At 48.5% G+C, this 288,358-nt stretch overlaps 2 protein-coding genes across 2 annotated transcripts; both read right to left on the bottom strand.

Annotated features, from left to right (window-relative positions):
- Positions 1–95,991: 95,991 nt before the first annotated feature.
- HSPB8 (heat shock protein family B (small) member 8) lies at positions 95,992–107,113 on the bottom strand. Its single transcript, XM_090291701.1, has 3 exons — positions 106,270–107,113; positions 100,561–100,624; positions 95,992–96,999 (listed from the first exon to the last, which is right to left on the bottom strand). The coding sequence occupies exons 1-3, from the start codon at positions 106,637–106,639 to the stop codon at positions 96,840–96,842; spliced, it is 594 nt and encodes a 197-aa protein (XP_090147827.1). The 5' UTR covers positions 106,640–107,113; the 3' UTR covers positions 95,992–96,839.
- A 17,489-nt stretch (positions 107,114–124,602) lies between these two features.
- Positions 124,603–256,468, bottom strand: SRRM4 (serine/arginine repetitive matrix 4). The gene is made up of 13 exons (XM_090292501.1): positions 256,265–256,468; positions 161,743–161,889; positions 158,713–158,799; positions 157,001–157,072; positions 154,012–154,038; positions 152,189–152,239; positions 149,108–149,206; positions 146,517–146,673; positions 133,650–133,954; positions 129,480–129,683; positions 127,634–127,744; positions 126,907–127,041; positions 124,603–125,335 (listed from the first exon to the last, which is right to left on the bottom strand). Exons 1-13 carry the CDS (start codon positions 256,393–256,395, stop codon positions 125,020–125,022), a joined length of 1,842 nt encoding a protein of 613 aa, XP_090148627.1. The 5' UTR covers positions 256,396–256,468; the 3' UTR covers positions 124,603–125,019.
- Between the last annotated feature and the right edge of the window lie 31,890 nt (positions 256,469–288,358).

Below are 288,358 nucleotides of genomic sequence, written 5' to 3'. Positions count from 1 at the left end.
TGTTAAAATAATTAAGAAGCTAAAAGACAGTCTAGGGAGAGGTAAGAAATATTAAAAGTGTCATAATACAAAGGGGAGGGGTGGAGAGAGACAGGGAGGAGGTGGAGGAAGAAGGGAGATTAAGAGGGAGGAGGGGGAAGGGGAGGAGGCGGAAAGAAGGAATGAGTTTTTTACTTTTTTCTGCATCAGAGCTGGCTGCTAGGGGGTGTCTGACCTCTGACCACCATCCCTGCCCCTTCATGAAGGCCCCTACCGTGGGTCAAATGCGGGTCCTTTAGGGGCCAGGAGTGTGGCTACCTTCCATCACAGGCGGACAAGGGACAATGAGGTTTGGCTTCAATTTGCAGTAGGACCATGTTCGAATATCAAAAAGGAAGAAAAGGGGCACTTTGTCTTGTGAGGAAGCATGAGATGGCTGATTTGACACAATTCCTGTGGACAGTGTGACATAGTTCCCCAGAGGCTCCTGTAACTTCTGATGTCCTCACAGGACTTCGGCACTAAGCAGGATCTAGTCGTGGGAGCGCAGTCTGGAACTGCATGTGGACACGTGAGAATGAAGCCGGGTCTCCCCGTTAACGTTGGCAGTTCTGGGTATCGTGCACAGGGAGAAAAGCGGGTGTTTGGGGCCAGACAGGCCTGCTTTTGAGTCTTGGCTACTCCATCACACAAATCACTGTTGGTCTCTGAGCCTCGGTTTTCTTATCTGCAAGATGGAGGCGATCACACCTTCCTCACAGGGCTGTCGTAAGGCTTCAAGGTCATGTTTGTGAATCACCCGGCGCACTGAACCCTCAGTAGATGGTAGGATAATGAGACAGACTAACAGCTGGGATAGCATAGACGGAGGAGTCAAGATTCCAGAGGCACCAAACTCCAGGCAGCTCTAAGAGAATGGGCCCCCAATTTTTACCACTTTAAGAATATATAGTTGTTTGTATGGAAAAAGAGAAAGTATAAACAAATAATACAATACGCGATGAGCAATGATATAAGAATAAACTGTGAACCTACTGTTGCCCACTCCTGTATGTATATGTGTATGTGTGTGTATGTGTGTGCATGCATGTGTGTGCATGTGTGTATACAGACATAAAGAGGGAGAGAGGGGTTTGTGAAGCTGTTTCTTTAACAATAGCTGTTGAGATGCTTGGAATCCTGACCGCACTGGGAGACAGAGGCTTCATCCCTCACTTCAAACCTATGAGAGAGAGGCCTCCTGAGGGGCTGCTCAAGAGCTTCAAATGTGGTCCCTGCAGGGGGGGCCTCGGCAGGGTGGGCTCAGACATCCTTCTGGAAAACCCGGAGGACAGAGGCAGGCTAGGCCGTGCTTCCGGGGCAGGGCGGAGAGGTGGGGGCTAGCCGGTGCTGGTCTTCAGGGGTGTGTCAAGGGTGTGTGGAACCTGGGGGCAAGCTCTGCCACCCAAGGCCTAGAGATCAGCCTGGGACTCCCTCACCAGGGGCCCGGGAGACCCCAGCATGGCCAGTTGGGAGGGGCGGACTACTGGTAAACCAGAATCTGGTAGACAACATGTACAGAACTGGAATAGACTGGAAGGCTGTCCTGGGGTGCTTCCGCAGAACCAACACTCGTGCCTACAGGAGAAATAAGAACTAGGGATGTAATGTCCAATGTGATGTCTATAGTTAACACTCCATATGATAGATATACAGGGACGTTGTGAAGAGAGTCAGTCCTAAGAGTTCTTAATGCAAGGAACATTTTTTTCTTTTTATTGTACCGATATGAGATGATGGATGATAAGTAAACATATTGCAATAATTATTTTATAATATACATAAGTCAAACCATTATGCGGTATGCCTTAAATGTATACGGTAATATATGTCAATTATATCTCAATAAAACTGGAAAATATTTAAAAATAAAAATAAAACCAATGTTTAAGGAGGGCTGGTGACCTCACACAGAAAAAAAATAAAAGAAGTGCCTACAGGAGAAGGAACAAGCTTGAGACATCTGCCAGCCCTGGGAGAAGAGAGCCATTGTATGACAGTCCCAGTAAAAACCTGCCTGTGCTCCTTACTGTCCCTCCAGGCAAACAGTCACAAAGCTGCGGGGAGCAGCGGCTCTCCGAGGGTAGAAGAAGGGGACGGGTCCCACACTGTCCCCCTCCACCTGCGTGGCCTGCGTGGAGCCGTCCTTAAGAGGCAGCAGAGGGAGCCCACTCTTCTCCTTGACAGAAGGTTGAAGTGCTGCTTAATATATTATAATATCTGGAATCAATGCTTTCAATTTCTGCATCACAGCTCCGTCTTGTGACTTACAGGGGCTGGGAGACTGGCTGCCACCCAAGGAAAGGGACTGGATACCGCTTTTCTTAGCAGGGGCCAGAGGACAGTGTCCCCCACTGAAAATATTTGAAGGGAGGTGCGAGAGGCAAAGATGAATTCATATTTTGATTGGATCCCAGGCTTCACTCAACGACAGGTTACTTTTGTGACTGAGAGCATCGCAGGAGACAGGGCAGAGGTGTCATGACGTTTTTGGCAGCGGGCTGGAGGGGATTGAGGGCCCCGGTGGGGAATGTGTCAGTTTCTGACTTCAGGGACTTCTGGGGTGAGTGAAGTGTCCTTGAAACGCCCCCCCCACCCCCGACTTTGACCTTGTGGAGTGAGGACAAGCCAGAAGTGAATCGACTATGGGATGTAGTCAGGATTTTTTTTCCCTCCTCCAAAGCCCCTCAAAGTGGGTGGTTGTTCTTCCTTATGCTGTTGTTTTGGGAGTGGGGGGTATGTTGTCCCTCCATCCACCCAGAGCAAGTCAGGCTTGCTTTGTTAAATAATACATAATGGTTAAAAATGGGGACCTGGCAGGTTGGCCCAACTTGGGTTCAAAGCCAGATGGTCCGCAGCTAGCTGTGGGACTCCGGTCAAGTTGTTCAACCTCTCTTAGCCTCAGTTTCCTCACCTGCAAAATGGGATTAATGGTGCCTATCTCTTAGCACCGTAGAGCGAATGGTTTTGGATAATTCACATACGGGCACACGGCACATACTAAGTACTCAGCCAATAATATCAGTTATTTTTATTATCATCATGTGCCATTTATATATTTATTATGTGCCATTTAGTTAACTTCAAAACATCCACATCTTTTTTTAAACTCATAGAGGACACAAAAGCATCCTTCATTTTGGTGTCCCCAGGACAAGTTTTGAGAGAAGGACAATCCATGAGGAGATAGATAATTTTATCAATATTATACCATCTTTCTTTCTTTCTTTCTTTCTTTTTTTTTTTTAGCAAAAAGAAAAAAAACCTATGTTGGCATTACACAGGACAGGACATGGGGGATGGACATAAAACACTGAAAGGTAGAATAACATCCATCATAAATCAACCTCAGTTATTATTCGGAGTCCTGTCATTCCAGATATGATCTTGAATTGTCACGAGACTCACTTGCAGGTGAGAAAACGCAGCGTGAGTGAAGCGAAGCAGAACAGCTGAGGTTCCAGAGCCGGCACACGGCAGCAGGACCCTGGCGTGACCCACGGCCCAGGCGCCAGGTCAGTCAGCCCCACTGTGAGGTCGTCTGGTCAGCCCAGAAAACTCAAGAATTGTCTTTTACAGAGACCGTTTCAATCCCAAGCCCTGGAGCTGCAGGAAAAGGGATTTTTATCGGTCGGGGGCAAAAAGGGAAAAGGCGAGGGGGCTGTTTGGGGTTACGGAATCATCCAGGCTGTGTAGCCTGGTTCCCGGGCGCCTTGCAGCATGCTTCCCTGCTCCTGCCATTTTTCCTTCCCTCGGAGGATGCCAGGGTCACATTCTCTCAGACTTTGCTATCTGTCCATAAGCGTCGCCTCCTGCGTTTGGAGAGACCTCTTTTAAAAGGTCTGGAAATATCAGAGAAGTGGTTTGATTAGGAGAGGAGATCAGCTAGTAAGCCTCAGCAACATGGGTGACAGGCGCGTGCTAATTGCCTTTTGGGCATTTTCTTCAAGGGCTCTTGGAAATGCAACATTTTCATCACGTTGCCCTTTTGGCTGCCTTTACTGAATGCATAAAAAATGATCAGCATGAGAGTTATCATCTCTGGAAATGTCAGCATTTAAATGTTGTAATCTTGATATTCGGGCGCCAATGGCTCCCCTCCCTAAGTGGAAATATGAAGAGATAATGTTTAATGAGCACTTACTATGTGCCAGGGGCTGTTCTTGGCATTCCCTCAATGGTTCTCCCAACAGCCCTTTGAAACTGGAGCTCCTTATTTCCATGTGGGAGATAAGGAAACTGAGGCACAGAAAGCAACTTGGCCAAGGTCACATACATATCGAGTTTTGGGGTGGTATTCATATTTAGGGAGCACCCATCATGTGCTGGGGATATATGTGTGATTAAAATATTTGTGGCTCTTGTCCAAATGGAATTTATAGTTCACTGAGGGATGTGTTGCTGCCTCACTCTGTTCGTAGAGATGTCCTTGGTCCTGAGAGTAAACTAGAGAACATTGAGCATCTACCTGGTGCCAGGTACTGTGCTAGGCTCTGGGGATAGAATTATGAATGAGGCATGATGGTCCTCCCCGTCAGGGAGCTGCAAGTCTAGTGGTGGGGTCAGACAAAGAGCTAGGTGATTATTGTGCAGGGTAATTTTTTGAAGAAGAAGAAGAAAATAAAAAGGATAGTGAGTCAGAGCCTGATTCAGACTAAATCTATTTAACTAGATATTTGTCCAAATTACTGAACCCAATTAAGCTGTTTACAATTATCAACATCTCAGCCAGAAACTCATTCCTCATTAGCTGGGCCTGTCTTCTTCCCCGTTTTATCTAGCAGGTCTTGGCAGCGTACTGACCCGGGATCAAAATATGCCGTTCTTAGAAATGTGACTTTGATTAGAAATGGCTTATAAATCTTCATGGAAATGAGCATAATTTAGAAAGATGAGTCTAAGCCTCGTACAGAGCTTCCCCCACCCCCGCCCCGTCCTTCACTGTGTTTCTCTTCCAGAAAAGCTCACTAGCATATTTTACCACGAGCTTAAGAAGATCCAAAATGTCCTTGTCTGTGGTCACGGGCACAGTCACATTCTTGTTTGCATTGCCTACAGCTAAATCTGTCAATTTCCTTTTTTTCTGCCAGAGACTTTCGGGTAGACTCTTTGAAATCACACCCACAGCCTTGTCTACTGCCCCTTCTTACTGCAGTCAGCCAGGCTGACCATAAGAGCAGAGAGGCTCTGACTAGTCAGTCTTGGATTCAAATCCCATCTCCATCCCATCTAATCTGGGTTTCTCCGGGCTGCTTAAAAAAACCTCTCCAACACTCAGTTTCCTCATCTCTGTAAATAGGGGTATTGATAGCACCTGCCCCACAAGACTGAGGATGTGATGTTAATAGTAAAAGTAAACACCTGAGGCACAATAGATACAGTGACAAGCAGTAGCCATTCTCTGGTGTCTAGAGTCACAGGGCAAGGAGGGAGCCTCACAGGTGCCAGGTTAGACTCCCTTGCTCTGCAGATGAACATGAAGAAACCAGAGAAGTTAAGTGACTTGTCCGAAGTCATAAAGCTGGGTAGCGGGAGAGCTGGGGTGAGGCTGATGAGGGCCATGCCTGCCCCACCGTTCAAACCTCTGGAAACATCTTGTCATGGAAAAGGAGAGATAGAGACAGGGGCAGAGACAGAGGCAGAGAGACAGAGATACAGTGAGAACATTCTAGGAGAGAGCAGGTGAAGGGCAAAGCATATTCAAAAACCTGTCTGGCTTCTCAGTGGACCAAGTAATGAGAGACAAGGCTCGAAAAGTTGGCAGGGTGATCATGCAGAGCCTTCTGAACCTCGTGAAAGACATTCATCTTCATTTTGAGGGCAATGGAGGGCCATTTAATTGTTTTAACCAGGGGAATGACACTATCGTACTTGCATTGAAAGAGAACGGATTGGAAGAAGGACAGCTTGAAGGTGAAGTGGGCAATTAGGGGGCAGGTGGAATAGTCCAGGCTAGAGACGATGATGCCCTCGACCAGGTGCCCAAGGTCACTACCTTGGGGAAGGAGGCAGTGTCCATAGAACAGCTAGCTTCTCTGAGGCAGCTGAGTGCACATAAGGAGTGATGGAGAAGGCAAGGTCAAGAGGAAGTTCAGGTTTCTGCCTGAACCTTTGGGTACACAACAGCATTATCTATTTATATGGGGGATGTTTCACCATCAGATAAGCATTCAGCTAGGGGGAGGTATTCAGGACCTCAGTGGTCCTCTACTGCTATGATTCTCCTCCAGGGAATACTTGGCAGTATCTGGACACATTTTTAGTTGTCACAGCTGGAGATGCGACTGGCATCTAGTGGGTAGAAGCCAGGGATGCTGTTCAACATCCCATAATGCACAGGACAGCCTCTCAGCCCCAAAGGTCAACAGCGCCAAGGCCGAGAAACGCTACTCTGCTGAAATGCAAAGCCTCGAAAGAAATAACCCATCAGAACTTTCTGGTTACTGAACACCGTCGTGGGAATTCATGGAGCAAAGTTCTCCCTAATTTGACAATCCCACGGGACAGAAAAACTTAGGCAACTTTGTGCACGAAGAGAAAGAGTATTAAAAGGTTGACTGGAGCTCTGTGGGGGACCATTTTGTCAGTCAGGGTACCAAGAAAAAATATCTGTTTCTTGTGGGAGAATGGCAACATGCACCTTTCCCTGATGTATTAAAAAATATGTTTCAGCTTTGGTTTAGTGTATTGTTGATATGCGACTATTCTACATCCGGCCAATGTTGAAGGTTCAGATTACATGGCTTCACTGTACATATCTCCCTATGGTAGAACTTATATAACATATATTTTCTAATCTATATATATACTCACATAAAAATAACAGAACTTATATAACCTCTATACATTATTCACCTTCCTTTGTGGTACTTCTTATCTGCCATCTCGATTTGAGGTTATTTATGAATTTTCTCCAATGGAATGGTGCATTCCTTGGAAGAAGACCCCAGGTCTGGTTCAACTTCGTGTCCCCAACATCTGTCATGCTAGAGATGTCCTTGGTCCTGAGAATAACCACTAGAGAACATTGAACTTTTACCTGGTGCCAGGCCCTGTGCTAGGCTCTGGGGATAGAATTATGAACGAGGCATGATTGTCCTCCCCCTCAGGGAGCTGCAAGGCTAGTGGTGGGGTCAGACAAAGAGCCAGGCGATTATGGTGCAGGGTAATTCTAGGCCTCAGAAGGTGACCCTGACCGTGTACCACGTGGCAATGGGCGTTATTTTCTGTCACATCCGCCACTGAGCCACAGCACTGAACCCATCTCAGAGACCGTCACAGCTGTATAATCGTCCCACTTTGTGAAATCCAGGAACCCTCAGGCACTTCCAGGCTTGCAGATCACGAGATGTGGCTAATTTTCAACTTATTAAATAGAACTACCGATTGCATAAATTCCGAGTTAGGCAGAAATACATTAGATCAAAATTGAGCTCCGTAAGAAGTTTGCTCAGCAGAGTTCGAAAAAAATAAACAGGAATTTGGAAGGGAAAATGCCACCATCTTGTGATAGAAGGGGCCCATTACCAGCGGTGATGGTTTTGAATTTAGCTGTCAGAAAGATCTCCGAGAAAAATATGTTGGTTTATTCAGTCCAAGAGGGGTTTAATCGACTTCCATCAGATTCTAGTGAAGTGATACTTGCCCCTGAACCCCACGTGGAGCCCGCAGCTTTTGAATCTACAATAACAGCTGACAGCTGAGTTTCCCGAGTCTGTGGAAATTCTGAAAGGGGTCAAGGACAGGTCTCTTCCCATAGCTGTGAAAAAGCTTGTCAAGTCACACCCCCAAGCGGTGGCAACAGACGGAGGTCATAGGAATGAAGATGGTGCCCATCCCATAGTCTCAGCTCTTCATGTTATTTCCTGTAAAGGTATGTTTTTCAGAGTTTCCGGAAGGGAGGGTTCCATGTGATTGTCTTTGTTCCCTTCAGCATCCCCAGCACCTAAAATCGGGTTTGGCATGTCCTTGGAGCTCGGTAAACCCAGGGTGGGGCGTAAGTAGGTTTACAGGTGTGAGTATGCGGAAGTGGATTCTTGTATTATTACTTATTAATGATTGTATTGTTTTCCACATGAATAAACTGTGAACCTCCTTTTGCTGCAGCCTGTATTGTTGGAAGGAATGAACGTTCCCATTAAGGGCGTCCGTATTCGTTCTCCGGCTCACACAGCCCTCTGATGGGTGCTGTGCTGTTTTTTAAATTGCTGCTACGGATAAGTGCTCCTGAGAGTCCTGAGCAGTTGCTGTGAAGGGCAGGGGTGTTTCTGTTTCAGAGGTTACTCTCTGTCGGTGTATCGCTTGGGACCCCCAGTGTCTGAATTTTGGGGAAATCATTTATGCCAGTCACTGCCGATGAGTCAGTCTGCTACTCAGCTTCAATACCATCACTCCTCCCCCTTGTCGCTGCTGGTCCACACTCATGTTGGATACACGCTTTCCCGGCCGTTCTTGTAGTTAGGAAAGGCAGGTGACGCAATTCTGGCCAATGAGACGCGGTAGAAAATATGCTGCAAAGGCTTCTCAAAAGCCTTCGTTTGCCTCATAAAAGGAACAAACACAGCTTTTGCTCTCCACTCTTTCTTCTTTCTGCTGGAATGAGTCTGTGATGCCTGGAGAGGGGGCAGCCCTCCTGTGACCGTGAGGGAGGAGGCCCTGCCAGTCCTGACGTGAGCGAGCTCCCGACCCAGCGCCGGCAGGCAGCCCCCTCCAGACTTCTTCTATGAGCAAAAGAAGTTCATTTCGTTCATGTCACTGCTTTTCAGTTCTTCCCTTGCAGCCAAAAAAGTGATCCTAAATGATACACGGGCTGTTCCTTTTTTTCTCACTTCCTTCTGGTTCTCCGTGGGATTCAAACCTGAGTAATGGGGCTGGACTGGGAGTTAAACCCAAAGGACTCAAATCATGCGCAGGGGCACCCGCTTTGCAACAACGAAGATTTTTAACTGGGTCAAGCAATTCTGCCATCAGGACAAACTCACGCCCGCAAGGTGCCTCATCCTGCATGCACATGGACTCTCACACCAGTTCTAAAAATTGTCCCTAGCCCTGCGCCTTCCCATCTGCCCTTAAACTGGGGCACGGTCTCTCTGATGGGCTGTACTCTTAGGTGACTTGACAGTTCCTATTCAGCTTCCTGCAGACTTCATATCTGGGTTTGACTATGTCTTCAAAGTGGACACGGTGGCACTGATGTCCGTCATAGAAGGGAGAGGAGCACAAGCAATAATAATCACCGCTGTCAATACTTACGGTGGGTTAACTGTGTACCAAGTATCCTGCTTGCTATTCCACACACATTATTTTATTTAATCCTTCCAGAACATTTAAGTACTAGATCCTATTACTGTTTAACCCATTTCGCAGAGCATCAAAGAGGGTCTTTGAACCCAACTGTGTCTGACTTCGAAGGCGCAACTCCTACTTAGTCACTGAGCTTACACCAGCTGGATTCTTTGATGCGTTCCTTCTTCCACCTCCTCCCCCATGCCCACTTGCCCACGTGGACCGGCTGCCTCTTTGCAGTCCAGACAAAGAGCTTGCTTCATTCTGTTCAGTGTAAAGAAAGTACCTGTTGCTCTCCCTGAGTCCGGAGGGAATGAACAGGAGCCTGTCCGCTCCCTGACGCGCCGTGGTGGGGCACCCTCCCCAGGCAACGGGCCTGCGCGTAGACAAAGCAGAGTTTGCCTAGGCAGGTGGTACCAGCCCACAGCGTCAGGGCTAAAGAAAAAACAAAACCACAGACTGACCTGTGCAGCTGTGTCCTGCGGTGGCAGTGGAGCCGGACAAACCCCTTGGGGAGAGAAAGGGACTCATTGCTGTTCTCCTGGCCTAAGTCATGAGTGACATAAACGTGAAGGTGCGTCTGCCTGGGATTCTTCAGAATTGAATTTCATGTTGTTGTTAGGTTTGGGGGGCGGGGGGTGGGTAATCAGTGATTCAGTGTAGGGGGGTGTGGTTTTGGTGATTAGAGGCCAAGAAATCACCCAGCACCAAGCCCACTCGGAACAAAGACCAATGACTCACACGCACACGTACCTCTTCAGGCCCCATTTCCTCCTATCTGGATGTGGGGGAAAACCATTGCATGTTTGCAGTGGAAACATATTGTGCCGGGAGTGAAAGTTTCTTTGGGGGGAAATCTTTCCGAAAACACATATGTTCTCCTTTTCTGACTCTAGGCGGCCTTCCCTGGGTGCGCTGGGGCTGGGCTCCTGAGACTCTCTGAGCGTGGCCATTTTCCCCACAGAGCTGGGGCCAGACGTGCTCAGGCCAAGGTCTCTGCCGTACCTAGAATTCTGCCTGATGGTCCCATCTCACCCAGCCTGCCAGCTCCCTCTGAGCAGAGAACCAGACCCTTGGGTCCTTTAAGCCTCAGTCTACCCAGGGGCAAAGGGGTGTGAATAGTACACCTTTCTCAGAGGGTCAATAAAAAACTTAAACAGAACATCATAATATATTTACGCTGGGCCAGCCTCTAAGAGCTTTCCCCATATTAACTCGTCGAATCCCCACAAGGACCCGGGAGAGGAGTATTTTTAGCTCTATTTCATCTATTCTAAGATGTACATTTTCTTTCCACCCTTGAACATCTCTGAAACTGGGACACATTTTTAAAAATTGAAGCAGATGATAGTTTCATCAGCATTTTTTTTTCTTAGTGGCACAAAGTAATTGTGATGCATCTTGAAACGGAAGATGTTAGGTTAGAGGAGAGAAAACATGGTATGCTCGCTTCACCCATGAGGAGACTGAGGCACCGAGAGGAGCTGATTTCTCCAAGGCCACACCGACTAGTTAAAAGGCCGAGCTGGTGTTTGAATCTGTATAGTTTGCTGAAGAATCTGCTCTTTTAATCACTAGGCTGGGATATGAGCAAAGCACTTGGTAGGACTCCTGGCTGCCTTAGGATCTGTCCCACATTAGTGACGCTCCTGTGCCACCTGCGTTTTTAAATGACAGACCCTCAGGCACCAAGAGACACCAGAGACGGAGCTTGTATGAAGGATTCTGCACCTTTTTATAGATTTTTCCAAATCTCATTCCTGCACTTCCGTTCTAGGATATGGATGGGATGTTGTTAAGGCCTCCCTCCCTCTCTCTCTATTCTTTTTACTTTTCACACCAAGAAAATGTAGGACCATGGGATCGACACATGCCCTGTGCCCTCTCTCCCCCATGGCGATCTCCTCAGACTTTTTTGCTTCCTTGGGAAACAAAGGGAGGGGGGACTGTGGGACAGGTTAGGGAGCCAGAGCCCCACAGAAGGGTTCATCGAGAGAAGACATTCAAGCCGAGCATGTGCATGTATTATTCATGTTCCTTCCATCGTGAAGGACGACTACCTAACGATGTTGTTCTAGGCAGGGTGCCCCTCTAACGTCCGTGAGGATATTGCAACTGCCATCTCTGGAGGAAGGAAGCAGCTAGCTTCAGAGGGCTTCCGGGCCTGTTCTGGGGTTGTCCCCAAGGGTCATCTATTGTGCTAATACGTAGTGGACTCACGGTAAGTGGCATTGCCATGCAGCCCAGTGTGGCCTCCGTGGCCTCCCCTGAGAAGCCAGATCTTTCCCCAGCACAATTCTCATTGGACAGTTACCTGGCTGCCTGATATTTGTTATTCTTTTTTTTCCATATATCCCCCCTGCCCCCTGCAAACAAACAAAAAACTATCTGAAGTCAGTAACTGTCCCTCACACCTTTTTGTACTCCCAACCCCCATGGCATGTGCTAACTATCACTGGCTTGATTAGCGTGGCGAGGCAGGGAGGGCTTGAATTCTGGAGCCAGACAGAACGGAGGTCAAATCCCTACCATGTTCCTTGCTGGCAGGGTGCCCTTGGGTAGAGGACCTGTCCGCCCTGAACCTCGGTGTTGCCATCTCTCTCACGAGGAGGTGACAGTTCATACCGTAAATGGTTCTGAAATATCACACGTAAAGACGTTTGCTCAGAACCCAGCACGTGGTGAATACTCAACACACGCCATCTATCATCATTGTTATTCCCACCACTGCAACTATTACTCATTTCATTTGCTCCAGAAGACGATCCTAATCTCTACACATTTCGGGGACTTGTCATTTTCTAGTTAGCCTGGTTTCGGTTAGTCCGTGCTTTACAGTAGCTCAAAAAGTTGAAATTTCTAAAGGCATGATCTTCCAGATGTGAACAAGGGCTCCCTGGAGGATCTTCATTATTTCCCTAGTATGTTGTGTGGGGCAGCAGGATTTCAATGACTCTAGTGTCTGAGGTCTTAGTTTATCCGACAGTTCCCTGGAAGGCTTCTTTCCTTCTCCTGACCTCCCTGGGTCCCACCTACCCTCGTCCCAAGGAAGAGATGTCATTCCACCTTCTGTATATCCCTTTACTTGTTCTCAAGATGGAAAACTCTATTGCATTTACTTGAATACATGGCTTCTTCCTTCCTCAAATCTCTCCCTCTCGCTCACACACACACACGAGACTGAGTTAGTTGTCCTTCTCTGCATTCCCACAACACCTAATGACACATCCCCAGCACATCATTAATCAACCGGCATTTAATTATTTGCTCATTACCTTTTTACTCCCCATCCCAAATGTACACACTATAGGTTATGAAATCTTTAAAGGCAGGTCTCGTTTGTTACAAGAACACATAGCAAGGGTTCCATAAACGTGTGCTAAATGAATGAAAACAATATAACTAACATCTCGGGCGTGCTTATTATGTGCCAGGAGCTGTTCTAGGAGCTTTGGGCAGATCACGTCATGCTCACAGCCATCCCATGGGGAGGCGCTAGGATAGCCCCATTTTACAGATGACAATATGGAGGCAGAGGAGTGCTACAACTTGCCCGAGGTCACAGGGCTGCCAAGAAGCAGGTGCAGGGTTCCACCCAGGTTCCTTGAGTCCACTGCCCATCCTCTCACACTCACCTCTGCTTCTGAAGCGGCCACCTTGCTCCTCACCCTTTCCCTCATTGCCCTCCCGCCACCGCCATGTGGGAAAAGTTCAGTCCCAGAGGGGTCGCCTCGGGATGAAACCCGCTTCTGTGTAGCATGTTGAAATGAAAGGAGACACATGAAGACCACATCTTGCAGCATGAGCACACCATGAGCGGAGCATGGAGGTGGGTTAATCCTTAGAGACTAGACACTCAGGGATGCTCTGGGCTCCATGTCCACATGGCTGAATTTTCAGTTCTCCTTTGGGCACTGACTTCTCCCCGGGTCCCCCTTCCTGAACCACTGTGGGCCAGTGTAACCTTTGACCCTCTTCCCCACTGTTCACCTACATTGGCCAATAAACGGTGATATCAGGGTTTGTGGATACAATGACAGACACACTTAACAAAGACAGAACTGGCCTGCCCAGTTACAATCATTTAAAAACAGAGACACTTGACTTCTGGCCAAGATGGAGGCCTAGACAGACACGCTGCATCTCCCTCCACAACTAAGAAGGAACACAGCTACCTCAAAACTAGAAACAACCAGAAGTTCCTGAAAGTAAAACCGCATGGAAGTCCAGCAAACAAAGATATAAAGAAGAAATACTCAGCCAGACAGGTAGCAGGGGTGGAGCCGGGGTGGAGAGGTCGCGGTGTGGTGGCAGCAGCAGCGGTGGCAGCAGTGGGCCAGCAGAAAGCACAATCACATGGTTTAAAAAGTCAGGAGGGACACCTGGGGAGCGTTCCCAGCTCCTCACCGGACCTCTCATACCACGGTCCCAGCACCGGGGAAAATCAAGCCTCATTGCCTCTGACTGTGTAAACCAGTGGGGGTTGGGGTGGAGTCAGAAACTGCTGGTCTCAGCAGAGTCTGCTTGTTTAAAGGGCCCCCACGGTCCTAGAACCTCTGCAGACCCACCCACTCTGGGAACGACGGCCAGGGCAGCAGCTAGAGGGGCGCCAGTCCAGTGTGGGAGTGGGAGAGGTGCCTGGAAAAGGGGCGAGTGCTGATGTTCTATAGTGTCCCTGCCAATTTACCCCACCATTTTGGAATTACTGGCTAACAGGATGGCCTAGCTCACCGTTCTGGCTGCTGTTTTCATTCTTTATGAGAAACCAACCATTGATAGCAACAGGGATGTGTCTCAACACTTTTATTGCACCACAACTCTTCTCTCTTCCCCTGTCCCTTGTTGGTCTGGAGGCTAATTGCTATTTCACCGGGTCTTGAAAACATGTTTGGGGAGACTTACCTGTGATGGAAGTTCTGAGGCATAAAAGGGCCAAAGGGCCACTGAGTTGGGGGAACTCTGTATCTTCTTGGTGGCTAGTGCCTTGGTCATCTTGGAAATCCTTCAGACTGAGCCTGTGTCCCCAAGGGAAGAGTTTTTCCAGAATCTTCTACTTCAGCAGCAACTGGTGTGAGAAGCTCCAGCAATTTCACCCTGACTCCCAACTGCCAGTTACAGACTCCAAAGAGGTTTCTGACCCGGGAGTAATGGAAGGCAAGTCATCCAAGTTTCCCAGCAACAGGGTAAGAAAGTCCAAACAGATGGATAAGGAAAGCCTGAAATTACTCACTTTTTAGGAAGTTACAAACTTTATGAGCTTTCCCTCTCCTTAAAAAGGAGTATCATTTCTCTTTTATAAACAAAAATAAAATATGAACTAAAAAAATAAAACTCTACTGACAAAGTCCAAGAGGGGCCCCTACAGGGGCCCCCAGAAACCCATTTTAAGGCGGCTCCAGCTTGCAGCTCAGGTTCCCACTACAAAGGAGAGAAAACGGCCGCAAACTGCTGGGCCACCTTGGTTGCCTGGCAACGAGACGCCACAGCTGTCTTTCTCATTGGCTGAGATTAGTGGGGGCGGGGCTGTGAACTCGCCCAGGCTGCGGGGATGATGGCTGGGAGCAGGTGGCTGGCCAGGGAGCCACACTCCAAATTCTGGTTTCTCCCCTGAGGCCTGAGGACCTCGACCCATTTTGTCTAACTACAAGTGACTGATTCCTTTCAAACTCAGCTATGCTCCGCCACTAACCCACTAGGGATCCCTTGTGTCTTGGGGTGGGCAGCTCAATGTGTGCCTTTAGCCCTGCAATTACCTTAATTATCTGAGGTGCCCATCTCTCTTCATTTTTCACCTGACAAACTTCTACCCATCCTTCAAAGCCTATACACACACACGCACGTGTGTGTATGACACTTACTGAGTGTTCAGACCCTGCTCTGTTTTACCTATATTAACTTCATTCCCACAAAACGTCTTTAAGGAAGGTATTTTATGACTAATTTACAGACTAGGAAACTGAGTCACGGAGAGGTTGAATGACATGCTTAAGGTCACACTCAAAGTGCCTGAGCTGGGAATCAAAGCCAGACCTGTTTGATTTCTAAAACCCAAGCTCTTAACTGCCCAGCTGCACGGCTCTGGATAAGATGCTTAATTTCGCTGAGCCTTGGCTTCCATAGGTTTAAAATCGGGAAAACAACTTCACTGCAGGGTGTCGAGGATTAACACAGATAATGTATGAAAAGGCTGAGTACACGAGGGGTCCTAATTAAGTGGCAGCCATCATCATCCCCTGACACTCCATCTCCAGGAAGAATTAGTCATTTTTACAGTACAGTGTTTATTTCACAGCAGATATTAATACTAATATTTATTGATCACTCACCCCGTGCCAGGTGCTCGACTAAGCATTTTACATACATTAATTTATTTAATCCTTCCAATATCCCTGTGGGGTAGATTGCCAGCTTGCAGAAGATTTATTACACGAGCCCTGATTTGCATGCTTTATCCTTGGTATTATTTTATGCTGGATCAATCTGACTCGTGTTTTATCTCTAAACCTTGAACTGCTGAAGGTTATGATGTCATCATGGCCACATGGTGAGCTCACCTTCTCTTTAGAAGGCCCCTGCTGCAAAATGACGCTCCGCAGAATACAAAGTGCCTACCCACACAGCTCCAGATGCTGACGCTTGCAAGTCATTATTTTCTTGCCTTTGTCTGAAGACTGAGTCTGACCTTCCCTTTTAAGGGAAGTTTTGCTCCTTCCTGCTTCCTTTGTGGGCAGCATTAGCAACCAGCAGGTGCTTTCGGAAGGATGCACACACGTTGAACTGCGTTCAGAAGATGGGGCTGGGGGAAAAAAGGACAAGAAAACATGGCAGAATGGGGCATGTTTAGCTTCGAGCAGACCAAAGAGCTGTATTCACATGGCTTTGAGGGGTAGGCTTGGGAAAGAAGGACCCAACTAGTTCTATATGAGCCCAAAGACTAGGAAGAGGGTTTTGGCTCAAGATGAAGAAATCCACAGCAGAGCACTGTTTTCAAAGGCGTGAGCTCTGGAGTCAGACTGACTTGGCCACTGAGCAGCCTCAGTGACCATCTCAGAGGCCTGTGATGAAAACCGAATGGATAACCCGTGAGAAGCACAATCGCTAGCAAGAGGGAAGCGCTCAACATATGTTAACTCATTTATTTTATACCCACCTGTCAGAGCCATGTGAGAATGGGAAGTAGAAAGGGCCGTGGAGTTGAAAACACCTGTGTTCAAACCCTGGCTCTGCCATCTACTGGTAATGAGTCCTTGGTCAAGTCACTTCACCTCTCTGAGCCTCAATGACATCATGTACATAAATAATGATGGTAATCCCCACCTTATACAGTTGGGAGGATTGAGTGAAATGATGACCGTATAGAGCACAGTACCCAGGAAAGTTTCAAGGCATGCATTTTCCCTTCTCTGTTCATGAAGGGATATGTTCCACAGCAGGAAAATGAACTCCCCAGCACTCAAGGCGTTCAACCGAAGAAGGTGACATTCTGACGTACTGGGAGTTAAGACTTCAACCTGTGAATGTTTGGGGGACACAAATCAACCCCTAACACTGAGCTATCTCAGGCTAATAGCACACACAGTGTTAGATAGATGTTGCTGTGTTTCCCTCAAAGATTTAAAATATTCCTCTCTTCACCTGTGAATTTCCTGTGGCATCATGGGGAACCTTGGTGCATAGTTTGGGAACCACAGGGCTATAAGGATGATTTCTGTCTTTGAGCTGAACTGCCTGGGCATGCAAGAAGTTAAAACCCACAGGAGTAGACATAAAGTCAAGACGAATGGGAGCATGCGCATAGATTTCTCCCCTCCTCCCCCTTGGCTAGGACGTTTCTGGGACATGTTTTATATTCCCCCAGAGGTCCCTTCCAGGATGGACTTTGAGGCAACGCTATTGCCTGCTCACCAATGACCTAGTATTGGCTTCTCCTTGTTGCTTCCCCGCTCCCCTCCTGGTACTGCCTGGATGGCCTCCCAAATATACCACAGAAATCCAAAATCTTGTTCGTGGGTCTGCTTCTGGGGAGCCCAACCTAGGTCAGTGCTGACTGGAATAACTAGGGAGGTCAGACCCGGGCCAGGCTGTGAAGTGTCCCCTTCCCTCATCTTGTTACATGAACGTGCCTCATTTTCGCCATCTTACCATTGCTCTCATGGAGATATCAAGAAAGATATTCTCCACATTTCTTAAACACTGAAAGGACGACCTGTTTTCAGATATGCAAACACTACCCACCCCCAACAGAGAAATATTTGACAACTAAGATGGGAAGTGATTGTTTAGTTCTTAATTCCTCATTGATTTATGCAAAATATAGGCTGAAAGACATGAAGTGACAGACATTCTCCCCTCCCAATATGCCAAAGGAAAGGCATCTGAACGCATTAGAAATGTGTACGTATCAAGTAGAAGAAAAATTTTGGAATGTGTCGGACACCAGCTGGGGTAGCTGAAGTGAAATCTCAAAATCTGCTCAACATGTGAGTTTCAGTCAATAATACATATTTTTGGCATTAAAAACCTATTGAGAAAGTCATTAGTTTTAAAAATATCTTTAAAATTCTTTTCTGTGTTGCATCTAGCACCCAGAGAATGCCTTCTGGGTATTTTTACTGAAATGTCAGCATTGAATTTACAAATTATGGAGCCCAGGGCAAGAGTAAAACTTGGGGCTCCCCTGACACCTGGTAGCTGCCATCTATTGATGAATTAATGCCCAGAGTAAAAAACACTGGGTAACGTGTATTCCTACCACCTCCACAGATGGTTCCTATACTTCATCAGCTCAAAGAGTTACTTCTGGCTTCTTTGCCTCTTGGAGGCTCTGTGGCTGCCTATCGCACACCTATCCCATCCTCCAAACCACACCCCAAGAAGGGAAAGTGACTTTGGATCTTTGTAAACAAAGAGAAGACAATGTCACGTTAACCTCCTGCTCCTCCTCTTCCTCTCTTTACTTTGGTACAGGAAGGAGTGGGGCTTTCAGGAATATCCTTAGTAATTAATGTTTCCCTCACTGGAAATCCAGGGTGTGGCCCAAGCGATTTTCATGGATAATGCTTTCCATTTTCACATGCTTTATCTCCCAGTGTGCTGGGCTGCAAAACAGATTAAAATTGTAGAGTTATTAATCCCATTTTTACAAAGGTGGTTATTGAAGCTCTTGGGATTTAGCACTTTGTTAACGGTGGAAGTTGCCCGAGAACCCGGAGGGTGGGGGTTGGGAGGGTGGGGTGTGTGTGTGTGTGTAAGTTGCCCGAGAACCCAGGGGTGGTGGTGGTGGTGGTGGTGTGTGTGTTCAGCTAAGCACAACCCCGCCAAGACAACTGGGATTTCCAAGCCTTTAACTTCTCTAGCCTTCGTGGGGAACTTTTGCTTCAACATCCACATAAGACCTCTCAAACCCCCGTCTCAGGCAGGGAAACACTTCCCTGCCATGGATTTCCAAGTAGCTGATAATTTCCCATTCAGTACCTGCTCTAGCCTGCTTCCCACCTGTGTGGGCAGAATCGTGTCCCCCAAGCCCTAAACCCTGGCACTTGTGAATGGGACTTTATTTGGGAGCAGAGCCTTTGCAGATATAATCAAGTTAGGATGAAGTCATACTGGGTTAGGGTGGACCCTAATCCCATGCCTGCTGTCCTTATAAGAAGGTTGAAATTTGGAAAGAAAGATGGAAGACACACGAAGGCAACGCCATGTGGCAACAGAGGTAGGGACTGGGGTGATGCATCTCCAGGCCAAGGAATGCCAGGGATTGCCAGCAGCAACCAGAAGCTAGGGGGGGCGGCAAGGAAGGATCCTCCTTGAGGGCCTCTCAGAGACAGCATGCCCTCGTCAAGGCTGTGAGTTTGAACTTCTAGCTCCAAACTGTAAGGAAATAAATTTCTGTTGTTTTAATCCCCCCAGTTGGTGGTGATTTGTTACAGCAGGAAACAAATACAACGCCCATCTTGCTCCAGCTTCATTTCCCTCTCTGCCCCAGCTGGGATAATAGAAAGGGATAGCAGCGCAGCTCTGCAGAATCAGTGGCTTCAAATTAAACATTAGGCATCAGTGAATTTTCAATTAAATAAAAATAAAGTTCCCAGGTGAATCTAATACACAGGTAGGAGCCCCTGCCACACATCCTGTTCGTAAGCTGCTTTGTCACATAGTAAGATATAAACATCCTCCCGTTTCTCTAGATGCATGTTTCTAAACGTGGTGTTTAAACGAGTGCTCGCTGAGATGGGGTCCCAATTTTACAGCTGTCCGGCAGTTTGTCCACCCAATTCCTTAGTTTTAAACAGGAGCCAGTCTGTTCTAATCTTGGATCTATACTCACGTAGTTTCATTCAGTGGGATGATGTTTTTTGTTGGTTGCAGAGACCTGAAATCAAGTTCAGCTGATTATCCCACCCTCATTGTGGGGACCTAGGGACTCATAGTGGACAGTGGCTGCTTTTGCCCGTCCAGGATCTGCACTTCCAACGGGGAACAAGTCCTACCTACCCTACTTGGATCATGAATTTTTGTGAGGGTCACAGGAGTGAGCTTATCACCATCCTGGCCAGCAAAGAACCCCATTTCCCTCTGGCCACAGTGACGGGACCTGAGCTAAGGATGTCAACCAAATTGGGCCAGTCAGAATTGTTTCAAGGAAAGAGGACTTTCTTTTGGGTCATGGGGCCAGATGGGTGTGAATCGGGACTCCGTTCCAGAGTACTTTTTTTGTGCCACAAGGAAAAAGCCTTTCTGTAAGAGAAGAAAACAAGGCCAACACAGAGAAACAGATCAAAGAGAGAGATGAAATTCTGATGACATTTGTTTGTGTGCCTGAATCCAGGTGGGCCTGAGGCTAGCGCCACCCAAAAAATTCCATTTATGTGAGTCCATGAGTGACAGTGTGTTTCTGTGACTGCTGTTTTCTCTTCCTCTCCCTCCTTTCCTTCCTACGAACACCCATCACGTTCCCCCTACAATTTCTTCATATAACTTATAATTTTAAACTCACAATTTAACGAACCATTTGGGAGGCAATTTTCCTGCTCTTGCCTCCTTCAGGCGTCGTTGTTTAGACAATCTGGATGGGGTGGCCCAATTTTTCAATTTCCTGACAATATCTTCCTGGGAGAGACTCTCTCTGGCTCCTCTCTTGGGTTTTGTCCTCTGCGGCTGCCTACCTCCTCTTCAAGGGCAGCCTCGGAAATACGCAACGGATGCTTGTCTGGCAGTCACCGGGCTTCTGCCACTTCGGTAGAAACTGTCTTTCTTTCTCTCAGCTTCAGTGACACCTTTTTTTTTTTTTCTCAATCAGATATGCTCTTTCAAACCAGATGTTGAGGTGTATGACATTTGGAATATATTAGAGCTGTATTCTAGCATATACCTTCATAAGGAAGTCGCTAAAAGAAGAAAAGGAGCTCCCGGATGGAGGCGGAAACGCCATTCAGAGAATTAGCATTCTGCCACGCCAGGCCCCCACCTCACCCCGCCCCTCACTCTGTTTTCTGATTCTCCAAGTTTCCTTTGCAAACTCCTTTCTCTCCCTGAAGAATCAGGAAATTAAAACAAGCCAAAACCGCGCAGTTAATATATTTCTTTTAGATATTTTCAGAGGGATTTTAGAGGTGCACTCACCTTTCCAAATAAGCTGAAAGAAAATTTTGACTGTAGAAGTAACACATCTATTTTTAAAAATTAAATAACACAAAAAGTATACGTATGGAAATTAAAAAAACACCATAATCTCTCTACCCAGGGATGATAATTTAACTTTTTGGTATACACAATTTCCTATTTTTTCCAAATAGAGCTATATCTTATCCCTTCTGTGATTTGACAAAGATTAGATCACATTAAATATACTAATTTTTAACTTACTGACACCCTTCTCTGTCAGCAAGTAGTGATTTATACTCTTAGCTTTCACACTTTTGATACCACAGTGAAAAATACATTTTAAACTATGACCCAGTATAGTGTGTGTACAGTACCTCTATTTATAATTGAAATAAAAGTTTCATGAACCACTGCTCACCTCTATTATGTATGATGTACTCTGTTATTTTCTGTTTCATTCTCTTTCATTTTTAAAAAATACTGGTTATGACTCAGTAAATTGATTTCCAGGCCCACTAATGGGTTGCGACTTGCATTTTGGAAAACATTCTCCTAGGCCACCATTTTAATGGCTTTATTGTATTTTGAATTCCAGAGTCTTCAAGTTGCAGGAATCATAGAGGAGCTCTTGTCCAGCCTCTTCATTTTATATGCAAAGGAGTTACAGTTGTATTTTCTCAATAGCTGGTAGAAGAACTCCCTGCAGGAGGGGAATTTTCTTTGGGGAGCTATCTTTATAACTGCTTGAGGGCGTTTGGGGTACAGCATTCCCTCACTTATCAGGGCTATTACGTTCTAGAACCCCCTCCTCCGCGATAGGTGAAAATCTGCGAAATAGGAACCTTACATTTATTTTAGTATTTATATATATTTTGAGGCTTTATAAACCCTTCCCACACACTTATAAACTGTTCTCAGTCCCTTATTAACCTTTCCCACTCCCTTATTAACCTTTTCCACACTTTTATAAACACTACTTATGTTTTTAAACATATTCTACTCTCTTAAACCTACGTAACTCTGACAACATACATAGAGTACTGCAAAATCCCGTGATATAGCGAAAAATCTGTGATAAATAATTAAATATGTTTTTAAAAATTCTGTGATAGAGTGAGGCCACGATAAGTGAACCGTGATATAGAGAGGGACTACTGTATTAGGATGATGCTTTAACCAACTGAGCTACCTGGCCAGGGCCTTTCAGGGTGCATTCTTTCTGCTCTTCTAATGAAAGCTGTAATAAAACCACTATAGCTAAGCTGCTGTGTGCCTTCTTGCTTTAATTCATCAAACACAGGGTTTTAAAGTCCAGAGAACAGGCACACCATAGTGCATATCTTTTCGTTTATTTACACCAATGTCCTACTCTTGGATATTTAGTTTATATACACTTTTTGGCTCCTATAGATAATATTGATATGAGCGTCTGGATGTCATATCTTCACATCTTATCTGCATATTTTCTTGGGATAAATTCATAAAAAAGGGGAATGAATGGGGCCAGAGGAAATTTGTATTTTTAAGGGTTTTGATACTCTCAGTGAAATTGTCCCTGGAAAGGGTTATGGGAGTTGATTTCACCCATCATCTTACTCCTTTCCTCACTTGCATCCATTGAACAAACACTGGCTTCGTTAGGAAGGGTCCCTAACCTACTCTTTCCTTCTCAGCACGGTAATGCTGCAATGCACCTGGGACCCAGCGAGGTGCGTGTTGGGGAGCTGCCCCCTTTCAGGCTGTGCGGCCTTGGGCGAAGCACTTCACCTTCCTGATCCTTTGTGTTCACCTCCCCACCAACCTCCAGGTTTATTGAGATGATCACAGTAGCAATGAGATTTGAAAGAGCTTTGAGGACTGAACAAATACATGGGCCTTACTGCCAACACAAAGGGAATTTCTCAGGCAGCATTCTCATTATTTTGATTTTTGCAAACACTTTTATGTTTGCTTTGAGACTCATTGTTAGGTTTTCTTAACCCTCCCCTGCTCTGGTTACCAAGACGCAGACTGAACATAATTTCTGAGGGAGAAAACGGGCCCAGAGGGACTCCGTGGCTTTCTCTGGACCACATCAGCCTCTGCATGGCTACCGAACTCATCATCAGCTTGCTCTCCGAGCTGTATTTCCTGTTGAGATTAGCAGCGTAAAAATGGCTGTTACCCCAAAAAGAGACACTTGTATTCATAGTGAATCTGATGGTGCTAGCAATTGAAAACGTAAAGGCAATTTACCATTTCATGCTTTGTAGCCAAATAAAACACGGTGATCATTTCTTTTGCTTTCTAGACTCCTCTCTGAGAGTTGGAGGGGAGGAGAGAAAGGGAGTAAGATGGCCGATTGCCGGAGCACTGAGATTGAGGCTCAGTTCTGAATTCACCGTGGCACACACAACAGCCCTAGGCCCTCGTCAGAGGCACTTACTGTGCCCCGGTTGAAGCGTGAGTCCCAAAGCCTGCAGCCTGCAGCCTAAATGGCTTCCTAGCTAATCAATCAACATAGAACTTACTGTCAGAACATGGAGGCAACTAGAATGCACACCTGGACTTCTGGTATCTGCTAATCAACCTGGCCCTGGACTTAGCCGTTCCCTAAGGATATGCTGATGGGCTGAATGATAATGGACCTAGCCCAACATGTGAACTAACCTGGTGTGTGTGGGATGAGCAATGAGATGTAAATGACCTACTGAATATGTTGATAGGCGGACTCACCCTCAGCGAAATGTGTGGCTGACAAGTATAAAAAAGGCGCCTGCACAAGTGCAGGTGGGACTCCTACGGGCCCACGAGGAGGACCGGGAGTCCCCATTCCCTGTTCCCCGTTCCCCTGCTCCCCATTCCCCTTGCTCCTACGGGCCCTTGAGTTGGTCTGGGAGTTGCCTCTCCCCTCCATCCCCTTCTCCTTTTTCCCTCAATAAACCTGTTGCCTGATCCCTCGCTGGTCTCTGGGTGACTTCTCAGAGCCAGGCTGCCCTGCCACTTCTCAGGTGCCTACAAAGTGTCAGATTCTGCACTCGGTGCTGGGCTGCTTTGAGCAAGTTAGCTCACCTCTCTGAACCTTTGTTTCCTCTTCTAGATAAAGAAAACAATAACTCCTACCCGTAAGAGAATGAAAGGAAAAGGCCTAGGGAAAGGCTTGTTCCTGTGGTGGAGGGTCAATGACAAATCTGAATGTGAGTAAGGCGCATAAAATGACACAGCAACATCTCTTTGTGCAAACACGTCATTGTGCGTGCTATGTGGGGGCTCCCATGGGGTGTGCCCCAAAACTTCAACAAAGGGAAGTGTGACCACCCTTCTCAAGTCTCACATCAAAGTATGTAAATAATGCAGGGTCAGTGACACATGTCACACAGGCCCATACATCCCTTCTCTCGCCCAAAGCAGACACTGCTAATTAAACACATTGATCTTTGCCGAACTCCTTCTCAGTAGAGCCTCCCAGCCACAAACAACCCGCAGAACCGGGTTGACTAGTGGGATGAACCCTGACCAACCCCAGATTTAATTGATCAGAGCACAATGATCTGAAATCATCCCCCTCGGAGAATTTTTCTCCGACAGTTGCTAAAACACAATGCCCCTTGGAAGACAGCGTTGGGGGAGTGCCATTTCCTCTGCACTGAAGACTGTGAAAGCGACCCTTTCAAGAGCGACTTGTAACCAGTGGGTTGCAAAAGTAGCTTCTCACAAAAGCTGGGCAATGCCAGAAACAACTCAAGCCAGAAGCCACCCAAGCGCAGGCTTATGGAAGACTGGGGTGTGGTCCCAGCTCAAAGTGGCCCTCTGTTCTGCGCTCCCACCTCTCCTGCAGAGCATGTGCCCAGCCCAAAGGAAGACTAGCCTTTCTCCTACGCATTTGGCCTTGGACAAGTTGCCTAACCTCTCTGTCCCTCCGTTTCTTCATAGAGTATCTACCTCCTAGTTGATGAGAATATTAAATGAGATAATGCATCGAAAGCCCTGGACCATGGTAGGGGCTCAGTGAGTTTTACTTATTATTAGCTATTATTATTAAGCACAACTAAGTGCCAGGCACCATTCTGCATCACCTTAATTGTCTTAAAAACAATATGAGACAGGTTTCGTGTTGCTAAATTTTTTTACACTAATTGTTGTTGATGGATTTGCACCAGCACATGGCGTGTGTTGATATAAAGCATTTAATGATGAGTTTGTTTAGTTCCTGTGCCCACGCTTTCTTTCCTGGCAGCCTTAGTCCAGTGCTACAGGAGCACATGTGGTAGGTGGGATGGCCTGGATTTTACGTGGCTTTAAACAAGCGGTACATCAGTTATGTGGTGGCGTTATAATCGGACCTAGGGGGTTTGGTTCCGTGGTGCTATGAGGCCTCCGCTGGTCCTTCACGAGCCCCCACTCTTCACACGCATGAGTAGAAAATAAAGACACAAACCAAATTACAACCAACAATGACATCGGAGACCTAGCGTTTGTGTTAGTATGCATCAGGTCACTCCTATATGTTTACCTTCTCTGCTTTACACAATTGTCACACGGCCCATGTGGTAGCTACTGTCCTCTAGGCACCCCCATTTCCCAGGAATCCCAGAGGCAATGTGGGGAAGAAAGGAGCAAAGGGTCTCTGGGAATGGCATTTCTGGTCTCGACCCCTTCCCCACTCACTAGCTATGGGAACTTGGGTCTTTTCTCAAAGATGTGAATAATGACCTCTACCCCACGAGACTGGCATTCAGTCATATGGCCACCAAACATGTACTGAACATCTAACACCAAGAATTGTGCTACGTGCTTGATATATACTGGGAAGTAAAATGGGTATCATCATCTCTGAGTTCAGGGAGCTTCCTGTCTAAGCTTAAGTGAGATTATTTATATAAAACTCTTAGCACCAAACCCAGCAAATAAAGCATGTTCGATAATAGCTAATGTCATTATGACTACTATTATTTTGGTCCAGTGAGGATTGGAACAAAAGCTGTTTTAACTCCAAAATCCTCTCCATGGAGGTAGGGTTTTGTTGGGGGCCACCATAAGAAGAGAAGGGGACTTGGGATTGTCCAGAGAAAACTTCAAGTGCTACATTTTTATTGTGTGGAATAGCAACCTGCATGATTCTTTTTACTTGTGAAGCATTTTAGGTCTTCTCATTCTCTTTCTCAAGATCCACCCCTGTCAGATCCCCCTGGCTGGTTTGGCTCAGTGGATTGAGCGTCGGCCTGCGAGCTAAGTGTCGCTGGTTCGATCTTCCAGTCAGGGCACATCAGAGAAGGAAAACTCTGACTCCAAAAAACCTCCGCTGCCTTGCGGCATACCTCTTCAGGGGAAAGGCTAAGGGAGTAAACCCCGACAGAAAATCCGGAGCCGGAGTCCCTAAGGCGGTTTGACGTTGTAGTCAACACCGGCAACTCCTGCGGCGCACCTGAAGCCAAGCTGTATTGACTCCGTCTTTCCCTTGGACCCTTCAGCTGCGAAGAGAGGGGGGGTCTGCTGCATGGGCAACAGCAGACCCTCCATATCACCCTGCCCAGGCTCTGTAGCTTCAGCGTCATCGCAAGATGTCGATTCAACACGGGAGGAGACAGATACCGTGTCACTCCTGAGTCGGACTGCACAGCCATTCTCGGCGGTGCAGATAGACTCTTAAGAAGCTACACCATCGTCTCTCGAGACGGACGGCTGCCGCCGCCGCCGACCCCTGTCAGATGTTCACATGTCTTTTAATTTCCGTAAACATACCCCTCTCAGTGGGAATAAATGCGCGTTCCCTTGAACGTGAACGCCGTGTGTTTGATTCCCTCAGAAAGGTGTGGAAACCACCCAGACATGGTGCTAATGGAATGTGACAGGACTCACAGCTTCTCTGGGCCTGGAAGGAAGAATGTTGACAAAGGGGAGCCTAATGAGCTTCTATCCACATTTCAATTATCCTAACAAGCTGCCAAAGGAGACCTTATTTGTGGGACTGTAATCTGGAAAGTTTTGACAAGCCTAGGAGGAATCTTAGTGGAAACAGAGAATGCTGAAGGAAGGAAAACAGTCTTCCTCCAGGAGAGATGTATACAGATGACAAGGCCAAGCTGGCAGTCAGCTTTGTCACCTAGAATTTGAGAGGGTCCTCTGCTCAAAAACACCTCCCTCATCAGCTATGCTCACAGGGTTGTATCAGCTATCACCTGCCACCACAATGCTGCATAACAAACAAGAACAAAAACCTCAGTGGCACACAATAACAATATTTTTTAATCCTCACCTGAGGACATGATTAGAGAAGGAAAGGGAGGGGAAGAGAGAAACATCGATTTGAAAGAGAAACATCGATCAATTGTCTCTCGTATGCATCCCGACTGGGAACTAAACCTGTAACCTAAGTATGTGCCCTGACCAGGAATCAAACCCACAAACTTTTGGCTTATGGAAAAACACACTCTGACCAACTGAGCCCACCAGCCAGGGCCAATAACAATTATGTTTAATCACAAGTCAGTGGGTTAGCTAGGCATATCCGAGCATCTGAGCTGAGTTCAATGGAGTTCATACCTGTCTCTATGCTCAGGTAGGTAGCTTTATAGACCTAGGTTGCATTTTGTTACCTGTCCAGGACAACTGGTCTGGCTCAGCTCTTTTCCACAAGGTCTCTCATCCTCCCCACAGCTTGTACACAGGGCGACGAGATGATGCCAAGAAGAAGGCCAAAATCATACGGGGTTTCTTAATACCAGGCTCAGAAAATGTATAATGTTACTTCTGCTGCAGTCTATGGGTCAGAGCAATGATAAGGTTAGCCAAAATCCAAGCTCTGGGAAATCAGCTCTATTCTTTGATGGGAGGGGCTACAAAGTCACATGGCAAAGAGTATGGAGACAGAAAGATTATTGATTGGGCGGGCCCATCAGTATATTCAGTCTCTCACAACAATGTAAAAATAACAACCACCATTACTGAATAGCAACTATATGCCTGTTTTATGTCTAGAAAAGGATGTCAAAATGGGATGCTTTGAGTCTTGGTTTCAGCTGAGACATTCAAATACCTGATATTGCAAATCAAGATGCTGGCCTTGCAGAGACTCCAGGTGAAAAACAATTTTGTGTCCTTTGGGCCAACGTCTACCCTCAGGGTATAAAAAGGCTGAAGTTGGAAACTGTGGAGAGGGTTTTTCTTTGGAGGAAGCAGTCCAGTGCGAAGTGAGCCTCAGTCCCTCTTGGGGAGACAGACAATGACTGCTGGCCATAATCCTGTGAGAGGAATTTCAAGGAGATACTTCTAGTTTGCTGTGTGTTCCCTGGGATCTGGGGGGCTGGTACCTGATGCAGACCTGACAAATGTATAGATGAGCAGGCTGTGGCTGGAGGCTGCCAAGACCAGAGCATGAGGACAAAAGGTAGCAGTGGGAGCAGATGACATGGCCATCTTGGGACACCAAAGACACATGAGTTTCCCATGAGCTGAGTAGATTTGCAGAAGCTGGGATGGAGGCATCTTAAAAACTATCCTGCCCAAAATGAATAGAAAAAGGGACTGACATCTACTACCCACCCCACCATGTCCCACCATGTCAAGGAACTGAAAAGTAAATCCCGGACATCACATGACCTCATCTTTATGAATTCAACATGAGTCTCCACAGACCCTATTTACCATTAAACAATTAGCAAGAATTCCTGAGTTTCACCTACTATTTGGTCAGTGTTCAAATTTCCCCAGTTGTTTCAGAAAAGTCCCTTTTCCAGTTGGTTTGTTAAAAAGGAACCTTTAACTTCAAATGAAACCCTGAGTTTGATTCATTACTTCCGGGTTGGCATTTTAATTACTGACATGGAACTACTCTGTGGGTAGAAATGACTGCGGGACATTTTATGATCCAGGAATGACCAGCAAGGGATGGAGGCTGCTCAGGATTTTACCCAGGGGCAGAGAGAGATTTAGCTCCACACGGCTCTGTTGATGGGCAGTGGGAAAATAAAGGAGGCCTCTTTCCTGCTGTTCCTCAGGGTGGTCTCTAATCCTCACCCTTGTCCTCCAAAGTGGGTGTTATAATCCTCATTTTTACCGGTGAGAAAATGTAGAGGCAGGAGAATTAACCTGTCTAAAGCCACAGAGCTATTACTTGACACAACCGATACTCCAACTCACGTCTGATTGACCTTCCCAAGGGACTCTGGGAGCAAAAGAAAAACTGACACTGTCATAGTGCCTAGGACATGACGATACTGTGAATGCCTCTTTATTTACCATCTGCCCTCTTTGTGAAAGCCCTTCTACCTGACATTGGCAAAAACGGAGCCATATCTGCTCTTCGCTTTTGTTTCCTAGTACTTGGCATAGAACAGAGTATACAGTAGGTGCCTAATACATGTAGCCTATGTAAAGTCTGGTCGGCCTGCTTAGCCCTCGGGTCACCATCACACAGAGCCCTATGCAAAGAAACCCCAGTTCTAACAGCCAGACAGCCCGTCCGAAGAGCAACTGTACCCCACGTCTCCAGCCACCCTCGCTCGGCTTTTTCTCAGCTCTTATCCCCTGACCATGGTGGTGGCAGCCCCGGGGACAGCTGAGGAGGTGAGCGAGACAGATTCAGGCCCATGCATTAAAATTCAGAGAACATTTGCTTTTATTTGCTTTCTGGAAACAAGTCTTGAGAAGAGTCTGGTGGAGGAGTTCCCACAATTATTGCTTTTAAAAAAAAATGTTTAATCCTCACCCAAGGATATATTCACTGATTTTTTTTTTAGAGTAGGAGAGAGGGAGGGAGAGAGGGAGGGCACCCAGCCAGGGTCAGAATTATTTCTTTTGATGGGGCAGCTATGACCAAGTGAACTGCGTTCTTTCGTTCCACGAAGACTTCTCCAAAGTCATATGAAACTCCATACTCCCCACCCCCGCATCCTCTTTGCCTGACAGACTCCAAACCCTTCAGGGGTCAGTTCTCCTTTGCTCAGGGAAGCCCTCTCTGTCTTCCCAGGTGAACTTCGATCCCTTTGTGTACCTCTGACCTGCTCTGTCTTTCCCTCAGAACTATATCCCCTGTAAGGCAAAGACGGCATCTGTCTTGCACCTGAAATCGAATAGGCACTCAATAAACACTCATTGATTGATTGATTCATTGATTTTATTTTTTTTAAAAAATAAAGCCATTTTAAAACTGAATTTTCTGAAGTCTCTTTAAAAATAGCACCAAGCCCAGAGGCAAAATAACATAGAGTGAAACTTGGGATTCACTTTTTTCTCCCCCTTACTGTTCCCACAGCCTGCTCCACAAAGTTCCTTTCCTCTATTTTGTAAGCTCCCTCCCTACAAGGCCAAACCCAACGGTGCCAGCTGTGTTTTGTTCTGTCTCTCTCTTCCTATGCAGCTCGTTCTCTTAAAATTAACTTGTAATTTCTCTTATAATCCCTTCTGTCTACTTTGAGTTTTCATTATCCAGATTCCAGAAAGCAAAGAACAGAGACATCCAATCATCCAACCTCCTTAGAATGCGGGGCAGGACTAGAAACTTCAGAAGGCTTGGATTTTTGGTCATTTTGTTCCCTGCTGTGTCCTCAGGCTTAGGACCGCTCTTGGCACGTAGCCTGGTGCTCAGTCAAGATTTATTGATTGAGTAATATATGTTCTTTTACATTTGTCACGTGTTTTTGTCATTGTTAAGTGAAATGGATGAATCCGTCACGAGAGGTTTTTTAAGAGAAAACAGAAGGAAAAGATGAACAAAAAATATTTCTTGATTTAGAGGTCTCAGATGGGAAGGTGGCTTGAAGAAGCCAACAGCCATCCCAAGGAGAGCACAGCTCCTGGTCATTCTCAGACGAGGAGGGCCGTCTGCCGCTGACTCAGCGGGAAACGGCCCTGGGGACCCGGGCAAGGTGCCGCTTTGCAGTGCGGCAGCAATTTGGCTGGCAATTTCCTTCTATGTTTCAGCATAATTGAATTAGCATCCATGGAGACCGTCGCTCAGACATCCGCAAGTGCAATACCACGAAGCAGGCGCCACAATTCATCTGGCATTATGAGACACTGAACTGCCATCCAATCCCGCGCCTCTCCTCGTCGCTGTGTGTATGCTCGTTAGAGGAAATTAGGTGGATGCGACAAGCCTGGGAACAATTAAAATCTTCCCACTTAGCCAATTCCCATCAGCGGCGCCTGAGTTGTCCCGATAAGCACTCTGGTTCGCTTAGCGAGTGTGCGTGACAGTCAGGAGGTGCTTTCAAACTCTGGGCGATGGATGACAATTCATTTTGCTGCAGCCAAGGATATGTTAGGGCACAAAGAAAGAAGACAGCCACGGCAGGAACCAACCAGAACATCACCCATAATGGACCACGAGTCCTGGGGCTCAGTCCAACGGGAAAGAGTATTTCTCAAGACAAGTCTAAGCAACGGGGCTAGATGGTGGGCCAAAGTCAAGGGTCAGGAAGAGAGCACCCAGCATGGAGTCCAGAGGGCGAGTTAAGACTAGAAGCTGGGACGATTGAGAAGAGGATGAAGTGGGGAGTAGAAATGGCACCGGGCAAATGATTCAGAATGAAGGTAGTGAACATCAAAGAGAGAGCTAGATGGAACATGCCATGAGGCTAGGGGTGGACACGTAAAGGAGGGCGTTCTGCTGGCTGGAGGGGATGGCTTACAGGTCCTGGGTGGCAGGCAAGTATGGGAGAAAGAGCAGATTTGGGGAGAAATATGGATCTGAGATTGAATCCCAGTCCTGCCATGTTCAATGTTCACCTACCTCACCCCTTGGACCTTGTGCTTCCTCAGTGGAGAAGAGAAGACACCCTTACCGCAAAATTGGGAAAGGAGCCGTCTGTGCAAAGGATGGAGGTTTCACATATGTAACAGGACTTTGTCTTGGTTTGGGTTCCACCAGAAAGGGGCCTCGAGGTAAAAATTTGAGTGTAAGTAGTTTATTTGGGAGATGGTGGGAAGGGAGGGGGAGAAAGAGGCAGAGAAGGGAAAGAAACCAATGGGGGAGGTTTGCCATCGCTCCAGAGACCACTGTGGGCACCAGAAATCATCCCCTGGGGGACCCTGGAAAACCATGTGGAACACATGCCTTGGAGTTACCCCAAATCAGGAGGGAAGGATCTAGACACTGATAGAGCAGACCAGCTCCCACCAGGCGTTGGCTGGGGGCTGCCCGTGGGGGCTGCTCATTCCCTGGCACTGCTGGTGTGCCTTGGAAATGCTCAGCCTGGTCTTCTGCATCTTCAGAGAAAGCCCCTAGGCACACAGGTGCCGACAGTGGCCGATAAAATTTGACCTTTCAGCTCTGACATGGAGAGTTCTGATGGGGCACTGACAACTGCTACGGCCGGGTGACGCACTGTCCCCATCTGAACTGGATCCCCCAAGCAAGCCAAGAACAAAGCATCTTTTCACATTCCAAAGAGAGATACAAGACCCCTGACAGAACTGGTCAAGGCCACAGTCAAAATCCATTTTGTGACCCCTAGCCTCTCACTTAGTTCATGGGTTCGGGAGGTTTCCAGCTGAAGTGGGGGAAGAGTGGGAAATTAGGAGGGGGATTTCTTTAGAGAGAGTTGATGGAGTGCTGTGATATTTTTTTCTCCCCAACTCCAGGGGCGGGGGGAGGAGTGTGCTCCCCTCACCTGAAGCCCAGTGGGAGGGGCTTTGAAGAAAACACTTGAGAGCAGGATTTGGGGTCCCTAAAGACTGGAGGACCCTGTGGACTGGAGTCAGGCTTGTGCCTGACAAATCCAAGGGACTCAAGGGGTGGAGTCTGGCAAGAAACTACACTCTCACCAAAGGCTGGTGAAGGAGAGGCAGAGAAAAGGTAGGGGTGGAGGGAGGGGATGGGGGAGAGAAGGGGGGGTTTGGGGAGAGGAGAGAGCAGCAAGCCGACCTACGGATAAATAAAAGATGCTTTGCCTAAGAAGGCCTCCAGGAGGGATGATGAGACCCCAGTCTGGGGTGGTGGACCACAGAGAATCAAGGTCAGGGAGGATATCCTTACCAGACCATTGAAGAACGGATCTCGAGTCGCCGAGAGCTACAGGTGAGTGATGTGCCCCCCGAGCCCCTGCAGACAGGCGTGCCCCCAAGAGGGCACAAGTGGTGGAAATCAGCCCCCGTCTGCCATCAGGTGCACACACGCACATTCCTGGGACGGGCTGGAAATGTAATTACATCTTGGTTTGTCGTCCTGGGGGCAACCAACTCCACCTTGGGCCTGCTTCTTTTTCTTAACAATCATCATTATTTTTCACGGACATCTTCTCATTTCCTCACAGTGAAGTTCAGACACTTGTGGTTCTCACAGAGAATTTAGTGCAAAAACGGCCAGATCATTTATCGACTGAAGACACTTCCCATTTTGGGCACAAATCCTTAGTTACGCAGTCTGTAGACATTGCCAGGGCTGGAAATTACTTTTTCATGATCAGATAAGATCTCCCTGTCCCTTCCGCAGTCTGCTCAGGCTCTCATTCTGCTCCCAGTTGGTCCTAGGGGAAAGTAATCTGTCATGACACCCGATTTAAAGCCAAAATGACATCTGGCATTCCGGTTCCCAAAGGCGCAGACCTGGCATTTTCACACACTTCCAAAATGCCGACGAGAAGAGACGCATCTTTTGTTTCAAGCCACTTTCTTCCACGTCGGTTTCCTATGGAGTAATTGATCTGAGCCTTGGCTGTTCCATCTGTGAAATGGAGCCAACGATGCCATCCTCTCACGGGGTGGCCCTGAGTGACCAGAGAGCTTGCATTGTTCCCAGCGTTGCTTCCATCAACCTCTACATGTCCGTGGAGGAAATCCGTGGGTCCAGTCCATGATCGCTGGGGGCCAACATTACATCCGGGCTGAACTGATCAAATTTGCTCTATTGAGCAAAACTGACCGATTGTGGCACTTTGGGTGAATTCTGATCGACCACCCCATCTGGCAGTATGACCGCCAGGTTCTGCTTTGCTTTGGCTGGTTAACCATTTCTGAGCTCAGAGCTACAGAAAGAACGTGACAAGGAGGCAGAGCGGAGGGGCCAGGCCACAGGGCTTGCGGGCGAGAAGGGTTCAAGATGAAGCTAAAAGGAAGCAGGACAGGACCGTGAAGCTGGAAGAGGCTGGCTGCTAGGGGGAGGTGTCCAGATATTCTCCCCTAAGCATCAGGCACCCAGTGACCACACGAGGCAAAAGTGTGCATTTCCTTCTCTTCCCCAAAGAAGGAAAAAAGGAGAGGGGAGAGACTTCTGGAGCCTCAGTGACCCTGTCTGTAGAATGGGAACCATATCAGAGTGATGGTGAGGACCCCACTCAGGACCCCATACTCAGGAAATGTGCACACTGTCCACACGCCTCCCCTCTTGGGGGTCTCCCACCCTATCCTCACTGCTCTTTAGGAAAAAGAAAGACCCAGAAGGCCCTGGAAGGAAAGGCTGTAACTCCCTGCTGCCCCTAGCCTGTGGGGCCCCAAGGCTGGGGCTGGGTCTCCTTCATTTCTTTTCCCCACAGGGCTGGTCCCAGGATGGCAGTCGATATTTCTTCTTAAAACTCACATACACACACGAGTGCAGAAAAGAAAGGACATATACCAGCATGAGCCCCATTATCTCTGGGTTGTGGCACTTCACCTTTTTTTTTTTTCTTTTTCTCATTTTTATTTTCTGACTTTTCTAGAACACACTTGTTATTTGTGGCATTATCTATGATCTTGAAAGACACACTCCCCACTCATATTACAGGTTACATCTGGGAAATGGGATGCAAGAACTAGCTAATTAGGGTAGGTTTGGTTTGGTTTTGTTATGTTATGTGTATCCTTCCTTTTTGCATCACTTCTGTAACTTTTTAAAAAGAAAACTATAAGCCACGCGCACATGATGGCAGACGTAACATCTGTGCTGGCGTGTGAAAGACTTGCCTTCGGATCCTGGCTCATCCACACAGTGACCCCTCTACAGCCCAGTTTCTTTGTCTTTAAAATGGGGGTAAAACGCTGTTTTGTAGGGTTTGTCGTAAGAATTAAAGACGACTGTGTAAAAAATACTCAGGATATAGGAAGTGATCGATAATTTAAAGCAGGTGTTAAGGGCTTACTTGGGGGTAGTTATCATATTTTGTCTGTGTGTTTATTCTGCACAAACAGGTGCTTCTCCAGGGGCTGATTTGCTGAAAAATAAACCTGTACCAAACCCCCAATCAAAATTCTACATCTCACCAGGGTAAAAACACATTAGAAAACTTAAGGTGCATTTGAAAGAAAATGTCTACTTCTATTCCCCAGTATCAAACCTCGCTCCTCGGGCTCCCTTAGCTTCGGGAGTCAGTGACAGATCTTGGACTTTTCCAAGATTGGCAGAAAAAGCTGGCATGTTTTGTTTTGTTTTGTCCACATTTATTTATTTATTTTTCTATTCCACCACAAAGTCTTCCTCTGGCTGGAAAATTCATCAGGACCCTCTCTCCCTCATCCCCAAAAGGTCACCAGAAAGTGATCTTTATTGCGGATACAACGGCAGAGCTGCGCTCATCTTTTCTATTGTCTTTGGGAATTTGCTTCCCTGTGCACCAAGATGCCCTGCGCATGCTCACGAAAGCCGTCTGCCTGACTTCTTAGCCATTTAGGTTTCTGTGACATTATTCCCAGTCTCTCATTTTCTGGAATTAATTTAAAGCAACATTTTCTCACCTCTGTCGGCAGGCTTCCATGAGTTACAGGCTTACAAATAGACTTGCAACAGATTTGCCACAAATTGCCTAAAATCAAAATGTTTGGTTTCATTTCCTATTTCATTTCTAAATGATTAAGGTGTAGCTGTCTGACACACCTGTTAGGAAGGGCTTTAAGACCATTCCCATTCCCAGGCTAAACCAAAGAACAAAACCAACCAAACGACAACCAAACAACACCATTGCCTTATCAATTAGTGTTTCCCATTAATGAAGGACTGATGGCTGCCAGGGGCTGGTGACATATCTGACATCCCAAATCTAATAAAGCACTTTCTCTTTTCACTACAAAGACAATAACGGGTGGGAATTCCACGTGACACAATATGGCCGTAACAACCGCTACTATTAATGGAGAGCCCTAAGAGCTAGGAGGTTTTCATACATAATACATCTTAGAGCGACTCCCCAGTTATCAGGGTAGTTGCGGCTACAGGTGTCAGACGACCAGCTCACACTTGCTCAAGCAAAACGGGGATCCGCTGGGCTCCTGGAACTAAGAGAACTGAGCTAGTGCTTAAAATCACAGGAAATGTTTCAGAAACCAACCTCCATGACGGGCTCCAGAAACTTCCTCTCTCTGTTTCTCGTTTTTACTCCTGTTTGTCTTTGCCTCTTGGTCACATGGCCTGCTACAAACAGGCGGATTCCATATGAAGAGGCACGTGACTACCATTCTCCCAATGGATAGAAAGTGCTCCTTTCTCCCAACGTGTGTATATCAGTCCCAGGGGAAAACTCTGATTGGACCGTTTGGGTCACATGTCCATCCCTTGGACCAATTGCTGTTGGTTGCCAGATGATTTGGCCAGAACTGGGTTATAGTTTCATCCTTTTGGTTAAGGGGTCTGTGTCTGTTCATAGGTGAAAGGCTTAAAAGCTTAATAGGCAGATAAAAACAAGGTCACTATGAAGGGTTGTACAGCAGGTGGCATGCTGCCCAAGGGTGCCCGCTGAGGGGCTAAATAGGGAATAGAATCCTACCTGTTTTGCTCAATAAGCCATGCACCCCGGACCCAGATGCATCAGCTAGAAGAAGAGATGCCTTTTTCTAGCTCATACCCAGGTGTCAAATGGGCCAGCAGCAGCCCTGAGCAAAAGCAACAGCAACATCAGGCCACTATAATATCTAGGAAGCAAATAATGATTCTCCCGTTTCCAAGAAAAGAAAAACAGAGGTCCATAGAGGCAAAGTGACTTGTCCGAGACTATGCAGCAGGAAATGGTAGAGTCAGGGATGGAACTCATGTCTGTCTGACTCCAAAGCCTATGCTTCTCCCATAATGACCCACTCAGCCACCTCCGGAAAGAGCAGGGCTCACCAGGCTCCTAAGAGCATGAGGAAGAAGTGGGAAAAGTGGGTTCTTTGTGACTCTTCTCTCTGAAAACCCGGCTAGCATAATGGGGACAGGCAATCTAACCAAGAAGGTCAAGCCCAACACAAGACACTTCACACAAATTGTTTGCAAGCAGCTTGAAAGTCACGGTGTTTCCCTTAAAAAGGTAATTTCTTGCTTGGGATAGTGAGAAATTAGATGCAATCTGTTTTGATTTCTTCCCAATTTAGGACACGCTGTAGCAACCAATCTGAAGACATGCCAGCATCCTTCTGTCTGAAAGATATGTTAGCTTGGTTTATGGCTCTGTTCATAAAGAACATCTAAATCACCCAACAGGAAAAGTGGCCCAGAATTTATACAGCGGGTGTGGAGACAGGCGGAGCTGCCTCTTCCTGGATATGAATAATAATAATAATAATTACCGTTCACTGGGCATTTGCGGTGTGTCACGCCTGGTGCTGAAGACATCCATTACCTCACAGTCCTAATAGGAAGTTTGGGCAGGGGACGGGTGGGGGGGATCCTGGCTAGTCAGCATCTGAACACTCTTCCTGTTAAAAAATCTTTCATCGGGAGATTCTTGGTGGGAGCTGAACCCATTCCCACCACGGAATCAGAAGAGACCAGACCCCAACAGCCTTCCAGAACATCCTACTTTGCTTAAATATCTATTTCTGTTGTTTGTATTCAAGCACCTGCTACATAAAAGTGTTGTTAACAACATGTTATAGATAAGACTCTGACACTTGGATAGAGCACAAGACTTACTCGAGGAATAAAAAAAGCTATAGGAGGGCAAAGCAGAGCTACATGAAGGTACCAGAGGCATAATGCAGCCAGCGTAAGCATCGCTTTGGGGTCAGGTTGAATCGGCTGTCAATGCCAGCATCATTAATCCCCTGTGGGACCTCTAGCAAGTTACCTAACCTCTCTGTGTGACTCCATTTCCTCACCCCCAAAATGCCCAATTAGTTATGACAATAACATGGGATTCTTGAGAGTGTTAAAAGAAATCATGTATGTATTGCCCTCAACACTGTGTTTAGAACATAGAAAGCACTTAACACATGTTAGTTGTTGCATGTTGTTACCATTACACTGCATTTGTGTTTGTTAGCCTCTATCGCTTCATGTTATAAGTGAGGGTTATCTGACCGTCTAGTAGGATTGTTTGCTTTATTTTTGTCATTCCTCCCACCTCCCGGAGATGTGGTTGAAGGAAAGAGGAGAGCGAGTAATAATTCTACCAGGAGTTATATTCCACCTCAAGACGAGGGTGACTTCTGAAACCAGACACTGGTTCTCCGGTGTGTCTCAGGAGGACCCTGGCATAGACCAGCAGAGAGTCAGCCTGAGCTCATCAATCACACTAATGATGATGGATTTCCACCCCTTTGCCACTGATCAGCAGCTGCTGGGGGTTTTATCACCATTTCCCAGGGCAGAGCAGACCACCCCCAACTCCTGCCCAGGAGGGATTTTTTTTTTCTGACTCCATGTCTCCCAGAACAGAACCAATTAAAGAACTCACTCACTTCTCCACCCTCCACCCCTTTAATTGCAAACAGTGCTGAGAGTTGAATAACAGAACAAAAGACAAACTTATTTACCCCAGGGTATAAACAAGATTATCAGAAACAAGCATTCAGAAGCCCTTCTCCTGGGGGAATTTTGATTTGCTGACCCCTGCCTTACAAAAATCCCATGTCTTTTCACATAATTATGGAACCCTGAAGAGTTTCGTCTGCCTGAGTCATTTGTGGGCCCACACTCAGCACCCCGGCTTCTTGCTCTCACTGGCCAATCATGAGCCTTTCCACTGGGGCTTTAGGCCAGGCTCTTTTGAGACAATGCAGGTAACCTGAATGAAATTCTATTTTCCTGGTGAAATTTTCCTACAACAAGCCACCTGGAATGACTGAGGTAAAATTATACTGGTTAGCATGCTTTTGGTTACACATCATTTAAACTCACAGCAAAATGGCATTAAGCCAAAAAAGAAACTCAACTGATTCCTGTAACTGCAAAGTCGACCACTAAGACTACCTTCAGGCGTGGCTCAACTCAGGGGCTATAAGCATGTCGCTGGGCTCAGCCTCTCTCTACATGTCTCACTGGTTCTTCTCTGTGTTGGCTTCTCTCTCATGGGACAGATGCTTCCAGTCTAACGGTTCCTAGAATTAAATCCCATTGCATCAGTTTGGGTTATGTGCCCACACTGGAACCAGTCACCGATTGACTGGACCTAGGTCTCATGCCCAATCCTGCACCTGGAGTATGAGACCAATCTTATTGTAACCATACGGACTAAGATTCTCAGAGGGGTAACTCTCCCCACTCCCCCCCAAAAACTGGGTGCTGAACCCAGGAGAAGGGAGATGGATGCTGGGCAGAGAAAAACAATGAATGCCCATCAGAGTATTCCTGTGGGGTAGGGGTTACAGAATACCCCAGTCTTCCTGGAACAGCTTGGCAGTGGTCCTTAGCATCTGTTGAGGGTTGAATTGTGTCTCCCTCCAAATTCACTGTTGACATCTTAACCCCCAGGACCTCAGAATGTGACCTTATTGGGAATCGAGTTAAAATGAGGCCATTAGGGTGGACCCTAATCCAATATGACAGGTATCTTTATAAGAAGGGGACTTTGAACACAGACACACATCCAGGGTGGACGCCACATGAGCACAAAGATGACCGTCTACAAGCCAAGGAGAGAGGAACGGGACAGAGTCTTCCCTCACGGTCCTCAGAAGAAGCCAACCTTGCTGACTTTAAGCCCCCAGAACTGCAAGACATTAAGTTTGGTGTTTAAGCCACTTAGTTGTGGTTGTGGGATTTTTTTTTTCTTTCTTTCTTTTTCTTTTTACATCAGCCTCTCATACAGCAGCCTCTGAGGATGACGTCAAGCCACGTGATTGGCTCGAGCTTCACGCCATGCCCTAGGAGCTCTACCCAGAACCTGGCACGTTCCTGCGGCTTATGCCACCATGGTCTCTCCTGGTTTCAGGTCCGCATTTCTAGAGGGCTTTTCTCTGCTCAGCCAGCGTTAATTCCAATATGAAACTCAGCCCTTTCCCATAACTGCCACTCAGAAAAAGAACCCACTCACCCAAGACATGAAGGAGACTAAATTGCAAATTCAAAGCTTTCACACTGAACAATAAGGATCTATGGTCATTCATTCATTCACTCAAAAAATATTTACTGGAAGCCTAATCTGTGCCAGACACTGAGGCTGGAGAAGAGGCAACGGAGAACCAGACGGACAAGACCCCTGTGCTTACGGAATTTGCACTTGAGTTGGGAAGACATATGATAAACAAATAAGCAAGAGAATTCTGGATTGTACCAAGTGTCATGAAGAGAAAACAGGGTTGGGTGGGCTCTTTGGGGACGAGATTTTTAGCAGGAGTTGGGGAGCTGGGAAATGCCTCTCGGAGAAGATAGAAGTGGGGCTGCCTGGAGGAGAAAAGAGAAAGGGTGAGCCTTCTCTTTTACAGCCACCTCATAGGACCATCTAAATGATCTTCCAGGTTTAACTAACCCGCAGAAGGAGGTGGGCCTTGGGGAAATTCCTTTTGAGAAGATTGGGTATAAGCGCAGTCCTGCAGGTGCATCTGGGCTGGAATGTGGGAATGTCTTGCTGACCCGTCTCTCACCTCTCTTAGCCCCAGTCTAGGAAAAAGGTCCAGAAACAACTGTAAAAGCTTCTGAGCACCTGCCCTTTAATCGGTCCCCACGATCTCCTTGACCTATATCTTGCCATTCCTCTCAACTCAGGATGTAAGCATTAACATGATCCCCACTTTGCAGATGTGGAAACGGAGGCTTTGCAGGGATTTCTTATAATAAGTAAATAGATGCTATTGATTCCGTTTCTTTCAATAATACAGGGGGGCATCGGGCAACATCATCTCTCTGTGCGATTGGGGCCGGATTTTCCCAGAAGGGAGGGGACATTCCCACAGACAGCCGTCCTGAGATGAGGTCAGACGGCGGGGGTGCAGAGAGGCGGGCCTCAGGCTGCGCAGGGGGTGGGAGCCCGCTGCCAGGCAGGCCGTGCCCCCGGCGCTGCAGGTGCCGACAGCGCGAAGGCAGCTCTGCAAATGCGGAGTCCCCGGGCACCGAGCGCGTTACCTCCCCTCGCAGCCAGAAGCCACCCTTTACATCTGCTCCCCTTCAACCACCTGGAACCTTCCGTCAAGTCAGCAGAAAAGTTGCAGCCTGTTCTCCGCGGCCACCGTGGGTGGTGGGGTCTGCCGTGCGCTTTGGGGAGGTGCACAGGGCGGAGCAGCAGCTGGAGCAGAAGGAAGGGAACCGATGCGCAGAGAGCAGCGCCTCGCGGGGGGCGGGAGGCGGTGGCCCAGAAGCCCCCGGCTGGCTGAACTGACAAGCGAGATGAATCTGGGAAATGTGTACACGTTCCCCAGTGGGGGAAACGTGGTTTTACAAAAAAAAAGGAAAAGAAAAAAAGGAGGAGGGGGGGAAGAAAGAGAGGGGGAAAGGGAGAGGGAAAGAAGCTTCTAGAAATTGTGTCAGATGGTAGCTTGATCACAATTAAGCCCTTAAAAGGAAAGCAGCACCACAGATTGGTAAAATCGGAGGCCTACTGGCGAATGAATGAGTGAATGAATGAATGAATGAATGAATCTGTGTGCCCAGGTGCTGGGATAAGCCTTTCCCAGGGCTCATTGAATTTATTCCTCACAACAGCACTGAGGCCAGTATGATGGGCTCATTCCATTTGGATGAGGGTATCAAGGCTCAGAGAGGTTAAATAAATGAATCAAGGTCACACAGCTAGGAACCAGTATAGTCAAGAATGGAACCTGATTCTGTCTGACTACAAATCAGAGGCTCTTAACGGCTACACTCAAGCTTCCTAAGAGGTGTTCTGCAGAACATACCCAAAAGGTCTCTGTTTAAGGTGGGGGTGAGGGGGTGGGGGGGGCAGGGACGATGGAAGGAGGGTGGAAAGTTTGAGCAAACACAATTGGAAAGCACAGCTTATGGTCACCTACTTGGACAGCCACCACGCGCAGCATCAGGTTGTGAGAGGCTGTTTATCTTTAGCGGCAGAACAAGCCAGCCCACGACCGTTAATTGCATGTGACAACTTGGCTGGGCCCTGGCACCCAGATACTTGGTCAAACAGTAGTCTACATGTTACTGTGAAGGTTTTTTTTTTTTTTTTTTTTTTTACACGAGATTAACACATCGGTAGCTGGGTCTCATCCAATCAGGCAAGGCCTTAAGAGAAAAAAGGCTGATACCCCCCAAGAAAGAGGAGAATTCTGCCTGCAGACTTGAGCTCCATCGCCTCTTCCTGGGTATCCAGTCTCCAGGCTCTCAGCCCACCATGCAGATTGTGAACGTGACAACCCACCACAGTCACATGATCCAATTCCTATATATCTTATCGGTTCTGTTCCTCTGGAGGACCCAGACTAATACACACACTAAATCTAGTGCCTTAAAGCCACCACCATTTTTTTTTTTTTTTACAACAGTTCCAATTTTTTCCCCTTTGCTCCCCTCTGCCCTGCACCGCCCCTCCCTGAGCAATCCCATCCCCCTTAGTTCATGTCCATGGGTCATGTATATAAGTTCTTTGGCTTCACCCTTTCCTATATTATTCTTTTTTAAAAAATAATTAATTGATTGATTTTTTTATAACAATAAAAAATAACAATCCTCCCTCTCAGACTTAAGACCCTTTATAATCTCATAAGGGACAATGGGCGAAGGTCTCGTGCTCCTCTAGTTGCTTCAAGCTGGGCATGGTCGTTGTCCTACCTACCCTTGGGTCCAGAAATCCCTAATAAGAGTGGGGGTGTGGAGGGGAGGGTGGCCTTTCCACATGGGGAAGGATCGTGCAGACTCCAGGTCCGTTGGCTGTCCCCGGACAACGGCGCGCTTGGTTTAACAGGCTGGCATCCTTGTTGTGTTCCAGCCACTTAGTTCAGCCACACTGTTGAGTCTCAGGAGGCAGCGCTGCAGACAGGATTAAGTGAGGCCTATATGTACAGACAATCACTCAGGTAATGAGATCATAGGCTTATGCCCTCTGGTTCTATTTTGCTCATTTGTTTGTGTTGTTCATTAGTCTCCTGTATTAGGTGATATTATATGGTATTTTTCTTTCATTGCCTGGCTTATTTCACTAAGCATAATTCTCTCTGGTTCCATCCATGTTGTCGCAAATGGCAGGAGTTCCTTCTGTCTCTCTGCTGCACAGTACTCCATTGTGTAAATGTACCACAGTTTTTGATCTACTCATCTACAGATGGGCACTTAGGCTGTTCCCAGCACTTGGCTATTGTAAACAGCGCTGCTTTGAACATATTGGTGCATAAGTTCTTTTGAATTGGTGTTTCAGGATTCTTTGGATATAATCCTAGCAATGGAATTGCTGGTTCAAAAGGCAGTTCCACTTTTAGTTTTTTGAGGAAATTCCATACTGTTTTCCACCGTGGCTGCACCAGTCTGCATTCCCACCAACAGTGCACTCGGGTTCCCATTTCTCCTCATCCTCGCCAGCACTTGTTGTTTGTTGATTTGTTGATGATGCCCACTCTGACTGGTGTAAAGTGGTATCTCATTGTGGTTTTAATTTGCATCTCTCTGATGGCTAGTGATGTTGAGCATTCTTTCATATGCCTATGGGCCCTCTGTATGTCCTCTTTGGAGAAGTGTCTGTTCAGGTCCTTTGCCCATTTTTTAATTGGGCTGTCTGTCTTTTTGGTGTTGAGACACGTAAGTTCTTTATGTATTTTGGAGATCAATCCCTTGTCTGAGGAATCATTGGCAAATATGTTTTCCCATACAGTTGGTTCCCTTTTCATCTTGTTGATGTTTTCCTTCACTGAGCAGAAACTCTTTAGTTTGATGTAGTCCCATTTGTTTATTCTTTCCTTGTTTATTCTTGCCTTAGGAGATATATCAGTGAAAATGTTGCTACGTGGGATATCTGAAATTTTCCTGCTTATGTTTTCCTCGAGGGCTTTTATGGTGTCACGGCTTACATTTAAGTTTTATCCACCTTGAGTTTATTCTCATATGTGGTGTAAGTTGGTGGTCTAGTTTCATTTTTTTGCACGTCCCTGTCCAGTTCTCCCAGCACCACTTGTTGAAGAGGCTCTTTTCACTCCATTTTATGTTTCTTCCTCCTTTATCAAATATTATTTGACCATAGAGTCCTGGGTTTATTTCTGGGCTCTCTATTCTGTTCCACTGATCTATATGTCTGTTCTCATGCCAGTACCAGACTATTTTGATTACCGTGGCCTTGTAGTATAGTTTGATATCAGGTATTGTGATTCCTCCTACTGTGTTCTTCTTCCTCAAGATTGCTGTGGCTATTCGGGGTCTTTTTTTTGGTTCCATATAAATTTTTGAAGTATTTGTTCTAGGTCTGTGAAATATGTTGTTGGTATTTTAATAGGGATTATAATAAATCTATAAATTGCTTTGGGTAGTATGGACATTTTAATGATGTTGATTGTTCCCATCCATGAACATGGTATATGCTTCCATTTGTTTATGTCTTCCTTAATTTCTTTCTTCAGTGTTATGTAGTTTTCTGAGTACAGGTCTTTTACATCCTTGGTTAAGTTTATTCCTAGGTACTTTATTTTTCTTGTTGCTATAGTAAATGGGATTCTTTTTTTTCCAGTTTCTATATCTGATATTTTTATTGTTGGTGTACAGAAATGCCTTCGATTTCTGTATATTTACTTTGTACCCTGCTGTTTTGTCAAATTTACTTATTAGGTTAAGTAGTTTTTTGGTGGAGCCTATAGGGTTTTCTATGTATACTATCATGTCATCTGCAAATAATGACAGTTTTACTTCCTCTTTTCCAATTTGGATGCCCTTTATTTCTCTTTCTTGTCTGATTGCCACCACCATTTTTATGGTGACTTTGAAGTCTACAGCTCAGGCTCAGTGCACAGCAGGGGCCACTTGCCCCTGTCCCATCATGGCTGGGATTTCAACTCACCAGCCACGAACAGCTGGGCCTAAACAGTTGGGGCTGCAGAGTGCAATTCCCAGGTAGCTTTTCACTCACCTGTCTGGCATTTTAGCGGGATAACTGGATGGCTGGGCTCAGCTGGGACTGAGAGTATACATGTGCCTCTAGAGGAGCGGCCTCATGGTGTTCAAACTTCTGACATGGTGGCCCAATGTTGAGCAAACAAAGTGGCAATGGCATGGCCTTTTAGGGTCCAACCTTAGAAGTCACACAGCGTCATTTCCACCATACTCTCAATCTCAGATTCCAGGGGAGGAGACAGAGGCCCCATCTCTAATGGGAGGAGCCCAAGAGACTTTACAGCGAGGTTATAAACCACCATAATGGCCTCTAAAATAAAGACACCTGTTTAATTTTGCTTAACCCGACTTTTCTCAAAGACTCCACTATTGTTAAGAGTTAAGAATAGCATCTCCACAAATTCTTAGGCTGAACTCTTAACCTCCAGTATCTTAGAATGTGACCATATTTGGAAATAAGGTCACAGCAGATGCAATTAGTTAAGATGAGGTCATACTAAAGAAGGCGGGCCCCTAATCCAATGATTGAGTCCTTTTTAGAAATAGGGGAAATTTGGACTGACAGACGCGTACACAGGGAGAATGCCATGGGAAGCCAGAGGCCGCTATCAGCGTTATGCATTTATAAGCCAAGGAACATCAAAGATTGCCGCAAGCCATCAGGTGCTAGGAGACAAGCGTGGAACAGATTCTCACAGCCCTCAGATGGAACTAACCTTGCCAACACCTTGATCTTGGACTTCTAGCCTCCAGAACTGTGAAAGAATAAATCGCTGTTGTTTAAGCCACCCAGTTCATGGTACTTTGTTACTGCAGCCCTAGGAAACTAATACAAGTATTAATTCCGCCCATTCATTCACTCGTTCAGCCAAATTCAAGGCCCTTCACAGCACGGCCCCTGAGATTGCCACTCCCTTCTCTTCCCCTCACTTTGTTTTCTAAAATTAAAATTTCTGTGAAGATGAAATAAAAAAATATACTCTAAATACCTGGTAAATAGGAAATGCTGTTTGTCCTCTGTCGGTCATTCCTGCATGTTCCACCGACCTTGTTCCATGGGTTTGCTTCCCTTGTTAGGTCCTGCAAGGAGGCCTCCCCTCCAGAAACCTGTGCTTCCAGCTTCCTAAAGAGGCTGGAGCCTGGGTCCTCCCTCCACATGCAGACTCCTCCTTCTGGCTTCCCGCGGAGCCCCAGGAAGCCCGAAGGACTGGGGAGGGGCTCACAATGGCAAGTGCTCTGGGAAGGCTGGGGGCGGGAGGTGGGCAGAACAAGCCTTTAGGACATTTCTGAGTTTGATGGAAACAGCAGGAAAGAGGACATGTTACCTGAGCCATGTGGAGGGAACACTGATGAGCCAGGGCAGGAGACTGTGCTCAGTCCAGGCTCTAAGGAGAAAATTAGGCAGGTCTCTGAACCTCTCTGGGCCTCAATGTCCCCACTTATGCAATTTCAGATATCCGCGGGGATCCTCTTTCCTTTAAAGTCCAGCCAAGACGGACACTGATATCTTTTGTACAAATTGTAGAAGATCTGGTGCCCTTCCCAAGAGTTCTGTGAACTCCCAGGGGAGCTTTCCTTTTGCTCTTAGTTCTGTTTAGGGCTCTCTGTTAATGGGGTCCTTCTCTCCTCTGGGGGATGTTAGGGCTAGAGACTCCATGTTGCCTGCACTGTAACCTGCCACCTGTGGCCAGTGGTCACTGTGTCCTTGGAAACTATGGCCTGCACTCATGTAGGACCTGAGCCCCTGCCTGTGCTGAAACAAAGACGGTCTCTGTCACCCGCCATGCACTGATCACAAGGTTCCCCATTCACAAAGGCAATTAAGGCAGAGCCAACCAGTATCCCGCTGAGGACTAATTACACCCCCATTGCGCCTTCCCCTCCATTAATCATTTCCCAGAAACAAGGACCATAAGTCTCCTGACAGCCACCCCTAATCAGGGGACACTGTTCTCTCCCAAACATCTATACCCTGGACTCTGCAGCTTACCAGCAGGGTGACCCACCCCCTGAGGGTCTGCTCCATGCCCTTAAAGATCCCTCCATCCCTCCCCTTGAGGCTGCAGTCTGCTCAGACTCAGACCGCCTGCTAGAACATCCTTCAGTAAAGGCTTTGAACTGGTCCACCTGACTCCTTTCTTCTTCCAGGCACAAAGCTAACAGGGGAGGCAGGAGAGGAATTCAGCTCCTTCCCCTGACCTCCACCAAGCTAACCACCCATGTGAGGTATTCATGGGAATAGACACACTATATTGTGTTTGCTGCCTACCACTGATTCTCCCTATGTGAACCCAACACATATGCCGGAAAACCCTCTCCTCCACCTCAAACAAAGTGAATGTGGATGCGACCCCATCTCTAGTTCCAAGGGTGAGCACGTGATCCCATCCTGGCCAGTTAGAGCATTCCATCCCTCTGGCCACAATGACCGTTCAGAGACAGTCATGTGACCCTAGTCGATCAAATGAGAATTCATCCTGAGTCTTTTTTTGAAAAAAAACTATTGGGAATCAATACACAAAAATGAACCAAAAAAGAAAAAAGAAAAAAGAAAAGAAAAGAGAGAAAGGAAGACACTAAGTGTCAATGATATTATAGTATTCCTTCACTTATTGTGGGTATTACATTCCAGACCCCCCGCGATAGGTGAAAATCCACGAAGCAGGAGCCTTACATTTACTTTAGTATTTACTGTACAGTACCGCAAAATCCCGCGATATAGCAAAAAATCCACGATAAATAATTAAATATAATATTTTTAAGAATCCCGCGGTACAGTGAGGCCGCGATAAGTGAACCGCAATAGAGAGAGGGACCGCTGTAGAGCGATGGGTGTAGCTGAACCACTCTGACCGAGGAATCAGCAGAAACTTGGAATGGGCAGTAAGCCACGTGGCAGAGGGAGGGGGACCGTGAGTTAACAAACACACAACTTCCAGAAGCGATCATATCTAATATTGAATTTCTGTGACTTGCATTGCTGTGCTGCACATTCATGTACCCCTCTCAAGGTTTACTATTAGGTCACTTTTAGGAGCACATGCCCTAATAGTAATAAAACTCAAATTGGATTAAGAAAAAACAAACTAGGAGTCTTTATTTGCTTATGAAATTAAATACACCAGGCACAACTGGGTCCCAGGGCCTTAAATACAGTAGAGAGAGAGAGAGAGAGAGAGAGAGAGAGAGAGAGAGAGAGAGAGAGAGAGAGAGAGAGAGAGAGATCCAGGATAGACCCTGACTAGGGATCAAACCCACAGCCTACATATGTGCCCTGACTGGGGATCAAACTCACAACCTTTTGGGTATGGGATGGTCCTCCAACTAACTGAGCCACCCAGCAGTCAGGGTGAGAAGTTTTTTTAATTCATTCTAAAAATATAGAGGTGATAATACTCAAGGACCAGACACCCTTCCTGAAGCCAGTGACGGAGGCTGGGCAGGCATGCATGTAGTTTGGAGCCCCAAGGAAAAGCACATCCTGTTTTCTTTGCCAAATTAAAGTCAATTCCACCTTAAAATTCCCCTCTGCAAGTGCTCGGAAAGATGGTATTTAATTGATCATAACAGGCTTAGGCTCTCAGGCAGGCTCTTTCCTCCTCTTGCTCATCACTGCTGATTACTCAAGATATTTCTATGCAAACAGAAAATGGCTCCTGCACATAAGTAGACCCCTCCACCCTCCTACGCCTCGCTTTTCCTCTCCTCCTGGAGCCATCCAGCCACCTTGGAGGCTAATCAGTTGAAGGTCTAGGCATCTGCTGAGCTGCAAGGATCCCCAAGGGGCTGAGCTGGGGTGGCAGACACTGGGGGATGGGAGGGGGTGGCTGAGAGAGGGGCAAAACTCTGCCCCTTCTGGTTCTCTGCAGTCCCCATCCCATTTCTCCTTGTGATACCTGTTGTGCCCATCAGGGGAGACTCTCTTTCCAAAGGCAGCAGCCCTGTGTTCCACCCCTGACTGTCTGCCCGTAGCTCCAGTGGAGAAAGGGTTAATCCTAATGTCAGTGAGTCTCTGTTTGTGGCTGACATCTAGTAGTGAGGTCCTTTCTGCCATAGCAGCTTTCTGGGCACACACAGTATTGGGATTCCTGGTTTTTGCTGTGGGCTGCCTGGCCCTCCTCTGCTCCGGTAGGCCCAGTGTCTCAGCAGGGGCAGGGGGGGTACCTCACATCTGCTCCATCCCCGCTGTTGAGCACAGCTCTGGGAATGAGAGGTTGCTCTGTTTGGGGACTTGCAGTCATTCTGCAAAGGTGTGAGGGTGCTGAGCAATAAGTCCACAGAGGTAAGTGGTATTGGGTTCTTGAAAGGCGTGGGCTTCATCTTCAAGACCCTGTGGAGTTTTCAGAGGAGGGAGTCAAGTAACCGGATTTGTGTTGTATGAAGGTCACTCTGGCTGCCAGGTGGAGAGGGGACAGACGGAGACAGGAAGACTAGGAGGCTGTTCCAGTAATCCAGAGACCATGGCCTGGACTGCGGTGGTGGCCCCGGTGCAGAAAGCTCCTCCAGGTTCTGACAGCCTTCTGTGCTTCCTCTAGGTGGGCACCGTTGGTACCTGCCTGTATCCCCCGGCCTGCCCCTTGGATTGCCTGTAGACTGATCACGTGGCCTCACATGACTTCCTGTACGTGCTGATGACTTCGTGCGTCTCTCAGCCTCAGCATGTCCTCTGGCCGTGGCAGTGTGCTTGGTACTCCTCATAGGAAGCATCTTAGGGGTGTCCCTCACCCCATGATGAACAGGATTAGGTGGACAAATACGCCAGCTACCTGGCCCCTCAGTTGGGACAATTTTGCAGTGTTTTTTGGCGTGTGTTCTACAGTGGCTGCTAGAAGTTCCCAGCAGGATCCAACCCCAGCGGCCAGGGTCATCAGCTCATTATGGTCTCCTGTATTGTCTTCCCTTTCCTGTCCCGTTTTCCCCATTCCCTCGCTATGCCTTCTGGGATTGTTTCCAAACACATTTCCTGCGCTCCAATCCTCCTCTCAGGGCCTATTTTTAGAGGAAAACAAAAGAAGACAATAGCATTTTATTATAATTTCTTATTATAATGAATGGATAAATATACATATTCATTCATGCTATACCGTGGTACCTATATTTTTAACATTAATGATTTTTTTAAAGGAGCAGATAGCTCTGTAGGACCGTAAGTCCTACTCAAACTTTCTTGGATGGAGTATTTTGTCTTTGACACTCTTGCCATGAGCAGACCCCCAAATGCCAGCTTGAGGCTTGGAACTGCCCCTGGTTTTAAATTTTCAAACTCAAGAAGCAAAGGATTCTGGGAAAATGAGCTATCCATTGCAGAAGGCCCCATCTGTCAGCCCTGATCAGTGGTGTTGGGGTTGGACCCATTGAAGGTGTCAGTATTTAGGCTTCCTTTGCCTGGGAGAGTGCACAGGAATTGTCTAAAGGGAACGAATTTAGGCCCTGGCCAGTGTGGCTCGGTTGGTTGGGCATTGTTCTACAAACCCAAAGGTCACTGGTTAGATTCCCGGTCAGGGCACATGCCTGGGTTGCGGGCTCTGTGCTCTGTCCCCATCAAGGTGCTCACAGGAGGCAGCAGGCAACCAATCGATGTTTTGCTCCCTCTCTTTCTCCCTCCCTTCCCCCCTCTCTAAAATAAAATTGAAACCAATTTTTTAAAAAGAGAATGAACCTTGTGGCTGGTAAGGAGTTGATATATCCTTTTTATTTCTTTCTTCTATGGAAAATATCCTAGTCTTATAAAAAAGAGTGACCTTCAATCACCTTGACTTTAGTGGCAAATAAATGCTCTATACTTCGAGTTTTTTGGGAAAATCTGGGGGGCTGGTGTAGGAACATATCAACCATCTAGAGTAACCCTGTGGTTCTCTACCAGGGGTGGCTTTGCATCTGAAAGACATTTGACAATGTCTGGGGATATTTTTGGCATTACAGCTAGAGGCAGGTGCTACTAGCATCTAGTGGGTGGAGAGACCAGGGATACTGCTCAACATCCCACAATGCACAGGGCAGCCCCAGAGCAAAGGATTCTCCAGCCCCAATGTCAATAGCTTTAGGGGACTCTCTTCATCCCAGTTTCTCTTTTCCCCTCCAGGTTTGGAGAGGGAAGAACTCCAATCAAGGGGCTTTTTCTGGGGATCCCAGCACTGGTGAAACCCGGTGTCTGTTTTCACTTCAGGGGGGAAGGTGGTGGTTGTGGGAACACACACAGAGCCATTGCCATAGTTAAGGGCCTTGTTTTAAGTTGGTCTCAACAGTAGAAAGTTTTAACAACAATCAATGCTTATTACAAAAGGGTATTTGATATCATTACCATAAATAAAAAGCCAGTCTCTTAGCTTTAGTTTTGTTGTTGTTTTGATTGTACTTTGTGACTTAATTACTTGACTGGGAGATGGAAATTACAGAATTCATTAATCTTCTTTATTAGCAGACTCGGTATTTTGCCACCTTGGTCCAATCTGGGAGCCTGCCATTTCTGAGTTTTCTTCTCTGCTACGCTTCTCTCCCATTCAGCAAAGATGCCCTGCCCTGCACTGTGAATGGGAGGAATTGAAATTCTAGTCATGTCTCTCCTCAGTTCGGTCTGATTTTCAGAAATTACAGTAAATCAGTGGCACTGAAAACTGGCCAATTTTTTTTTCCGGGGGTGTTGGCTTGGCTTGATGAGAAAGCAAAAACAAATGGAGTTTTATAAATGTAACTAATCAGGAAGTTAAAGAGAGGTTAACCCGAATGGATTAATCAAGTTCCACTGGGAAGTGGGAAGAAAAGGAGGGAGGGAGAGGAGCAGGTAGTGATGGGGCAGGCTTTTGTCCAGACAGATTTAATAAGCCCTGCACTGGAGCCAGCTTTTTGAGTGTCGGGGGCTTTTTTCTGTCTCTGTCCCTCCTTTCTTGTTAGAGAGCAGTGAGCCACACAATGCTCGCAGTCCGGTGTGCAGAGCTGAGAAGAGACCTCAGCTCTGGTTTCTAGTTCTGCCACTTACTAGTCATGTGACCTTAGAGACATTCCTTCACTCTTGGAGCTGATGGTAGGCTCCTCTGTAAAACGGGGTGAGTGTTTCAGTTTTCCAACATGATAAGGCTGGTCAAGGTCAACAGAAATAATATAGTAGAATGCCAGAGGTGGAGGTAGAGGTGGAGGTGGAGCGAGAGCTGGAGCTGGAGCTAGAGAGGGAAGATAGTCCAGCACCCACAAGGACCTCAAGGAGGCTCTCTTCTCCAAACAAGGGTTGCCAGCTGGCTGTCAGGGCAGATGCTGAGGCCCCAGCTTTCTCTCCTTGAGGCCTGGGTGTCCATTTTCACTCAGGCTGCTCAGATTGGACTCATACTGATGAGGTCTGGGGTGTAATTAGTGCCAGTGAATGCAAGGAATCTTAACAGAGTTATTAATTGTATACATTTCTGTTTATAGGAGAATAATACCGTTAGCCCCATTAAGCACCGTTATCAATGCATGATCTAATAATTTCAACCTAATGAAACTAATCTATTTCACAGGAATGGAAGGAAATATTCCACATCTGCTCCAAATTGGATTATTCTTGGCTTGGAAGTCCTTGAAGCAGTGATAATAGTTGTCCTGATTTTTATCACATCTAATTGGTACAGCACTTTACAGTTTACATATCGTTTTCACATTCCTTTTTATTTTGCTTAATTGTTCCAGAAATTCGGAGAGGGAGTAGGTCAGAGGAAACAGAGTACACTAATTGAGAATATTTTGGTTGCATGCAACAGAAAACCCAACCTACATTGCTTAAGGAAAAAAAGTGAATTAGTGGAGAGGGGTGGGAATAGTACGATTGCTGGTTCACATAACTGAATTGCCCTGGGACGTTCTGATTCAGGAGTGGTTTGATCCAGGGGTTCATGCTGTCATGAAGGACCTGGCTTTGTTTCTGGATGATTCTCTCTACTGCTTTGTTGGCTTCATCCTGAGATTGACTCGTAGTGGCCTCTTATTCTCATATCCCCACCTCACAGTGCCCCAAAAGGAGACAGATGAGCTCTTCTGGCAGGCCTCAGGGAGGGCGGAACCCTTGTCTGTCTCAGAGTTCTCCCTTCAGATCTCACTGCTGGGACCTGGGTCAGGTACCCATCCCTCAACCAATCACAATGGCTGATGGGTTTAAGCCAATCAAGGCCCATCCTACAGCTGAGGGTGGGATGACTTCCACTGAAAACAACAGAGGTGAAGACAGGGGCGGGGGGGGGGGGTGGAGGTACCCACAGGAAAACGTGAACGAGCGCTCTTGGTGGGAAAGGGGGAAGTGATCTGGAGAAACAACCTAAAGTGTCCATTGCACGGTGATTTGAAGAGGTTAAGAGGCACATGCAAAGTCACACAAACTCTGACTTGTGGGACCAAGATATAAATTTAGAGTTTTATCTCAAATCTTGTACTAAAAAAAAATACTGGGGAAAACCTGAAGGATTTCCCCGAAGTTGTTTACCAGCTCCGTTCTTAGAAAAACACTGGGAAACTCATGAGCATCATTCTGAGCAAGGAACTTTCTGTCCATGAACATTCAAAACATAGATCCCAAATTCCAGACACTACAGGAAGAGAGATTACACGTGACATTGTCCCGAGTACATAGGAATTCCCATCAATGTGATCACAGGAAGTAGCTGGACATAAGCAAGTTTCACAGTCCCACACCTTTCTAAGCCAATCAGCAATAACCTTCCCAAGGACACTGCTTTTCCTAGGATTCCCATTCACTTTAATAGGAATCACCTACTACTACAGTGCTGGGAACTGGCCGACACTAATACGTGTGCCCCCCCTACAAGGTAGGTAGCATTGGCATCCCAATTTCACAAAAGACAACACTGTGGCCCAAAAAGCTATGGGAGTGCTTCCAAAGTCACTCAGTAAGTGCTGAGAGCGGGATTTGAGTCCATGTCTGCACCGTGTGCTCTTCACCAGCTGCCCAACACAAGGACACGTCTTGGTCTCATTTGGCAGCAAGTGGAGGACGGCAGATCACACAGTTCTCTCCTGCCTGCATTTTATATCAGTGCTCCCTTCCCTAGCGCCCATCGCTCAGATCTGGGAAGGAAAGCCTCGATGAAAAGGCTTGTCCAGTATTACAGCTCTAACGGTACCTGCTCAGGACACAGAAAGTACTGACAGGAAACACCAGTGCTTCCATGGATTGAATGGTACAAACGACAGAGCTGTCCTCAATCGGGGTGGGGTGGGGTGAGGTGGGGAGGGAGCGGCGGGGGAACTGAGCTGAGATGATGGTCATATCCTACAGAGCTGGAAATGGGCGAGCCGGGGAGGCTTCCCAATTGGGACCCTCTTGGTCAGTCTCTGATAAATATTATTCGTGAAGAAGCTTGGAGGAGTTCCTGGGTGTTTTGTCAGATGGATCATTGAATTTCTTCTAGGAGGGAGCACTTGGAGTGGTGGTCTCTAGGTAAACTTAATGTAGGAAGCCAGACCCACTGGGCATTCGTGTGTGTGCACAGGCGCGCGGGTCCGCGCGTGCACCATGTGCGCTCGTGCGTGTACACTGAATCATATCACAGGAAGACTGCTCATGCCATGTACGATTTCTCACAAGATTCCCCCAAACCCGGACTTTCCCCCAGGGTATTTCCAGGGTAACAAAGTCAACTTGGGTTGATTTCACTACAGACATTCAGTAATAGGCATATTGGGTTCCCGTCCTTTCTTCCTCTCTTCCTGCCTCACTTTCTTTCCCTCCTTTCTTTCATCCTTTCACTGAGCACACTGTGGTTGAGCACCTGGTATGGGCTAGATCCTGTGCTGGGTGTTAGGGGGTCAGAGATGAGTAAAGAGAGTCTGGGGGTGGGGATGCATGGGCATTAGGAGCAGTGGTTTCCCCCTTCCCTCGGGGGTCAATGGGACGTGTTAGGAGGCATTTTTGGTTGTCACAACTGGGGAGTGCGCGCTACTGACATCCAGTGGGGGGAGGCCGGGGATGTTGCTCACCATCTACCACTGCACAGGATGGTCCCACAGCGAGGAATTATCTGACCTAACACGTCAATGGGACTGAGGTGGAAAAATCTGATTTACAACATGGTAGAAAGAATTGGAGTTCACTGTGTTTGTGGCGGCTCTGTCTGTCACTGGCAGACCACCTCAAGTACATCCCTGCACCTCTTTGAGTTTCAGTTTACCATCCATCAGAGGAAACAAAAGCAGTCCCCTCTTTGTAATGATTGAAGGGAGTTTGCGCATAAATCATGCCATTTAGTACCTGGTCCCGAGAAACAATAGCCGCTTGGCTTTTCTAAGCGCAGGCTTCTGTGGTCCAAGAGCTACCTGTGGGTCCTGATGAAGGTGAATTCCAAAGCCGTCACTTCTTCTACAGGGAAACCCAAAGGGATTCTCACGCTCTTTTCTCTTTGCCAAATGTGCTGAAATGTACTGATTTGTATATTTAATGGTCGAATACACCCATCCACTCCCCAGGTCATAAACTCCATGAAGGCAAGGGCCATATTTTCTGTTGTTCTTTGCTATAGTCCCACTACCCAGTCACGTGTTGGTTCAGATGGTATCTGTTTGATAATTGGAGCCAGACAGCCTGAGTTGAAGTCCTGGCTTCTCCACTCACCAGCTGTGACTTTTAGCAAGTTGGTTAATTTTCCTGTGCCTCGCTTTCCTCCTCTAGAAAGTGGGGAATTGTATCCGCCGTGAAGCATCATGGTGAGGTTTAAATAGGCTAGTCGGTGCTTATAAGGATGAACTGGTATTATCACCATCATTACTTTGCTGCTGGTTTTACTCAGTGCCGCTCTGTCACGATGCCAGCACGCCGGGGTGAACCTGCCCCCACCCCGTGTTTGGGGAGTGTTTGTTTCTGTGAATCATCTGGAGAAAGCTCCGAGAGTGCAGAGAAGCCTGCAGCTCATCTAAGCAGAAAAGTCGAAGCCAAAGTGATTTCTTGCCGGAGGTTGATGAGAGGGCCCCTTGAGTCACCAGACAGCTTTTCTCTCCCACCTGGAAGAAATGCGAGTTGATTTGCAGTTCGTCCCATCTGAAAAGGACCAGTGCATGCTGTCAAGGATGCTTTTCGGTCTTTGGTCCAGAGAGTAAGTGACTCACAACGATCTGCTTTTCCAGGGAGCGAGGCAGATGCGGTGGAGGCACAGAGTGGGGGGCCAGCGGGACTAGACCGTCCCCCTGACTGGTGGGATGAGAGGAGAACCAAGGGGCTGAGAGGAACTGAGAGACGAGGGGAGAAGACCCGGTTAGAACCGATCAGGGAGGAAGACAGACCTGGGAATAGGTGCAAGAGATGGGAGAGAATCAAAGAGGGACCAAGAGGGATTTGGGTCCTAGGAGACTGACAGCAGCAATGGCAACAATAATAATAGCTACCACTGATCAGTGCCTCCTATGTGCCAGGCAGGCACTGCACACACCGCAGCTCCTTTAATGCCGAAGGTGACCCTGGGAAGCAACACAGTCCACCTATGTCAGCCTTCATCAACCTGCTGCTGTTTTTTTTTTTTTTTAAGTCACACTTTCTGTATTCATTCATGCATTCATTTATTCAGAGATGTTCACTGAGCACCTAGCATATGGCAGGCATTGTGCTAGGCACCGGGGATACAGCAGCAAAGCAGAAACTGCACGATCTCACCCCCTGCTCATGAAGCTGACGTTGTCATGGGCTGAGGGTCGACTGACAATAACGAATAAACAAGTATATCTGATCAGTCAGATGGAAAGTGCTCTGAGAAAAACCAAGCATGGGATGGCGGGTAGGGTGAGGCTGCAGTTCCAAGCAGCGTGGTCAGGAGAAGCCTCCCTGAACAGGCGACATTTGAATAAGACCCGGAATAGGCAAAAAGGGGACCGTTTCCATGGTGCGGAGAAGAGGATAACAGGGAGAAAGGCCAGCCTGTGCCCGGGCGTCGAGGCAGGAGCCTGTCCAGTGTGCGTGGGGAGCAAACCAGAAGCCAGTGTCCAGGGGCAGAGGGATTGCGGGGAGCAGAGGCACCGGTGTTGGGTCATGCGGGCCTCGTGGGCATTGTAAGGACTCTGGCTTTTATTCTGAATGAACCAGCGATCTGCTGCAGGATCCTGAGCAGGAAAGGAATTCCGTCTGACTTGGGTGTTCACGATTTCTCTGGCTGTTGGGTTGCAAAGTGGCATGTGCGGGCAAAGGAAAAAGTAGGGGGACAAGTCAGGAGGCTTCTGCAAGGGCCCCGGGTGGCAGATGAAAGCAGCCCAGTGCAGGTGGTGACAGTGGGGCTGGTGAAAGGGGAGGGGCCTGAGTCCCAGCCTACCTGTGCCGGACAGAAAGCCCCGTGCAGTGCCAGCAGGTATCCCCCAGCTGCCACCTGTGCTCAGAAGACCGAAGGGCAGAGGCCCTCACCACAGGGCATCAGGCTGTCCTTGTCTCCTTTTCTGACACCCCCTGGAGTAGGGCACCTGGTCACCACTGTGCTCATTATGAGAACACCAGTGTCCACGACACCTGAAAATAAAGGGCCAGAGTAAGAGGCAACAAGCATTTATTTGAGATCCCAAAGAGCTACTACTCTGGAGGCACTGATCTGGGCAGAAACCCCAATAGTGTTCCCAAGAAAAGAAAAAAGTTGAGTTTTTATCGTTAGAAAACAAACAAACATCTTCAAGAGAAGAATCAGCCTTGCATTCTCAGCCTCTGGATGGGTCCAAGATGGTGACCTGGATATGGAACATTCTTTCCCAAATTCTTCAGGTGGTTATCTGTGGAACGTATGTACATCCGGGCATGGATGCACAACTGTGTGCTTGTGCTCAGAGAGCAGAGGCTTCGTGAATGTTTCCGTCAGCTTTTGGCCCTCATTCTCTGCCAGAGGGGCTCATTCCAGGCCTCAGGTGCAGTGGGGGACCAGTTGATGCTATTATCTTAGTTTTCCAGGTGAATCGATGGAGTCTCAAAAAGGCTTAGTGATTTGCCTGGGGCCATCCCCTTTGCATCCAAATCCCCTAGGGTTCTGTTTTCCCCTGCAACTCGAAGACCCAGCCCCACAGTGGCAATTTTTACTAAATCCAAAATGACATAAAAAGATTGGAAATGGTGCAGAATATTCAAAACTGGAACATTTGTATGTAAAGTCTTGGACATACTGGGGCTCTGTCTGAAGTAGCCATTTATTGAGTCATTCAACAAACATTTATTGAGCACCCAATATCTATCAGGCCAAGAAGTTCACTCTCTTCTGTGGAAACGGACAAGTAAAGAGATGAGTTCTATTTTGTTGTGGGTATTTGGAGCGAGTTCTGGGCCACTCCTTAAGAGGGAAAAACAGGGCCAGAAATGGGACTTAATCCCTGACTCACGGGTGTAAGTGGTAGAAGCAACAGCAGAAAGCAATGTTGTAGCGTCGGGCAAACTAGGGTTCAAATCCCACATTCACCAGTGACCAGCTGGGTGACCCATATTCCCTCAGGTTCCTCTGGCACTGGACACGTGGGGCCAGAGTTTGATGCAACATGAGTGGCCCATAACTGACCACTATTATTACTGGGTGGGTCAAGGAATTTGAATACAGAAAATTCTATCCTGAGCCCCCTTTACCTGAGGCATCAGTTTTTTTGGGGAGAATAGAAGCTCCTAAAGTTCTAAATATGGACTGGTCCTCTGTCCCCAACCAGTTGACAGAGCTCATCACCTGCTCCCTTAAACCTTGCCAAAGAAAGTTCCTCCAGGTGCAGAAATGAAAACCTTCCGTGATTGCTAGAGACTGCCCATTTTACTTTTCAGACATCACTGTGTACAGATGACAAAGGCTCATCCTGTAGCTACTTTTCAAAGTGATAAAAGGGATCGTGTTTTCCAAAATAAGGAATTGAGATCTAGGGTGACAGTGAGAAGAGGCGTGGGCAGATGGGCATGTTTGGATGTTAAGATAGAATATTTGAAATCCTGGGAAACTGGGAGAGGGGTGTTTGGTCACCAGCCTTCTGTCCACTCACTGACTGGAGTGGTCTGAAAACATGGGAACCCTGGACCATTATCTCAGCAGAATGTAAAGTCCCCGAGGCTGGGAACCAGGCCTTCGAAAACTTCTTCACTCCACGGGACTTGGAAAAGAAGCTTTATACAGAGGCAGGCAGATTCCTGTTGTTTTATTGAGCACTTACTGTATCCCAGGAACCGTGCTAAGTACTTGATCATTATCATCTCAGTAAACACTCAAAATAAAAAATGAATAACAAAGCCCAGGTGGTAAGTGCTATTATTATTTTAAATTATTATTACTGTTGTATTGAAGATAAAATTGAGGCAGTGATAGAGAGGGGTTTGAATCTAAGTATATGTGAATGTATTTTGTTATTTTGATGTTCTGCTGAACTTGAAATCAGTTAGGTTTGGGTCAGAGCTCCAGCCTTTTCTTACCAGCTATATGACCTTGAGCAAGTCATTTAAGCTTTCTGAGTCTGAGCCCCCTCATCTGTGGAATGGGGACGATGAAAGGTCTCATAGAGTTGTTGTGAGCCAGATAAAAGAACTATGGATGGTGTCTGGCATTGTACCTGTCAGTAGTGGCACTCCAAGACACTAGATCCTTCTCAATTCATAATAAAAATGTATTGAAAGAAGGATGATTTCCCCTCCTTCTCAGTATGCAGAGGGTTAACTTGGAACCTCAGGCCGTCAGCATTTCTCTGATCTTGGCACTAATTATGTACAGAAATCATTTCACCTCTGCCACATATAATGAAAACGACTGTAAAGAAAATGGAATTTATCATGCAATGTGCTATGAGTTTTTTTTTCAAGACTACCCCAATTTCTCCTACTTTTCATTTCCCCCTCTCCTTGCCAGATAATCAAACACAAAAGTTATATTAACCTCCCAACCACTTCAATTAGAATGCTCATCCAAAATTTGAAAACAATTAAAAAACCCATTATCTCAGATTTAACGTTCTCCGATTCCGTGTCTATTTCCTGCCACAGTGTTAACGCAGGTAACATTATCACAGTAGGTGCCTTCTAGAAGGTAATGCCTCATTCTCTGCCGGTCGGTCCCGCGGCTGCTCTCCGGCACAGGCCTTATTAAAACCGCACACGCCCCGGTGTACTTTCGTCATGTCCAAATGTGTCGAAATAATTGATTGTTTTAATGAGCTCTCCATCTGTTTCATTTTCTTCTCTCTCTACTCAGTAATGGGTTTCAGAGAGAGGAAAGAACAGATTCTACTCTTGGGAGGTCATGGGCTCAAAGAGGGGAGGGTCTCTGGCTGAGATCTGCTTGCTGCCCAGGGATTCTATGTTGCCTGAGAAATTAGAAATGGTTTTCCCAAAGAAGAGCATGCTGGGAAGTGTGTCAGGTGCTGTGGTGGCTGCAGGGAACACACGACCCCTCAAGTTAGCGCAAGAGAAGAAGGGCTCTTCAGTCACTTCTTGTGACTTCAGGTTGGGTCAACCAACATGTATTGAGTGCCTGTTGTATACCAAGACACCATGCATTTCCCAACAGTGAAGATATGGGTTCCAAGATGCAGTAGAATCAATCCCAAATCTCCTTCGATCACCCATTCTGGGAGGCTCAGTTGGTTGGAACACCATCCTGTACACCAAAAGTTTGCAGGTTCAATCCCTGGTGTAGGCACCTATGGGAGGTAACCAATCAATGTTTCGCTCTCAAATTGATGCTTCTCTCTCTCTCTCTCTCTCTCTCTCTCTCTCTCTCTCAAATCAATAAACACATTGTTGGGTGAGGATAAAAAACATCTGTGGATCCAACATGTTCATACATTACTGGTGGGTACATAAATCTTTGCACCCTTCCTGGAGTGTAATTTAACAATATCTATCAAAAGATTTAAGAGATGTGTGTGCTCGGTCACCCAGCAATCAGCCTTCTAATAATTTATTATAAAGGGATAATCATGAGGGGAAAGATTTAAGTACAGCTGTGTGCTTTGCAACATTATTTATAAAAGCTAAGTTGGGGGGAAGCCTTGAAAAGCCCAGTTGTCCAATGACAAGGAATTACATAAATTAATGATGGCATATCCTTAGAAAGGAATACCAGAAAATAATTTTAAAGCATATTGGAGAAGAATATGTATTGAATAGGGCAAAAGTCTATGATATGTTGTTGAATGAAAGAAACTAAATGGTATGATCATAGTTTTATGGGAAAAAATATGGGGTTATGAGGGCATGGGGAAAACTGGAAAAAATGTGATACTTAGAGACGCTGAGAATCGGAATTGTTTTTATAGCCCTCTCTGAGCGTTTTTTTCCCCCTGACTTTTTTACCCAATGATAATGCATTACTTCTTCTGTTCAGAAAAGAAAAAGTTATTTTCAGGGTTACCTGTGGAAACACTGGGGCATGAAAGCAGGCTCAGGAACTAGCTGGGTCCTCTCCCGGTATGGCCTCCCTTCTCTGTAGGTTCCCTCTGTGCTGCTTCTGTGCCGTCTGCTACTCACAGTTCTGCTTCCATAGAGCCTCTTCCCATCTGTGGCCCCACAGAGCCTCCCTGGCCAGAAGTCAACCTCATGACCTTGCTACTTCAATGCCAACGTCTGACTGTTTCCATCTCCGGGTACCCCTTAGTCTAATTTTTCAGGAGAGAGGCTATGAATGGCTCAGCTCATCTCTTTCACCAGGTTAAGGCATGTGTCACCAGCCAGTCCATAAGTGTCTGCCATTGGATCAGGTGCAGTCAGGGAGATTCTGTTCTAATCAGGTGTGGTCCAGTTGACAGTGGGCCAAGATCAAAGTGGCCTAGGCCCATGTCTTAACCACAGGTGGGGGTGAGACTTTTCCTTTTGTGAGGTTGTATGGTTGGGCAGTCACAGTGATAGACATTGTCTGTTCAACAGTCCAGTAAAATAATTTGAATAAGTCAGGGCCCAGATATCCACATGGGAACCAGATTCTATGACTTTGTTCTCTGTTTTGATTGAATAAGTTAGGTCATTGTTGATCCTTAATGATCTTTAGGCTGATATCCTAACTCACATAATTTTGCAGGGGGGTGGGGGAGGTGGAGGTGTTGGGCCTACGAAGCACAAATATCTAACTCTTCCAGGCTTTATTCAAGCTGTAGACACAGCCAGGGGACTGTGATGCTGTAACTGTCTCAGACCTGTGTCATGTGGAATGAGAGCAGGAAAGGAACAGATTTCTTAAAAAAAAAGTCAGGGCCATAGTCACAAGAAGGGTAATGGATGCCGTGATGACCATGGCAATGCACGTCCCAGATCTCTGCAGGAAGCATGATGGGTCGAGGGCCTCAGCCATGGTGCCCCGAAGTCCATCACTGTGTTTGTACAGGGGTCCCACTTCCCTTGGGCTGTTCCCAGCCAGTGGCTGAGTGATGAAGGCGCACTAAGGGATGCTCCTTCCCAGGAGACACAGGAGTCCTTTGACAGGCAGCTTTGGCTCGCGGACTCCCATGTGGCCTTGCGGAATGGCTTGGCATGGCAACCTAAGATGCTTTCATCTGCTCTCTTCCTTTCCATCTCTTTACACTTCACTAGGGATCAGACCTGCATCAAGGTGGCGGCTCCCCCAGCCACTCCCAGGGCCCTTTCCGTCTCTCACAGGTATTTCCCCTAATAAACCTCTTGTATGCGTGACCCCATTTTAGTATCTGCTTCTTGGAAGGCCCCAATCAACAGATGCGAGGGAGTCAACTAACAAATCTCCACCTTTGACCCAAAGTTCTAGGGTTTGCCAAGGAAGGTCTTGCCCTGTATCTTATTCGACGTGTGGCTTTGGTTAGAGAAACTGCTAGGGACACAAAAACTTTGAAGTTGATATAGCAATATTGACTTATTGGTTCATAACCCTGCCTTCTATTTGCTGAGCACTCAATGATTCACAAAGTTCCTTAAGGTACATAACTTTATCCAATCTTCCAAAAATACGCTGAGGCAGCTGGAGCTATTTGAGGTCAGTTGTAAGGAGAGGTTGAAATGAATTGTTTAAAGTCCCGTAGATTCATGTCACTGCTGTGCCTAAAATATTTTCAGTGGCTCCCCATTGCCATAAAGACTAAGCTATTCATGTCATGCAAAAGGGCCCTGTGTACTGGTATTAGACATACTGAGCTTTGTTCAGAGTTCCAATAAGACCACATACTGTTTGGCCTCCTGGCCTTTGCACATGCTGTTCCCTCTTCCTGAAACAGCCCTTCCATACCCTCTGCTAGTATCAGCTACTCATTCAACCACTCTCTTCCTATAAAAAGCTATTATTTAAGGCTGGGCCATGTGTTCCGTTGGACCCCCCAGCTTTCTGTACTTATCCATTTCATAGCACATTGTAAACTATAGTGTTACTTATACTGTAATTGTCTATCCTCCCAGCTCCAGTAAGGAGTTTGCAGATGAAGAGACAGAATTAGGAAAGTGGAGTGTATTCATCAGGGTTCTCCAGAGAAACAGAACCGATGGAATATATAAGTATCATAAGACATTGGCTGACACAATTATGGGAGCTGAGAAGTCCCGTGATTGGTAGTTGGCAAGCTAGTGACTCCGAGGAGCTGATGTGTAGTTCCTGTCTGCGTCCGAAGGCCTGAGGACCCAGAGAGCCAATGGTGTAAGTCCCAGTTCAAAAACCACTAGGCTCAAGATCTAAGAAGAGTGGATGTTTTGATTGATGTCCAAAGGCTGGAAGAGACCGAAATCCCAGCTCAGTCAGGCAGAAGTTCCCTCTTTACTCAGCCTTCAACTGATTGAATGAGGCCCACCCAGAGTCTGGAGAGCAGTCTGCTTAATGGTGTCAATGCATTGAGATGTTAATCTATCCAGAAACGCCCTCACAGACACCCCTGGAATAATGTTTGGGGAAATGTCTGGGCACCCTGTGCCCCAGGTACCTTGACACATGAAATTAACAATCACATGGGATAATCACCCAAGGTTGCATGACAGTGTCTGTGACGGAGCTGGAGTACAAATTCTGTCTCCAAGGCTCTTTTCATGCAGCCATGTGACTGTCCCTATGGACAAGACAGCCATGGGGTGGTAGCACCCTCACGGTCCAACTGGAGTTGCTGCAGTTCTTGAGGACATACTAGGTGCCAGGCTCTGTGCTTGGCAGTTTGCTTATCTCCCCAGGACTTGGCACTGCCGCCGTCTCCAGGGGCCTGGATATTTGTTGAGCGAACAAATCTCACTTGCCGGAGTGGATAATTTGCTTATTATGGGATTGAAGCACATCCTTGAAAAGGAGGGCTTGCTTTTCCAAGTCCTGATTTCTTACCATTGCCTCCACAAATGCCCTTCTGGAGTATGGCTGGCACTCCAAGGGGCTGCAGGTCTAGGAGCTCAGACTGTCAGCTCTGCCGGGAGCGTGTCTGGCAAAAAAGCATCATCCCCTTGCAGAGCAGATTTCCCCAGCTCTCCCCAGTGCTGTTGAACAGGCAGGTGGCAGACCTTGGGTGCACGAGCCCAGCTACACACCTTGCAGGCGAGCTGGCACCCGATCCAGCCTTTTCTTCCCCAGTTTCCCCAGATGCACAGGGATCTGCTGGGTCTGCAGTGCCACGTGGTAGCTTTATGGAGAGGATGTGTATTCTTTTCCTTTTCCTTTCTCTCTTTCAATCTCAGCAGCAGTTGCTCCTCTGTTCATGGCAGGTTCCAAGTGTCTCAGACAGGTGTCAATATTGACAGAAGTGGCCCCCCAGCCCAGCAGGGGATGCGGTTTCAGAAGAGGAGCTGAGCAAACTCATTAGGATGGCTTCGCAGCATCCTTTGGCAGCCCCAGTTACTTGGCTCTGAGCAACATGAATATGGATCAGTGAGAGGAAAGAGGCTCATCTGGATCTGGTTGTTTAAACAGACAGTAGAGAGTAGGATTTTAAGGTCACTAGTTTACAGCCGGAGAGACTTGGCTTCTAATCCCATCTCGGCCTTTGCTCCCCATGCAACCTTGGGAAAGGGCATTCACTACTCTGAACCTCAGTTTCCTTATTTATAAAATAGGCATCATGATAATAAATACTTCAAAGGGTGCTGTTATTATCATGTGACTTAATGCATTTAACACCAGGCCTGGGACACTGTAAGTGTTCAGTAAAGGCAGATGTCCCTGGTGTCTCATCTAAAAATGGTCACATCCAGAGGAACTGGCCTCTTTCCTAAGAGTGAGAAAGCCTTTTTCAAAATTCTCCCTGCAGATTTTTCTTATGGTTCATTGGCCAGATTTGGGTCACATGCTCACTCCTTAACCAGTCACTTGCTAGGTAAATGGAATTTTTATGACTGGCTTAGACCAGCAATTTGTTAGCCAGAATTAGGTCTCAAGACTACTCCTGATTGGCATCCAATCGAAGATCACCAAGCATGCAAACAAGCAGGGAAATATAAAATGTAATGAGCAGAAATATCAATCAATTGAAATCAGCCCAGCACAGACATGGAATTAGAATTAGCCAATAAGGGCATTAGAACAGTTATTCTCACTGAACTCCATAAGTAGAGAATGTTAGGTAGAGATACAGAAGACATAAAAAAGACCCAGATTGAACGTCTAGAGATGAAAACTGCCATGTGTGAGATGAAAAATAGATCTGGGATTAACATCAGATTAGATACTGCTGAAGAAAAAATTAGTGAACTTGATGATCTAGTAATAGGAACTGAGCAAGGCATAACACAAAGAGAAAAAAGAATTTTAAAAGAAGTACAGCACATTGTGAGCTATGGGACACCAAGCGGTCTAAGATACGTGTGATTGGATTCCCTGAGGGAGAGGCGAGGAAGGTGGGATTGAAAGATATTTGAGGATAGAATGGCTGAACATTTACCATGTTGGATAGAAAGCTTCGGCCTCAGGTAGATCCTGGTTTAAGCTTGGCCATGCCACTTACCATCTGTGTACCTGGGCACATTACTCACCGGCTCTGGGCTTGATTGATAAATCCAGGACTCACCAAATAACCCAGCTCATAGGGTTACTGTGAGGCTCACAGGAAATACTGTCATAAAGCAGTTGGCCCAGGGCCTGAAATGGATCTGCTATTATTATTAGAATCTTTTCCGGCCCTGGCCTTCTGTGGTTGGCAGAGATTTCAATGATGACCCTTTGGTTCACTTATAGGATGCTTATCATATCTCACATTCTGTGCTAATTGCTTTATTTCTATAAACTTATTTCATCCTTATAGCAGCTTCTGAGGAATGTATTTCACACTTCTCCCATCTTACAGGTGATAAAACTGAGGCATGTAGGATTAAGTAGCTTGCCCAAGGCCACCGCTGGTGAAGGCAATGCTGCAAGTTGAACTGCTGAACTCCGATACCTTCTGAAAGGCTCTGATTCTATTTTGTCTAGCCTCCTTGTTTTATAGATTATGAAACTGAGGCCCAGAGAGGCAAAGGGTCTAGCCAGAGGCAGCACAGCTAGTCAACAGTAGGACCAGGCCTGAAACCTGGTGCCCAGCCCAGAGCTGTTTTCATTGCCCTGTGGCATCTAATACGGCTAAGACGGCCAGGTTTTTCGTCAATGTGTTTGCCAATGTGTGCAATCAGTTTTTGAGCTCAGGCAGGCCCGAGTCCTAGGCAAAGCCCTCTCTTCCTTTTCTCCTCTATGTCCCAGTGCAGGTGAGCAGCTCACTTCAGTCTTGTACCCTCCTGCCAGCTCCCAGGTGTTCTGATGGAGTCATTCATGCAAACGTCTTACCGTCAGTACTATTTGCGTTCAAAAGAGCTGATGAGACAGGGCAATGCTTGACCCAAAGTGGCAGGATTTGAGGCATCTGTGCTGGAAATGTTTCCTGGTTTGGGTGGAGTCTCACTGGCGCCATAAATCACATTAATTATTTATTCTCGTTTGCTTTATTCATTCACTTACATGTTCAACTTGCTAGGCACTCCAAGGGCCAGGGACTTTGCTTGGTAAGGGTAATACGAAAGTAAAGATGGGCAAGGCATTGTCCCTGTTTTGGGGGGGGGGGTCAGAACAGGGAACAGATGACTATAATTGTGATGATAAGTGTGTTGCATGGTGTGGAATGCATGCCTCCCTACCTAGGCTTATCAGTGCAGGCTTCCTGGAGGAGGCAACATGAATAGGGTTTCAAAGAACTGATACAATATCACCTTTTCCCATTAGAAGCTGAGCTTCATGAGAGTAGAGACTGTCAGTGTTTCATTTACTGCTACATCCCTAGCAGTCAGAACCATGTCCAGCCTGGTAGGTGCTCAATAAATACTTGTTGAATGAATGCATAGAAAAATAAAGATCCAGGAAGGGATTCCAGGTGGAAGGAACAGCATGTGCAAATCCGTGGGGGGTAAAAAGGGCCCCAGGACATTTGAGAATGGCAGGAAGCGCACTGTGGTTTTAGCACAGGGTGCGCAGGGTGGGGACGGATGGGCCATGGGTGGTGACGGAACGTGAAGGTCCTTGAACCACAGGGTGAGTTAGGACTTCTCTGTGACTTGGCCCTGAAGGCAATGGGAAGTTATAGATGGGTTTTAAGTGGTGCAGTGGCATGATGAGTTCTGTGCTTTAGAAAGATCATCCTGTCTTTTGCATGGAGAAGAAAATGGGAGTGAGGGAGAGATGGGGACTGGAGGCTCACAGCAGCATCCGTTCAACTAGTCTGCCCCCAGGACCCCCAGCAAGAAACCCAGGCTTGACTGAGGAGGCCCAGGATGGGGAGGCACTGAGGCCTGATAGAGATCCGGTTCCAGCTTCACCTTCCCTGGCTTCTTGCTACAAGGCCTGTGGCCATGAGAAAGCCCATTGCCATCACACCAGGAGAAGCCTCCCCTTGTTAAAATTCTGGGCCATGGTGCCTTGTATTAAAGCTGATATTAAGCCATAAAATGTAATATGTTATGACACCATAAAGTGCAATGTAATTGCTATAAAACCATAAAATGTAATGTAACAGACACAATGTCCATTACTCCACTTCACAGTCTAAAACAGTTAACTTCCACTCTGCTTTTAGACAAACAAACAATTCCTATTCATTGCTGCCTCTGGAGCAAGGTATAGGGAAATCAACCCAGATGAGCAAGAACTGTAACACAGCACCAAGGGAGGGTGCAGTGTGGTGTGGAAGACAATTCCCAGGCTTTGTGGTTGGACAGGACCTGGGTTCCAACGCCGTTAAGCAATGTGTAGATCCGGATCCTGAAAAGCAGGCCCAGAGACCAGCCGCAACCAGACTAGATCTCTCCTGAAATCACATTTGCCTGGCTCCTCCCTCTGCCCTAACCTGCTTCTCTCTTTCTCCTTCTGTAATGAAGCAACTGGTGAGCACTTATGCGTCCACATCGGGCCATCATTGGCCCCAGAATCGGCCCCAGACTCTGCCCTGGGAGGGGATGCACCATCCCGGGCCTCTGCGCAGGGCACTCAGGTGTGAGCTGCTAGCAGCCAACCTATGCGGTGATTGAGCGGCGGGTACACTGGCAAAGGAAGCGTATGTGAGAAGGTGTGGTGCCTCTTGTAGCTGGGTCACTTTGGCTAAAAACTTCCCCTTTGGCCCTGGCCAGGTGCTCAGTTGGTTAGAGCATCGTCCCAATATACCAAGGTCGCTGGTTCGATTTCAGGTCAGAGCTCATGCAAGAATCAACCAATGAATGCATAAAGTGCAAGAACAAATCAATCTCTCTTCCTTCGTCCCTCACTCCCTCCCCCTTCCCCCGAGGACAAAGTAGAACCCATCAGAATGTGCTGGAACCTCTATCTGCCTTCTCCTGGGACCCACGTCAGTCTCTTGTTGCCTCCAGACCCCAATGATGCTGTCATCTGCAGCAGGACCTGGAGCTGCCTCCAGATCTGGGGTTGGAGACGGACAAAGAGGAGCTCTGGCAGCAGCTGGAGGAGCCAGGGGGAACCTGTCTGCTGCCCACAGGCCCCTGACGAGGTGAGGCACCAGATCCGGGACTGTGGGTGGGGGCGGTAACAGGGCCTGAACTTCCACGGACCCTCTGAGCGTAAACGTGGCTGGCCGCCGCTTCACACCTACCTTCCAAAGCTCGCCCAAATTTTTCTGGGCGCCAACTCAAACACAGAACGCTGCAGGGAAGGTAATTTTAGGAGATGGTTTCAACTGAACCAAGGTGACACAGTGCCAAGTCATCACAGACAGGGAAGACATTTCTGATACAATAGCGAAGCCTGACTGTGCCCACATCGGGGGTGGGGGGCCGAGTCGAGGCCTTGTTTCCGATGCGTTTTATAACTCATTTCCCAGTGTTATTAATGAACAGGACAGCCCATAAAAGCAGGGAGGCAATGAAGCCGCGTCATGTCCCCACTGTGAATGCGGGGGAGGCCCCCAAAGACTCTGTTAGTGGGAAGGACACAGAGCTGGCGATCAGGGATGTGTGGCTGCAGCTGGGGATTGAAAGCAGAGAGGAACAGTCAGGACAACCCAGGGTCCCGCTGCACAGCTCAGCTGTCTGCATGTCTGTGCGTGCCTGAGTGTGTGCAGGTGAGAAAGAGCCACGTGGGTGCATATCTAGAGCTGCCCATTGTATAAATATTTCTGTCTGAGCAAAGAGGAGAGAAAATCTAAAACCCCAGGAACAAACTCGAAGGTCTTCTCAGGCTGGAGGAAAATATATTTTCTCCTGCATTTTACCTCCCCTCCCTTCTGTTCATTGAGGGTGTTTTTAGGGACGGAAAAAACGACCAACACATTTACCATAGATGAAAGGAAAACTGTGATTTCGAAATTCCTACTGGGTCCTCAGGTTAAGATGGAGACCTGGGCTAGTTGCATCATCTTTTCTGAGGCTGTACCACCAAGAATTTTGAATAATGCCAAGGAAGGTCCTGGAGTTTGTCTGCAATGGAGATGAAAAAAACTATTCGATTGCTTAACGAAATAAAATTTTGCAGATGTCTTCTGGCCCCGGGAAGTTGGCAGCATGTGTATGTCAGGGATAGTGCAAATACATAAACAGGAACAGCAGGAGGCGGGGACCTCAGGGGAAAGACTGTCTGTGAGCAGTTTCCTGCAGGGTCTTAGTTAAGGAGCTTTAAGGATGGAGGTGGTTGAATGTTATAGTTTTGGGTTGTTTCCTATTCTACACTGTGCTCTAATTCACTCCTGATATCACTAAATCTCCCATAAAAGTCTGTGTATTAGTTCAGGTAAAGGTTAAGCTGCTGTAACAAAGAACCCCAAATGCAGTGGATTAACGAAGATGAGTGTATTTCTTATTCCTGCGGTGAATGAGTGGTTTGGAATACGCTGGGCTTTGCTCCACACCCTCCTCCGGGGGCCTAGGTTTCCTCCCTGGCATTGTCCTCCTCTACGTGGTTCAGCTGCCTCCAAGCACATCTTACACCTTTGTGTAAAGGGGAAGGAAGAAAGAGAACACTAAGTACAGTTTTCATCTAAGGAATTGTAGTAATGTTAATTGCTTTAGCTCACATTTCATTGGTTAAAACCTAGCCACATCTTGCCCCAGGCGTGGCTGGGAAATGTAGTCCCCAGCTGAGCAGCCATGTGTGCAGCTGTTACTATGGAAGAAATGGAGAATGGAATCTGTTAGAAAACTGACAGCATCTGTTTCAGTCTTAGACCTGTTGTTTCTCACTTGGGTCATTGGATAGTCTCCCAACTGTACCCTTGCTCCCTTTGGTCTATTCTGAAAGCAATAACCAGAAGTGCTGCAAAAAGCAGGCTGTTCTCTGCTCGGAATTCTCCAGCAGTCTCCCATATGCCCTGAGTAAAAGCCGAAGTCCTCGGAGTCACTTAGCCAGCCCTCCGCGACTCCCAGCTACCAGCCACTTCCAACTGCGTCCCATCACCCTGCTCCTTGCTCACTTTCACTAGCCACACTAGCCTGTGTCTTCTCCACACGTGTCAGGCATGCTCCAACCTCAGCTCCTTTGTGCGACCATCTGTATTTTGCTAATTATTGGTGAGAAAGGGGAGCAAAAGGGACTTAGACATTGAGTTTAATAAACTGGGGAGCATGAGCCTGTTCGCATTACCAGGAAGCTACAGCTTCACACCCCAGGGAATCACAGCATTGCTCCACCTAGAGATGAACACTTCTCCCTTCCCTTCTCCAGTTCTGGGTTGTTGAGGGGCACCAGGGGAGGTGCTGGACCATAGAGACCTGTCAGTCTAACTAGTGGGTGGGCCTATCAAAAGTCTGCAAAAACTTGGGACGTTGATTGGTTCTTTTGAAAAAGGCACCTGCTCCATCTCAAGCACAAACTAATATAATCCCAGAGGGATAAAGAAGCTTGTGTTCTCCGCCCCCCCCACCTCCCTCCCTCTCTCCCACCTGGTTTTTAAGTTAATAGACACATTTTGAGCAATTTTAGATTTACTGAAAAATTGAGTGAAAAGTATAGAGACCTCCCATACAACCCCATCCCAACAGTCTGCCCTATTATTTCTGTCTTGCATTAGTGTGGTACATTTGTTACAATTATTAATCACTGATGACTATAGTTGACATTTGGTGCTCCCTCTTTGTGTTGTACATTCTTTCCCTGTGCCCACGCAAACTGGGTCATAGCTGTTCCCCTTGTCATCACTTCAGCTGAGTTATGCAAACCGCTGGTCCTTTGCATGTTGATTTTAATTGCCACTTAAAATGTCTTCAAAAAGATTACGCTATGATATGATTTGGCATTGAAATGGAAAGTTTCTATGTGCACAGAAAGGCCCCCACACAGAGCGGTGGGGTGGAGCTTTGGTTAGTGAAGCAAATCTTTGTCTTTGGGGCAGCGGTTCTCAACCTGTGGGTCATGACCCCTTTGGGGGTCAAACGACCCTTTCACAGGGGTCGCCTAAGACCATCGGAAAACACATATGTAATTACATATTGTTTTTGTGATTAGTCTCTATGCTTTAATTATGTTCAATTTGTAACAATGAAAATACATCCTGCATATCAGATATTTACATTATGACTCATAACAGTAGCAAAATTACAGTTATGAAGTAGCAATGAAAATAATTTTATGATTAGGGGTCCCCACAACATGAGGAACTGTATTAAAGGGTCGCGGCATTAGGAAGGTTGAGAACCACTGCTTTAGGGAATGACCCTAGTACCGTATTTCCTTACAAAGTAACAACCAAACCTTTACTAGCCAGCAGCCCCACCCCCCACCTCCCCGAACAATGGGAAAAATAAACACAAGTAGATGAGGCTGTATTGCATTGTCACTGAGATAGGTACGAAAGGGTTCCCTGTCACACACCAAGTCAGGCACCTAGAGGAAGAGAAATTTACCAGGCCACTCAAAATAGATTAAGGAAATTCCTAACAAGGAGTGCTGTGTCCAGATAAGGTATTACACAGGACTATTTGGGCACTGGGCAGTCTCACCTGGAAGAGTTTTATGTTTTTATTTCTTAATTTTGCATAAAACAACTATGTATTATATCTTAAAATCGATGATGTTTTACATTTAATGAAAGAATTGAATTCAAGTTAGTTAAGTACAGGTGACGCAATTCCAATTTAATGATCAATTAACTCTCACCGTATAACACTGATGTGTTGTTATATTTAAAAACAAAAACAAAAACCCTCCATTTCTTCTGTCTTTCCGAAGAGCTAACCCAGCAAGGATTAAGAAAAGAGAGAAAAGAACTCTCCGTTTTGATCGTGAAATATATATGCATGTAATTTATGGATAGGCACCAATACCAGCAAAACGATAGCTATCCATTAATTCAGAAATACTGGTCCTAGGGATTTCTCCTGGGAAAGAAAGCATGACCGAGGGCAAATATTCAGTCACCAGGACACTTACCCCAGCTTTGCTTATAAAAATGAAAAATTAGAAAGAATTTACATGCGCGTCACTAGAAGGGTGCTGAAATTATAAGACGTCTATATAACAGAAGAGCAGGGGAGGCAGACATGAAAATAAAGCTGATGTTTATCGACATGGAAAGATACTCATGCTATATAATAATGAAAAGGAAGGTGCAATCCCACCTTGATACTGTGTTTTTTGTAAAATAATAACAGTAATAATCATACTGTCTATATCTATTCAGCATCTGAATGTTGAAAGGAAACAAATGAAATGTAATGGTAGTTATCGCCACTGGATAGGGGAGATGTGGGAGATTTTTGTTCTCTTCCAAGTTTCTGATTCTCCTTCAATAAAATATTTTTATGTAGTTAGAAAATAATAAGATTAAGGGGAAAGAAGGAATTGATGTAGACCCTGTGAGACCAGCGTAGGGGTCCTCGGTGGTATGTCTGTGGTCCCTACTCCTGCTCCTGTAATGACTTTCTCTGCTGAAAAAAAAAAAAGAACATTCTAATCATACTACTAATAAAAGTATTTCGGTGGCACATATTTTTAGCTCAATAAACTAAGCCCTGGCTGTAGTGGAAGTCTGCGGGGTGTCTGTTTGCATTTGTGTGGGAAGTCAGGGAAGGCTTTGCCTAGTGTGTAAATATTTGCTGCTTGGGTGAGTGTTTTTTCTTTTGTCTTTATTCTCCGTGCCTTGTAGGAGGGAGAAAGTGTCGTGTTCACTGCCAGCAGTTTTTTTCTCGAAGCAGGGAGGTGGTCATAACTGGAAATGAAGTGGCCGTTATGGACTGAGGGTGTGTACCCCCCAGATTCATACGTTGAAGCCCTAACCCCAAGTGTGGCTGCCCTTGGAGATGGGGCCTCTAAGGAATAATTAAAGTTAGATGAGGTCATAAGAGTGGAGCCCTGATCCTATAGGATTAGTGTCCTTATAATCTCACACTCTCTGTGTGCACATGTGGGACATACTGAGAAGGCAGTGGTCTGCAAGCCTGGAAAAGAGACCTCACCAGAAACCAAACCAGTGGCACCTTGATCTTGGACTTCCCAGCTTCCTGAGCTGTGAGAAATAAATTGCTGTTGTTTGCACCACCTAGTCTGTGATATTCCAGGTACCCCCATCCGTTCTGGTTGCCTCTCTCTCAGGCATTGCTCTTACCTGGCCCAAAGGCAGAGCTCATCATTCCGACATCACTGCCTAAGATATTTGGCCCATCTTCCCCATGCAGCCCCCACCCTTACCTGGACTCTGCTCAAGCCTCCCTCTTGGTGCCAGGTGTGTTTTGGCAAACCGAATCAAGCCCTCTTGTGGCCTTGCTTTGCTAACACTGGTCTCCTCATCTGTGGTATCAACCCCTTCTGCCCTAAGCCCACATTTGTCCCCCCTCCTCTAAGGACTATCATTAAGGTCTTGTGTCTGTCACTCAATGGACACTGGTCTCAGTCTCTTTCCTACTAGGAACTGTGTCTTATTCCCCATTAGATCCCCAGCACCTAGAAATGGAAGCATTCATTAAATACTTATTGTAGAATGAATGAATGAGTGGTTGAATAATAAGCAACATAATGATTGCCTGGCATACAGCAACCCCAGATTCTTAGGCCTTTTGAAATAATCTAATCCAGCAGTTCTCAGACTTCTTGATCTCTGGACCCTTTACACTCTTAGAAATTACTGAACACCCAAAGAGTGTGTTGGTGTGCTTATATTTCTTGTTACTTACCATACTGGAAATTAAAACTGGTAATTTAAAAAAATATTTATAAATCCATTTAAAAATAATAATAGGCCTATGAAATGTTAACACATATTTTTATGAAAATAACTATATTATCCAAAATATAAGTGAGAAGAGGGGCATTGCTTTACATTTTTGCAGAGCTCTTTAATGTTTGAGAGTCGAACATGTTGGATTCTAATGGCTGCTTCTGAGTCTGTTGTAATGTCATAGGTCATGTGGACTATGGAATATTCCTCTTTATGCACATGATAATATTATTATAAAAAATAGTTTTGGCCCTGGCCAGGGGGCTCAGTTAGTTGGAGCAACATCTCACACACCAAAAGATTGCATGTTTGATTCCTGGTCAGGGCACATACCTAGGTTGTGGGTTTGATCCCCAGTTAGGGAACATATGGGAGGCAACTGATCAATGTTTCTCTCACATTGATGTTTCTCTCACTCTCTTCCTCTCCCCCTCGCCCCCTTCCTCCCTCTCTAAAATCAATTAATATATCCTTGAGTGAGGACTTAAATTTTTAAAAAATAGTTTTGATTTTGGTGGATCCTTGGAAAGCATTAGGGTGCCCCCTGACACCCCTGGACCTTACTTGGAGAACCATGGGTCTGCTTTATCTGTACCATTTTATATTTTACAGATGAGGATACTACGGCTAGAGACATGAAGGGACTTGCCCAAAAGGAGGAGCAAATTTTTCAGATAAACAATGATAATGACAAAAGCTATTATGTATGAAGTTCAAATTCTGTGCCAGGCACTAATCTTATGGCATCTTCCACATGATTATCTAGAGTTGGACCTGTTTTCACCCTTGTTTACAGAAGAGGAAACTAAAGATCAGAGATGTTGTGTCAGTTGTCCAAGGTCACACAGCTGGCCAATGGCAGAATTGGGATTCAAACCCAGAGTTACATGTGCTTCAGTTTTGGCTCTTAGTCCATCATCCACATTCTATAACCAAATGCTTGTGAGTCAAAAAGAATGAAGAGGACAGACTCCTCTCTAACTACGGGATGACCCCAGAGCCCAGAGCCCAGAGAGAATGAACATGCTCCAGAGGGCCAAGGGCAAAGCTGGGGGGTTAGGACTCTGGCCAAAGATGAGGGTGAATCTCGGTGGATTTTCCTCAGGAAGGACTTCTGGGTGTCTTCCCCAGCAGTCTTGGGGGGACTTGGCTCAATCCACCAAAAATCAAATTTGTAACACTTGGTTCCCTGAAAAATCTAATCGCAGATGACCCATTGCTCCAGTTAGTTACGTTTGCCAGTTTTCTAAACCTTAATAAGAAAAAATCTTAGCAAATACATTTAATGAATATGAATATACTCCTCTTGAATATCATCAACGACTACATTTTTATACATATGCTTTTAATTTGCTGGATGATAATATTCAACCAATTTATACTTCTGGAATACACTTGTTCAAAAATTTATTCAAAATATTTTAATTATATTCAAGACTCTAAGATATTCAAGACTATATTCTTCATTAGAAGACAGTCATAAGAAAACTAACCAGCTCCCATGATATTTTGCTTTAGACAAATTGAGCTGAAAATTGTGCCGAAAAGATATTCACTGAATATGTTCAAGACCAATGTATTCAGAAGAAGACTATAGTCATATCTGTTGAAAATATTCAAGAAAGCTGGTCTTCAAGACATTTTTGGCAAATTTAACAAGTTGGCGTGTTGGTGGTCTGGCATCCAGCCAGGTATCGGTCTGAGGCCCTGTTGTACCAGACCGAGGACATGCCTCTCTCTTTTCTGTGGGAGACGCGGGGGCAACACGTCCCATCAGATGGCTCTGAGTTACGTTTGGACTCCCAGAGGATAATAAAACGTTGCTGTGTTCTTAAGCACCACCCTGACCCTGTGGTCACCTCCATGAGAGGATAAAAATAGAAGAGAAAGGGGAGAGGTGGGCTCCTATTGGCTGCAAAACGCTGCCAAGGACTCTGTCAGCGCCATTTCACTTTAACCAGCCCAAGGAACTGGGTATGAAAATGATCCCCTTTTACCGAGGAGGATGCTGAGGCTCAGACAGGTAAAGCAACTTGCCCAAAATCATTTAGTCAGTCAAGGGCAGAGTAGGAATTCAAACCCAGGCAGAGTGGGATTTGAACCCAGGCAGAGTAGGATTTGAACCCAGGTAGCTAGATTTCAGAGCCTACAGTCTTGATCATTGAACTGTATATTCTCCCACAAATATGGCCTTCTATGAGTTTTATTGATTCAGTGAACCCAGAAATGAACATTGAGGTGGGGACCTACTAATGGGGGCTGAGTGGATGGAATTTTAGAGCAAAGAAATCCGGGAGCTATCAGGGTATTTGATGGCATATCCATTTGGATATGAGAGGAACCAGGCAAAGCAGAAGAAGGAAATTGTGAATCAAAGGACTGGCCCCTTTTCCTTTCTTGATGTCACGTAGTGACATACCTAATGAAAATTCTGACTCTTAAGCTGTCTGTTTGTTTGACCTATAGTCATGTGATTGCTTGGAGCTCAGATCTGGCTGTGACTAGGTGCAAGGAACCGTGGAGAACAATGCTAACCACTGATGTAGCTGCTTCTCTGAACTTTGTAGTTTTCAGCTTCCAGAAGTATTCGCTTCATTCTTTTGAGGAAAAAGCCCCAACTTTTACATGACATGTACATTGCTAATAAAACATAAAATATGTAGACCTAAAATAATAAGATAAAAATCACCAGTAAATCTTTCTCTCCCTACTCCAAAAATATTATTACCAGTGGGTATTTATTCCTCCCCAGGGTTTTGTTTTCATGCAGTTTTAAAATGGGGTCATGTTGCATCTGCTATTTTGGATCCTGAGTCCTTTAATTTATTATAATCCTATTCATGAAGACAACTTCACATCACTTCCATTATTGCAGATGTCTGATTGTTAATGACTTATTCCCTGTCCCCAAAAAGGTGAGAGATGAGAAGTGCTTTGGGCCCACCTGGGGTGTTGGCTGCAGGGCCAGGGAGGACTGAGCAGGGCTGGGTGGGCGGGTCTCTGAGGAGGCCCCCCCCCCGAGGCCCCTCCCCAGCCAGTCCGGGCTCAGGAGACTTCCGATGGCAAATTGGTGTGGACACTTAAATAATATTCCACCAGCGCCCTCAGATAAGCCTTCCATGTGCCCACACAGTGCCTCCTGCTCCCTGCCCACTCCGTTTATCTGAGACGGACACAGGAGGGCTCTGTACACCCCTCCCAAGGATGATAGATTTTAGTAGCTTTGTTCCACCAAGACAATAACATTTTCAAATCTCATATGATTTCCCTTATATGTGGAATCTGAAGAACAATATAAAGGAATAAACAAAACAGAAGCAGACTCATAGATAAAGACTGACGGTGGCCGGAGGGGAGGGGGTTGGGGGCCGGGTGGACAAGGTGAAGGGATTGTGAAGGACAGATGGGTGGTTACAAAAGAGTCGTGGGGATGTAAAGCACAGCACAGAAAATACAATCGATAATATTGTAATAACTCTGTGTGGTGCCAGGTGGGTACTGGGAATATCAGGGGAACACTTTGCAAAGTATACGATCGCCTAACCACTATGCTGTACACATGAAACCAATACAAAATAATATTAAATGTCAACAGGAACTGAAAAATATTAAAAATAAAAGATGTAAAAAAAGTTCCGAAACACTTTTAAAACATTATTTCAATTTCCCCCTGCTTTCTCAGCATCATTCTTTTAAAATCAGACATTCTAGAAAACCTTAAACTGGACAAATTAAATCATTTCATATATATATATATATATATATATATATATATATATATATATATTTAAAAAGACAATAATGCTTGGGCAGGAGGACTTGGCAGGCTCCTCTGGATGGTGGGAACTTGGCTCCGAGGTCCCCGTGTGCTGGACCTCAGCACCCTTTCCTGCTCCCAGGGCTGGTTTTCCCGACTTGCCTCTTCTGCCTCCCGCTTAGTCTTCCCTCATTGTCCCCAGCTGCTTCTCTCTCTCCCTGCCCCCTTCCCTCTCCCCACCTCTCTTTTTTGGAGTCCTGCCCCAGAGAGGAGAGGCTTGGTGTGGGGGTGGTAATGCCGGAGATGGTGAGAAGTGGGTTAAGCCCTTGGGAGGTGACCTGGGACTGGATCACCTTTTGTAAAGGTTATTTAATACTTGAGAATAATGCTCAAGAATAGACACCCTCAAAGAGTCACATTCCTTCACAGCAGAGATTCCTCAACAATATTTTACTTTTAGCTAGATAGTGAGATAATATATAGTTAAAAAAGCAAAACCAAACAAAACAAAACCTCACCACAATGCCTGGCACACAGTAAGCACTTAGTGCATGCTAACTATTGCTTTGGTTACAGTTACCCTAAAAGACATAGAAAGCATTTGGACCCCACATCTGGGCAACCATGTGAAGTCTGAGAGGAACACCATTCCTGCCATGAGACCTTCCCCCACCTCCTGCCACCCTCACCGAGGAACCAGCCCCAGGCAGAGTGCATGCTGGGAACATTTTCATACCCCTCACTGCCTGGAGACAGCCAGGGTGTCAACAGGCAGATAAATGCGTTCATCTTCTCCCGCTGAAATTGGCACGTCCGGTGTGGAGCTCCAGTGATTTATTCACCAGTGATAGTTCTGCTCTGGGGCAGGAGTGCCCTGGTTTGCTGAGTGGTTCATTCATTTGTCTTTGTTGGCAATGCAGGCCCATGGGATCCCCACCCCAGCTCCCGCCAATGCCTCATTCCTTCTGTGTCCTGCCGCTCATACTAAGGGGCCAGGCATGAAGGGTGGATGGGAGACCTGCCTTCCCACATATGGAAGTGCCCTCTTGGATCTGCTTCCACCTGGGAGGCACCTGGAGGTGATCATGGAGTTGTGTGTGGTGGTGGTGAGGACATATGTGGCATTAGAGAAACACATTTCCATGGTCACAAATCTTTTCAAGATGCCGTGGGGGTCGGATTGCTCTGGGCCCAAGAGCTTTCCCTGCTACCTGTCAGGGTGGCCTCACGCAAATGGTCTGACCTCTCAGATCCCTGAATTCTGTTACGAGGGAACAGCAGCACCTGCTTCCTGCTACTTATAAGGATCGCGTATGTAAAGCACCTGATATGTAGTAAAGTGAGCCTGATACAGGTAGGAAGCTTTTAATAAAAGGCAGCGATTGTTCCTATTTTCATTCTCATTATTATTCCCCAGGCTCAGAGCCGGTCCCTGGAGAAAAGGGAGTTTTTTCTTAGGCTTATGAAATGCGAAAGCTGGAAGCAACTTATAGAAAAAACTGGATGTACTGAAGCACTGACTCCCCAACACGTTTACACTGTATGATCTTAAGGCAAGTTCCTTCACTCGTCTGAGCCTCAGTTTCCTCATCTGTAAAATGGGGATAAAACCGAGGAATGTCATGGAAGGTAGGCATCCTTGAGAGCACTCAGTGGGGATCATTTTTATCCCATCCCCTTTTACACAATACTTTCTGATTTACGAAGGGAAGTGATAGTCATTATCTAGTACAATTCCTACCATGACACCCTTCATGCCAGGGATGGAGCATAATCCCTGATTCAAGAAGAGGGGCTCAGAGGACTTCCGGCCAAGATGGAGGTATAGACAGACACGCTGCATCTCCCTCCACAACTAAGAAGGAATACAACTACCTCAAAACTAGAAACAATCAGAAGTTTCAGAAAATCAAACTGCATGGAAGTCCAGCAATCAAAGATATAAAGAAGAAATACTCATCCAGATAGGTCGGAGGGGCAGAGCTGAGACGGAGAGGACGCGGTGTGATGGCAGCAGCAGCAGCAGCAGGCTAGCAGAAAGTGCAGTCACACGTTTTAAAAAGTCAGGAGGGACACCTGGGGAGCATTCCCAGCTCCTCACCAGACCTCGAAGCTCATGGTCCCAGCACCAGGGAAAATCAAGCCTCATTGCTTCTGACTGTGCAGACCAGTGGGGGTTGGGGCGGAGGCAGAAACTGCCAGTCTCTCAGCAGAGCCACTTGTTTAAAGGGCCCCCACGGTCCTAGAATGTCCTCAGATCCACCCACTCTGGGAACAACAACCAGGGCAGCAGCTAGAGGGGAGCCAGTTCGGTGTGGAAGTGGGAGAGGTGCCTGGGCAGGCAGCGTTGTTCCCTCTCAGACCCCTCCCCCACATACAGCGCCACAACGTGGTGAAACAGGTCGCCCTGCACTGATGGATTCCTAAGGCTCTGCTCCTTACAAATTAGCAGGTGTGACAGCTCTATCTGGGATGCAGAGGCAAACAAACACAGGAGCCTGTCAGAATGAGGAGACAGAGAAGGATGGCCCAAAAGGGGAAACGGATCAAGGTTCCAGTGGGAGAACTAAGTGACGAGGAGATAGCCAACCTCACAGATGAGGAGATAGACAACCTAACAGATGCAGAATTCAGAACACTGGTGATAAAGATGCTCACAGGCTTTACAGATATGCTCAAGTATGGCAAACGCATAAGGGAAGAAGTGAAGGCTATGCTAAGTGAAATGAAGGAAAATCCACACAAAACCAAGGGTGAAGGGAAGGAAACTGGGGTTCAGGTCAATGACTTGGAACATAAGGAAGAAAAAAACAGTCAACCAGTGCAGAATAAGGAAACAAGAATTGAAAAAAATGAGGAAAATTTCCCAAATTTTGCAAAGGAGATGGACATATAGGTCCGGGAAGCATGAAGGGTCCTGGGTGAGCCAGACCCAGAGGGGACCACACCAGGACGCATCATGATTGAGATGCCAAAGGTGAAAGATAAAGACAGAGTCCTGGGGGCAGCAAGAGAGAGGCAGAGAGTTTCCTACGGGGGGCTGCCTATAGGACTATCAGCTGATTTCTCAGAGGACACTTTGCAGGCAGGAAGGGACTGGCAAGGAGTATTCAATGTGATGAAAGGCAACCTGCAACCAGGACTACTCTATCCAGCAAGGCTATCATTTGGAATGGAAGGGCAGCTGAAGTGCTTCCCAGACAAGGTAAAGCTAAAGGAGTTCATCATCACCAAGTCATTATTATATGAAATGTCAAAGGGACTTACTTAAGAAAAAGAAGATCAAAACTATGAACACTAAAATGACAACAAACTCACAGCTATCAACAACTGAATCTAGAAAATAAAAACGAAATCCAACTAAGCAAACCAGAATAGGAACAGAATCACAGGTATGGGGATCATTTGGAGGCTTATCAGCTGGGAGGGGGAGGGGGAGAAATGTGGAAATGGTGCAGGGACTAAGAAGCATAATCGGTTGGTACAAAATAGATAGGGGGATGTTAAGAATAATGTAGGAAAGGGTGAAACCAAAGAACTTACATGCATGACCCACGGACATGAACTAAGGGGGGTGGAATTGCTGGAGGGAAGGGGAGTACTGGGTGGAGGGGAGCAAAGGCGGAAAAAATTGAAACCTGCTGTAACAACATAATCGATAAAATATACTTAAAAAAAAAGAAAAAAGAAGAGGGTCTCAGAGTTCAGCAGCTTATCCCAATCCACGTTCTTTTATTTAACAAACATTTACTGAGCGCCTACTGCACACCGGTTATGTTTTAGGGGCTTCAGATATGTTGATGAACAAAACAGGCAAACTCCCCCTCCCCCTACAAATCCCTGTCTTCGTAGAGGTTGGGAGCAGATAATACATAAGGGGAACAATAAATAGATAAACTATACAGTATGTTAGACAGTAAGAAATGCTATGGAGAAATCACATCCAGACAAGGAGGATCAGGGACGATGGGCAAAGGAGAGGCAGTTTTAAAATATATATATATCTATATATATCTATATATAGATATATAGATATATATAGATATATAATCTATATACCTGTATATATATATTGATTGGAGAGAGAAAGTGGAAGGGAGAAAGAGAGAAACATCGATTTGCTCTTCCACTTATTGATGCATTCATTGGTTGATTCTTGTATGTGTCCTGACCAGGAATTGAACCCGCAACCTTGGCTCATTGGCATAATGTTCTAACCAGCTGAGCTACCTGACCAGGGCAGGTTGCAGTTTTTAAGAGGGTGTTCAAGATGAGAATGACAGTTGACCAAACACTTCAAGGAGATAAGGGGTCAGCCATGCAAATGTCTGGGGAGAAGAGCATTCCAGGCAGAAGGCACAGTGCGTGCAAAGGCCCTGAGCTGTTTGTGGAACAACGAGGAGTGAATTAGAGAGAACGGGAAGGGATGAGGTCACAGGGGCACAGAGGGAATGGAGTGTGTGTGGAGAGACAATTCTTTAGGACTTTGTAGCCATAATAAGGACTATAGGTTTTCCTCGGAATGAATCGAGGAGCCATTGAATAAAGTTCTGCCATCGTAAGTAATATTTTTCTCAGAATCGCTCTGACTTTTGCAGTCAAATTGACTGGTAAGGTATCCATCAGTAGATGAATGGATAGACAAAATGTGGTCTAGCTATACAAGGGGATATTATACAGCCATAAAAAAGAGTGGAATCCTGATATACTACAACATGGATGAATCTTATAGACATTATACCAAGTAAAAGAAGCCAAACACAAAAGGATTTTAGTTACATGAAGTATCTAGATTAGGTAAATTCACAGAGACGGAAAGTAGAACGAAGGTTACCTGGTGCTGGGGAGAGGGAGGAATGTGGGGGTAGTTGTTGCTTAGTGCCCAGAATTTCTTTGGGGTTAATGAAAAGGGTTTGGAAATAGTGGTGATGGTTGCCCAACATGGAATATAATTAATGCCACTAACCCTGGGGCACTTATTAAAATAGTTAAAATGGCAAATTTTGTCACATATTTAAAAAAAAAAAATTTTTTTTTAAATTTAAAGATTCACGAGGGTGGAAATAGCCTGTGCTGGAACAGGCTCAGGTCAATGTGCAGGCAGGGAAGGGGATGGGCGGGGCTCAGAGGAGGGATCCACTTGGCAGCTGAGGAATTCCTGATGAATTGTAGGCAGAGCTAGTAATTCACAGGGCCAGGCGTGGAACCCGGATCTCCCAAACCTTCCCCGGGACCTCAAGACCACACAGTGAATGTCTTGTGCTCCTGCAGGTCGCTGCCTGCCCGGCCTCCCAGTGCTTCTAGCTCCTGGTGGCCCTGCCAGGACTGGGTGCTGGGCTCCTGTGGCTCATCAGGAGCACCCGGTGCTCACTAGCTAGAGGGGAGGGTCTGGGCTGGAACCCATGGACGTCAGTGCTCCCCCTCACGCCACCCCGCATCCTGGGCTCGCACCATTAATCCTGCCCGCGCGGCCCAGCTCCAAGTTGGCAGCGCCCCTCTGTTTGTTGCCTCACTCCGGTTGTCTGGGAGATGAGCTCCAAGGTCACGAGCCCAGATTAGGAACTGGGTGGAGCAAAGCGGAACAGATGAGCTCATGGACAACACTGTTGCTATTTGCCTGGGGAACCTTAGTAACCAGCCAGCGAACGGCTGGCCTACATCGTGGTCCTCCTCGTTCAGACACCATGGACAGAGGGAGTCCGGGAGGATCTTGTATAGGCCAGGGGCTCAGATAGACCTGGGTTCAAGCGCCAGCTCTGCCTCGTCCTTCCTGTGTGACCTTGGACAGCTGGCTTCCCTTCACTGATTTCCATTTGCTTCAATTGGGATGATACCACCCACCTCTTGGACCTGTTGGGTTAGGTGATAAACAGATGAGGGGATGTCGAGTCTCAGTTGCTAGCCAAATAGACATGACAGGGGACATCAGAGAGTACGGATGGTGCCTGGTGGCACGCTGACGAGGAGAGAGAGAAATCTAGGAGAGCCTGGGTTTTCTTGGGGATGGGCGTGGGTGTAGAGGCTGTGTACTACTGTAGGGGTGGAGAACAGTTCTCAGGGAGAGGGAACAAATTCTGTTTTGCACATGTGGAATTTGAGAAGCCCATGGTTCGAAATGTCTAGGCTGTCTTTGGAGCTCAGGAGGGCTGATCCGGACTGGAGAGAGGAACTGGCTGTGTTAGCTAGGGATGGCTGTTGCAGCTGCAGGACGTGTGTGATGACCCTGGGGGGGCTTCAGGCAGGATCCCAAATGCCACTGCATCTATGGGATGGGCCCAGGAGACAGAGGAACAAAGGGAGAGCAGGGAGGACTTGCCTAGGGTCACAGGAGGAGCTACTGGATGAGCTGGATTGGAACTCAGGTGTCACTTTAGAGGTGGCCTTGGAGACGCTGCTGAACCCACCATCTCTCTGTGTCTCTCTGTCCCTCTCTCTGTTTTTGTTCTTTGTGAAAGGAATAGACTCAACCAAATGTAAGGGGAAAAGGTTGTGGGATAGCTCATATACTGAAAGGAAAGCTGAGCCTTGGTCCCCAGGAAGGACAGGAATGGAGCTGCTCTGGGGACCTGGGAGCAAGGAAAATGGACATCTCTTCAGGGCACTGTCACTGGGATGGATCAGCTCCAGCCACTTCTCATCCGCGAGTCTCTGTACGGAAGGTTCACATTGCTGTGCAGAGGCCCTGCCTTGGCGGGAGCCTGGGGCCCCTGCTGGGGAGGGAAGGACAAGGCCCTTGGAGGGAAATTCCCAGTGAGACTGCACATAATGACGAGGGTACCCCAAAGCGATATCGAGGGGGCTATGACCAGAGGAAAGGGACACGGACGTCACCAGGTGAAAGCCACAGGCGTGCACCCCGCAGGCCTGCACGGGGCTCTCTGGAGTTTCTGAAACGGGCTGGAAAGGCATTCCCTGGGGGCAGTAAGAACTGAGCATGAATGAACATGATTGGGCAACCTGATTAGTTCATTGCTACCCACTCAGACCTTAGCCATTCAGACTAATTAGGGATAAGGGCAGGGCAGAGGAAGGTAGGTCTACACCGCCAATGTGTTTTTGTACGTCAGAAACTAGTCTAAGTATTTTCCATATCTTAAGTTGTTTATTCCTCACCACAAATCTATGAGGCATTCATCCCTTCATCACCCCTGTGTTAGTGCCAAGGAGCCCAAGGCCCAGAGAGGTTAGGGAATTTGCTCAGGGTCACCCAGCTAGTAAATGATGGAGGAGAGTTCAAACCAGGGCAGTCCAGCTCCAGGGTGTGTGCCTAACTGTGACCCTGCACAGCTACACAAATGCCGTGTTTGGGAGGGGGACTGCAATTGGCATCAAGTACTATGTTACATCAAATGTCTCTTGTGAGAATCTGATCTGAGATTTAACAACGAGGTTGACTTTTCTCATCTTAAAGGCAAGTAGAGTCTCTCTGCAGAATATTTGAAAAACCCAAAAATGCACCGAGAAAAGCAAATATGGCACCTTAAAACAACTAAAATATAAATGCAAATTTATATTTCTTTTAAGTGTGTGTGTGGGGTCCTACATGTTAATTATTGGAGGCCAGCTTTCGCCAGGTGCTATTTCTGTGACATACATTGTCATTAGGTGCATGATAGTTAGTGCCAGCACAATTTTTCCTGTTGTATGGGTGACCCATGATGTGTCCAGCTAATCCTCTCTAATTGAGTCATCTTGTCATTTCCTGTGACCCATGAGTATAGATGCAGCAGACACTGCCAGTGGCCTGCTCAGGTCCTTTCTTTTTTGCTGTTTCTGCGCCTGCCTCCTTGGCTTCTGGGTGCTCTTATTTCCAGGGGTTTGCGCCTGGGGCTCTTGGAGCCACCTGGCTTGCAGGATCCAAGAACCTGGCGTTTCCATCCTCGGAGGGGAGTTGATATCCCCCAATTCTGTCTCAAGGGCAGACCTCAGCCCGCAGGGGCTGATGTGGGCATCCTCAAGCCCCCTCCCTTGCCACAGAATAAATTTCGATCCTCTCTAGGCTCCTTTCCGGCGATGATGTCCAGTAGCATAAAGCTAGAGGGTGTCATGCCACTTTCAAGGACAGATCACAAAGGACATGTTGGGCTTCTGCCTCATGCTCTCCCTTGGCTCACTTGCTTAGGGGAAAGCTGCCTGCCCTGTCATGAGGACACCCCAGCAGCCCTTTGGAGAGGCCCACATGGTGAGGAACTGGGGCCTCTGGCCAACAGCCATGAGAGAGGGAGTTTAGAAGCAGCCCCCCAGCCCCAGCCCCTGCAGTCAGACCTTCAGGTGACATCTGTATGTGACTTAAAGAGACCCCCAACCAGAGCGACTCAGCAAAGCCTCAGCCGAAGTCCTGAACCGTAGAAACTGCAATAATAGCTGTTCGCCGTTATAGCAAATGTATCAATAGCGTTATCTCCAATAATGCTGCATTTATTGTTAGCCACTCGATTTTAGGCTAATCCATTATGCAACAAGAGCTCCCAGCCTCATGTCCCTCACTGGCCTGAAGAAGAATGTTTCCGTTGGTCTCACCCAGCACGTCCCAACATTATTTGGCTGCAGAACCCACTCCACCCCCTTTCCTTCTGATGGAACTCACGCCGGGAACTGCTGGTGATCTAGTGTAAAATCTCGGACACACCCAGAGATGCTCAACATCTGTCACTTCTGCCGAGACCTTCTTTGTCCCCTGACAGCCGTGTCTGCGCTGGCTTAGACATGACGTCCGTGAGGGAGTATGTGTGTGCCTGGGCAGCTGTCGGCAGGAAACCCCGTCATCCTGTCGGCTGCGGGTTTTATTTGCTGTCACTGTCAGAACCTGAACAAGCCAGGCTGTCATACAGCTCTGATGGAACACAAACAGGCAGAGGAAAAATGAAATCGTCCCACGGTGCCAGGCCTCTCGGCAGCATTTCCAAGACAGCTGGTCCTTGCCTTTCCTCTGCCCTCTCTGCGGGGATGGGGATCATCACTGTTTAGTTCCCAGACTCTTTCCCTTATGTCCCCCACCACCGTCTGGGGGATATTCAGGGTGGCGATGAATTATTGTCATTTTACAGATGAAGAAACTGAGGCTCTGCGGGAGGATTAAGGTTTTTTTTATTTTTTTAAGGCATACATCTACTGAGCCCATGAGTCATTCGCTCTGCCAGAAACTCTCAAACTTCCCTCCCTCCACACCTGCTCTCTGGTTAGCAAACACTGTGGTCTGGAACCAGTCTGCTCCTGCCGCAGCGACTCTGTCACTTCCCGGAGGCGGGAACCTCAGCACATTTCTGGACCATGGCGGGCTGGCTACAGATTAAATGGAAAAATGGTTGTCAAGAGTGTAGACAGCGCCTTGAAGCTAATAAACATTTAATAATGTCATTATTATTAATACTCACCCTCCAGGTTTCCATTTCAACATCATTTCTTCCTAGAAGCCACCGGTAACTACTGCCGCTCCAGCCAGGCTGGGCCCAGGCTGCCTCTGGGTTTTTTCTATGCAGCCCCCTCCCCGCGCCCAATTCCCCTGGGGTTTCTCACCCTGGCTGCAGGTTAGAGCCCTCTGAACAGTGTTAAAGAAATATCCATTATTGCCCTGGTTGGGTGGCTCAGTTGGTTGGAGCATCATCCGTACCCAAAATGTTTTGGGTTCAATTCCCAGTCAGGGCACATACTTAGGTTGCAGGTTCGATCCCTGGTCAGGGCATGTATGGGAGGCAACTGATCAATGTTTCTCTCTCCCCCTCCCCCACCTTCCTGTCTCTCTAAAGGCAATAAACTTATCCTTTGGTGAGGATTAAATATATATATATATATATATATATATATATATATATATATATATATTTTACACATATATGTAAAATATATATATGTAAAATATACACACACACACACACACACTATTTGGAAGTACTTCTAGAGCCTGAGCTAGGCATTTCCCCACCCTTACCTTCCTCTTGAGCCAGTGAGGGGTGCTGGGGGCTGGGTGTCCGAGCCCCAGCCTGGAGGGCGCCTCACCATCTCCATTTGGGACTTGATGGGGAAAGGCAAGGCGTGAGCCCAGCCAAGCAGCCTTGCCCAGGGCGTTAGCAAGTCCTCCAGGGAGAAAATGCTGTAGTCTGCCTCCGGCCTGCGCTCTGACCCTCTCCCTTCCGCCACATTCTCTGCTCCGGTGACCCCTCCCCACGGTTTTGCAGGGGTAACCCACAATGTCAGCGGTGAAGGTAACAGCTGGTATTGTGAGTGCTTGCTGTGTTCCAGCGGCTGTGCTGACTGCTGAGGGGCTAAAGGCATTCTCCTCTCTCATAAAAAATGTATCATTCGGATCCCAAAGCCATACGTACAGGTTTCTCCTGATTGACAAGAACAGCATCATCCTTGGACAGGGGTCGGGATGGGTCACAAAGGTTACGAAGATGTGGGGTCAGGGTTACCTCTAGGCCTGTGGCAACGGAGACCGGAATTCCCTTGCTGCCCCGAATCCCCATTCTTCTTCTCCCACACAGAGACAGCAAGAATGGGGAGGCAGGTGCTGGGAGAACGTCAGCCCCAGGCACGGGGACCACTGGCTCAGAGGAAGCCCCTGGGCTCAGCCTTCCGGGTGGCATCAGGCTGAGGCCACCCACTGCTCCCCACTGCTGTCCCCTTAGTCTGTGCCGGCACCTGTGGCCTGAACATTTACACACCTGTGCTTAATCCTCAGCCCTGCTTCATCATCACCCCGGTCTGTGGACCAGGAAACGTGCTTGCAGAGGTCACGTGACAAGGTCGCACACAGCACGGAGCAGCAGAGCTGGGACCAGAACTCAGACCCCTGCCGGCCCCGGTGCGCCCTGACCTCACGGGCCCCACCTGGTGCTGCCCTGGCTCCTGCTGTTTTCTTTGCTTCCTCGCTTATTGTCCAAGACAGACGCCCGTTGCTGCTAGCTGCTGATTCTTAGAGGGACCTGGGGTGGTGGGGAGGGAGGAGTCTATGTTTTAAAATGCAGGGTTTATTTTTTAATTTTTCACTCATGGCAAGGACATACGGGCACGAGGTGATTGCCATTGAAAAGATAGCTTGTCCTGCTCACAGATCCCAAAAGGAGAGGGCTCGCCTGCCCATGGAGGCCACCTGGGGCAGCACAGTCGGTCAGAAGGCAGCGGGCATGGTGGGGAATGTGAACAGCGGCCTTTATTGTGGTTTGTGGGGGAAGGGACAGGCGAGGCCTGGGATGTGGACTCTGGGTCCCAGGGACTGACTCGGGCACACAGGTAGAGGCTCCGAGTGTAACGGGGTGATAAAGATTATGGGTGGGGTGTGGGGTCAGGAGTGGCTGGTTTTCATGGAAAAAGTGTGCTCTCAGGTGAGTCCTTTATTATCTCCAGGAACCGGCCAAGCTTGCGAGGGATGGCCCCTCCAGAGTCAGCAAGGCCCAAGATGTTAAAGCATCAGACTCAGAAGACATGTTAATACAGGCTAGGACGTTGGGGCGCATTAGAGGTTCAGGCAATGCGATTTATCCAGGGGTCCTGAAGTGTTTCAGTACTTAGCTACGTGGCACCATCGTACCCGGACATACCACTGAGTTGGTACCCAGAGCCAGCGCTCAGCAAACATACATTGAGTTGCTGAATTGCGGGGCTGGCCTTGGAGACTCCTTCCCACATCCCTGGAGAATGGCCAGGGCGGTGTTCCACGTGGCTGCCCGTCCCTTTCCCTCCAGGTAGCCCACTTCTGTGCACCCCCGGGAGGCCTTGGAGCTGGGGTTGAGTGGGCTGACCTTGCTGCAGACGGGCTGACTCAGCCAGCCCTCATCAAACAGAGCAGCGCTCCCAGCAGCCCCGGAGCCTCCCCCCACTTCTGACACCTCCTGGCCCAGGACATTGGGAGGGAGAAGACCCCCCGCCCACAGCCCCACACCCTGCCAGCTCCGGGTGCTGGCTCATTTAAGAGACAGTATTGATTTTCACATTATGATGCATGACTCGTGAGGCACCAAGAGGAGGGGGTGGAGGAGAAGCCAGCCACTGATTCCCGGAATTTATTTCGAGACACATTAATTTGTTTCTTCCCTTCAAGGTCAAATCAAGCCATCTCCATACATCACCGCTGGCAGCGGCTGGCTGGCTGGCTGGCGGTAGGCTGCAAATAAGGCTTTCCCGTGAGCTGGTCAGGGGAGCGGGGCAGGGAAGCAGGTCCCCATCTCAGCATCGCCATCCAAGTGAGAACCCTGGAACAATGTTCCTCTGTCACTTCCCTGGAGATCTCCTGGGAAGGGCCAGATCATCTATTTTGATGACAAAGCTTGTGTCTTTAAGCTGGAAGCTCTCCACACTGAAGTGAGCTGGGTTGCTGGGGTTTGAGATCATGCCTTTGGCTTAATTTCCCAGGGTGACTCACATGCGCCGTTCATTCAGCCACCCATTCATTCGATACAGATTTATTACATGACGCAGTCAACGTCACACTCAGCATGGAAGACATAGTGGTGGACAAGACAGAAGAAGAACGCTCTTTCTTTTGGAGTTTGCATTTTCGGGTGTATCTACAGATGTGACATGTGCTGAGGGCAGCTTAGATTTTAATACGCATGTGTGTTTGCAACCAACCGAGCACAATTCTGAGAAGTACCTTGGAGGCATCACAGAAGTGCGATGTTGTGTAGTCAGTCGGTGATCAGATCTGGGGAGGTGGAGCTTGAGGGGAAACCTGAGGAAATTGTGATAGAAGGAAGGGGCCAGGCAAAGAGCTGGGGGCAGAATATCGGTGACCAAAGGAACGGAAAGTGCAAAGGCCCTGGGGTGAGCATGAGCGCGGTGTGTGTGAGGGCCAGAAAGGAGGCCTGTGTGTAATGAACAAGAGCAGGAGCCATGGGAGATGGGAGGTGACAGGGGCCAGATCATGCCAGACTTCGGAGGCGGTGGAAAGGAGTTTGGATTTAATTTGTTCAAGGCATTCATCCATTCATCCAGTGAGTACAGAGTGCCTTCTGTGCACCAGGAACTGTGTTAAGAATGGGAGATACAGGGGAGACCAACAACATGTGGTCTCTGCCTTTGAGAGGTCTGTCGTCTCCCAGGGGAATGTTCCACTTATCTGGTGAAGCCTCGCTCCCCTGAGATATTTAAGTAGAACAGTCACACCCTCCATCCAGTGCCCTGGCTGCAAGATCGGTGACATCACAGGAGGGGCTTTCTCATGGTCCCTTCTCCCTTCAAGTTCCTGCCCATGGAGAAGTCTCCTCTCCATTCTTGTTGCTCAGGGTTGTCCCCAGACCACCCAGACAAAGCGTCCATGGGTGCATAAGACTTCCCTGAAGTCTGGGCTGGCAGGTGGCTTTTATATCACAATGCAAAGAACTGAAAGTTGAATACTGTGCAGCCTGTTTTAGGTCCTGGGTCCACCCACCTGGCATTCTTCCCTGCTCACGTCTCAGTACAGGGCAGCCCCCGCCACCCCCTGGCCCTAGAGACCCTGCATGGGCAAATCTGTGTGGTCCTCCGGGCCTGTGGCCTTGGCACTGCTGCTGGGGGGCTCTCCACTCAACCCACTGGGGCTTCCAGCAGCCAGTGGCCCGAAACTGGTGACACAACACCTTTGTCTTCCTCCTCCTCTCCCCAGGCCCTCGGAGCCAAAAGAAACTGTAACCCAACACCCATGCCTTGTACATGGCAGGTGCATAGTAGATATTCATTGAACAAACATCAAGGAGGTATCTCTGCCTCGGGCCAGCTGGGTAGTGTTGAAACCAGAGGTGAATAGAGTCTGGGGGCTTGTGCTGCCTGTCACCGCTCAGCCAAAAAGCAGAGACAAGGATTGGATCATAACTGTGTCTGTATTACTATCAGATGTTGGCGATCTGAGAGGGTGGCAGGTAAAAACCCTAATGTCCGCCTTCCTGTAAGCTTGTAAGGAGCAAGTTCTCAAGGGCAGCGGTTCTCAACCTGTGGGTCGCGACCCCTTTGGGGGTCGAATGACCTTTTCACAGGGGTCGCCGAAGACTATCGGAAAACACATGTATAATTACATATTGCTTTTGTGATTCATCACTATGCTTTAATTATGTTCAATTTGTAGCAATGAACATACATCCTGCATACCAGATATTTACATTATGACTCATAACAGTCGCAAAAGTACAGTTATGAAGTAGCAACAAAAATAATTTTATGGTTGGGGGTCTCCACAACATGAGGAGCTGTATTAAAGGGTCGCGGCTTTAGGAGGTTTGAGAACCACTGCTCTCGGGGAAGCGTCGGAAGGAGAGTGGAAAGGAGCACAGGGGAGCCTGCTGGTGTGCAGTCTTGGAATCTGAGTCCCTGTGGGGTTTTGGTCTTGATGAATATCTTCATTACTCGTTCTTGGGACAGGGCGTTCATCATCCTGATAAGGATCTCAAAGCCAGTCAAGCGGTGGTCTGGTGTGCGTCATCCCGGTGATTCTGGGACGCAATCGACCAGCCTCCGCATTCCTGGTGACCTGACGTGCAGGTGCAGGGCTGGGTTAAAGCCCCTTTGTTCATCCCTGGTCAGCTGCTACCTGCAACAAAATCTCAGCCAGAATGCAAGGTTAAACATACACATTTGATTAATTGGTTACATATCCCGTTAGTAATCCTCGAAGCCTACCATGGAGAGGAAACACCACCGGCCTAAAAAGGACTTCATCTCTATTTCCCCTATCAGTGTGTGGGTCCTTGACTTCATGCAATGTGAGTCCAGGTGACATTGAGAATAAGTTTCTTAGAGCTGGGGACAGTGAAACAAGGAGGGTCGAGGCGAGAAGAAACAACAGGAGAGCACCGAGGGGGGCTCCTTTGGCTCTAGAAACGTTATGGGAAGGAAGCGAGCCAAGGAGGGGTTGCTGCCCGCTCACTGGAGAGCCAGAGAAAAGGGGGTCTTGGAGACAGGTTCGGGGGTTAGCCTGGGACGAGCTGCCGCCGCCTGTTGCTCCCCCGGTTGCAAGTTTCGTGAGTCCCTTAGAGTTTAGGAGACAGGAAATTCACTCAAAAAGGAGATTCAAATGAGCGTGTCCCAAGGAGGGCGTGTGCTGGGTCCTCGTCTTGAGAGGTTATCTGCTTTCCAAAGGTGGAGATGTGAGGGGAGGTCCGGGGGGGCGGGGGGGAGGATTGCAATAGAATGTTCATCAGCAGGGCCTTCTGCCTGGTTTTGCTGCTTTTCTGGGCCTGGAGCTGAAATCCAGCTGAGGCCCAGATGTTATCTCTAGGGGAGGAAAGGTCAGGGAAGGGTCCAGCCGCCCTCACCACTGAGAAAGAGAACGGAGTGTTCAACGTTTAACAAGAGAGGGCTTGTCTGGTTGGAAGAACAGAGGGAAGTTAGGTGGGGCTGGAGGGGGGTGGGGTCAGGGCTGGGCGGGGCGGTAACCCGAGAACAGATCTATAATGCTTGGTAAGTCATGCGTAGAAGCTTGCGCTCAATCCTTTGACTAAAGGGGAGCCATGAAAGGATTTTAAGAGGGACATACCTTTCGCCTTGGCTCATGTGTTTTCTTCCGCCCGGGAGGAGCCTCCCCACCCTATTCCTGCTTGCTCCAGTCCCACAACCTGACAGGGGTAACCCCTCCTCTGTAAGCCATCCCTGAGCCCTCCCACCCCCCAACCTCCTGCAAAGCCCCAACTGGAAATACCACCTCTCTTCTCTTCCCACAAGTTGGGTGAACTTGGGTAAGACACGCTTACCTCTTGCTTTGTTGGGAGAAAGGCAGACAAGGCGATTGGTCGTTAATAGTGATGGCTCTGGAAACAGACTGCCGGGGCCTGTGGCTCACAGGCACGTGATGTGGGACAGTGCACTTAACCCGTCTCTGTTTCCTTATTCGTAAAATAGAAGAGTGGAACCTACCTCATAGACTCATAGGGTGACTGAGTCTATTATACACATAAAGCCCTTAGTATGGCGTCTGGCACATGGTAAGGATTTGGGGAGGGCCTGGCGTTCTTTTATCTGCTTGCTTCTGGTCTGTGAGTGTCTTGTGGGCGGGGGTTTTGGCTCACGGGTCACCAAATCCTTGGCTCCTAGCACAGGACCTAGTGGAGTAGGTGCTGGGGAAATAGTCACTGACTTCTGCTGTCTTTTGGGGGCTTGGAGGCCTTAGGCCTAAGGCCCGAGTTCTGGAATCCAGGTCTGGGTTTAGCAAAGTCCCCGCAGCAACTGCTGGTGTCAGGGCTGCCCCCCAATAAATCTGCTGCCCCCACAGTGACTGCTGACGTCAGTGACTGCCTGTGCCATTCAAAGACACCTTGGCCTGCTGGCAAGGCCTGTGTCCATCAAAGGTATCTAGCCTGCCGGCAAGAGTTTAGTAACTTTTCTGTTTTAGTAGCTTCTCTGTCCCCAGGGCCAACTCCTGCAAAGCCACCTACAGAGAGTCCCTTCAACTCCACCTCCCTTGTCCTTTTAAGAACCCCTGCCTTTCTTTTGTTCTCTGCTGACACCTTCCTGCCTTCCTGGTCTCAGCTCGCTTGTGCAGCTGGCCAAATAAATTGTTTAGACTCATGGCCTGTTCGCCTGCCATTTCGACCTAATGGGAGGTGCGCTTGAAAAGCAGCCCAGCGGCTCCTCATTAACTCTTCCCAAAGCAAACACCGAGGTCCGAATTCTGCTGTCGCCATGTGACTTACCCAAGCCACCCCTTCTCCCTCAGCCTCGGCTTCTTCACCGTAAAATTAATATCTACTTCCTAGGGTGTTGTGGGATTACATGGTATTGGCTTCAGGGATGGAGTGTGTGACCCAGGCCTGGCCAGTCAAAGCATTGATTTCATGGGTTATAGCTCAGAAATGGTCATGTGACCCAAGCCAGGCCACGAAGAATGTCTCTAGGGAATATGACCAAAGCTATGGGAAAAGACTGGGTTTTTTCCCCTGGGGACTGGAATGTGGAAGGATGTGGGGCTGTAGCACCTGCAGTCATCTTGTGACCACGTGAAGGACATGGGGACATGGAGGGTGAGGAGCAGGGGCGTCAGGGGGCAACAGGGACGCTGGGAATGAAGCCAACACCGCAGGACCAAGAGATGGAGAGAAATTGAGCTCTGTTGACATCATTAGGGGCCTGAAGGAAACGTTTATCCTGGACTTCTCAGCCATATGTACCAATAAACACCTCCTTTTGCTTCAGTCAGTTTGAGTTGGGTTTCCTGACCCCCGAATGTGGCCCTGTGCCCCTGGCCGCCTCCGTCTGTGACAGTCATTGCACTCCTGACTTCCCTCACAGCTGCTCTGCCCCCTCTCTCCTTCCTGCCAGAATCTTGTTTTGTTCAGGCAGCAGTGTTCCCAGCTTCAGAGGAAAAATCAATATTGGTCGAAGCCCGTCATGGCCACCCCTTTCCCTTTGGCCAGAGGTTGGCTTCAGGGCAGACATGCGACCCAGTTTGGGTCCATGAGATAAAATTAGTTTGCTGAGAGCTCCTAGGAGAGATCTTGCACAGATCACAGAGAATGCCAGATGCAAAGACCCTTTTACACCTGCCTTCTCTTCCTGTACATTGTCACATGGGAGGGCGGGGGGCGGGTGAGATGCCCGGAGCTGCAGCAGCCGTCTTGCGAACATGAGGATAGACTTGGTAGAATCATCAGAGATGGCAGAGGAAAAAGATGGAAATACTTGGGGATTTTGGTGGCATCACAGCTGAAAAAATAATTGCAAAATCACATATCTAGACTTCTTGTAAAGTTGGACAATAGATGTCTGTGTCATTTAAGTCACTGTTCATTGGGTGTTATTTGCAGCCACAAGCATTCTCAACTGATATGGAAAATCAGCATTTAATTCCTGAACTGAAGAAAGCACACAAGGCTAAGAACATCAGCTCTTTATTATTATTACTTACTGTTATTTTTCACTAAAGAACAGCACAATTCAAACAACAATGACACACATGTCCCACCCATATACACAGTATCACTATCCTGCCTGCCAGACTGTCTGGCCTTTGCTTGGTTCCTGGTGGAGCTGTCTGGAGCCAGCCCCCTCTGTAGAAATCCCTATGAGGACATCAGAGACAGAAGGAAGGGTGACTTTAGCCAGAGGACAAACTGAGGGGCTTCCAGAGTCCTCAGGGATGTCAGCTTGGGAACATGCTATTGATGCCTGGGTGGAGGGCAGAAGGCACTATTTGTTTTCATGTGACTCTTGGATAAATCCCATTTCAGGTTGTAAGACCTATCACTCTTAGCGGGCCAGGGCTGCAAAAACACAGTGAGGTGAGCTCATGGGCTCCATCAACCAAACAAGGGGCAGGCACGGACGTTGGGAGCCCAGAATAGGAATCTGGGTGATGCGAGGTCCCTAGAGAAGAGCAACCCTTGCATAGCTGCAAGGTAAGATACAATGTGAAATGTTATGTCCCCTTTTACATGCTTTACAACTGTTGCATGTACAACATTTTTACCAAGATAGAAAAGGGAAAGAAAGAAAACTCCCAGCATTTTGACCTAACGCAACTGAGCATGAGCTGCCAATTGCGTCCTCTGGTGCAAAAACCTAGTACTACACTACCTAGGGACTGGTCAAATTACCCTGACCCCCAACATTTTAGTCACACTAAATCTATGAGTTCAGCTTAAGCAATGTATAATGTACCCTGGAATCAGAGAAGCCCTGGGGGTTGGGAGGGGGTGACAAGGATGGACCAAAACTGAGGTCTCAAGTGCAGGTGACTTCCTGGCTGTCTTGGGGAAGCTCGTTGTTGAAGCTGCTTTCTCCAAACGGTGAGTAAGGGGGGACCTGGGGAGCTTCGATGATCAGCAGACCCTCTGGGGAAAGCGAGGCAAATACTGTTGCAGGATCCACCTCTGCAGGGAGCCTAGGAGAAGCACAAGATTTTATTTATTACTTCAATACAGCCTAAATGTTCTTTTATTCCTCCAAAAGAAAATATTTTTGATAAGCGCTGAGGCTTTGGGGGTATCCAACGCTGGGTTTGAATGCTGGCTCCGCCCCCTTCTCGCTTTGCACGTGACCTTGGGGAGATCACTCAACTGCCCTGAGCTTGTCTCCTCCTCTGCAAAACAGAGGTCATACTATTAAAACGGTGCAGTATTTGAAGCTTTAGAAACTGCTGCAAAGAACTTGGATGTGCTTTGCAAATGGTGAAATACTGCTCCAGCGGTAACTTACAAGGCAGCTGTGGCCCACGTGTTTGACCCTAGGCTGAGGTCTCCACTTGGCGCCCACAGCTGATCAGCTGCCGGCAGAAATGGCCACCACGGCCATCCCTTTACAGAGCATAAGTAAGGAGTGACTCCCAGCAGGTGACACGTTTCCACTTGCCATGTGCAGCACCGGTGGAATTAATGGTGAAACAGGCAACCTGGCAGTGAAAGGGGTTCAGGCTGGCTCCATAGCTGGACTTCAGATGCCAACATTCTCCAGGAGGTTTAGAATAAGCCGTGATGTGGGGCCCATCTTCAGTGTTTTGCAGTAAGTGATAATTGTCTTGTTCCCAAAACACATTTAAGGGCATTACCTAGTTAGAGCTTTACAACGGCCTGGAATGGTTAGTAGGTAGGAATTAATATGCCGGTTGCATCGCACATTTAATAGAGACTTGGGGAAATTAAATGGCAGGCTCAGTGAGGGAGCAAGCAAGCATCGAAGATGGGATTTCTGAACCCAAATCTGGCTCTAGTTCTGAAGTTATTATGATTCTTGGGGTTGTTTGGGGTGAACAAAGCTATCTGGGGTGGTTTCTTCAACAGACTGTTGGAATTATGAGAACAATCCTTTGGGGTGCCATCATTAACAAAAATAACGAAAACTAGGACCTCTGCGTGTTTTCCGTGTGCCAGGCACTTCACCTGAATCACCTCAGTTGCTTGTTTACAACAATCCCACTGGGCAAGTTCTATTTCTATCCCTCATTTATAGATAGGGCGACAGAGCTCAGAGAGGTGCTGTGCTTTGCCCAAGGTCACACAGCTGATAAGCAGCAGATGGGAATGGAATTAGAAGCCTGGTCTCTGAACGCAGAGTAGCTGACTAATGCTCTACGGCCTCAAGGACCGTTGGGGAAGGGAGGGCAAGGGTGGGGCGCGGGGGACGAAGCTAGAAAGTTCAATCGCCATAGAGCTTTTCCTGGCCCAGGCGGACTCTGGCTGTTATAAAAGCCAAGTTACAGGTCTTGATGAGAAAACTGAGAAGTGAGGAAAGCCCATTCATGGCCATGGGCAGGACCCTTCCTGGAGGGGCCGGGGAGTGTTTTGCTGTGAACAGCAACCTGTAGCCCCATGAGCCACATCTGCCCAGGAGAAGCCTACCAAGTTGGACGTTCACAAGGGGCCTGCTGGGAAGGAGGGAAGAGAAAGAGGGAACTTGGGCAGCTGCCAAATGGAGCTGCTGCTGAAGCAGAGACAAGGCCAGAAGTTTGGGCTGCCCCCTGGCTGCTGGGGATGGGCCAGCTCTGTTTAACGCTTTGCATGCCAAGCCAATGGACGCCTGGTACCATGTGCGTGGTCCAGAGCGTGGGCGTTGCAGGCAGGCAGACCAGAGTTCAGATTCTGACTCTTCTGATTGTGTGACCTTGAGCCAGTGCTCTCGACTCTCTGAACCTATTTCCTGCCGGGAAAAGGGGATCAGAAAAGTACCTGCCTCTTAGGGCGACGTGAGAATTACGTGCCTGGCATACAGGAAGTGCCCCATGAGTGTTAGCGTCTACACTGTCATTGCCGCCATGGGCCCTACAGGTGGGCACCTTGCCAGCTGTGAGTATTCTAGCACAATGGCGGTAGTGTTGAACCCGAGAATGTCAGCGCCCCCAAAATCTTCATGACTGGCCAGGAAAACGCTCTCATTTTACACACGGGGAAATGGAGTGAGGCTCAGAGGTGGGAACAGACTGGGTCAAGGTCTCTGACCAGGTTGACCTGGCGTGGAGGTTTGAACACGGTTAGTTCCCACGGGCTGACCCCTGAGTCTGCACGCCATGCTAAATGCCTCCCTCACGCACCTCCTCTCGTTCCGCGTCACGGCCTGACCGTGCGGAAACACAGGACCAGGGATCTGTTCGTGGAGCCAGGATTCCCAACACCCAGGGGTGAGATTAAAGTATTACCAACCGGCAGCTGGACATGAACCAACCAGAACGAACGGATTCATGGAGGACCGTCCGCGGGGCCCTTCAGCTGCTGGGATGTGAGGAGCTTTGGAGGGTCCCGGGTTGGGGTCAGGTTGGCTGCTTGGCTTGGGTGCTCAGGGCAAAGGCTAGTCCCATTTTGTAACCCCCAGCCTGGCTCGGCGGCGGGGCCCCCACTGAAGAGCAGGCCTGCCACAGCAGCTTCAGGCATTTCTATCTGGTCAAGTGACTCCCAGCAGGCGCTGAGTGACTGACTCGGCCATCTTTGTAAGATGATTAATCCGCTGCCTTCTTTCCAGCTCAGCCCCTTTCACGGCCTCGCCCTGCCTGCGACTCCCCTCCGGAGACCTTATCTGAGTCTCTTGAAAGAAACATCAGCTCCCTCCCTCTCCTTCTTCCCTTTCTTTCCCCTCTTAACAACGTTTGATCCTGGGGGTGGCAGGCAAGCCAGTGAACGCAAAGAGAACCAGTTTGAGGCTGGCTCGCCTTATCAGGAGCCCGCGGCTCCTAAGGACCTGGGGGCACCGGGCCGGTCAGGCCTGGACAGAAGAATCCCTGCGCAGAGCGCAGAGCGGAGAGAAGCCTCGGAATTCATCTAGAGCAGTCTCTCCAGATGCGGGCTGCCTGCCAGGGCTGCGGGTGGAGTTAAGATTCTGTAACAGCAACGATCATAGGAATAACAAGTTGACACATGTGAGGAGCTGCTGAGGGTCAGCCCTGCACCACGATGTCGTTTTATTTTCAGTTGGAGTCCCCACAAGGCTAGAGCCACTGGTCACCCCCCTTACTGATGAGGGGAGGGCATTCCTTGCTCCCAGAAGTGAGCACTGAACTCAGACTTCAGGGATCAGTTTGGGGCTGTTCTATATCCTGTGAGGACCTTGGGAGTGTCCTTTTACCTGGGGGAGACTTAGTGTCCCCATAAGCCACGGAGGGTAATGTCTCTTCTCCCCTCTGCAAACAAAGGCTAAACGCAGCCCTGACCGGACAAAGGCTTTGGGGAGGTGATGCCGATTAGGGAAAAGGCACGTCCCTGAGCGCCAGGGCCTTCCTGCCACTTCTCCTGTCTAGCTGTTGCTGGTGGGGCCTCAGTGGGCCTCTGGCTCATTGGCTCTGCACAGTGGTCTCTGCTTCTCTCTGCTGTGACTTTTTTCCCCCCTCTTTTCAAGGTGAAGGGCCAGGGTTTGGGGGTGTCTTACAGGAGGGACACCCAAGAGGGTACAAACCCCAGATCACAGGTCCCAGGCACCTCCCAGCCCTCCACTCCCACCCGGAAATACACAGGGTACTTACTGGATTTTCTTTGTGAAGTTCTTGGACACTATGCCACCCTCTTGCTGCTTCTCTTCGTGTTTGCCTGGAAAGGAGAGAAAGGCCACGTGTCAGGACCTGGGACTCCCGCTGTTGAGGACTCAGGCTGGTGTTGGAATCCTGGCCCTGACCCTGACCCATTGTGTGGCCTGGAGCTTGATTTAGAGGCTCCAGTGGTCTGAGCCGCAAGTCCCTCACCTGAACCCCCCTCCCAGGCTGCTGAGAGGATCAAACAAGGCAGTGGACAGGACAGGAGGCCTTGACCGCCGTTGGCAGACAATCACATGTTCGTCTGCGGAAATCACAGAAACTAGACCACATGTTTCTTTGTATCTTCTAAGTCTCGTCTCCGATACCACTCCCTCCCCTGACCAGGCTAACAACCCCGAACAGGTAGGGAAGCCCTAGGGCCAGTGTGCCACCCAGCAGGCCTCACAACTCACAGAGCCCCTCCTAGCTCCGAGGATGTTTCTTTTTCCCTTGGCTACCCACGTGGAAGCTGAGGCCCAGCGCTGGGTCCAAGGTCACTCAGCAGGAGCGTGGCAGCCCTGGGCTCTGCACCAGCTCTCTGTGGATCTAAGCTGAGGGCAGGGGTCTGCTGCCTCTCTGCCTCTCCCAGCTTCCAATTCGTTCTCTGAGTCATCTTACATGTACAGGTACTGACCGAAAGAATCACCTGGGAACAATGCTTCACTCTGCTAACAGAAACCACCCAGCCTCTCGTAAGGGGGCTCAACTCACCTTGGGAAATGAAGGGAGGCACCAGGGGTGTGAAACTAACTCCACCTGCCCCCCTGCCTACAGGGTGCGGGGCAGGGGTTTCATGTCTTTCTTTGGGAAGGAAAAAGATGAAATTACAAGGAGGCCTGGATCTCAGATGGCTTTCACCTGGCAGTTTATATAACAAATTCTGAGCCTCTTGACCCTTCCCCATTCTTTTCCTTTCTTTTCTTTTTTTTACTGGGGAGTCTCTAATTTCTCTTTAAACAAAGAATTAGTGCCCAGCGGAGCCATTTGCCTCCTCATTTGCGGGGCCACATTCTAGGCCCAGGGACCCTCATTTACACAGGGACCCCCTTCCGAGGGGCTTGCGAACCTACACTGTAGACGGCCTTATGGGATCTAGTGTTTTGCCTAGAAAAGCTGACAAGTTACAGGTGATTACACTATTAATTGCTTTTTAAATTAGTTATTACTACCCCTTTCGTAATTACTTTTTCCTGATTACGAGAAATGTTAGAAAATGTAGAATACAAAGAAAAAAATCAGTTAAAATCACTCATAATCCCCTCGCCATGAGAAAACCGCTGACATTTTTGTATATGTTCCAGACTTTTCTTTCTGTTACTTAGAAATGCATAACTGTGATATAGTATAGATGCATATCGTATGTTTTATCAGATGAGATAATAGTATACAATACATTTGGAACCTGATTTTATGTCTTGCTAACACATTATAATTATTTTTCTGTATTAGGGCAAATATTCTTTGGCGTGATTTTTAATGGCAGCCTGGCATTCACTGTGGGGTACATAAGGCCATGTAGCCAGTCCCCAGCTTCTGGGCACTGGGACAGTTTCTGACATTGGAAAGAATCTCACTGCACCAAACATTCTTGTAGCCATATCTTTACACCCAGCCTGATGACTTCTTTAGGATGAATTCCAGGTTCTAGAATTCCTGAGGCTTCATCCATACTGCTTGATCGCCCTTAGGAAAGGCTACCTCCATTGCTTCTTCCACCAGCTGGGCAGAAAGGGGTACATTTACAGGAAACCATTTTGAAACTGGAGCTTTGGGCTCACCGGAACGTGCCATTCTGTGAATGTGCTGACACTCTGAGTTTATTCTGACCTGCCAAGTCAGGGCCACCAACTGCCCAGAGCATGGGCTGGTGGCCAGGGGAGCACTGTCTGTCCCCTGGTACTCTCCCCAAAGCCTGCTTCCCCTGGGGACAGGCCAGTGCCTCTGACTCAGTCCTTCTGCACACTTGGTATCCTGGGAACAACAGAGGACGGGAGGGAGGACAAGAATAATAATAGCAAAGTCATAAGCACATTTTGGTGTCAGCCACTGTTCTAGGCAACTTACCTGTATCACAACAACCTTAGAAAGCAAGTACTTTTATTATTGCTAGTTTGTGGATAGCAAACAGAAGTTCAGAGAGGTTAAGTGATGTGCCCAATGTCACACAGCTTGGAAAAGCTGGAGCCAAGGTTGGAAGACAGGTGTGTGGGCTTTGGACTTGAGTCCCTGCTCTGACATATGCTGGCATATTTACTTTCCTTGGAGCCTCAGTTTCTTGTTCTCTAAAATGGGGGTGACAACATCATCCTAATTTTTGGGTTACCAGGAGGAGTGAATGAGAGTGAGTCACAGAATTTCTTTATCAGTTGTGTGAAGGTAGATGCTTGTGGTTTATTTTGATGTTTGGGGGCAGGGCTGCTCCTCAGAAGCTAACCCTCCCTGTCCACGCTCTGAAAAGAAGGTACGGGGGTTCAAGGAGAGGCTCTCTGAGCAGGGCCAGCTCCAAGGTTTCCATAAGGGTGTCCTGGAGAGGGAATTAGTCTGGATGAAAGCAGGTGTTAGAGGAGTTCCATCTTGAAGCTTAACGTGAACGTCATTTGAGTATCAGTGGGGGGCATTTAAGGATTGTGAGTGATTTTTAATCTCTTTGTTTTCCTGTTTACATTTTCTATGTGGAAATACTCAATTTTCGTGAACAGAAAAAAAGTATTATGATTAAAGGAAAAAAAGAGAGAGAGAACGCATCTGAAGGTTGGGGACACGGGAGGCCCTGGCAGCCAACGGGCGTTTTCTCCACCTGCCGCGGAGGACTGTGGGCATCAGTGCTTGGGGAGGCTGCCAGCCAGGCTCAAGAGAGGAGGTGCCGTTACCAGGGCAGGCAGAGGCCCCGGGACTAAGGAGAAGGGGCCGGCATAACGTCTCTGGGGCTTTCCAGTCCTTTCCTTGGCCAGGGCCTGGCCCAGGAACATTTCTTGGCTGGCAGCTGCGGGGTGGGGGTGGAGTGTGTGAGGCATGATGGAAATCTTCTAGTTCAGCATCATCCAAACACTTCCCTGCAACTGGACACTCATATGTGGTCAAATAAGACACGGCCGTCTCTCAGGTGTGGGAACGGAGGCTCCGCAACTCATGCAGAGCCTCCAGATTAGTAAGGTGCTGTGCTGGGGTCTCAGCTTGGAGCCTCCGAGTCCCACTTGTTAAGAAGCACCTAGAAAGGAGGATGGAGAGAAAACCCCCCAGGCTGGACAGAGGTCTCCTGGAAGGGCCACGGGGCATGAGGCACCCTCCAACCGGGGGTGGAAAACTCTGGAACCATAATTGAAACAAACACAGAGAGAGTGGTGATAGCTGTCACCCTGTTTACAGAGTGCCAGGCAGGTGCCACCATTTGCTCCATTCCACAGACACTCTGCATTTATTATATATCATGTGCACATATTTAATCTTCTGTACAGCCTTACAGGATAGATATTATTATGATCCCCACTTCGCAGATGAGGAAACTGAGGTTCAGAGCAGTGAAAAGACTTTCTTGTTTATATCCATCCAGAGCGTGAACAGCAGAGCCAGGGTTTGAACCCAGGTCTCAAAGACCATCTACCATTTATGGTTTATTGGGGCTGTACTATGTGGATTACCCCTGGCTGGTTTGGCTCAGTGGATTGAGCGTCAGCCTGCGAGCTAAGTGTCGCTGGTTCGATCTTCCAGTCAGGGCACATCAGAGAAGGAAAACTCTGACTCCAAAAAACCTCCGCTGCCTTGCGGCATACCTCTTCAGGGGAAAGGCTAAGGGAGTAAACCCCGACAGAAAATCCGGAGCCGGAGTCCCTAAGGCGGTTTGACGTTGTAGTCAACACCGGCAACTCCTGCAGCGCACCTGAAGCCAAGCTGTATTGACTCCGTCTTTCCCTTGGACCCTTCAGCTGTGAAGAGAGGGGGGGTCTGCTGCATGGGCAACAGCAGATCCTCCATATCACCCTGCCCAGGCTCTGTAGCTTCAGCTTCACTGGAGAGGACACTCCAGCGTCATCGCAAGATGTCGATTCAACACGAGAGGAGACAGATACCGTGTCACTCCTGAGTCGGACTGCACAGCCATTCTCGGCGGTGCAGATAGACTCTTAAGAAGCTACACCATCGTCTCTCGAGACGGACGGCTGCCGCCGCCGCCGACGCCGACGACTATGTGGATAGCATTTTAACCACGATATCAACTTCAATAACAATAGTGAGCCATTGTGTTTCAGGCACTATATATACACAGTGCACACCTCACCTCATTTAAATACAATAAACCTTATGTGGTGTATCCCTTTGAACCCCAATTTCCAGATTAGGCAACAAAGCAGAGAGAAGTTAAGACCATTGACATCCCGCTGGTCAGTCTGGCCTGGCTCCCCCGCCAGTGCCCAGAGCCCTGGCTGACTCCCCTCCATCAGCAGCTGCCCCATCCTGTTGCCTGGCCCACCACACCCACCAGAGCCTCTGATGTTTATAATTCCAACCTGCCAGGCTTTGAAACTCCCCCCGAACGCCTCCCTGCCAGGGCTTGTCCCTGCCCAGCCTGTGTCTGCAAAGGCTTTTTATTGATTTTCTAGCCGGCAGAGCCTGCTGGGGAACATGCTCTTTTTAATGGAGCTTTAATTGGGAGGGAAGTGGCAGAAAGCTTCTCCTAACAGGGGCTGAGACTCCAGCCTCCTCTCTCCTTTTGCCCAGAGCATTCCCTCTGCCCGGCTGGGACCTGGTGGTGACAGGGCCTTGTGCCTGGAGTCGTGGGCAGGCCCAGGCTCTCCCTGCTGCTGCTGACTCACAGTGTGACCTTGGCCAAATCCTGCTGGGGTCTCGGTCTCAGCTGCAAAATGGGCCTAGACCCCTCTGCTTTTCAGAGTGAGGATTACTGGGGAGAAGGAATATAAGGGTCTAAACCCAGCCCTTCGCACCTAGTAGGTGCTTAAATGACCAATTCGCTTCTGGCCTCTGATTCCCAGACAGCCTGGATCTGAACTTTGGTGGCCTTGTGAGAGTTACCTTAATGTCCCTGTGCCTCAGTTTCCTCATGTGTAAAAGAGGAGACCTACAGGACCCATGTCCTTTGGTTGTATTAACCCAGATGCTACAGAGAAAGCACGTAGTGTCATGTCCAGCTCAGTCAGGGTTACCAGTGAGTGACATTCAAGTGGCTGTGAAGCCTCAGTGTCCTTTGCTGGGACACGGGGAGCCTTTCCCTCAAATCCTATACTGGTTATTAACACTGCCAACACCCAGCATTAACCGTGCGCTTCTAGCCTATGTTGTGATCCTGGGGTGCAAGGAACCCCGCTCCTGCCTCGCCTTTTCATTCCTTCTATGTCTATTTCACTTCTTTCTATGAAATGCCCCATCAAAACCCAACGTGGTTTCCATTTTCCTGCCTGTTCTCTGAGGGATACAGCGCCCCAGGGCCCCGCAGCTGGGGCAGGCTCAGGTTTCTCCTGGAGGCCAGGAGAGGAGAGTTCTTCCCTAAAGATCACCTCTGTGGGCTGCATTCCCGAGCCCTGATGTCACCTGTGTCACGCTGTCACAGCGTCCCCTCTGAGGAAAAGTCCTTTTGGCCATTCCCAGGGCTGGGGCCCATGCCCCTCACCCTCTTCTCTCTCTCCCCCTCTCCTGACCCCCACTCACCGGACACTTCCACATATCTGTCCTTGGTCTTCACCATCAGCTCCTCTGGCTTGAAGCTGTGCACGTTGACACAAACTTTCCAGGGCTCCCCTGGAAAGGGCGGGGGGCTCCTGCCGTCGCCAGGTACCCCAAACCTGGACGTGGCGGTTGGCACCCTGGGCACTGTGCCTGACCTCAGGGAGCCTGGCCAGGCCGAGGAGAGTCGAGGCAGGGCCCAGTCGGGCCAAGAGGCAGTCAAGTCGTCGGGGAAGGGGTCCATGCCAAAGCCGTCATCCAGCAGACGGCGGGAGGAGAGAGGCGAGTCCCGGAAGGGGTCGCGGCGCAGGCGGCTTGGGTAGTGGCAGGAGAAGGGCATCTGACCGTCGGCCATGGCAGCTGCTGAGCTGGAGCACAGACGGAGGACCAGAAAGAAGGAGCCACCTGCCCAGGTTCACACAGCAAGGTGATGTGGGTGGGCTGGCCTTTCAAGCTTCAAAAATTGCTGAACCATTCACTGCTAAGGGCGGAGGCACGGGCCAGGCTGGGATCCCAGCCCCTGAAGACACTCCAGCCACCAAAGGCGACCCCTGGTTGGTCCTGCAGAATCCCAGAGAGAGCCTGCCACACCGCCTCACCAGAGATCCGCCGCCACTGTCGTCCCAGGCCGCCCAGGCTCGTAGCCAGGGCCACTGAGGTCTAGAATGGAGCCAGGAGCTTAATAAACCACGGGACGCAGGCCTAGAAACTTCTCCTGGCTTCTGGGCTGGGAGCCTTTTATTTATTGCCGCTAGGGGCTGGAGGCGGGTTTTGCAAGCGCCTCCTGTCACAGGAGTATTCCGAGGTGATGAACTAGCCCCTGAGAATCTGTGGCGGGACCAGCTGGGCTCCCGGGGCGCAGGGAGGGGCCTTGGCGTCCAGTTCAGCCAGCCTCTCGGGACAATCTCTCCGCCCCGGCCCGGCTCCGCCCCGCCCTCCCCTAGAGCCCGCCCTCCGAGCAGGACACTTAGACCTGGCTATTAATAACCCTCTGCCTGGCTGAAGGCTCAGGTCATCCTCTGCAAATACTTTCCCCAGAGCGCGCAGCATCCTGCCTCCCCCGTGGGGACCTGCACGAGGGGTGGAGAGATCCGCGAGCCCCGGGAGGGGGTGGGGATCTGAAGGCAGATGGCCCTGGATTGCAGTCCCCACTACACACTCTCCGAGTTTCCTTCCGCGTCTGCTGAGGGCGGTCACGTTTGTCCCCGGCATCTCTGAGATGTCGGTTCTCCCACCTGTTACGTGGGCCTAGCAGCAGCCTGCTCGCGGAGGTAACGCTCCCCACGCTCTCGGCAGCCTGGCGCCCCGGCGTTCTCAAGGCTGAGTTCTGGATTGCACTGCGCTCGCTCTATGCCAGGCCCGTTCTAAGTGCTTCGCAAATATTTATTCGCTTCATCCTCGCCGGCAATCCTGTGACTGAAGGCTACTAGTAGCATCATGGCCCTTAACAGATGAGGAAACTGCCACAGGTCGTATTAACTAAGGCAGCTTCTATCATGACGATGAGAGGTAGCAACGGGTGCGGTCCCCCGCACAGGGGGTCGGCAAGGCTCCTTGAGCCTGGGTTCCCGAGGTTGGTTGGTCTGTCCTCAACAGGAGGGCAATCCGAGGCATGCCCTTCTCCCTCTGTGGGCCTCTGGGTCCCGGCCCTGCCTCTCTCGTGGGGTGCGCTGGGCTGGGGTGGAGGTGCTAAGGAATCCAGTGAGTCATCCGCTGAGAAATCGTTTTGATGAGGAGCAGTGCCCACACGAGGCAGTTTGCTAAAAATAATAATACGGAGAACAGCAACAGCCACCATCCTTCACCGCTGCCTCCTGTGTACCTAACCCCGCGGTGAGCGCTAGTTCATTAAGCTCCCACAACCACGCGGGGGTGCTCCCACCACCCCCATTTTGCAGGCAAGGAAACAGGTGCAGAGTTTGGCCCCTGCACGCAGCTGTGGGGCGCAGGGCCTGGGAGGGAACACGGGGTGTTCTGAATCTATGATCCATGCTGAGCAAAGTGACCCAGACCCCCACCCGCCTCGCTTTCCAGCCAAGAGAGGGAGGCCGAGCCCCCCACCCCCCGCCACCATATCTGAGTGGCTAGGTCCCCACTTGACTCGCAGTGAGATCATCAGGCTAGAAGCTTCAGGCTGACGTCTCAGCTGGGCACAGAAGCCTGGCGCGCTCTCTAATTACTGCTGGGGTGAGGCTGGCTGAGTGGGAGCTGGGGTGGGGGGGGTGGGGGGCGTGGTGGTGTGGCCCAGAGAGGAGAGCTGGCTGCCTGGGACCCGCGCTGGGGCTGGGATGAGGTCTCTGTGTGGGGGCGGCTGGGTCCCAAATGGGTTTGCATCTGGATTTGAGTAAGCGGTGTGTTTATGTTGGGACTGTGTTTCTTTATTGGCCAGTCTTCAGGTGGGATTATTTGGGAAGACCACCCCCTCCTTCCTCTCTAGGCCTCCCTTCCATGACCCCATGGAGCCTGGGGAGGAAGTGGGGAATGCAACCTCAGTGGCCTCCTCCTCCTCCTCATCCCGAGGATGTTTGTGACATGGAGTCCCTGGGTGTGGGGGGGGGGGGGCAGGTGTGCAGCTAGAAAACAGACATATGTATCAGCATTTACCTGGCTCTTCCCATGTGCCAGGTTCTATTCTGAGCACTTTAAATTTATGTATATTAACTCATCTAATCCTCCCCACAACCCTACAAGGAAGGGACTATTATTATCCTTGTTTTACAGATGAGGAAACTGAGGCACAGTAAGATGACATGATTGGCCCATGTATACATTCTCTGTTAAGTGGCAGAGCTGGGATTTGAACCTGGGCAGTTTGGCTCTTGACCCCTCGGCTGTACCACCTCTTATAACCATGGTCACACATTTACTGAGCGCTGACTACCAGGCTCTGTGCTCAGCACGCTTACTTATGACCTCATTGAATTCTCATAGTTCAGAGAGGTACTGCCTCCTACCCAGGGCCACACAGCTGGACGAGGGTTGGCACCTGAGCCAGTGGGACTTGGGAGCCCATGGTAGCAACCAGAATGAGACTATATTGCCCAGGTCTTGCCCGCTGATCCTCCCACATGCTTGCTGTCCCGTGCCCCACTGGATGGCTTGCTGCACTTTGGGGACAGGCCAGCGTTCTGTTTGGGGAAGCTGAGCAGGGAGGTGCCTGCTCATCCTGTTGACCCAGCCACCTGGAGAGGAGCCAGCTATCACATGACAAAAATGGTCAATAAACCCCATGAGCTGTCACCGGATGGGAACACAGGGCCCAGCCCGGGACAGGCCAGGGAGGGGAGGGAGGCCTCCTGCTCATTCTCTTAGGGAAGGGAAGACTCTCAGGAGGGTGTGTGTGTGTGGGGGGGTGTTAGACCCCAGGCCCGGAATGAGGGTTCTTTGGGCTGCCATCCTGTGGGGGCTTTCACACGCGCAGTACCACAGTTAGTCCTCAAACAGACAGACAACCCGGGGTGAGGGTGACGTCACCCTGCATTCTGAAAACGGGACCAGGGAGGAGAGGCTGGAAGTCACACAGGTAGTGGCGGGCAGGACCAAGGTCTGTGGGCTGCCCAGCTCTGTGCGTCTGCTTCCCAGCGCAGTGAGGAACCTGTGTTTCCTGCCTCCTGTCTCCCACCCAGTCGCCTGTGTGCTCGGCCACAGTGGGGCAGAGGGGGGAAGGGCGGCGCTGAGGGCTTCTGCAGTCCTGAGAGGCAGGAGCATGGGGCTAACGTGTTCTATGCGGGAAAGCCCCAGCCTGTCCCCTCAGCTGCCCGGCAAGGACGGGCCCCGTTCCTTCACTCACTCGCTCACTCATCCATTCCGTACTTATTAAGTCTTACACGCAACGCACTAGCTGAGGGGCCAGAGGCGAAGCGAGAGTGAATGAGACAAAGGTCTGTGCTCTCGTGTCCATCAATAAACAAAGGATCATATCAATAAAAGCAGTTTAGGGACTGAAAAGTTTTGTGGAGAGAGTAAGAGCTCCTGGCTACCTCTCTGACCTGATTTCCCGCCGCCACCCACCCCTTGCTCGCCCCGCTGAGCCCTAGTGACCTCCTTCCTCTCCGTCCCTCAGGCTGAAGAACCACACGTGGACCTCCCCACACCCTCTGCTGTCACCGCTGCCTGTCACTCTTCCCCCAGCTTGCCACAGGGCTGGTCTCTCCCTTGTTTGTGACTCTACTTAAATTTCACCTACTCAGAGAAACCTTCCCAGCCACTGGCTCCAAAGTCACATTCTCTCCCATCAGCTGACTTTTATCTCACGGCCCCTGCCCCTGCCTGAGCGTTACAGGTGGCACTTCTATCGTTTTCTTTTATCTGCCTTCATTAGAGCGGAAGGGCCATGAGCGTCAAGGGCAGGGACTTGTGTCTGAAAGTTCCGGCCCGTGTCATTGACACCTAGAACAGCACCGGGCACATTCACCGGGTCGCAGTCAAATCCCGGGCACACGGTAGGTCGCGATGCGCTTCCTGACCCAATTGCGGTTTTGAGGAGCTGGGCAACTCGTTGTGGCCAATGAGTCGTGGGCGGGAGTGATGTGTGTGGTGGCTGGTTCAAAGCATTTACTGTAACGGCCCGTGGGAGACCCCGAGGGCAGGACCCGAGGGCAATTTCCCTCCTCGGCACCTCAGTCCCCAATGCCACTAAGGAGTGGAGCATCCCTGCTGGCCCACAGTGGACACGGACGGGAAATAAGCCTCTGTTCTTCTAAGGTTCTGAAGTCGCAGACTTATTTGGAGCTGTGGTGTAACTCAGGCTATTCTGATGAATTGTCTTCCTCACTCGGTCCCTTGTGCCTGTTGGTATCGCTTCCAAAGGACTTTCTCGGTGCTTCTGTCATTCTGAGTGGCAAGTCATTGTCTCCTTCTCCGCCAGTGACCTGGCTGGGTGAGGGGGCCCCTTCCTCGCAGTCTGGGATGTACACGTGCAACCATGAGACACTCGGGGGAGGGAGAACTGATTATCTCTGAGGTCAGAGCAGAGCCGGTTTGACTAGTTGGTGACCATGACACCAGGCAACTGCTTTGGAAACAGGTGGGTTTTTTTTTAGGTCTGGGAATGGCAGTTCTGGGGCGGGTTCAGCCTGAGAAGGTTCTCACGGTTCGTGCTGGGAGGAGGAGGAAGGTCGAAGTCGCCAGGGAGGGTGTATAGAGATGGACAAGGAGACATAAATAAACAAGACATTCCACTTGGGGGACTGTCTTAGTTTCACCCTGAACTTAAGGTTAGTTTCAGCTAAGAGTGACAGGGAGTCGAAATAACACCGGCTGAAGCAAGAGAGAAGCTTCTTTCTCCCTCACGTTCAAGTCCAGAGACACTCCGTCTGGTGCTGGCTTGGACCTCCTGCTCCACAAAGTCTGGAGACTGAGACCTTCCCATCTCACTGTTTTGTCCCTATGGGCTCCATTCCCAAAGCCACCTCATGGGACCAGAGAGCCACTTGAGTTCCAGCCATCATGTCCACATTCCATCCAGCAAGAAGCAGGAAGAAGAAAAGAAGGGAAAAGCACACACAAAAATCTACAGACATTTTTGCAAGCTGCCAGGCAAAATTTTTGCCTATATCTCCTTGGCCAGTGTTAGTTGCAGGGCCCCTCCTAGTTGTAAGGGAGGCTGGGAAATCCAGTCTCCACTCTGGGTGGCCATGAACTCAGTAAAAACAGAGGGGTTCCATTACTATTGATGAGAGGGCAATGGCTATTGGGAAGCAACTAGAAAATGCCACATCCTGAGAGAGTCAAACAGATTTTGCAGACAGTTTCATATTGGGTTCCTTTGGGAAACTTCTGGGAAATAGGTACTTTTCTGCACCAAAATGCTGATATTTTGAGCCTGGCTGCTATGCCTCAGTGGCTTGAGTGTGAGCCTGTAAGACAAGTGTCGCTGGTTCGATTCCCAGTCAGGGCACATGACTAGGTTGCACGAGTGAGAGGCAGCCACACAGTGATGTTTCTCTCCCTCTCTTTCTCCTTTCCCCTCTCTCTAAAAATAAATAAATAAACAAACAAATAAATAAATTTTTTTTTAAATGCTGATATTTTTATACATAAAAACTTAGTGTAGGATTTCAAATGATTCGCAGACTCTATGAAGCTCCAGCCTGGGAGGCCATGGATTCCCTTAGGTTAAGATTACTTCATCTGGAACTAGGGTTCAAGGTGAGGGAGAGAGAAGGGAAAAAAACTGTGTGTGGGTGGGTGGGTGGGGGTGAGCAGATATGAGTGTATTTGATGTGGCCGGTGTTGTTTATTTTGGTTTTAGATTCCAGAGCAGGTTGTGAAAGGGACCAGTGTTGCGCCTTAGAAATCAGTTGACAACTTCCATTGGCAATGGAAAAAAAAACAAAGGCAAAAGGAAAACCTGCTCTGAGTCATTTGCCCACAGGGTGGCCGTAGCTATGGAAGGGGTTAGAGCCAGGATGCAAGGGCGTGGACACGCCCGAATCATGCCCCACTAGTGGGTTGATGTTGGAACTGCTCTGGGAGAAAATACGAATGAAATGTCAGGGTGGGGATATATGTGGGGAGGTCGCCTGGTTCCTAGGAGACTAGATATTTCTGTGTGGAGGAGATACTTAAGGGGAACAGCAGCTGGGAGGGACTCTTGAGAATGTGCGGTTTGAGGTGACGAAAGCTGAGCATAGATAGAGGTCGTTGGACCTTCTGCCCTGGAATCCTCCCCAAAAGTTGTCGTGAGCTTACCTGGGCAACAGAAACCCCTCTAATGTTTTTTTTATTTTTTATTTTTTTTTTAGTATTAGTGATGATGATAATAGCCCAGTCAGGCACTGGGCTATGTGCTTTACCTGTATCAGCTCTGCTAATTTTCATGGCACCCTTATGAGATTTGTACTTATCCCCATTGGAAAGAAGAGGAGTCTGAAGCTCAGAGAAGTGAAGCCACTTATGCATGGACACCCAGCTAGGAAGCGGCAGAGTCAGGTTCAAACCCAGGTCTCTCTGATTCCCGAGTTCCCACGCTCAACCACTGCCGATTATTCTCTATAGACAATGGAATGTGACTCGGCTGTAAGACGGAACAGAATCTTACCATTTGCAACAGCATGGATGACCCTAGAGGGTGTTAATGCTCACTGAGATAACTCGGTCAGAGAAAGACAAATCCCCTGTGATTTCACTCACATGTGGAATCTAAAGAACAAAATCACTGAACAGACAAAACAAACCCAGACGCAGAACAGGCTGATGGCTGCTAGCGGGGAGGAGGGTTGGGGGCACTGGGTAAAACAGGTGAAGGGATGAAGAGGTACAGATTGGGTCCATGCCTGGTAGCTCAGTTAGTTACAGCGTTGTCCCAGTTGTGGGTTCAATCTCCAGTCAGGGCATATGGAAGAGTCAACCAGTGGCTCTGACTGGGTGGCTCAGTTGGTTGGAGTGTCTTCCCTACACAAATAGGTCTGTGGGTTCAATTCCCAGTCAGGGCATATACTTAGGTCGCAGGTTCAATCCCCGGTTGTGGCGTGTATGGAAGGCAACCAATCGATATTTCCCTCCCATTGATGTCTCTCTCTCTCTCCCTCTCTCTTTCTCTCTCTCTCTCTCTCTTTCTCTCTCTCTTTCCCATTCTTTTTCCCTTCCTCTCTCTCTCAAATCAATAAACATAGCCTCAGGTGAGAGTAAAAAATAAAAGAACCAATGATTGCATAAATAAGTGGAACAACAAATAGATGTTTCTCTCCTTTTCTCCCTTCCTCTCTCTCTGAAGCCAATCGATAAATTAAAAAATATCTTAAAAAAAAAAGCCGTACAGGTTGGTAGTTACAAAATAATACAAAATAGTCATGGGGATGTAAAGTACAGCCCAGGGAATAGAGTCAGTAATGTTGTAAGAACTATGTATGGTGTCAGGTGGGTGCTAGCGCTATTGTGGGGGATCACTTCGTAAGTTACAAAAATGTCTAACCACTGTGCGGTACACCTGAAACTAGCGTGGTATTGAGTGTCAACTGTAATTGAAAAAAAAAGTGAACTGAAAAAACCACGTTATTCTCTAACCTCAGGAGAGAAACCTCAGAGCTTCCCACGTGCTGGACGAGCAGCTGTGCTCTGGCCGTCTTCCCCGCTGCTTGCTCTCCCTCCCACGGAGGCTCCAACCCCTGCGGGGAAGCGCAGGAAGCAGCCTTAGTCTCCCAGTGCAGGGCCTGTCACAGCCCTTAGCCACACTCCCCGCACCCCTCAGAGAGGAAAATCGAGCCAGCTCAGAAGTGCATGGGACTTGGAAGGGAGCGGGGCTCTTGGCAGGCCGCGAGGCCAGGTGGGGCCGTACCTGCTGGGCATGCAGGGCTGGGACGGTCGGGCAGGCAGGCAGGCAGGGCCGTCCTCTTGGAGACGGGCCGTGAACAAGCAGCACACTAACTATAGGCGGTCATAGCACTATGGGAGGAACGCAAGGGGAAGTGGGAGACCAAAAGCCGGCTCGGGGCAGATGGAGGTCACTCCTCTGGGCCTGTACACACGCAGTCGCCCCTGCCTGGGCTCCCCTCTATCCCCCCCTTTCCTGGGCCCCCTTTCCTGGCCTGGGCAACTCTCCTCATTTCCCAAGCATCTGCCTAGGCATCAGTTTTTCTGCGATGCTGTCCTTGAACCTCCAGGGCTGTTTTAGGTGTCCCTTTGGACTCACCTTCATCCTCACATCTAGCTGTGTGATGGGGGGTGGGGGTGGGGCTCTCCGAGCCTCAGTTTCTGCGTCTGCAAAATCAGCATACAAACAGGACCTACTTCATAGGCTGTCGTACGGATGAAATAACGTAATTCATGATAATACAGGCGAGGAACTTGGGACCGGGTGCGGCACCCAGCAGGCCCTACGTTGTGTTGGGTGGTGGTGTTGCTGGTGTCATTGTCACCTTGACAGCAGATCATAGCACGTCGGAGGGCAGCAGACCTGGACGGCAGGTGACATTTTAGGTGCCATCGAATTTAGCAGTCCTCAATCTTAGCTTCCTCTTCGTGTCACCCAGGAAGCCTTTCAAAACACTGACCTCTGGCACCCACCCACTGCCATTCTTTTTATTTGAATGGGGTGGGACCCAGGTATGGGTGGCTGTGGAAAGTCCTCGGGTGGCTCTAACGGACAGCCACGGCTGAGGACCGCCGGCCTAAGTCAACCTTTTACCAGATGGCAGAACCGGGTCCCAGAAAAGGCTGACTTTGCTTTTGGTCACTTTTATTCTCCCCTGAGCCCCTGCCCCCGATTGTCCCTGAAGGGCTGCCTGTGCCCTGGGGCTGCAGAGGGTGAGGACGCTGGCTGACGGCTGCATCTGCTCAGTCCCTGGGTAGCTGCCCAGCTGGCTGAGAGACAAACATCTCCGGAAGCTGGTCTCCCCGCCAGCAGCCAGGACAGGAGGCTGTGAGGGGGTGGGGCACCTGTTCAGAACAGTCACTGGAGGGGCAAACGCACCGATTCCTGTAACTGGGAGCAGGGGCAGGAAACAGAAGGGTGACGTCCTCCCCTGCTGAGTCAGCGAGAGGTGGCTGGCATTGCAGGGACAGCCTCCTGGCAGCCACGTTTCTGGGAAAAGGTGTCGGGGGCCCTTTAGACGGGGGGCTGGCTCTGAGTTGATGGGGTTCATGTCTTCAGAGGTAGAGGGGTGTAGCAAAAATGTCCTGGGCTCAAGCATCCACCAACTACATGGGTTTCTGTGAGCCTCCATGTTCTGCTCTGTCAAATGGCACTAAATCAGGTTGCTAGGAAAATGGAGTAAGTTAATATGTGAAAAGGGCTTGGCACATGTCTATTGATCCACAAAAGGGTGTTATTATTATTACTGTGTTATTACTATTCTTCACCGATGAAGCCTCAGGAGATGGTTGTGGCCTTGCCCCTACTTGGGAAGGAAGAAGTCAGTGTGTGTGTGTCTTGGGGGTGTTAGTGGAGGATGGCACTGGATTTACCCCAGGGAGGCTGTCCCATCCCAGTCATTCCCAGGGGAGGTTTCCAGAGCAGCAGGATGCAGATGGGGGTGGGGGTGGGGTGCGACGCAATGCAACGTTGACAGTGGAGACCTGTTTTGTTTGTTCTTTCTCCCCTAGCTGATAACCCACTCAGGGGTAGACAGGCCTGTGCAGTACATGAGGGGTTAAAATCACCACCCCATAGCTCTGGGCGGGGGTGGGGTGGAGGGGGGGAGGGTGATCCTCCTGTCTGGCCCCTGAGATGATATACAATATATTATTATCTGTGTGTGTGTGTGTTTGACCCACATAAAAAATGAGTTACAAACATTTTAAAAGGCAGGAGATTTTTATGTAAAAATTCAGGTTTTCTTGAGTAAGTAGGGGGATCTCTCCCTGACAGTGGGAAATGAGCGCCCCAGTTCCCCACAGTCCTAACCCTGTCCACTTCCCTCACCTGCCCCCCACCCATGGGTGTTTTCAGCCCTGCTCTCCAGGGCAACAAGTTCTAAGCTGGGCACTGAGGACATCTCCGGAGGCCTCCGCAGGGCCTTGCAGGGCCCCCACTGCTCCAAGCTGGCCACTTCGGGGAAGCCGTCATGAGCCCCACTCCCATATGTCAGTCCTGGTTTAGGTGACAGTAATCACACTCATTAAGATTCATTGAGAGTGCTCCATGCACCAATGTTCTTAGAGCCACAGTTCCAATTAGTTCCCGCAGAGGCTCAGGGTATCCCTGTTTACAGACAACCAACAGGGTGTCATCCCTGCTCAGTGCCACACAACTTGGGACAGCAGTGTCTAGATTTAGATGTGGTCTTTGGACTCCCAAATCTGTGCCTGACACTGAACTTCCTCTTGACCATATGGTTCTACCAGAGAGAATGGTTCCCCATTGCCTAAGCCAAGGTGCTGTGGGCAGAGCAGGGAGCAATCTGGGGTCTGTGGCCCGTTGCCTGGGTCCTGTCATTGACTCCAGGCCTTGGGCAAGTGACTTGGCTTTTCGGGGCCCTGGTTCCCTTCTTTGTAGGAAGAAGATCTGAACCCCTATCACGTGGGGTTGTGGTGAAGACTAAGAAAATGCACGCAACACGCTCAGGAGAAGGCTTCCCAAGGCACTACATGGACACTGCTAATATCTATGAAACCAAAGTACCTGCAGTTTGTTTGGAAGGCTACGGAACAAGCAAGGTGACATGTGTGGCATGCAGCGGAGGTGCTGTCTCCCTGCCACCCTCCCTCCCTCTGCCTCACCCTGTTACAGACAGAGGACGCTGGGCTGTGAGAACACCATATCATGGGACCTTTTATTAGAACAGACACACATTTCATACAGGCTGAAAAACTGGAAACCCTGGGAAGTTTATGCTCAGCTGTGGACACCAAAAATCAAACGAGCCACTGGGTAGAGGGCAGGGTCCCGGGATACTGCAGGACACGGGAGCTCCTGCCCCCCAGGGTGGGTGTTCCAGGCAGGGGCTGGCTGCTCAGGCTGAGCTGGGCTGCTACTGGATCCCCTGGTCTGAGACTCCAAGCCCCCCACATGGAGAAATGGCCTTGGCTGATGGGGTACATTCTTCTAGGTCCTTAGCTGATGACTGCTTGAGAAAACAGCTGAGGACTAGGAGAGAAAAGATACAGCCCAAGCAGAAGTCCTCATAGCTCAGGCCCGGCAAGAAGGCGCTCTGGAGAGGGTGTGAGGCAATGGGTCCCACAGATCGGAGCCCAATGGAGCTTGCGCACGTCCCTCCCCCTTTCCCGGGCCTCAGTGTTCCCATCTGAGAAATGGCAATATGATCCATATCACTGGTTTGAACAAGTGCACAAATAAACAGTAGCACAGCAAAGCCATTCCGGTCTCGTCTTTGATGACTCTGGATGGCTGGGTTTGGAGAGAGGCCCAAGCTAAATGCTGAGGGCTTTCATCCAGGCCACGAGAGCTGTCAAAGTGGCAGCACCTGGAAGCCCCCTTTAGTGACTGCAGGACTCAGCTACTACGACCTCGCCCCGCACATGAAGTCCTTGCCATTTTCATTTCCTTCCTTGGAAGACACCCTTCAACCTACAGTCAGGAGAAGACACAAGGGACCCTCTGTCTGACAGGGCATCAGGGTTAGAACCCCCTCCCTCCACCCCACCAGGAACATTGAGGCCAAACCCCATTCTGCAGATGGCAAGACTGAGTCCTGAGACCCCCTCCATTTGATCCAGACAGACACACAGGCAAGAGACACACCAAGGAATGTTGTTCCATTCTCTTTGGCTCAGCACATTAAAAGATGAAGCATAACTTTTGTTAGCCAGAGAAGAGGGCTTACAGTCTTCTTTCTCTCACTATTTTTTCCTTCCCAAGGAGTTGTGACTTTTTAATAGAAGTTGGTTCGTGTGCAGGCATTTTATTCCTCAATTAATTTCCATCTAAATGAGGTTTTCCCGGCATTAACCAGTGTTTTAGTTCCATTTGAGCTTAATTTGTATGACTGAAGCCTCCGTTTCTGCCAATTCCAATTTGCTCGGTGATTCTAGTTCTCATTACCTGGGTGATCACACCCCCTCTGCAGGCAGCCGCCCCGGAGCCCGGAGCTGGGCGGATTTCCAATAGCAATGCGGGGCAAGGGGTAGCCCCTCTCCCGGTACCACTCAATAAATAGGAAATAAATTATTAAATAAGCAACGGTCTGACGGGGGATCCCCATCATGGTATTTACAACGCAAAACCACCACCACTAAAGAAAAATGCTCAGAAAAGAAAAACAAGAAGACAGTGACAGACCGAGGGGGAACGACAACTCTGTGGGTCTCACTGGCTCCTGGCGTGGGCGTGAGGAGGAAGAGGCTGGGACGAAAAGCACTGCTTCACCGCACCAGCAGGGCTCCTTAGCCGAACTCGGCCAGAGCAGCAGGGGTGTGTTTTGAGGAATTCAGTAGGTTTATAAAAAATTTTATGTGACAACATTTTATGTTTAGCTGGAGAGAGAGGCAAGATACATGCACATGAGAGTGTTTTGAGTATTCAGGGAAAAGAACACGGAAGAAGGAAAGACAGAAGTAGGACTTGGGGAAAAAAAGTGCTTTCAAACCTTTGGGCCTTGTTCAGCAAAGCCTTTTGGGAAAGATGGGTCTGAACAAACAAGCGAGGGGGGCTCTCTGAGACCCCTGTGTCATTTGCACATCTTAATTTTTACTCCTGAAAGATTCACTTTCCTTCAAAGACAGGGAAGAATTATAGGAATGTAGTTAAACCTGGGTGAACTAGAATGTTCCTGGGTGGAGGCTTTGAAAGCTTTTACTTAACTAGAGGGAATTCACATTGCTTTCAGGTTTTACCCTCACGATGAAGCACTTCCTAAAAATGTTCGAGGATGTTTTCCTTTTTTCTCTAAGTCTCAGCGAGCTCACGCTGCCTTTGAAGAATTGCTCAGGTCTCGGGGGAACATTGTTGGATAGTATCTCAGAAACTCCTCCCCTTCTCAAATGGGGAAGCGGTTTGCCCACGTTCATGCATTCAGTGAACACCCTTAGCAGGAAGGTCAAGGGCCGCATGTGCCTGACCTCAAGCCACCTCTCTCCCCTTTTCTGGACTGGTTTTTTAAACAAGTTCTCATCATGAGTGGGTTTCAGGTGGCTTGTCTCATTCCCTGGAAGCAGAAAGAAATGTAGGTGGGCAGAGACATAGCAATGCCAGGGAGGGGGGTTCTGGTAAAGTAAGTTTACCAGTGCCCCCCAAAAAGTTTTATTTTTGGAGGGGAAAAAAATAAAATGTAAAGGGAATTAAAGAAACACACCGAGTAAGTGGGAGGGACAAAGATATTTCCCCAGGAGGCATTTAAGCAGCCTTCTTGCAAACTTTTCCCGAGCCAGGGGGCTCCCTTGCTTGGGTTGCTTGGGCTAAAGCACGGAAAAGTCACATGACCAGAGAAACTACCAGTCCCATGAAACCTAAAGCTGCACCAGCCAAACTGGCTGTTCCAAGGCAAGGAATAGGACTTCCGGCCAAGACGGAGGCCTAGACAGACACGCTGCATCTCCCTCCACAACTAAGAAGAAACACAACTACCTCAAAACTAGAGACAACCAGAAGTTCCAGAAAATCGAGCTGCATGGAAGTCCAGCAAACAAAGATATAAAGAAGAAATACTCATCCAGACAGGTAGCAGGGGCAGAGCCAGGGCGGAGAGGACGTGGTGTGGTGGCAGCAGCAGCAACAGGCCAGTGGGAAGCACAGTCACATTTTAAAAAGTCAGGACACCTGGGGAGCCCTCCCAGCGTCAGACCAGACTGAGAAGCTCATGGTCCTTGCGCCAGGGAAAATCAAACCTCATTGCTTCTGACTGTGCAGACCAGTGGGGGTTGGGGCAGAGGCAGAAACTGCTGGTCCCTCAGCAGAGTCTGCTTGTTTAAAGGGCCCCCATGGTCCTAGAATGTCTGCAGACCCACCCACTCTGGGAACGACGGCCAGAGCAACAGTAGAGAGGCACCGATCCCATACAAAAACAGAAGAAGTGCCTGAAAAAGGGGCGAATGCTGAGCAAGTGGCGTTGTTCTAAGACCCTTCCCCCACATACAGTGCCACAACGTGGTGAAACGGATCACCCCTTATAACATAACAGGAGTGACAGCTCTACCTAAGACACAGAGGCAAACACAGGAGCCTGTCAAGATGGGGAGACAGAGAAGTATGGCCCAAAAAGGGGAACGGATCAAGGTTCCAGTGGGAGAACCAAGTGACAAGGAGATAGCCAGCCTAACAGACACAGAGTTCAAAACACTAGTGATAAAGATGCTCACAGGTTTGACAGATATGCTTGAGTATGGCAAATGCATGAGAGAAGTGAAGGCTATGCTAAGTGAAACAAAGGAAAATCCACACAAAACCAATGGTGAAGGGAAGGAAACCGGGGTTCAAATCAATGATTTGGAACATAAGGAAGAAAAAACAGTCAACTAGTACAGAATAAGGAAATAAGAATTGAAAAAAAAATGAGGAGAGGCTTAGGAACCTCTGGGACAACTTTAAACGTGCCAACATCCAAATCATAGGGGTGCCAGAAGGAGAAGAGAAAGAACAAGAAATCAAAAGCTTATGTGAAAAAATAATGAAGGAAAGCATCCCAAATTTGGTGAAGGAAATAGACATACAAGTCCAGGAAGCACAGAGAGTCTCAAACAAGCTAGACCCAAGGAGGACCACACCAAGACACATCATAATTAAAATGCCAAAGCTTCAAGATAAAGAGAGAATCTTAAAAGCAGCAAGGGAAAAGTAGAGTTACCTACAAAGGGGTGCCTATAAGACTCTCAGCTGATTTCTCAAAAGAAACTTTGCAGGCAAGAAGGGACTGGCAAATGTGATGTGATGAAAAGCAAGGACCTACAACCAAGATGACTCTATCCAACGAAGCTATCATTCAGAATGGAAGGGCAGATGAAGTGCTTCGCAGACAAGGTGAAGCTAAAGGAGTTCATCACCACCAAGCCATTATTATATGAAATGTTAAAGGGACTTAGAAAAAGAAGATCAAAACTATGAACATTAAAATGACAACAAACTCACAATGATCAACAACTGCATCTAAAAAATAAAAACAAAATCCAACTAAACAAACCAGAATAGGAAGAGAATCATTAAGTATGGGGTTCATCTGGAGGATTATCAGCTGGCAGGGGGAAGGGGGAGAAATGGGGAAATGGTGCAGGGATTAAGAATCATAACTGGTTGGTACAAAATAGACAAGGGGAAGTTAAGAATGATATAGAAATGGTGAAGCCAAATAACTTATATGTACAACCCATGGACATGAATTAAGGGGGGTGGTGGGAGGTGGGTACTGGGTGGAAGGGAGCAAAGGGAAAATTGGGACTACTGTAATAACATAATCAAATATACTTTAAAAGAAAAAGAAAAAAAAAAACAGTAACTTCGGAAAGAGTGGGGGCGTCTCCAGCCATCAGCCACTGCTGGTTGGTCAGAGAGACAAGATTGGTAAAGACTCTTTGGTCCAGATTTCCAGGATGGGTTTGAAATGACCTTCTTGTGGATTACCTGTCACTGCTCCTTTTTTTCCTTTACTTTTTTTCTTTTTAATTTCAGAAATATCTTTGTTCGCTCTCCTGATAGAACAGCAAGAGTTCACACACACACAAAGGCTTTCGCTTTGGGTTTGAGTGTCTCTCCCAGGATGACTAATAAGTCATCACAAGGCAGTGTGGACCCACGGCAGGAGGAACAGAGTGGCATTGCAGGAGACAGGGAGAACCGAGCACCAGGAGCCAGAGCCTGAGTAACTTACAGGAAGCTAGCCTGGTATGCTCAGAGAAGCCAGGGAGGGACCCTGCCCGGTACTACAGGCCCCGGAGTGAGGCTGAGATCAAGATCCACATCTTCCCTCCCACCGTGTCAGGTCAGTGCCTTAGCTCACAAGCTTCTTGGCCATTTTCACTTTTTTGATGCCTCAGTGAGGCAGCTGGTGGGCAGGGGGCTAGGGCACAGGCTGAACCTCACTGATGGTGGGCTGAGGCATGAACCCTGGGGCTTGAAGTGCTTCTGGGCCACTTCCAGGATGTCCTGGCGCTTAGAGCTCAGTGGGTCTCACCTTCGGGGCAGAGGCCAACATCCCCACCCACATCTGGCCTGTCAAATCCCATCGACAGAGACATGAGGGTGAAAGAGAAATGCCTAGAAATAATTTAGAAGACCCCCTCCTCCACACACACACACACACACACACACACACACACACCTGCTCCATATAAATAAATAGTTGAATACTGCTAATGGGGACAGAGAGAGATCGCATCACATAAATAAATAAATAAACATAAATACAGACAATAAATAAAAAGTTTGCTAGCAGTCCCAGGCTGAACGGTCCCCTAGAGGTGCCTGAATGGAGGTGTCTGAGTGTCCTGATGAGGTGGTTCCCTGGCTCCAGGAAGCCTTGGTCTCCATGAAGGGAGACTGGAGTCCAGCCGGGGCGCCTAGGTGGGAAGAGGATTATTTACATTGGCTGTACATGCCCTCCAGGGGCACCTGCCTCTGTCCCCAGGCACCTGCCACCCAATCTTCTAGGTGACAGCATTGGCATCCATCAGCTGTGGTGGGCAGAGGGCATCCTGGGAAGGCCAGGTCCCCCACTGCTGCCTGGACAACCTCGCTCCGCTCTCCTGCTGGAGGAAGGGGTTTGGGGTGGTTTCGGGGCAGTTTCAGGCCCCACAGGCTGATGTGAAGGCAAACCCTGGGGGGGGGGGTCACTGCTTCCAAATGAAAAGATTTTTTCCCCAAATGTTTTCCCTGCAACATGAGAGATAGAGAATGTTTGATCCCATCCCCGCTTCCGCAGAGCCCGGTATCCAGAGCTGGGAACTGTCCCCTCATGCTCTCCACGCCCTGTCCTGCTGCTGTGGCCACCACAAACCTGAAACTCACCCACGAGGCTCCCGAAAGCTGATGCGCTGCTGAGGGGATGCCCAGGAGTTTATTTTAAGGATCGTTTCTCTCACACCCCTGCTCTCAGTTACCCCTGTGGACGAAGCAGCTGCTGGTATTTGTGTGTGAGGGATCGACTTACCCGACTGCCAGCCTCAGGCAGGGGACAGCGGGCTGAGGGCAGGAATGAGGGTGGGGCTTCCCCAAGCTGACAAGGACTTCAGAAGCCAGGGGGAGCCCAAGGCGCAGAGCACGCAAGCCCCTCACACTCTCTGAATGTGGGTCTGTCTCCTCTAACCTGAGCTGCTGTGCCCCATCCTGGCAAAATTCCTGAGGCCAAGGGGGTGGCCGAGGCTGAGGGTGGGCGGGTGGGTGCTCAGCTGCACTGGGCAGGATCCAGGGCGTGGCAGTGTGGGCGGTGAAGAGGGGGCAGACAGGCGCCAACCAGAGGGTAAGGCCAGACGGGCTGGCGCTGGGGACTGGCAGCCGGCCATGGCACTGGGGAATGTTCAGCAGATGGTCCCGTGGAATTAAGCCGGTGCCAGCTAGTGGGGCTGAGACAGATTTGGAAAGTGGGGATGTAGACCATGCTTTCCCGACTGTCCACTGTGTCCTTTCTCAGTGAGGTTGCGGGGTCCCTGGGAGTAGCCAAGGGGCATCTCGTGTAAGCCACGTGGTAGCCTCTCCATTGCGAGAAACTGCTGGGCTGTTCCTCCTGACCACGCTGGGGCAGTGGAAGCAGTGGCCTGACCTCTGCCTCTGCGCCTCTATTCATTATCAGAGGACGCTACTGTCAACTGGAATGTCCAGTCCCCTACTCATATACGTCCCTCTTCTAGGATTCAAGAGCCTTCTAGTCTTTGCTCTGGCCTCTTCCGGGAAGTGACAGGCCTGACCCCATCTCCTGGAGCTGCATTGCCCTTGATCTGTTCTCATCTCTGCCCCCCATGCCCCGCACCCACCCGCCACCCCATGAGGGAGCCATAAACTGCAGCTGTAAGACTGAATGAGGGGGCAGGGGTGACGAATTAGCACTGGCCTTCCATCTGCATCCTGGGAGCAGTGTTAGCGAACCAGCTAGCTACATTTCCTTGGCCAGGCCCACAGGTTGGAGTCATGGACCCATCGCTTCTTCTAAAACCTTGAGGCGTTTTTGTGCCAGCAGAGGGTGGGTGGTTCTCTTCACGTGCCCAGGCCTGAGTTGCGCCCCGGGTGGTGCTGGTGGAGGCTCTGAGCGGCTTGTACCCTCTTCTCCTCCTCCCCAGGAGATCAGAAAGGACAGGGTCCAGGAGCCCTCAATGTCTGTCACCAAGGGGAAGGCAGGGTGGGCAGAGAGAGGGGGCGGCTGGCCCAGTGATAGGGCCCCGCCCATGCAGGCAGCTGGCTCAAAAGAGGGCCCTTGCTTAGCGCCTCGTGCTGGAGTAGCTGCCTGCTGAGCTGTAGCTCCGGCTCCGGCTCTGGCTTCGGCTCCGGCTCCGGCTCCGGGAGCCCAGGCTGGGGCTGCGGGAGCTGGAGCTGCTGCTCGTGCGGGTCCTGCTCCTGCTCTGGCTCCGGCTTGGGCTCCGGGTGCGGCTGCGGCTGCGGGAGTAGCTGCGGCTGCGGGAGTAGCTGCGGCTGACTGAACGACTGCTGCTGCTGCTGTACCAGGAGGAGGCGCTGCTGAGGCCGCTGGACGAAGAGGGGCTGGGACGGTAGTAGGGGATGGGGCGTTTCCGGGCGCTACGGAGACCAGAGGGAGCACATGGAGGGTCAGACTCCGCCCAGCCTTCGCCCCAGGAGCCTCTGCCTTGTCCCAAGGGAAAGTTAGCAGCGGCCTTCCATTCCCCAGTCCCTTCGGAAAAGATTCTCCCCTTGCAGCTCTGAGAACATCAAGTAGACAAAACTAGCGCTAACAAGTCTTGAAAAGTGATAATTTCACTTTTTAACACAGCGATCCTGCGGCACAGAGCCTCCAGCTGGCCACGGAATTTGTTATTTTTACTTTTACTAGAACCTTCTATTTATGGAGGAGGAGGCTGATTTTCCATTTACTGTAGGGTATCAAGTTTCCTTTTGAAATAAATGTATGCCCCTCTAAAAAAGGGCAAGTCTATTTAAAGAAAATTAAGTGACCAAAGTTTGGGAAACTCTGAATGAGTTCATCAAGAAACCAGAGAGTCTTTTGGAAATGCCACTTCCTTTATCTCAGCCTTCCTCCAAGTCAACCCCAAGGACACCCGTGGTCAAGGCAGTGGGTGTACAAGTCCCTTCCTATGCACCAGGGAGAAGGCGAGGCCATTACCCCATCTTATCGTTGGGGACACAGGTTCCTTCTCCTCCTCCAGGCCTTCTCCAGGGAGGAGGCACTGGGCAGCCAGGACCTCCCTTCCCCCTGCCCTGTGGGTCTCTGGACCAAGTGGGCGACCCTTTAAGGGTCAGTAGGAAAAGCCCAGCTGATTGTCAGGAGCCTGTTTTAGAGCAGCACCCCGCCATTCTCTCAGGTTTCCACTCAGGCCTCAGGCTTCTCTTCTAGGGCTTCTCTCTTCTAAAACCTCACCGGTTACAGAAAGCCACCTAGTCTGACCATTTAGTGCGTAAGGATGGTGCCCAGCAGGTTCTAGTGTTCTGCATTTAAATTTACAAAGCACATGCATAGCTTTGTCTCCTTTCATTTCAGCCTCAGGATACCCCTGAGAGTTATTTCCTCCAATATTTCATGGGTGTGAACTGCAGTTCTGGGAGGTGAAGAGACTTTCCCAGTTCACCTGCAAAGTAGCATGGCCAGGATTCCACGCCAAATCCAGTACTCTCCTTCTTACCTGCCTTCGAGTACCTTCGGAACTTAATCCTGCCGCCTTCCGCACACTTGGTTCAGGGTATAATTATGGATGCGTCCATCTAAGCCTAGATTCTGAGCGTGAGGGTCTGAGGGAGGAGGTCTGCCTGCACTGCCCAACCCCAGCCCCAGGCAAAGGCCCTGTCCCATTGCCAGGGACCCCATTCCCTGGCCCGACCTCCCTCTCTTCCCCAGCCCCGCCTCCTGACCACAGCTCCAAGTTCTGGCCCCACCCCTTTTGCAGCCCCCCACTTAGCCCCACCCCATCCAGCCTTAGGCCCCGCCCACTCCCCTGCACGTCCCGCAGTGTTGGCCAGAGGTTTTGAACGCAAACAATTTCAGTGGTTGGGAGTCTGCGGGGGAGGAAGTCCCTGAGCTCCCACAGTTCTGAAATCCAGCCCTAGGGAGGCTTGGAGAGAGCCCGAGGCCGGAACGGGGTGGTGGGTGGGAGTGAGGGTGAAGGTGGGTGTCTCACCTGGTTATCCTCCGCGCCTCCAGGTGGCTTGGGGAGTCTCTCCGGCGCTTCCGCATGGGCGAGTAGGACCTGCGTCTCTGACGCGCTCGCTCTCGCTGCTGTGAGTCCTTCTCACTGTACTTGGGGTCCCGCTCCCTGAAGGGATGTGGAGGGATCAATGGGGGCTGGGGCTGGTCTGGCTTACTGTGCCAGGGGGTGAAAGAGGGGCGCTCACTACCGGCCCCCAATGCCCTCCACCCCAGTGGGGCAAGCGACAGGATCTGCGTGGGGTGGGGGGGCGGAGCTGACAGGGCTATAGAGAGAGCGTGTGCGTGGGTATCGTGGGGTGGGGTGGGGCCGGGCGTGTGGAGGGTGTCTGCCTTTGAGGGTGGGCATTACAGGGGTGCAGGTGCTGCAGGAACGAGCATTTGAGGGTTACACAGGCCCTGGTGCCTAAGAACTGGGGGCTCAATACCGGGATGCGGGGTAGAGTAGTACGGGGTGTGTGAAAGGGCTGTAAATTCTGGGGTGTGGCCGAAGGAAGGTTTGAGGCGCGGGGTCCACTAGGACACAAGGATATATATGGGGCCTCAGTGGCCACTCCAGCTAAGATAAAGGAAACTACAGGAACGCTTAAATCATCATCCTATTCCTACGCCGGCGGGGCTTGGGGACTCCGCCGAGGTGCGCCTGGGAGGCGGGACTTACTCCGAGGGGTGGGGCCAGTGCCTGGGGGCGGGGCCGGTACCTGCTGGGGCTGTAGCGGGAGTAGCTGGGGCTGCGGCGGGATCGAGAGCTTCTGCTAGGCGGGCTCCTCTTGCCAGACTTGGAGGAATAGCTGGGAGAGCGCGAGTAGGACCTGGAGGAGAGGAGGCAGCCCCTGAGGAGCCTGCTGAGCTCCCAGGGTGGCCCTGGGTGTCAGCTGGTCTCCAGTCCTTTTCTTCCTGGAGGCCAGGTGGAGGAAGCAGGCCCTTACTGGAGCGTGCAGTGCCTTCCTCCCTTTCAGGGTGTTAATAATAATATGAACAACTTCCTCTTACTGAATCCGTAACCATCCTGGCCACTTATCAGCTGTGTGGCCGTGGGCAGGTGATTGCTGGTCTCTGAGTCTCATCTGTAAAATGAAGGCAATAATAGTACCTGCCATATAGAATTGTAAATTAAACGAGTAAATTAGGGTAAATCACTAAGCATATTGACTCACAGCCAGCACACAGGAAATATGGAGCCATGTGAGCCAGTTTTCATAGACTTAAACATCAGGAGTAAATGCTCTTTTGAGCAACTCATTCAATTATTATTATTATTTTTGGTTGTTAATCGTTTCATAATCAATGGAGCAATGTCCCTTTTTGCTTTTTCTGCCAGGGAGCTCCGAGTCGTATTTGCAGCCCACCCCCTCAGCAACTCTACAAAGTAGACATTCCTTTAGGACTTAACCTTTCTTGTGACTTAATTTTATTTCTCTCCTTAACTTTATTTTGTCTGATTTGTTCTTCTATTTATGTCAGTCATATTTAATATTTCTATCAGCTGCCTTTTCTCCTCTTTTTGAATGAACTGGCCTTGAAGGAACCAACTAAGTAAGCAACTATTTTATTATTATTATTATTATTATTATATGGTTGCAAAAGAGGAATACTAGGACTGCTGTTGGGAATTCCTGTTTGTAGAGGAAAGCTGGACTCCATGAAGTCACGGGTTGATTAGACTGCATGGAATCTTCCAGTTCCTAAGATCTTGTGTCTGTGCATTCTGCCGCCTTATTATTTGATATGAGAAATTAAGCAATTACCAATCACTATTATAATTGGCAGAATGCAAAAATATAGACAGTTCTTCCTTGAAATGTGACTTTGCAGCTCCTCCCACTAAGAGGAGCACACATTGCATCTCGATTGGTCTTTGTGACTTCCTCTGGCTAACAGAATGGCAGAAGGGATGTCACATCTCCAAGTCTAGGCCTCAGGAGGCCTTGCACACTGCTATCTTGCTGCCTCCCCCCGCCCCCCTCTCTCTCACTTGGGACCTTGCCATCACCACGTGAAGAAGCCTAGACAAGCCTGCTGGAAAATGAGATGACATCGAGCAAACCAGCTGGCCCCCAGCCAACCCACCAGCTGATGAAGACACATATGTGAGCCCAAGAGAGACTGAAGAACCACTTAGCGGAGCCCAGCCCAAACTGCTGATCCATAGAATCAGACATTAAATAAATACGTGTTTAAGGATGCTAAGTTTGGGGGTACTTCTTTTATGCAGCAGAGCTAATTGACACAATGAACTCATCCCTATGCCAATAGCAACAATAATAGCTAATATTCATTATATTCCAAGTATTGCTCTCAGTGTCTTCTAGTTCTTAGAACAATCTTTCAGGGTTAGTTTTGCTATTGTTTTCATTTTGTAGATGAGGAAGCTAGGCCCAGAGAGATGAACAGAGGCCCAAGGCCACCAGCTAGTACTGGGTAAACGGGCATTATGACTGGAGTCTGTCTGACTCCTCTTCCTCATGGGCCCAAGGACACCTTCGGTTACCTTATCAGCTCCCCAGGGAGGAAATGCTGCAGAGCGAAGGTCAAAACCACACTCACCTTTTCCCAGAGGAGGTGGATCGGCTCCGGGTGTACCTGGGGGAGGCCCTGGCATTTGGGGATCGAGAGGAGTGGCTGGAGGAGCGGCTGCTGGCATAGGAGGAGCTGCGGGAGCACCCTCTCATGGGGGAGCTCCGGGCTGGGGAGGGGGCCAAACTGGACTTCTTCACCTCGGCGCATTCCAGGCATGGCGACTGAAATCCTCTGCGGGAGGGAGGACATTCGTCAGTACCCGGCCTGCCCACTGGCTGGGGGCACCTCGAGCTGCCACTTACCACCCTACCTCTGCCCAGGCTGAGGTGCCTGTGAACCCTCTTCCCACCTTTCTGCCTCCGACCTCGGGAAGTGATCCCAGGCCGCAGGTGTTGGAGGAGTAGAGAGAGTGGGCCACGTCCCCGCGGGGGGTACTTCAGAGTATTTTGGGTCATCAGGCAGGGGAATGATGGTAAACATCACCTAGTCACATGCCGGGAGATTTACTCCCTTTTGAGTTTTTGCCAGTCCTTTGATCACAAGAACGGGAAAGGCCTCCCAGAGAGAGGACAGCAGGCCTGGGGCTCAGAGCCTTGGGCAGGCAACTGTAACCACCCAGAAGTAATTACACTGTTTAAGCATATACACTTTTACAGGTGCCTTCTATTTAGGACAAGTGATACTCATTTTCTATTTAAGATAGTACTCTAAGTTACCTTATATAAGAAGTGAGTTTATTAAAGTAAGAGTAGTACGTAGATAGGGTAAAATTCAAGAAGTTGACATGTAGTTGGATGACACTTGGGAAACCATGGTGGAGCCGTTTTGCACACGGGAGACTTGAGACCCAAAAGACAGAGGGCTTGTTCAAAAGCACCCAAAGGACAGTGTCCTGTCTTGTATTTTCACCCTGCCTTGAGCTGAGCTGGGCTCCTGCTGGCTTCTCAGTCAGGACATGTTCATTTGCACTGGGCCAAGGGTCAAGTGCAAATCATGTTAGCAGGTTTCAGGGTTCACTGTGACTTGGCCTCTGTTCACCCCTCCAGGCTCAGCTTCTGGAACATTTCTCTCAGCTCTGGTCCTAGGAGACTATTTGTTCTCCCTGAAATGTCCTTGTCCCCTCCCTTGTGTCCAGGCTTTAGCACATTCCACTGCCAGGAACCCTCTTTCCTCCCCTCGTCACCTGAAAACTCCTAGTGATGGTTCCGGCTTCAGTGTGACCTCACCTTTTCAGGGAAGCCTTCCTTGATGCCCCCTAAGTGTGGCGGGGGGACTTCCCATGTGTTACCCAGACCCCGCCCTATGCCCCCCACAGCCCAGGAAGACCTCACTAGGTCTCATAATTGTTCTTCCTCCCGCAGACACTGAGCTCCTTGGGGACAGGACTCATGTCCCTCTGGACATTGTATCCCAGCGCCTAGGACAAAGCCTGACATGGCATCACCCTTCCCAGGCCTCACCTCATTCAGTCCTCCCAACACCCTCAGGAAGCTGGTGCTATTATTATCCCATTTACAGAGAGGACTCAGAGGGCTAGTTATTTGCTCAAGGCCACCGGGACTCCCAGACCCGGACCTGTCCGGCTCAGAAGCCCATGTCCCTGGCACCTTGCCAGCCCCCGCCTTCCCTGACTGTGGTTCCCCTGATTCAGAGCTGATGCCTCTTCCCCTCAGCCCTCTGCTCACAGCTGACAGCTCACAGGACAAAAGTAGCCGTGGATTTAAAGATCATTTATATTTCGAGTGAAAGGCTGGGGCTAAATTATTCAGTCTGGCTGTCCACGTAGAGCAAAGTGAGCAGGTAACTGCTAGTGCAGCTCAGGCTTTCGCTCCAGTTCTGGGGACAGATCTGCATCTGAGTCTGGGTGTTGGCCCTCATTAACAGGGTTTCTCAGCTACTTCAAGCCTCTGTTTCCCCATCAGCTAAAAAGGGGTTGAAGCCCTGGCTGGTGTGGCTCAGTGGATTGAGTGCTGGCCTGTGACCCAAAGGATCACTGGTTCAATTCCCAGTCAGGGCACAGGTTCCAGGGGGTGTGCATGAGGCAACCACATGTTGATGTTTCTCTCCCTTTCTCCCTCTCTCTCTAAAAATAAATACATAAATTATAAAAAGGGGGGGGGTTATAATAGTACCTATCCCATAAAAGTCCATAAAGGTTTGGTGAGGATTTAAAAGGAAAATGGTTCATGAAGAGCCTTTGGCATAGCACCTAGCATGCAGCCAAGGGCTCCATAAGTACCAGCTGCCGTTATTATTACTGCTGCTGCTGTGGTTATTGCTATCCTCAGTTTTTCTTGCACACAAGCAGTGTGCAAGTGTATCAGTAGACACATGTCCTCGCGCTCCCATCTGGGAACATCACCGCCTGTTCTTGGAGACAGTGACATTGGCTCTGGCCCAGCCCTGGACCCCAGCCAAGCTTGAGTGTGAACTGAGGTCAGGGATGTCCTGAGCAGCCACACCAGAGGCCGGGTCTATGTGTGGATGCCAAGCTGTTTGGGACTGAAGTGTCTCTGTGCTGGGGACACAGGGCGCTCTGTCCTTGAAGACTGCTTCACTGCCAAGGCTGAGGGGTAAGTCATTGAATGAACGGTACAGAGTGAGTAACCAGCGAATTGTTGTAGCTGTTACTCTGACAGTATTCTCAGTGATTAGCATCTTGCTGTGGTTTCTTGAGTGAGAGAGCCAGGAGGTGATGAAATAGTAGAATCACAACTGTCTTATAAGTGGCTGCAGGGCATGGAAGCATTTTCTGCAGGAAAACTGCATCTAGCAAGTGTGTTAAATGGGCAAAAAGTTGAGAAGTCTCGATGTTTCATGATAGCTCCATCTCCCTCTGCCTGAAATGGTCCTATGGGCACCCGCACATACACAACTTCCCATGCACGCAGCCTCCGCCACGCCCAGCATCCCCCACCAGAGCAGTACCTTTGTTACCACTAATGAACCCACACTGACATCGTTATCACCCCAAGTCCAAAGTTCACATGAGGGTTCACTCTCAGTGTTGTCTTTCCTATGGGTGTTGACAAATGTATAATGAATGACACGTGGCCACCATCATTGTCCCATAGAGATTAGTTTCACTGCCCTGAAATCCTCCGAGCTCTGCCTGTTCATCTGTTCCTCCTTCCCTCCCTCCCTCCCCCACAGCCCCCGGCAACCACTGGTCTTTCACTGTCTCCGGAGTTCCGTCTCTTCCAGAATGTCACGCAGTCGGAATCAGACGGTGTGTAGCCTTTCCAGATGGGCTTTTTTTCACTTAGTAATATGGATTTTAAGGTCCTCCGTGTCTTTTCATGACTTAATAGCTCATTTCTTTTTAGCACAGAATAATATTTCATTGTCTAGATGGACCATAGATTATTTATCCATTCACCTACTAAAGGACATCTTGGTTGCTTCCAAGTTTTGGCAAGTGTCAATAGAGCTGCTACACAAACATCCATTGCAGGTTTTTGTATGGGCATACATTTTCATGGCATTTGGGTAAATACTGTGGTATATGTTTAAATGACAGTTCCTTTAAATGAATTTAATGTTAGACTTTCTCCTGAGATTACTGGTAAAGATGACATTTTTTTTTTTTTTTTTTTTTTTTGCGGTCCAGACTCCACCATCCTCCTCATGTGACTAGCCTGGATTTTCCTCCCCAGTTTAGTGTTCATGGGAAGACTCTGCTCATTAGCCCTTATGCTGACATGGGATAAATTCTAGCTAAGAACACAGCAGCCTCCCTTGGGCCAAAGTGATTGGTCCAGGGAGGGCAAATGAATGACCTAAGCTGGGCCAGGCAGAATCAACGAGCACCTGCCCTGATAATTTGCTGAAATGTGGGGGAAAGAGGCATTTTCCTGCCACCGGCTGGCTAACCTGACAGAATGTTAGCTGGGTGGCACATTTGCCAATGCTTTGCGAGGTTCTGCTTGAGAAATGAAGCCAACAGAGAGGGAAGCAGAGCTGAGAGATGTAATCGGAAAGACAGATTCCCAAGGATATATTTTTGAGCCTCTGGATCCAGCTGTACCTGAAGCTGACTATCCTTGAATTTTTCAAAAATATGCCAATGTGAGTTTTTGCCCTCTTGCAAATAAAAGACCCCTGGGTCAGAGCCCAGGGGGTGGTGCAGGGCAAGGGTGAGAGGCTGAGATGGTGGAGCTATGGTGCGACCCCCTTCTCTTGCCCAGGTGCACTGACCTTGACTCTCTGCCCCTGCTGGTGGGGGAGAGACTCTCCAAAGTGGTCCCCTTGTTCTGGGGTGAGGAGGTGGTGAAGGAGTTCCCTGAATCAGAGGTGTTGCCGCTGTGTAGGTCCCGGCTCTTGCTGAGTTCCCCACGGGGGCTCCCCTTCTCCTGCCCCCGAGACCTGGCTGAGCTGATTTGCGTGGAGGGTGGCGAGGAGGTGTCATTGCCTGAGTCATACTCCTGGGAGCGTCCTCGGGAGGTGGGGAGCGGGCTGGCTGTTTTGGTAAAGAGGTCAGCAGCAGAGCCCGACCCAGTGACCTGAAAGCAAAAACACCCGTCGGACGCTGCCGAGCGCGGGGCCTGCGGCTGCGTCTAAATACCTAGAATGTTTACCATCATGATGCACTGTAACGAAAGGAAAGAGAGAGAGGAGAGGAGAGGAGGGACGCCAAAAAACAAAAGCACAAATTCCTGAAAGAATGCCACAGAAAAGAGATTTTTTTTTTTACCCCCTGCTAGGATAACTGGAAGATTTAGGAATCATGCAGAGAAAAAGCATGCGATCCAGATTAAATGAAAGAAAAAGGAAATTATACAAAATTTAATCTCTAATAAATTAACTCAAACCAAAGAGGCAACTTAATAGAAGGGGGGGCGGGGTGTAAACACCCGTAACCTAAAACAATAATAAAAATAAAGGGGAAGGGGAAAAAGAAACGGAGCTATGAGCCTGAAAAAATATATCTTGAAACTTAAAAAAAAAAAAAAGAAAAAAAAGGTAAAGTCAAAATTTTAAGCTTCAACCAAATTCTCAATGAATTGGATTGTTTTGAAAAATAAGAGGTTGCCTGAATAGAACCCTAAACAAATATCACATGGGGAAAAGAAATGAAATAAAGATGAGTTTTTAAATATATATAATATATAAAGTCAAGGTCACAAAATGACATTTTAGTAGTTTTCAATTAAAAGGGAAAAGAAATGGGGGAAGGGGACAAAAAAAAAATGGAAGTCGAATAGTCTGACTGAAATCAAACAAAAAGCTTGCTACGGAGATTTGTGTGTGTCCTTTCCCCCTGGAGAAGGTAGCTAAGGCTCTTGAGTGGCTTCTAATAAATTCTCTCATGTCTTTGCGGATTTTATCCACTTACCAAGCAAGAACTCCTCCTTTAGTAGGTAGGTAAGGTGTAAGAGAAAGGGAAGAGCGGGCAACGTGAGTCCATCATTAGAGTCGCAAATGACAAGAAAAAACACACACCTTTCTGCACATCCTCACACTGGGCCCTGAACTTAGCATTTTGGTTTTTCGGTGTTGCGGACAGGGGAAGCATCGGTTCTGTGTGGCTTTCTCAGGGAGGGGACCTCCAGCCATCAACACTAACCTCCTGTCAGCCCCCTAATGCCCAAGCTGGATTGAGAAACCCTTGCTGAAAACACAAGTGAGGGCTAGAGGTGGCCTCTGTCTAGGTGTCAAGGTCAAGGCGAACCAGGGAGTGTAAGCTTGCAACAGAGGGCTTTGGGAGGGGCTTAGAGATTTGGCTTTGGGGTGACTGGGAATGAGGAGGGTTCTCTGAATCCTGCTTGGGGCTGACCCAGGGCAGATGAAGGAGTCCAGGAAGTGAGGGAGAGCCCGCCCTGGGAAGGCAGTGGCGTGCTCAGAAGCACAGCAGATGGCGTTCTTTAAGTGTCCAGATGAGTGTCTTGGCTGGGGTGACCCCAGGCTCGGTTTCCTGCCCCCACCAACAGTACCATGCGTACATAGCTGTGGCAGGAGGAACCCGTGCCTTGGGCCTCCTCCAACCACCACCATCCCCATGGGGCGAGAAAGCTGTGGGATCAAGAGGGCACTAGCTGGAAGCCCCCTCCCGGAGACTGTTCTCTGGGGACCTGAGATCCCAGAATTCTGTTTTGATGGCCCCTAAACCCCTCCGGGGTCTCCTCTGCAGGCTCATCCCTGGACCTGCTCTCCCCAGAAGAGACTGTGTTTCAAGTGTGCACTCCTAGGTCCATGGGGGGCTCTCCACACAGAACCGGATGTTCGGGCCGAGGTGTCCCTGTGCATGTTGGTGCTCGTTGGTGTGGAAGGTGGGACAGGAAGGGAGGGGCTGGCCCTGGGGCAGGTTCTCCCCACACTGCCACATCGTGGCCTGGCACTCTGAAGGGTCTGACGTTCCACACTTAAGTCTTACTTTTCAGATAATTTGGAAGGTATGCTTGCCAACACAGCACAACCAGTTTCATTTAAGTCTGCTGGCGTGGTTTATAAACATTTAGACAGATAGTATGTGGGCCTCCTTTAGATGCTTGCCTGGGCTGCCCAAATACTAGTGCAGGTCTCACCGTCGAGAGCCTGCCTCCTCCCCGCTTTAGTCTCACGCACCGTGGGCCTGAAGGAGGGGGACCTGTGGCTTTCTTAAGGAACATTTCTGCCTTCTCAGCAGTAGGTCATGACGGTGAGACACAGAAACACTGGAACTGGGAGAATAACGGTGACAACCCCAACAGCTCAGAGTGTCACCTCCTGGACTGAGGAGGCAGGACTCCCTTGTGGATTCTCCCAGGAGGCTTTGCGCACAGACACGGGGGTGGTCCAGCTTTACCTGCTGGGGGTCCTGGCTAACCTTGCTTTGGGAGAAGGGACCTCAAAATAAAGTTGCTCAGGTGGAATTTTCTAGAGTAAGACTTCTTTAAAAATAACATCATGGCCCTGTTCCTGCTTCAGCCCCTTCTTTTTGTCTCCCTACCTGCAATTTGGATGCCATAGCTTCCCACCTCTGGGAGTGGGAAAGGTAACGTGTATCTACCTGCCAGGACCCAGGCTCTCAGGCTGGGGTTTGGGCCAGGGACGAGCTCCGAGCACCTTTGCCTCAGGGATGGTGACTGTTTGGTGGCCAGGAGATCATGAGCGGGTCGGGCAGGCCATTCTTGGAGGGTCCCAGGTTCCAGTGCAGGGGCCCCTGGGAACAACGGTTTCCATGATCTCCTGGCTTGCTACCTGGCGGCATCCAGGCTTGGCCTTTGTCTCGCCAGGTACTTGTTCCTGCCTTGACTACTAATTTCAAATGATTGGCCCTGGAGCGTCTTGGGTCACCATGAGCAAAGATTTCACCAGCAGGAGGCCCTCAGGGCTGGTGGATATAGAAGGGGACTTTTCTTCTCCACCTTCTCAACCTCACACCCTGAGCTCACAGGAAACCTGTGTTCCTACCTGACCATAACTAACATCCACACGTAACATGTGTGTTTACAGCTGAGAATTCTGTGTGGCACCATGCTCTTCCATCATCACCAGAAAACAGAGATAAAGATACTACTGAAGTATTCTCACTGGGGTGACCCCGGTGCCTGAAAACACCAACCTCTCCTGCTTGCTTAAAAGTCCCGTTTCTTGGGATGAATCTAAATTCTTTGACACAGATGACAATGCCCTTTAGAACCCCACCCTATGTATTTCACAAAGGCTCATCTCTTCTGCACATGCCACCCTGGCCCTCCACAACCTTAAGCTGATCAATTAGAGAGTTATCTTGGCTCTGCCACCACATCTTGCTTTCTCAACCTCAGGCCATTTGCACATACCATTTCCTCTGCCTAGAACGGTCTTCACCTCTGTCTCACTTCCCATGACTAAATATACTCATTCTCCTCTAGAAAGCCTCCTCTGACCTCCAGGCATAGAATTCTATTTCATTCACTCATTCATTCAATCTTTCATTTATTTACTCATTCAAAAATGAGTGGCAGTCGTGTGCCAGAGCACTGTTACTCAGGAGTAAGTACTTGTTTTATTGCCTGTCTCTCCGACTGGGTGGGAGCTTGTTGAAGGCACAGGTAATATGTGACTGGTGCCGTGTTATACCCAAGTACCTGCCACACTTTGCACAGAGTAGATGCTCAGTAAATCTTGCTAAATAAGTAAATCTGTTCCACAGGCCCTAGAAGCCTAAGCTTGGGCACCTGGGCCCATGCTAACTAAACGTATTGGCTTGGTGATCAGGCCCCGGTGGGGTCCAACTGGGTGACTGCCAGCTTTGGAAAGCCGATGGATTTTTAGGGAGGGACTGGCCTCCATCATACTCAGAATAGTTCTAGGAAAGTAGGTGAAGCCTTGGTTGCAGGTTGGGGTCAGGAGACCAGCGGAGAGCTGGCTGTGTGAGCTAGGAGAACTTCTAGAATCAAGCGTTAAGCCCAGGCCTGGGGCAGAGAGAAGGGCATCCTCAGACCCAGGAGGGACTCGATCTCCAGATTCTCAGCAGCACAGGTCCCAGTGGAGGGGAGGAGCCCTCCGGGTGAGAGGAGCCGTGCCGGCTCTCACTTCCTCTTCTATCCTCTGCTATTCTGAAATCGGGTGAAAGATGACCTGCTCTGGCCCTCTGCACACAGCAGGGCTGCTGGCCCGGCCCGTACAGTGACCGGGTGGAAACGCATGCTCCTCCTGGGCCAGGAATTGTAAGGAAGCGCCCCTCTCTGGCTAGACAAATTAGAAAAAAATATGCCCTTCTCTGCGCTGAAGCGTCCCCAGGAAGTATTCACACCGGTCTTGTGAATGGAGGACAGTGGGGTTTTAACTCCAACGACAGGGCACAGCGGCGGGATGTGACATCCCGCCAGGCACTGAACACACAGTTATCTCACTCTGTTTGACCCGCTCGGATCAGAGCCCCCCCTTGCGGTGGGGGTCGGGAGGAAGCAGGTGCCCTGCAGACACTCATCCCCGCTTCTGGCAGCCAAAACCTCTTTGTCTTTGTCTTTACACGTCTTGATGGGCTCTGTCTATATTTCCGGGGGACGGGAATGTTTTAATAAACTCATTAGAGATGTCTGGATGGTTTAATGGCCTCTGAGCCTCAGACTCCACCTTCTGCAGAGCACCACACAAAGAGGAGGAAGAACACAATTGAAGGGAGCCAGAGACAGAATGTGTGTGTGTGGGTGAGGGGGGTGACTGCGTGATGACTCACAGGAGACCTTCAAGTCATGGACGTCATGACAGGCAGACAACAGAGGGTTCTGTCTCTTTCCTCTGTCCTCCCGCCTCTGAGCATCTCCTTCCTACCCAGACACCCGCTCTGGCACGTAAGACGCAAACAGTGGCCCACTCAACACCAACAAGATGGGGCAGCTCAGCCTGCTCCTCCAAGCCTCCTCGTTTAGATAACAGGCCTCTCAAAATCCAGCTCGAAGAGCTCTTCTGCCTCCATTGGGAACTCCTCTGCTAGGCATGCACCTGCTCTCTGCCCCTTTATTCCCAGCGTGGCTGCAAAACAGCGCTCCAGATACTCACTAGGAGTTCCCTAGGCCCACTGTTGCCCAGTAACAGCATCCTTGTGGTACCTGGGACCCCCACTGAAGACCAGGAACCGCCACACTAGGCCTCTCTTCTTTGGTCCACTCAGACCATCTCAGCCTTGACCTTCAGTTCCTGTCTACACAGAGGCCTGTTTTTGGGTCTTGGCCGGAAAATTCAGCCCCTGTAAGATCTGCTTAATCATCAAGTGAAATAGCGCTGGTCTTACTATGGATTCTCCCGGAAATGGAGACAAGAATTTGAGTGCTAGTAGTTTATCCCAGAGGGCATGTCTGTAGGGGGCGGGGAAATGAGAGGAGCATGAGAAGCACCCACAGAAGACAGGCTATCAAACCAGCTGCCCCAAACCAGCTGGACACACGGCCAGAGCAGCGCTGACCCCAGAGCTCATCTTGCCCGAGGAGGGCAAAGGGATGCAGGCCGGCAGCATCAGCTTCAACCCCGCGAATCGCCACTGGGCGGTTTCGCTTTGCTTTAGACACACTTTCTTGAGCCGGCTCGGTCTGTTCGACAATCAGCTGCCGACACCGTGGGGTGCGTGGCTTCACGTAACAACCCCGGATTGGTTTGTGTTGAGAAAGCAAGACCGTGCAACACTGGGTCCATGTCCCTGCTTGGTGGTAATCAACTGGAGAGGAGTGGCAGCTGCCCCTTTCGGACGGGGTGGACGCTCGCCTGGCCCCAAGCCCCACGAGGTCCCTGTCGCTTGTATCTTCCAGCTGTTTGGCCCCTGAGACAGCTACGTTTGTGACCCTCCGCTCTGCTGTTTCCCCGACCACTCCGACAGCAACAGAGACACAGCACACCTGTACGGCTCATCTCTCCCTTCCGAGCGACAAAGGATTGCTCTGCCTTCCCCGTCCCAACCCTTTCAGTCCCGCTTGGCCTTTGTCGAAGAAAGGAGCTAGGAGACCAGGGCCATTAGCCATACCCAGACCCCAGATGCTATTTATTATAAACTCTCCCTTTTGGGTCAGCATCGCTGATTTCAATTTTTTTTTTCTTTTTTCTTTTTTTTTTTAAGAGCAAACTGCATTCCACAAACTCCTGGCCACTGAGAAAAAGCAAACACCTATCTTTCCTTTACGCCTCTACCTCCCTCCGATTTTTTCTCCTGCGTTCATAAACTTGCCTCATCTCCTTGTTCCTTAATATACTCAGTGTTAACACTTGAGGTTTCTAATAAGTAATTAAATCCCCCCGCCATGAACTCTAGCTCCTGGCGTTTCCCTGGGAGTCTCTCTCAGCCCTCCAGGGAAGCCGGCACTGTTATTTATTGTTTTTGTCTCAAATCATTATTTAATCAAGAATGGGGGAAAAAGACAACCTCTCACTTACACTTTAAAATTTAATTTCAGTTGAATTCTGAGATCAAGAGGCAGCACAGCCTAATAGGTTACTAAAATACAATCAAGAAGAGAATTCCAATTAAACTGAACAAGTCCATTTACTGCGCCTCAAATGGCCCCATGGAGAGAGACTGCTATAAATTTTTTTTCCTTCCCCACCATATGGGGGACTGGAAATTCTCCTGTGAATATAGAGCTGCGTGGCAGAGCTTTTAGCTAGAGGGTTCTGGTTATTTCTTTTAAAAAAATCCTTTTGTTTCGCAAACACATTAAGTTTATTTTGCTTGCTGTTGTTCATCTTCCTTTGCAAACTAATTAGGAAGACAGCAGAAGAATGGATTCATTGACCTGTTGGGAGTGCATCTGGGAGGAGCAGAGGATGAAGTAAGACAGGGAGACCCACTGGGGATGATGGGAAGATGGCAAAGCCCTTCAGGGCTGGAGCCATCCATGGGGCTGCATTTGACCTTGGGCCCAGGGAGCTGGTCTGGCCTCGTCCTATGACTTTCCCTCCAGCACGAGGCTGACGGGGACAGGTGGCATCAGCTTCTCCATTTCTCCAAGCCCCTCCTGCCGGCCCCCAGCCCACCGGTTCTTGAAAATCTCTGCACGGATAAGGTTAGACAATTTTCACCAGCCCAAATCGAAACAAAAGAAATTTAAGTCCCGTGCAAAGGAACTTCAATTTATCCAGTTGAATGCATCTGACCTAGAGGGTCGCCCTTTTTCCCGGGGCCATGTCAGTCTTACCTCTTCTGCTGGTAGGACGTCACTTTTGTGACAGAAAATTGTAGGTCTTTTTTTTTCTCCTGTCCTGACTTGGCAAAAGTAAAAGTTGACAATGTCATGCCACTTTCCATTTAAAATAAAAAAAACAACCACTGGTCTCACGCTACCTTCGTCAGCATTCGGGTTCCTCTCTTCTCTAAACTGCAATGGCCGGTTTAGTCCTCCCCTTGAGGGGGAGCGTGAAGGTTTTTGCAGCATTTGCAAGAGGCTGGCTCCAGGGTCTGAAGGCCAGGGCTACCCATACGCTGCCCCTTAGCCTCAGTTTCCCTGTTTATAAAACAGGAAGCAATACCGCCACCTCGCCTTTGTCCTAGGGTTATTCGGAGGTTCACCAGAAATCTTCGGTATGATTAAACTTTTTGAAGAAGAGATACTCCAAAACACATCATGTCTGGGTTTATTTGGAATCAGTTTAATAAGGCCACCGTGATGATAAATAATAACCCTAGCTACTATTGTATACTGAGTGTTAGGTCCCAAGCATTGGGCTATTTTTCACAGAGAACTGAAGCTGCATGAGGACAGGAACCTTGTCTGTCTTGTCACCACCGTTCACCCACTGCCTGGCACACAGTAGTTGCTTAATGCACATATTTTACATGAATGGATTCCTGATCCCAGTCCATCTTCACAACTACCCTGTGAGGTAGGTATGCTTATTAGCCCAAGGTACAGATGGGGACCATGAGACCCACTGGAGAAAAATGACATGCAGGAGGTCATGTAATTACACACATGGTCTCTGAGGTCAGGCTCTCTGGGTTCGAATCTTAATTTCTCCACTTAATAGCTTCCTTTTAGTTACTTTTCGTAGGCTATGGTTTCCTCACTGCAACAAGGGGAAGCTCCTTTGAGGGGCCAACCTAATAAATAAATGAGATAGCACATGTACAGAATTCAGCCTAGCACCTGGCACACAGTAGGTGCTCAGTAAGCACTGGTTATCACTGTCCCCCAGGATCTCACAGGGACACAAGGTCAAGAACTCCAGAGGATTGAGATCTATGTCAATGACTCCATCACTACCCTCTGTTGCCTCGTCCTGTAGACAAATTTCATGAGACCCTCTTTTATGGACCCCAAGCTCTGCTTTTTCTCCTTTTTGTGTTTTGTTGTGGCACTTGGGCCGTTTTTGTTGGCAAGGAGTTTGTGGCAGCTGCTGGCCCAGGCTGGAGGCAGGAGGAGGAGAAACGGAGCTGCTCCTCTCCTTGGTCTAGCTTCAGCCTTGATCAGCCCCCCGACTCCCTCTCCAATAACATGCAACAGTGAAAGAGCCTGGCCAAATCTTGGGGCTACCAGCCCCTCAGTCACTCGTTCGGTCCTCCGGCTGTCAGACTAAGCTTCTGAGGCACAAGCCACGATTCATACCAGCTCCCCTTCCTCCCAGCTGGGCCACCTGCACAAGCCACTTCACCTCTCTGAGCCTCGGTTTTTTTCCATCTGAAAAATAGGGGTGATAATTGTATCTCCTTCAAAGATCTGTTTTGTAAATCAAATGAGGAAAAAAGAACTGTGTGATGTATGTGACACTGCCTGGCACATAGTGGTATTTCCCCCTCTATCATCGTCCATCTCAATTTGGTGAACTCCTACCCATCCTTCAAAGCCCAGCTCAAATGTTCCTTTATTTGTGAAGCCCTCGCGGACACCAAGACAACATTGTCTGGTCCCTCTCCTGTGGCCCTACTCCACATTGTATCATCTGCTTCCTTCACCCTCAGGGGTGATATTCGAGCTCTTCAACAGTTGGTTGAGTGTGGGTACTGCCCCTTCCTAAGGCAGCTGGCCTTGGTCCTGAAGGGCTGTCAGGTATCAGTCCTCAGTTGCTGGCTGGGAGAAGGTCCAGAGGGTACCAGGGGAGAAAAGAGGTGGCTTTGTTGATTAGGGGGGTGGGGTGATGAGAGGGTCTATTCATCAACTGCTGTGCAAATATTTGAATATTTTAACAATGGAGGAGGCGCTGGTACTCACCGGCTCACTCTCAGCGCTAATTAACAGCACTTTTCTCCCTGTGTTGCAGCCTTCTGTTGACTACCAGGCTGAGCTCTGCAGTGCAGGAGGGGCCCTTATTCATCTCTCCGTCTCCCTAACGCCTTGAACAGAGATGGCGGAGTGGAGACAAGGACCCTGAGTGAGGCTGTGAAGGGTCCCTAAATTGTCTCCTTGGGACTCTGCACATGGATCTGGGCTCAGACCCAGCAAGAGGGCTTCAGGTTATCTTTAGCTCACCAAGTCGGATTTCAATAAGACAAGACCCCAGATTTGCATATTCACATATGCAAATGTGCCCCTTGATGTGATACGCCACCCTTGGTTTTTTAAAAAGAGCTGTGCATACGAAGTGCCTGCACCGGAGTGTGGCAGGAACCGTGGCATAGAAGGCCCTTCACGCCCGGGTCCCTGCCGCCCCCAGGTCCCCGTCTCTCATCCTGGAATTGTGTCTCCATCTTGACTCCTGTCTTCATTTCCTGCTACCTCCCGCTCGCCTTTAGTTTCTTAGCTAGTTGGTGCCTTCTCTGTCCTAAACTAACCCCAGTCCTATTCCTGGTCCCACTGCTTGCCTTCAGCCCCATCTCAGCCTCTGCTCTCACTGCTGCCCGCTGTCTTACACAGTTTGTACCTGCCTGCCTCCCGCTCCAGACAACACAGGCTGCTCCTGCTTCACTGGGTCCCGAGAACAACGCCAGAGCGGACCCTTTGCAGATGACAGATATCAGTAGATAAGCGGTCAATCAGAACGAATGATTGAACGAGTGACCAGCGACAGTGACTTTGTTGTTCTCTTTAACAGAAAGCTCGGGAAAATCTTGGGGCCAGGACTCTTAGAAAACCTTTGTTCCCACCTGACACCTTTTGTCTCTGCCTTCGCAGGAGAGAAGATGAGAAAGGGCCTAGAGTGGCGGGCACTCAGAGGACCAGGACTGGAGGGGGAGGCATCTGATGTCCCCAGAAGCCAGGCAGTCACGAGTGGTGGGGCCAGCTCTCTGGGCTGCAGCCACCTCTAGGATGGAAGAGAACTGAAGGCAGGGGAAGCGGGGGCCTGGGCTCTGAGTCCCAGCTCAGCCACTGTGGTCTGGGCCGAGAACCGCACTAGCGGTACCATTACTCCCATTGCTGCTGCTGCTGTGGCCACGGGTATTTCTGTTTCCGCGGTTCGCACTGTCGCTGCTACGGTATCATTAGCATCAACCATGACAGCATTTACCACCCGCCTGTCGCAGCCTAAGACGCTTCCTTACATAGAGTCATGGTTTGCAGAGGTAGAGGAAACCGGGGCCCAGAACGTTTATGTAACTTGCTCAGGGCTCCTCGGTAGTGAGGACAGAGACGGAATCTGGAAAGTTGTCGCCACGACACCCGCTGACATTTGCTGAGCTCTGCCGCTACGTCAACCAGGATCAGTGGTTTACAGCATGACTTTGCCTTTGTCCTAACAAGGCTTTGAAGAAGAGGCTTACTCTCTTCATTTTTTTTTAAACAGAGGAAGAAAACTGTTGCTCAGAGAGGGTGAAGTGAGCGTCCCGAGCTCAGAACCAGGGTCTGGCTGCACAATCATAATCCCATTTTTTTTTTTTTTTTTAGCAACTGACTTGCCATGGCTCTCGGGACTCATTTATCTCCTGTGAGTCTCAATTCCTTCTCTCGGAATCGGGGAATTGAGTTGGAGGCGCTCTCAGGGTCTCTGCCTTCCAGGGACGGATGAGCTTTCCGCTCTCCCGATGAGGGCTGGGCCCACGCACACAGCAAGCCTTCAAGAACCAACAGCCAGTCTGGCACCTCACTTAGCTGGTGTGGGAGGCCATTTTTTTTTGTGACATCTTGACAGCCCTGCCCTGTTAGGAAACTGCCCCAGGCAGGTGAGAAAACACGCCAGTTGCTCCCAATGGCACTTTTTAATGAGGGTCATTGGGGGCCACTGAAGGCGTCGCCACTAATACCACGACCAGGGAGACGGGGTGGCTTTCACTGACTTAAGCATCCTTCCACCTCTCATTGCATGCATTTTAAATTTATTTCTACCTTTGCGACAACTTCTCTGGGGGGACAAGTGAGGTACCAGTGTCCACTCTCCAGGTGAGAGAGCTGGGGCTGGGGCGGATGAAAGGAATCGTCCAGCCAAGCCAAGTCTTGAGCCCAGTCTCCAAATCTCTGCCACATGGGGAAGACCCTTCAGAGGACACGGGGGTGGGGGGGGGGGGAGACTGCAGGTGGGTATCTTCTGCCTGCAAATACTCAGCACCCCAGGCCCCTCCTTTGTAGAGGGGCCTGGGGACAGTTGTGGGGTGTTCCCAGTGAGGCAGAGGATTTGGACAAAACCAAACTTGGTAACTCGGGGTGCCTCGACTGGGAATGAAGGCTTTCAGGATGCACAACAATCCTAATTATGGAGTCAACCAGCCCCAGCGAGGGCTCGGCACCCTCTGCCCCTCCTTGGTCTCCCGGCAAGCCCTTCCAGGCATCGCCTTTCTCCTGCCTCAGCCTTTCTACGGGGGAAGCTCTCTGAAACTTCCAGAGCTGGCCCGTTCCTAGCTGGCGGCCGCGGTTGTAGGCTGCATCGGTGCTGCATGTCCTCGCCCGTCTCTCTGTCCCTTCAGCATCTACAAAAGGCCACCATATACTTTATCTGATTGTATTGCTCCAACTGCCCCATCGGGAAGTGGGACTATTTCAAGTTTCCCGATGAGGGAGCTGAGTTGCTATGAGGTTAAGTGATGTTCCCAAAGCCACAGAGCTAGGAAGTGGCAATGCTGGGACCTGAGTTCAGACCCAACCCCCCACTGCCCTGCCCAGCAAACTCGGTGGTGTTGGTGGTCTGAAGTCCCGTTCCAGCCCCCGCCACAGCCCCAGGGCAGTGCCCCGGGAGCCTGCCTGCTCTGGCTTTGCTTTGTGGTCTTTGCACAGACCTCAGCCTTGGTTTTTCTGTCCCAGAGACCTTTGTGGACACATGAGAGGACACAGGTCCTGTACACGGAAGGTCGTGTTACACGCGCCCTGGCTGGCCCTCCATGCTGCCGGCTAGCTGGTATCCAAGAAGTAGATTTCATGGAAAAGCTGGGGTGCTTCTGGGACCTCTGAGACCCCCCTTTCATCCCTCCCCCCCAAAACCTCCTACAGTGCCTCAGACATGCATTCTTAAAGATGTCACTCTGGAGGCCAGTATGGACTTTTCAATGCCCCCTGATAAAAAGCCTGGGTATTTTCACTTGTCTAACCACAACCCCCACCCCCCACCCCAAATCCCCAAACCGAGTGCTGCCAAAGGCTGGTGAAGGACCATTTGGTTAATCAACAATGAGGTCTGAAACCAGCGGGATATTTGCCCGAAACTGAATTCAAATGTGTCGTACACTGCCCTGAACTTGTGCCTCACCCCCCTGCCCCCCTCCAGGTGTCACGGCCAACACTGGCCAAGGAAGCCGTGCGGAATACTTACTACACCCCTGGCCGACAGGAGGCTGAGCATCTGGAGGGGCTGGCTGGGCGGGGGGCTGGACCGGGCCTCAGGGCTGGCCTTGCCGAGGGTCTTGGAGCAGCGGCGGGAGTGCCTCTGGTGAGACTTCCGCCCTTCCTCGGGGGACCGGCCGCGGTGCCTGGGTCAGGGGAGAGACTCCTGAGGGTCGGTGGAAGGGGAGCTTGGCAGAAGGGTGGTGGAGGGACCCATAGGATCTGAGGACTGGAGAGTATTTGGGTGTGTTTATATGACCTATGTGTGCACCCATCCATCCACCCACCTGCCCATTCATTCATTCATTCATCATTCTCTCACTGGCTCATTCGTTCATTTGACAGATGTTTATTCCCACACCTGGTTCTGTTTTAGGGGCTGTGGACAGAGCCATGAAGACAGAAAAGGTTCCTACGCGGACCCAGTTCGGTGTCCTTTGCACATCTGTGTGGTTGTCTCTGTCTGTATGTGACTGTGTGTATGTCTGGGCATGTCCATCTGTGTTTTCATGTGTTTGTCTAGAAATACAAGTGTGGATCTCTGTATGTCTTTGTGTATGTGACTTCGCCATCTGTGAAACAGAGGCATCTTATTGACTGTCACCCAAAACTTTGGGGGAAAAAAAATAGCTGACAAAAATGACAAAGATGCCTTCTGCAATCTGGTCAGGCCCAGATCTGGCTGCCCCGTCTGCCGTGGAACGCAAAGGGATCTCTGGCTCTTTGGGAAGGGACGCACAGACCTTGAGTGTCCCCTCAGCTCTGGGCTGCACCGGTCACGAAGACACCGTGCTGATGTGCACAGCGCTCGTAAACCCTCTGGAAGTGCTTTCCCGGCCCTCTACGACCTGAAGACAGACGGGGCGGGCGTTCCTTCCCCGTTTTACAGGTGAGGAAGCTGAGGCTCAGCAACATGCAGGGACCTGCCTGAGGCCACACAGCTTGAGAGTGGCAGAACCTGGGCCAGGGCAGAGTTTTCCAGCCCTGCAGGAAACAAGGCCTCTGGTTCCTGCTCTGGGGTGTCCCCCTCTGCTCCGGGACCTGTATGTCATGTCTGCTGGGCGTGTGGTCCCAGGAGCAGCTCTCAGGTTACTTCCATGGCTGCTGGAGGGTCCCTCAGCTCCACAGGCACTGGGGAGGTCCAGCAGAGGTGACAACAAGCGGGGCTGAGGCTGGGGAAAGGCTGGGCACAGTGCCCGGAGCATCTGCAGGCAGGGCTTACCCGCCGAGAGCAGCTGCAGCCTGCGCTGGAGTGAAAGGCTTGGGCTGAGCCACGTAGACCCGGGACCCTGCGCCAGCTCAGCCAGTCCCTGTGACCTTGCCCAGACCCCTCTGCCCACAAGACGTGGCCTTCTCACCGCAACATGTCGCTAGTGCAGCTGGGCCCAGGGTGCCAGTGTCCACCTGGCGCACACCTGGAGCACACCCGGTGCACACCTGTGGCTGGACAAGCATGGCCATTGCTCCTGGCAGGGAGGGAGACTGCACACGGAGGGAAGCCGAGGGTGTCCCCGCACAAGAGTGTTGGAAGGAACCCATTGTGGGCGTGTGGTAGGGGACTCTGGGCGATGAGTTGCTCTGGATTGGATGCTGTCAGAAAATGGGGGCAATCCTGTGATTGGGCATCTTCACAAATGTGGTCTAGAAGCGGGAAGAGCAGCCTGAGGTCCAGGCTACCTTTGCTAAAGAAGCAGCAGTCACCGCTCGCGTCTGGGCTGAGAGATGCTGGGCCACGTGTGTTCTGGACAAAGTTCTCGCTTCGTCTGGACTCACACTCTGTGCCAGACACAGCGTAGGGTTCGGATAAACATTTCTCCTCCTCCTCCTTGCTCTAGACCTTCTGATCGAGTTGGGATGCGGTGTGACCAGGACCGTGACATGCATGCGGAGCCACGTGGGAGAAGCGTTAAGAAACCATGGAGCAGCCTCTGACACCCAGAGCCGGCCTGGTGCTGGAGAGTGGGCCTTGGTGCTCCCGCCGGGCAGCAACAATTCAAACACCAGCACCAGCCACGCCCCTCTCCTCCTTCTGCTCTTCTCACCCACGAGAGAACCCTCCTACCCCTTCTCAGGCCGGGACTGCCTACGTGTCAGCACAGAGAGGGTCCAGGTTAGGAGAAATGAGGTCCTTTGTGCTGTGTGGCCTTTCACAGGTTGCTTAGTGTCTCTGTGCTTAGAGCAACCCTTAGCAGGCATGCAAAGTCCATAGCCAGACACCCCCAGTTCCATCTTAGCAAGTTCCTGCACCTCTCTGTGCCTCAGTTTCCTCATCTTTAAAACGGGAACAGCAATAGTACCCATATCCTAAGGCTGTAGAAGGGGGCGTGCAGTTGACAGAGGAAGAGCGTGAGCACCTCAGCGCAGGTGTTAGCAAGTGGTCCCTGCGGGCCCCATAAGTGGAGGCAGCGGGTCCCTTCTGTCTGCAGCCCCTTCCTCCCAGGAAGGGATAACATTGCCGGAGTGGCGGCCACCCCTCTGCTGGGAAAGTGCACCCCCAGCAGCCACAGTGGGAGGCAACGCTGATGCCAGACGCTGAGGACAGTGGCTGGCAGGGCAGAGCTCTTCGGGGTGGGGGGTTACCTGTTCTCACAGCTTGAGGACCGAGACTCCGAGCTCTGGGACCGGGAGAGGCAGCGGTGACGGCGGTGGCGGTGAGACTTTCGGGGCCGGCTGCGCGACCTTGGGGGCGGGGTGAGAAGGAGAGAGTCAGAGGAGAGATTGATTGAGTGATTGATGGATTGACTGTGATCTTGTGACACATGTTGTCCTCTGTCACCCTCGCTCCCCACATGGGGAGGGCCTTGGGGTCCCTAACCAGCCACACTGAATGCGAGTGAGCAGAAAGGGGTCCTCTGGAGCAGAGGTCTGAAGGACTCAACCGAGGGCTGCAGGCCACACGGGGACTGGAACGTCACCTCCGCCTGTCACCTCTCCCTCACCTAAGGCAGGAGTCTCGCTTTCAGAGAGTGTCATGAGCCACCAGGTACCACAACGGGCGAGTCAAAATGTCAGCCGAAGGCCCCGGGCTGGAGAAAGGAGTGGCTCTGCCTCCAGAATATGAGCATGGGGCTGGGTCTTCTAATTTTTCAAGTGAATGTAGAAATACAGATATTTATGTAAAATATTCCTATTTTAAATGGAAGCTCATTTTTTTAAAAAAAATGACACTATTTGGGACAAACAAAACACATTAGCAGAGTAAATTAGGCCTTTGGGCTGCCAATTTGTAATGTCAGACCTGAAAAATTAAGTCTAGATTCTTAGCATGGAGTCAAAAGCCCACTTTCAGAATGAGTTATAGACGTCATCACAACAAAATTTACAATTACGACCACTGCCACTAAAACTGGTGTCTTTGCCAGCTCCTTCAGCTCCGTTTAAACAACCAGAATGACTCAGCATCAGCAGTGGCAGTGGCCACGAGGGCAGGGATGTCAGTGGTTTGGGCCAGGCCAGGCCGGGAGGACAGTGTGACTTAGAGATGGCTCTATCGGGAGGTAGCGCAGTTATCCAAACAAAGGGCTCAGGGATTCTTGTAATGTGATAATCAGACCTTTGCCCCCATGTCAAGTCCAAACTCTGACCTTGAACCCCAAGCACCTTCAGGAGTCACCCCCAGTCTAGCTCCCCGGCCTCCTTGCGTGATAACTCCTGACCTGGCAGGCACAAGCAACTCTGCAACGCTTCTATTCTGGCTCACGCATTTCCCGGTTCGTGATGTCCTCGTGACGACGACAAGGATGACAGGGAACCCGTCCCTAATGCACAGTGTGCGCCAGGTGTTTTCCCTGAACAGATTCACACACTCCCCACAACAGCCTGTGGAGTGGGCTCTGTTATTCCCATTTCACAGATGAAAAACCAAGGCACAGAAAACTTAATGCACTTGCCTAACCTGCAACCTAGAGGGAGGGGTTCCACCTTCACCCTCACCCCCAGCCAGAACAGCCCCTCCTGCGGAAAGCGTCCCCTCACCGCCGACCCTCTTCCCAGCTCCTTGCAGGGCTCCTTCTGCCACCGCTGCGCTGTGACCCGTCCCACGTCTGGCTCCAGTGCCCGCTGCACTGTGAGCTCCTCAAGGCCAGGAGAACGGCTGGTGACCCTCTGTCCTGGGCCCAGCACCGGGCCTGCCACACGCCGGGGCCCCACTGAGGGATGCTGCCTAAGGGGCCGCTAACTCACTCGGGGGCCGCTGGGTTAAAAGGAGCCCTGATACGGGACTTGGCGAGAGCGGCCGCCCTTTGTCCAAGGTGCGCCTTGTCTTTCTTGCTTGGGTCTTTGACTTTCACAGCCTTTCTTTCGTCCTGCTAGTGATTTGGGGAACTCATCCAACTCCTGGCACTGAGGAGGGTGGCCACCTCACTGCCCTCAGGCTGTCAGTCCTGGTCTCAGTGGTGACCCCTCCTAGTGCTTTTAGGTCTGGACACAGCCCCTGGCTCTGGGGTGTCTGCACTGCAGCCCCTCTGGGTGAGTGACCCTGCGGACTCACTCTGGGTGGGCTCAGCATGACAGCACATGTGCCACTAGGACAGGTGGTTGCCTCTTGACTCGAACGGAAGAGCAAGCTTGATAATCAGGAAGTGCTGCCCTGAGCTAACTCAAAGCTCTACTGCTTCCCTCTGGAGCTTCCCCCAGGCATCGTGATGGTGGCTGAAATGCCCTCCTCTGTGGTGACCTTGCGTGAAGCGACCCCATGGAGCAGCCCAGCTGGCGCCTCCCTCTGCAGCCTGCCCCTTCTTCCCTCCCAGCAGGGGACTGCCTTTCATCCCACTGCCTCTGATCCTCAGTTTAGAAGCTTCTTGGCAGGAGATAAAATATTAGTTGATTGGAAAACACATGCACTAACATTCGCAGGGTATAAAGTAGGTGGGTTGTAACCAAATTTACTTTTAATTTGGCTGGGAACTGAACTCCGCAGGCAGCACTGGCTGATTTGAATTTCTACAACCAGCTATAAACTGAGCCCGCTGCGGCCCCGGGGCAGGGCAGGCGCTGCTCTGAGAGCTCCAAGCCCAAAGCTCCAGCACAGGGCTCGGACTCATGGGCACACTCACGCACGTGCATGCGCGTGACCAGGCCCCCTCAGCCCCTCGTGCACACACAGCACACACATGTGCACAAGTAAACGCCACCCCACACCCTCTGAATGAGTAATGCACACAGACACGTGAGCAGGGCATGCTTGGAGTGCATACAACTCACTCTCAGCGGCAGACAGTGCGCGTGAGTGCAGCGTACGTGATGCATTCGCGCGCACACAAATATATACCACACTCACTAGGAACCCATATTGCATATATTTGCACGCACAGTTCACACAAATGTTTGCATGATGGAAAAATGTGTGGACATTGACCAACACATACACACTAGGTACAAATACACCATACATGCACAGGAACACAGAATTCACACACAAAGGGCGTGTCAGGCACACAGGTGCACACCCTTCACCCTCATGCATAAACACACACGCGCACTCACATCACATACACAGCCTTGCACAGGCACGCATGTCCAGACCCACAGAGCAAGTCCACACATGGGTTTCTTTCCCTTCTCCCCACTCACCCACCCACCCTCCCCTCCCGGCTCCTGTTCACTAGGCAACTTCAACACTTTCCCCAACTGGAGACAACATTCCCGGAGGCCTCTCCTTACTGTTTTTTGTGCCTCTTCTCTTCCCTTCTCTTGCTTTTTGGGCTGGAGGAGCTAAACGAGAAATGAATGGCCAATTAATTGAAAGATGCAAAATTCCAGTTAACGGCAAACATAAACAAGTAGTTTAAGCGCTTAACACCCGGTGGGCAGTGGACCCAGGCCGCCCGGGAACCGACACTGGGCATCGGCAGGGCCAGCGCCGTCAGTGCCGACTCTCTCACCAGTGGGTTCAGCCAGAGACACAGACCCACATACACAGACTGAGCATGTGGTGCAGGAGATGCCAGAGTCAGCTTTGGTAGCTTAAAAATAACAGTAGCAATAAAGGTAATAATGACATCTGCCATCTTTTGAGGCTTTACTATAGGGTGGGCATTCTGCTAAATACTATTTGTCAATCTCATTTTATTCTCCCCACAATTTAATAAGAACCCATTTTACAGATGTGGAAACTGAGCCTCAGACGAGCCAAAAAACCTGCCCAGGCTCGCCCAGGTGGGCGGGGTTGTGGCCCCAGACCATGGGTCCCTGGAGCCCATGCTCCTGACTGCTGTCCAATCAGATTCTAAGAGAAGAGAACGGAACACTCAGAGAGGTACTCTGAAGCTTGTGAAGCCTGGGAGATTCTGAAATGTGCTGCCTGTGAATATCCAAGTATCTGGGTTGTACAGCTTTTTGTTTCTCTAAGTCAGAGGGCTTGGGATATGGCGAGAGGGGACAATGACAACTCGAGGTCCCGGCATAATCAAACGGAGCCTCCGAGGGTGAACACGACTTGGTAGTTCAGGTCACACTGGCTTCAAGACATCATCACACGTGCATTACTGTCCTAGGTCCTGGGAACGGGAGAACTGGTTTCATCCGGCTGAAGTCGGACCTCGACGTTAGCTGTGGGGTCTGTCCCCACGTTAGAGACTCAGCCTGGGCAGTGGAAGAGCCCAGGACCTCACTGAAAGACCCTGGGTCACATCCCAGCCCCAGTGCATGGCTGCTGTGTGATATCAGACAAGTAACCCATCTTCTCAGAGCCTCAGTTTCCTCGTCTGGGAAACGGGGCCATTGTGCAGGTTGCTGGGCTGAGTGAATGGGTGACATTGGTAACCAAGGTCCACTTTTTATTGGCTGGATGAAAGGACTCTGCACGCTGCCAACTGCTCTCGCTGTGGCCACTGTTATTGAAGAGGCCACAGCGGCGGGCCCCGATCCTCTGAGATCTGGTTTTAAATTCCAGCTCTGCCTCCTTCTGACAACGTGTCTGTGGACATGCCTGCCCGTCACCTGCCTGAGTCTCAGTTTCTTCATCTGTAAAATGGGAACGGTAGACATGTGCACGGCACAGAGTGATGAGAACTAGTGGCGCATGAAATACACACACATGTGGAGAGGGCCTAGCGCAGGAGCCAAGGCAGGGCGAGCCCCTGTAGCTTTATTTGTGCTCACCCAGGGTTTCCAGTACAGCAGGACTTGGCCTCGGTCACTGGGCCAGGACCTGGGAGGGCTTTGGCGGGCTGGCTGGGGCTGATGTTTCTCCACAGGCCCCAACCCAAGGCTTCAATGTGTTAGAACAAAGACGGGCAAGGGTGGGAGACTTTCCCGAGACAGGCCTCTGTAGGGGCTGGTTCCAGAGCAACCATCTTGCCTGATGGAAGTTGAAAGCTGACTTGGAACTTTCAGGAAAACCAGGTCAAGACTTCATTTGGGAGGAAACTGACAAGGGGGAGGGCCCAGAACACAGGGGTAGGGGCTGAGATCTGAGCCTAGACACTGCCTGGCTAAGAAAGCAGAAAGCTGCAGCAAGCAGCCAGAGGTGACAGGGTTCTTACCTGTGCCTTCTCTTCTTGGAGAAAGACCTGATTAAAGGCGGGAAAAGGAGAGCGAGGGAGTGAGAGAGGGAAGGAGAGAGAGGAGGAAGAAGGAGAGGAACAGAGGGAGGGAGGGGAGGAGAAAGGAAAGGAAGAAAATACAGGTGAATTTGAGTTTTCCTGGAATGAATGGATCAGTGCATTTGGGATCACTTGACATGGGGGTCGGGCACCCAGCAAATCCTCCCCTTCTCTTAGATTTCAGAGAATATGAAGACATTGGTCTGCATTTGGAATTCCCAGGTTCAAACCTCCCAGTGCTCAGTCCTCACTCCGAACTGTCAGTAAGCACCTCTGGGAGGGGGCTGGGTGAGGTCAGTGAGGGTGATGTAGAGAGCCCTCTGCCTCCTCCCCTAGCCCATCTCACCTCTCCCTAGGTGTGGACTTGCCGTCGTCATCATCATTATCATCATCATCATCATCATCATCATCATCACTTTCATCAGCATGGGACAACCAGCTTCCATAATGTGGAACCCTTACCGCGAGGCGGGCTCCGTGCTAAGCATCTCTCACACACAATCTCATTCCATCTTTCCCCCAAGGGCTACCACCAACCATTTTACAAAGGCACTGAAGTTCAGAGAAGTTTGGTAAGTTGCCCAAGGTCACACAGCTTTCACTCATGTAAGCCCTACTCATTCTTTGGAGCTCCGCTCAGATGTCCTCCTCTCCTTGTACATTTTCCCATCCCCTCAGGCTGCTTGGGTGCCCGTCTCTAGCCCCACAAGCTCTGAGCTCAGCGGGACTCCGGGGTCTGTGGATTATAATGGCCCACTTCCCCAAGTAGAATGTGAGCAGCTTGAGGCCTCGGGCTGGGTTTTGGTCACCGTTCGGTTCCCAGGGGCCCAGAATCCTCATTCATAACACAGAATAGGCATTCAACATACAGATGTAAAAAATAAATTTTTTTTAACCCTGAAGCCTTTTCAACTGAGAAAAAATTCTCCATGCATCCTCTACCCCTAGCTCCTGTCTCCCCAAAAGTCAAACATCTCTCGCCAAACCCTGGGAGAGCTGGGAGGCGCTGGGTCAGCAGGAGGGCGGCGCTCAGTGGGTACAGGTTTGCGAAGGACCGGCACTGCCTATCCTCTCATGTACGGTCCTCCTTCCGCTGAACCTCCAGCCTCGGCAGACTGCAGCCCCCCGGAAAAGCCCGTTTCTCACCTTGCACAGCCTCTTTCTCATAAGGAGAAACCGTGGAGTGAGAAGCCCCTTGGCTTCCAAGACCCAGACTTGGAAAAGTCCCCCACGCTGGGACAAATTACTCAGCATAGGTGACAAGATGGGTCTACAGTCAAGGCAGGCCATTGCCTCTGCTAAGGACCCCATGCTGGCAAAGGTCTCTAACACCACATTAGCAACATTTCACTGACTGGTTTGACCAGGTCTTCTACGTCGACCCCTGAACAACACGGACTTGAACTTCACAGGTCCACTTGTACATGGGTTTTTTTCAGTAAATGCATACAAGTACTGTAAGTGTATTTTCTCTTTCTTATGATTTTTCTTAGTAACATTTTCTTTCTTCTAGCTTACTTTATTGTAAGAACACAGTATATAATACATATAACACAAAATATGTGTTAATTGATAAGGCTTCTAGTCATTGGTAGACTATTAGTGGCTCAGTTTTGGGGGAGTCAAAGTTATACAGGGAATTTTAACTCTGTGTGCGGTGGGGAGGGGGGTGTTGGTCCCCTAACCCCCACGTTGTTCAAGGGTCAGCTGTATTAAGCACACGCTCAGAGTCAGTGGGAGTGTCTGGGCAGTTGGTGGGTGTCATCAGTGAGACCAAGCTGAGCTGAGACCGTTCTGGCAACAGGGCTGAGATGTGACCACACCTCTCCATCAGGAGAAGCTATTTTGGGGTAACTTTGAACCAGGGGTGAGAGGCCAGAGGGAAACCCAAAGGAGCTCTTTCCCCTTCATTCTGTTGTGATTAGTCGCACAAGTAATCCACCATTGATGTAGGAAAATCGGGGGGACACAGACAAGCAAAAAGAAAATATGAACCTCTCTTCTCCCATCATCCACAGTCCACCAGGGCCAATACTTACACAAGGAGCATCAAACTCCCTGCCCCAGGGACAGCAGACTCTGTATGTGAACGTGTGTGAACGTGGGGCCTGCGGCCAGCCCAGCACGAGGCTCCGTCTACACGCACGGCAGCTGCTCAGCGGCGACTGCGGGTCGCCCGTGTGAAAACTGGCCCATGAGGACAGAGCTGCTGCTGTTACAGAGGAGCTGGTTTTCATATTGCAGAATCTCCCAATTATAAGACGTTGGCTTGGTCCGTGAGCCACAGATTTGTGGTCTCTGGTGTGCATCCATCCCGTCTTTCCCCCCATAACCCCACATGTGCACGTGTGTATACTGGGCACCTTTTGGAATGTGTGTGCAGTTCAGAACGCCCCTGGACTGTCCATAAGGGTGGACAATCCCAGAAGCCGTGTTTTGCATGATTCTATCCTGTAGGAAGCAGTCAGACCCAGCCGAGGGGCCTTTCCTTGGGAACTGGGAATAAGGGGCCAGACGGAGAGATGCAAGGCCTTCTCCTGGCTGGGCTTGCAACGTGGAGGGATGGAAGCAGGGTGCAGCCATGTCTCCCCCAAGGAGCGGGGAACTGCATGTCCTGCTTGGGTGCCCTCAGCGTTCCACTCCTCAGTTCTAGTCCCTCACCAAGGCCTGGCCAGTCCCTGAGACACTCCCTGTCTCCATATCATCCACCCTCCTCTGCCTGAGTGAGCTTCAGTGGGCCTCTGGTCCTTGCAACCAGGGTCCTGAGTTACACAGGACAGGAGGAATGAAGCAAGCCAAGACAATCTGTAGGTAAGTATTTTACGTAAGTGAAATGCTTCTAAATGACCTGGCGTCATCGACTCTCACCCCCACCCCACCCCACCGGGGCATCCTTGCTTGCTTGCGAAGGAGAAAGGACAATCAATACCTGCGTCGCTTATGTTTCTTGGAACTTTTCTTCTTCTTTTTCTTGACAGGTGATGGGCTATACGACGGGGACCTGTGGGGAGGGAGACTCTTCAGAGGGAGCTTCTTACAGGCCAGCATGGGTTTCAAAAAGACCCTTCCCAGCCCCCAGGCGAGTCTCAGCTCTCTCAGGGACAAGCACAGGATAATACTCAGATGGATATTAGCTTATCTTTGTTTGAAACATTAGACCGAAGCTCAGGTGGTACACGTTCCAATCTTGACTCTACTACCAATTCGTGAAGTCACCTTGGGTAGGTCACTGCTCTCTCTTGTTTCCCTGACAAAATACCCAACAGGGGCTCTCAGAAGCGTAAATAGATGAAGCAGCCTGGGTGTAAGGCAGCAGGGAGTGGTGGGGACTGTGGTCAGCCAGGGAGCACCTGACTGAAGGGATGCTTCTCAGATCAGCCAAGGGTCTCCAGGCTTCCAGAAAACCTCCTTTTCAATAGAATTCATCAGAAAAACATCTTTTTATATGACATCTCCTGGAATTTAAATGTTGGCAAACAATTAAAAAGAAAAAAATCCCCACTTTGCAGGTCAAACAAAACATGTCTGCAAGGGGAAAGGCAAGATTGAGTGCACCTTGACTCTTAGAGGGTCACAGAGCTTGTCCCCAAGCACGTGCCCAGGGGACATCTATTGAATGAAAGAATGGATTAGGGAAGCCTGAAGCCTGTGGCTTCCTTCTTTGACATATTCTCATGCCCGCCCCTAAGATCAGGAGGCATAAGCCACTTGCCCCAATTCCACTGCTCACCCTACAGTGGCTGGGACTCAGGGTCTTCATCCACATTTCTGTTTGGGTCCTCTTAGAACTAGCCTAAAGGGGTATCCGGGAAACAAGGTCTCCCAAAACCTGGAGGTGAGTGGGACCTGTCATTCAGACACTCCTCTCTGCTGCCCCCCGCAGGCTTCTTCAAGTACTGCCTTCCCAGTTTGGTATGTTTTTCAACTGGCCCTTCTAAGGTCTCTGTCCACCACTGTGGGTCTGGAACACTGGGTAACCCTTGTAGTCTAATGAGTGGCAGCTTAGAAGAAAATCTGGAACTCTTTTTAAATACAAAAAAAAAATTAAAATAAATTATGCATAGAAAAATATCATAGGGTACAAAAGAGTCAATAGCTGGCAAAAATATAAAACCCATTATCCTTGGCTTTAAACCTGCTAATGGGTGTGACGGAGCCAACTGAGGGGCCTGGAATCACGTCCCTGTAGGTTCTGTCATGCTCCCCTGTGTCTGTCTTTTCCCATCTCTAAAATGGGGACAGTAATGCTGTGGTCAAGGGTAAAAGAGTTCATGGGGAGCACAGTGCGTAGCACAGCCTCCACACAGAGACAGTTCTCAGTAAAACACCAATATTCAGGGTCACGACTATGCGTCCGATGAACTGGTCATTTGCCACTATGTGTCCGACACTGTGAGACAGCTCCTTCCACATCCGTTTTTCACCAAATTCACTCAAAAATCCCAAGAGGTAGGTATTGTCACCATTTTATAGAATCGAAAACAGAGAGGTGAAGTGAGTTGCCTAAGGTTGCACAGCTAGTTAAGAGGCAGAGAGGGGAACCGAACCCAGGGGGGTCATTGTTTGACTCCGAAACCCATTTCACCCCTGTTTTACCCCTTTCCCCATCTTCAAGGTGTCACCATTCCTTGGGGCTCTCACCTCCTTCTCTTCTTCCGGTTGGATTTCTTCTTTTTCTTCTTCCCCCTGGAGGAAGGTGGTGGCGTCAACTCTTTGTCACGGGAGGCGCTGTGGAAGCACAAAGTCTGGCATCAGGGGACTCGGGGCTCCCCACACCCCCAGTCAGGGCTGTTGCAGCCAGGGAAGAGGGTCCCTGTGCCTGGGAGGATGAAGGACCCACAGCAAGTACCTAATTACCACCTCACGGCTGATTCGGTCACACTTCGGACTAAGTGTCTCAAACAAGGAGTTAATGCCGACCTAATGAGACAGACGCTGTACGTTACCCAAACACCGATTGATTATTTAAAAACAGAATTATAGAGGTTAACTGCTCCTTAATAGATTTATTATTGAATTTGCAAGTGGTTGACCTTGAGAAATAAATCACTTTTTAAATAATGAATCGGCAGTTCAGCCCCTTCCCTCCACAATACATCTTGTCTGTAGTTCCTGCTGGAAATTTAATAGGAGGCAGATATGTTAAGGAGCCGCTGATTATTAAAAGTATATTTGCTGAGGTCTAATGTAATGAGATACATATCTTATACCGCTTCACAGAACCTCAGAAACCTCTGCTCTTCAGGAATAATTATTTCCCATTCAATTAAATTCAAATGCTCAGGCTGCAGCTAAATGAAGTCAAGTTATCCCCTTTTATAATTGGGGCAGGCTCCAGGGATTTTTTTTAAACACTACCCCATGGCAAAAGGAGATGGTTTGGGATGAAAAACTGCTTAGAAATGGAAACATGCCAACCCAGTTGGACCACAGTGGGAAAATGTAATATTAATAAGAATATTATTGTCATTATTAGCAATAACACAACTACCATTTATTCACTTATTATGTGACAAGTGTTTTATATACTTGGATACTCACAAAACACTTGGAGGGTGGTCTGATTTTATTGCCTCATTTTGCAGGTGAAGAAAATAAGTCTCAGAAAGTTGAACAGGCTTGCCTACGGCCACAGTCAGGAAGAGTCTGCGTGAGCCGGGAACTGAGTCAAGGCCTGTGTGATTCCTACACTGAGAGCTTTCCCACAAGACCAGCTGCCTTCTCAAACCTGGTTCTGTGCCCATGCTTTGGAAATGACCCAGAACTCTGTACAGAACATCATAAAATGCCATCGTATTTCATTTCATTCCAATAATCTGAATAATTTTGGTTAGTAGAAAAAAAAAAAGATGAAATGGTTACACTGTATACTAAGGTGTCTGTGTTGCCAGTATAAAAACCATATAGCTATTGATATGTCTTGAACATTTTTAAAAGAGTTGCTTTTGGCAGAGTGAACATAAATATCCTAGGGATTAAGCATGCAGCCACTTACCTACACTTACATGTTACAAAGCACAGAGGACCCTACGCATTTCCAGGAAGCGAACAGGCTGCCTGCGTGAATGTGGGAGACCACTTCCAAGTTTCTCCTTCAATGAGCACCTGACACAGAGTAAGAGCCTAATATCTGAATATTTGGTGAGTGACCAAGTGAGGGGTGAATGGATGAAATAATTTAGCCACTTGTTAAATCATCCTGTTTTATATAAACATTTCCCAGTGTAACAACTGCCTGAAATTTGAGAGAAAGAAAACAAAAACAAAAACACCCAATCCATTTAAAGTTAAGGAAGGGAAACTTAAGGAAAAAAAAAAAACCTTAAGTGTGTCATATAAAACAGAGAAAGATCTCATTGTTTCAGTCAATTACTCTACCTTAGTTAGCCAAAAACTCCAGGTTTGAAGGAGAGGATCTGGACCAGATGCGGGGTCCTTAGGCTAATCTAGGCCCTGCTACCAACAGACCTCAGTTTTCCCATCTGTAAAATAGCTTTGACACCCACTGATTTAACAGGAGGCAAAGGCTGTATCTGGTGAGTGCTGCTGATGAGGCTACTAGATTCATTTTCTGTCTATCACTGGGGTGGGGGTGGGGCAGATTCCGGCCCAGGGTGGCGAGAGAGTGGTGCATTTGTTCGAGTAGGAGTAAAGCTTTTAGCCGACACAGTTGTACGGATTTACTTCTCCAGAGGCCAAAGATGGGCCAGACTTGATATGTGTATGGTACAAAATTTTAAACAGATGGCAGGAGACGGGTTGGCATTTTCATTAACATCAAAGTACAATGTGGTAGGCTTAAGTCTAGGATATAAAATCAAAGAGACTAAAGTTCAAAACTTCGCTCTGTGTAAGTAGAGCATAGGGAATATAGTCAATAATATTTTAATAGCTATGTATGGTGCCAGTTGGGGTACTGGAACTATCAGGGGAACACTTTGTAAAGTGTATGACTTTCTAACCTCTGTACTGTACACCTGAAACTAATAGCAAATAAAATTGAAAGGGGAAAAAAAAAAAGACTATAACTGGTAATTGGTGCCTAAAGTAAAACAAAAAAGCATAACACTTCACCCTGCCACTTCCTGGCTGCCACATTCTGGGAAGTCACTTCCTCTCCAAGCCTCAGGAAAACACTGTGTCCTTCCAGGGCAGCTGCACAGTGCCTACCACGAAGTAGGTGCTCATGAAATACTGGTTGAACAACTGAATCAAGGAATGACTGCCAAGATCTGGGACTCAGGCGACAGGCCCAGGCTGTGCCATGATTTGGGGGTCAGTGGATCACAGGGTCACTAACATGGAGAGACACTAACTATCCTTTAAGGTGGGGACAACCAACTACGGCTCGTGGGCCAGACTGAGCCCACCTCTTTTTTTGTATAAATGAAGTGTGTCTGACACACAGCTATGCCCGTCTGATTACGTGTTGTCTGTGGCTGTTCTGTGCTACCATGCAGGGTTGAGTAGTCCTGGCAGAGACTAAAAACCTAACACATTTTCTCTCTGGGCATCTAAGGGAAAAAGTTTGCTGATCCCTGATTTAAGGATCTAAAAGAAGAGATTGTAAAAAGAGAGAGGTGGGGTGGCCAGAGAGACAAACTTCCTTGCTACCTCCCGGATTTGAACTTTCTGCTGGGCTGAAGAGCGGAAGTGGGGACAGCATCTCACCTGCATGCTCTGGCGGGACTGGGGTCCCGGCAGGCCTTGTCTCTCTCCCAGCTGTTGGGGCCCAAGGCCTCAGCAGCCAGACGCTGGCTCAGCTTTTCCGAGGGTCCATCCTGAGCTGGAACCATGGGGCTGCTCTGGGGTTCTGTCCTACAGGGGCAGAAATAAGGAAGTAAAAGTGTTAGGGTATGACAGAGACTGTCAATGGTCATCAAACCTTCATAGGTGTCCCTACATCTCCCAGTTCCCCTTGCAGTTTAGGTTGGGGCCATGAGATTATCTTTGGCCAATGGGCTTAGAGTGGCGGTGACATATGTCATTTCTGGTTTGACACAGTACGATTTGCATACCTTCTCCAGCTCTTACTCTGTCACAGAGGAAGACTTTGGAGGCTACACATTCTGAAGGGTGATGCTAAGATTTGGAAAGCAAAGATCTGCGAGGGAGCAAAGATGCCTGAGCCACACCGAACTTTGCATGATAGAAATAAACCTTAGTTAGGTTAAGCCACAGAGACTGAGTTTATTTGTTACTGCAGCATAGCCTACTCTATCCTGACTAAGTCACAGGGAGAAGCTGCAAATTGGCATTTCACGTCCTCCCTCACGACATGATTAGAGGCCAAAGCATGATGTGATAATTCCACTTACTCTTTGCTGTTTTGATTCCATTTTTCCACCTTATATATGTATGGAACAGAGATACCTGAATTCAAATACCGTTTTCACCCATTAGGAGCTTTAGGAACTGAGACCAGCCACTCAACCGCTCTGAGTCACGGTTTTCTCAATTATAAAATAGGGGATAATATCAGCCCTTATATTGTTGACTTGTTGTGCAGATAAAATAAGATAAGCAAGGGACTTCCAGCCAAGATGAAGGCCTAGACAGACATGCTGTGTCTCCCTCCACAACTAAAAAGGAATACAACTATCTCAAAACTAGAGACAACCAGAAGTTCCAGAAAATCGAGCTGCATGGAAGTCTAGCAAACAAAGATATAAAGAAGAAATACTCATCCAGACAGGTAGGAGGGGCGGAGCCAGGGTGGAGAGGACGTGGTGTGGTAGCAGCAGCAACAGGCCAGTGGGAAGCACAGTCACATGTTTTAAAAAGTCAGGAGGGACACCTGGGGAGCACTCCCAGCACCAGACTAGACCACACAGCTCACAGTCCCAGCGCCAGGGAAAATCAAGCCTCATTGCTTCTGACTGTGCAGACCAGTGGGGGTTGGGGCGGAGGAAGAAACTGCTGATCTCTCAGCAGAGTCTGCTTGTTTAAAGGGACCCCAGAGTCCTAGAACATCTGCAGACCCACCCACCCTGGGAACGACGGCCAGAGCAACAGCTAGAGAGGCACCAGTCCCATATGAGAAGCGGGAGAAGTGCCCAGGAAAGGGGCAAGTGCTGAGCAAGCAGCACTGTTCCCTCTCAGGTCCCCTTCCCCACACACAGCTCCATAATGTGGTGAAACGGGTCGCCCTGTACTGACGAATACCTAAGGCTCCGCTCCCTATAACGTAATAGGAGTGAGAGCTCTACCTAAGACACAGAGGCAAACAAACACAGGAGCCTGTCAAGATGAGGGAGACAGAGAAGTATGGCCCAAAAAGGGGAACGGATCAAGGTTCCAGTGGGAAAACTGAGTGACGAGGAGATAGCCAACCTAAAAGATGCAGTATTCAAAACACTGGTGATAAAGATGCTCACAGGTTTGACAGATATACTTAAGTAGGGCAAACGCATAAGGGAAGAAGTGAAGGTTATGCTAAGTGAAACGAAGGAAAATCCACACAAAAGCAATGGTGAAGGGAAGGAAATGGGTTCAAATCAGTGATTTGGAACATAAGGAAGAAAAAAACAGTCAACCAGTACAGAATGAGGAAATGAGAACTGAAAAAAATGAGGAGAGGCTTAGGAACTTCTGGGACAACTTTAAACATACCAACATCCAAAATCATAAGGGTGCCAGAAGGAGAAGAGAAAAAGCAAGAAATCGAAAGCTTATGTGAAAAAATAATGAAGGAAAGTGTCCCAAATTTGGTGAAAGAAATAGACATATAAGTCTAGGAAGCAGAGAGTCCCAAACAAGCTAGATCCAAAAAGGACCACACCGAGACACATCATACTTAAAATGCCAAAGTTTCCAGATAAAGAGAGAATCTTAAAAGCAGCAAAAGAAAAGCAGAGAGTTACCTACAAAGGGGTGCCTATAAAACTCTCAGCTGATTTCTCAAAAGGAACTTAGCAGGCAAGAAGGGACTGGCAAGAAGTATTCAAGGTGATGAAAAGCAAGGACCTACAACCAAGCAAAGCTATCATTTGGAATGGAGGGGCAGATGAAGTGCTTCCCAGACAAGGTGAAGCTAAAGGAGTTCATCATCACCAAGCCATTATTATATGAAATGTCAAAGGGACTTACTTAAGAAAAAGAAGATCAAAATTATGAACATTAAAATGACAACAAACTCACAACTATCAACAACTGAATCTAAAAAATAAAACAAAATCCAACTAAGCAAACCAAATTAGGAACAGAATCATAGGTATGGGGATCATTTGGAGGGTTATCAGCTGGGAGGGGGGAGGGGGAGAAATAGGGGAAATGGTGCAGGGATCAAGAAGCATAATTGGTTGGTACAAATAGACAGGGGAAAGTTAAAAATAATATAGGAAAGGGTGAAGCCAAAGAACTTATATCACGACCCATGGACACGAACTAAGGGGGGGTGGGATTGCTGAGAGAAGAGGGGTACAGGGCAGAGGGGAGCAAAGGGAAAAAAACTGGGACTACTGTAACAACATAATCAATAAAATATACTAAAAAAAATAAGATAAGCAAACAGGAAGGCCTCTAAGATGAGCTCCAATGACACAGGGGAATTACCTGAGTTTCCCCCCATCCCCTCTCCTTCTTTGAGTCCCAAAGAGGGAAAAGAAGTTGCCTAGTTACTCAGTCTTTGAAGAAACTGTCGCTCAGATCTGCTGGCTCCTAACCAGGAGGCGTCAGCAGTCGGAAAGTCACAGGTGGATCTCGGCGCCCCTCCCCGTTCACCTGCCTGCGGATTCCAGGCCCAACATCGATCAGAAATGTCAGCATTTCTCGCGCGCCAGGCTCCTGCAGCCAGCGCATCAAGATTGGTTTTATGACTCGGGATGGATGCATCTGGTAAGCCTCCTGCTCCTCCGGGCCGCCAGGAGAGGAGGCTAAGCCCAGTCAATATTGGAGGAAGGACAGCAAGACACATCCGTCTCTGTCAGCTGCTTACGGTGCCTCCTTGGAAGCACAGCCGGGGCCACTGCGAGCCCAGGAGCAATGAACATTCTTGTCAGGGCTTCCCGGCCTGCCTCACCGCCAACTCCAAGCTTCCAGAACACCCCTCCACCCTGCTCAGCTTCGGCTTTCCCCCCACCTCCACGCCCTCCTCCTTCTACGAGGGTCCCATTTCCATGCCTTTGCCCAGGCCCGTCTATCCACACGGAATGCTGTTCTGGCTCTTCTCAGACAGCTCAAAGTTCGCCATTTCTGCTCAGCCCCCAGCGAGGTGTGCCCTCCCACCCTTGTCCTGGCCTGCGCGCGTGAGTGAACTCCGATGCCCGAGTGTCTGCCGCGTCCCCAGGCCAGCTCTAAGTGTGGGGATGCCATGAACCAGACAGAGATATCTCGTGTGACCACGGAGGTTACATCTCAGAATGGGGAGCAGGTAATAAACATACAAGCACGAAATCATAAGGCTTATTGGGTCATAATGAAGTATGCAGAGAATACATCAGAATAATGGGACTGGGAAATAGGATGCAGTGATGGTATAGATTGATCAGGGAAGACCTTTCTGAGGAAGTAATGGGACTGGAGACTTAAAGGATCAGGGACTAACCTTGAAGTTTGTGATTGGTTTTAAAATGTGTTCACAGATTCTTTAACGCTCCTGCCATCAAAAGACAGAGCCAGATTTCCTTCCCCTGATTATTGGATGGGCTTAGTGACTCACTTTTAATGAATTCAGTACATTATGGAGAATAGAATAAATTAGGAGAAGTGATAATGTGGAACTTCTAAGACTAGGTCACAGAGGCAGCTTCTGCCCCACTCTCTTGAATTGACCGCCCCAAGGGAAGCTGGCCATAAGGAGAGGCCCAGCTTGCGGCAGAGCCGAGGCCTCCTGCCGACAACCAGCGCCAACCAGCGGTGTGAGTGGGCCCCTCGGAAGCGGAGCCAGACCCAGTCAGGCCTTCGGGTGAGACTGCCGCCCTGGCCAGCTTCTGACCACAGTCCCAGGAGAGCTGGTGAGCCAGTTACCCGGACAAATTCCTGACTCACAGAAACCGAGGCATAATTAACTGCTTATTGCTGTTTTAAGCCCCAAAGATTGGGGTAATTTGTTGCATGCCTCGCGTGCCAGGCTCCTGCAGCCGGCGCATCAAGAGCAGTTTTATGACTCGGGATGGATGCATCTGGTAAGCCTGCTGCTCCTCCGGGCCGCCAGGAGAGCAGGCCACGGCCGCTCAGTGAAGCACATTCATCTAATTCTAGGCAGAAGGAACAGCAAGTTCAAAGGCCCTTGGCATACACAAGGCACAGCCAGCAAGGGGAAGTGTGACAAGAGGGAGGGTCAGAAACTAGGTTTTGGTTGGCCATGGAGAGACCGCTGGGTCCCCTGTGACTGGGATGGGAAGCCTCTTAAACAGAACAGCGGTGTGGTCTGGCTGGCATTGCAGGAGGATCATTCCGATGGCTGAAGACACAGGACAAAAAGGTGGAAAGGACAGAGATGAGGGGACCTCGCAGCAGGCCAAGCTCAGATCCCTGCGGCAGCAATGGAGGCAATGAGGCGCGGTCAGATGCTGACATGTTTTGAAGGTGGAACTAGTATCCTTTGCTGCCAGTTAAACATGGGGTGCAAGAGCATAAGGGGAGGGGAGGACTGGCCACGGCAGACTCCAAGGTGCTGAGCCTGAGCAGCCGGTCAGATGGAGTCACCACCGATGAGGTGTGGGGACGGGGACGCAGGGAGCAGACTCCCGGGGAGATCTCACCGCTTCCCTAGGACATGATTGTCATTAGCCGCCCTCACTGCGGCTCTTAGTCACGTGTGTTGTTACTGTGCCACGGTCTTCTCTCACACTAAACTATGAGCTCCCTGAGAGTAGGGCCGGGTCTTCCTGCCCCTGAGCCTGCTGCTTGGTCAACACTCAGCAACATTTGCTCAATGAATAAATAAAAGAGCACGTGCATTGGCTGAAGGGAGCATTTGTGTCAAAAAAGCCAGAAAGGGCTTTGGAGATGCTTTGAGCTAATCCCTTTATGTCACAGGGGTGCAAATAAAGCAGTCCATGCCTCGGTCTACCAGAACGGCTCCATCGAAGCCTCTCCGAGCCCACCCCTCTGTCCCTTACAGGGGAGACCAGCGAGCTCATCAGCGTAGGCAGACGGCCTGGCAGAGCCCTGAAGCTGCTCACGCACGAGAATGGCGTCTCGGACTCTCTGAGGCTTTATGGGGATCCAGAGGCGACCCCGCGCTAGGCAAACGCGGAGAGCTGATGTGAGGCGCTTGGCAGTGAATTGACGTGGTGAGTAGCCCTGGCCTTGGGCGGAAGCGCCTGGTGGCGGGCGCTAACAGAGGGAGGAGAGACGTGGGTTATCTGCAGGTGGGGAGATGGGGAGCCCTGCTGCCAGGCACTGGGGGCACCAGGCTCAGGTGGAAGCAACGGCTCATCCGTCACTGCCTTCAGCAGGGTCCAGCATCAGGGACGCGGCAATGCGGCAACACTTTGATGCGGACAGGTATAAGGATGCGGCAGGAACTTGCCAGGGGACCTGCCCTGATGTGGTACCTTGTCCTTTTTGCCAATAGCACTGGCTGCCCCTTCCCGGTGTTGCGCCCCCCACCTGAGATTATAAAACAAGCAGGACCATAATGAATTCTACCAGGCAGGGAGAGGTGGGGGAAGGAAGAAAGGACTCCGCCACGGTATAACATTTGCGATCTTCTTTCAGGATGTCCCAGCGCTTTGCTCCTCAGCTTTCTTTAAACTGAAAGAAACCCAGGGAGCATATAGTCTGGGCTTTCCCAGACCTGGCCCCCAAGGAGCTTTAAAAAAATACAGATTCCTAGTTCCCATTTTAGCTGTAAAACTCAGAGCCTCAAAGGGGAGAATCACGGAATTTGCACCTTAGAGAAACACCCTGGTAATTGTGCCTCCTATTGGATCATGAAAAATCCAAATTGATTACCAGGACCAAAAGGCTCTGCATGATCTGGCCTCTGCCCCGCTACAAAGGCCATTTCCTACCCCTCCCCCTGTCCTGTACTCTGCTCTAGCCATGTGGCTACCTGGCTGTTCCTCACATGGACCCAGGCCTTTACTCAGCGCCTTTGCTCTTTCTGCCCTCTCCAGATGGCATGCGGGTCCTCCAGCCCTCTGCGTGGCCAGCTCCTTCCTTCCCTCCCCATGCCACCTTCTCAGGGAGGCCCTCCTTGGCCCCTTTATGAAATCGCGCTCCTCCTTCCACCTGCGCCATTGCGACAGCACACTGTGTCTTCCTTCAGAGCACTTGCGACTGTTTGAAATGACTACTTCATACGTTTACTTTCTAAGCGTTGGTCTTCTGGACTAGGGGGTAAGCTTCAGAAGAGTAGGAAGTAGTTTCTTTTCCCACCACTCAATCCCCAGAGATGTAGTGCCTGACAGAGTGTGCCTTTTTGCTCAGTAACCATTTGTTGAATGAATGAGTGAATGAATTCTGATGACCGATCTCATGAGAACCACAGGTCAGAGTCAGCCCCTCCTTACATATAAGGAAGCAAAGGGTGAGGGGGAAGGACCTTTCTGGGGTCACACAGCCCTTGAGCGGACTCAGCCCCATCTGCCCCCCTTTGCAGTCCCACCCGCCTTTCTTCCCTGCCTCCAGCTCTGCATCCTTGCAGGGTTTTAAGAAAAATTCTGTGCTCCATCTTTGCTGAGGAGGACTGGCAGATGCCCCGTTTTTCACCACACAGCCCTTCAAAGTTGCATTGGAAAAAAGATACTTAAAAGAGAGCAAGACCATCAGGGGATGGCAAAAACCGAGGAGTCAAGGGCCCGCATCCAGCACTTCACAGGGGGGGCAGGGAGCCGCGAGTGCTGAACTCCACAAGGCCTCCCCGCTCAGTTCCTGTTAATCAGCCACTTGGAGCTTAGTTGCTGCTCTCCATTGTCATGGCAACCAGCAGATTTACAGCCTCTGATAAGAGCCAGAGCTGAACTTTCTGCAAAACTCTCTGAGATGCCTGACTCCCCAGCCGCTTCCCCGCTTCTCCCTCCCAACAAAGTGCTTATTCAGCCCAGGGCTGGGTGCAGGTCCTGGTGCCCTAAGCACTGAACTGAGTTTCATGACGCTTGGGGAGTCAGAATTGAACAATATAGTGGGGGAGCGGGAAGGGCCCCCAACCCCAGCCCACCTCTGACAGGGTGGGGGGCCTGAGGCCCCAAGAGGCAAGGGGACTTGCCCAAGGCCACATGATGGGTGACTCGTGGTAGAACTGCAGCTGGATGGTGCTCTTCTGACCCACAGTCAAGTGTTCTCTTCATGTCGCTTGATCATAGCAGCAGCTGGCATGTATCAAGCACCTGCTCTGTGACAGACACCGGGGTATGCATTTCTCGGGCATCATCTCACTGAACCAAGTTTAAGTCAAAGGACGAAAGAACCATGTGGAGAAAAATAATCTCAGCTTTTCTTACCCAGTTCAGCCAAGGGGGTCAGGCCCCCAACCTGCATGGGACTTGAACTCTCATCACAAAACACATCCACCTGTTGCCCTCCCATCAACCCCCAATCCACCCCATCATTTCTCCCTCCACAGGCTGGCCTATTTTCCTAGTGAGGGATCAAACTGCTGGGAGGTAGATGGCATTCAATTCTCAGGACTGCTTGAAATGCAGGCTGCCCCAACTTGGGAAATGGCTGAATTCCAAAATGCTATGGTTTTCCACTTGAGCAGGTTGCAAACGATGACACTCAGCAAGTGCCCAGGTCCTGGCGTCTCCGTGACCTGAGTTTGAGCCCTGATTTCTGCCAGGCTGCGTCAGCATGGGCAAGGATGACATCTTCGCTCCAGCCCAGGACCTTTGAATCGGTTGGAATTGTGCCAGGGTTTAGATTTCTCCAAGGAGGGCAAGTTGCTGACTATATTTCCTTGGCAATGGGAAAAACAATGCTGGGCGAGTCCCTTCTGGGCATCATTACAGCCACTGCTGGAGGAGGAACCAAGCTAACCGGGTCTGCTGGGGGCAGGTCAGGAGCCTGAGGCCTGATTGGAAACCTTTAGCCCAGGGTAGGAGAAGCCTTGGTTCAAGCGCTCAGAGAGTAAAGGCTGGATCGCAAAAGTGGTGCCAGGGACCATTCTTCATTCAGTCACTGATTCAACAAATATTTATCGAGTACCTACTATGTGTGGGCAGTGTTCTAGGCACTGGAGGCACAACAGGGAACAAGGCAGGAGAAACTCTCTGCCCGGTGGAGCTTGCATTCTGGGATGGGCAGAGGGAAGAGGCATGCAGAAAATCCACAGAATACAGAATTCAGTGGTAAACATATAAATTATTGGGGAGTGATGAGTGTGACAGGGAGAGAAATGAGGCAGGATAAGGGGGACTGGAACTTTAAATGGGGTGGACAGAGATGGCCTCAGTGAGAAGGCAACATCTGAGCAAGACGTGAAGGCGACGAGGGAGTGAGCTTCATGAGTGCCTGGGAGATGAATTAACAGGCATTGGGCACGGCCGATGCAAAAGCCCTGGGGTAGGAACCTACTAGATGCACTGAGGCTAGAACTGAGGGAGCAAAGGGGAGGACAGAAGGGGGTGATGTCAGAGAGGTAATGAGGGACCAGATCACGGACCATCTGGTAGGCTAGCGCAAGAACTTGACTTTTTCTCAGAATGAGATGAAAAGCCATTGCAGGGATCTGAGCAGAGAAGAGATGTACCCGACTTAGGTCTTAAAGGGCCTTTCTGGCAGCTTGCGGAGTGCAGCTGGCTTCAGCGCAGGAAGCCCAGGGAGGCGAGGATGGTAACAGCTCCCCGGATGGGGCTGGGATCGGTGTCACCGCTGCTGCAGCGGTGAGAAGTGGTCAGATGCCGGACACATCGTGGAGTGGAATCAGCAGAGCGTGCTCCGGGCTTGGATAGAGAGAGTGAAAGAGAGGGGTCAAGGGTGACGCCACGGTTTCTGTTCTGAGCAGCTGGGAGGATGAAGCTGCCAATTAGTGAGCCTGGGTCAGCTGCCGGTGGAAAAGGGTGTATCTGGAAGGTTCTCTGGAGCCCAGCTTTGGACATGTTAGTTTGAGATGCCAATTAGACATCCGTGTGGAGTTGGCAGGTAGGCAGAGAAGACATTAGCACTGGGAAATGCATTTGAGAGGCAGATGTTAGTGTTTAGACTGTATTTAAACCCAGGAGAGTGGCTCTTCTGGGAAGTAGCATGGAAAACCTGGCTACAGTAAGGTAGGAAACTGAAAGGCAGGTAAATCCTAAAGGCACTGTACCAGTGAGATCTGGGGATAATAAGATGACTCAACAGGAGTGCAGAAGTGTCCCAGACATGGGGACCAGCTCTTAAAATATACTCATCGACTGTCGGACTTCTCCCATTCATTCACTTCGGTGAAATGCTACACTGTTGTTTGTACATTCATTTTTCCATTCACTCGTCAGCTATTCATTCACTCATTCATTCACTCACTCATTCATTCATTCATTCACTCATCTGCCAGGTGACCTTGGGCAAGTTTCTTCCCCTCTCTGGTGAAATCACAAGTCGTATGCACCGCACAGGGCTGCCGTGAGGATGAACTGCCATGCTGCGGGTCTGGCGCTTAGACAGTTTCTGGCACAGGGCAGCAATCGAAACACCCGCCCTTTCCAGGAACAGGTCACGCTGTTCTCCAGCTTTGCCTGCAGAGCTTGCCTCGGGGGACTCACAGGCTGCTGATTCCGATCCCCTTCCCACAAACAGCCAAGGCAAGGGGTTCTGGGAAGGGGAAGGACAGGGAGGTTGGAGTGCCCTTGAGTGTCCAGGAGCTCTGGGGCCTTGGCTGCCTGTCGCCAAGCTGAATGGCTACTTCAGAATCTAGCCATGGTCCTTTCCTATGCCATGCTGTGTTCTGGCTTCTTTCTCACACCCAATAGCGGGGGTGAATTTGTCTCCCAGTGTCCTCCCGGAATCACCCACTGGACCCTACTGTCAGCTAGGTGGAGGGGAGGGCTTCTGAGAACAGGGCACAGTTGGGATTTCATGCACATGCACGCGCACACACACACCTCCTTCTCTAGGCTGAGGTCTGGAAGAAAATTCCTAACAAGCAGAGAGCAAGCTGCCGCTCAAATCTGCAGAGCGGACTGAACAGACAAGCCACAAATCTCGATGGCAGGCAGGAGCTCCTGAGGTCTGGGCTCATTAGTTTTAAAATAACACAGCAGGGAAATGAGAGAAAGGGCTTCCACGGGGGAGCAGTCAGACACTTCACCTCACACGTGTTGAACCAGCTGAGGGGGCCCGTCCCTCCTCCCGGGTTACAGAAATGGGCTTGCCCGCTGGGGCAGTGGCAGCAGTGCCCGATCAGAGAGTCAGAACTTGTCAGAGCTGGGCCAGCCCTTGGGGGACATGGAACCCAAGCCTAGAGGAGCCGAAGTCCAGGGAGGTCAAGGGTTCCACTTAAGGGCGCTCTGCGGTTAGGGGCTGAGCAGGGACCACCACTTGGTCTCCTGCAGCCATGGTGGTTGCTGGTGGTCAGATCCCAGGGTGGTATGAGTGTTGGCTGCAAACGCCACACAGGTGCCGCCTTCCAGAAGGTTACGTCCACGTCTGGGTGTGGGAGACAAAGGCAGCCCACAGCCAAAGAGTAAGGGACAGGCTTACAAAAGACCCACCCCCTTCCCTCAAGGTAGGACTAACTCTACCGTGCAATGCACATGCCACGCTCCCCTGCTCACACCCCTTGTCCCGAGAGCACACCCTCAGTAAGTCACGTGCACCCAGATCCATCTCAGGCGTTACTGCTTAGGAATTCCTTCCAAGACATAGATCCAGACCAAGTTTTTCCTCAATCAAACCACTAAATGCAAAATGATAGTTAAGTACTGAGTCAGAAGACATGGGTTTGAATCTCTGCTTTGATGTCAGCAGGCCTTGGTTCTCCTGTGAAAGGCGAACGCAGATGTTAATATTACCTGCCTCATGAGGTAACTGTAAAACGCTTAGCACGTTTCCTGTTCGCACAGTAAGTGCTCAGTATACACTATTTGATGATGATGATAATGATGATGATGGAGGCAGCAGAATGAATGGAGAGGTTGGTCCATTGCAACTCCACCAATCAGCAGAAAGCTCTGAGAAAACTCCGCCCCTGCAGCTCCAGCACCAATCACCAGTGAGTTCTCCAATCACACCCTTTCCATTCACCCTCCCTTAGGCTTGTCCCAGAACCACCCCCCCCACATCCCCCAATTTGCCATCATCATTCTTCTCTGACAAAGGATTCCCTGTGGGAGAGAGGGATCTCTGGAGAGAGAAGACGTCTGGCTTTACCCGGAAGTGGCCGTTTCTCAGCACCATCCCAGGCATCCTGCTGTCCTACCTGTAGGACATGGCTCCTCCATAGCAATTCTATTTAAGGAGTTGATAGGAAAGGTCTGTACTTCCACTGGGATTTCTACCTGCCTTATAAAAGTCAAACCCATTACTGCAGGATTGTGCGATTATGCAAGAGCTTTATCCTATTAGGTATTCAGCTTCATGATTCTCTCCCACCAACACTGATGGGCTGTGAGGACTTGGGGGTGGGTGGGTTGTGGCAAGAACAGACTAGGGGGCTCAGGACAGCCCCTTCCTACCACGTGGGCAGAGGCCTCTTTAAGATCCATGGTTTTCCATGTTGACAATGGGTAACTAACTGAACAGCCAGGAACCACCAGGAGCTTTGGAATCAGGCAGACTGGAGTTCAAAAGCTGGTTCTGCCATTTTCAAGCTGTGATCTTGGACAAGCCACTTCATCTCTCTTCTGCAAAATGGGGTTAATAATGATAGTGTCCAGCTCAGAGACATGACGCTCGTAAAGCGCTTAACACTGTTCCTGGTGCAGAGGAAGCGTTTAATCAATGTTGGCTGTCATCGTAATTGTAATTATTCACTGTAACTAGGCTTGAGGACAGAAGTTCCTGACTCTGCTCCCTTTGCTTAAGCTGATCCCTCTGTTCTCAGGGCCCTCCCTTCCCTCCTCAGCCAGGAGAAGCTTCCCTCCTCCTTCAAGGCTCAGGGCAACTACCCCCCCCCCCCACTTTTCAGATCCCCTACTGCCCCTCTCCCCATAGGAATAAATTCTTGACTCCATCATGTTCCCACAGCTCTTTGTAAATCCCTCCAGAATATTGCAGCATGACCTTGAGCAAGATCCCTCATCTCTCTAAGCCTTAGTTTTCTCATTTTAAAAATGGGTATAATACCTCATGCATTGAGGTGGTTGTGGGAAATATATACCTATTAAGCTAAGCACAGTGTCTCTTATCGTAATTATAATTGCAATTACTATTGAACGAAGCTTGGTGGTTCCCCTGTGACAAAGAACTTCTGCTTGGTGAGGAGCCTTATAGATTATCCTTTCCCAGTCATCTTTGAGGAGGGCATGGCTTCCAATCTGCCTGGAATAAGTTGGGACCCCGAAGACATGGGATTGGCCCCAAAAACCTCTGCAGAGTCTGCCCAGTTCCAAGATTTTTGTGAGTCAGATTCTCCTCTGGGTCTAACTCATCCCCATCTTTTTAACTTTTTCTGGACATATCAGGGGTGGCACAGTAGGGCCCACAACCTAAAACACAGTTCATTAGTCCCCAATTAAAGGGTGAGAGTTGGGTGAGAGTTGGCACCTCCAAACCCAGCTTCTGAGCTCCTAGGCTGAAGCAGGGACACAGCACCTCCCCCCGCTCGCTGTGTTAAAGGGACCTCACATTCACTGAGCACTGGCCATGGGCCGAGCACCCCGTCAGACCCTTAAAACCCATGATTTCATTCAAGCCCCATAATAAGCCCTTGAAGTAGGTATTGCAAGGGTGGCTTTTAGATGAGGAAAAAAGAGGCTCAGAGAGGTGTGGTGACTTGCTTAAGGACACACAGTGAACAAGGGAGGGAGCCCAAGGAACTGTGGCCGGGCACCCCGGGCCCGCAGGCTGAGTGAGGCTGCACAGCCCGGACTGTGTCCGCCCGGCCTGCGGTATAACTATGTCACCCGCTGCTGCTGACCACGTCTCTGCCTTCTCCACGCTGCCTGCTCTCTGCCTTCTCCCTATTCCCCTGCCTGCTCCCGGCTCCCCGGCTGCCGACTGCGCAGTCTATTGACCGAGACAATCAATCAGCCAGCTTGTTCCGACAGCTAAAAAACACCCCGTCGACCAATTTTCCCTCCAGCGCCTTTCCGCAGACCATGAAACCTCACTAATTTGGAATTTGCAATGATTTCTGACACAGAACCTGCATTTCTCATTCCTGGGAAAGGAAAGTCTGAATGAAATGTCATCACGTGGACCCCTGGGGGCTTCTGAGCAAGGTCCTGGCAGCCAGAGCGCCCTGTTTCTACTGGTTTCCTCTCTGTTCCTTATCCTGCTTCCTTCCGCCTGCATCCACGTTTATGTTGGCTGATGACTGACAGCACCATTATCAATGCTAATACCACGACTAAGAATAACAGTGGCTATTCACGGAGCACCAGCTCCGTGCTGAGCACAGTTCTAAATGCTTTGCATTGGCTTGTTCTAATTATCTTCACCACAGTTAGCTAAGGCTGGTGCAGTGATCAATCCTCTTTACCAATGAAGAAACTGAGGCAAGAAGAGGTCCTGCTAATAGTGGTGGAGATGGGATTTGGACCCACTGGGTCTGCCTCCAGAATCCTGCCCTGCACCTAGAGCCTCTTGGGCTGGGCACCATGGGGGCCACTTGTGGATCCTCTGAACCCCAACAGTGCCTCCTGCTTTGGGCCTGTGAGAGCACCAGGCCATGGGATGAGAAACCTTCTATAGTGTGTAATTGGCGTGGAGAGCCAGGAGTTGGAAATCGTGGAAAGGCTGCCTTGTGAATTCTGTCGCCGGAGACACTACTGAGTGGCACAGAATCTTCAAAAGAAACTGGTGGCAAGGAATTTGAGAAGGTACTTTCCTAGGTTCAAAATCCTGCGTGAGAGTGTTGGTTGCCCTTAGGGACCAACCATCTAACCAGAGCTCTGGTTTCTTCCTACAGACATTTTGCTGTATGCTGGTGGCAGAGATGGGAAACACATAATTGGAAAGCTACGTGGTGCTGTTCCACTCACCTCTTTCCTGTGCAAAGGTCCTGTGGCATCCTATTGCATAAGCCCATCATGGGCTTGCCTTTGTCGATTTGTGGTAGAGCACCATTCTTTATATGGAGGGAAGCATTAGCCACTGGGGTTGCTTTGGAATACGACTTGAGTGGAAAAGAAAAGCCATAGCATTAAAGAAAACCTCATTGATAAGGCTTGATTCTGCCATACACCCATTTGGCTGGTGGGGTATAGATGCAGCCTTCATTCCCTATATAAATTTCCCTGGTGGTGGGACCTGAGGCCTGGCAGGACTGAAGCGAAGGTCTTTAGTCCAATGTTCTGACTATTATGAAACTGTCTCCCTTGGAACTGCATGTTAGGGTCACACTTCCACTTACATTCACCTAAGACTATCCACATGAATATATAGCATTTGTCCAGAAGTGTGTGTATAAGATGGGTAGGACCTGGACCCAGATGTTCTCAATATCAAGATGTGTCATGTGGCAGGGCCACTTGTGTCTCGGGTGATCACATAATTCATTGATCAAACTGGGACACTTTTGGGACAAAGAGCATGGATGACAAGCACCTGAGGTGTGTGGTCAGCCTGGCTATCTCTCGTTTCTGACCTTGAGACCCGGGTGCCCACCTGTCTTCTCTCGCTCTCCCCATGGAGATACCACAGGCAGCTGCAACTTCACCTGCCCAGCCCTCAGCACACCGCTGGCCCCAGCCCCTGTCCCCCAGCTCCACCGCCCACCTCCCGATCCACGCGGCAGTGGGCCTACGCCCTGGACCAGCTCCTTCTCCAATTCCAGCCTCTAGCACATTAGCAAACTTGACCATTCGCACTTCAAGGCATCTCAGCATCACTGCTGTCTCTCCATCTCCACTGTCCCCTCTCCAGTCCAAGCCATCATCCTCACCTAGACAGTTGCCACAGCCTCTAGGGCCTGTATTGCTCTGGCCCTGCATAGCCTGCTCTCCATACAGCAGGGCAGGGTTAGTTTCCAAGATGCAAAATTGATCATGTCACACCCTTCTGTGGTCCTGAGAAGCAAGTCCGGACTTCTCAGCTGGCTCTCACGGCCCTCCAGGTCCATGGCACCGGCTGACCCGTCCAGGTGTGTCATCCTCTAGGACATCAAGCCACCTGAAGTTCTCCAAGGGCCCTGAACAGCCCTGTGCCTGGCAGATGCAGCCCTGCGTGAACTCAAGGGTCCAGCCTGGAGCCAGACTGCCGGGTTCCAACCCTGGGCCTGCCACTCTGTGACCTTGGGCAACTGCCTCTACCCCTCTGGGCCTCAGATCTTCATCCAGGAGATGTGGATAACCATAGTGCCTACCTCAGAGAGTTATTTCAGGGATTAATAATCAATATGCCATATGTCGAGCTCTTGGAACAATGCCTGTCACGTAGTAAGTGCTCTCTTTACTAATTAAGAAATGACGTGTCTCACTTTACTTCCTACTTTCTTTCTCTCCCTCCCCAGGCATTTCTTGAGCTTCTGCTCTGCTAAATATTCTTCGAGTGTAAAGATGGTGCAGCTAAGTGCCCCCAGTCATGCCCTTCTTCCAATGAAGCACCCAGAGGGCAGCGGACCTGCTCCAGGTCACATGGCCAGTGAGTAGCAGAGAGGCAAGCAGAGCCTGGTGCACCCACATCCTGTGCCTCAGGCCGCTCTGATGGGGGCTCTCCTAGAAGCCGGTCCCTGCCCCTGCTGCTGGAGGCCCCGGGTGGTGGTGGGGCTGGCGCAAGGACGGCAAGGGCAGGCTGGGCTGCTGTGCTCATCGCTGGCAGCCAGGAAGGCCTCCATCCCACCGCAGCCCCGGGCGGAATCACCAGCCAGGCTGTTGGGCTCTGCATTTCAAATGCATCCTTAGGCCCTGGAACGGTCTCAGGAAGAAAGGAGGATTTGCCTTTTGTTGCAGTTCTGAAAGGAAGAGGGGGAAGTCACAAACACATTCTCTCTCTCGCCACAGAGGCCAATTGGAGATCAATCAAATGTTTCCAGCCAAAGCCTGTTTGGGTTCACGTTTTCCTAAATTGTATCAGTTGAAGGGAAGAGAGGAAAGATGGAGAAAGGGGTGATAGGCTGGGGGAGGGGTGAAATTATCCACAGTGGGTACAGGGAGGGGGCTCCGATGTCTGTCCTCACACTTAATAAAGAGAGGAGTGGAAACAGACTGGACAGGTTATGGGGCTTCTCCTGATGGAGGGTCTTGGCTCATGTTCCGAGGAGCTGAAGAGCTCTTCAGAGAGTGCCCCCCCCCCCCACGCCCCGGGGGTTCAGTCCATTCTCAATAAATCCTCTGGAATAATGAGACTGATCCAGAAACCAACAAGCTACCCCCAGCTCGTGGGAGCAAGGTCTCCCTGCAGAAGGACTTGGTGGCTGTCAGGCACAGTGTGACCGGCAGGTCCGTCATGATCAATGGTGAGCCCTGCCATGGATTTGTTACTAATGATTATTAAAGATGAATGTTTGGGAACTGGTTCCAATGAAAAGAAATATATAAATACATGAATCTTCATCATCTCAGTTAATGGCAGCTCGAAGTGGTAACCTTGGAGTTGCCCTTGACTTCGCTCTCATGCTTTTGGTCTGACCTACCAGCAGATCTAGGTGCTACCTTCATAACATATCTAGAATCCAATCGCTTCTCTCCTCCCATGCGGCTACCACTCTGGTTCAAACCCCCATCATCTCTCATCTGCATTACTGCAAGTGCTTAATTGATCCTTCTGCTTCCACTTTTGCCCTCCTGCAATCCATTTCCCCATAAGGCAGCAGGAGGGATCCTGTTAAAACCCAAGCCAAATCATGGCACTCTTCTCTTCAAAGCCTTCCTGTGGCTTCCCTGATGCCAAAGTAATTACCAGGCCCACACAACCTGACCTGTTTCCACTCTTTTCTCCTGCTCTCTCCACACCTTTGCCATAGGCCTTTCTGCTGTTTCTCTGACATGCCCATTAAAATCCTACCTCAGGACCTTTGCACACACTGTTTCCACTGCCCGAAACAATCTTCCTCCCAATATCCACATGACTTCCTCTCATTTTCTTCAAGTCTTTGTTCAAATGTCACATTCTCAGTGACATCTCTTCCCTGACAACCCTCTGTAAACCCTATTTAAAGTCATGACCCCTTCCTGTTGTATGTTATCTCTTCTGCTTTATTTCTCTGTATAGTATTTATTGCCTTATAATATAATAGAACCATTTATTGTTTATTGTGTGAGCCCCCTCCCCCCCAAATCTAAGTTTCATGAGGTCAGGGATTTTTTTTGTGGGGGGTGGGGGAGGGGTCTCTTTTGTTCAAGGCTATTTCCCAAGACTCCTGAATAGTGTCTGGTACACAGTAAAGACCCAATTGATACTTGTTAAATAAGTGAATGGATTCCAGATTCCTCCTGCTGTAGAGTCCTTTGCCCTAAGTTGCGTTCTGTTATGCTTCCCTGAGTAGGAAAGAGACATGTGGAATCAGCTTGCATGCTGAGAATGTTAACATTACATGACCTTGGGTCGATGCATGGGGTGGGGGGTGCTGTGCATGCTCACACTATCTGTTATATGTCTGGACTGTTTGGGGAAGAAAAGGTTGAGAACAGGACTAATGTGCAGGCTTCAGGTATTGATTGCATGACTCGTAATTGCTGTGTGGCTTTGCAGAAGTTGCCTGCCCTCTCTGAGACACAGCTGAGCAACAACAGGGTCAGCCCTGCGCTGAAAGCACTGGGGCTCAGGTCTCGATCCTGCCACCACTGGCTGAATGGCCTTGACAAAAGAATTTAATTTCGAAACCTCCATCACCCCATGTCCTACATGGGGGAGAGAAGCCCCTGGGTGGGAAGGACAGAACACATGAATGTGAGCTTTGGAACTGAAACGGAGACTTGAATCTTGGCTCAGCCACTCACGGGCTGTGAACTTCCAATTCTTTACCTTAAATGGGAATAACCTAATCCCACAGAAATGTTGTGAGGATTAAATGAGTTATTGGGTAGATAATGATTTGGTAAAAATAATACATGTCATAAGTTTAGGTCTTATATACACCATCAGTGTTCTAAGTTTTTATATATTTTATTTATACAACTCATTTAATCATCATCAGAGTGCTATAAGGACCACAATGTAATTCCTCTTGGTTTAAAGGTGAGGAAACTGAGGCACAGAGTAGTTAAATAATTCATCCAAGGTCACAGAGCAGAGCCAAATTTCAAAGGTCTAAAACCAGCCCTTCCTCCCTCCTCTCTCCCTAGCCCAGTATAGAACCACCTGGTTCCTTCTAATCTGACACCTCTCCCACCAGTGAAAAAAGGTTGGGGCTTAGGACCAACCAACACCCCCATCTTCAAGCACCAGAGTTCTCCTGAGCATTCGCATGGAGAGAGGTGCTAGGTAGCTGATTTTGGGTTGATTAAATCAAGGAGAAAAATCAATTAAATTTAAATAAAGAAAAAAGATTGGAAATCAGGCACAATGCCTTCTTAATTATAGCAACTGATCACTGGCTGAAAAAAAATACCTCCAGCACATTTCATTTCATATGCAGCCTTCTGTATTTGCAATGAGAGGCTCTAATGAAATGTCCATTACCCCACTTGACTAGTAATTGACTAGGCGATCCCGACAGCATCATAGGTGAAAATGATCCGGCGTAATAGCCGGAGCTTTTTAAGGATGTGACAGCACAGGATGCTCTGGGGTTTATTAAGAGGTAGCTGATCCCAGGGCCCCCTTTCCTTGCAGCACAACACATAATTCTCCCGACAAAGAATGGGACCCCTGGGCAGGGCTGAGGACGCAATGCCGCAGGCGGAGGTGCCTGGTTTGGAGTTGTTGCAAACACACGGGCCCAGGGAAGATTGCCCGCTGTCAGCAAGCAAAGGCCTCGAAGAAATTACTCAGACAAGTACCCCCGCCATTCAGATCCTGGAGTACAGTCTTTGAATTGGTCTCCCTGCCTCCCATCTCTCCCCTTCCCATCTTTCTCCTCCATGGCGGCTAGGGGCATCTTCATAAAGCACACCTCACGGAGTCTCTTCCTTGATTAAGTCCCTTCATTGGATTCTTGTTGAGATCAGAGCAGTCCAGACTTCTGACCAGGGCTCGGGAGGCCGGACATGATCTGGTCCCAGCCCATCGTTTCTCTACTCCTTGCACAGCCTCGGTCCCAAGCATACCAACCCAATGGAGTTGCCCCAGACCTTTCCTGCACTGTTGGCTTCAAGCCTTTGCATATGCAGTTCCCTCTGCCCGGAACACCCTTCCCTCCCTTCCCCACCTGACTCACACCTCTCGACATCCTGTTCTCCTGAACCACTTCCTCACTGGGCTGGGTTTGAAGCCACTCACTCTTCCATACTTTCTCCTGTCATGGCGAGCACTCCCTGAAATAATAATGGTGTGTGAGCTCACCGAGGGCAGGGTCTTAGTTCTGCTGATTTGTTCTGTCCCTAAAGCCTAGCATAGTGTCCAGCCCTGTTTAAAGGCTTTGTTGACGGAGTGAAGGCGTCAGAATCCCCACCTCTCATCTGGGATGCGTCTGTGATAAGGCCTAGTGTTCGCTTGCTCTTCTGGCCCTTTTAGGATGTGGGCAGCAGTGAGTGGCCAGAGCTCTTGGGGACATCACTGACTCAGCTATTCAGTCAGTCACTTGGTCAGCTATCCCCTCTTTACTGTGCACCTGTGATTGCTCAGCCTTGAGCTGGGTCCCTGAGCTTCCGGTAGCCAATGAAGGTGAGCTCTCTCCCTGCAGCATCCCACAGCTCAGTGCACAGCAGGTGTGCAGATGGCTGCTTACAGTACCAGGGCTGAAGGGAGGGCTAGAGCCTCTCCATGGCCCCTACAGAGGAGTAGACCGAGGCCCAGAGAAGCGCTATGGCTTTCCTAGAGTCACAACTGGGAGGCCTGGCAGGTGTATGAATAGCATACATCCCCCCTGCTTCCCCTCAAGATCCCTGTGTAACGTCTAGGTGGCGGAGAATCTTCAGGGCCACCAAACAAGCCAGATCTAGTGAGCTGTTCCTCAGATGGGTCAGTCGGAGTGCATCTGGGAGCAGGTGAGGTTTACAGTAACATTAGGATTAGAGTCGGTCAGAGGCACAAGGACTCTAAGAAGTGAGGGTCTAGAGACCAAGAACCCAAACACTGGGTTTCTGCTACAGGCCTACCTTATGCTGTTGGAGAGAGGAAGTTCTTTTTAAGTCACTTGTGTGTAATTTGTGGAAGGCAAGAGTTGACTTCATTCATTCATCCATCTACTCATTCATTCATTGAGCAAGTCATTATGGGATACCTACCACTTGCCAGGCAGTGTGCTAAGAGCTTTGCAGACATTTTTTCATTCAATATACAGAATTAAATCTGATTTTAGGGTTATTACTAGAATTATTCCCACTTTGCCAATGTGGGGCCTGGAGTCAAAAGTCAGAACTTTCCCAGGTAGTTATAATGAACAATAATGAAAATAATTAACATCTGTGGATCATTTAGTACATGCCTGGCCCTGTTGCTAAGCTAATATATTGAATTTAATCCTCACAACAAAATTTCAGGGAGGGTGTCATCAATATCCCATTTTACGGATGAGATAATTGATATTTTTTAAAAGAGGGTGAAGTAACTAGCCCAGAGTCCATCATGGAGCCAGAATCTTATCCTAGGTCTGCTTGATTTCCAAGGCCAATACTTCTCAACATGATCCATGGGGCACCTTTATCAGCTTGACTAGGGACATCTGTGTAAAAGGCAGAACCCTGGGCCCTCAAAGACCTCCAGAATCTGAGGACGAGGCCCAGGACCTGGCATTTTATACAAAGTTCCCAGGTGATTCGGCTCTCAATAAAGTCTGAGAATTTTGTTGCCACTCTGTAGGTAAGGACCCAGCCGCTTTCAACAGCCGAGAAAACATTCCATTCGACTTTCTCACTCATTTGATTTGGAAAACCATAATGAAAGGAGGAAAATCAGTGAATTTCTCCCCGGGTCCCAGGAGGGCTGCAAGAGATGTAAAATGAAGACAGCAGAGGCATTTTGATGCCAATACTCTGGCAGATGTGTTTATGCAAGTCGGTTTGATTACAGGTGCTAAAAATACCGACTTTAAATTGAGTGGCCCAGAATATTTCCCAGTGCTTTACGAAAAAGCAGTTTTTCAAAAACTTTAATTCATTCCTGACCCCCACCTCCTTCAATCAGTTATGACTATTGATGCTGGAGTCCCAGAGTTTGTTATGGAGAATTATAATAGCAAATCATGGAGACATTTTCTCTGATTACACAGATTCTCAGTGCATTTGGTTCCCAGCTCCCTGTCAGCTGTTTCTCTGAATCAGCAAAGTGCCAGCTGTACCGGTCTGCTTCCTTGGGGTGACTGAATACCAGACCTCAACAACTTCCCAAAATAGATCTTCCATTGGGGGGCCCAGCCCCCCACTCCCTTCCCCCCAACCTGTCTTCTCTTTTTGTACTTGACATTTTTGAATCATATCATGCTAAAGCCTGAGAGTTCAAGAACTTAATTCACTGACAAGGAAACTGAGGCACAGACAGAACTCTCCTGGGGTGTCTGAGCATGGGAGTGACGGGGCTGAGCCGGAGCCCCAGCATGTGCTCGGGAGTCCAGGGGTCTTCAGTGACAGCACCTGCTGCTCCTGCACTCCTGGTCTCAACCATTTACCAGCTTGTGACCTGACTTCAACTCACTGAGCCTCACTTTTCTCGTTGTAAAGCAGGAATAATAATATGCCCCTTAAAGGGCTATTGTGAGCATTAAATGCTCCATGCAAAATACTAAGCATAGTGGCTGGTACATAGTAAACCCTCAATAAATGGCAGCTCATTCATCATCATCATCATCATCATCATCTAGTCTACAACACATGTCAATCAATGAGTAGTTTTTAATATCAAAAGATCGTGATCATTTTTTATCCTACTCACTATTTTTTTTTTATTGAAAAGAAATAATGCCTGGCAAGAAACATAAATATCTGTTGGATATTTTATGAATGACTAAGATCCAAAATTACTAACTTCATTCAAGATTCAGATGAATATTTATTTCAATTGGAGATTAGGGACGACGACCACTGGGTCACTCTTCATACAACCCATCGACCCCTATAGGCTGGGCACGGGTCTCCAGAAAAGGGGCCTGGGCACCCTCATTGCTGCTCCTTTAAGAGGAACTCAGGGGCCCCCTCCACCTGGAGTGTCCCTCGAGCCCACCTTCTCTGAGCTGCGCCCACACTGCTTGGCCTTGAGAGGACTTCCTACTCCGTCCCACATGGCAGGCCATTACTCTCACTCAAGCACTGCAGCTCCCCTCGCAGCTGGTGGGGGGGTGAATGAGTTGGCTTCTTTGTGGGATTATTTAGAGATTTTAAATAACCTGCTAGGCCTCGAGACCAATGACTTCAGATAAAAATGCCACTAAGACCGCCACAGACCAAGTAAGTAGGGTCTCTAGGGCAGGGGCTTGGCCACTGATATTTTTAAAATTAAAAAAAAAAAAAAGGAAACTTACGGCCAAGAGACGGAGGCCTAGACAGAAACGCTGAGTCTCCCTCCACAACTAAGAAGAAATAAAACTACCTCAGAACTAGAGACAACCAGAAGTTCCAGAAAATCAAGCTGCACGGAAGTCCAGCAAACAAAGATATAAAGAAGAAATACTCACCCAGACAGGTAGGAGGGGGCGGAGCCAGGGTAGAGAGGATGCGGTGTGGTGGCGGCAGCAGCGGCGGCAGCGGCAGGCCAGCAGAAGTCATAGTCACACATTTTAAAAAAGTCAGGAGGGACACCTGGGGAGCACTCCCAGCACCAGATCAGACCACACAGCTCACAGTCCCAGCGCCGGGGAAAATCAAGCCTCATTGCTTCTGACTGTGCAAACCAGTGGGGGTTGGGACAGAGGGAGAAATTGCCAGTCTCTCAGCAGAGTCCGCTTGTTTAAAGGGTCCCCATGGTTCTAGAATGTCTGCAGACCCACCCACTCTGGGAACAAGAGCCAGGACAACAGCTAGAGAGGCGCCAGTCCCATATGGAAGTGGGAGAAGTGCCTGAAAGAGAGGCGAGTGCTGAGCAAGCGGCATTGTTCCCTCTCAGACCCCTCCCCCACATACAGCACCACAACGTGGTGAAACGAGTCACCTTGTACTGATGAATACCTAAGGCTCCACCCCTTACAACGTAACAGGTACAACAGCTCTACCTAAGACACAGAGGCAAACAAAGGAGCCTGTCAAAAAGTATGGCCCAAAAGAGGAAATGGATCAAGGTTCCAGTGGGAGAGCTAAGCGATGAGGACATAGCTAACCTAACAGATGAGGAGATAGCCAACCTGAAAGATGCAGTATTCAAAACACTGGTGATAAAGATGCTCACAGGCTTCACAGATATCCTTAAGTATGGCAAACACAGAAGGGAAGAAGTGAAGGCTATGCTAAATGAAATGAAGGAAAATTCACACAAAACCAACGGTGAAGGAAAGGAAACGGGTTCAAATCAATGATTTGGAACATAAGGAAGAGATAAACAGTCAACCAGTACAGAATGAGGAAACGAGAATTGAAAAAAATGAAGAGAGGCTTAGGAACCTCTGGGACAACTTTAAACATACCAACATCCAAATCATAGGGGTGCGAGAAGGAGAAGAGGAAGAGCAAGAGATTGAAAGTTTATGTGAAAAATAATGAAGGAAAACTCCTTCAATTTGGTGAAGGAAGTAGACATACAAGTCCAGGAAGCACAGAGAGACCCAAGGAGGACCACACCAAGACACATCATAATTAAAATGCCAAAGGTTCAAGGTAAAGAGAGAATCTTAAGAGCAGCAAGAGAAAAGCAGAGAGTTACCTACAAAGGGGTGCCTATAAGACTATCAGCTGATTTCTCAAAAGAAACTTTGCAGGCAAGAAGGGACTGGCAAGAAGTATTCAAGGCGATGAAAAGCAAGGACTTACAACCAAGATTACTCTATCTGGCAAAGCTATCATTTAGAATGGAAGGGCAGATGAAGTGCTTCCCAGACAAGTTAAAGCTAAAAGAGTTCATCACCACCAAGCCATTATTATATGAAATGTCAAAGGGACTTACTTAAGAAAAAAGAAGATCAAAGTTATGAACATTAAAATGACAACAAACTCACAACTATCAACAACTGAATCTAAAAAATAAAAGCAAAATCCGACTAAGCAAACCAGAAGAGGAACAGAATCATAGGTATGGGGATCATCTGGAGGGTTATCAGCCGGGAGGGGGCAGGGGGAGAAATGGGGAAATGGTGCAGGGATGAAGAAGCGTAATTGGTTGGTACAAAAGAGACAGGGGGAAGTTAAGAATAATATAGGAAAGGGTGAAGCCAAAGAACTTATATGCACGACCCATGGACATGAACTAAGAGGGGGTGGGATTGCTGGCGGGAAGGGGGGTAATGGGCAGAGGGGAGCAAAGGGAAAAAAATTGGGACTACTGTAACATAATCAATAAAATATGCTTAAAAAAAAAAAGTGCCTCATCCAAGGATATATTTATCGATTCTAGAGAGAGAGGAAGGGAGAGAAAGAGAGTGAGAGAAATATTGACTAGTTGCCTCCCGTATGCGCCCTAACCAGGGATCGAATCTGCAATCTTTTGTGTACAAGGACGGTGCTCCAGCCTATACAGCTATCCGGCCATGGTAGCACTGATATTTTTAAAAAGCACCTCCTTTCTCCCAGAGACTGCTTTAAACCATTTAAATAATTTATATGTTTGATTTTCTAGCCCCCTGACTGGGAGTCCATTGAGAGCAGGTCTTACTCTCATCTTTGCATCCACAGCTTCGACACAGGGATTAATAGACACTTAATAAATATTTACTGAATTGAGTGGCAATGATCTTTTGTACTAAACACCAGACCTTTGTTGGCACATGGAGATGGTGCTTGTGAGCTATGTAATCTCTGAGTCCCGGTTTCTCCGTCTCTACACAGAGGGTGAGAACAACATGTATTTCTTATTGCTATTCACGGTGAGCACGGAATGAGGTAATGAGCAGCGGGGGCCTAGATGGAGCCAGGGGTGTCAGAAATGCCCACAAAATGAGATACTTTTTTCTCTTCCCTTTACTAAGTCCCATGGCCAGCAGTCAGAGGAAAGGAAGGCAAGAAGCACGCGTAAACTTCGCAGGAAACATCCTTAACACCTGAAATTGCCACGCCTCGTCCTCAAACCGTTCCCACCAGCAGCAGCGTTAACAATCATGAGCCCCAACTCTGGGCAGCCTCCTGTTAAAAGCACTTGATATTATTTCCACTAAGCCAAGGACAACCCTACAAGGTAGGCATTAGGATGCCAGTTTTCAGATGACAAAGGGGAGGCTCCAGGAGATGACGTGACTTCTCCAAGTCACATGGCAGTTAAGCAGCAATGCCAGACTCAAAGCTCGTGCTTGGTGTTTTTAAAGAAGTATAACTGACATTAAATTATATTATTTCAGGTGTAGAACATAATGATTCAATATTGGTCTATATTCCAAAGTGATCACCACAATGAAGTCCAGTTCCAACCCCATGTTTTTCTCCAGTGCCTTCACATTCATCCCTACACTTCCCTATTTTTCAGGGATGGGCAATTTCTTTTACAAAACAGCTCCCGGGCTCAATTCTCCCCTTGGACTGTCACATTCTTTCAGCTGAGATGACACAATGCCTCCTGTCTCACCTGTTCACTCGGATCACCAGACAACAGACAAGCTGGCTATTGGCTATCGGTCCCAGCTAATTTCTTTACTCTCTTTCTGAGGCAGTGAACAGTTGTGGGCACTTTTGCATCCACCTGAGCTAGATTCAAATCCGAACCCAGATGAGCTCGGTGACTCTCAGGCCAATGTCTAAAAGTTGCTGGGTCTCAGTTATTCCTTCTTTACAATGGGGCCAGGCACAGTGGCCACCTCACAGGGTGACTGCGAGGACCAGGTGTGATCATGCCTACAATGCACCTTGACCCTAAGAGCGACCCAAAACAAGCTAGGAAGTGGTAGTAACGCAGTTGTTCCTCTTTGGAAAAGCTGCCCCAGCTGCCCAGAGGCCAGCCACCTGTCCGTAACCAGGACGGGCTGGCTGGCCGGCTGGGACCCTGTGATGTCCAACGTCTCCATTCAATTACCTCCATCTGTGGGTGAAACAGCCCCGGCGTAATGGACTGATTAATCTCCTTATCACACGGAGCACGCAGTGTAATTACATCAGAGAATTCAGATCCCCAAGCGCTACATCAATCAACTCGGAGAGAACAGTTTCGCCCTCCACTCCCAAACAGCCTGGGGAAAAAAACATGCTTCCCCTCTCTGCCTCCCTTGCTTATCTTGCCCTTAAACGTGAGATCGGGACTAAGACTGCCAGTGCGAAGGGCTGCCTGTGGAGCAGGCAGGGAACGAAGAGGAGAGGAGGGGCCTATTTTTAGGTCAGCTGCCTCTTAGGCTCGGTGACAGCTGTCATGCCTCGCCTACCTTGTAAGTCCCATTATCACTTGAGTTTGGCATGAATACATAAGGGGGAAAGAAGCCCATTTTTCTAAAAGGATGGCTGGATGGAGCAGCGCTAACAGCTCATAGCTGTATTGTACTGAGTTCTTACTTCCGTGCCTGCCAAGGCATTATCTCCTTTTGTCTTGCACCAACTTGATGAAGAAGGTGCTATTATTGGGACCCATTATGCAGATGAGGAAACTGAGGTTTGGGGAAGTTGAAGATTTCCCAGCTGGCGACGGGCAGAGCCAGGGATCAAAGGCTGCTGAGTCTAACTCTGAAAGCTGAGCTCTGTCCTGCGCTGCTCCCCAACCAGAATGCCACATCTACAGGACTTCCCTCACCCACAGCAAACCTCAGCCACCCTCACCCCTGTTTCTCACCTAACACTTGGCCATCCACTCATCAAATAATTTCTGAGCATCTACTCATGTGCCAGACAGTGGCTGGGAGCCAGGAAGGCAAAGATCTATACCCTTGGAGCCCACCCTCAAGGAGGCCTAAGTTTAATGGGAGGACACCTGCCAAGACCTTCACGGAAAAGTAATAATGGTGGAACAGCATGGATGAATCTCACAGACGTGAAAGATGGAGAAGACATCGAGACGGACTCTGTTTTATGAAGTCCTAGAACAGGCCAATCTAACCGATCATGGCAGTCACCAGAATGGACACTGCCCCTGGGAGTTGGGGACGGACTAAGGAGAGATCTGAGGGAATTTTCTTAATGGGGGGTAAATTACAGGAGTGTGTGCATTTGTGAAAACTCATTGAATTGCAAGCTTAGATTTGTGCATTTCATTGCTTGTAATAAAGTCTCCCTAAACATATCACCAACAAATATAGCAAAATAAAAATAGCAATGGTGGCAGTGTAGTCTATTGTTAGTCAGTTGTGCTTAGTATGTGCTGAGTCTTTATGAGCATTAATAAATTTAATTCTAGTAACAGCATTATTGAGGCTCAGAGAGGGTAAGTGACTTGCCAAAGATCACACAGCTACATAAGTGCCAGAGCCAGGATTCCAACCCAGATCTGTTCGTGACATAAAAATCTGTGCTCCCAACCACTAATGAAGCTACCCTGCCTCCTTTTGTCATAGTTCTTACACTGAGATTCATATTCATTTCCTTATTTATGTATTCACTCAATTCATAGATTCTTTTTTTTAAATTCTCACCCAAGGACATATTTTCACTGCTTTTAGAGAGATGAAGGGAGAGAGAAACATCAATGAGGGAGAGACGCATCAATAGGTTCCCTCCTGTGCACGCCTGGACTGGGGACTGCATGCACCTGGGTCAAGAATTGAACCTGCAACCTAGTCATGTGACCCAACTGGGAATCGAACCCACAACCTTCTGGTTTCTGGTTACTGGCTGACACTCCAACCAACTGAGCCACACCAGCCATGCCTCATGCAACAGAATTTTGAGGTGACATGCACCAGGGCTAGGTTCAGAACCACATGATCACAACACACCCCAGGCCTTGAGCTAATTAAGCTACTCGATCTGTGTGAGGGAAGACCTGGATTGGTCATATCAGTGTGATATGGACTGTCACAGAGGTCCTGAGTCCTGAGGAGGACATACCTGAGCCCCACGGAGAGGCAATATCCAAGCATCCTGTTTTATTGGCTCGTAGCTCATTCTAGCAGACTCCTGTCTCACTCTGAGCCTCTGAGAGGCAGACGGAGTGGAGAGCGGGTGGGCCTGGCATCTCTGAAATCAGGTTAGAGAACATGAGTCCCAAGACCCCTCCACTTAGTCTCTTGTCACCTGGTTCTCATTCCAGGCGTAGGGGAGACACTGCACAGGCCCCAGGGGGATTGTCGAAGGGTGGGTTTTGACCAGAAAAAGGGATGTGGTCCAAGTAGGAATTAAAACAACAATTTCTCAGTCCATTCTAGCTCTTACAAAACCAGGAAACGAGGCTTTCCTTGCCAGTTTGGTGACTGCCAACTTGTGTGTGATCTAGGACACATCACATCATCTTGGTGTCTAGAGCGACAGCAGAGTGGATGTTTGGGACACATTTGACGATCCAACATGGAGTCCCTGTCAGCCATGACAGTCGTGTCAAGTGCTAGGTCAAGACTGAGGTAATGGGGTGGAATGGGAGTGCCCCAAACCACAAGTCTGGACACCTGGATAAGGACTCCTGCTAGACACTGGTATGAGTGGGTTCCCCCCTGAGGGGGGCTATAAGAGCTGAGCTCCAAACACCCAGTGCTTGAACTTGGCTATACTATAGGTCACATGTGGAGCCCTGCCAGACTTCCGCCCCACGAGACACATGCCACCACTGCCGCTGCCTGGCTTTAGACCGACGACCACCTCTCCACCTGCAGACATCGCCGGTGACGGGAACTTTGCTTTCTGATTCCAGATGCCTTCCAAGGAATGAACTGACCTCCCTAAGCCTGGCCCAGAAAACAAAGGATTATCCTCGTCTCTTCCAGCCAGGAAGCAGGATGGCAGACTTACATCTCATTGGCTAGCAGAACCCCTGAAATTGTCTGCATAGGTCAGCACCCAAGATCTCGTTTGCCTTGTACATGAGATGCAACCAGCCACCCACTTTCTCCTTCCTCACGTGGACTCTGTCCCCAGGCTCCAAGGTGCAGGCTCAGCTCTGATCAAGTCTGGGGAGTGGCATGCCGCTGCCGCTGTGGGCTCCGGCCCCTGGGATTATAGTTCAACATCGAAATCCGTGACCCCCAAATGCGTGGCCACAACCGCTGCTGATTGGGCTACTTCAGAATCGCAGAAGGCACTTCCTGTGGATACAGAGTCCTGGGCCAGCCTTTGGGGACTCTGATCCAATAGGTCCTGGTGGAGGAGGGTGGATTCCAGTATCTGTATTAACAGGAGGCTCTCCAGGAGGGCGATTCTCATGCCCAGCCAGGGGTGGGAACGGTAGATAACAGGCTAAACCACTCACTTTGTTCCACCTGCTCTGCCTTCATTTCTTTAAATGTTGACTTCCCTATTTGGGGCTCTCCTGTTTCTATTTTTGCCTCACCTTGAACTTCTCCCAAGGATATCTTCCTAAGCCTGATGGCTTTCGCTTGTTTTCTTCCTCAGCCAATTGAATGATATCCTTTGGGCTTAGCTCAGGCACCCCATTCCCAGTTCCACGGTGCTACACAGGCAAGATAAAAGACACCTCACAACAGGATCTTCAGGGAGGGGCACTGCCCTCCCCCCAGACTCTAGACCTTGTTTCTTCTCCCTGCCAGCCCCTTAGTCTCCATTGCTAAGAAGTGTCGCCTTCCTTTTAGGATCAACTCACAGGAGCAAGTACTGTTTCATCTCTAGGCCCTGGAAATCCATCAGCTGTGGCCAGAACCCCCACAGCAGGTACTTGGAAGGAGCCAGTCCTGAGTCACAGGGATAGATGCTGCGGGGCATGCCCAGTGTGGGTGACCGTGCCCAGGGGTCCCCAGAAGATCGGAGATAAATATCTAAAACTCCCAAAGCCATGGAAGCAGCAGCTCTTCCAGGTGATTTTGCACACACACAAAAGGAAAAGAAAGTGGAGTCCAGATGAGGTCCCCCGCCCCCAGTGTGGCTACCCAGGCTTTCTCTGTGCTTGTCCTGGTGCTGGTTTAGAAAGGGTAGACAGAGACACAGGTGGAAGAGAGGATTGGGCTGTGGGGTAAGCAGTCTGCACAGAGTCTGCTTTTTCTCCCTTTTTGTCCCCCAGCACTTAGGCCTGGTCACAATGGTATGACTGCAGTCACGATGATGATGACATGAACAGGCATTCAGGGCTGTTCCACATGCTCTAATTGTATTTGGTCCCTGTCATAGCTATGACATAGGTCCTGTGTTATGGATGTGGGATTCCAGATGAGAAACCCGAGGTCTGCCGAAGGTCAGAAATTTGTGGAAGCTCATGCACCCAGGAGGTGGAGGAGCCAGGCACCTCCTGGTCTGAATCTGCTGTCTGACACTTAAAGGCCAGGTGATGCTGCTGTGTCCTCGGCTGTGTCTCCACTTGGACATCCCCAGTAGACCTGTAGTTTGTGAGCATCTGCTAGACAGGTGTGTGCTGTCAGCCACTCGAAAAACTTGCAATACAGTTAGGGAGGTCAGATTTAATAAACACAGATCATGAGCTCTAACACGCCAGGCACTGGGCTGAGAGCTGTAAGAGTACTATATCATTTAATGCCCCCGACTACTCTATTACCCCCATTTTACATGTAAGAAAACTGAGGTTCAGCAAAATGGTCACATGCTCCAGGTCATATAGTGTGGGTGGAGGCCTGTTGGCTTCTAGAGCCCTAAGCTCTGACCCAATGGATGTACAAAAAGGTCACAAACATTAGGGCAGTTATAGTGAGACATATCATGATAGAAAGCACAGGGCACCCAGAGCTTAGTTGTACAAATGTTTATTGAGCACCTACTATGTGCCAGGCACAGTACTAGGCACTGGGGATAGGATGCTGAGAAAAACAGATATAGTTTCTGCCCTCATGGAGATAACAGTTCAGTGGAAGAGGCAAAAGGTATCTAATTAGACAGAACTTGGAGGAAAGTGAAGAATATTAGGTGGGCACACAATGGGGAATAGCTGGGTCACAAGCAATGTCATGTGAAGGGGTGGGGATGATTTCATATGCATGTGTCCCTAACATGCAAGAAAGCAACTTTTATCGACTAGAGCAGTGGTTCTCAAACTGGAGTGTGCAACAGAAACACCTGGGGGGCCTGTCCTAGCACAGCTTGCTGCCCCCCCCCCCAGAGTGTCCAATTTGGTAAGTCTGGGTTGCGGCCCAAGAATTTCCATTTCTAAAAAGCTCCCAGGTGATGCTGTTTTTATGCTGAGGTGGGCACCATGTTTTGAGAACCTGGAGTATAGCGTAAAAGGCACCCAATTTGCAGCTACAGTCTTGAGAGTTGAATCTCCTATCTGCCCCTATTTAACCTGGGTAGAACTGCACTACCTCTCCAACATTCAGTTTTGTTCATCTGTAAAATGAGACCAGTAATATCAACAATGTGAGTTAGCTGTGTATTTGTAGTAAATCAGATAAAAGGCTTATTGTAGTACTTGGCACAGGAGAGGCTCAATAAATAATAGTCACTGTTATTGTTATGACCCAGAGAAAAAGCTTAAACCAGCACTTAGCCAATAACACATTAGGACTGAGACTAAAAAATGGCATCTTTGATGAGCACCCAAAGCCTGGGGCCACTAAAGTGACAGGTAGCTAATATTGGTGAATAATGACGAAAATTTGGTAGCACACATTGAGGGTTACTCTTTGTCAAGCAAGACTTCAAAGGCAGACAAGGATCGGGGGCTATTTCTTCATGGCTGTAAAATCAGATGGTCTATTTATCCATCCATTAGGTGAGAAATCAATTCAGTCTCCATTTTTCCATCCACCCATTATCCATTTAGCCGACCACCTATCCGCAGATGTTTCTAAACCCCTCCTTCGGGTGAAAACCTGTCCTAGGTATGATCAGTTAACTGGGTGTAGCATCTGTGCCCTTCTGGAAACCCAACTGACTCATATTTCCGTGTTTCAGCCAGGAGAGCTGACTCAGCCGGGGCTGTCTACGCCCTGGTGGAGGTGGCCAGGAAGCAACAAGGAACAGCGTGTCCTCGACCAACAAGACATCCAGGGGAGAGCGGTGGCTAAGAACTGAGGCTCTGCAGAGAGACAGAGCTGGAGTAGCTTCCTGATAGCCGGTCCAACCATGCCCATGTGAGTGGTCCTGGATGAGTAACCTACTTTGTGAACCTCAGCTTCTTCTTTAGAAAAATGGCACTGTCAATAGTACCCATTTCACGGAGGCAGCTGTGAGATAATGTATAATATAGATGAAGAGGATGGCATGATTCCTGGTACGTATTAATTAAATGCTAAACCAGTCTCTATTATTGTTAGCAGTGGAGCAGCGTTCATGAGGGTCAATGGGGCGATTTGCTCAGATCAATGTCTTCATTATCAGTTGAAGCCAAATTTTAGGGTTTTCCCTGAGAATATAAACCCCCCAAAATGAAAGAAAGGCTTTTTCCCTCCCTTCTCCATAAATCTCTGCCAGATAAATCAGTGTCTGGCTTGAGAAGCAAAGAAGAGAAGCAATTATCAATGTAATTCTGATACTTATAGAAGTACTTTCTGCATTTCCAAAGCATGTTTTTATCTTTCCTCTCATTTTATCCTGATAAAACCCTAAGCTTTAAATAAGCAAAGTTTTCTTAGTCTCATTTTCCAAGACAGGAAGAGGTCCAGGGAAGTCACATGGCACACTGATGCAGGGGTGTGGCTAGTTTTCTTAAATGCCCTTTTCACTGTAGATTATGATAACCTCAGTTCAATTCCTTGGTTTTCCCCATTTTAATAAATAGGAAACCAAAGAACCTTGGCTGACTCTTCTGGTATTTTATACTCTAACGCCATCACTGAGAAGAAAAAAAAGTATATGCCCACATTTTTGGTTGTTATGAATTGTTAATGACAATCTCTTTAGGGTGTCAATCCTACTCCTTTGTTCAAAACATTCTGTTTGGCATTGGCAACGGTACTGAAATAAATAGTTTATTTGCCAATAACATAGCTTGTTAAATTTTAATCAAATAGAGTATTGTAAGCATGTAGTTATTTGGGATATACCCCTTGGGAGTAAGAGAGATCACTTTAGAAATGAATTAATAACGAAGCCTTTGGAAGCCAAAATGAAATGGCCAATGGAGCCTTGATGTGGATTATCCTGATTTGAGCTGTAAATCAATAGAGTTGGTCTCTCGCTGCTCCCATTAAAATTTCGTTGTTAATTATTTTCAGAAGATAATAAGAACAACCAGATGTAGGGGTATTGTTTTACTTCTTGTTTTCTTTTGAAAAGCAAGAGCTGATGATGATGTTTTAAGCCCAGTGCCATCACGTGCTAAATCCTGGGGGTGTGGCACTGGTGAGCAGAAATCCTTCCAGGCACATAGTGGGATGGCACTGCCCCTTGTCTTTGACTTCAGCTAGGATATCATGACCTGCCTTGACTCTTGAAGTGTGAAAAAAGTGATGCGTAAAAACCTTTAAAGGCAAGTGTGCAGTTCCCCATTTTCCCTTTCTCCCTGCCTTGGCAACGGCAGGCGCGCCAGATGGCGGAGGTTCGTTCAGTCTGGACTCCTGGGAGAGGACAACATGGAGCAGAGATTCCCATCAACCCACGATAAGCCTGTAGGATGAGCATGAAAAGAAGCCTTTGTTGTTTGACGCCCCTGACCTTTGGGCGCTGGCTGCTGCTGTGGCACTTGGTTGCTCCTGAGCCCATCCTTACGGACAGATACGGGATCAGGCATCACATGTGCATTACCATGGAGTCACATGTGCATCTAAGACCTTGATATCCAACCCAGGGCTTCTAGTTCTTGGGAGAAAGGGACTAATGGCGTGTTCATCTTTAAACAGCCATTGCCTAGCAGAGTGGCAACTATTTAGTGAATACCAGTACTATTTTCTGAATGAATGATTTAGAAATACGACAGTATAATTTCTGGAGTTAAGTGGCCAAGATGAGGATGATGAGGATAATGATGATGTCATGATGGCAACTACCTTATTGACGATACTACCATCATTTGAAGGTTGGTATGTGCTTAGAACTATGCTAAATAAGTTGACAAGGAATATCTTACTCAGTCCTTACATAGACCCCATGAGGTGAATATTAAAGGTGTCTTCATTTTGCATATGAGAAGTTTTAGCCAAAGCCAGGTGAGTGAATTGACCAGAGCCATTAACAGTGGTAGAACCAGGATTCAAATTCAGTTACATCTATTCCATAGATTCGCAATGCAGGTGGGAGATTATTTTCCTCGAGTGGAATTTGACAATGTCTGGATTGTCACAGCTGGGGAAGTATAACAGTGGGAAGAGGCCAAGGATGCTGCAAACACTGTACAATGCAGAGGGCAGTTTCTCAAACAAAGAATGACCCAGCCCCAGATGCTTGTAATGCCAAGAAGCCTTGATATAGTCCTATGATGCTCTTAACCAATAAGTTACACTGTCTCTGCACACATCTGCTTTTCAGAAATCAGGGAGACCAAAGCATCAAGATTTCCACCCCATTCTCCTGGAAGATCTACTGGAAATAAACAAGTTGGTTTCTGAATTGATCACGTTCTAAAATATAGGTTTACATATAACTTTTCAGGAACACACAGTTCCCATAAAGCAAGGGACACCTGAAAGGTGACGTCCTAGTAGGTTCTACAGGTAGAGGTGGCTGGTGTTGCAGCCAGGTCAGTGTGGTTCACGGTCAGGTTCTCAACAGCCTGGCTGTGGAGACAGCGGCCGCTGTCCTTGGTGCTGAACCACCGCCAGCCTCTGGGGACCTGAACCAGCCGCGCCCCTGGGTTTGAGCGGAAGTTCTGCCCACACGCCCAAGTGCAGGCGCAGGGCTACCCCTTTTTTCTAGTCAGGCCTCCACATCTCAAGGGCGCTCTGACCCCGCCTTTGGAACAAGTTAATTAATATATGGGAAACACTGCTATTTTTGAGTCCATCTTGAGGAATTTTCATTCTGGGGCTTGACAAGGTGGCCATTTTTCCCCTTCCATTATTCATTCCTTCAACCTTCAAAGACTTTTCTGCCACTGAGTACACAGCCCTGACACACTTGCTGATGCATGTACACACACACACACACACACACACTCCACATTAAGAGGTGCAGGGAAGAAACAGGCATGCTCAGATAAGACCGAGAAGCAGGGTGTCCTGAGGAGGAGGTGGAGAAGTGACATGATGGAATGTAGAGCTCCATTCTTAAAGACAATTAGCCAGTGGCCAGCACTTGGTTCACAAGTGAGAGTTATGTTCCGTCCTCCCATCCCTTCCTTCACCTGTCTCAGCTCCCTCCCACCCCACACTCCTGCCAGGCTGGTGTTTCCCTATGTGGGCCAGGCCCTTTCTCATCTTCACATAGACTGGGGATACCTTACACTACTCCTATCCTCTTTTCTGGCCAAATCCTGCTTATACCTCAAGTCTTGTCCTAACCATTACTTTCTCTGGAAGCTTCTCCTGGCTCCCCGTGTCCTTGAAAAGTATAGCAGCCCCTCTCTATATTGTGGTTCACTTATCGCAGCCTCACTGGATTGCAGGATTTTTAAAAATATTATATGTATTTAATTATTTGTTGTGGATTTTTCGCTATATCACAGAATTTTGCAGTACTGTATATGTATGTTGTTAAAGTGATGTAGGTTTAAGAGTGTATTATATGTTTAAGAACATAAGTAGTATTTATAAAAGTGTGGGAAAGGTTAATAAGGGACTGGGAACGGTTTATAAGTGTGTGGGAAGGGTTTATAAAGCCTTAAAATATATATAAATACTAAAATAAATGTAAGGTTCCTACTTTGCAGATTTCCACCTATTGCAGGAGGGTCTAGAACAGTGGTTCTCAGCCTTCCCAATGCCGCGACCCTTTAATACAGTTCCTCATGTTGTGGTGACCCCCAACCATAACTAGAGCATAGTGATTAGCCACAAAAACAATATAATTATATATGTGTTTTCTGATGGTCTTAGGCGACCCTGTGAAAGGATCGTCTGACCCCCAAAGGGGTCGCGACCCACAGGTTGAGATCCGCTAGTCTAGAAGGTAATACCTGTGATAAGTGAGGGAATACTGTATCCCTCCTGTGTTGCCCCATCATTCAGGGAGAGAGAAACAGGTAAGTTCTTATCTGGTTTATCTCGTTGGCCCAGTGTTGTGGCCCCAAAGTCTAGCTCAGTGCGCGTCACAGTGAACGAATGAACAAACATTACTCCGAGTCTCTTCCACAGAGTTGGCAAGGGAATGAATGTGACGTAGAAGCCCTGGGGGGTGTATAGGTAAGGGGATGCTTAGTCAGTACTATCAATGTTTCTTAAGTCAAGAAGAAAATAAAAGTGATTTCAGGGCTGAGGACCACCCCAGAGGCTCTGAAATGCTGCCCTGCCATTCACAGGCCTTGTGCCTGCTGGACACAGAGGAGGAGGACTGGGCACAGGTGTCTCTGGATACATAGCTTCAGTTTAGGGAGCGGTAGTGGCAGGATTTGAAGGCAACTTTCCCCATGTCTGGCTCTGCTCTGGGGAAAAGGGGATCACAGACCTCTCAGCTGGGGAGCCCGCTGAGTATCAGAGACACTGCAGGCGGGTGGGTGGTACTGAATCTGGCTGCCATGGGCAGGAACAATCTTAGAGAGAAGGGAAGGGTGTTTTGGGGACAAAATCTCCAGAAGAAAAAGGCAGGTGGGGGAAGGGAGAGGCAGAGGAATGGGGCTGGAGGGTGTGCTCCAGGGAAGAGAGGGACTGGCTGGCTGGGTCCGATTCCAGGGAGTGTGAGAAGAGGTGGGGAAGGGGGAGGGATTCCTGACAGCGGCCCACACTTCTGAGTAATGCACAGGTGTTATTTCTGTAAATCTTCTATATTATGATGGACCATCTTATGTAGAATAGCTATGGGAGGGGCGAGATGACCAATGGGTTACAAACTTGGGTTTTTGACTCAAGATGCCTAGATCCTGATTCCAGCTTTTCTGCCTATGGGCTCAGCAACATGAGAAAGGTAATCATGTTAAGCCTCCACCTGCCCCTCTGTAAAATGGGGATGACTCCAGTACCAGTCTCAGGGTGTACCTATCTTATGGTTATGAGGTTAAAAGTGAGAGAGTCCACATAAGATGCTCAGTACAGTGTCTTGGATACAACATGGGCTCAATAAAGACTTACTAGTATAATTAGTGTCTTGTGTTATTTTTTACATATATATTTCTAGTGCCTGCACCCCCTAAATGTCTGACACATGGCAGATCTCAAGTAAATATAGCAGAAATAAAGGAATAGGTGAAGGAAAACGTTAAGAAAACCTTTGTTATCTGCTCAGTGCTCACTATCAGAGAGTCACATGCCTTTGTGCCTGCTGTTCCCTCTGCTTGGAACACTCTTCCCCGTGTGCTTTCCTGGTGACTGCTCATCTGTAAGCCAAGACTCAGCTCTGAGAGACTGTTTCCCAGAAGGAGTCCTTCCTGGTATCACCCGAGGAAAAATCGTGGTCATGTCTCTGTTCTATAAGCAGCTGTGAGAGGTAGAAAGAACCTTGGATGGAGAGTCTGGGGATTTGGGTTTTTGCTTATGTTCTGTTCCTTACCTTGACAGTGACCTCAGAAAAGCCCTTGACACTTTGCCTCTCTATCTGTCATCCATTGAACAGATGTGATGATGCTTACTTATCATGTAACATGATTGTCAACATGTCTCTCCTTCAAAAATCTCCCCTGAACTCTTAGGGATCAGGCACTCTCCTGGGCTCTGGGTAAACCTCGAGTGAACAAGATAGGCAAAGTCTCTACTACAACGGACCTCACAATTTAGCATAGGAGACAGACATTAAAGAAATAAGTGTTCTAAAAAATATAGGTAATTATAACTTGTGATAAGTGCAAAAAAGAAAAGGAAGTATGGGAGAAACTAGGAGAGACTTGTGTGAAATCTGAACGGCAAGGAGAAAATAATCTCTCAGAAGAGGCTGGGTAAAGAGCATCCCAGGCAGCAAGAACAGCATGAGCAGAGGTCCTAAGGCAGGAGACAGAAAGCTTACTTACTGGGTTTCAAGGACTGAAAAGGGGTGAGAAGGACATGAGCAAAATGGGAAAGGGGGAGAGAGGAGTAAGATAAGTTCAGAAAGGTGAGCAGAAACCAGGTCAGGCAAAACTTGGCAGGCCACGGCCAAGATTATAAGTGAGAGGAGGGATGTCAGTTCTCTTAATAAAAAGTAAAGCTGTGAGGAAATGTCACATAAGACCACAGGCTACGGACCTGTCGCTAGCCTTTTGGTTTCTCCACTGGCAAGGTGAGATAACGCCGTCTGCCCTGCCGCCCTCACCCAGAAATAATGAGGAGTCTTCCATCTTCTTGCGTGAAATCAAGTGACATCCCTCCCGGACAGCCTCGCATGCCTAAGCCTTCCTGGGGCTGTCCCAGGCACGGTGGCCCTGGTGGTGCCAGCTCTTAGACAAGGCTGAGCTATTATCAAAGGGGAGGAAGCATCCTGCAGACTGTTTTGGAGCCGTGATGTATGTGGCTATTCTGGGCCCGATGGGAGGGAGGCAGGGAGGGGAGATGGCCGGAAGAGCGGAGTTATTTCAGGACATTGCAGTAGCCAATTTGTAGCCTGAGTATACCGAGCAAATCTGGGTAGACCACAGGGGCCAGAGACCCTGAACTGCTGGAAGCCAAAGGACATCCTACGTGGCCCCAGAAGAGGTGTGCTTGTCTCATAAGGCAGCATGGATGGCCTGCATCCTGGCGGCAGACAGGCTGGATTGCTGCCTGCTGTGTGACCTCGGGGAGCTACCCACTAGGCGCTAGGCATATTGCCAAGTACCATGTATGCATTAGCTCATGTGTCCTCCCAACAGCCTTATGACATAGCCTCTGGGTTCCCACTTTACAGATGAGGAAACTGAGGCTCAGAGGTTAAGTGACTTGCCGTGGTCCTGCTTTTAGAGGCAGAATCAGTATTTGCACTCAGCTCACCAAATCTCAAAGTATCTGTCCTGTGTTCTCCCTGCCTCTGATGACTGACAACAAAGCAGGGTTGTCAGGACAACTAAATGAGATGGAGGGTACAAAATACTCAGTACTGTCCTGGCTGGGTGGCTTGGTGGTTGGAGCATGTCCCATACACCAAAAGGCCGTGGGTTCGATTCTCAGTCAGGGCACTTACCAAGGTTGCAGGTTTGATCCCCGGTCGGGGCACGCACTGGAGGCAACTGGTCAGTGTTTCTCTCTCTCAAATCAATAAACATATCCTCAGGTGAGGATTAAAACAAACAAACAGAAAATATATAGAATAGCACAGCTTTTGTCATGTAGTATCTTGGCGTGCAGACATCTTAGTAAGATTTCGCTTGATTCCACAAGCGCTCTTTGAAACTGCTTACTTGAAAGTACATAGGAATTGTGTGCCACTTTATTCTTGAGGGGAGAAAAAGGAGGTGTTAAAAGTCCAGCAGGGACTGGTTAAATTGGGTTTTTGAGGGAGGTATTAGCCATTTGGAAAAAAAAAACTTGGACTAAAGAGTATTTTTTATAGAAACCATGCAGAATAAAAGGCTGCAATGTTAATTACATTTATAAATAACAGTATTGCCTGTGCTCTGCTCTTTAAAATAGTCCTGCAAAGTGCAATGGCAAGGAGTTACTGTCCCATGTAACAACTGAAGACACCGAGACACATTAAGAGTTATAGGGTTGTCCAAGGTAACAGAGTAAACCAGAGGACAGAAGTGATGAGACCCCAGTTTGTCCTTCTGGGTGCAGGCCCCTAGCCCCTGAATCTTCTCCATGAAGATTGAAAGTAAATTTCACAGGGCACAACTCTCCCTGCTGAGCATCTGTTCTCTGCTGTTATGAGATGAGCAGCAAATTCTTCTTTGACGGGTCCATTCCCTTCTCTACGCTCGGCCCATCTGTTTCAGGCAATGGTGTCTTCACCCCAGCTCCCAGGATGAGCACATGATCCGTCCTGGCCAATCCAAGCATCACATGCCTCTGGCCACGACAATTGGTTCCTAAATAGGCATTGATCCAGTGAGACTCAATTCTGGGACTTTTATGGAAACTATTTGAAAGGGATCTCCTTTGCTAGAGTTTGCTAAAAAGGATAAGATGAACGCTTGAACCTCCTGGCAACATTCTTGTCACCCTAAGAGGAGAGATTACCTAAGAAATGAACAGGGGTCCATCACTATTTCAGCTCCTGGATCCAGCTAGACCTGAAGCTATTCAACTTTTCAGTTATGAGAACCAATACATTCTCCTTATTATTGGAGCTCCCTTGGTGTGGTTTATGTTCCTTGTAACCAGAGAACTCCCAGCTAACATAATGAGTCTCATTACCAACAACAACAAAGACCTTGACTGTCGTTCTATAAAATGCAGGGGCGTTTGGTACCAACAAGAGTCGCCGAGAGCATGCGTGTAAGCTGCCCCTGCTGTTTTCTAGCTGTGTGACTTTCGTAAGGTGTGTTACCTCCCTGTGCCTTGCCATCAAGCAGGATAATACCCTCTACCTTCTGAATCTCTGGGAGTGATAAATAAGACAATGCATGGTTATTTAGAACAGTACCTGGTTCGAGGCACTGACCTCCTGGGCTGTTGAAAATCCGCATATAACCACAGTTGGTTCTGCCCGCAGGTGACTTCCCAACCGCCAGCTGACCCTTAAATAACGCGGGTGTGAACTACATGGGTCAATTGAAAAAATATCCGGGTATACGTGGACCTGCCCTGTTCAACCCCATGCTGTTCAGGGGTCAACTGTACTTAGTAAATGCTGATGAGAAAGAAATTGTTTTACTGCGAACCTGGGACCCTTAGAGGCACCATGTGTAAAAATGGATGTGAGTCACAGAATATTTCCTAGGAAACATATAAGATAGGTAATTTACTGTCCCCACTTCATTGATGACGACATTGAGACTCAGAGAGTCGAAGAGCCTTGCTGAAGACAACATGCTGGGGCATGGTGGGGTGTGGCGTGGCATGGCGGGGTGTGGCGTGGCATGGCAGGGGTGTGGCGTGGCATGGCAGGGGCGGGGTGTGGCGTGGCATGGCGGGGGCGTGGCATGGCATGGCGGGGTGTGGCATGGCATGGCAGGGGTGTGGCGTGGCATGGCAGGGGCGGGGTGTGGCGTGGCATGGCGGGGGCGTGGCATGGCATGGCGGGGTGTGGCGTGGCATGGCGGGGGCGTGGCATGGCATGGCAGGGACGTGGCGTGGCATGGCGGGGGTGTGGTGTGGCGTGGCAGGGCCGAGCCGTGGCGGGGGCATGGCTTGGCATGGCGGGGCTGCCACTGACACAGGCTTGCTTTCTCCAAAGCCATGCCACCCTCAAAACCTGCTTCCTAAGCCTCAGCTGCTCATGTAATACCCATTGTGATTTCTTTCCATGTATGCATGTGTTTCCTGTAAGAGCCTTTGCTTAATATTATTCTTGAAACTGACTTGCTTTATGACTTAATATATTTAGTTAAAAACAGAAACATCACATCACAACTGCAAACAGAAAGTCAGTGTCCTGTTCAGAAAGAGAAGATGGCCCTAAAAATAGAGCTGATGAGAACACAGGAACATTATGAAATCCCAGCTACGCTCTGCCACCTGCCCCAGGCCCTGAGCCTGACACCTGCTCCCTCTTTTGTTAAGAAAGAAAGATTAGCACCTGTCGAGAGGTGTTAAAAACAGAGCGGTCTGAACTGAGACAGCTCTGACAATCGGTGGGACAGACAGTGAATGAAAAGGGCAACCGCTGTCACACCAGGTTCTGTCGTGCTGTGTCCATGAGCCCACTGAAAGTATCCAAATAATAATGTGGATCTAAAACTGGAAAGCACAGTCCCCTGAACTCCAATTTATTTAGGCTCCAAAGACCCTCCTTCCTGGATTCTACCATGTCCCCTCTCTCTCAACATTCTAGATTTGATTGGAATTAAGCTAAGCTAAAAAAAAAAAAGTCTTCAGTTCACAAGGGCCTTTCCCCAGGTGAGTCTTGCACACCAACATAAACATCTACTCAACTGCCACCCAACAGACACATATGGTCCCCGCCAGCTGAAACTCACTGCCCAGCCCCTCTCTTTTGGATGAGCCAGCACCCACCCATTGCCACATGAGAGCCATCTAGGTCTGCACCATGAGAACAGCCACGGTTGCCACGGTGATATATTCTAAATAAGGCAGGTGATGTAATCCTCCTTGGGACTATGGTATCAAACAGGTGATTGGGGCACAGTACATCTGATTCAGGTTCTTGGGGAGAAAGACTTCACAAGGACTCAAATAGACTCTCTAGAATTATGAAGAGAAAAATGATGAATAAATGAAAGAAATGTCTGCCACGCTCTCTGAAATGTACACTCTAGCTGTGTGGCCTTCGGTAAGTCATTTAACCCAGATTCAGACACACCAAATGACTCTCCCCAAATGCCAGGGCTTGCCTATGGTCACGTAGATATTAAGGACCGACAGAGTCAAGGAGCAGAAGGATTATTTGATATTTCATTCCATGTCTGACTATGCTGTAAAGCAACATTTACCAAAATGTGTTCCCTTAAACATTGGTTCTGCCATGCACTAACAGCTGCTTGCTCCTCTGTCATGCCATGGGGGTGGAACCATGTACTCAAATGGGATTGAGAAGCACTAGGCTACACACAGAAAAGCTGGTTTTGCTGCTGCTGCAGGACTTATCAGAGCCTTTACTGTGTTAACTGCAATGTGAAGGCTCAAGAAAGGAATGTGTTATGCAGGCTTCCTCAAAAACATGTGGCCACAGAACCTTGTTCATGGTTAGATGGGCTGATTCTCCATGGGTACTCAGTCAGAATGCCTTCAATCAGGGGAAACTCACTCCTTCCACGTTCAGGAAACTGATGGTTACAAAAAGCTTTCTTAACTGAGAAAAAAAAAAAAAGCCTTTGCATAACTTGCACCCTTGAGTTCCATTTCTGCTCCCATCAGAGACACAGACTACCTCTGAGACTTGCCTTTCCCTCCCACGGAGTGGCAATGATGCCAGCCCCTAACTACCTCCCAGAATTGGGGGAACTAGGAATCCATGGGATGACTCAGCTTTGCAAACTGTCAAGTGTTGCAGATATGGGAGCTGTCATCCGCGAAGGAGCATCACAACCTCATGTAAAGACAAATTGCTTCAGGTAGCGGCCTTCCTGGAGACAGAGAATTCAGGACAGCATTTCTCAACCTCAGTACTATTGTTTGGGGGGGCCGATCTGTGCACTAGAGGATGTTGGGCAGCATCCAGGGCCTCTGTCCACTAGATCCCAGTAGTAACCACGCAGCTGTGACAAACAAAAACATTTCTTAACGTCCCCAAGTGTCCCTTGGGGGTAAAATCGCTACTGGTTGAGAAGCACTGTTTTAGATCAGCAAGACTTCTGTGATGACAGAGATGTTTGGCATCTTATATCTGAGCTTTCCCATATGAAAGCATGGACCCACGTGAGTATCAAACACCTGAAATGCGGCTAGGATGACTGAGGACACGGGCTTTTCATTTTAATAATAAATGACTAATACATGTCATCACACACATTAATTTCACTTAATTTTTAATTCAAATTAGCCGGAGGTGGTGAGTGGCTGCCATATTGGATGGTGCAGTTTGAGATCCATCCATGTAGTCCACAAACATTTGTTGAGTACCTACTATGTGCCCGCCACAATGCCACATACTGCATATGCAGTGAGGACCTAATTCCTGTTCTCAGTAGACTAGCAGACACCAGCAAGTAAGCCAGTACACAAGACAACACATGCTTCGGCTCGCATGCCAAAAGATACCTCCCCTACAGGCTTGTCACTCTGCCTAAGGGCCCACTACCGCACTCCACTGAATTACAAGGTTTCCAAAAAACACGTGTTATCTCAAGAGGAACATTTATTAACACCCACGGATGTGCCAGAATGAGTTTGTTTATGGGATTAGCTGCGCTGCACAAACCCCCAAGAGCTTGTTCACAGCAGAGCCCTCTTTTGCCATCACTGCCACCACCAAAACCTGGCACAGTGCCTGGCACATGTGGGTGATCGGCGAACATTTCTCGAAAGGAGATCCGGAACAGATTCAGAACAGACTGTCAGAAGTGGAGACAGTTCTGCACACCGTGTCAAGATCAATTGAACGACCTGTCTGGACTTGCTCGGTGCAGTATCCCAGACCCTGGCACAGAGTATGTGCTAAATAAATAGTGTTGACTAGAGAGTAAGGGGCGGGGGATGGGAGAAGCTCAAAGCCGGTGGCGGTCTCTGGTCAGATATGAAGAGTACACGACTGGCCCAGACCAGAGAGATCCTAAATGGACCATAAGGATAATAATTATTATTTGTTGCTACTTTTATTATTACTACTTATTATGGGATGAATTGTGTCTCCCCCAGATTCATGCATTGAAGTCCTAACCCCCAGGACCTCAGAATGTTTTTGGAGATAAAGCCTCTGAGGACATAATTAAGGTGAAATGAGGTCCTGTAGGTGAGCCCTAACCCAACGTGACGCGCTGCAGGAAATTTGTGAGAATAACTGCCATAGCTCACACGTCACGCTTTTCCTCGCTATTCTCTCCAGTTCCCTCGCCCCCGTCGCACGGGCTGGCTGAATTCATCTTGATGATCTGATTTTAGGAAGAAGAAGAAGAAGAAGAAAGGTAAAGGACGGCAAAGACACCGGGAACTATGCCCTTCCTACATGGTCACGGACCCAGCTCTGACCTGGGGCTGGGCTGGGGGACCCAGATCCCGGTCCTGCTCTGCCACACTCTCTAGGTGTGAGGTCTGGGGCAAGCTCCATTCATTGCTACTCTGATCTCCAGTTTCCCCAACTGTAAAACGGGGTTTCTCGTTCTTGCTTCACAGCATTGTGCTAAGGATAACACGCAGTAACACTTGAGGAAGGGGAACGCTGAGAACTGTAAAGCGCTATGCCCACATTACGCAGTTTTGGTTCTCAAGCTATGGAGTTCAACCATTCGTCTGTTATAAACAACTATTAGCATTTATTTTTGTGTATTGTGGCAGATTGTATTATTGTTTTCTGTCCCTGCTTCCTTGTGTCCACATCCATTGTCATGTGACTTTATAGTTCCTCCCAACTAGGGGTAGATTTCTCCACCCCATTGATGTTGGGATTGGACATACAATTTGCTTTGGCGGAAGTGAGAGTGAACCAGTTCCAAGCTTAGGCTTTAAGAGGCATTGAGTGCTTCTGCTTGTCTCTCTTGTACTTCTACCATCCCACAAGGGCTTGTCCTGAGCAGTCACCTGGTCCAAAGAAGCAAATGATGTGACGCGGATCTGAACCCAAGCCTCCACCTAAAGAAGCTAACTCCTCGCCAACCTGCAGATGTGTGAATGAGAATAAATGATTGTGTTAAGACATTGAGTTCTGGGATGATTTGTTACACAGCACTATAGTTTCAATAGCTGACTGATAAACATAGTCGGTAAATGTCACTTTATGGACATTATCTCATGAAATATATGATAGAGTCCACTATTATCTCCACTTTAAAGATAAGTAAACAGAAAAGACAGCTTCAGAAGTTTGCCTACGGTCATATAGTCAAGCCATAAACACCAAACTTTGTGAGTCTTGCTTCCTATACCTATGAAACAGACACCAAATTATATCCAGATAACTCAGGCTAAACAGATGCCATATCATCAGGGTTCTGGATATTTCAAGACAGATTGGATGACAAAGAATTCAAGCACCACGGTGAAATTAAATACAAACAAAAAACAATAACAGACCCCCAAAAGACCTGCGTTTTGATCTGTTTGGCCACAACCTGACTGTGTGTCCTTGGTCAAGTTCTCTCCCTTCTCTGGGCCTTAGTTAAGGATGAACTGTGAATCATACATGAAACTCATTTATAAGATGTCCATTAAGGTCTAGGATGTTTTCAAGCCTCTCATTTCATTCATACAATAACCCTTCCAGGACCCACTGACAATCTGAGACTCAGAGAAGTTAACGAACTCGATAAAGGCCACACAGCAGGAATTCGAGCCAAGACCTCCATACTTATCCCAGGGTCTTCTCAGACTCCGAGTTTCCCTGGCTGAGCTTCAGGGTAGACAGACACCAAGAGGTTTCCTTTTGCTGGCTGAGGGGTAACACCTGTGCTTTCTCCCTTCTCCCCCAACCCCAGGGGCCGTGGCAAAGGCACTTTGATAAGGGTAACTAGGATCTCTGCTTCCCTTTCACTCCGTCCAGGCTGAGAAGAGCTAAATGGGTCCTGGAAGCCAGGCCTGGGATAATTAATGGTGCCCAAAGCAGGCCTCTTTCCCCCCATTGGTCGGTCACCGGGGTTGTTAATTATTTTCTGTATAAAAATAATTAGTCCCAATCAAGACAGGTGCTCTCCAGAATTGCAGCTCATTAGCTGTACGTGCATTTTTCAGTTCCATAGAAAGTCATGTGGCACTGATGAAAATTACAGGTCCCTAGAATCAGCATTAGAGATAAATCCAGCCTGTGTTCCCAGCCCGTGACTGTCGGCCACATTGACTTAGGTTCTGTAATTACAGATGGAGACAGAGGAAGTGTCCGTGTGTGTGCCTGGGTGTGTAAATCCACATGTGGGTGGGGTAGGAGGCAATGACAAAGGCTGGAAGTTCTAAAGTCTGGGTCACAATACTACACTCTGTCCTCTCTCCCTCCCAAAATGAGGCATTTGCATCAGAGATGTGGCGAAAGGTCAATACAGAAAGAACAAGCCGGAGGTGCAGGCAATGCAGGGGTGGGGATCTTTGGGAAGTGCGGTGATGTGGGACGATTCCTTCAGGATTCTGGAGTCTTGGAAAGTTCTAAGCCGGCAGGACTGGGTTCACGTCCCAGCTCTGCACCAGCTGCGTGACTGTGGGTGTGTCCACCTCTCAGTCCTCGGCCCTACATCCATACAGCTGAGTGCAGCCACACTAATGAGAGCTCAACGTGTGTGTGACACCTACTAGGGACTAGACCTTGCTCTAAGCACTTCCTCCGTGTTAGCTCATTTGATCCTCATGAACAAGCCAATGAGGTAGAGATGTGTTTCATCCCCATTTCACAGATAAAGAAACTGAGGCACAGCAAGGTAAGTAACTTGCCCAAGGTCATTCCCTGGCAGAGGTGGGATCCAAACCCAGACACACCGGTTTACAGGATCACATTCATGACCACGAGGCCAGACTGCCCTTCTCATATCCTGGCTAAGGAGAACCTCTTCCCAACTCTGCTGGGTCCCTCAGGTGCCCTCCTTCACTGACAACAAAAAATCCTAATACATCAAGCAGTTCGTGTGTGCCAGGCTTTTCCTAGATCCTTCCCATAGATTTTTATCTTCCTGGGTCTTCACAGCAACTCTGATTTGCAGGGACTACCCTGAACTACAATTTTGTGGGAAGTGAGGCTCAGAGTGGGGAGAGGTCTTGGCCGAGGCTGCAGAGCTGAGACAGTTTTGGGCCACAGACTGAACTCACAACCATGGCATTCCAGCAGTCTGCCGTGGGGCTCCAACCTCGATCTTTTAAAGATTCATTCATTCATTCATTCATCCATTCATTCATTCATCCATTCATTCATTCGTCCATTCATTCTTAGAGGGGAAGGGAGGGACAGAAGCATCCACCGGTTGCCTCTCCTATGTCCCACCTTTTATGCACCCTGATTGGGACCAAACCAGCAAACTAGGCATGTGCCCTGACCAGGAAATGAATCTGTGACCTTTTGGTTTATGGAATGATGCTCCAACCCACTAAGCCGCACTGGCCAGGGCCCCAGCCTTGATCTTGGAGGCAGGACAAGCAGCTTTGGAAGCTTTGGAAGCTTTGCCTCTGACTCTCTTCTCCTCCCTGGGCCCCTGTTTCCTGATCCACAAAAGACTCTGGGTATCCCCAGCTCTGAGATGCTACCGGTCTGCGCTTCCCCAACCCTGCTCTCTGGTCACCCAAGGTCCCCCCACAAGAAGCCACTCCTCTACGCACTGACCCCTGTCATCCCGATGGGGATAGTGCCAACGACAGACAAGGGCTTCCTTCTCAGGGGACTGGAAACAGCCTGGAGGGTGGCAAGTCCCTGATGCCCCCTAGGGTCAGGAGCCCAGACAGAGTCCTGCCAGCAGGAGATGCCCATGACGTAGCTCTGTGTGTAGGGGGGCGGGTGGCACTCATTGCTCCCCTACACCCTGTTCTTCTCTCTCCCTGTCCTGGGTCTCCCGTCTGCCCCTTCTTTGTGTTTTCCTCTTCCTACCTCTGAGCATCTACACTCCAGCGCCTGCCAATGTCCTTGGTCTCCCGCGTTCCCCAGCGAGCCCTTTGCTGTGTTTACTTTGCTCCTCCTACTCCGGCTCTGTCCTCTGTCTTGCCCTCCCACGCCCCCCACAACCGCTCCGCCACGCTCTCCATCTCCCGCTTTCTGGTCCTTTCTCTTTCCTCAGCTTTCATCTCTCTCCTCGCCCTTCTTTCTGCCCCCCCTTCCTCCCTTCCTCCCCCTCCCTCCCCTCCTCGGTCACCCACCAGCACCCGCCCCCCCCCCCCCCCGGGCCGTGCGTTGATGTGTGGAAAGGCCGCCCGTGTCCTTGGTGGGCGCGGGATTGCACACATCAGAGGTCTCAATCAAATCAAACTGCAACCGAATCACACTAATAAACCGATTAAATGCCACTCAAAAAGCCATTTCCATAGCATCCCTCACATTTACTGCAAATCCTGTTCTCTGTCACACTGCCTTCTCTTGCCCCATCTCCGTCTGTCTTCTTTTCTCTCATTCACCCCCTTCTCTCCCCTCTCCACCCTCAGACCCTCTTCCACGCACACAGGCTTCCTACAGCAGCCGAAGGAAACGGAGATTTCGGTCTGGGGACCGCCCTCTCCCAAGTACCTTACTTGTCTGACAGCACAACTTAGAAATGTCACAGAGCTGTCTTTGGAACATTTATGCTTTGTTCTTTTATTCTTGAATTGAAATGCCATTGATATTACAGAAATCATGTAAATATTTACACGACTAAGATTACTGAAGTCCATTCACATCAACCATCTCGCTGGATCTTCGCAACGTCTCTGTAAGATTTGCCAGGGCATATCATTCTCAGCTGACCATTGAGGAAACTGAGGCAGAGACCAGTTAAGGGGGCTCACCAGAGTCATGTGGATTTAGATTTGTGACTACCACCCACATCAACTCACTAGACCCAGACAGGACTGAATTGGAATCCCAGCTCTGCACTTACTGGCTGAGTGTCAGGCAAACGGCTTCACCCCTCTGTGCCTGTTTCCGCATCTGAATAATGGAGGTAACACGAATACCTCTCAGAGCAAGAGGATTATCATGAAGATCAAAAAAAGCTAATATAAGAAGCTTAATACGCTGCCTGGATCACAATGAGCAATCAAAGGAAGGGAGCTGCTATGTTACTATTGTTGTTCTTATTGCTGTTGGTGTCGAGACCGGTGCCTTTTCCCTCCTTTCTTCACACAGATGCTTTGCCCCTAAGGGGAGGTGACTGCCACTCACTCCTGGTTTCTTCACCCCCATATTCACCCTTCTCCGTGTGAAAGCTGTCAGTCTAGTTGGTCAGAGTAGGGCTATAACTAGGTCATGTTTTCCTGACGTGTGTGTGGTGGGGGGAGGTCACTGCATTCAAAGGCAATGACTGTGCTCCCCATGCCGTCAAATTCCCCGTGTCTGAGTGGGTGAGGAACGCTCTCTGGCTCTCCAGCCACATCGACACTCCACTCGTGGGTGTCAAGTTCCAGCATTTAATTCAGGTATCCAAGGCAAATGTCCTCATTCAGCCTCCGACCCAGGCCACGTTTGCCATTGCAGCTTCCCCAAGTTCACGTCAGGACTTCATTTTCCAGTTGGTTATTCATCTGCCACACTGTTTCTACATCACACTGGTAGGCTGTCCAGCCATCCCAGTTTGGCCAAGGTTGAGGGTGGCTCCTGAAATGTGGACCTTCCCGTCCTAAACCTGGGCAAGAGTCCTGAGCAAACCCACACCAGTTGATCACCCTGCACTTTGCAGCGATGCGTGTGTGATGTGCTAAACTCCTTAAACAAGTAACAATACCAGTCATACTAATGGTAAAACATGATACTATGGGGCATTTGCAACATGAAAGAGAAACCCGGAAGAAAATTGAAGTCACCCATGATTCCATCACGTAAGGACTACCTGCCCCAGCCAGGCCACCAGGAGACACTCACGTGTGCTCTGGGGCACACCCTGTACATAGACTATAACATAAATAGTTCCTTCTTGGCACTGTGCCCTGTGTCAACCCTGGTCACAATGTTATTGCTCTTCAGTGCCCTTTTTTTTCTGTGGTCTGAGGGGGCCAAAGGAAGCTCTGTGGAAGAACATGGGGTGCCGATACTGCTGATGGGCCCTGAGAATTGATTTGATTCCGCTGTTAGTGTTCCCAAAAGTTAAGGCTGAGGTGCTACCCCAGGGTTTGAGCCCAGTCCCATCTGACTTCCTGTTCGGGGCTCTTGTATTTAGAGTGTGTTGGGATGAAAGACTGGGGTGGATGAGATCTGCCCTCACGCAGTGGTGCAAGTTCTGGAGAGAGAACTGGATATCAAAAGGTCTAGTCAGCTCCTCTTTGCACCCTCGTGGAATACAGCAAGCAAGGGAGAATTCTAAGTTTTCCAGAGAGAGCTGGTGACAAACCGGGTCTCATCGGGCAGCGAGAATACCCATTAGCAAATTCCTGGGGACACCAAACCCCGGTAGCAATCCATGAAGATGTGAAAAAGAAGAAGGTAAAAGAAGAGATGTAGAGCGTGAATCCAGGGCACCTCAATATTTTCTAATAAGGAGATAACAGAGCATGCAGAAATAACGAAGAAAACTTGGCTGACTTGAAGAATGACTTCTGTTTGCAAATTGAATCATGAGAAAAGACAAACACCTAGAAATCTTGGTAATGTCAAGGATAAAGCAACAAGCCTACAAGTGAGACAGGGAGAAAGGCCAGTTACTGGTTCAGACACCTGCTTTGAGCACAGCAAAGAGAGGGATACTGCCGACCTTGCTCACACCTATCCAAGTGCATGGTCCAGAGTAGTTGCTCAATAAATGTTTGTAGAATGAGGAAGGAAATGAATAGGATAGTGTTATTAACTCCTGGGCATGTTAGTCACTCCTACAGTATTTCAGCCACAATCATACCTCACTGACCTGCTGGGCCAGCAGGGAACTGAACTACCCTCATTTTACAGTGGAGGAAAGTGAGACTCAGCCAGGTGATACCCTTACCCATGTTTCTGTATCCAGCAATTGATGGATGGAGATGGAATAAGAACCCAGGTATCTCAACTGCCAGCTCCAGACTCAGGCCCTGAGTGCTGAGAAGCAGCACAGACATATTCTCATGTCTTCCTTCTTCTTTTAAGCGAATGTGTTACAGGGGTTTCTCCTTTCCATGTGTCCAGGCAACCACATATGCTACAAGCCAGCTGTTTCTGTGGTGATTACAGTCAGGGAGGCCTCATAGACACCCACAGGGTATACATAGAAATAAGTCAGCCGTGTTGACCCATAAAGAAATTCCACGTGATAACGTGGCCCCCTTGGCAATGAAATCTTGGTTCCCGCAGATCTATTTTCCTTGGTGGGCCTGGGATGATTTTTCACCCAGACTTTAATGTGATGGGAAGGCACACAGACATCTATAAAAAATTTAACAGAAATCCAATCCTCGTTCTGAAGGGTTAGTGGTGCCCTGTCTCTCTCCTTGTCTCCCAATTTTCCCTCCAGCCCCACATACAAGGCCCCGCTATCCGTTTTGCATGCTAGGCAGGAAAATCTATTTTGTGATAACGGTCCTTAACTCCTAGAGTATTTTTCTCCTCACATGGGATGGCATTCTGCAGTCTGGGTGATGTTCATTCTGAGCTCTCTCTGTCTCTGCATCCCTCTCCTTCTCTCTATCTCTCTTCCTCTTCCTTCCCCTCCCTCCCCTTCTCTTGCCACTTTTCTCCCAGCCCCGTTTGAGTAAGAGAAGCCAAACCAATGACCTACCCAAGAACTGGGGGGAAGACGCGAGGTTGCTGCTCCTTTTCACCAGCAGGGGGCGCGGATATCTGTCTTGCTTTTGATAACTCGTTGCTCCCATCACAACCCATTTCTTAAGACCTTTTAGGAATGAGACCAAAAAAGAAATCCTTTGGGTGCCCTCTTCCCCCAGTGGAGTGGGTGGAAGAAGTGAAGGGGACTAGCAAGGAGCTCACCCAGAGCTGCACACTCGGCATCTTCATGTTCCTTGGAGATTAATTCCCCCGGGGGACCTGGGCCCATCCCGGGAACCTGCACGCCGTTGGCTATGGCCCGGGTGGCATCACACGGCATGAGCGGACACACGGACCATTGTGCCGGCTCGTTCCCCTTTCTGTTCTGTGTTTTCGTTCTTCTCCCCTCTCTCCTTGCCTTTCTGCCTTTAACGGCGCCTTTCCCCCTTTCCTTCACCCTTAACCTTGCACAGCTATTCCCTCGCACACGACTCAGAACCAAGCCGGCAATCAGGAACTCCTCACGGGTGTTACCCACCTCCCTCCCCTTGTGGTCTTCAGATTATCCCTGGATTGATCCACAGACTATGAACAGAAAGCTTTGTTGCCCCTTTATTCAACCACAGGGCGCTCTGTGTTAGAAGCTGAAGATGGGCAACTCTCAGAAGCCAGAGGAACACTGACAGATGCCAGCAGGTATGGGATTGGCAGCGCAGGTGAGGAAGAGAGTCCACGCGCAGCAGCAAAGCCCCCATGTGTCCGAGCAACGGGCCTGGAGGCAAATGGAAGAGACCCCGGCTGGAACTTCCAAACGCCTGCCTCAAAGCCAGGGTGGGCCACGAAGTCCTCAGGGGACAATTCTGGAAGCCAGCAGTATCTTTGGGAATTGAGGTGGAGCCAATGGCCACAACCAAGTGGAACCAGCCCACTGTGGCGCTGAGTCATACTTGAAAAAACCCGAGCCCTGCAGGGCCCCGGCTGACCGCAGGCCGGGCCACTTCTGGCTTCTCCACAGACAAAAGGACAACCGTGCCCCCCAGCACATCTCCTTGCCAAGGATATCTTTGCCTCTGGCTACCTCTCTTATCTCGCTAAGCAGCTGAGTCTATGAAAAGGAAAATTACAATAAATTTCATGTTTCCTTTTTCCCTTCCTCTGGCCTGAAATATCCAATCAAAGATTTGCTCCATCCCTCTTAGAAGCCACACAGGCTTCCAAGTTATAATAACCACGGGCCTCAGCGTAAGCAGAAGCCAGCAGGGAACCAAGTTCGGCCCCATGAAAAAAACTCCAAGTTGAGATCTGGGGGATAAAGAAGCCTCAGCGCTAGTGTGGGTTGCCATGGACAAAAGATGAGAAATTGTCCTGCTAAAATGAAAGAAGGCATTGCATCTATGCAGCTAGAAGAGATCATCAGAGGGGTATCTGTGAAACTGGAACATACCATGGAAGTAAAAAAATGTTGGCTGAGTTAAAAATAATATTGCAGTAGGAGCATTAAACAGTCAATTGCATATGATAGAGGATCAAACAGAAAATGGAAAGATAAGCTTGAGAAAATCTCCCCTAATTCAGAAACAGGTAAATGAAAAAGGAAAAATAAAAGACATGGAGAATAGACCCACAACATCCAATATTGTAGAAGGAGAAGAAGCAAGAGGACCGAGAAATGACAAAGAAAACATCGCTGGGCTGAATCATTACTTCTCTCTGCCACCCAAACAGACTCGGCAAGTTCCAGGGGGGAAAAATGAGAAGAGACAAACATCCAGGTATCTAATGAAATTTTTTTCAGTTGCAATAATAAAGAAGCAATTCTACCAGCAAAGCAGGAAGAAAGGTTAACGCTCCAAAAACCTAAACACTAGGTAGCCTCAAACTTTTCTACAACATGAAATATAATAAACAATGAAGTTTTGAGAGAGAAAAATCATGATGCAAGAATTACATGCTCAATGGAGCTAATACTCCAACTGAAGAGAAAAAGTTCATAAATTAAAATGCAAGGGTTAAATTTTATAATTTCTACACTCTGAAAAATTAAAAAATAGACCAAGAAAGCAATCAAAATAATTACTTGTATAGTTCATATAGTAGGAGAGAGAAAATGAAGTAAATATTAAAATGACATAAAAGAAGATGTTATACTGGTTATGACCGTAATTATAAACACCAATATTCCCAGCTGTGGGTCAAAAGTTAAAATTCAAATTTTCTAAATGCTTTTTACAAGTGACACACCTTGAAATTGACAACATAGTTGGAAATAAAGGGATGGCCGAAGAGATGTCAGACAAACCAAAGGAAACCCGGGGTGAAAACATCAATAAACATGGAATTCAAGGCAAAAACAAACCAATGTTTGAAGAAAGGGTTTTGCATGGGCGGGAGATTCAAGCCATCATGAAGATGAAATAGTGTGGATACTTATGTACTGAATGGCGCAGTTTCAAAGGTATAAAGCAAAATTGTTTTTAAAAAAGTAAAAAATACAAGAAGAAATGGTCAAATAATAATTCTATTAGAATACTGTAACACTCCCAATAAACCAAGTACTAGGTAAAATTTAGTAAGTTTGAGTAATACATACGCATGATATGTTTAGCCTTCTGTGGAATAAATATGATTGCTAAACATAGGTGGATCATTTATAAAAAAATAAGTCACCAAACTTAGAAATTTCAACTGTGACCCTGGCTGGGTAGTTCAGTTGGTTAGAGTGTTGTTACAATACACCAAGGTTGCAGGTTTGATCCCCAGTCAGGGAACATGCAAGGAGCAACCAATGAATGCATCAATAAGTGGAACAACAAGTCTATGTTTCTGTCTCCCCCTTCCTTGCTCGCTCTGAAATCAATCAATAAATAAAATAAATTATAAAAAAAAGAAAAGAAATTCTCAACTGTGGTGGTGGTTGGGATGCCCTGCCCAGGCTCACCTTCAAGATTGAAGAGTGGGTTCTCCCAGCCCGTGGGAGTCAGGCCTGCAGACAGCACTGAGCTGTCAGCCCATCAGGGTCAGGACTGCCTGCCCTTCAGGCCCAAAGCTCTGCCCCTTCCTGCATCCAGCGACTGGCGTGGAAGATAAAAGCCAGAACTCAAGCCTCCCACTGCACCCAACTGCTCCCAGGTTCAGAGCCCTCTGTGTGGTCATCTGAAGCTTCCACTGGGACTTTTGCAGACTGGCCTTTCCCTCTGTCCAGTCCTCCTTCTTTCCAGCCCCTTCCACAAGTGTCACTTGACCCCCAGGTCCCTTGCTCATAAATCCCCTGCATGACAATCTCCATCTCAGATCTCACAAAACAGACCATCCTGTTACAAAACTAGATTGCTTCATAAATATTTAAACAAGAAAGCCAGAAGGATATATATGAACATATGTATTTATTTCACATAGTTAATGAAACCAAGAATAAAATCTTTAACTGTAGCTAACTTTGAAAATATTGGTATTGAGAATATTACATATTAAATTTATTAATAGGTGCTGCTAATTCTGTACTCAGAAGCAAATTCATAGTCTTAAAAATGCTTTTATTATATGAGAAAGACTGAAAAGTTAATAAGCTATGAAAAATCAATCTAATGAGGTGGAAGAAGAACCATGAAATACATCTAAGGAGGTAAGAAAAATAATTTTTAGAGATGCCCTCTGAAGTGTTGGGGATAAAATGATATGATTTCTAGAATTTTCTTTAAAATATCTCAGCAAATAAAACAAAGAAAAAAGGAAAGATAAAGCAAATGTGGCCAAATATTGGTAATTACTATATACAGGTGGTGGGTATATAGGGATAGTTATACTATTCCCAATTTTGAGTGCATTTGAACATTTTCATAATAAAAAAATTAACAAAAGAGGAGAAAGAAGTATTAAAAATGAATGAAGTTACTAATGAATTAGAAAAAAATTAAACACTAACATAATTGATGTGAAAGTACACAAATTCATTCTTGAAAAAACCAACAATGAAATAGATGATGTATCATTTCTAATCAATGATAAAGACTAAATGAATACATATAATTAGAAGTATGATTACAGGTCAAAAGTAAGATTTAGATATTATTGAACTTTTACTACAATTTTACCTAGGTTTTAAACTTACAACGAAATGGTCAATTTGCAGAGGGCATGTAAGTTACCATATTAGCACAAGAGGCAGAAAAATTGACTAAACCACTGATGGCAGGAAATCTGAAAACAATTGTTATACAGTCTGTTAAGAAGAGCCTCGAACGCAGGCAATTCCAGAAAAAGATCTTTCAAGCTTCCAAAAACCACCAGTGCCATATCTTATAAATTATACCAAAACACAGAAAAAGAAAAAAGTTTCCCAAAGTATTTAATCAGATTAGCATAACTCTACTACCAAAATAATAATAAGCAATCGCACGTTAAATATAAATGCCAAAATTCTAAATAAAATACGAACCATGGAAACTGAAAGTTTATTAAGAGACAAACGTGCCACAACCAATGAGATTCATCCCAATAGAGCATCGGGATTATTTAAATCCATGACCCTACTTAAGGCTGACGGCCATTACAGATGTATTTGAGATGTTCCTGAACTAGGAATAAATGTGATCAAGAATATCTATTTCCAACCAGTAAAAGAACATCAGGCTTCATGGTGAAACATGAGGGACGTTGTTGCCAAAGACCCCCACAAATTCTTTTATTTTATGACTCCCATTAGAAGTTCTAATCACTGCAAGAAAGCAGGAAACTGGAATAAGTGGGTATTTCCAGCCTCCATGCTTCCATCCATACCAAGGATAGAGCTACTACACCCCTTCTTGGGGCTCCCAGTCAGGAATCTACACTAGTGAGGTGCTATTGCACCATCACCCAGGTGAGACGGGTGAGGGAAAGATGAACTACTGAATCAAAGAGTTAAAGATAAATAATAAAACTGTAACTATAAAAATACACATTAGACGATGATCTCTCTGATTTGGGGGCGAGAGACATTTTAGGAATAAGAGAAAAGGAAGAAATTGTAAGGCAAATTATTGTTGGCTTGGACCAGGTAAAATATTAAGTAATTTTGCAAACTGGGTAACCAAGATTTTAAAACAAATGAAAAAATCTGAAAAACAGTCTCTGAAATGTTCATGAGAAATGGTTAATAAAATTCTTATTATATTAAAATAGTGAGCAGTCTTTTGTTTAAAAAGTGGGCAAAAATATGAATTGTAAATTTACAAAGAAGAAATACAATGACTCATTAATAAATGGAAAAATTTAGTGCTTGAAAAAATAAAATAAAGACAGAATACCATCTTTTCCCTATCAAAATGAAAAGGTTTTTTAAAAAATGACATCAGGCAGCATTGGTGAGACTGAAGACAGCTAGTCTTACAACTATTTCAGGGGACAATTCATCAGTAAATCTCAAAACTCTAAAAATATTGCATACCATTTTATCTATCAATTCCACTTCCGGAATGTGATGGACAGATTCTAAGATGACCCTCAGCAACCTTGCCTTTTGGTGTTCACACCCTAGTGCAATCCCCTCCCTTTGAGGGTGGGCGGGACTTGTGACTTGATTCTGACCAATAGAATTTGGCAAAACTGATGGGCTGTCAAGTCTGTGATTAAGTCCCACACGTAATTCAATTGTAACTTCCATCTTGTTCACAGACTCTTTTCCTTGCTTGCTTTAGTGAAGACAGCTGCCATGCTGTGGGCCATTCTGTGGAGGAACCCACCTGGCAAGGAACTGAAGGAAGTTTAAAGGTCAACAGCTGAGGAACTGAATCCTGCCCACAACCACCTAAACGAACTTGAAAGCAGATCTTGACCCCAGCTGACTGTTCAGATGAAGCCTTAGCTCTGGTCTCCAGCTAGATCGCAGCCTGGTGAGTGATTATGAAGCAGATGCCCAGCTACACCTGACCCACGGAGACTGTGAACTACAAATAAGTGTTGTTTAAGCGGGTTTGTGTTGTGTTTCTTCGTGACACAGCAGTACCTAACTAGTGTGTAAGGATTTACCAAAAGGAAATAATCATGGGTGTGTGCAAAGACCTGAACACCAAGTTCAATGCAAAATTTTTATAATTGAGAATATTTGGGAATAGTCTAAATGTCAATGAATATCAGGCTAGAAGAATAAATTATAATACAGATGAACCATGTGAAATGCTCAGTTCTACAGGTTAAAAAGGTTGAATATCACTAATTTTATATGTTTCAACTTGATGTATTCATACAATAGAGACATTAAAATAGTATTCATGGAAAATGGTTTTCATAAAAATTACATGATACATTGTTGACTGAGAAGAACAGTTTCTAAAATAATGAAAATATGATTTTCATTTTGCAATGGAAGAGGTGTACACACATATGCATAGACAAAAGGCTGCAGGTGTAACGATAAAAATTTAATAACATTTATCCTTAAATTATGGGATTTGGGGTGATTTTGATTTTCTTTTTTCTGTACTTTCTACAATGGACATGCTTGCATATATATATATATATATATTTTTTTTTTTTTTTTTTTTATAGCTCAAAGCAAGGCTAATTAATACAAGTCAACAATGGAATAAACTCCTAAGCCAGAATTAAACTTTCTACTTAGAACATGGTCCCTTGTTTCTTACAAATCATTCTGCCTGGTTTCCCGGGCTTACAGAATTACTGGAGGTGCGTTTATACGTGCCCTGTGATACCATTAACAGCGCTGCTGGAGTAGCTGGCAGTCTTCTGGAATCCTGTCATCCCTCCCTGGTGGGTGGGTCCTTTCTCATCCTGTAACATACCCTGGGGTCTTTGAATTCCTCGCTACAAACCCCTTGGTTTCTGACATTTCATCATGCGGGGCAGTCGAGGGAATTTCGAGGAAAAGATGCATTCTGAAAGAACGTGGAAACTCACTGTGTATTTTTTTCTCATGTTACAGTTACCTCTGCCTTCTGTCCCCACTCAGTTTCATCTGTTACCCAGTTAATGACCCCATTGGAGACCTGAAACGCTCTCCACTTAGTTGTGAGTGGCTGATAGATTTTCTCTCCCAGACCCCAGAAAGGCCTTGGGACAGCTGGGTGGGCCCCTGAGGGACGGGCCATTAGCTGGGAGGTTGTCCTCACGGAAAAACGCCTCCCCTCCAGCAGAATACGCTCCTACCAGGTTTAGCAAGCACAGCCTGCTTTCCTGTGTCCCTGGCCCTGTCGTGTCTGCATTTAATTCAAGGCTCCCCCTCCCTGGAGGAGAAAAGGCTCGGAGTGATGTGATTTGGGCCTGTTTGGCAAGTTTCATTACAATCAAAGCATGTGTTGTCACTGCGGGAAGAAACAGAGCGTATAGAAGGGCTAGCTGGTGACCACCCACATTTTCTCTCACTGACAAAGGATTTAAAATACTTCAACTTCAAAACAAAGACTAAGTTGTAACAAGAGGGGTTTTGGCCAACCATGAAGACAAGAAGCACTTCTGTTTGATTCACCAGGGACCGCCTCTGGCACGTGGTGGCCTCCTTACGGATGGCTGTCGAACGACTCAGGGACTGGATTCGTGGATGGCATCTGGAATTACTAGCACGTCCTTTCTTAGTTTGGAATCTCCACCCACAGGTCCAGTTTGTAATCCTGGCCATCACACCGAATAAACCTTTTCTCTTTTGCATGTGGTTTTTGAAATGTTTGCTCAACACTTGAGCCTTTGTGTCTTCATTGACTGCTTCCTTGAGGCTTAACAATTTCAGTGCTGTCAATCACAGAATACCATTTTTCACTCAACAACAAAAGGAGAAATCACTTTCCTTGTCTCTTGCTTTGATTAAGGAAATTAGAATGGAAATAAGGAAGCCGGGTCTGGTGAAAGTGTATTCAAACCATGTTCTTAAGTCTCACATGAGGGAATGAATGGGGACCATGTCATGCCTACCCAGCCCCTCTCAGAAAAGATACTGCTAAGGTATGCACCCTTGGGTGCGGGGCATCTTGTTTTCCCACCTGCATTGACCTTTTCCAGTGGTGGTCTCCTTACTCAGTCCCTTCCTGCCCCTGAGATCCCTGAAATTTTCCGAATCCAGGCCACAGATTCTGCCCAGGCCTCCCTTTTCGGGAGCAACCCTGACTGTACCCTCCCACTATGTAGAAATCCAAGGCGAGAGTGTTTGTGCCGCTCCACGTGACAAGTCTAGTGTTCTTCCGGTTCTCTCGCTTTTCCCATCTGTCCAGTCCGCAGGACAGGACCTGACTCACAGTAAGTGCTTAGCGACAGAGGGTCCCCTTCTCATCTTAGGGCTGCAATCATTGCTGGGAGACACAGAGAGTCCCTGAGAGACCCCTGAAAAATGTTCGTGGCGCGACCCCCAGCACTGGCATGGTTTGGATGTAGAGGGATCAGAAAAGATCCTAAGGCCCCCAGATCCAGCTTAGACAGCTGACCAGCCGGTCAGGCCCTGCACGCTTGAGCGGGAGCAGGTCTCAGCCCCAGGGAGGCTCAGTTTAAACGCACGTCCATCACGCGCTGGCCAATCCTGGATTAAAAGATCAAAGCTGACAAGCTGCCTGTCGGAGAGGGGGCCAAGTCAGGACGCACAAGGAAATGTGAGGAGTAGGAAACGCACAAAACGGAGGCTTGGGAAGAGCAGGACTTCCGTGTGTGTGCAGCCCACGGACCGCGCAGAGGCACCCGGCCTGGGGGCGCTATAAGGGCTGAAACCCAGCCCACACCCCCTCCCGCAGTCTGGTGTCTGGCTGGCAGGCTGCACCAGCCTGAATTCAACCACCCAGAGAGGGCACCTTCGGTAACTGCACAGAGATGCGCCACAGGCCTGCAGCAGCAGCTCTGAGCAGGGAGGGACCCACTCCAGGAAAGAACCTGGGGCTGGAAGCCAGCAGATGGACGTCTGGCCCTCATCAGCCCCCAACAGGCTGGATGGCAACAGGCAGACCAGCTTCTCGGGGCTTCAGGTCCTATGTTTGAGCCCTCAACAGGCCAGGCACTGGAAATACAGCCGAGGAAAGACAGAAAGACAAACAGTCATCTTGCAATGCACAGATCAATGGAGAAAAACAGACATTGAGGAAATAATCACGTACATACATCAAAACAACAAGTAGCAGCAGCAAAGTCTAGAGGCCTGTGAGAGAGATGTACGAGGGGTGGGGGGGGGGGCTTTATGTGCAAGGAGAGAAGGAATTGTTAAGGAAGACGCATAAGCAGGAATTAACTAGAATGCTGGGGGGCGGGGGGGGGGTAAGATCTTTGGCTGGGGAACAGCATTTATTCATGCAACAAGTATTTACCCAGCACCCAGTATGTGTCGGGTCTGGAGCAATGAACAAAGAGAAAGAAGCGCAGGGAGGGTGGGAGGAGCAAAGAGAGAGGAGGGGGAAAACAGAATGAGTTTATGTGGAAGGTGGAGGTAGAGTCTGGATCATTTAGGACCTTGGGTGCAAGGCAAGGGATCTGGGAATAACGCGAAGGCATTGGAAGGTCTTCAGCAGCCGTGTGACAGGATCAGATTCATACGGTGAGATCACCTGACTGCTTTCAGTGACCAGAGCCCGGTGCGCACCGTGGGTTCTGGGCCTATGGGCTACTGTGGGGATGATGCTAAGAGCTTCTCTAGCTCCGTTCCCCTAAGACACAGCAAGTGTTCCTTGGCCATGTGGCCTGAGACCTCTGACCTCTTGCTTTAACATTCGGCTTCCATTGGGGACCTCTGCAAAGGCAACCAGTGGCTCTCCATTTTGTGATCCAGGACGCCTCCTTGTTAACCAGAATCTGCAGTCTGTTCAGTCATTTGGGTTCGGGGAAAAGAGTCTGCCTCATTAGGGAGCCTGCGCCCTCCTGCAGGACCGCAGAACGAGTTTCAAGCGATCAAAGCCAGTCATGGGGCGTCCGCTCTCCTCACCGGTGACTGGCCTGGGAACAAGCACGTGATATAATTCTGGGAGGCCAGAGGGCAGGCTTTCTGTCCCCGAAGTGGGGCACGAGAAAGGCTGCTGTGTCTTGTTGCGCCTGCACGCAATGGGCAATGGTCGGAGAGGCCGCAGCCCTTTGGCAGTGGCGCGGGGAAACGTCTCTAACGCCACAAGAATGGCTGTCAAACCTGAGGGCCAGGTGCGTTGCCAAATTAACCAACTTCCCTCAGAACTTCTGTTACGTGGGAGAATGCATTTCCATTATTAGTTAAGCCATTTTCCATTGCGTCTGAGATGTAGGTCACGATGCCTCACAGGTTTCACGATCCCTCTGCCCATAATACCAGGTAGGCTACGGCTAGCAGCTCAGATCCACGACTTCCGTCATCTACATCTAGCAAAGCTTCCCTCCTTCACATCCTGTAGACATTCAGCTAACGTTGCAGTCAGGAAGTTCTGCTTGGCCTCTGGCTTAAATTTCTGCTGCTGCTTTTGGGGCTCTTGCCCTGTGCCACAAGGCCTGTGGGGATCATCTCTTTGCCTTTAACAACACCTGGAGTCTTGGCCCCACGAAGTGATAACGCTGGTTATAGGGGGATCCCTAGCACCTGGACCAGACCCCAGCACAGGGTGGGTCTTGAAAGGGCTTTTCTGTTTGTTTGTTTTTAAATGAGCAAATAAACATGAAGTCTTCATCAGGGGTCGAGTGGAGGATTCTTTATAAGAGAAAGAAAGAAAGCATTCTTGTCCTGATTGCATCACAGACACACCCCTTTCCCTTACCCAGTTCAGGCATGGGGTCACTGGAGGGATAAGACAAGCCGGAATTCTCAGGCCTGTTATGAGAGGGATTCTGGCACCACCGGCCACTGGGGGGCTGTGGTGCACACCCTTCCTCACAGGTCTCAAGTCCTTGGAAAGTTCTAGTATCCTGCTGATACAGAGGACCCAAGGTATCCCAGGAGTCCTTATCCTCTGGGCCCACAGGCTGATGAAAGCACACCCCTCCCCTAGCTACAAATCATCTGAGTTCTCCTGATTGCCATTCTGCCTCTTCCATCATTCTTATTGACCACCGGGTCCATCTTCTCTAAGAAAATATGAGCAGAGCATCAATTCTTTCTCTCTCTTTTTTTAAGGAAACTTTTAAGTAAAATTTAACACACTTAGTGGGAGAGTCCCTAAACTATCAAGGTGGAGCTCAATGAATTTCCACCAAATTAAGAAACACAATATTCCAGACACCCAGAAGCGCGCTCCCCAACCGCATGCTCACTTCCGGTCACTCTCTCATCCTTCTTTCCTGACTTCTCTGACTTCCAGATGAGTTTTGCCTGCCTTTGTGCTGAATACAAATGGAATCACCACAGTAGGTGCTCTTTTGTCCTTGGTTTCTTTGGTTCAACACTAAGTTTGTAAGATCCATCACTGCTGTTGCCTGTGGGAGTGGTTCATTCATTCCCACTGTGAAGATGAGAAAACCAAGGCTGGGAAAGAGGAATGAAGAGCAAGGTCACCCCAACAGGCGAGGGAACCCACTGTCTCTGTGAATCACTTTCCTGCTGCTAGAACAGCGCTCCCCCTTTTCCTGTACACCTGATAGGACCACTTTCTGTTTAGGAAAGACCATCTTTGCATTTCACCCCACGAAGGAAGGAAGGAAGGGAGGGAGGGAGGGAGGGAGGGAGGGAAGGGAGGGAGGGAGGGAAAGGAGGAGGGAAGGAGGGAGGGAGGGGGAAGGAGGGAAGGAGGGAGGGAGGGGAAAGGAAGGAGGGAGGAAGGAAGGAGGGAGGGAGAGCCAGCCCTTTCTCACTCATGGCTTCAAAATAAAATCCTCTTTATTTCTCCACCTCTTTCCTTCCCGTGCTCTCCATATAAAACCTTTCACCGACTGGCTTGCAATTACCGCCAAGAGGGATCTCATCTATGTTGGGCACTGCATTTGCACTCTCGCACGGGGCCTGTCTGCGACACACCTGAACAATCCTCGTCAGGACGGCAGCCCCCTCTGAGCCGCACCTTTTCAATGCCATCGAGGCTGCACCTCACAGCTCTCCACGCGACTCTCCTCCTTTTCATGACTTCATTCCTTGTGCTGTTAGAAATGGATCTTTCAACCCAGACTGTGCTGATAAGAGGGATAGCTCTTCCCTGCCCGGGGCCGGTCGGTTTACCAACACTCCATGTAAGCATCTTCTACAAGGATTTAATTTAGATATTTAGACAACAGATTTTTATCTGCTACACTGGTCGCTTTGCCTCGGAGGCAAATCAACTGGCTATTTAATCAGGAAATAGGTGAGAGTTTGTGTACGTGGGGTCCAGGGCATAAAATAAGGAAGACTGAGAGTCAGATTCTCATTCCAGGTAACAGACTCGCTGTGTGACCTTGAGAATGTCACCTCCCCATTGTATCACTAAAACGAAGGGGTGACGGAGCACAGGGTCCATGCTGGACGCCACACCCCGAATTGTGCAAGTCGTTACTGAAGTCTGGGGTTCCCTTCCCTACGACGAGGTGTGTGTAGGTCAAGCAGCAACCCGGGTGTTGTTGCGTGGGAAAGATTTTTCTGAACGAAGTGCCCACGGCTTTTCAGCTTCTCCGAGTGTCCCAGTCCCCACGAAGGACTCAAGCCCGTTAGTCCACCGGGTCTCTCAGCCCCTTGCTTCCCCGCACTCCGTGACTGTGTGGGTGTCCCCTCTCTCCTTCTGGAGCTGAAGTAATCAATAATCACAGAGCTCCGCTCTTCGAATAAAACAGCTGCAGAAGGGATGTCTGCTGGGGCAACAGCTGCCTTTCTAGGACAGCAGTTTTACCCCAGGGACGCGGAGGCAGACTGTTCATGGGCAGAGAAAGGGGCTGTAATGACAATGGGGTAAAAACAAAAATGAATAAAATGTTACTCGGGGAGGTAAGGGCGTGAAAGCCAGCTGCTGCCAGAAGAGGCGCGAAACTGCTGCTGCCTGGGGTTTCAGGCCGACAGCAACAACACCCCAAAGCAGCTGAGGTGGGTGGGTGGTGGGAGAACGCCTGGGGGAGTTCGAATCCCAGGAAACTTCTGAGATCACTAGACTCCCCTTTTTTCCCTGCTGATTGGAGGAAAGGAGACAGCAGGCTTGGATTTGCAGGCAGTGCCCCGCCCCCATGCAGAACCCCCATTATTCCTACTCAGGAATGGTCAACACATCTTCCATGAAAGCTTGATTCCCATTCATGTCACAGAAAGGATGTGCTCAAGTTTTTTTTTTTTTTTTAAAAGCCTCGATTAAATATTTAAGAAGCTGGCCTCTAAAGCATTTAAATTAGAATTTGATTTATGTCAAATTGATTCACATGTCACCTTTGCCAATCAGGTCCTCTCTTCGAGGGATGTAAAATTTGGGGCAGGAGACTCAGTTCCTCAGTGGTGGGGAGCAGACCTGGAGGATGCTGAAGAGTTGGGGGCAAGATCTGGGAGGTCTCCCTGTCATAAACCCTTTCTACTTGAGCTTCGCGGAGTAAGTTCTGGATTCTTGCAACCAAACCATCCTAAAGGAGACCCACAGATATCAGCCACCACTGGGGATGAGCAATAGCAGGATAGACGCCCTATAACCTTCAGTGGGGTCCTCATGACTCTTGGGGGGCTTGAGAGTAGGTATGTCCTACTTTATGTAAGTCCAGGATCTGAAAATTCTAATTTACAATGAAGCAAATTAGATAGAGCAATTCTTCCTGTTACTCTGGAGGACTGGCCACAAGGTTCTTTTGCAATGCTGGGGCTTCTCAGTATTTTCAGTTAAACCCAATAATTCCAGGTCTTGTTCTTCAGGTGTCTGAACAAATGCATTTCTCTCTCCCTCCGTCTCTCTCTCTTTCTGCTTCCCCTTTTCTCATAATTACAATGGATGTCATGTGTTCAGTTCACACCACATCCTGATGCTGTGTTAAGCCTTTTGATTGACATTATTTTGCTTAGTATCCACAACAGCCTCGCTGAGTTATTCTCCCCCATGGCAGTGATGAGGAAATCCGGGTTCCGATGGGTTAAGGAACTTGCCCGAGGTCACGCAGCTGTAAGTGGCAGAGCCAGGATTTGAACTTGCGTCTGTCTGAGGACAGAGGATGGGACAGAGCAGAGCTACCATCCTGCAGAAGCAGCTCACTGAGGAACCGGCTGAGCTTGTGGAGGGTGGGAAAGGGGGTCCCTGAAGAAAGATCTCCGCTAGACTGAAGATGAGATGGACCCCTCCCCAAAGGACGCCAGAAAGCCTCCCTCTCCCCTCCCTCTTCATTGAACTCCACTCCTTTGTTGCTTTTAAGAATTTCTGAGTCTGCAAGATTCCAGCCTCCCGGTTCATTTGCATAGCCACACCCACCACGCGTGACTCCGCCCTGCTTCTCAGGGCCCCTCCACTCCTGCCACCAGCCCCTCCAGCATTTCTCCCAGCTCTCGGGGCGCCAGAGTACAGCTGCTGCCTGAGCACATGCTGAATAGATTTTCGTTCGTTTAGTTTCTCAAGGAGTTGAAGATTTAGTTAGTTTAGGTGTTGCTGGTTCTGGGGCTGAATAATAAGAGTGGCCTGAGACCTTTAATTGTATAATAATAAGTAAGAACTGGAGTCTACAGCCTTGAGGGGAAAGTGTCAGGGGCAGGGCAATGCCTCACCCATAGAAATGGGTGCTAAGGGGTTGTCTCAGGCACAGAAGCAGGGAACTTCAGAACTGGAAGGCACATTGGGTGGAAGACCTAGGTTTGTTTCATTCATTCATTCATTCAATTCATTCATTCCTCCATTCATCCATCCATCCCGCCATCCACCCAAGATTTATCAAGCAGTTATCATGTGCCTGTCATAGAAACTGGAGATACAAAATGGCATAAAATAGCCCCAAGGAGTGGGTAGTCTGGGATGTAGATGGTATGGCTCCCATCTTAAGGATTTTCTAAAATTTTATGAGGATATTAAAATTGGCTATTTACTTAACAAGCATAATAGTACTTACCCTGCTCCATAGCCCATAGTATTTACAAACATTATCTCATTTAATCCTCACCACAACCCTATGAGGTAAATACTATTTTATCTTCATTTTGCAGGTGAGAAAATGGAGATACAGAGATAGGAAGTATCTTTGAATAAAGCCACACAGCAAGTAAGTGGCAGAGCTGGGACTCAGATGTGGGCTGCCTGGCACAATTCTGATGCATTGCCTTTCTCCCATAGCATGGTACTGTCAAAGAAAAAAATGACCAAGATGCTCCTCAAAACACTGGAACATAGGTACAAATACACATAAAGACTGCAAAGTGAGAATTAAGAAAAATAAATGGCATTCAGTAATCAGGATGATGGAGGAGAAACAGAACAGGGGTTTGTGAGTATATCCTTTTCCAGGGTTATGAGTGTTGAACCACAAATTTGGGTCTGAGACTCCTGGGAGACAGAAAAAAAAGAAGTCTGAGTTCTATGATTTCATAATTTCTGATTTAAAAACTTAGTTTCTTCTGGGGAATTGCAACAGTCTACTTTTTTCTTTAAAAAATAAACACATAGATTACTAAACCTTGAACTCTTGTGGGCAAAGACCACATCCTGTTCATCACTGTGAAGGGTCCTTTGATAGAGATTAATGTGAAAGGTGTTACTATATTGGGGTAGCTGGGGGGGGGCGTTCATTTCCTGGGGCCGCTATAACAATGTACCCCAAAACTGAGTGGCATAAAACAACAGATGTTCATTCTGTGACAGTTCTGGAGGCAAAAAGTCCAACATCAGGTGGTTTCTACAACCATCCTTCCTCCCAAGTCTCTAGGAGAGGGTCCTTCTTTGCCTCTTCCAGTTTCTGGTGACTCCAGCATCCCTTGGCTTGTGGCTGCATCCCTCCAATCTCTACCTCCATCTTCACGTGGCTACCTTCCCTCTGTGCCTGCGTCTCTCTCTCTTCTCCTCTTATAAGGACACCAGTCATATTGGATTAAGGGCACACTCTACTCCAGTCTGTCCTTGTCGTTAACTTAAATTACAACTTCAATGACCCTATTTCCAAATAATGTGACATTCAGAGGTTCCAGTGGACAAGCATTTGGGGGGAGGGGTCACTACTCAGCCCAGTACAAGTGGAGGTGGTCAGAGAGGGCCTCTCTGAGGAAGCAACATTTTTGCTGAGATCTGAAGGATTCAGAGGAGTTGGCTATGCACACATTTTGGGGAAGAACAGTCCAGGGGGACATGTGAAGGCTCTGAATCTGGGGTGAGCATGGTGCATCAGAGTGCCAGCAAGCAGACCCCGGCGGCTGGAAAGCAGGTGTTGAGAGTGGGGCGGGGAAGAGGGCGAGAGGAGGGGGTAGAAAGAAGCTGCGCCTTTGCCAGGTGTTTAGGATTTTCTTTACGGTGCCGCAGTGCAGGTTCTGAGCAGAGGACTGACATGGACTGGTGTGATTTTCAGTGGTCTCCCTGGCGACCTCATGCAGCACAGCTTGGAGGGGAGTAGGCAGCACCAACAGCAGCGGGAAATGTGGGGGCCTGTCCTTGCGTCCAGGTGAGAGAGGAGGGCGGCTCAGCCTAGCCCAGTAGCCATGGGGATGTAACCAGAAGGGACCCCAGCTATATTTATAACTGAGAGGTTTGCTGATGGATCGATTATATGTTGAGGAAGCAAAGGATGATTCCTGCAGTCCTAAGTATTATTCTACACATTTATCTACCTGCGGCGGGCGTTTCTCACTCAGCAAACTTATGGCTCTCTCTCTGCCCAAACCTAGATTCCAGCCTCGTGCCTTTTAATTGCCTCATTGCATTTCATACTTCAGAGAGCTCACAATTTGTCACTACAGTAGTTGTAAATTCCGCATTGTCGGACACTTGGGTTTCTAATTTCTTACAGTTACATCAATGCCGCAATAAACATTAATCCAATTACTTATGTCTTCGAGAAATTTTGTGAGCAGAATCTGCGCACATGTCTGAGGCTTTCTCCAGGCTAGAAACGGTGTAGCAGGGTGGTAGGGTACTCTCGCTCGGATGGGACTGTAGGTTTCTGCCAAAATATATTCCCACGGCCACAGATGTGCTGGTCCCTTGCTGATCAGAGAAGCGTGCTCCCTTCCCCATCTTCAGAAGCAGAACAGTCCCAGAGGGCCCCCCCCCATTTCCTCGCTTCCTGTGCCTTCCTAAATTTAGAAATTGCAGGGTTCCTGTAGGCCATATGCTACCTTGTGTCTGGTCTTTAAAAACGTGGAGTGGCATTTGGGGAAATGGGACCAGGCTGCCAACTGTAGCTTGGATCTGGGAAGTAGCGGGATGCTCTTTGCAGATGGGTTTTCCTTCCTCTACATGCACGGCCTCATTTGAACCCAGGTCCAGCAGGAGAGATTAGATCCTCATACCTGTTCTGACTCACAGCCTCCATCTGTTACAGGGACCCAGAGGCAACTGGGAGGGAGACAGAATTTAGCTTCATTTTCTGTCCATTCTCCAACAGCTACCTACACTTTTTTTTTTTTTTTTTTTTTGGTCTGTTCTGAATCTCTAGCCTCATCAGAAATGAACATCAACAAAAAAGTTTAAGAAGCAACACATGCGACGAAAGAATAATGTCTTTAATGGGCAAAAAGCTCTTACGGGTTGAAAAAGAAAAAAATAAAAAATGACCCAATTCCATTAAATGGATGAAGGACATAAAGAGGTAAAGCAATCCAGAAAAATCCAAAATGGCCAACAAATACGCAAAGCTGTGGGCCCTCACTCATTATTAAAGGAAGAGAAATTCAACAAGAATATACTACTTTCTATGACATGGATGATCATGCCCTATCTTGTAAAGGTCAGGGAAAAAGACTCTCATGCCCTAGCGAGGGGAGAGTGCAAACTGGGGAGGGCAACTGGGAAATGTCTTCTTCTAGCAATTTCTAACAATTCCATTTCTAGGAATTTGACACACACACACACACGGTAAGCAAAAGTAGGTTTACAGTTGTGAGGATGTGAAACAATTTATTCTTGTGTTATTACTTATTAATTATTGTATTATTCTCCATATGAACAACTGTAAATATATATAATCTCCAATGTGGGCAAAGATGTATGAAAATACTTATTGTAGTATTGTTGGTTACAGCAAAAATTCTAAACCACCAGATGTGAATCACTAGAACGTCGATTAAATAAGAGAAGCTACAGCTATACAACAGACTACAGGGCAGCTATTTAAAAAAAGAACAGGGCAGCTCTAAGTGTAGTAAATATACTTAAAATCCCAAGGTACAAAAGTAAGAGGAAAAGGCAGTTTCCCAGCACAACGCATTGTTTTTGCGCATGACACATTTCTGGAGGAAGGTGTTAGTATAATAGCATCTCTCCTCTGTCAGGCAGGTGTCGAGCATTATGATAAAGGGACTTTCACTTTTGTGTATTTCTGCAGTGCTTTTGATGAACTATTACCATGTGTTGCTTTTATGATTAAAACTTGTTTAAAGAATATTGAGCAGAAAGCAAATGATTCAGTACTGGACTTAAAATCTGGAAATCGGAACAAGAGAGTCTTAACCGCAGTTTGTGTTTTAGTTATGGCTGTGTTGCATTAGGTTAATTCCTCAACCTCTCTGGGCCCGATATTCTCATCAATGCACTGGAGATGCTATGGGTTTGTGGGGGGGGCAGGGTGTCATTGTTGTTGTTCTTGACGCTGCTGGCGGGGCAAACTGGTACAGAAACGGAAGCAGCTTGACTGCTTGGCTCCAAAATGTCTTTGTTTGTAAGTTATGTGTAAGCATGGATCTGATAGTCTTCAAGATCATGTCACTTATGTAGTTAAAGTAATAATAATGCTGCTCCCCCACCATGAAGGCATATCTGGAGACATTAGAGGGCAATCCAATTTTCACCTAGCCTTCTGTTAATTCCACCTGTAGCCTCCTGCATGCTGACAGTAAAGAGCATTACCTCCCAAGCTGATGTAAAATACCTGTTTCCACTCCTGCCTTCCCTAAAGGTGAGAAGGTAATTGGATTAGCCTGTGTCTTGGGCAGGAGCAAATGGAGACACAGTAAATGTCAGCAGAGGAAATCACGGAGCACGGGAGGCATTATCAACAGAGACAAGAGAACTAGAAATGCCTAAGCACCTAAGTGAGAGGCAACTGCCCAAAACAATAAAGGAAATTTGTAATATGTTTGCGGAGAAATAGCAAAGAACCGGGCTTAAAAGCCACGGTGGTTGAAGGGAGAAGCTGGTGGGGGAAGGGGGATTGCAGTTCAAAAAGAACAGGGCTGAGGTAAGCAGATAGAGGTCATCTTGGGGGAGTCCGCTGGTTGATTAAAAAAAGGTGGGGCAGACAAGTCTAAAGACAGTAAGAACAAGAGAAAACTGTTCTGAAGATTGTTACCAGTTTGCCCTTCATTTCCAAGGTGGGAAAGGGCTGATGGCAGCAGGAAAGATGAGTAGCAGAGAACCAATGGAGGAAAGCTTTGTCTCTGAGGCATGTTGCTAAGTCAGGGAAGTTCTCCTGGGAATTATGTCATGGGAACCCTGATTAGAAGACACCCGGGCAAGTCCCCAGCTCAGATGCCAGGGGATGATGGAGAACTGGGGCTCCCCGTGGGCGGATTCTGTGTTTGATTGATCTCCTTCCAAAGGAAGTGGCCCATAGGGAGCCCGTGGGAAATGCTTGCTGCACAATGAATGGTGCCCATTCGCTTCAGGGCAGACAGCTGGCCTTCCAGGGAAGTGAAAAGGAAAAACTCTCACCCTCTTCCTCACATAAATACTATCGGCTTAGAGCAGGACATTGGCTCGTGTGCAATCGACAAACATTGCCACCAAAAGCATCCTAGCTACCATTTACGGACCCTGTAACCCTATCAGGACACAGTGAAGTGCTTTGTTATTTATGTAATCTTCCAATCTAACCTAGGAGGGGGTGATTATCAGCATCACCCTTTTACAGACTAGGAAGGCGTTTAGGGAGGTGAAGTGGCCTGCCCAAGAATGCCGGGGTTGGGATGTGAAAACAGATCTGTCAATGCTGCCATTTGCACGAAGATGCCCAAGACCGACCATGACCCGCCTGGAGGAGGCGCTAGTCTCCCTATTTCATAGACCACAAGACGGTGACTCTAATCCCCGGCTCCTCCCACTGCAGCTGCCCCTCCCTAATCCCATGGGAAGGCAGAGTTGCTACTTCGGAGTCCTCCACCCAATCTTTTTTAAAATTGATGTTTAGATACATAACTCCTAAAGGGGAAACTCTTGTAATTGATGAAAACACATCAAATACATAAGCCACAGAGATAAAGCTAAATATCCACCAGCTCCCTGTTCCCCTTCCTCAGCAGTGACACTGTCGTCACTTTGTGTACATCCTACAAGCCCACAGGGCAGCCCCAGAACAAAGAATTCATAATTCTTTTTGAAGTGGATAAGCCCCTCTTTGGCCTCCCATGGAAGGGCCAGTACGTAAGGTGTCTGAGGGAGTCATCTCAGCAAAGCGTTTCCTGAGCACCTACTCTGGGCCAGGGGCTGAGCTTCAAGCTGTTCCGATACAGAGAAGATAGACTCCCACTGGCAAATGAGCGCCCAACACAAGCGCACACGGGCAGCAACACACGCTGGCTCGGGAATTAAGGACGAGAGGGAGAGAACTGTTCTGACCGGCGTGAGCGGAAGGGAAAGCATCTGGAAAAGTTGCTTGAAACAATTAGTATTTGGAGCCTAGTCACAATTATTTTTATTAGTCGGTTTTCTTGTTTATTGCCTGTATGCCCCTCCCCCCAACCTGTCACCGGGCCTGGTAGACAGCAAGCTCTCCATAAACATCTGCTCTCTGCAGGAGGGATCTTATCCGATTCGGCCCTGCGAGGGGGTGCCACTCTCTTCACAGGACAGCCGCAAGGCTCAGAGAGGTGAAGTGGTGGGCTACAGGTCACACAGCCAGCAGGGAGCAGAGGTGCATTAGACCCCAGTGGTCCAGGGTCCAAAGTCCTGCTCTTGACCTCAGGCTTTAGAAGGCAGCTCTGATGGCTGAGTGAGAGGAAGTCACGCAGGGCAGATGGTCACAGGACAGGGGAAGAAAATCACTTTTCCAAATCTTTTCTTCAACCCCTAGATTGGAGGTCTGGCTCTCTGAGGCTGGACGTGGTGTGACTGACTCTCCTGCCGTTCTTCCCCACTAGTGCGCCCCATCCCTTTCCTGCCCTGATTCTCTTATTTAATTGTCCTTCTCTCCCAGCCTGCCTCCCCCTTCCCCATCCTGTCCAGTCCCCTGGGGCTGCCAAAGATGCCATTCAGCTGGATAATTAAAGTTCCCCTCCTGTTAGCATCTCGCTCCTGAGCCCTCCCAGCAGCTGTTCAGCAGGAGCGGGCCTGGGAGGGCTGGCCACACAAAAGCTTCGCAAATAATTGTCTCTACAACCTGTGTGTGTGTGAGTGTGTGTGTGTGTGTGTGTATCTCTGTGTGTGTCTGTGTGTGTGTCTGTGTGTGCATGGCCAGCACCCCCACCTCCCTGCGTAGGGGGAGGGGGAGGGGGAGGTACAGATTCATTACAGATTTTTCTTGGTGGAGCTGAGAGGAGGGAGGGGAAGGAGACCAGATGGCAGACAGGCGGGTGGCGGTAGGCCCTGCCTCCTCCTCCTCGAACCAAGCAGATGCCCTAGGAACAAGGGCCCCGGAGGCAGAGGCAGGATTAGAGGGGAAAACTCCGTAACAATTAGTGTCAAAGGCCTGGAGAGCTGGCAGGGGGAGGGGCAGCCAGTTGGCTCTGGCTGGTGGGGGAGGGGAGAGAGCACTGATGGAGGAGGGGAGCCAAGGCCAGCCTGCAGCCCACAAGGGGTTAACATACATCCTCCCAGGGAGCTGGGAGAAAGGAAAAGAATCACCCTCAGAAATCATCCAGGCAGTACCCTGCTTTCACAAGGGTAAACCGAGGCCCAGGGAGAAGAAGGGATTTGCTGGAAGTCTTATAGCCCTTAGATTGGGGCTAATACTATTATTAGAGCTCTAATATTATCAGATATTATATACCATTAGATATTAAATAATGTTTATAGACATTAGGTAATATTAATATTTGTATTCTTATAAGTAATAATACCAAAAATGTTAACAGTGATGGAATAGTATTGGCATTGCTGAGCACCCACTCTGTGCCACATATTAGGCAGACGGTTTCTTATCTCATTTAATCTCCCCAATGGCCTGATAAGCTATGTCTTAAGAGCCTTGGTTTTATGGATGAAGAAACTGAGGTTTAAGAGGGCAGAGAGGCAGCCAACAGTCATGCAGCTAATAAAGACAGGGCTGAGAGTCTAACCCAGAAGGAGCCCACCAAACAATCAACAACAAGGCCTGTCTGGACTCCCCCTTGGACTGAAGTTGGGTCTCTTGGTTTAGAGTAGTAGCACTCTTAACCTTTCACTTCTTTTACCTTAAAAAAGAGGTCTGAATTTCAAGCTCTTATGTACAAGCTGTGTGACCTTGGGCAAGTCACTGAACCTCTCTGAATTTGTTTACTACTCTATCCAGTGACGTCATCCAACGATGGAGGATGGATAAGTTTCTTCTGATAAATATCTTCCGTGGGATACTGTGTAGGCATTAAAAATGATGAGGTAGACAGATAGTTGCTAACGAGGGAAGATACTCAGAATGCAGTTTTAAATTAGGGGGGAAAACATTTAAAATTTTTTTTTAAATGCTCAAAATTCATGATGGTTGTTATCCAGTGCCGCGATCAATCTCGCCCTGCCCTGGGTGTTGTGAGGATCCAAAGAGTCTGGCTGCACGCACTGCAAAGCGCCCCACACATGCAAGGGCTGGCTGTCTCTTGGGGTGGCAAGGGGGAATGAGAAGATGTGAGCCAGGGTCTGACCCACAGCTCGGTTAGAGACCCAGCCCCTCTGTGTGTCCAAAGTCATAAAGAACCAGCTTCCGAGGTCTGCTGGGGAGGGAAGGGTTAACGTGCAGATCCATAAAGCTGACCCTGGGGTGGCGCACTTAGGAGACCATCTGCCAGCAGGCTGGCAGCTGCCAATCCCAGGCAGGCCCCGCCTCCTCGCGGGCTCCTTCCTGCCGCACAGCTCTGGGAGCAACCCAGAGGCCTCTGCCTGGCCTCTTTGTCCAGCCAGGGGACGTGGATGACAGAAGCGGCACATTGCCCTCTGTCCCCAGAGCTTGCAAACTTTCTCACTTACGGTCTCATCGGGCCAATAGACGAGGTGGTGTTTTTCCCATTGGGTAGTGAGGGAAATGAAGTCTTAGAGGAGCCAATGACTTGGGCAGGGACATCAATTCTCCTTGGGAGACAGCCCAGGCTCCTGAGGGAACCAGCAACCCCCGGTGCCCTGATATTTTCCCACAGGCACTAACTCCTCCAAGAGAAGGTGAGGGCCAGATGAGGCCCTTATTGCAGAGTCCAGAACCTGGGGCCCTGGACAATGGGGTGGGGATGGAGGTGCGGCAGGAAAGCACTCGGTGGGTGTCCAGGAAGCTGAAAGCCATCTAGAAGGTCTCAGGGACCTCCCAGCTCTCCCACTGTGGGAAGTCCTGGTTATTCCCAACCCTGGAAAGAGAATAAGATGAGCATCTCTTCTTGTACCCCATCACCACAGCCTCTGGGGTCTGATATTGGTCCTGGGAGACCCAAGACAGGAGAGAAAGGAGTTAACTCGAGGGGCAGATGGAGCGGGGACAGGATTCTCCCTGGAACCTGTTCAAATGTTAGACTGAGCGGCTCAGGACTGCCGGCCAAGGAAGGCAGAGAGAGACCCAGAAGCTCCCAGAACAGATGGGCCAGCCAGGGCGCAAGGGGGATGGAATGGCCGTCATAATCGTAATATCTCAAATTCCTCCGGTGCAGCCCCTGTTTCCAAAGCTGTTCAAATGCATTATCTTATTGGAATCTCAGGACTCCTCCGGACAGTAGATGGCCAGGGGCTGTGACACCCATCTGGCAAGATGAGGCCACTAAACCCAGAGAGGTGAAGAGGTTTGCCCAAGGTCACAGAGCCCATCGGCTGTGGGACCGCCAAAAAGAGAATCAGCCCTCCTGAATACTAATTCATCCATCAGTGGACTTGTGATCGCATCCCCCATTTCTCACAGGGGTGGGGGTGGGGCGGCATGGGATGAAGGTATATATTAGTAATACGGTAGCAATAACAATAACAAAACCATCATGTGTCGGTCACTTACAACATGATATAGGCACCGCTGTAATGTATATTATCTCATTTAATTCCAACTTTGACCCTACATGAGGTAGGTATTACTGTGAGTGCCAGTTTAACAGATGAAAGAGACAGACCCACAGGAATGAAATCACTTGCTCAAGGACACAGTTATAACACAGTGGAGCTGAGAGTCAAATGTAGGTCTCCCTGTCCCTTCGCCACCCACACGAGTGGTTCCCAATCACCGTGGCACGTTACAGTCACCTAGGGAGTGTTTTAAAAATTGTGATGCCCAGAGACCACCTTCGATCTGTCAAATCAGAATGTCGGGACGTGGGGCCCAGGCATCGGTATTTTGTAAAGATCCCCAGGGGATTCCGCTACGAAGCCCATTTTGGGAGCGACCACACTACCCTGTCCCCAGGGACGATCCCACTTATCGTCTGAGGACAGCTCTGTGGGCGGCCGCCTCTCGGCTTCACTGTCTGTAAAATGGAGCCCCTTCTGCTTTCACAGACTAGGGTCCACCCTCTCCAGGCTCAGGACAGGAAGGTGATAACACCCCCGAGCTTGGAGCAGAGGATTCCAGAAGGCAGTCCCATCTCTGCTCCCCAGGAGTCAGCGAGGGTTTGGGGGGCCCACACCAGCAGAGGCTGTTGTAAAACTCCTGTGACGTTTGTTTCCAGTGCGGCTTGGTGCACCTGCACACACTAGAATCTGCAGCCACAGGGACCACGATGCTGCTCGCGGTGTGGGTGTTTCTCATCTTCTCTGGGTAAACCAGTTGGGTGTCCCTGAAATACAGTGAAATCATAACAGAGGGGAGCCAGGGGTATCGCCAAAGAAACAAAGAAAATAGGTCCTGGAAAATGAGGCTATGGCTTGGCCAGCAATGGGATGTTTGTATTTTTTAGGCTCTGGAAATCGTTCCCCATTTCCTTTGAAAATCATCGCCCACTTCCTCCTCAGCAGGAAGCAAGGTGCCTTCCCTGGGGGGAGCAAAGCGCAGCCCAGTGGAGAGGCCGTCTGTTCACTGGGTGGAGCCCTGGCTGTTGGCACCCGAGCCGGGTGGGCTTGGACCCGCGGCTGCCACACGCTGGCCCGTTTACTTGCCTGTAAATTAGGAGGTTGGAGCCCCTGCTGACCCTGACCTACCTAGTTCTCTCATCAGATCTGTTAACTGCAGGGGGGAAAAAATAGAGGCCGAAATGCATGGAGCCACCAAGGAAAAGCTGACCTCCAGGAGCAGCGGCCCTCGAAAACTGCACTGCTTTGCCCAGCCTCCTGGAATTCACCAGCCTGGTCTACAAATGTTTTGGGCACAAAGGGGGTCCTTTTAGGATTGTGAAGTCTGGGAATCAAATATCCTAATAAACCTCGTCCCAAAGGATGTGAGAGTGACCCCAACGGGCTCAGCTGAAGGCAAACCTTGGTTTCTTGGAACGCAAAATCCTATGATCTCAAACTCTTAGAACCAGGGACATTACCAAGTGGGGGCCTGAAGCTTACACTGTTTGGGGGGGGGACTTTCAAAAAAAAAATATATATATATATAATTTCAGAAATGATATTGGCTACCAAAATGAATACAGGGTGGGGCAAAAGTAGGTTTACAGTTGTATGAAAATAATACAATAATTAAAAATAATATTGAATATAAGAATAAACTGTTTTACACAATCACAACTGTAAACCTACTTTTGCTATACTCTGTATTTATTTAGAATGAGAGGATAATAGCACAGGACAAAATTTCAAAAGCTGAGAAAACCCACAAACACCCTAAAATCCAGAATCTAACATATATATATATATATAATTAACAGCCTGAAACACTACTATCATACTTTATTCCCTAGATTTCCTTTACTTGGTTGCATATTCTGATCAATTCCTCACGTGACAATTTAGTAATATTGTCATCTATAGAAAGAATTGAAAAACAATTGAGTACTTTCTCTATGATGGTTTGCTTGGGAGGACTTTGGGGCCACATGGTTGAGAGGTTCAGGATCCAACTGGGCTTTGAAAAGGGAGGGCACCCATGAAAGTGACTAAATCCAGTCCATTACAGCAAGCCCAGAGGGGACTTGGGAGGCCAGGGACATTCCAGTGTCCCTCTGATCTTGCTACTGCCCATTACGAGGGCTTCGTTCTAGGGTTCTGCTGGATGCGCTGTCTTGGCCACATCTAGATATCCATGCATAGAAGATATCTCATTCTTAGTGGGTGACCTCCCCTCATAACCTTGACCAGCTTGCCTACTTAACAATCCCAAACCCTTGAGGGAAAGTGAGTAGGGGAAATGGAAACCGAAAATATATATAAAATTGCCCTCGTTTTTGATAGTCAGTGATTTACGCAATTGCTGACTTCAATCTTTTCAGCATGTCCCCGGGAGAATCGAGAATCAAGGATGCCACAGACTCCCGGGGCCTGGGGCTCAGGGCAGGCTGGAGACCAGGAGGGTACAGAGCTACGCAGGGTAGGGCTTTGATTGGGTCTCCCTGTAGTTACGGGATGAGGAGAGACAGGAGGGCAGCCCAAGTGGATGGGTGGATTCAATCCGCTTACAAAGCTTTCCCACATTCCCTTCCTCCCTGGGACCCAGATAGGGCTACACGGAGAGGCCGGGGAGCAGCATAGGATAGTGGTTAGGGGTCTTGGATTCAAATCCCTGCTTCTCTGGTTACTGGCCGCATGACCTTGAGTGAGTGCTGTCATTTCTCTGAGCTCCAGTTTTCCCCACTGCAAAGTGAGGATGACGACTATGGACCCACCTTTTTTTAGCTGGAGGAAGTGAAATACAGGGCAGTGCCGGAGGTACTTCGCTGTACCGTTCACGGCACCCTATGCCACACGTACTGTACAAAGTACTGGGCAGAACAGAGCAAAAAGGACCTTCCCAACTCCAGGCACCATATTTTATGTGTCAAAGCATGTGAAGAAAAAAGAATACTTCTTCCACCTGCCTTATGGCGGTATGGCACAGCTCAAAGGCACACATACACATAAAATATTTGGAAAATGAAAAAACACCACAGAAATGCAAATTATTACTTAATAAATGAATTAGTAGATTGACAAGGAAGTGGACTGGCATGGAGTTTAAGTGCATAGGCTCTGGAATCAGATAGGACTGGATTTTCTGACCTCTCTGAACCTCCGTTTCCCCATCTGCAAAGTATGTATAAATATATTCCCTGTCTCATAGGGTACTGTGAAGCTTCAGTGAATATATACGAAATGCTTAGTAGGACATCTAACTTACATTGTCGTTGCTATGGTTGTTATTGCTGTTGTTACTAAAATAACTATTAGTCTTAGTTTTCCCATCTGTGAAATGGAAAAACATAAGTCTACCCATCTCACGGTGATTTCATAATTTGAAATTCTTTAAAAATGCAACATGCCAACTCTGCAGATATGATGAATCGCCCCCACACTTTACAGGGCTAGCCAGAGCTGGGAAAGGCTGTGGTAAGAGGAGATGGGGCTCCCTGAGGCCCCCCTTCCACACCGCCTTCCCCCTCCCACGTGGCACTCAGGTGTTCCGGGCAGGAGGAAGCTGGTGTGGTCCAGACCCCGAGATCCGGAGTCCCTGCAGCAAATCTGCTCTGCAGCCTCCCGGCATCCTGCTGGCAGAACAGAGCCAGGATGCCCACTTCCTCCTCCTCCTCCTCCTCCTCCTCGTGCTGCTTCAGCCGCCTGACGGGTCTGAGGAGATCCGCTTACCTCTGGTCCCTGACCACAGGCTGTTCCCAAGCCTACGCCAGCTTAGCTTGGCGTTTTGTGAGTCGGCAGCGGGCAGGCTGGGCCTTGAACCCCACCTTTACCAAGACGGTCTCTGTCTCGTCTTCTGAATCCCACGCGGTAGCCCCGTCCTCTAGCGCTGGTTGATTCCACAAGTGTTTATCATATACTTGGTTTGTGCCCAGCACAGAACTCGACGGCTGTCCGATTACATATGCACAGCCAAGCCTCTTGACCCACTAAACCACCCCCTCCTAGGGCGTCTAGCACAGCCTGGTCATGGTTCTAGGTAAATCAGTATCAGGCATCAGCTGTGTCCTGGGTCCTGTGCTAGTTACTGGCTGTCACAAGACAAAGCCCACTAGCCGACTACATATGTTCACACACTAATTAAAAGGTTCCGGGATTGCTCTTCCATCGACATTTTTATCCATCACCCTAATGGTTTATGTAATTAACAGTAGCTATCAGGGCTGACTAGCCACTGACTACCATCTTTCACCTTGGGCAAGTGACTGCCTTTCTGAGGTTCTGTTGGTTTTTCGTTTTTCACCTGTAAAATGAGGGGGTGCCCTGTGATGAACACCAGTTGAAACAACGAATGTCAAGAGCATGGTACCAACCGCGTAGTAAGTGTTCAGTGGTTGGTACTTGATCTGATCCTTCCAAAAGTTGTGGCATTCTCTTCCGGGGAAAGATAAATGTGTTGCCCTCGTGCTGCCACCTCCTTTTCCTGTACCAGCGACAGACATCACTCATTGATCGACACACTCTTTGCCACTGGTCTCAGATAGAGCACCAGAACCCATCCCAACACAGCGCTTCAGACAACTGGGACCACGGTACCGGCTGGTTGAAGCTGTTGACACCTTCTATGGAACTTTTTTTCTGCCTTCCTGCCTTATCCACTCAGTTGCATACGTTTGGTTGATACTCTAAGGAATATCTCTTTCCTCTCTGAATTTCACTGTTGGGTGCTGAGAGTAACTTCCTCAGAGACTGAACTCCATGGACCCAGGCCCAGTTGCGTGCCCGTGGTCCATTAAATGTAGGTACGGATGGAAATGCCTCTGATCAGCAACCTTGGCTCCCATTCTGCTGAACTGCTGACCGATCTTGGCCAAGCCATGCGTCAGTAAGACTTGGTAGTTGAAATCTTAACTGCTGGAGCCTTGCAAGCTTGGGTTTGAATCCTGGATCTACTTCCTAGCTGTGTCACCTTGGAGAAGTTACGTAACCTTCCTGAACTTCAGCTTCCTTGTCTGTTAACTGGACATACTAATAAAACCCATCTCAAAAGCTTAAGGGGCTTGAAGGAGATAAGGCATGTGGGACGGGATAACTACCAACATCTCTTATCTCTTTATCTTGAAGAGTTATTCCTTTCCACAGGTGGTTTGATAATGTTCTTCCAATGCCTGTAAGGTCTTGGAAAAGAAATGATTGAACTGCTATTTCTTATCTATTAAGTGAAGTGAATAAACCTTATGTTACCATAAATATAGGGAAATGGTGAAGGCACAAAGGAGATGCTCAATAAATGTCAGTTGGTTGGTTGAGGGTGGGTGGGTAGATGGATAAATGGCAGAAGAAAACAGTTGGCGAATGGATGAATAAACAAATATCTGGAGAACAGATGAGTGGATGGTTGGAATAACGAATGAAGAATGAATGCAGGGTTCCTTGATCAATGGATGGACACAGGGTAGATGGATGGATGACTGGGTAGTGGATGGACAAATAAATGAATAGAGGAGTGGCTGCTGAGTGCGTGCATGCGTGCGTGCGTGTGTGTGCGTGTGTGTGTGTAAGTTCTCAGCCAGCAGGCAGTACTGTGCCTACGAAGTGTGTGTGTGTGTGTGTGCGTGTGTGTGTGTAAGTTCTCAGCCAGCAGGCAGTACTGTGCCTATGAAGAATAAACTTGATAGCCTAATGACTGCATCTAAATGGGTCAGCCTGAGGTAGGTATTGCAATTAGAAGTCCAAATTTCTCACTCAAGAAATTTCTCCTTGTTTTTCTCCCTTCCCAGGGAAACTTGCTTCCAGGAAGGCTGCTGCATTAATGTGGCATCACACCGCCTCAGTGAGTTTGCTCACCCCAAAATAAAATTGCTGGGCAGTATGAGGTGGACACAGGCCCTGCGCCCAGCTTCCTCTCATGCATCACTGTGGCACTGGGATGGAGCAGAAGGGAGCCATATATTGAGAACTGTAACCAGCTGGTCAAGAACTTCCTTGTTTCTCTATGGTGCTAATTTTTCTAACCTTTCCTTCTTGTGCCAGGGGATTGGCAGAGCAGGTATTCCCAACCAGCAGAGGATTCAAATCACCTACCTCTGACATAACCTAGCTGTGCAAATTTAGGCAGGTTACTCACCTCTCTAATCCTTCATTTTCTCATCTACAAAATGGAAGCTGTCATAGTATCTAACTACCTCATAGGATGGTTGAGCGGATTAAGTGATATACGGCAGATGAAGCATTTTGCTCAGTGATGGGCATATATAGTCAGTACTCCACTAGTGGCTATTATTAAAATACTGACAGATGGAATTGAAAAACTGACATTCATGAGGCCGCTGAAGCAGAGAAGTGAACCCTGGGAATCAGGAGACCTTGGTTCTGATTCACTGTGTGGCTTTAGGCAAGTGTCTATCCCTCTCAGAGCCTTAAATTCTCCATCTGTATAATAGGGAATGGAACCCATGAGCTCTGAGATGAAGGGGTCTTGATTAGGGGAATAATCCTAGAGTCTCTTTGCCCTCTCCCTCTCCTAAACTGATTCTCTTTTGAGCAAGAGCCTGACTTTCCAAGGGCAACCACACCAAATAGTCATACCAGGAATCAGCCATCATCCAAGTTAGAGATTGTTGTCCAGTGTTACAAATGTGGACACTGAGGCTCAGGATAGGGAAGGGCCTTGCCCAAGGTCATATAGCTAATAGGTGGTGGAATAGAATTCAAACCCAAGTTCACAGCGCCAGAACTCACCCAACTATGCAACACCCCTCCCTTGGCATATGTCCTAGTAACATTTCCTTGGTGAAAGGGACTTGGTGCCTTCCTCAGGATTGGAGGGGCGGGTGGGGAAATAGTAACTATCAGGATGGTTTTTGGTGGCATCTTGCCCAGGCCACAAGATGGGAGTCCCTGTGTTGTTGATGGAAAACAGCAAAGATATCTAGGAACACTTACACCAGTCACTGGCTCCTGCTTTCAGGACACCACCAGGGACAGTTTGAGAGCTGATTTGCTAACAAGACATAAATGCCATAGATCCGGGTGGAACAGCCAGCACCCTGGGGTGTGGGTGGATGCAGCCAGTAGATGACAATCCTATTAGTTCTTTTCCCCTTTTCTAGAATCCACCATCTATGGCTTTAATAGACAGTGAGATGTTAGAAAAGTTACTTGACTATGCTGGGCTGCTGGATTCTTTCCATAAAGCAATGAGTTTGGGGACGTAGGACAAGGAGATTTAAGGCCAATCCTAACTCTTAGTTGCCAAAATGTCCTTTCTTTGGGGTCACACATAACCCTCTCCACAAGCTGGGAGGTTTCCAGCCTCATAATCCTCCAGATGCATGCAGTTTGGGGCCCATTTTCCCACAGTTTGGTCCCTGCAGGAATGAGTTATAATGATGTTTCTTCCTCAGGCTCCTGAGTTTGGTGTCCCCGTTCCAGTTTTGGGGTTCCACACCAATCTACCCACCCCTCACCCATCACCATTAAAGGGACATCACTCTAAGAGCCTCTCTCGTTAGGAGAAAGACACAGCATACACGGGGGCAGATGAAAGGGCCTGAAGCTGGTACCCACAATGATAAGGCATCAGGAAAGGGGGGGGGCGGAGGGGGTGCAGGCTGTTCAATGACCAGAGGTGGCTGTGCATCCCTCCCCCTGCCTGGCAGACCCATGCTCAGTGCACAAGCTCTTGGGGTCAGAGATTTGGACCCCCAGTGGGATGGCAACACTGAACTTGGAGTCAAGAGACCCGAGGTTGATTCGGGGTCTTTGTAAGATCTTGAGCCTCAGTTTCTTCATCTACAGAATGGTCATAAACCTGGCACTGACTGTTGTGAGGATCAAATGCAATCAATAGGAACTGTTTCACCACAACAGCAGCGAGAGTGACAATGTGTCCTTATTTCATGATGTGACTTCAGGCAAGTCATTTCCCATATTGGAGCCTCACCCATCCCGTTTGTGAAATGGGAATAAATTAATTTTTCTGCCTTCTTCCCCAAGGAACTCTAAGCAGTACAGTGTCTTAGGACAGGGGGTCAAATGGTCCATATCTCAGCTATGGCTCTGATGTTAATCGTCGGACGCACCCCAGAATGCCCTGTGCTCCGTCTGTGCCTCAGTCTCCCCATCTACCAAATGAAGAAGCTGGCTATGAGTTCCTCAGCGGTCCCCTCTGGCTCAATGCCACAGCGAGGTGATGCCAGCTTGTACGAACCTAACCCTTGGAAGGTGCTATTATGACAATGGTGTCCTGCTGGAAACAAGTATCCCAGGGTCAGTGGTGGTCTTGAGCCCACCCTGCACACCTCTGCCCAAATACCCGCTCCCCATGAGGGTGGCCTGGACCCCGGACTCACCTGCCACCTGGCTGTGGGAGGGAGGCTGGCCACACAAAAGCCTCCTTATCAGCTGGAAGCTCTGAAATACAATCCCAGAAACAGCCAGAGCTGCTCACCTGCTCTGCTAGGCACAGGCTGGGTCCAGATGGACGTCTCATCGGGGTCCCCAGACCAGGCTCCGGGCAGCATATGCCACAGGCAGTCTTTCTGGGGCAGGGTGCCCTATCTCACGGCGGGGTGGCGGGCGCAAGAGGGAGTGCTGTCTGGTCACCGATCACAGCAGGGAAGTTCAAACGTGAACCTTGGTGTTGGGCAGACACCACTTGCCTGCACACAGCTCACTCAGGCTGAATGGGGGGGCAGACCTTAGGCAAACCCCTCCCCCTTGGTGGGTCTCAGCTTCCCCATCCGCAAAACGAGGAGATGAGTCAGATCAGTGAACCCTGAAGATCTTTTGATCGCGTACTCAGTAAGAGATTTTTGAGAATGAAACCCCCCTACATGTATACTTACTTATAAATTATATATACACGCTGTTGTTCCAAAACATTACGCGTATTATAAAACCTATCCCTCACCCCTCTGCATGTGAAGTGAGGAGACGGGATGATCTCTAAACCCTTTAGCTCTAAAATTCTGATGCTGTACATCTCTGAGTTTCCTCATCTGTTCTATGTGCTTATACACCTGCATGCTCTAGTTAATTACTCATTCAACAAATATGTAAAGCTCCCAACCACCGCCCTAGGAGTTGAGATAGAGCAAGAAATGGGACAGACATGGTGTCTGCCCTCCATAGTTCAAACAGTTCTCAAAGGACAAAACATTGCTGTTTTCAAATATTGGCAATTCCATACAGTTCACACTATCAGGCACGAAGGTGATCTGATGAAGGGAAAGTGTCAAAAGGCATCGATCTGACATTTGTTTGGTCCTCTGCTATGTATCAGGTGAGAGAGATACACCAACGAGCACACAGACAGTCCCTGTCCTCATGGTCCTCATGCAGCCTACCATCTGTTAGGAGAGGAGCACTTTAATCAGCAATCGAACAGTCAATACAAGATCACGAATATGATAAAAAACCAAGAGGAGTACTATAGTGATAAGGGAGCCTATAATGTGGGGTGTGAGCCAGTCTCAGCCTTATGGAAGGATTCCCTGAGAAAACAGCATTTGAGCTGAGATCTGAAAGTGCCACAGGTGGAAATTAGGGGCTCGGGGAGAAGGGAGCTTTCCTGGCGGCCTGTGCAAAGGCCCTGAGGCAGGAAGGTCACAGAAAGTTTGAGTAACTAAAAGGAGTAGGGTGCAGCAGGAGGAAAGGGAGCAAGGGGCAGTATTTCAGAAATTATCTTGGGGAGGTGGGCAAGGCCTGGACTGTGAAGAAACTTTAAGCCTTGGCAGGGAGTTGGCTCTGTATTCTGTAAACCAAGGGACAATGATGGAGGGCTGGAGATGAGTGTCTGACTTGCTGTTCAAAGAGGTTCTTCCGGCTCCGTGCGGAGCATAGGCAAGGAGGTAAGGACAGGGTTGCGAGATGGGACTGTAACAATGCGACTGCCCCGACTGGACGTAAAACAAGACGAGCAAAACAAGACAAAAACACCCGCAACCTTAAAAGCTGAACCACAGTGACAGAAAAAGAAAATGCAGTTAGCTGTACTTGAGCAGACCTGAGTTCGGATCCCACTTTCATCACTTCCAAACTGTGTGACCTTGGACAAGCTACACTCCCCTCCCTGGCCTCCGTTTTTCCTTGTCTGCAAAGTGTACTGAACTACAAAGATGCCAGTTAAGAGCTCTGGGCTCTTATCCCAATTCTGAGCCTTACCAGCCATGTGCTCTTGAACAGACTACTTCCACTCTCTCTGCCTCAGTTTCTTCATCTGTAAAACAGGGTCTTAAAAACACCTGCCTCCTAGACCAACTGTGAGGCTGGAACTAGGTAACAGATGAAATGTGCTTCTTAGCACAGGACCGGGCACGTGAGAAGGTGAGGAGCTCAGCACACACGTTCCCATGAGTGAGAATGCACACACACCATGGATGCACACACTTCAGGCCCCGATGGCACCTCTCCTCCTGTGGGGGTGGTGTTTGTCTCATACAATTCCAGCTCACTAGCATAAGCTTAACTTTTAATAAAGCCAGGGAACAGCGATCTGGGGGTTTCTGCTCAGTGAAGCTGTCAGCAGGATGTAAGCCCTGGGAATCCGGCAACTGGGGGATTCTCCTGATGAGAAACATTTGTGTCCAGAGGATCTTAATATTTGTTTTGAACAGACACATGTAGACGTGAATTACTTAATGACTGTTTTAGGGTTCGGCATTGTTCCTGGATTTGGTTTGGCTTTGTCTCTGTGACATCTTAATTCTGTGTTTTATTTCACGGAGCTCCGCACACAGGCTGTGGCATATGGGAGCTCCCTCAACAAAATCTCAGTGGGGGTGGGGGGTGGGGAAGAGAGAGAGACGGAGCAGACTGCAACTTTGAGGGTGCTGTGGGTGTGTAGTGAAGCGGGCTCTTGGGCGACGGGGACAGTCTAGATTTGCACGCACGAGTATGAGTGATGCACCAGACTCTCACCATCATGGGAACAAGATTTGCCACTGCTATTTGGAAGTCTAAACGGTGTCTTTTTCAATTTCCTAATCTGATTGATCACAATCAGAGATTGTAAATTTCATGCTTGTCCATAACACAGGGAGGGCCCAGCTAAGCTTCCGACACTGCTTCAAAGTCATCCTTGGCTGCATTAGGATTGTGAGACAGGGCCAAGAAAAGCAGCTCAGATCCAGGACCCCAACTGAGAGAGCAGGAGCCCCATGGGACCCCCTCCCTGTCCCCAGTCTAGGAGCTGCGAACCCGGGGAGGCCTGAACGGGGTAACAAGGCCCTGCTTCATCTGTCCCCTGCCTGCATCTACGGAGTCTTCTCCTGTCTTGCTCTCACTCACTCTGCTCCAGCTGCACTGACTTCCTTGCTCTTCCTCAGACATACCCAGCATGCTTCTGCCTCTGGGCCTCTGCACATGCTGTTCCCTCTGTCTCAGACACTTTCCCCCCGTTATCCACACAGCTTGCTCCCTTCCTTCTTCATGCAGGTCCCTGACCAGGCCATTCGACACAGGAGCCCCGCCCTCTCCCTCCACCCCTTTCCCCTGTTTGATTCTTCTCTGAAGCCCTGATTGCCACCTGATCTTATTTGTTTCTTTCTTCTCCCTGCACAAGAAGAGGAATTTCATGTTGTTTACGGCTGTATCAGGTAGGAGCTCAGTAACACTGTCAAATGAATGAAGGTACAACTTTATTTTTTAGCCACATGATGCTCTCATTCCCTGCGCAGTTTGTCTTGAACGCGTGTGGGCTCACTCTGATCCGCCCGACCACTGGTGACTGCTCAGGGAATGCAGACTGAATTTCGTTTTAGCCAGAGCTAGACCATGAAGGACAGGAAACCCAATGGCCCACACTAGCTCTGCTTCTTTTTTTTTTTTTAGGGAAAGAGAGGGAGAGTAGCATTGATGTGAGGGAGAAACACCGATTGGTTGCCTCTTGCACACCCCCAACTGGGGACTCGGCCACAGCCCAGCCATGTGCCCTGACCGGGAATTGAACTGGCGACCCCTCCGTTTGCAGGAGGATGGCAACGCAGTGAGCCGCACCAGTCAGGGCTGCATCCTTGAGCCACTCACAGGGAAGTCAGTAATTTTACATTACATGAGCAGTTCTCTTCCACGGCCCTCCTTCATTAGCACTGTGGTCCCCCAGCAGATAGGGTCCACCCAGAGAGTTTAACCTGCTTTTCTTCTAGGAAAGGAAAAGATCTTTCTGGAGACTCTACTGGCGATAAGAAGCCTTATTTGTTCTGATCATCCCTTGCATTTATAGTTAAAACTGATGAAATGAATGAATCATTGTCATTTTACAGATCAGATAACTAAGGGTAACCGCGTAACTATACGCAAGGGACTCTGCCTCATAGAGGGCTTCTCCCACCTCTGGTTTTCCACACCCGCTGTCTGCATGCCTGCATGTATGAGATAGTGCTTCAGACGGTCTGCTTCGGGTCGTAGTCGCGTGTTTGTGAGTACGTTTCGGAGGCCCTCTAAGGGAGACACTGAGTTTTTCCCTGATGGGCCTGACATGCAGCACTAATAAAAGCTATAATTTATTATTAATAATAAGAGCTAATATGGACGGCGTCCTTACTGTGTGCCAAACGGCACTTCCCAGAAATTCGTTCATTCAGTCCTCACAGCAGCTCTTGGCCATGGCTGCTATTATTAGCCCCATTTGGTGGATGAAGAAACCAAGACTGCGAAGGCCAAGTTGCTTGCCAAAAGCCATGCAGCCAGTAAGCATCTGTGAAGGGTGGAAGGAAACATATCTTTTGATTGGTTAGTTTGCCATTGAGGCCTGTCAGATTTTTTTTTTTTTTTCCCAAAGGCTCTACACATCTTCAGTGGCTCGTTAGGGAATGGCAAAATCATAGTCTCAAGTGAATCAGAGCAGCGGGCTGGGCAAGTGGCAGAGGCCAATGGGCCCCAGCCACCGCCACCAAGCAGCCCCAAGGCGGGCGGTGAGGGGCGTGGCACCCTCCCCGACCCTGTCTCCCCCGGTAGCTCATGTCATAGTAACGAGACTGCAGTTATGGAGACCTTGGTCTGTGCTGGGCACTGGGCCATGTTCTTTATATGAATTACCCCATTCAGGCCTCACTACAACTCTATCCACTGAGTGGTTTACAGATGGGGAAACTGAGGCATTTAGCGGCGAATGACTAGTGGACTCCAAAGCTGGGAAAGAGCCAAGCAGAATTTCAGCCTGGGTAGTTCTGACTTCAGAGTGCCAAGCCCTTAATCATGCTGTTTTCTCTACCTCAGAAACACTCTCTCACACCTCAGGGAAAGTCTTGGGAAGAAGCAATTACAGAACTCGGGCTTTGTTAAGCTCCTGCAAATTCTTGCACCTCAAAGGAAAGTATCAAAATCTGGAAGAAAGAATATTTTTAAAATTTACTGTGTCCCTGCAGCATGCCTGAGGTGCTCATGGAGCAGAAGGCACATGACCCAGGCTTCTTTCCTCATGAAGGGAATTAAGTGTTTAGGGATGTTTCTCCTTCTCAGTGGTTCGGAGTAGGGGTGGCATTCATGGAGACTCACACAGGCCTAGAAAGCACTTCCAGGTGGCATGTCATCCAACCTCCTGGCCCCACACCAGCTGACATGTCTGATCTCCCAGCCAGCCAGACGTCTATGTCTCGGGAGCTCCATTCTGACACTAGCGAGAGTCAAATCTATTTGCAGTGTGTGTGTCTCTGGATTGCATTGATCAGAATCCCCAGCGTGTCAGGACCGGGAGTGGTGCTGGGAGAGAGCTAATCTGTTGCTGGATTTGGACCACGTCTACTCACACAATGAATGCATCCAACTTTCACCGAATAGTCCACCGCAGCCCAGGTTTCTAAACTAGAGCATTGCCAAAAGAACACAGCATGTCGGACATGATCCCCTACCAACCCCTCTCTGCCATCAACAAATGTCACCTTTCAGAAGGAGAGGTTGGACTGAAGCAATAACGCACCCTTCCCAGAGAAAAGCCTTCGCTCATTGGCAAGGCAAGCACTGTCCATGAGCCTCGACGCTGGCCCTTCTGTAGGCTGTCAGGAAGTCACCTGCCAGTAGCCCCCTCACTCTGCTCCTAAGGACAGTCAGCGCAAATGTGCCAACTGATCTCTTGGCATGAAGGAGAGTCTTGAATTAAATGGTTCAATGGCATTTTTCCTGACTTACAATTTGGCCATCTTTCCCTTTATGCAGTAAAATCTCCAAGAGTTTGGAATTTATGATCCCTTGGACAGGGACTGGGCTGAAGTCTGCTTCTGGGCTATTCTGAATAGAAATGCTTTTCGAAGAAAATTAATTGCTTGCCAGAAGAATTGTAAAGAAAATGTTTATTCCATTTTAAGAGGGGCCCTCTCTCTAGCCCTTTATCAGCACACATGTATCCACAAACAGTTGATATGCTAATTACAAATGATTTTTACATGTTCATTAAGTCCTCAGCTACTATTGGTCTCCATGATTATAACTGGAGCTAGCCTCAAACACTAGGTTTTCCACTTTGAGCCCAAACTTCTTGGGTACAAACTTTTCCAGACTAAGCAATTAACAAAGATAATTAATTAATGCCTAGGAAAATGATGATATTTCCTTGGTGGGGACAAAATAAGATACTTACACTCCAAGTATCTAATGGATTCATGCTGCTCTCTTTTGACTACGGCGACCTTACATCCTGGTTTGCTTGGGATGGTTAGTCTCTGTTCGGTCTCCCATCCTGGAAAAACTACGCCCAGCAACCCCTTTTCACTCTTGATAGGAACCACAAATTATATAGTCACTCCAGACTTGATGAAACTAGAGATTAAAATTGTGATTTTCAAGGAGTTCGAGCCTTCTCTAGACTGGTAGCACCTGGTTATATCTCAATACAAACCGAAAGAATACTCCATAAAGATGTTGTACCAATCTTTGCTGAATCCAGATAAGCCCCCACCCCCTAGCTGAGTCAGGTCATAAAGCAACTCACCTTCCCTGAGGGCAGGGAATTATGGGAACACTCCCACTTGGAGTGTGTGAATTGCATCTTGATGTAATTGCCTGACAGGAGATGAAATCCCACCATTTTTATTGGTGGCATTAGTGGCGGGGAGAAATGGGTGGGCATGAAGAACACAAGACTGGGAGGAATTGTTGATTTTCTTTGGCCATCACAGCGCCGAGCCGTCTGTGTTAGAGGCAGTGTCCAGTCAACAATCGCTATGCCTACATACTATGGGAGGTGCTTTACCGGACTCACTCCTTATAGCTCACTACCCCAGGTGGCTACTCTAATTTATTATTGCTATTTTCAAGCTAACGAAACGGGCTCCGCAAGGTAAAGCCACTTGTCTAGGACACTCAGCTTAAATGACAACCAGAACAGGAACCCAGGTCTGTCTGAACTCAGAACCACTAGGATATACTGCCTCCCACTCTGCTATACTGTTCTGACATTTGAGTCAGACAGCTGCTTGCAATTTGATACATTATGAAGCTATTGCCTCATCAAGTATGCCTCACAGAGGGGGAGCAGAGGGGGAAGAGGGAATAGAGGATGCTTTGCTCCCAGTGCTTGTATGATCTATGCATGTTGCCACGAAATCAGCAAATTGAATGTCCGTGTCTATCATGGTACTAAATTATCTACAGAGATAGACTTAAAATATCCCGGGGAAGTTCATTCAGGGGGTAGCCCTCATCTATAAACAAACACTAAGTGTGTAACCAACATAACTGGCTGGTGCTTCGTCCGCCTCCTCCCCCATCTCCCTGCAGACAGCCACAGGAGCGGGTCTTCCGACCGTGAACCGGGCTGGACTCGGGGAACCAAACAACATTTCCAATGAGACCAAGTTCCCAGATTGCCCCTAGAGAATGCCGCTGGGCCCCACCTGATGCTGTGCTGGTGTCTCCCTTGCTTTCTGTCCTCAGGACTCTGCTTAGTAAGCATGGAATATTAAAAAGGAGGCGGAAACTGACCATCATTGGATGGGGTGAGAATGGGGATGATTCAGGTTTTATAAACAGTCTGTTAAAAGACAACTCAAAGCCAGCCTTTCCTGAAGACTTAGATACAGATGCTCCCTGCTCATGCTCCACCCCAAGCCAGGAGTAACAGCTATAAAACTGGAATCTGTTCTGCAGGGAGGCCACACCTGTTACAGAAGTAAGAAGAGGGTCCTACCAACATGACAGATGAGGGGCTCATGGCTCAGACTTTCACCTCAGGGGTGGAGACCCAGAACATTAAAAGACACCAGGGGTGAAATAATACATGCACAGGGAGGGTTGGCTATTGGGACGTTCTCAGAGGGAGTAAATTGGAATTTATATGAAGATACAAAAAGCATGAGAGTTGGAGAAACCTTGTGGGAAATGTACATGATTGAGAATATGAAGAAGAAAAGAGCATGCCAGTGAGAGGCTGCCAGGCCAAGGGCGAGGGTAGCGTGCTTTTCACAATTAAAATACCACCAGGAGTCTGTCCTCCTCTCCCTGCACCCCTGACATATATGGATGACTCTGGACCAAATGCCACATTTCTAGTTTCCAGTGAAATTCCCTCCAGTCCCTTCTACAAGGACGTATTTTTGGGCTAGCGCAGCACCTGATTTGCCAACAGTAGGTGCACTCCAAAGGTGGAACGGATGGCAGAAACCCAAGATAAAACCGCTGACGTCAAAACTCCCTGCAAAGAGCCTCCTTCCAAGCAGAGAAACATCAGCTTCTGATGGCATTGGGTGGTATTGTTCCCCTTCTCCAGCCCATGTCAGAGGGGGTCCCTTCCCTCCCACCCACGAACACTGGCTGGTGCTGATTGCAGCCACTACTTCCTGCTGGCCCATCACCACCCATTCCCAACGTGGGACACCCATTTTTCTAAAGACCTGGATGAGCCAGGTCCCTATGAGACCGTGAGGAGTTCCCCGGGCTGGGTTTGATTTTAGGTGTGATGGCCAGTCAGCCCTCCAGCCCACAGTCACTGCAAAGTTCAGATTCAGCGGTGCCAGAACAGGCATTCTCTCTGAAGCACTTTCCCAGACATGTTTTCAGTCTACCCCCCTAATGTAGCTGCCAGGATGAATACACCCTCCAAGTGGTCCCCCCTGGTCCACTTCTTTATCTCCCACTAAACCACTCACCCAACGCCAGCAAATGATGAGTTTTCATACGACCCTGATTTTCCCTGACACAGGGCATAGACTTTTCCCTTTCATTCTCAAACTCCTCTACATGGAATGATTCCTGGAAAAGAATTGGGTTTTCTCTAGCTTGGAGTGCTTCTCTTTTGCTCAGCCTTCCCCCTGGTCCACCCCACGTCCTCCTCTCCTTTCTGCACCCCTTTCATCTCTTCCCTTGTCTCCCCCCAGCAGACTATGCCCACCAACCATCTAAGAATCTCTTCTCATGCCTGAGTTCAAAGCAATCAGATCCTTTTTCTTTTTCCAACCAGATAAAACTCTTCCAAGACCATCTTCGAGATCTTGGAAGGCTCCTCCCTGACTCCCGAGCTCAGAGTCCTGGATGCTGGAGAGAATTCAGCAGTGGCGGCAGCCAGAAAGGCACAGAGGGGGGTGCTTTTGGGGTGTATTTGGGGGAACAGCATATGGGCGTTTGTCAAAACCTTCAGAGCTCGCTAGTTTCTGAGCTGAGTATAGAAATGTGCCACTATCTCTGAGCACTGCTCGAGCTGGATCAACCCTCATGTTCTCTTTTTCACACCTCCAGCCACCCCGGATCCACCATTCCTCCCCCGCCCTGGGCTCTGAGCTCTGTGATACCAGGAAAAGTTTCTCAGTCAAGTCGGACCCCACCTACACTGACCACCCTAAGCGAGCAAAACCTCTTGAGTAGAAGCTGCCAGGTCAGCACAGTTGAGTCGCTCCTTGTTAAGGACAGCCTGTCCCTTCTCACCAGCTTCCACCTCCTACAAGCAATTAGTCCCCATGTTCCAGCGGGAGAGAGCGCGTAGGGACAGAAAAAGACAGGCACTCCGGCCCAGCTGTCTGCATCCACCCCTCACGGCTCTGGGGCACAGGCAGAAAGGGGGAGCGCCAGGGTCTCCCCTCTTAGGAAGGAGGTCATTACCTTGGCAGCGGCTTGCGGGCTGTTATACTGGCGACAATGATGCTCTCAGGACGTGGGGTGGCCACAGCTTTGAAGGTTCCTCGCCAGAACTTCTCAAAAAGCTGTTTCTCGCCTTGCTGAACGCTGGCCATAGCCAAGCCAAAGGCACCGGACACCCGGGCGCTGTCCGAAGTGCTGAAACGTGGATTCCAAACCGGGGTGCACCGGGCTCTGGGCTCTGTCCGCCCGAAACCCAGAGGGGTGGGGTGGGAAAGATCGGGGTTCGGGGCGGGGGATGGGGCACCTCAGCCCGGCAGGCAGGGGAGAAAGAAGGCTTGGCCTCTGGCTTTCTTCGGCTTCTGGGCTGACTCTGGGCCGCCCTCTGAGCTCGCTGAGCTTGCGCGCCCCAGTTAGGGAAGGGAAGGCTGGCTTTCACGCCGGCGCCAGGAGAGAAGAGGCGACGGGGTCGTCTGTGTGCGTGCGTGCGCGTGTGAGCTCAGGCGCGCCCGGGTTTTGTCTCTCGCACAATGTGACGTTGGAAGAGGAGGCTGGTCGCTGGAGCTGCGCTTTCCTCCCCCCGCCCCCCACCTTCCTCCCTCCTCCTCCCCACCAACTCCCGCCTCCTCCGGCTCAGCCTCCAGCCGTCATCTGCATAACAAAAGCCCGCAGGTCCGGGGAGGAGAAAGGGCGGGGCGTGCGCTTGTCACTAGGGCCCCCGCGGCTACGGAGTTGCAGCTCTAACCCCCAGGGGAAGCCACCCTGGCTTCCCGGCACCCCGAGCTGAACCAGAGAGCAGACCCTGCTCACCAGCCCCCTCTCCTCCCCCACCATTGCGGGCCCTTCCCTGTCCTTCTTGGGTGTGATCTGGGCTTGGCCCCCTCCCTTCCCAGCCCCTTCGCAAGTCCTGCAGCGGATCTCCTATTGAAGGGGGGAGTAAAAAACTAAACCTCTCCACCCAAGCCAACCTGCATCCCCCCAATTCTAGGAGGGGCTGCATAGGCCGGAAAAGGGGGTTCCCTGTGTTCCTCTTTACGCCTGAGCGCCTCGAGATCCCCACCACCCAGAAAGTGCTAGTTGATGGACAATCCGTCATCAATTCGGCTTCTCGCCATCTGCCGAGCCGCGACACCGCCACCTCCCCCCGGCCCCACCCGCAGAGGGGCGCAGCGTTACATCTGTGCAAGCGGCGCTTTTGTGCCTCACAGCCAGCCAGCCCAGCGTCCCCGCTGCCAAACCCGGGGGCAGAGAGAGTACTGCCACCCCCCCATCACACCCACTCCGGGGGAATTTGGCTGCAGCCACTTTTTTTTAACACAGCTTGTCTCTGGAGAGGAGTCCGTTTTGGAAAAGAAAGCGTTTGGGGGGGGGGGTTGAGGGGGAAATCTGAGGAGCACAGGGGGATAGTTACTTTTTGGGCGCACGCTCTCTCTCCATCTTCTCTTCCTTCCCAGTTCAACCCCGATCCCAGAAAGTGGAAGCTTAGAACCACAAAGACATCCTCGAGGCACAGGGTCTTGGCAGAAGAATTTCTCTACTTCCACTCCCAGGGTTTTCATTAAGAAAAAAGAAATAACTGTAGGACCCCTTTGCTCATCTCGCCTTGGAGCCCTCTCCTTAATCTCAGCAGCTACTGCTCCCAGTCCCCAGGCTGCAGGCTCCTGGAAGGAAAACTCGCCAAGTTTTAAACGCCTCCAAGCGCCTGGCACCGGGTCTTCGCCACAGCGCAAATAAACCCACGCTCTTGCTGATGCTGATAGCGGTGGGGACCCAGGGACCTCAGCTGCAAATGTGAACTTCAGGAATTCTTTGAAAGGGAACAGGAGGGGACTGGGGCAGAAAGGGGAGAGCGAGTGTAGAGAGAACAAGATGGGGGAGGAGAAGGAAAAAGAAACCCGGAGTAACCGGGTATTATTGGTCTAGAAGCGCATATAGGTCGGATATGCCATATATATGTGTGTTTGGGTATCTGTGTGCCTGCTCCTGGGAGGGCCTGGGAGCGCCGCTCGCTCTGCAGTGACCTCTTCTGGTCGACGACTAGAGGTGCGTTTGCTGGCGTAAAGTGGGTTGCCGCTACCTGGAGGTGGGGTTAGGGCTGGGGAGCTTGGAGGTCCAGGAAAGGAAAAGTCTGAACACCGCCTCTCCCCTCTCCTCCCCTCCTGCCTCTCAAAAATCCCCGACTTCCCGTTTACTCTGAGGCCCTATTTCCCACCCTGAGGCTGTCGTTTTAAGTGCCTTTGAGAGCTGCTTCCTTAAGTAGCCTGGGACATTTAAAACCACAGTTAGTCATGATATTTGGGGTGCGAGTTGCATGGAAGAGGTAGGTGAGACCCTAACCCTACAAGATCAATGAGCATTTCCCAGCAGGATCCTGTTCTAAATTCCCGAAACACTGATAAAGTTTCCATTTGCATGACACTGCCTCATTTGATACCTGAACAGTAGCCCAAGCCAGGTGAGGAGGTGAAAAAGTTGGGGAGCAGGATGGTCAAGTGACTTGCCCACGGCGATTCTGTTGGGAGGAAAGGCAGCCTGTGAAAAGCAGTTTGTGTTTTTGCTCGGGGGATGAGAGTCGCCCGTGGAATTGTGTAAAAACCGTCAGGTACCCATGAGCACATGGTGTTGAGACTTCTAACCTGCGAGTCGAGTAGGAAGTTCAGTGTCTCAAAGCCATACCTCCTGGGTTCAAATCCCAGATCTGCCATTCCTTAACAGTGACGTTGGAGGGGGAGTAATGTCACTTGTTTGTGCCTCTGTTTCTTCATCAGTAATATAAAGATTCCATAAAAATTAAATGTCTTGTGTCTAAGCAGACTAGCTGTAAGGATTAGAGGAATTACTGCACGCACAGGTCATAGAACAGTGTTTGGAACATAGTTTAGTAAAATATAATGGTTATTATTCTGAGGTCAGACATAACAAGGGTATAAAGCCAGCTCTTCCCCTTTTTAGCTGGATGACCTTGAGTTAGTTACTAACCTCTGCCTCAGTTTCCCCATCTGCACATTGGGGATAATAGTGCACATTTCATATGGTTGTGAAGATAAAATGGAATATTGCCTTTGAAGAACTTAGCACAGTGTCTGGTTCATAGCAAATGCCCATTTAAACATCAGCTATTATTGCAGATGCTGTTGGAGTCATCAGCTATTAGTATGTTGAGTTAGGCCACCTTTGGTTCAATCATCATTGGTTGATGCCTAAACTTGGTCAGGCACAGTCCTGGGCATGGGGAGTCTGATGATAAACAAGATGTGGTCCTTTGCCGGAAGGAGTGCACAGGCTAATTCAGCTCCCAGTTCTCCACTGCCTTATCAAATCTGGAGTGCCAGCTCAAGGAAGATGTTGAGAAGGGTGCTGTGGCGACTAGTGATGTCTGCCACTGGCACAGCAGACAGAAATGTGGCAATTGTGCCCGTGCGTGACTTACAGGTGAGGTCTGGCTTCTCCCGTGTGACCCGAACTCCAGTTCCTCCATCAGTTTATCAAAGTATAACCGTCTTGTTCTCATTGCTTCAGGGCACCACTCTGTTTGCCCCCATGAACTGAGACCTCTATCGGTACACCGGTTAGTGAATACAAACACTTGGCACAATTGCTGCCTCTCCTCTGTGCCACGCCGGTGGCAGACATCACGAATCCATCACAGCCCTCTTTCTAGGACAAGCCCTCAGAATCCTTCTCAACACATTCTTTAGATAGCCACTACTGAGTTGGAGTTGGCATTTTAGCTAAAATCAATTTGCCACCCGTGTCTAGAGGGACCTTCTTTTTCTGATTGGTATTGTTCTTTCATTTGAAAAAGGGGAGTCAAGGGAAAGTGACCAGGAGTTGAAAGTGATCAGGAGTTGAAAGAGATTCTTTTGCATCCCTCTGCCTAATGATCCAAAGAGGCAGACCCTCTAGTTCAGGGAAATAGTTACCTCCGTCCTGGGGCAAGCAAAATCCCCCCTCACGGGTGTTACTACGTTACCTTGGGTGAACCTTATCTGTCTGCGTCCACGACTTCTCTGAGGACAATATGGCTGATTATTATCCATCAGCATTAAAGGATGTCAGGATAGTTGACAGGCTGGACCCATTTCCAAAAGTCCAGTGAACAATAAATGATTCAAATAATTACTGGGATAATAGGAAATATGCTAATGAGGCCAATTCATCTCTCTTTGTGCCTTTCAACAGGATCATGCTAAACTATTCAAATTACAGGATTCTGTATTTCTTCATACAGACATCTGGGAGGAAAAAAATGATTGCACTACTCAAGGTTTACCAGTCCTCACTTCTTGAAAGTTCTACCTTGTATCTAACCTGAATCCCACCTCTGCTCTTTATTAGCCATTCATCCCCTAGAATATAGTTATGCACGGGTTCAAATGTCCCTGGATTAACACAGGTAAACCAGGAATCCTTCCCTGGTTGCATAGTCCCCAAGATTCTGCAAGACAAATACATTCATTGCTATCTCAGATAATAACACTAACTTCACTTATCAAATATATATTACTATGTTCTATGTTCTAATCACCCCTTGTGCTAACTCTTTGATATACATCACTTCATGTAATCCTTGCAACATCTCTGTGAGAAAGGAACTACCGCTTTCCAAATTTCACAGATTTGGAAACCGAGTCTCAAAGTGTTAGATGGTTCCGTGTGTGCAAAGGCTACACACTGGAAAACAGTTGTGCCTATTCAAGACAGAAGCGGAAGCCCAGAGAACACAGTTAGTAATGGAAGCACGTACTCCACGCAATGAAATGAGAGAATGGACATTATTCTGCCAAGTTTAAAAAAAACCAATGATATTATATCATTATTTCTCAAAGTGGGGTTCATTGGAACCCTAATGATACTCTCTTAAAAGTTTTTGGTGGTACCCAGCCCAACAGAGCATTAAATAACATTAAGCACATGGTTATATACAGTAATAAAGTCTTCCTTTTATCAAATGTCTTCCTGGCCATTAGGTTGCCTCCAGAACTAAATCTCCATTCCTTGATTTCCTTGAAATGTCTTGAACACTTACTTTCCAACAATGAGAACACAACTTCAGATTCAGAGGCATGGACAACTAGAATTTAGTATCATTACTTTGCTCCCACTGAATTTATTTTTTAGTTCCCTTCCATTATTGGCATGTGATACTGGATTTTCATTTTGAAAATGTCCCCTTTGAAGATATTTGCAAACACCGCCACTTAGGGGTTAACATCCAAAATATAGAAAGAATTTATACTACTCAACAACAACAAAAACAAAACAAAAAAACAATCCAAATATAAAATTAAGCAGAGGACCTGAACACACACTTTTCCCAAGGAGACATATAACTGGCCAACAGATCTATGAAAACATGCTCAACTTCACTGGCTATTTGGGAAATGCAAATCAAAACCACAATGAGCTCCCACCTCCCACCCGTTAAAATGGTTCTTATCAACAGGTAATAACAAGTGTTGGAGAGATTGTGGAGAGAAAGCAACCCTCACTCACGGCTGGAGGGAACGTAAACTGGTGCAAGCACTATGGGAAACAGTACGGAGATGCCTCAAAAAATTAAGACTAGAGTTACCATACGACCCAGCAACCCCTCTTCTGGGTAGCTACCCCCCAAATTTGAAAACGTTTATTCGTAAAGCTATATGCACCCTGATGTTCATTGCAGCATTATTCACAGTGGCCCGGCACAGAAACAAATGAAACGTTTGGACAGAGAGGATGTGGTACAAACACACAACAGAATATACTACTCAGCAATAAGAAAAGATGAAGTACCGCCACTCTGGACAACGTGGATGGATCCTGAGAATATCGTGCTAAGCAAAACAAGTCAGACAGGAAAAATCCAGAACCATGTGATTTCACTCCTATTGTGGGATATAAACCTGAGAGCAACAGAGTGAACAAACAAGACAAACAAAAAAACAAACGAAAACGCGTAGACACAGAAAACAGTACGGTGGTTAGCAGAGGGAAAAGGACGGGGCAAGTAGTAAAGGGTGAAAGGGGTCCGATTATGGTGACGGAAAGAGACTTGGCTTTGGGGGGGTGGGCGCACACTGCTATCTGTTGATGATGTATTATAGAATTGTCACCGGAACCTATAGAATTTTATCAATGTCACCCCAATAAATTTAATTAAAAATTTTTAAAAATAAAATGCCCTCTGTAAGTAAATCTGTTAGATAGAAATGAATTGCTTTTTAAATATTTTTTTCATGTCCATGAAGTTTTTTTTCTCTTTTTTTGCTCAAACCCCTCCACCCAGTCTGCCCGCCCCTGCCCCGACAACAGCTGTCAGCCTGCTCTCTATCTGTGAGTCTCTCTATTTTGCTTCACTTTTAAAAAAAACTGTCTATTACAGAGAGTTTCATACATATACAGTACAAAAGTAAAAAGACTAGCATAATGAGCACCTATGTACCAATTTCCAGTTTCAACAATTATCAATACATAGTTGATTTTTCTTCTTACTCTGACCCACTTTCTATGTACTAAATCATTCTGAAAAAAACCCAAACAATACATTAGTCCAGTTGTCAGTACTGCAGGATGTATCTTGAAATGACAAAAAGTGCTGGTTTTTTTTGGGGGGGGGTGTATTTTAAATATAATTATCATACTAGACAAAATTAATACTGATTCTTTAATATCATCGAATATCCAATGTTTGCTCTTTTAAGTGTTTTTTTATTGTTTTATTTTTGGGGGGTGTTGGCTTGTTTGTTTGAATTGGGATTCAAATAAAAATTCATTGTGGTTGGTTTATGGGCCTCCTTAAGTATCCTTTAATCTAAGTTCCAACATATACACACCTCATCTCTCTTTCTTCTTCGTTTTTGATTAGAAATGTGGTTGTTTGTCTAGCAGAGATTCCCATAACCCATATTTTCCTAATTGCATACCTGTGGCATTAATAATATGTTTCTCTGTGCCCTCGATTTCCTGTTAGGTAATGGTAAGATCTAGAAGTTTAAACAGAGTTAAGTTCAAAAGAAATTCTACCAGGCAGTTAATAATGTATGACTTTTTCTTTTTCTTGTGATGCTAGCTGACATTGAAGATCGTTGCCTAATTTATTAATTTATGGAGGTCGCAAAATGGTGGTATTCTAACTTATCATTTATTTTTCATGTATTTCAAGTTGAAATACTTCTATTGAAAAATATCCCCTCATCAACCATTTTGGCAACTCAGGGTCTGATTTGTATAGAAAAAGCAGAATATAAACTTGATCCTTTCTCTTTATTTACAGTTTAAAAAATATCAAGATGGTGTACTAACATCCTTACAATGTACTACTGAGTGCCTTTTTAAAAAATCCTCTGACAAATGCAAATTTAAATATATTTGATGTGGTTCAATTAATTGCTGTTAGTATTTTTATTAATGCTAAAACTATTTCACTTTAAGCCAGAACAGTCTGTTCAATTGATTCCTGAGGCCTTTGACACCAATATAGAAGCCTTTGATGGCTTCCTTATTTTCTGAAATGTCAAGCTATTCCAAGCTCAACTTACAGATTTCCTGCCCAGACCTGGAATCAGCCATTTCTCCAAATAGTACTCGTTCCCTTTAGTGGGTGCCAGGCTTGTTCATCTCTACTGGGTTAGTTATTGTTTCTAGGACTTTTTATAGTAGAGACCTAGGAAATTTTATTAGAAGACGAAAAATATATATATCACGAGTTTCTACCGGTATTTCTAGCTCAAATAAGGGCTGCAGGTTGTCCCCATAAATCACAAGTCTTACATGTGTACATCTTTTATGACATGTCAAAAATCCACGTTTAGTGACAACAACATAACTGCTTATTTCCTCCATCCCATAATACAAACACACTTCTTTCAGAACAACCGTACTGATACTATGACCTATAATGTGACTGCTAAAAACAGCTTAAGAGTCTTTAAACCACTCACTTGGGTGTGTATTCAAATTACTGTGTTTTAAAGGCAATGGGAATAGAATCACACTGAGGTTTATTTACCTTGACTTTTGATTTTTAGGGATTGCTTTCTAACGTAACTTTGTTTTTTAATTATGTAAAATATGGACACAGCTCTAAAGTCAAAACTTCCAAAAAGATATGTTCAAATCTAGACACCCTGTCCTGCCCACCCCCTTTTATTCCCTCTCATTATATAATTTTTTAATTTCGTATGGTTTATCCTTCCGTTTAAAAATATATATTTCTCATTCAAAATTATTTTATTTTTTACAAAAGTAACAGCACAGGTGAGACAAAGATGCTACAGAAGTTCTAAAGTAGTAAACCACTGCCCTGGTTTATGCATCATACTGTGCCCCAAAAGGCTGTGGGTTCGATTCCCAGTCAGGGCTCATACCTAGTTGCAGGTTCACTCCTCAGTCAGGCGCATATGCGAGGCAACACTCTGTGAAATCACTAAACATATCCTTGGGTGTGGACTCAAAAAAAATTAAAGTAGTGAACCACTAATGTGCAGGGCCATTGTATTATCCACTTGTGCGAATAGGCGGACACTGGCTTCTCCAGGGCTGGAGAGGGGCCCTGCCAGCACCTGGGTCACCAGCCCTTTGATGCAGACACATGTGGCACAGCTCCTTTACTCACAGGCAACACGCTTTAGGTGCCTACGCACCGCAAGCATCTCATCTGCTGTACCAAGCTCACGGAGCATCTAAATGTGGACACACAATCCATGTTCTAAACAGGAAGGCGGGAAGGGAACTTGCCTAAGAGAATCCAGTTTTGCATCCAAAAGCGTCCCTCCTCCATCTGTCATGGCTCGCCTTATTTAGCCAGTGTGTGCACGTGTGTGTTGTATGTACGTATGGCCCCTAGTGCATTCTGCTTTTAAAGATAGGCTGCATCTTCTGAATGCGGCTACTTTGTCGTGTCTGTCACTTCTTTTCTACTGAAAGGAGCACACCATTCTCTCCTGGAACACTTTGAAACAGTAGGCAGAGGCAACTGACCTTTGGTTTCGGAAAAAGAAAAAAAAAAAAAAAAAAAGAGAAAAGCTTGGCTGTTCACATGTCTGCGGATGCTGCAGATCTGGAGGCGGAACTGAAGCCCGGCGCCCTCTGCAGCGGGGGGTTCGGGGACAGCCCTCAGCAGCAGTGCCCTCTCCCACTCCGCGCTCCTGGATTGGATGTCGCCGAGATAATTACGGAACGAATCGACTGTCAGTGCTGCGATGTGACCGCGACCGTTAACGCGCTGTCTTCCTCCTGGAAACCGGGTCTGTGGAACAGGCAGGCCAGACTCTGCGCGGCCTCCCGACAACCCCGAAGCACAGAACAACTTAGGGGTTCCCGCTGGTCTCCCGCAGCAGCCCCTGAGGCAGGCTCTGTGGGAAGTGAAGGGACTCCTCTGAGAGGATACAGCTGGAACGTCCAGAGTGCATTTCCCCGTTACTTTTCTTCGGGATTAAAATAAATGTGTCATAGAATTTGTATTTAGAAAAGCGATGAATGCTGTTTAAAAAAAAATCCCTCTCAACCAGACTTTATGGAGAATTCCTAGGGGCTATTATTCAGGACTTTGAGAAAAGCGTATGGCTCCCAGTCCCATTTCTTTCAAGAGTCTTTAGATGCACTTGAGCAAAGCCCAGATGGCATGAAGGGCCAGCATGCCTGTCCTCACTGAACTTGGGTGACTCCATTCCTGACTCAGGCCTCAGTTTCCCCATTTGTGACATGAAGGGATTGGGCTGTCAGAGGTCACACAATGGCAGCCCACAGGATGAATCTGGCCAACAGATGTGTTCTGTTTGATGCCCACAAAGTCTTAAAAGGAGAGAAGTTGAATGACTACAGGCCAACGGCCAATGCACTCCTTTTTGCCACAGACCCCACCACTCCTAACTGTGTCTCATCCAGCCTTCCTTGGGCATATACATGCCCCCCACTTATCTCTATATCAATTCCCGGGACTGAGCATCTCTAAGGACCCTCCCGGGGGTGACATTCTGCAGTTTCTTTATGTTTTCTTCTGCTTGGAATAGTCATACCAGTAATTTTAATACTAGCAGAAGCTAGCATTTGTTGAACTCTTGCGATCTGCCTTGCATGGGGTTAAGCACCTCACTCACGCACATCCTGTTCCCTCCTCATAGTAGCCCAAGGAGGAAGCTATTATTGTGACCCCCATCCTTTGCATATGAGAAAGAAAACTGAGGCTCAACAGAGAGAAAGAACCCTGCCCAAGGCCACACAGGTGGTAGTAAAAAGAAGAGCTGGGATTTCGATAGTGGTCTCTCTGAGCCCAGGAGAGGTATTCAAAATCCATAACAACGAGTAGGATACGGAGCTGACTAACCACGTGGGCGCTGGACACAGGGCCGCCTGGGTTCCAGGGGAAAGGATGGAGTGGCCAGGTCGGTGCGGACAACAGGCCCTGGAGGGGGATCAGAGAGGCAGCTCCACCGAGCTGAATGGAAATACTTCCCTATTCAGCGTCCAGCGTGGTGGTAACTGTGCTTTCTGGCTTTGGTGGCCTCACCGCTCTTGATCACTGCACACGCTCTGTGTCGTGCTGAATCACAGGCACGGCAGTGTCTTTAGAGCCTGGGTTCGAGAAGCCCGAAGAAGATGGTGCTGACCCGCGGGGACACAGATCCAGGGGGTTCTGGAGGTGGACAGCGTCCCCTGAGAGATGGGGAGGTGCGGGCACTCGGCGACAGTAGCCAGACTCCCTGCTTTTGGAAACTCAGAAATCGGGATGGAAGGTGGAACTGACCTGGAAAACAGTTGTGTGTGTTTCTACATGATCGGAAGGAGGCCAGAGGTAAGATTAAATGGACCATGCAATATGGCTCCAGCCCCAAAACTGCAGAGAGTGTGGCTGAGGCTCAGAAAAGTATTTCAAGTCTCGTGCCCTTTCTAATTATTATCACCACTTACAAAACGCACTGGGCACAGGCTCATGTGCAAGGGGTTGTACCAGGTGCTGAGGTTTCAACAAGAAGACAGTATCTCTACCTTTGATAGGCTCATATTTGAGGGGCTCAAGGTGGGGGAAGGGACAGGTAGACAGCAATGACTCTGTGCTGTGATCTGTGTTATTATGGGCTAAACTCAGAGGCCAGAAGGAGCACTTTTCTCTTTTGGGGGAATCGGGGAAAAATGAGACCTGAAGTTTGAGCACCCAGGCCCAGGCCGCACAGAGAGACAGAGCGGACACTCCAAGGAGAGAACCGTCACATACAAAGACACAGAACTAAGACGGAGCTTAGAACACAGGGGATTCCAAGCCCCCACCAGCAGCAGCTCCCAGGAAATGGACAGAGATGCAAGTTCTCAGGCCCCAAACTCTGGGAGGTGGGCCCCAGCAATCTGTGTTTTGACATAGCTCTCCAGGTAACTTGGATTCAAGTTCAAGTTTGAGAAGCACCGAGGACGGGGTTTTGTGGTTGAGTGGTCAGAAACATGGGTGGAGAGGAGAGTGGGGCCAGGTCAGAAGAAGCCTTATGCAATCAAGGTTTTATCTTTACAGCAATGAGGAGCTTTGGGGGAACTTTAAAAAGAGCAGTGACCTGCCACTTGCTTTTACCTTCGTCCGCGTTCCTCCAAACTGCTGAGCTGGTTCCTACTTCTACGCCTTTGTGTTTGACCTGGAACATTCTACCCCCAGATTTAAAAACTGCTGACTCCTCATTATTCAGATCTCAGCTCCAATGCTACTTCCTCTGATAACCCCACAGCAAACAGTCCTCTGGCCGCTCCCTTCCATCAGCTGTTGTATTGTCTTACAGTTCGTATCTCTGTCTGCGGTCGCCTCGTTTGTTACATTTATTGTCTGTCTCTCTCTCCTGAAATGTGGCTCCTGGGTGTCGCTGCCTCCAGCACAGTACCCAGCACACAGTGGGTGCTTTCAATGACTGACTCCGTGGGTGAAAGAGTCATGAAGCCCACAGCAGCTCCCACTATGACCATCAAAACATACAAACATGGAGGGAGCTCGGGGGAGAGGATGACCCAACCAGGTGGGTTACCTTGGATGGTTTCCAGAAAGAGGCAGTTTTGAATGTTCTTCAGGACAACAAGGTAGGCAAAGAGGAGAAGGGAGGGAGAAATTCAGAAAACACAAACAGAATGAGCTCAGAAGCCAAAACAAGCCGGTTAAAGACAAGGAGCCCCATGGATGAGAGAAGGGGGGTAATGAGGAAGGGAGGTGGGAAGCAAGAAGGCAGGTGTGACGAGGGGAGGAGGGGATCCTTACAAACTCATGAGCCTGGAGACCACAGAGGAGTGTCCTCGGTCATCACTGAAACTCTCATTGAGCTGTGTCTATTATCTGTCCCTCTGGCCATCCATCCCACACAGACTTTTGACCCCCTCTAAGTTAGAAATGAACATTCCTAGATGTTGGGATTCCACAAACAAGCATAACTTTTTAAATATAAATAAATGAAATAAATAGAGACTGTGAGATTTTTTGGTCAAATGTAGACAGTTTTGTAAAGAATCAATTACCATAAATTATCATGATCATTTCAAAAAAGAAAGTGCATTTTATGCCCAAAATGTAGGCAAGAGAAAGACATGATCTCAGAATAAAGAATTTACTCCTAAACTGACTGAATTTCACTCGCTGAAATTTTACAACATTGTCCATATTGTTTTCTTTCTCTCATTTTGCCACTGACGGGTGGAAAAGAGCCTGCACATCAGACCAGCAGCAGGCACTTGGGAGCCCTGTCCTGGATATGACACAGGGAGCCCCCAAAGCAGGCTGCGTGGGGACTGAATGAGTGCATTTCAAAGAAATAGCAAAATCTGTAGCTTTTTACCCAGCCTGGAAAGTCAAAGTTAAAGCCACAGAATTACTAACCTTCCAGATCCATCTGTCCCAGCCCCAATACCCCATTTTTCCGTTTTTCCGTTTTTGTTTTTTTTTTATGGTAAAATATACACAACCTAAAACTTACCATTTTAACCATTTGTAAGTATACAACTCAGTGACATTAAGTGCATTCCCAAGGTTATATAACCCTCACCATTATCCATTTCCACAACCTTTACAATACCCCCAACAGAAACTCTGTACCCATTAAACAATAGCTCCTCTCTCCCCCATTTCCTGTCCCAGGTAACCTGTATCCTCCTTTCTGTCTCTATGAATCTGCCTACTCTAGATGCCTCATACAGGTGGAATTATACAGGATTTTCCTTTCGTGTCTGGCTTATTTCACTTAGTATATCTTTTTAAGACTCATCCATGGGATAGCAAGTATCAGAATTTCATTTCTTTTAAGACGGAATAATATTCCATTTTATGTACATACCATCTTTTGTCTATCCATGAATCCATCAGCGGCCACTTGGCCACTGTGAATAATGTTGCTGTGACCATCGGTGTACACGTATCTGCCTGAATCTATACTTTATTTTGGCTACGTGCCTAGGAATGGAACTGCTGCATCATATGGTAACCCTTAAGTTTTTTAGAGACCTACTCCTCATGTTATGTCAGGGAACTGAAGGCCGGAGTAGATTAGGGATCTACCTAAGGTCACACAGCATTGAGGAGGTGACAAGAATTGTCACTAGACGCCCAGACTCTCTAACCATCCCAGACAGTGGAGGGTAACAAAGGAGGGCCACGCTCAAGGACAGTGACCGGTTTCTGAAGCTGCGGCTTCCTGGCGAGGTTTCTAATCACTTGGTGCGCAGGTGCGGTCTGTGGCGGAGACTTCAGGGGCCTTCCCAAAGCGGGCAGCACACCCTGCCACTGACCAGCACCGGCATGGCACGCACCCCTGTGTTTTGAAAACCCTGGCATCTATTTGCTAATGAGCACTTTGCCTTATTGGGTGTATTCCTTCTGAGCAGTCAGGAAGATGGGAAGACATTCAGTTGTTCTGCAGGATCCGCTATGAAGAGAAGAAAAATGCCCGCACTATGGCCGCAGCCGTGGGGTCGGCGTTACCAGCGCGTGGCTGCGTCGTTCTGAAGGCACAGAGGGCAACTGAGGGGACTCAGCAAGGCCTTTCAGTGGGTGTCAGATTAGCAGCGTCGGCCTCCCCGCTCTAACTCTGTCCCATGGCCTGACTCCCCCAAACACCCATCTTACCTCATCTAGCCTGAACCCCCATAAGCCTCAGTTTCCTCATCTGTAAAGTGGGGAGAGCAGTATTTTACCTGACAGGATTGTTGGGGGGCATAGATAAGATCATGTATGCAAAGTGTCTGCCTGGCTATTTCTTTCTCCTGGGACACCAGCCCACACTTCCAAGTAATCTTAAAGTTAACACCACTATCGGACCCCAAATTCTAGGCAGCTCCAACAATACAAAGGGCAAATATATGAACCTCTGGGTCACAGGGTTTGCAGAAAAATGGGAGGACAGAAAAGAAACTACGCAGAACAACATTAGGGTTCATTTGCCTGAAGCCTTTGATTACGCATCTTTAACCTACGGGGAATTTTCTACGTCTTTTCCGCTGTAAACATTTTCCCTTCTTAGTGTCATTTCTTTTTTTTTTTTTTTTTTTTTTCAGCTGATGGAACAGAAAGAAAAAGGAAAAGAAGCCACTCTTTTTCATTTCTTCAAAGGCAACCCAAATTTCATCCCTTTAGTGAACGGCTCTAGATAAAAACTCACTCCACTCCAGTCTGCTTTCTGTGATTAAACAACCCTCTTGTTTGTCAAATAGGGAGAAGAAAAGAAAGGAAAGCTCTTGTCGCTGTTAAGCGTTCTGAAAGTGGACTCCCTCCCAGTTCCCGCTGGTGGGGGGCAACAGCCCCAACAAAGGAATTCTCCGAACAGGAGGCAAAGCGGAGGGTTAGCTACCCAGAATAGGCGAGAAAAGGGGGTGGGGTACGCGGCGCCCTGAAAAGCCCTCCTAGGTTGTGAAATCCTCAAGGTACTAAGGAGGTCTAAGAGTCTTGTGGCTGCCCCCCTGCCTTTTTAGGGACACTGCCGCACTTGGACCCAGTCTGTTCCACACATTCTCCATGTAAGAAATCATATCGTGGACTGCTCTTTCTTTGGGGGACGGGGAGCTGGAGGGGGGGGCTAACCCAAACCCATCTTGCTTCACTGAGAATTCGTTTCGGCGTGACTGTAGGAGAACTTGAGTTTTCACGGAAAGCAAGAACTTTTTACAGCAGTCTCTCCTGGGTTCTGAAGGTTCTGGTTGGAATGTAAATGTGTTGGGCTTCTGACATCTTCTATTTTATTTAGCAGCCTGACCTGCTGACAATCTAACCTCAGCCCGCATTCCCTGCCTCATTCCCCTACGAGCGGTATCAGGGGTGTGGGTGAGAGCGGAGAGCCACTGAAGGTTCCCGAGGAAGTCAACGGGGCGGTTAAACCCACGGGGTGTGATGTCACGCGGGGTCGGATTCGAGCTGCGTGCCTGCCTCTCACTCTGTGGTTTCCAGCAAGCAACTTTCCCTACTGAGCCTCCTTTCTGCGCCGTAAAAATGAGAATAATACCCACCTTAGAGAGCTGTCGTTGGGATTGCCCTGAGGCGACGCGAAAGCTCCTGGCACACAGGGTGGATCGCAGAGAAATGGCAGCTCTTACTGCCACACGTCTCTGCTCTTCCACAGGCAGGTTCTTCCGCCTGGGATGCCCTTCGGCCACTTCCTTCTCACCTGGGAAGCTTTCCTTACCATCCCCGCCAGCCCACCCACACATGTTGCCTACAAATGCCCAGTCATTCCAAGGTATTACACGGCAACCAGCACTGCGCTTCACAGACGTTTCCCCGTCAAGACTGAACGCGCTGGCCTTAGAAACCAGGTTTCCCCCATCTCCCCGACTCCAGCATTTAGCACAGGGGTTTGCACGTAGGAGGAGCGTGGCATTTGCTAGATGAACGTGTTATCGAACCATCCACACCTGAGCATAATTACCGATGACTGCGGTTTCCAAATGGTAGTCTATGCACAAAAACAGTAAGTCAGCATGGGGGAGGTTCTCAGAAAGGTAAACTCATTCCAGTCAAGGGCCTGCCTTTTATTTGAGACTATCCTTTCTTCTTTGTTTGGAGTTTTAAGAAAAAACAAACAAAAAACAAAACAAAACAAAAAAAACTTGTTATCTATGGAATAATTTTTTTAAAGGGATTTGTTCGACAAAATAGAGATTTTGCAAGCCCTGTGCTGAGATATATTGACATCTCTGTATCTCTATCTCTATCTCAACAAGGAAGGTCCAAATGCAGTCATTGAAAATGCAGTAGCACTTGAAATTCAAAAGTATGAGAATCACCACTTTATGAGATAATAGAGTAAAAAGCAGAATTGGAGGGAACGTAACCCGCAACTGGTAAGTTTTGATGAGAAGAAGTGGAGAGGAAAAGACTAGAGTGTGAGACGCGGCCAGGACGCACATGTGATCTGAATAAAAAATGCGTAAGGCCAAATGCCTTAATAGATGATAAAAGCAAGCAAAGTTCCCCTACTTTCTAAACTGACCTAGGATATAACCCCACCGTCCCAGAGTTCAGTATCTTAATTTACTCGAGTCTAAGGCCCTCCCAATTGTCCCACCCCCAATTGCTCAGATCAACAACCTCCTTCAAAAAATAACAATACGGTACAAGGAAGGGCGTCCATCCCATTGACCTCCAAGTCCCCTCCTGTCTTTGGAGTCCAGGTCAGGCTCCTCCCTCTGAATGAGAACTGCTGTACCAAAGCCCTGAGCAAATTCTGGGAACTTGCCCTCGCCTTGGCCTCAGAATCACATTTCTGTAAAGATAGTTCCTTAAACCTCTGTAGCTCCATTGACCATGATTCCAGGCATTGTTAGGTCGTTCCTCAGTCCCGTCTCCCTCTGTCCCTTCCCTCTTTTGTCCTACCCTAGCTGGACACATCTGTCACTTTAAAGTCCCCATTCCTCATCTGTCATGGTCCACAACCAGGAAAAGACGAGGGAAAAGGCCAAATAAATGTTTTGCCATTAAAAGGAAGACTTTCACACTTTTAAATTCTTCATCTCTCTGGGTATCATGTTCACAACTGCCTACTCAATAGTGGTAGTAGTAGTAGTAGTAGTAGTAGTAGTAGTAATAATAGTAGTAGTGGCAACTATGCCATATGGCAGCATAATGACATATGCCAGGCATTATGCTAAGCACTTTACAGCATTATTTCATTTCATCTTCAAACCCATGGGGAAGATGTTATCATGTTACAGATGAAGAAACTGAGGCTCAGGGAAATTAAATCACTTGCCCAAGGAGCTTCTCACAGCTGACGGGGCTGAGGACTAGAAAGCCAGTGTTTCTGCTTCCCAACTTCTGTGCTCAACTTCACCTAATATGGCCTTCACTCAAGCACCTTCAAAGGCTCCTAAGCAGACCACCAAATGGGACTCAGAATCCTTCCGCGGGCTCTCAAGACCCTTCAAGGCTTGGTCCCCACCTGCTTCCACAATCTTGTTTCCCACTCACGCCCTTCTGGCAAGTATTTAGAATCCCTTTTACTTAAGAAGTCTCTCACCTGAGTTTTTTCCCATACCATTCCTCACTCGTTAGCTTGCCATTTCCCTACCCGGAATCTACCCGTGTTGCCAGCCCCAGCTCAAATCCCACCCTTCTCAGCACACCGGACCCAATGACGTCCCCTTCCTCTCAACCTCATAACACTCGGGGTCTGGTGAGCCCCGAAGCCCAGCCCACAGAGGGCCGTGAGTCTGTAGTCGTTCCTCACGTGTGTGTTTCATCTCCCCATCTTGACAGACACACTCGGGGAGGAGCCATGTCACAGCGAGGGTGTCTCTTGTGTTACCTAACTGAGAACACTGATGTGTAATCAGTGTTTGGTGACTGACCCCCTTCTGTCCTCTTCCTGTCTCTTCTTTCTTCTTATTTCTCCCTTTCTACCTCACCCCCTCCTCATCCTCTCCCTTTGGCATTTCCAAACTTCTTTTCTTTTCTCGCCCCTGTTTTCTTCTGCATTGTTAAGTGTATCAGGCAACTGCTGGCGAGTTTCCCAACGATCCCTGCCTCCTGATGGTCACAGCCTTGTGTAACGCCCTCTCCTTGGTGTGGGCGGTATCCACGGACTTGTGTCCAATGCCCAGAATATACAGCAGAGGTATGTCATTGTTAGAATGAGATTGCAAAAGGCTGTGGCTGTCTCTCGTTAGCTCTCCTGCTGGCACTGTGCTCTCTCTCGATCACTCTGATAAAGGCAGTTCCGTGTTGGGAAAGGCTCTGGGGAGAGGCCCAGATGGCAAAGATCAACAGCTCATGACGACATGGGTTCTCAGTCCAACAATCCGCAAGGAACTGAATCCTGCCCAAAACTGCATGAGCGCACGTGGAAGTGGGTCCTTCCCAGCCGCGCCTGGAGACGACGGGTGGGCAAAGCCTTGCGAGCGAGCCCGGACCCGGAGGCCCAGCCACACCACGCCCAGACTCCTGACCCTAGGACAGTGAGATAATAAGGACGTTGTCTTGAGAGAGTGGAATTGTTAAACAGCAACAGATTTACTCAGCAGTATTCATTTACGCAAACATTTGGTGAATGTTTAACAAGGTGTCCTTGCTGAATGATGGTAAACTTTGATGGCCTAGATGTCTCTAGTTTTGAAATGCTCCAGCCCACTTGGGAGTTGGGAAGAGCCAAGTTATCAGATCATTGTAATACTGTGTCATTTAAGAGTTCTAACAGAAGAGTGGAAGAGGACCTGTGTAGGGATGTGTAAAGGCAACAGCTCATTCTGCTCGGGAGAATCTGAGAAAGTGCCCCCAAAAGTGAATGTTTAGCTAGGTCTTGGAGTACAAGTGGGAAGTCATCAAACTGAGGGGATGGAAGAGCATTCTAGGCAAAAGGAACACTATGGACAAAGATATTAGCAGCATGAAAAGGCTCATCATAATCTAAATCCTCTGTTACAAAAAGAACAATATGCATTTATCCACTGTTCGCTCTGTTACATTTTAACACTCAGAATCTCACTGAATTCTTATAACAGTCCTATGAAATGAACAAGTCCACTTATCAGTGAGGCTCAGGAAGTAAAAGTGACTTGTTCAAGGTCACAGAGCAAGTCACTAGCTGAGCTGGGATTTGCATACTGATCTGTCTGACTCTGGCACACCGCTCTCAACCGCCCACTGCCTACGTCGAATCTGTGATGGGCAACTCAGAAGGGAGAGGAGTCCAGTTTTGCCGGACAGGACAGCTCTGCAATTGCCTGTGGACCCACACACTCCTCTCACAGCCTGGTATGGAAGCAAAGACAAGACACTGGGTCAGTTGGGTCCTCTGTCTGTCCTGGGCAGTGGATAAGGTCACAGGCTTAGGTTCAAATCCTAGCTCCTCCAGCTACTAGCTGTGTGGCCTGGGCCAAGGTACTTAACATCCCTGAGCCTCCATTTTCACATCAGTAAAACAGAGACACGACACTAGCACCTAACTCATAGTCAAGGTGATCGATGCAAAAAGCAGAAGCGTGAGGGTGAAAGCGCACCATGAAGTTGAAGGGCCTTAGTAAGTCTGTCCATGTTAAAACCTAGTAGTGAGGAACCCAAAACAGAGGGGGAAGCAGGTGCCCCCATATACCTTTCTCAGGTTCTGATGACTTCGGAGTGTGTGTTTTTTAAAATCAGTCATAAAAGTAGCACTTAGAGCTCCCTTTGACTTTCGTGTCTCCTGCGATTCGTTTTGTGCCACCTTGAAAAGGTTCGTTCCTCCCTTTTTATGATGCTCATTCCGCTCCGCCATTACGTCTTGTCACAGTTCCAGGTGGTGACCCTAAGCAAACTTTCTGTGGAGATATCTCTGCCTTCGGCTTCCTGCTCCCCTGATATTTTGGCTCCCCGCCCACCCAGGTCCTGAATCACGGAACAGTTTGGCAGATTTGCTTCATACCAATGCCTCGCCCTCTGCCAACCCTGCAGACGCCTCAACTCATCCAAGTCTTACCTAATTACTTCTTGGCTGATAACTGTTCTAGCAAGTTCTTTATGTCTGAGGTCTGTTCCAACTTCTTCACTTTGTCTTTCTCATGGAATCCTTAAAATAAAAAGCTTGGTAACGGGCATTTTTTTGAGTCATTAATTTCAAGCCTGTCTTCTTTTATTAGCTCTTCTACATTCCTCACTGAGAACTCTCTTTTCTCCTTGATGCATTGGAGAACCTGCACTTCGTTTTCTTTCCCATGACTGAGCTGGGACAAACTTGGACTACCTTATTCCAATAATATATTTGCAGAAGCATCAGTAGGCATGGCATCAGCATGGAGGTTCCCAGGTGTCGATTGCTGGCACGTGAGCCCTCAAAACATCTCTGCCAAGGGCTTGCTGCTCCTCTGTCTGTACGTTCCAAGGATTACTTTTCCTGAATTAATCAGAGGTAGGCAAAAGTCCCCCAAAGGGCACTGATGATTGAGAGATTTACTGAGAGAGGAAGGTGGGCTGGTCAAGAAGCCACCTACCATGGATACATATGAAAGCTCTCCAGATAAGCAGAGATTTCCCTACAGGATTTGGGGACAGGAATGGGGGCGGAGGAGCTGGTCCAGTCCTCAATAGCGCTGTCCCGTAGAATGCTCTGTGACAATGGAAATGCTCTATGCTCTGTGCTGTTGACATAGTAGCTACACGCTACATGAAATGTGGCTAGTGTTACTAAAAAACTGGATTTTTAACTTTTATTTCAATTAATTTAAATATAAATAGCCACATGGGATTAGTAGCTACTATATTCAGCAGTGCCGTTCTACCAGATGTTATTTGGGAGTTATTGGGACTCTCATCTTTTACAGTAATCACAGATTTTTGTGAGTCAAGGGGTACATACAAGAAGACAAAGATGTATTTGCCTTGCAGAATCTGGGGTCCATGGGCAGTTGTCACGGTGTTTCATGCCTGGAGGAGCCTCATTCTAGCGGGTGTTTGGAGAAGAGGTCACAGATTGCTGGTCTACAGCCTAAATCCAACATGGAGGCATGTCTGACTTACATAATTAAAAACATTCACCAGTTGCTGACATTTAAAAACCAAGAGATTTCACATACAGTATCAGGTTTCCAGCGTCTCTAGAAAAAATCAGAAGACCCTACCTGGGGACATTCAGAGGGAAACGAGGTGCAGCAGCTTCCTGTCCCGGGGCGAGAGTTCTTCCATTGGGCACAGTGCCCGCCAAGCCCTTGCAAGCATTTGGGTTTGTGTGTCCCTGTGTCAGAGTTCTACGCATAGGCTTTGCTTGGCATCAGACCACCTCAGTTCCAACCCCATGTCTGCCTCGGAACAAGCTGTGTGACCTTGAGCAAGTGAGTTCACCTCTCAGAGCCTCAGTCTCCTCATCAGGCAATCAGGGGAGGAAATACAAACAGAACAGACCTGAAGCTTTCTTGAAGGATTCTATGGAACAATACTTAATACTTAATACTCACCAGGAGCCAGGCTATGATAAGTGCTCTTATCATAAGATAAGATAAGTCATCCTTAAAGGATGACTGGCATCCTTTTAAGAGGAAATTAAGACACAGGCTGAGAGAGACACCAGACACGTGCGCCCACAGAGGGATGACCACGGGAACACAGAGTGAGAAGGTGGCCCTCTGCAAGCCAAGGAAAGAGGTCTCCAAAGAAACCAAACTGCTGAACTTGATCTTGGACTTTCAGCCCACAGAACTGTGAAAACATCAATTTTCATTGTTTAAGCCTCTCGGCCTGTGGTATTTTGTTTCGGCAGCCCTAGCAAACACACACAGACACCATCAAAGAAACAGGTGTTCACAAATCAGAGCGGGAAATTAAACAGGCAATTGTCATCCCAACGCATTTCCTCCAACAGAGCAACACCCATTTGAATGAATCGTGGCTCTCTCGTTAAAGCAACAAGTGGTTATTGAGCGCCTCCTACATTTCTGGTGCTGCACTAGACCCTGAACAGAAAATGGTAAAGTAGATATCTCTGCTGCCTTTAGAAGTTCCCAAGGTCCTCTGCCCTATAGACTTAGCACTGTGCTTTGCCCAGACTCAAATACGGGGCTGCCAATGTCATGAGGTAGATATGATGGTGGGCAGTGGACTCAGGGAGACTAGGGTTTCAGTGCGGAATCTCCTGCTGATGGGCTGTGTGGCCCGGGGTAAGCTATTTACCCACTCTGGGCCTTAGTTTCTTCTAAAAGGCAGTAACAACACCCAGGTATGATTGTTGCAAGAATTAAATAAGATCATGGCCACAAATCAGAATAAGCGCCTCATAGATGTTTGCTATGGTTATCACTGCAGTCTCTGAAGCAGAACCAATCGGGTGATAATAGATGTCATCACGAATACAGAGCACTTTCTCGATACCAGAGAACTCTAAGTAATTCGCATATGTTACGTTACATCTATGAAGCATCTTCCGTACACCCCAGCCTTTCCTACTTCGATTTTCGGGTTTCTCCTGTCTCCTTGGTGTTTATCACTCCCAGGAAAGCACTTCAGACCTGAGACAGACTGAGGGAGGGGCAAGAGCCCTGTCGAGGAAGAACAGCATGTCCCCCATCCACAGTTCCCTGTCTCTCCAGCTGGCACGCTGGCCCAAGCAAGCTGGGAGAGGCGTCTGCAGGGAACGGTGCCCCAGGCCTCCCTGCGCCAGCTGAGCCACTGACCACACGTTGCCTGCAGGTCCCCATCAAGGTGGTGTGGTTGCCTCTGTGAATGTGATTCTGGCGGGGTTTTGTAGTGAAGTTTCCTTCAGCGCCACTGGGAGAGGCAGACAGCAAGGCGTTGTTATCATGGAAACCACGTCTCCCCTGGGCCCCACGGGGCACTTCTGGAAATGGTTTGGAATTTGATCACAGTCTTCGAGAAGAAGAACCATGGTTAAAAGCTGTTATTTCCTCGCATGTGATAAACGGCTGTCGAGGAGCTGCCAGGTCTGGTTGCGCGGGGGGAGATGGGATCGGGGAAGGACGCGGGTCAGGAGGATGGAGAGAGGGGCCGGGATGGAGACTCCCGGGCCTCAGACCTGCAGCGCACGCTGAGCTGATGACTTGGAGACGGACCTGCCTGACTGTGTCAAGAGTGAAACCGTCCAAAGCTCTGCTTTAATTAAGGAACTGACATGTCTGGGTACAAATCATCAGCTCTGAGGGCCTTTGAAATAACTGCAGGTACAGGAGTTGCATTAAAGTGAAGTTGAAATGAGCTTGGTGAGGCTTCGGGGGGAACAGAAGAGCGCACGCCCTGTCTAAAGAAGGCAGCAGCCCCCAGCTCCGGCTACTTGCTGCCCCGTGGGTCTGTGGTTCCGGCGCAGGCCAATGACCCACTTTTCCAGAAAAAAAAAGCCCCAAATCTGGAACTGTCCTGACATTTAAAATATAAGCAATGGGGTCAAATATTTTAAAATCATATTGCAGGCCGTTCATTTCAGTTTGCAAATTGAGCTATGAATGTTAAAAAGAAGCTCAAAATTCCAGAGGCAGGAGGGAATTTTAATATATTATCAATTACCACAATGCAAAAAGCAGTAAAAAGAATAGTTATGATTTATTCAGTAATTACTGTGTGCTTAGCAATTTGTTTGTATCACTCCAATGAATCCTCAACACCACCCTGGGGCTGTCGTACTTTTTTACCCGGACTTAGGAGAAAACAGAGGCTCACAGAGTTAAAGTCACTTGTCCGAGGTCACACGTGAATACAAGGGAGTCTCTGCAGGGAGAGCAGTCATTCCCTGTGTATCTTCTGTGGCACAGAACACAGCACCCCGGACACCTCCAGAGGCGTTCTGCTCCTCCGTGTTTTTCCTGCTCTGTGTTAGGCTTGTTCTGATGCAGTGGTGTTTAACCAGAGGGCAATTCTGCTCCCCAGGGGACATTTGACAATGTGTCTAGACATTTTCAGTTGCCACAACTGGTGGGAGGCGGGGAGGGTGCTACTGGCATCCAGTGGGTAGGGACTAGGGATGCTACTCAACATCCGACAATGCACAGGACAGCCCCCTGTGACAGAGGATGACCTTCCCACCAGATCAATAGTGCCATGACTGATAAAGCCTTATTGAAAAGGGTTAGGGTAGGAAGAGAGGAGGGCGGGGTTACCAAGGAGATGGAAAGGCAGAGGGGAGAGACGAGGCTTACAAAAGTAGCCGTTTGTTAAAGAATGTATGATTCCCCAAGTGTTGTCAACCTCACTGTCCCATGAGAACTTCAGGACAACCCAGCAACACATCCTTCTGGTGCCATTTTAAAAATGAGGAAACTGAGGCCCAGAGGAAGAAAGAGGTTTTCCCTCAGGCACCGAGCCTTCCAAACACCCAACAAAATGGTCGCTCTGTGTGCTTCTGTTTAAACAGGTGGGAAACTGAGACTCAGAGACGTGAAAGCCCTTGACCAAAGTCACCAGAATTTGTACCCAGGCACTTCTGACTTTGAACCCTGTGCTCTGAACCATCCCATTGGCCTGCATCCCGTGATGCTTATCCAATGAGTTCCTCATTTTGAGGGAACTGGGGACACTCAAGAGTGATTCCAGAATACATCCTGACTTCAAGAAGCTTGAATGCAGATGGAAGATCAGGCACGTCCACCCGCAGCTGCACGTGACGCAAGATGAGAAGCGGCCAGGCCATAAAGCAGGGGAAGGGCTGGAAGACAGGAACCAGCAAATGTGGCCTTGGGCCGGGTCCAGCCTGCTGCCTACGTCTGTGAGGTTTCATTGGCATCCAGCCTACGCGTCTACATAGGGCTTATGGCTGCTTTGGGGCTGAACGGTTGCTACAGACACACCACTGGCCTATAAAGCCAAAGGTTCTTTAGTGAATTGTTGGTTCTTCACCGAAAGTTGACTGACCCCCGCTGTCAGAGAAAAGCGAGATGACCACTACTAGAAATTACCCGCCTTCCTTGTTTTTCTCCAGATCCACTGGTGATTGATTATTCTTCACAATCATTGGGGTGACGCCGCTCCCCTAGCCCCTGAGAAGACACAGCAGTAATGATATTAACAAACCACAGGTACCGGGTACTGATGGTGGATCAGGCACAGGGCAAATCCTCTCCAGTTTCCCTGCAAACCAGTCAGATAGACATGACTAAGCCCTTTCCTATACGATGAACACGAGGCTTAAGAGAGGTCAAGCGGCAAACCCAAGTTCAATTAGCTGGCAAAGGACAGAAACAGAATCTGAAGGTGGCCATGCAGGACTCGGAAGCTCTTGGCCACCTACGTGTGAAAACCCTTAGCGTGGGAGTCCTGGCTCTGATGAGTCAGGGAACTCTGATAACTTTTCCATCAATTGACTTTTCTTCTTTCCTTCCTTGACCAGGGTTTCTACACCTGTAAACCAACTGATATCGTGATGTATAATAAGAAATATATATTTCGTCTTCTTCCCCATTCCCAGCACAGAGTTCCTCAACCCTTGGGATTTTCTAAATGATGAGAGGACGAAGGGGTCTTTTTATGTCAATGAAGCAACTTTCAGAAAGCCCCTCAGTAACATCAGGGTGGAGGCTGAGTGCCAGAGGAACCTACCATTTGATGATTAGAGGGTTGGAGCTTTTAGTCCCACTCACCCAACCCCCAACCTCCAGGGAGGGGAGAGGGGCTGGAGATTGAGTTCAAGCACCAACGGCCAATGTTTTAATCAATGGTGGCCATGTAATGAAGCCTCCATAAAAACCCAAAAGGATGGGTTCAGAGAGCTTCTGGGTTAGAGAGTGGCATGCCTGGGGATGGCACGGACGCTCTGCACCCTGTCCCCACAGCTTGTCCTTGTGTCTCCTCCATCTGGCTGTTCCTGAGTTATATCCTTTTATTAATAAACCAGTCGTCGGCAGCCGTCCGTCTCGAGAGACGATGGTGTAGCTTCTTAAGAGTCTATCTGCACCGCCGAGAATGGCTGTGCAGTCCGACTCGGGAGTGACATGGTATCTGTCTCCTCCCGTGTTGAATCGACATCTTGTGATGACGCTGAAGCTACAGAGCCTGGGCAGGGTAATATGGAGGGTCTGCTGTTGCCCATGCAGCAGACCCCCCCTCTCTTCGCAGCTGAAGGGTCCAAGGGAAAGACGGAGTCAATACAGCTTGGGTTCAGGTGCGACGCAGGAGTTGCCGGTGTTGACTACAACGTCAAACCGCCTTAGGGAATAAACCAGTAACTAGTAAGTATCATGTGTGACCTCCGTGAGTTGCTCTAGCACATTAAGTGACCCCAAAGAGAGGGTCGTTGAAACCTCTGATCTATAGCCAGCCATTCAGACCTGCAGGTGACAACCTGGCCTTGCAACTGGTGCCTGAAGTGGAGGCAGGCTTGTGGGACTGCACCCGGACCCCACAGGGTGCATTCTAGATGGTGTCCGGAATGAGCTGAATTGCAGAACACCCGGCTGGTGTCAGAGAATTGCTTGGTGGTGTGTGTGGGCCTTTGGAATTGGTATCGGAATTGTGATCAGTGAGAAGCTCCTGCAGGGCCCAGAAAGGCCCAGGAGCTCTTTTCGGAACCAATGTGTCTGTCTCAGGCAGCACCTAGTAAGCCCCTGATTTCAGCGGGTTACAAAGCAGCAAACTCAGACTGCTGCTCCCAGACAGGCTCGAGTGCCTCCCACCCTCAATGGTCCTGCAGCTGACATTTACCCAGCTCTTTGCAATCTCCCTTCATTAATCCAGCACTTTCCCCGGTCACTTCTCATTAAGCGGAATGTAGCCTCCTTTTCACTTGTCCTGAATTAAAGTGTCACTTTTCCCAGCAAGGGGCTGCAGGTGGAAAGTACAAGCACAAAGCTTGAAAGGCAGGGAGGGACAAGGGGGACAACCCCAAGTCACCTCCCACCCCTCCTCCTGGAACCACCATTATGCCACCACTCAGCGCCCTCCCACCTGTGAGTTAAACAAGTTAAGTCCTGGTGTGTCAGGGGTTTTTAAAAGCTGAGGGTATTTGGCTCAGCCGGTGCGGGAAAATATCCGACCACAGCAGTCGGACCTGTACACGACTTTCTTGGCGCTCCCAGGCTGGCTGATTATCCCAGCTGCATGGCCAAAGCCCACCCGGGAGGTTTTCGAGAGCACGAGCTCCCAGAAGACATACTGTTTTGGTTTCAGCTGTCCCCAGTCAGGGGGTCCTAGAGACCCCCGCTTTTCTTTCTGCCCAGCTTGATCTCAGGCCATAAAAGTCTATTGCTTTCCCGAGGCACTCAGTGCCGAGAAATGGCTGCCTCAGCAATGGGGAAACGGTCACCAGGCTTCTCTTGGGCTACGCATCCAGGAGCGAGAGAAAAGAGGCTGCGTGTTTTAGTGGGAACGATTTAGCTATAAGTCACCTAGCTTTGTCTCTCCCCGGCTCTGGGATTCTGGCTCCAATTTCTCCACATCCTCACCAATACTTGTTATTTTGGTGCCATCATAATAGAAGGGAGGTGGTATCTCACTGTGGTTTGTCCTACATTTTCCTAATGATTAGTGATATCGAGCACCTTTTCATGTGCTTGCTGGTCACATACAACACGTTTTTCATCAGAGCCCGGAACGTGCTGGGAGCTAAGACCTGACGCCCGTAATTACAGATTCTGTGAGATGCCACTCAGGCCTCCAGCTGAATCTTCCCCATAGATCTGAACACTCCAGGGCTCAGTCACTTCAAGGGAGGAGGCTGGTGCTTTCTCCAGCTTGTTCTTTCAGACTGTGGGAAGTCAATTCATTTCTCTGGGACTCATCAAAATGCTCAGAAGACGTATAAAATAAATTCAGAACAGCCTTACAGATGGTGAAAGACCACCATTCTGGAGTTACGCAGACCTGGGGCTGTGTCCTGCTGTGGCATTTCTTAGCTACGTGATTTTGGTTCACTCGTTTATCTCAGATTCTTGCACAAGGAAAGCATTCCATGGACATTTGTCAAGTAGGTGAATGAATGAATGAATGAATGAGTAAATGATCTCTTTCTCATCAGCCAAATTATACCTATTCCTGGAATAGTCTATCGACTGATAGAATTAGTTTGCAGAATGCTGTGCAGTTTTGAAAAGTACTTGGAATGTAGTATGGCCGAGCGGTGTAGAGTATATGTTTGTTTGCATATTTACAAATAAACACATCTCGGTTTGAATCCCAGCTCTGCCAATACTATCCAAGTGATTTTAGACAAGTTATGTAATCCTTCCAAGCCTTGGTTGCTCTGCTTTTAATACAGGGATGACAGGAACTCTCGCTGTGCTAGCCAAGTTCCAGAACAGCTCCCGAAGATCCTTGCCCCTGACTCTCAAGTTCTTACACAGGGCCCATCGAAAACAAGTAAGGCCGACTTACACAACCAATAGGGTGTTATTGAAATGCCATAAAGGACATTTCCGCCTCTGCTTCAGTGTTGGGGAAGCCAGCCATTGTGTTGTGAGGACACCCAAGGGGTCCTACGGAGAGGTCAGGAAGGCAAGGAACGGAGGTTTCCTCCCAGTAGTCAGGGCCAACATGGTAGCCATGTGAGAGGATTCCCCTGGCCCCAGTCAAACTTTCAGATGAGATTGCAACCTAATGGGACACCCTGAACTAGGACCACTGAGCTAAATCACTCCCAACCCCATGACCATCAGAACCTGTGTGAGAAGTAAATGTCTGCCGCTGTTTTACGTGCTCAGTTCTGGGGTGGTCTGTCACACAGCATCAGACACTTAGTCCACTCACCTCAACACGCCTCTCAGGGCCACTGTGAACTTGAAACGCATGTGGAAGATTTGCCTTGCACGGTGTTTGGCCCCTAATAACAGCTCAGGAAATATCACTTATTGTTATTTTTGGCCATAAAAAGAAATGATTTGCTCTTTGCTCTGATTCAAGGACTCTGAGGAATGTGTCTATAAAAATATTCCCTGGAAGACACATTGATGAATTACTTAAGGCACAGATGCTACAGGGCCAAGAGTGTAACCTTTCTGTTATCCAAGCTAAACAGAGGGCAGATGAAGCAAATAAAAGCCTAAAAGGCTGAAGGTTCTTTCCAGCATGGCGAAGATTTAAGTAAGCCAATGGCCAGGGCTGTGAGACCTAGATTAAATACAAACTATGAAGACTAGGACATTCAGAACACTGTATAAACAGACATGTCATTATGGTTCCCTGTACTTTATAGAGTCTATAAAGTGTTTATGGAGTTATCTCTTTTAATCCTCACAATAAACCCTGTAGGGTGGCTCCTCTTGGGTTCATTTTACAGATGGGCCAACTGAGGCTCAAAGGACTGAGGCAACTGTCCTAGGCCTCCAGTCCGCTTGACTTGGCCTGAGCCTGGAGACCATTCCATGACACCAGGCTTCAGTCTCTTCCTCTCTCTGAGCCTCCATTTCATTAAATGTAGAGTTTGGAAGAAATCAGGGATCCCATGTTCAGAAGCTTAACGCACAAGACAGTTTAAGTGGCAAGAGCAGGTCAATAGAAAGTGATTTTTCTACTCTAAGGAAAATAAATCCATGTGCAACAACACATAGCAAATGGCAATGGGCGTCAGAGTTGGGGAGGCAATAAGGACTGGTGATGACTGTGGCAAATTGAAGGTCATATGTCCTTTCTTGAGAGGATCTTCTCCTTAGCACTGGCCAGGTGTGGCCATGCAGGAATACAAGCCCAGGCTGCCAGATGACCTACTACTATAAGAGAAGCCCAAATCTGTATTTTATGTGAATTCTCCTAAGTTTAAAAGTCAGCTCAAAGAAAATAAAAATAAAACACTATATGAGTCAAACACATGCATCTAAAAGCTAATTCAGCTCATTCGGTGACCCATGCACTAGATAATTTGCAACGTCCCTTCTTGCTCCAAGACAGGCTGTCTCTATCAGTCCTCAACACGCACTGTTTGTTTACACGGGATTCTGGGCAGCCTCATGAATATTCAAAATGGGTTTTCATGTGCAGATGTGAGCTGTGTCCTCAAATAAACTTCAGACTGTTTGAGGGCAGGGATCAAGTCTCCGGTTTCCCGTGGGTCTGTCTCTGACTCTCCCAGTAAGTGGTCATCCCCTCGAGGGGAGTGTTCATTCATAGCTAAGGTGGAGGGTCAGGCTGAATGATGGTCCCCAAGCAGTGGCCCAAAGAGCTGAGAGTCTCACATCATTTTGGGACCTGAGCTCTGGATCTTGGGAGGGCAGCTTCCATCACTACTTGTGTTCTAAGGAAGCGAGGCGAGGGAATCAAGGTTAATGACTTCCACTTACATCGTGTCTCCCAGATTTACAAACTGTGCTTCTATTTCCACTGGGACTCCTGCCTGCTTCCGGGCAGATGCGGCTGCTTTTGCAGAAGAAAGTAACTTCCTCCAAATCATCCTATATCAACAGGCAGGTTCCTCGGGGTGCTTTCTCCGTGGAGTCCCCAGTCCATCACATCTATGGCTTGGGATGACATCGTGCCTAATAGCATGGATTCTGGAGCCATCCTTCCTGGGTTCAAATCCCAGCTCCTCCAGTCACAAATTAACAAAACTGGAATTGCTTCTTGATCATCACTGTGCCCATAACAGTGAAGAGTCTGCCTTTAAAAATATAATTTATGTCCTCTGTCTTCCAAGAGCTTAATCGAGGAGACAGAACAAAAAAAGTTACAGAGGGTGAATACAGAAATGAGAAATTATGGTCCATGGAAGTAAATAATCATTAGCATATGAGCTGTGTAAAAAGAACCGTAAGAGCACAAAGGAGGAGAAGGAGAACACAAAGAGATTCACACAGGAGGGTTAAGGCTTTAAAAATGTTTGGAGCTGGTAGAGGAGCAGACATTTTCTGCAGGGAGAAGAGGGGCATTGATGAAAAATGCTGTGTTTGCCCCCATTGAAGAAGACAGGATTGATCAGTGGTTCAAAGCACAGACTGTGGAGAGAGACCTGGGTTTGAACCCTGAATCTAACAGGGTTGAAAGTGACAGAGACCCAACTTCTGTTGGCTCAAGCAAAAGGGGGCTTTACTGCTTCACAGAAGAGGGGGCTGCTCACAGAACAGATGGCAATAAGTAGGGCAGCTCTCAGGCCTGAGAAACTGAAGGCCACTGAATTGTCTGATGCTGTCCGCTGTCCATGTCATTTTAGCTTTTGCCTGCCCAGCATCATGCTTTCCTACCTGCAGCAGGCAGAGCTTCTCCACATGGCAGAGCACATGGCACCTGGAAATTCTGGATAAAGGCCTTTGACTTTCATGACCTTAAAGAATAGGCTATTTCTCCTCCCACTCCAAGAAAAAAGTCCCAGGGAAGAGCTGTGATTGGCTTGGCTTGCTCACATGACTTTCACAAGCCCTCCTCAGGGACCAGAGGAGTGTGCCCCCATGGTTGAATAAGCTTGAGTCCAGGACCAAGTCTTGTAATGACAGCTCCACCAAAACCACAGTAGGAGGGAGGGTGTGGAGAGAGACTTCCACTACACCATGAAGGATAAGATATTTATCACTGGTTTTGTGAAAAGGTCTTAGAAATAATCTAGGCCCGTGTTTCTTATACCTGGGTGATCTTGTTAAAATTCAGATTCCTAGGCACCACTCAAAGTTCTAAACCTATTCTCAAGGACTGGAGCCTAAAAAACTGTTTTTAAGCAGCTTCCCATGTGACTATAATAATCCATGTGCGTTATAAAAATTTGAACATAGAAAAGTAAATGGAGAAAAGGTAAAAGCCACCTAAAATTGCTGGCATTTTGAAAGCATCCTCTTGCAGATTTTCTATACATATATACATATATGTATGTTTTATGTAAATGGTCACATAATACATGCAGTTTTTATTACTGACTTTAAAAAATATGATTTTGAAGATTTTTAACGTCTCTCCATTCCTCCCTAACCTCCCCCAAATCACTAAATCTTGTGGATGACCACCTACTGGGCAACTTTTATGGGCATATAAGAGTTTAAAAAGTGCTTCCACATGAAATTTTTACACCCTCACAACGAGCACCTTGTCAGATGGCAAATGCAAGCCCTGCCTCACCTTTTCCAGAGGAGATGAAAGCCAAGAGAGATTAGGGGACCACCCAAGGAAGTGACCCAGCTTGTAGATGACAGAGCCAGGGTTCAAAGTCCTAGGCTTCTCACCCAGTGCCCTTCCCTTTAAATGCCTTGTCCCTAAGTAACCTACCAGGCAGATCTCCTTCTGCTTGACTCCATGCCCCTGACTCTTCTCTGTGGCTGGTAACATGTCAGGTAGTGACCTTCCCATCCCAGGAAGCAATCAAGCACCTCTCTGCTGGC

The sequence above is a fragment of the Furipterus horrens genome, unplaced genomic scaffold (genome assembly GCF_987537825.1).
Source record: "Furipterus horrens unplaced genomic scaffold, mFurHor1.1.pri manual_scaffold_11, whole genome shotgun sequence".
Lineage (NCBI taxonomy): Eukaryota > Metazoa > Chordata > Mammalia > Chiroptera > Furipteridae > Furipterus > Furipterus horrens.
This window is presented reverse-complemented; position numbering and strand designations above follow the sequence as displayed.

Coding starts and splice junctions, on each gene's coding strand:
- HSPB8 (XM_090291701.1), bottom strand. CDS start 106,639: ATGGCCGACGGTCAGATGCCCTTCTCCTGCCACTACCCAAGCCGCCTG. Junction 100,625..106,269: donor CAGATATGTGGAAGTGTCCG/GTGAGTGGGGGT, acceptor TCTCCTTTCCAG/GCAAACACGAAGAGAAGCAG. Junction 97,000..100,560: donor AACTTCACAAAGAAAATCCA/GTAAGTACCCTG, acceptor TGCTTCTCCTAG/GCTCCCTGCAGAGGTGGATC.
- SRRM4 (XM_090292501.1), bottom strand. CDS start 256,395: ATGGCCAGCGTTCAGCAAGGCGAGAAACAGCTTTTTGAGAAGTTCTGG. Junction 133,955..146,516: donor TCCTGTCGGCCAGGGGTGTA/GTAAGTATTCCG, acceptor TTTTGCTTTCAG/GTCACTGGGTCGGGCTCTGC. Junction 127,745..129,479: donor TCCACCTCCTCTGGGAAAAG/GTGAGTGTGGTT, acceptor CCTCTCCTCCAG/GTCCTACTCGCGCTCTCCCA.